General features: G+C 42.9%; 4 protein-coding genes across 13 annotated transcripts; 2 read left to right on the plus strand and 2 right to left on the minus strand.

Annotated features, from left to right (window-relative positions):
• Positions 1–9,900: 9,900 nt before the first annotated feature.
• On the minus strand, positions 9,901–56,982 carry LOC106583275 (growth/differentiation factor 11). 2 transcript variants are annotated; one of them, XM_014167242.2, is made up of 3 exons: positions 56,175–56,982; positions 37,958–38,331; positions 9,901–14,593 (listed from the first exon to the last, which is right to left on the minus strand). In XM_014167242.2, exons 1-3 carry the CDS (start codon positions 56,587–56,589, stop codon positions 14,213–14,215), a joined length of 1,170 nt encoding a protein of 389 aa, XP_014022717.1. In that variant the 5' UTR covers positions 56,590–56,982; the 3' UTR covers positions 9,901–14,212. The 2 variants fall into 2 exon arrangements, with proteins under 2 accessions (XP_014022717.1, XP_014022718.1); XM_014167243.2 differs by having other exon boundaries at positions 9,901–14,590; positions 56,175–56,980.
• Positions 56,983–63,898: 6,916 nt separating this feature from the next.
• LOC106583274 (uncharacterized) lies at positions 63,899–95,155 on the plus strand. 4 transcript variants are annotated; one of them, XM_014167237.2, is made up of 6 exons: positions 63,899–64,164; positions 72,985–73,050; positions 73,267–73,308; positions 73,752–73,913; positions 74,216–74,299; positions 93,153–95,155. In XM_014167237.2, exons 1-6 carry the CDS (start codon positions 64,066–64,068, stop codon positions 93,825–93,827), a joined length of 1,128 nt encoding a protein of 375 aa, XP_014022712.2. In that variant the 5' UTR covers positions 63,899–64,065; the 3' UTR covers positions 93,828–95,155. The 4 variants fall into 4 exon arrangements, with proteins under 4 accessions (XP_014022712.2, XP_014022713.2, XP_014022714.2 ...); XM_014167238.2 differs by having other exon boundaries at positions 73,270–73,308; XM_014167239.2 differs by having other exon boundaries at positions 64,039–64,313.
• A 4,148-nt stretch (positions 95,156–99,303) lies between these two features.
• On the minus strand, positions 99,304–104,019 carry LOC106583273 (ras-related protein Rab-5B). The gene is made up of 6 exons (XM_014167236.2): positions 103,830–104,019; positions 102,713–103,054; positions 102,275–102,426; positions 101,768–101,890; positions 101,565–101,658; positions 99,304–101,185 (listed from the first exon to the last, which is right to left on the minus strand). Exons 2-6 carry the CDS (start codon positions 102,870–102,872, stop codon positions 101,061–101,063), a joined length of 654 nt encoding a protein of 217 aa, XP_014022711.1. The 5' UTR covers positions 102,873–103,054; positions 103,830–104,019; the 3' UTR covers positions 99,304–101,060.
• A 7,721-nt stretch (positions 104,020–111,740) lies between these two features.
• LOC106583269 (nck-associated protein 5-like) lies at positions 111,741–241,800 on the plus strand. 6 transcript variants are annotated; one of them, XM_014167225.2, is made up of 18 exons: positions 111,741–111,967; positions 150,471–150,672; positions 162,907–163,014; positions 164,995–165,132; positions 165,261–165,435; positions 165,627–165,850; positions 189,631–189,700; positions 205,076–205,210; positions 214,105–214,173; positions 214,364–214,402; positions 214,577–214,696; positions 225,811–225,915; positions 229,218–232,495; positions 232,752–232,920; positions 233,032–233,110; positions 233,213–233,500; positions 233,762–233,895; positions 238,825–241,800. In XM_014167225.2, the coding sequence occupies exons 8-18, from the start codon at positions 205,082–205,084 to the stop codon at positions 239,068–239,070; spliced, it is 4,656 nt and encodes a 1,551-aa protein (XP_014022700.1). In that variant the 5' UTR covers positions 111,741–111,967; positions 150,471–150,672; positions 162,907–163,014; positions 164,995–165,132; positions 165,261–165,435; positions 165,627–165,850; positions 189,631–189,700; positions 205,076–205,081; the 3' UTR covers positions 239,071–241,800. The 6 variants fall into 6 exon arrangements, with proteins under 6 accessions (XP_014022700.1, XP_014022705.1, XP_014022702.1 ...); XM_014167230.2 differs by having other exon boundaries at positions 164,995–165,435; positions 232,779–232,920; XM_014167224.2 differs by lacking the exons at positions 111,741–111,967; positions 150,471–150,672 and adding an exon at positions 159,659–162,409 and having other exon boundaries at positions 164,995–165,435.
• Positions 241,801–243,793: the final 1,993 nt, after the last annotated feature.

Here is a 243,793-nt window from a genome sequence, read left to right on the forward strand (position 1 = left end):
TAAGGCCCCGGTTCCAGCTGAAAAAAAAAACAGCCCCAAAGCATGATGCTGCCACCACCATGCTTCACTGTGGGTATGGTGTTCTTTGGGTGATGTGCAGTGTTGTTTTTGCGCCAAACATACCTTTTGGAATTATGGCCAAAAAGTTCAACCTTGGTTTCATCAGACCATAACACATTTTCCCACGTGCTTTTGGGGAACTTGATGTTTGTGTTTGCAAACTTCAGCCGGGCTTGGATGTTTTTCATTGTAAGAAAAGGCTTCCATCTTGCCACCCTTCCCCATAGCCCATTCATATGAAGAATACGGGAGATTGTTGTCACATGTAGCACACAGCCAGTACTTACCAGAAATTCCTGCAGTTCCTTTAATGTTGCTGTAGGCCTCTTGGAAGCCTCCCTGACCAGTTTTCTTCTCGTCTTTTCATACATTTTGGAGGGACGTCCAGTTCTTGGTAATGTCTCTGTGGTGCCATATTTTCTCCACTTGACGATGACTATCTTCACTGTGTTCCATGGTATATGTAATGCTTTGGAAATTCTTTTGTACCCTTCTCCTGACTGATATCTTTCAACAATGAGATCCCTCTGATGCTTTGGAAGCTCTCTGCGGACCATGGCTTTTGCTCTGAGATGCAACTAAGAAAATGTCAGGAAAATCCTACTAGAACAGCTGAACTTTATTTGTGATTAATCAGAGTCACTTTAAATGATGGCAGGTGTGTAATGACTTCTATTTAACATGAGTTTGAATGTGATTGGTTAATTCTGAACACAGCCACATCCCCAGTTATGCAACCAGGTTATTGTAAGGTTTTTATTTTTCATTTTTCCCCCTCAGAGATTTCAGTTTGTTTTTCAATTGAATTGTTCACATTATAGGTCACATTAACAGTAGAAAAATGTCTGACATGATTTATCTTTGTCTCATTCTTTTACATCACAAAAACCTGGCATTTTAACAGGGGTGTGTAGACTTTGTATATCCACTGTAGCTGTTAGGGAATAAGTTAATGTAGATTCTGGATAGACTTTCCTATCAGGGCTTAATCCTTAAGAGTCGTTTGACGCATAATAAACAAATCCCTATCAAAATCCATCTGTTTTAAACTGGAGATATCAGAATTTTTGTTTGGGCTGCATTTCAATCCACATCTGCCTATGTCGGCCTTCAGCGTCTGCGGTGGAAAGTGGCAGATCTACAGCATGGTTTGTCAGACCAAGGAGACATCCCAAAAATCGGTCTTCTCGTGAAAATGTCTTAGGAACTCCACCAGGGGAAGGAATGTCCTGTTGTAGCACAATGTATACTCTCTGCTCTGGGGGAGAAGCGGCTGACGTGCCCTGGTAGGGATTTGGGTGTGACCCAGCCCCATTGGATAATGGCTAAGCAACCTTAGCTAAACCTGGCAATAGTCCCCTGCGAACCAGGTGGTAGGGTACCACTGCTCCTGGTTTGTGACATTTCTCACTCAATGGACATGCTGTAACAAGTGTGGAGGCACTAAGGTACTGTTCAGTTGGGAATTTTTATATCAAATATCCTCTTCAATAGTTTGCCAGTTTAGATTCCTGGTTGCACACTTAAGCTAACTTCATAACAAGAAATGCACAAATCATCTTAAATTAACTTAATTGTGCTACACAAATTGCAGACACTTTGGGATGATTTAGACATAGCATTTCAAACATGCTATATTGACTTGGCATTGTTTTTTGGACAGAAATGCTAGTTGGCATTTGGTGGCGGGAGCCAGGTAAACAAAACCAAAGCATGGATTGGTCACTGCTTGTCCAAAGACTACTTGCAGTATAAACAGTTCATAATTACACTGTTTAATAATATGTAATACGCTTTTGGGACTTATTAGACTTCCGACAAAATGTTCTTATTACATTTCACTGTATAATTTAAAATTTAACTCCTACTTTATTTTTTTATTTCATTTTTATTTAACCAGGTAGGACAGTTAAGAACAAGTTCTCATTTACAACTGTGACCTGGCCAAGATAAAGCAAAGCAGTGCGACAAAAACAACAACACAGAGTTACACATAAACAAACGTACAGTCAATAACGCAATAGAAAATAAAAATAGAAAAATCTACATACAGTGTGTGCAAATGCAGACGAGTAGGGAGGTAGGCAATAATAAGGCCATAGAGGCGAAATAATTACAATTTAGCATTAATACTGGAGTGATAGATGTGCTGATGATGATGTTCAAGTAGAGATACTGGGGTGCAAAAGAGCAAGAGGGTAAGTAATAATATGGGGATGAGGTAGTTGGGTGTGCTATTTACAGATTGGCTGCATACAGGCACAGTGATTGGTAAGCTGCTCTGACAGCTGATGCTTAAAGTTAGAGAGGGCGATGTAAGACTCCAGCTTCAGAGATTTTTGCAATTCGTTCCAGTCATTGGCAGCAGAGAACTGGAAGGAAAGGCGGCCAAAGGAAGTGTTGGCTTTGGGGATGACCGGTGCAATATACCTGCTGGAGCGCGTGTTACGGGTGGGTGTTGCTATGGTGACCAGTGAGCTGAGATAAGGCAGGGCTTTACCTAGCAAAGACTTATAGATGACCTGGAGCCAGTGGGTTTGGCGACGTATATGTAGTGAGGGCCAGCCAACGAGAGCATACAGGTCGCAATGGTGGGTAGGGTATGGAGCTTTGTTGACAAAACAGATTAAACTGTGATAGACAACATCCAGTTTTCTGAGTAGAGTGTTGGGGGCTATTTTGTAAATGACATCGCCGAAGTCAAGAATCGGTAGGATAGTCAGTTTTACAAGGATATGTTTGGCACCATGAGTGAAGGATGCTTTGTTGCGAAATAGGAAGCCGATTCTAGATTTAATTTTGGATTGGAGATGCTTAATGTGAGTCTGGAAGGAGAGTTTACAGTCTAACCAGACACCTAGGTAGTTGTCCACATATTCTAGGTCAGAACCGTCCAGAGTAGTGATGCTAGTCGGGCGGGAGGGTGCGGGCAGCAGTCTTTTGAAGAGCATGCACTTAGTTTTACTAGCATTTAAATGCAGTCGGAGGCCACGGAAGCAGGACTGTTGTATGGCATTGAAGGTCGTTTGGAGGTTTGTTAGCACAGTGTCCAAAGAAGGGCCAGATGTATACAGAATGGTGTCGTCTGAGTAGAGGTGGATCAGAGAATCACCAGCAGCAAGAGCGACATCATTCATATATACAGAGAAAAGAGTCGGCCCGAGAATTGAACCCTGTGGCACCCCCATAGAGAGTGCCAGAGGTTCGGACAACAGGCCCTCCGATTTGACACACTGAACTTTGTCTGAGAAGTAGTTGGTGAAGCAGGCGAGGCAGTCATTTGAGAAGCCAAGGCTATTGAGTCTGCCGATAAGAATGCGGTGATTGACAGAGTCGAAAGCCATGGCCAGGTTGATGAAGACAGCTGCACAGTACTGTCTTTTATCAATGGCGATTATGATATTGTTTAGGACCTTGAGCGTGGCTGAGGTGCACCCATAACCAGCTCGGAAACCAGATTGCATAGTGGAGAAGGTACGGTGGGATTCGAAATGGTCGGTGATCTGTTTATTAACTTGGCTTTCGAAGATTTTAGAAAGGCAGGGCAGGATAAACAGTTTGGGTCTAGAGTGTCTCCCCCTTTGAAGAGGAGGATGACCGCGGCAGCTTTCCAATCTTTGGGGATCTCAGACGATACGAAAGAAAAGTTGAATAGGCTAGTAATAGGGGTTGCAACAATTTCGGCGGATAATTGTAGAAAGAGAGGGTCCAGATTGTGTAGCCCAGCTGATTTATAGGGATCCAGATTTTGCAGCTCTTTCAGAACATCAGCTGTCTGGATTTTGGTGAAGGGGGGGCAAGTTGCTGCAGGGGGTGCTGAGATGTTGGCCAGGGTAGGGGTAGCCAGGTGGAAAGCATGGCCAACCGTAGAAAAATGCTTCTTGAAATTATCGATTATCATAGATTTATCGGTGGTGACAGTGTTTTTTATCCTTAGTGCAGTGGGCAGCTGGGAGGAGGTGCTCTTATTCTCCATGGACTTTACAGTGTTCCAAAGCTTTTTGGAATTAGTGCTAAAGGAAGCAAAAATCTGTTTGAAAAAGCTAGCCTTAGCTTTCCTAACTGACTGTGTATATTGGTTCCTGACTTCCATGAAAAGTTGCATATGGCGGGGGCTATTCGATGCTAATGCAGAACGCCACAGGATGTTTTTGTGCTGATCAAGGGCAGTCAAGTTTGGGGTGAACCAAGTGCTATATCTGTTTGAATGGGGCAAAGCACTTTTGAAGAGCAACCAGGCATCCTCTACTGGCAGGATGAGGTCAATATCCTTCCATGATACCCGGGCCAGGTCGATTAGAAAGGCCTGCTCGCTGAAGTGTTTTAGGGAGCGTTTGACAGTGATGAGGGGTGGTCGTTTGACCACGGACCCATTATGCACGCAGGCAATGAGGCAGTGATCGCTGAGATCCTGGTTGAAGACAGCAGAGGTGTATTTAGAGGGCAAGTTGGTCAGGATGATATTTAACAGGGTGCCCATGGTTACGGATTTAGGGTTGTACCTGGTAGGTTCCTTGATAATTTGTGTAAGATTGAGGGCATCTAGCTTAGATTGTAGGATGGCCGAGGTGTTAAACATATCCCAGTTTAGGTCACCTAACAGTACGAACTCTGAAGATAGATGGGGGTCGATCAATTCACATATGGTGTCCATGGCACAGCTGGGGGCTGAAGGGGATCTATAACAAGCAGCAACGGTGAGAGACTTGTTTCTGGAAAGGTGGATTTTTAATAGTAGAAGCTGAAATTGTTTTGGCACAGACCTGGATAGTATGACAGAACTCTGCAGGCTATCTGCAGTAGATTGCAACTCCGCCCCCTTTTGGCAGTTCTATTTTTGTCGGAAAATGTTATAGTTAGGGATGGAAATTTCAGGATTTTTGGTGGCCTTCCTAAGCCAAGATTCAGACACGGCTAGGACATCCGGGTTGGCGGAGTGTGCTAAAGTAGTGAATAAAACAAACTTAGGGAGGAGGCTTCTAATGTTAACATGCATGAAACCAATGCTTTTACGGTTACAGAAGTCAACAAATGAGAGTGCCTGGGGAATGCGAGTGATGCTGGGGGCTGCAGGGACTACGGCTAAAAGCTAAAAGAGCTGGTCGTCTAGTGCGTTCGGAACAGAGAGTAAAAGGAGCAGATTTCTGGGCGCGGAAGAATAGATTCAAGGCATAATGTACAGACGATATGGTAGGATGTGAGTACAGTGGAGGAAGCCTAGGCATTGAGTGACGATGAGAAAGGTTTTTTTTCTCTAGAGGCACCATTTAAGCCAGGTCAGGTCACCGCATGTGTGGGGGGTGGAACAGGTATTTTATAGTTCAAATCAAATTTTATGTCACATGCCTAGTTAAATAAAGGTTAAATAAAATAAAATAAAAAATGCACTGAATACAACAGATGTAGACCTTACAGTGAAATGCTTACGTACAAGCCCTTAACCAGAAGGAGCCATTATTTGTAGCCATTATTGGTTTAAGAAAAATACGTGTTAAATTATTTACTGAAATTAACTGAAGTAAAACATTTAAAGAAAATGCTGAGCAGTAGTTGGCTGCTTTTCCTTCACTCTGCGGTCCAACTCATCGCAAACCATCTCAATTGGGTTGAGGGCGGGTGAATGTGGAGGCCAGGTCATCTGATGCAGCACTCCATCACTCTGCTTCTTGGTAAAATAGCCCTTACGCAGCCTGGAGGTGTGTTGGGTCATTTGTCCTGTTGAAAAACAAATGATACTAAGCGCAAACCAGATAGGATGGTGTATCGCTGCAGAATGCTGTGGTAACCATGTTGGTTAAGTGTGTCTTGAATAATTAATAAATCCTGACAGTGTCACCAGCAAAGCACCCCCACACCATCACACCTCCTCCTCCATGCTTCACGGTGGGAACCACACATGCAGAGATCATCCATTCACCTATTCTGCGGTTGGAACCACAAATCTCAAATTTGGACTCATCAGACCAAATGACAGATTTCCACCAGTCTAATGTCCATTGCTTATGTTTTTTGGCCCAAGCAAGTCTCTTCTTCTTATTGGTGTCCTTTAGTAGTGGTTTCTTTGCAGCAATTCGACCATAAAGGCCTGATTCACACAGTCTCCTCTGAACAGTTAATGTTGAGATGTATCTGTTACTTGAACTGTAAAGCATTTGTTTGGGCTGCAATTTCTGAGGCTGGTAACTAATGAACTTATCCTCTGCAGCGGCGATAACTCTGGGTCTTCCTTTCATGTGGCGGTTCTCATGAGAGCCAGTTTCATCATAGCGCTTGATGGTTTTTGCGACTGCACTTGAATAAACTTTCAAAGTTCTTTAAATGTTCCGCATTGACTGACCTTCATGTCTTAAAGTAATGGACTGTTGTTTCTCTTTGCTTATTTGAGTTGTTCTTGCCTTAATATGGACTTGGTATTTTACCAAATAGGGCTATCTTCTGTATACCACCCCTACCTTGTCAGAACAAAACTGATTGGCTCCAACGCATCATGGAAAGAAATTCCACAAATTAACTTTTAACAAGGCACACCTGTTAATTGAAATGCATTCCAGATGACTACCTCATGAAGCTGGTTGAGAGAATGCCAAGAGTGTGCAAAGCTGTCATCAAGGCAAAGGGTGGCTACTTTGAAGAATCTCAAATATAAAATATATTTTGATTTGTTTAACACTCTTTTGGTTACTACATGATTCCATATGTGTTATTTCATTTTTTGTCTTCACTATTATTCTACAATATAGAAAATAGTACAAAAATAAATAAAAGAACCATTGAATGAGTAGGCGTGTCCAAACTTTTGACTGGTACTGTACATATAGGTAGAGGTAAAGTGACTATGCATGGTAGAAGTTGTTAAGAAGCCTTTTGGACCTAGACATGGTGCTCCGGTACCGCTATGACTAGGGTGACTGGAGTCTTTGGCAATTTTAAGGGCCTTCCTCTGACACTGTCTTGGATGGCAGGGAGCTTAGCCCCAGTGATGTACTGGGCCATACACACTACCTTCTGTCGTGCCTTGCGGTCGGAGGCCGAGCTGTTGCCATACCAGGTGGTGATGCAACCTGTCTGGATGCTCGAGGGTGCAGCTGTAGAACTTTTTCAGGATCTGAGGACCCATGCCAAATCTTTTCAGTCTCCTGAGGGGGAATATATGTTGTCGTGCCCTCTTCACAACTGTCTTGTTGTGTTTGGACCATGATAGTTCATTGGTGATGTGGACACCAAGGAACTTGAATCTCTCAACCTGCTCCAGTACAGCCCTGTCGATGAGAATGGGGGTGTGCTCGGCCCTCCTTTTCCTGTAGTTCACGATCATATCCTTTGTAGCCATTATTGGTTTAATATTTTATGCAGTAAAGTATAGTGACAAATTTAGCTGTAATGTTTGTGGTACCAATGAAAATGACTAATGATAATAAGGGGTAGATGTGCAAGTTGGACATAAAGTGTTAGTGGCTAAACAATTGCCACTTTAACCAGTGCCTGTTACTTGTAGCTTACCTGAGGTGATCTGATTGTCCTTTAATTGCATTAATTCCCTGTGGCTCAGTTGGTAGAGCATGGTGTTTGCAACGCCAGCATGCTGTGTGCAACGCCAGGGTTGTGGGTTCGATTCCCACGGGGGGCCAGTACAAATTTTTTTTGCATGAAATGAGATGTATGCATTCACTACTGTAAGTCGCTCTGAATAAGAGCGTCTGCTAAATGACTAAAATGTAAATTGAGCGCTCTCCATCAAATTATCTTTGCACTGCTAGTTTGATGGTTTTTCATGGAACACATCACAGAAAACTGTGGCTTTTAGTGGTCCATCAGTGGAGGCTCCTCAGAGGAAGGGGAGAACCATCCTACTTGTTGAATATTAGAAGAAAAAAAAGTGAAACATTTAAGTTATTTTTTTAGATCAAACTATTCTAAATATTCACGTCACCAAATAACTGATTTAAAAACAGTTTTGCAGTGGTCTACAGTAGCCTCAACACCACCTTCTAGGGTAGCCAGAGGACAGCTGTTTTCCATCCTCCTCTGGGCATATTGACTTCAATACAAAATCTTGGAGGCTCTTGGTTCTCACCACCTTCCATAGATTTACACAGGAATTATGATGACTTCCGGAAGACATCCTCCAACCTATCAGAGCTCTTACAGTATGAACTAACATTTTGTCCATATAATAAAATGATCAGAGAATGAATCTAGTACTGAAAGCATAAGCTACAGCTAGTAGCTAGCACTGCAGTACATAAAGTGTGGTGAGTAGACAACAGTTGGAACAGTTTTGAGAAGCAGCAGAGCGAGAGCTAGCTATATTTAATTTATATTTTTTTCTTCATTTACCTTTCACCTCCTTAGCTAAAGCAGCTAATTTAGCCTACTCCACAACCTGACTCAAGCAGAGATTAATGCTGTTTATGTTAGCTAGCTGGCTAAGGCTATCCAACACTGCAACTCTTTCAAGTCAAAGTAAGCTTTCGGTTTTATACATTTATTTGCACCGGGCCCGCCGGTGTAACTGCTAAACTGCTTGCTGTACACTGTACTTCGTGATTGTATACACGGATTGGATTGTGGGTTTACTAGTTTGTTGACTATAACGTTAACATGGTAGAGGTTTTTGCGACTGGTCACAGACCACTGTTGTCTTGTGCACTGAAGTCTACAAGCGAAGGGAAAAGGTGAGAGGAGAACGCGTAGGTGCGAGAAGGAATTATACAACTAGCAAAGTGATTATGCTGTATGTGCCTGCTATGAAAGTGAACTGTGTGTGCGCGGGTGATCAGGAGTTTATTAATTCCACCAATTCTGTTGCAAAACATTTCTTAAATGGAAGCAAACAGAATGAAACTGGGAGAGATGTACCCGAATTTGTCCAATAGAAACTCAAATTTTAGTTGCAACTGTTTGGACTAATGATGAGACCCTAGATCGGCTAGATTCAGGCAAGAGTGTGCAAGGCGATATTGAATGTCTGTCTCACCTTGATTACTCCAATTTGTATCTCAACCTGTGCACCTACATTTTTAACTTTCATTTGTAGGCTAGGTTGTAGCAACCTCGTGATGGGTATTATATAGAGCAAATTCGAGTACCATGTAGTAACCTAAACCTATTGATGTTACATTTAGCTAAGTGAATGGAATATGAATGACAGTCATCCAATATGCTGCAATAGAAGTAAGGCCATGCTTATATAAAAAAATACGTCATGAACCGCAGCTGTGGTCCAATAGGCCAGAAATGAGTCTTGAATATGTAGCTACAGTGTATGTGTGCATAGGTGGGAGTTTGTGATTATGTCAGTGTGTGATTCTTGGTAGAGGAGTGTGTGAATGTTTGTTTGGTAAGGTTTCTGTTTGAGCATGTAAGGTTTATGTCATTGGTGGTGTCCGTGTTCTCTTCTCTGTGGTGGGTGGTCTGTGCATTTGCATCAGTAAAGAGCTCCGTCTTCAGTCTTATTTGTCCCTCATTGCTGCCCTAAATTAGGCTGATGAGAGGCCCTCCTATCAGGTGACATATTAATTGGGTCATACTGCATCCCATACGAAATCTAAACAATGGCCTCCCAACACTAAACATTTCTCTTCGGGCTGGTTGCTCTCCTTCTCTCTCTTCCACCAATTAGACTCAGAATTAATCTGTTTCCTGTCCCCCCACCCCACCCCATCCCAAGATTCAGGGCACCACCAGGCAGTCACTGACCTCCTAAGCTCATTTTATGTGAGCCATTACAGGCATGTGGATGAGTTAGGAGCTGGATAATGCTTTTCAATTAAGGTGTGGCAGTGGGCTAGGGTAGTGGTAGCCAGAGATAAGGAGAAATTACGACCAATCAGCTGTGAATTTCGTAAGCTAAATAAATGATTTATTGTACAAAATAAGACAGAAAATAAAACAAAATAACAATGGAACAGTTATTCATATGCAAAACCATTAAACTACAACATTGGGTTGAATTGTATCTACATAACATGAACAAATGAAAGAGAAATAAAAGTGGGCAAAAACATTAGAAGCGGAGAACCTGTCCAAAACATCATAAAATGTCAACATTTGGGTATTTATTTACATAGATTTTTTTCCCTCTCATATTTAAATATATGAAAACACTTTCTCATACAGTGCCTTCAGAAAGTATTAACCCCCTTGACTTTTTCCACATTTTGTTGTTACAGCCTGAATTTAAAATTGATTCAATTGAGTGTGTCATTGGCCTACACGCAATACCCGTTTTTTGTACAAATTAATTAAAAATGAAAAGCTGAAATGTCTTCAGTCAATAAGTATTCAACCCCTTTTATGGCAAGCCTAAATAAGTTCAGGAGTAAAAAAGTCACAAGTTGCATGGGTTTAACATGATTTTTGAATGACCACCTAATTTCTGTACCCCACACATACAATTATCTGTAAAGTACCTCCGTCGAACAGTAAATGTCAAACACAGATTCAACCATGAAGACCAGGGAGGTTTTCCAATGCCTTGCAAAGAAGGACACCTATTGGTAGATGGGTAAAAATAAAAAAAGCAGACATTGAATGTCCATTTCAGCATGGTGAAGTTATTAATTACACTGGGTGGTGTATCAATATACCCAGTCATTTCAAAGATACAGGCATCCTTCCTAACTCAGTTGCCGGAGAGGAAGGAAACCGCTCAGGGATTTCACCATGATCAACAACTTTGTAGTTACTCCACAACACTAACCTAAATGACAGAGTGAAAAGAAGGGAAGCCTGTACAGATTTTTTTTTAATTACAAAACATGCACATGCATCCTGTTTGCAATAAGGCACTAAAGTAAAACTGCAAAAAATATGGCAACGAAATTAACTATGTCCTGAATAAAATGTTATGCTTGCTGAAAACAAAACACAACATATTTTCAAGCAATGGCGGTGGCTGCATCATGTTATGGGTATGCTTGTAATCGGCAAAGACTAGGGAGTTTTTTTTGTTGATAAAAATAAATGGAATAGAGCTAAGCACGTAAAATCCTAGAGGAAAACCTGGTTCAGTCTGCTTTCCAATAGACACTGGGAGACAAATTCACCTTTCAGCAGGACAATAACCTTAAACACAAGGCCAAATATACACTGGAGTAGCTTACCAAGACAACATTGAATGTTCTTGAGTGGCCTAGTTAGTTTTGACTTAAATCAGCTTGAAAATCTATGGCATGTCTTGAAAATGGTTGTCAAGCAATAATCAACAAACTTGTCAGAGCTTGAAGAATTTAAAAAAAGAATGTGCAAATATTGTGCAATCCAGGTGTGCGAAGCGCTCACTCACAGCTGTAATCGCTGCCAAAGGTGATTCTAACATGTATTGACTCAGGGGTGTGAAATACTATGTAAATTAGACTTCGCAAACATGTCTAAAAACATTTTTTCACTTTGTCATTATGGTGTATTGTGTGTAGATAGGTGAGAAAATATTTTATACATTTTGAATTCAGGTTCTAACAATGAAATGTGGTATAAGTCAAGCGGTGTGAATACTTTCTGAAGGCACTGTACATACCAGTATACATACACAAAGTCAAGATGCAACTTTATCCACAGCATTAACCAGAGTTAACCAATGGCCCTGGGCACAGCTATTTATTATTCTTTTGTCAGCACAAATTACCTTTAGCTATTTGCTTCAGTCACTCTTTTGAACTCCACTGTAAATTTCTCAATCTGGATCTGAGATCAAGGTGACCCTGTGGCTTTAGTCTACGTTTTTGGGTTTACTATTCTGGTTACATGTTTGTACATATTAACTCATAACAAAACCTAACTGTCCAATTTCTTAAGCAAGGTTTCACAATGCTAAAGTGAGGTAGACATACTTTGAAATTCATTGATTTGATCTGAATAAATATACACTTGACCAGTTGAATTGTTTCCAACCACTGCCCATACCACATTTTTTTCTCACTTTGAAATTGTTTAGCATATTCCTGCAGTTACAAAAGTTACAGCACACAACATGTCATCCTCTACTTTGGCTAACGATCCCTGGATACTTTTTCCCATTCTAATATGGGCACTCTCACTCAAAACACACAAAGGCAAAACGTGTCTGTGTTAGACAGTCAACACAAAAAGTAGCTCAAATTCAAAAGGACAAAAGTCTGTCAAAGTTGATAACAAATTGATTGAAGTTGATGGAGGGGCATTTCCAGTTTTAAGCGTTCTATGTTCATTAGTCCAGACACTTGTTACACACATGACTTATCACCCCGGGAGGGCGATGAGGCCTTTTGGCCGCTGGTCAGTCGAGGTTTCTGGGTGTAAGAAGAGCGTGAGAATATGGACAGGCCTCCGCTTCAGACAAAAAGGAAGTCAGGAAAGCGTGATGGTAACAAAAGAAGTGAGAGGCTGACTAGTTTATCCACACGGTGTATTGCCAGAAGCTTGGACAGTTCTTTTTTCAATTGTAAACGCTCGTGCTTGATTAGGTAAAATACAAACACAAACAACAACATGACTCCTCACGCTATGAACGTCCCATAGTGCAAAATTTATTGTTGGTAAGGTAGTGCCCAGAAAGGATTTTTTTGTACCCCTTTTAATTATATACATATATTATTTATGTCAGAAGGCTCTTCCTTTTCCCAACAGCGTAGTGCTTTCGTTTACAACAAAGGGATATATTCACTTTGACATCCAGGAAACAGGACAGACTTCAAGCTTCTTATCTACAGTCTTTCAAGCACGTCCAATATTTACTGCATATTACAGGTGGGGATGGGGGCACCGGGATATTCAATCATAATATGTTCTCTAAACTAGAAATGGCATTTCAGCTGTATTCTCATCTGTATCAGTGTTTTCCTTCTTTTTATGATGCACAACCTAGCTCTTCTTCCCTTAGTAGCACAAAGGCCTATATCAATCAAGCATTTTAGTTTCTTTCCAACACAAGGTTGTCTTCTTTGCCACAACCATCATAACATTCCCACCATAGCAACTTTCCAGAATACATTTGGTCCTCTACTCATTGGGTTTGTTTGTGTAAATGAATGTATTGGATAGTAGTGGGAATGACAAAAGTATATAAGTAGGCTATATTCATGTGGACCACATTTGTCAAGGTACTTGTGGGGTTCCCTTTCACTCTGAATTTACTCCATACAAAATAATCTGACAATTACAGTAGTGTAAACTGGCACCCTTGCATGATTCCCATATTGTTGATTTTAAAATGCTCTTGGATTTAGTCTATTACATATAAAAGATGATCTATACAAAGATCTAACAAGCCAAAACCTGAATTATTTTGTGTGTTCTTAAAACTTTGTGTGGTCTAGATTAAGAGTTACGTTGACATGTTTGTCTTAGTTCATCTAAACTTTGTGCACAGGTTGATATTGAGGTCATCTGAGCTGTTATGTGAGCTTCTGCAGTAAAACATAGGGAGAAAGTATAGAAACCCTTTCCTGTTCACTTTAAGGTAGTGAAAACTCTATTTTCTTATTTTAATGTTTTACAAGATTACAGGTAAAATAAGATCAAAGTAACTGTGAAAGGGTTCTTGGATTCTCAAGAATTTCACACTGGGGTGCAAGTTACATCTACAGACGGCACACAGTTTGCTTTTGGATCTCAACACAATCTCTAGAACATGACTATTTTATTAAACAACATTTTGTATTCATTTCATGAACTTTTAGTCTAAAAGTAGACAAGGATTTTTTTGTTGTAATGATGCTAAAAGTGAAAGTTGTGGAAAAATTATAATATACTGTAACTGCTTAGGAATGTCTCCCTCCATCAGCCTGGATCCACTATCCCAGACATCTCAATAAAGACACCATCTTTTCAAAGAACCTGATAAACATTTTCAAAGAAAAAAAACACAAAACTAACGAAAACATAGTTGTCTTATTTACCATCAATTTCTTAAACTGCTCCACAGATACACCCCCTTCATAATCGTCAATATATATATTTCTACCACTCAGCCTCACTCCTATCTTCATTTTATATTACCTTTTTACATGTTGGACTAAAATGAATAACTAAGAGAATGGAGGTCCAGTGGGATGTTTTGTGGCAGAGTGAGAGGGGGGAATAAAGTCTGCTGCCAGAGGAGGTCTCAGTCAGGGTTCTGGGTGGAAATAATGCAGAGTTGGGTGTGCATGAGTATGCATGACTTCCGTTGGGTCTAAGAGCAGCCACACCTGTCTACTACCATACCAGGGATCTTGCCATGGATGATCTGCTGCTTGTCGTTGAAATAGAGCATGTTGATGGGTGACATCTTGGTGGGGGTACAGCAGGGCCCTGCTGAGCCTCTGGGGTTGGCGTGTTGTACCAGGTGGGTGTGTGGGTACTTCTGCATGAACATGTATTCACACTGGCCCGAGCAGTAGTTGGCCTTATAGCGCTTGGGAGCGATGATCCAGTCCCAGCCGAAGGCCTCAAAGTCCACCGTCAGCGGGTAGCGGCAGCAGCGGGACTCGGTGGAGTGCTCGTCACAGTCCAGTCCCAGGTTACGTCGGGAACGTTTGGTCGTCTCGAGAACCTTAACGTCCAGGAACGGCTGCTGGAGTCAGGGGAGGGAACAGGAGGAGAATGGAGGTGATTAAAAGAGAACTCAAACAGTGAGGCGAGTAACGCTTCTAAGAAAAATCTTGGGGTACTGAGACCAATTAACATCACTGGAGGAAAACAAAAAAAGATGCACTCCTCTAAATACCCCTTACTAACTTTGGTTTCAAAGACACGGAGTACTGAGAAAGATGAGAGTAGTATCGGTTGATGCAAAGCTGACCTTTTAACATCAATGGAAATGCCAACATTCTATATGCTTAGCTTGATCTATGACCTCTGAGGTGATCCGCAGGTTACCATAACCTTGACCCTTATGCACTGCAAGAGCAGTGACTATTTTACTCCAGCATTGTAACGTGTACGCTGGGAGCCGGGAAGCAAGTTCAGGGAGTGACTTTAATAATAAATAACAGGGAACAAAACAAGAAACACGCGTACAGACATGAAACAGAACAGAAACAATAAATCCTAGGGAAAGAACCAAAAGGGAGTGACATATGTAGGGAAGGTATACCATCAATTTCTTAAGCTGCTCCACAGATACACCCCCTTCGTAATCGTATATATCTACCACTCAGCCTCACTCCTATCTTCATTTCATATTACCTTTTTACATGTTGGACTAAAATGAATAACTAAGAGAATGGAGGTCCAGTGGGATGTTTTGTGGCAGAGTGAGAGGGGGGAATAAAGTCTGCTGCCAGAGGAGGTCTCAGTCAGGGTTCTGGGTGGAAATAATGCAGAGTTGGGTGTGCATGAGTATGCATGACTTCCGTTGGGCCTAAGAGCAGCCACACCTGTCAACCACCATACCAGGGATCTTGCCGTGGATGATGATCTTCCTCTATTCAGTCAGGTGATTGAGTCCAGGTGAGTCTGATGAGGCGCTGATGCACATAACGATGGTGACAGGTGTGCGTAATAATGAGCAGCCTGACAACCTTGAGCGTCGGAGAGGGAGTATACGTGACAGTACCCCCTCCCTGATGCGTGGCTCCAGCTGCAGGATGCCGACCAGAGAGATGATCCCGGGGACCAGGAACGGACCTGACGAGGCCGGCCGAGGCGCGGGGACCTGGTGAGGAGCGGGAACCTGGCGAGCCAACCGAGTCTTGGGAAACCTGTTGCGCCAGCCAAGGCGTGGGAGCCTGTCGCGCCAGCCAAGGCGTGGGAGCCTGACCAGCTAGCTGAGGCGTCCTCAGTAGACACGGCAACAGACGCTTGACAGAGCAACCGAGTCTTGAAAATCTGATGAACCAGCTGAGGCATGGAAGCCTGACGAGCCACCTGAGGCGTCCCCAGTTGCGGCACCCGGATCCGACATCACCTACAGTCACAGAAAACAAACAAAAAAACTCCCTGATGCTCCCCTTTGGTGAGGCGTTATTCTGTAACGTGTACACTGGGAGCCGGGAAGCAAGTGACTTTTCTAATAAATAACACAAGGAACAAAACAAGAGTAGCGTACAGACATGAAACAACGGAACAGAAACAGTAACGCCTAGGGAAAGAACCAAAGGGAGTGACATATATAAGGAAGGTAATCAGGCAGGTGATTGAGTCTGATGAGGCGCGTAACGATGGTGACTCGTGTGCGTAATAATGAGCAGCCTGACGACCTCAAGAGTTGGAGAGGGTGTATACGTGACAAGCATGTTTATTTTACAAAGTCCTCATCTCTCCACAGAAAACCCAGCTGGACTTGAGCACAGTTTTTTGTGACGCTTTCAACAGAAGAAATAAGCTGAGAGGCCAGAAGGGTCAACCCACGTCAGCTTAGGGCTTTCTTTGGGGGGCAAAGGATTGGGGGGTTAACCTTGTTTTTAGATTTGTGTTTTGTTTTATTTTTGTACACGGGCCTCTGTATCTCTGATCTTTTCTTTCTTCTCCTGAAGGAAAACAGAGCTTGCTGCTGTGCAAGGATTCATTGGCCGAGAGGCCAGAGTCAACCCCTGGGCCGTGCTGTTTAGAACTGACCCAAATTAAATGACCAGTGGGATACCATTTCGTAATGCTTAATGGGGCCAATCATGTGGCCTATATAGTGCTGTCACACACATGACACTTCATATGCATTCATGACAGTGTTACGTTCCACAGCAAGGAAACCAAAAATTGTCACTCAAACTGAAGGGGGAACTAACAAAGAGTCACTGACAACAACCAAAATGAAATAGGTGGGGTTTTAGAAAGGTTTCTGAAAGACACGGGGGTGTCCACTGAAAGTTGACTAGCAACAACAACTGGGATCTAAGACACCCACCATGAGTGTCTTTCAGAAACTTTTCTAAAACCCCACCTATTTCATTTTGGTTGATGTCAGTGACTCTTTGTTAGTTCCCCCTTTGCCCAAGAAGATGCAAACTAAATAAAAACCCACACCAAACTTAAGACAGGAAGCAAACCAAAAGGTGGAGCAAAACGAAACAGGGAAGATCAGGTAAAGGATTATTTATCTAGAAATCAACTAGGGAGAGCCAACTAAAACTGTTAACCCTCCGCATCTCTCAAGCCAACTGGAGCTCTGGGCCAGCCACTCTTAAATATCACCTGGGACAGCACAGGTGAAATAGCTTCCGAATAACAAGGTGAAACCAATCGGTGCGCCCCACGTGCTAATGTCCAACCTCGAAATATAAATGAAAAAACGAAAGCCTGTTATATTTTTTGTTGGACAATTAAATACAAGACAAAACAGCCACTTATTTTATATATACTGTATATATTTTAATTTTATTTTTACAACCTTACTGCCTAAAACTCTAAAGTTGAGAAACATAGGTAAAATCACATACGTTTCTATAACTCTCATCCCCTTGGAGCAAGCCCAACCAAAACAAAATGAATCTCCAAAATGGCAAAGCATGCAGTCAAAATAAATTGTGAGCCAGGGCTACACACTGGCTGAACACAAAACGTAATGACTGCCCACCCTCGAAAGACAATTAGCAATGAAGTTGTCCTTACCACAGACATGTCTGATTTCAAGGGGAAACTCCTGCCATATCCATAGTAACTTTCCCCTCGTGATTTTCCTCAGTGGATTGGCCTCAGGAAAACGATTGGCAGCACACATGATGGTTAAGAGAAACTGGTTACCACTCTTGGCTTTGGGCAAAGGACCAACACAGACCACCAGAACCCTGTGGAAAGGTTTGTCAAAAGCAGGAATAGGCTACAAAGGTGCAACCAGTGCAGTTTGGTTCAGTTTACACATCCGCTGGTAAACGTGACAGGATTTACAGTAAGACACAACATCATGTTTTAGACCAGGCCAGAAGAAGTTACGCAAGATACGGTCATACGTCTTTTTGACCCCAAGATGACCTGCCATATTACCATTGTGAGCCAACCTCAAGGTATCTCTTGTCGAAGCGTAACTGGAACGACAATTTGAGGTACACTGGGCCAATCGTCTTGCCCAGAAGTGGTGCGAGAACACCATTTCCTCATTAGAACACCATCTCTGTCAAAGTAACCCCCACAAACTTAATCAAACTCCTCCTCTGGATGTATCTCAGCAAAAAGAGAGGAGAAACTGCGTTTCTCTGTTCAGCAATCAGCTGCTTCCTAGACGTGTCAACTGTAGGGACCCTCTTCCTTCAGCGGTCCTACAAACTCACTCACCTTTGGGTTTTTCAAAGGGGGGTTTTCAAAGGAGAGGTCAACTCAGGGGTTTTACCGAAATCAGGATCACCCATAAACGTCTCAGAGAGATCAACCATGGTGGGATCGTTGACAACCTCCTCAACACTAAACTTGCTCCCAGAAACTTTCTTAGACATAACGCGTGTAACGGCACACGCTGGGAACATGCTAGGGTACTTTTCTGATAACCCATTAGGTTCCTCTACTCTGTGTTCCTTACAAACAACAGGTTTTGGCACGACCTTCCCTCCAGCCAAATTATTTCTCAAAATGAATGAGATCCCTTTACTGGTAGGCTAGACCTCACTCCAACGACAACGGAACCAGAAATAAGATCATACTTGAGTTCCACATTATAGAAAGGAACTTCCATGCAACCAATCTCCATGCCTTGTCCTAACACACTGTAACCAGTTGCTGAAGTATCAGACAAAGGCAAAACACCCTCCAAACTGAAGGACTGGGTTGTCACAGTATCTTCACTGGCTGCTTAACAGCATTGCCACTCTACAGAGACAAGAACACATCTGAAACAAACGGTTTCACATCTGATCCAAAATCTTGTTAAGGAGATACACCAGTCCCATCCAGAGACTTAATGGGCTGGAGTGGGGCAGACCTTCATTTAGGAGGGTGTTTTGTCTTTGTCTGATACTTCAGCAAGTCACCGGGGTCTAACAACTTGGATGGAAAATTACTGAGGATAATAGCGGACGATATTGCAACTTCTACTTGCCATATCTTCAATTTAAGCCTACTAGAAAGTGTGCGCCCTGGAAGGAAGCGAAAGTCATTCTGCTACCTAAGAATAGTAAAGCCCCTTGGCAGCAGCTAATGGAGATCCATAATAAATAAAATAAAAATGTATTTTTCCTCACTCATTTAGGGCAATGTGTCCTTTCTCACGGAAATAATGAAAAACTGGCGGATACGAAAAAACCAGTTTTCTGCCGATCATTGTGCACTGTAAAAAAAGATTGAAACCTCGCGGTAGGAGGTGACTTCTCTGGATTTTGCATAGGTATAACTACTGGGTGCTTTGTTTATCAAGGTAGTTTTATGTGTCAACACAACTCATCTGCAAGGACTGCAGCTTTCTCAAGAGCGAGATCCTTGTGCTCAAATGTAGGTAGCAAGCCTTTCGTGAAGGCAATTCTTGAACTGCTCGAGAAGTATGAATGTCTTTAAATCATCAAGGTTTTAACAGTGTCAAAATCTGAACTCTGGTCAAGAGAAAGTGGCGTACACTTTCTTTTCCCACAAGAACACTTTGGAGGAGCAGTGACTAAATGTCTCGCAGACATTTTAGGGATGTGGCAATCCGCTCAAACAGAGTAAAATATACGTCCATCTCCTTTTCACTGAAAGGCATTACAAGTTGGCTGTTCCGACCAAGCCTGCCTGGATTCGAAATGCTTCCAGATCTCTCTCTTAGTCGAATGGCATGCTCACATTCCTGTTCCCTTTCCTTGTGCTTAAACTCTAATTTCTGTTGCTACAATCTCTTCACAGTCGCTTTCATTTTCCTTATGCTCAAGCTCCCATTTTGCTTTTAGTTCTACCTCTCACAGGTGCACATCTATGGGGTGTACTCTACCATCTTTAGGACATATTTCATCATCCCCCCTCTCCGGACAGATTTCCTCCTCCACCAAAGCTGATTACTGCTTTTGAATCAGCACGTTTAATCACTTCTGCGTTATGAAAGGTACTAGACACGGACACGAATGATCCATTGGTAGTTTGTTGTAACCAAGTATTGGTGCTAACCGTGTGTTATTGGATGCTAGCATGCTAGTTAGCTACGGCGTCATAGGATACGGTGCACTGGAAGAAGCTGGAAGAATACTGTACCAAGTTATCTAGCTGAATAAACTAAGTTTGAGCCTATTCCTGGTAACATTGAACCACTGTAGCTTACATCAATTATAATTTCTAAAGTGGAAGTTGGAAAGTTATATTTGAGTGTCATTGAGTGTTCATTCCAATCTCCTTTGCATTAGCGTAGCCTCTCCTGTAGCTTGTCAACCATGTGTTTGCCACCTTCTCCTCCCTCCTGAATCCTCCTCCCCCTCCCCCCTCCTCCCTCTCTGCGGATGACTTCGTCAACCATTTTGAAAAGAAGGTTGATGACATTCGATCCTCATTTGTTAAGTCAAACGACACCGCTGGTCCTGCTCACGTTGCCCTACCCTATGCTTTGACCTCTTTCTCCCCTCTCTCTCCAGATGAAATCTTGCAACTTGTGACGGCCGGCCGCCCAACTACCTGCCCGCTTGACCCTATCCCCTCCTCTCTTCTCCAGACCATTTCCGGAGACCTTCTCCCCTACCTCACCTCGCTCATCAACTCATCCTTGACCGCTGGCTACGTCCCTTCCGTCTTCAAGAGAGTGAGAGTTTCACCCTTTCTCAAAAAACCTACACTCGATCCCTCCGATGTCAACAACTACAGACCAGTATCCCTTCTTTCTTTTCTCTCCAAAACTCTTGAGCGTGCCGTCCTTGGCCAGCTCTCTTGCTATCTCTCTCAGAATGACCTTCTTGATCCAAATCAGTCAGGTTTCAAGACTGGCCATTCAACTGAGACCGCTCTTCTCTGTGTCACGGAGGCTCTCCGCACTGCTAAAGCTAACTCTCTCTCCTCTGCTCTCATCCTTCTAGACCTATCTGCTGCCTTTGATACTGTGAACCATCAGATCCTCCTCTCCACCCTCTCTGAGTTGGGCATCTCCGGCGCGGCTCACTCTTGGATTGCGTCCTACCTGACAGGTCGCTCCTACCAGGTGGCGTGGCGAGAATCCGTCTCCGCACCACGTGCTCTCACCACTGGTGTCCCCCAGGGCTCAGTTCTAGGCCCTCTCCTATTCTCGCTATACACCAAGTCACTTGGCTCTGTCATATCCTCACATGGTCTCTCCTATCATTGCTACGCAGACGACACACAATTCATCTTCTCCTTTCCCCCTTCTGATAACCAGGTAGCGAATCACATCTCTGCATGTCTGGCAGACATATCAGTGTGGATGACAGATCACCACCTCAAGCTGAACCTCGGCAAGATGGAGCTGCTCTTCCTCCCGGGGAAGGACTGCCCGTTCCATGATCTCGCCATCACGGTTGACAACTCCATTGTGTCCTCCTCCCAGAGTGCCAAGAGCCTTGGCGTGACCCTGGACAACACCCTGTCATTCTTAGCTAACATCAAGGCGGTGACCCGATCCTGTAGGTTCATGCTCTACAACATTCGAAGAGTACCACCCTGCCTTACACAGGAAGCGACACAGGTCCTAATCCAGGCACTTGTCATCTCCCGTCTGGATTACTGCAATTTGCTGCCGGCAGGGCTCCCTGCCTGTGCCATTAAACCCTTACAACTCATCCAGAACACCGCAGCCCGTCTGGTGTTCAACCTTCCCAAGTTCTCGCACGTCACCCCGCTCCTCCGCACACTCCACTGGCTTCCAGTTGAAGCTCGCATCTGCTACAAGACCATGGTGCTTGCCTACGGAGCTGTGAGGGGAACGGCACCTCCGTACCTTCAGGCTCTGATCAGTCCCTACACCCAAAGAAGGGCACTGCGTTCATCCACCTCTGGCCTGCTCGCCTCCATACCTCTGCGGAAGCACAGTTCCCGCTCAGCTCAGTCAAAACTGTTCGCTGCTCTGGCACCCCAATGGTGGAACAAGCTCCCTCACGACGCCAGGACAGCGGAGTCAATCACCACCTTCCGGAGACACCTGAAACCCCACCTCTTTAAGGAATACCTGGGATAGGATAAAGTAATCCTTCTACCCACCCACACCCCCCAAAAAAAAGATATAGATGTACTATTGTAAAGTGGTTGTTCCACTGGATATCATAAGGTGAATGCACCAATTTGTAAGTCGCTCTGGATAAGAGCGTCTGCTAAATGACGTAAATCTATGTGCAACTTTTATGTCAACGCTTTGCAATGACGAGCTGATTCGCCTTCGTACATTTATCTAGCATCTCCCATGTAGAGTTTTCCACAAACGCTTCCAACTTAAAGTCCATGGTTCTTTTTTATTATCTTGTGTGTTTATGCAACTTTCAAAATTATTCCACCAATCTTATAACCCTTCAGGGTTACCCGTCAGTGACACTTAAATATCTGGACACAGCAGAGCTTCAGAGTAGGTGATTAGAGCAACTATCATACTCATGGGAAACAATATCCTGGACGAGCCCCCATTTTGTTACGTTCCCCAGCAAGGAAATAAAACATTGTCACTCAAACTGAAAGGGGAGCTAACAGAGTCACTAACAACCAAAACAGGTGGTTTTAGGAGGGGTTCAGAAAGACACTCATGGGGGTGTCCACTGAAGTTGACGAGCAACAACAACAACTGGGATGTAAGTCACGCACCATGAGCGCCCACAAAGAAGAGGCAAACAAAATAAAAACCCACACCAAACTTAAAGTCAGGAAGCAAAACGAACACAGGGAAGATCAGATAAAGGATTGTTTTTCTAGAAATTAAATAGGGAGCTCCAACTAATGGTGTTATTAACCCTCCACATCTCTCAAGCCAACTGGAGCTCTGGGCCAGCCACTCTTAAATATCACCTGGGACAGCACAAGTGAAACAGCTTCCGACTAACGATATGGACAAACCAGCACAGGTATAACGCATACTGACTAACGAGGTGACACCAATCTGTGCGCCCCACGTGCTAACGTGCTAATGTTCAACCTCTAAAAAATAAATGGAAAAACCAAAGCCTGTAACAGACAGTTCATGTGTTTGTATTACTAGCATAAACTTGACATACTGTATGTAGTAATTTGGGTTTGAGATTGGCTAGCTCATATCAAATAAAATTGTATTGGTCGTGTAAGAATATTTTTAAGATGGAATCGCAGGTCCAGCAAAATTAAAGAATGAGCAATGTCAGAGTCCAGAATATATACATTGAAGAAAAACACAACATGTTTCATGAGCTGAAATAAAAGTGTATTTCTCAATTTTTGTGCACAAATTTGTTTACATCCCTGTTAGTGAGCAGTTCTCCTTTGCCAAGATAATCCATCCACCTGACAGGTGTGGCATATCAAGAAGATGACTAAACAGCATGATCATTACACAGGTGCACCTTGTGCTGGGGCCAATAAAAGGCCACTAAAATGTGCAGTTTTGTCACACAACACAATGCCACAGATGTTTCAAGTTTTGAAGGAGCATGCAATTGGCATGCTGACTGCAGGAATGTGCACCAGAGCTATTGGCGGAGAATTTAATGTTAATTTCTCTACCATAAGCCACCTCCAACGTCGTTTTAGACAATTTGGCAGTATGTCCAACCGGCGTCACAACTGTAGACCACGTGTATGGTGTCATGTGGGTGAGCGGTTTGCTGATGTCAACGTTGTGAACAGTGACCCATGGTGGGGTTATGTTATTGGCAGGCATAAGCTACGGACAACGAACTCAATTGCATTTTGTCGATGGCAATTTGAACGCACAAAAGTACCGTGACGAGATCCTGAGGCCCATTGTGAGCCCCATTTCAAGGTTTCTGTGACCAACAGATGCAAATCTGTATTCCCAGTCATGTGAAATCCATAGATTAGCGGCTAATGAATTTATTTCAATTGACTGATTTCCTCATATGAACTGTAACAGTAAAATCAATGAAATTGTTGTGTTTATATTTTTGTTCTGTGCATTCGGAAAGTATTCAGACCCCTTGACTTTTTCCACATTTTGTTACGTTACAGCCTTATTGTAAAATAGATTCAACGAATAAAAATCGAGCAACCGACACACAATACACCATAATGACAAAGAGAAAACAGGTTTAGAAATGTTTTCTAATTTATATATATATTTTTTAAATACCTTATTTACATAAGTATTCAGACCCTTTGCTGTAAGACTGCATCCTGTTTCCATTGATTCTCCTTGAGATGTTTATACAACTTGGGAGTCCACCTGTGGTAAATTCAATTGATTGGACATGATTTGGAAAGGCACCTTTCTAAACTCAGCAAAAAAAGAAATGTCCTCTCACTGTCAACTGCGTTTATTTTCAGAAAACTTAACATGTGTAAATATTTGTATGAACATAAGATTCAACAACTGAGACAAACTGAACAAGTTCCACAGACATGTGGCTAACAGAAATTGAATAATGTGTCCCTGAACAAAGGGGGGGGGGGTCAAAATCAAAAGTAACACTCAGTATCTGCATTAAGTACTGCAGTGCATCTCCTCCTCATGGACTGCACCAGATTTGCCAGTTCTTGCTGTGAGGTGTTACCCCACTCTTCCACCAAGGCACCTGCAAGTTCCCGGACATTTATGGGGGAATGGCCCTAGCCCTCACCCTCCGATCCAACAGGTCACAGACGTGCTCAATGGGGTTGAGATCCGGTGGCCAGCTCTTCGCTGGCCATGGCAGAACACTGACATTCCTGTCCTGGAGGAAATCACGCACAGAACAAGCAGTATGGCTGGTGGCATTGTAATGCTGGAGGGTCATGTCAGGATGAGCCTGCAGGAAGGGTACCACATGAGGGTGGAGGATGTCTTCCCTGTAATGCACTGCGTTGAGATTGCCTGCAATGACAACAAGCTCAGCTCAATGCTGTGACACACTGCCCCAGACCATGACGGACCTTCAACCTCCAAATCGATCCCGCTCCAGAGTACAGGCCTCGGTGTAACGAGCATTCCTTCGACAATAAACGCGAATCCAACCATCCCCCCTGGTGAGACAAAACCACGACTTGTCAGTGAAGAACACTTTTTACCAGCGACGGTGGGTTTGTGCCCATAGGCGACGTTGTTGCCGGTGATGTCTGGTGAGGACCTGCCTAACAACAGGCCTACAAGCCCTCAGTCCAGCCTCTCTCAGCCTATAGCGGACAGTCTGAGCATTGATGGAGGGATTGTGTGTTCCTGGTGTAACTCAGGCAGTTGTTGTTGCCATCCTGTACCTGTCCCGCAGGTGTGATGTTTGGATGTACCAATCCTGTGCAGGTGTTACACGTGGTCTGCCACTGCGAGGACGATCAGCGTCCGTCCTGTCTTCCTGTAGCACTGTCTTAGGCATCTCACAGTACGGACATTGCAATTTATTGCCCTGGCCACATCTGCAGTCCTCATGCCTCCTTGCAGCATGCCTAAGGCATGTTCACGCAGATGAGCAGGGACCTTGGGCATCTTTCTTTTGGTGTTTTTCAGAGTCAGTAGAAAGGCCTCTTTAGTGTCCTAAGTTTTCATAACTGACCTTAAATTGCCTACCGTCTGTAAGCTGTTATTGTCTTGACGACCATTCCACTGGTGCATGTTCATTAATTGTTAATGGTTCGTTGAACAAGCATGGGAAACACTCTGAATATCCTTGAGTGGCCAAGCCAGAGCCCGGACTTGAACCTGATCGAACATCTCTGGAGAGACCTGAAAATCCCTGACAGCGCTTGAGAGGATCTGCAGAAAAGAATGGGAGAATTTCCCCACATACAGGTGTGTCAAGATTGTAGTGTCGTACCCAAGAAGACTCTATGCTGTATTTGCTGCCAAAGGTGCTTCAAAAAAGTATTGAGTAAAAGGTCTGAATAGTTATGTAAATGTATTTCATTTTTTTATTTGTAATAAATTAGCACACATTTCTAAACCTGTTTTTGCTTTGTCATTATGGGGTATAATTTAATACATTTTAGAATAAGGCTGTAATGTAACAACATGTGGAAAATATCATGGGGTCTAAATACTTTCCGAAGGCAATATATACGTGTGTGTGTGTGTGTGTGTGTGTGTGTGTGTGTGGAAACCCCTTCAAATTAGTGGATTCGGCTATTTCAGCCACACCCATTGCTGACAGGTGTATAAAATCGTGCACACAGCCATTCAATCTCCATAGACTGAAGAGCTCAGTGACTTTCAACATGGCACCGTCATACTACTTTCCAACAAGTCAGTTTGTTAGATTTCTGCAGTGCGAGAGCTGCCCCAGTCAACTGTAAGTGCTGTTATTGTGAAGTGGAAACGTCTTGGAGCAACAACGGCTTAGCTGCGAAGTGGTAAGCCACACAAGCTCACAGAACGGGATCGCCGATTGCTGAAGCGTGTAGCGTGTAAAAATGGTCTGTCCTCGGTTGCAACACTCACTATCGAGTTCCAAACTGCCTCTGGAAGTAATGTCAGCACAAGAACTGTTCGTCGGGAACTTCATAAAATGGGTTTCCATTGCGGAGCAGTCGCACACAAGCCTAAGATCACCATGCGCAATGCCAAGCATTGGCTGGAGTGGTGTAAAGCTTGCGTCCAATGGACTCTGGAGCAGTGGAAACGTGTTCTCTGGAGTGATGAATCACGCTTCACCATCTGGCAGTCCAACACAAGAATCTGAGAATGCTACCTGCCCAATGCATAGTGCCAACTGTAAAGTTTGGTGGAGGAGGAATAATGGTTTGGGGCTGTTTTTCATGGTTCGGGCTAGGCCACTTAGTTCCAGTGAAGGGAAATCTAACGCTACAGCATAAAATGTCATTCTAGATGATTCTGTGCTTCCAACTTTGTGGAAACAGTTTGGGGAAGGCTGTTTCATGTTTCAGCATGACAATGCCCCTGTGCACAAACCGAGGTCCATACAGAAATGGTTTGTCGATCGGTGTGGAAGAACTTGACTGGTCTGCACAGAGCCCTGACCTCAACTCCATCGAACACCTTTGAGATGAATTGGAACGCCGACTGCAAGCCAGGCCTAATCGCCCACCATCAGTGCCTGACCTCACTAATGCTCTTGTGGCTGAATGGAAGCAAGTCCCCGCAGCAATGTTCCAACATCTAGTGGAAAGCCTTCCCAGAAGAGTGAAACCTGTTATAGCAGCAAACTCCATTTTGATACCCATAATTTTGCAATGAGATATTCGATGACCATATATATATATATATATATATATATAACACTACATGACCAAAAGTATGTGGACACCTGGTCATCGAATATGGAGTTTATATGTAAAATGGAGTATATATATACACAGTGGGGGAAAAAAGTTTTTGATCCCCTGCTGATTTTGTACGTTTGCCCACTGACAAAGAAAGGATCAGTCTATAATTTTTATGTTAGGTTTATTTGAACAGTGAGAGACAGAATAACAACAAAAATATCCAGAAAAATGCATGTCAGAAATGTTATAAATTGATTTGCATTTTAATGAGGGAAATAAGTATTTGACCCCCTCTCAATCAGAAAGATTTCTGGCTCCCAGGTGTCTTTTATACAGGTAACGAGCTGAGATTAGGAGCACACTCTTAAAGGGAGCGCTCCTAACCGCAACTTGTTACCTGTAAAAAAAGACACCTGTCCACAGAAGCAATCAATCAATCAGATTCCAAACTCTCCACCATGGCCAAGACCAAAGAGCTCTCCAAGGATGTCAGGGACAAGATTGTAGACCTACACAAGGCTGGAATGGGCTACAAGACCATCGCCAAGCAGCTTGGTGAAAAGGTGACAACATTTGGTGCGATTATTCGCAAATGGAAGAAACACAAAAGAACTGTCAATCTCCCTCGGCCTGGGGCTCCATGCAAGATCTCACCTCGTGGAGTTGCAATGATCATGGGAACGGTGAGGAATCAGCCCAGAACTACACAGGAGGATCTTGTCAATGATCTCAAGGCAGCTGGGACCATAGTCACCAAGAAAACAATTGGTAACACATTACGCTGTGAAGGACTGAAATCCTGCAGCGCCAGCAAGGTCCCCCTGCTCAAGAAAACATATACATGACCATCTGAAGTTTGCCAATGAACATCTGAATGACTCAGAGGACAACTGGTGAAAGTGTTGTGGTCAGATGAGACCAAAATGGAGCTCTTTGGCATCAACTCAACTCGCCGTGTTTGGAGGAGGAATGCTGCCTATAACCCCAAGAACACCATCTCCACCGTCAAACATTATGCTTTGGGGGTGTTTTTCTGCTAAGGGGACTGGACAACTTCACCGCATCAAAGGGAAGGGCATTGAAAATGGGTCGTGGATGGGTATTCCAGCATGACAACGACCCAAAACACACGGCCAAGGCAACAAAGGAGTGGCTCAAGAAGAAGCACATTAAGGTCCTGGAGTGGCCTAGCCAGTCTCCAGACCTTAATCCCATAGAAAATCTGTGGAGGGAGCTGAAGGTTCGAGTTGCCAAACGTCAGCCTCGAAACCTTAATGACTTGGAGAAGATCTGCAAAGAGGAGTGGGACAAAATCCCTCCTGAGATGTGTGCAAACCTGGTGGCCAACTACAAGAAACGTCTGACCTCTGATTGCCAACAAGGGTTTTGCCACCAAGTACTAAGTCATGTTTTGCAGAGGGGTCAAATACTTATTTCCCTCATTAAAATGCAAATCATTTTATAACATTTTTGACATGTGTTTTTCTGGATTTTTTTGTTGTTATTCTGTCTCTCACTGTTCAAATAAACCTACTATTAAAATTATAGACTGATCATTTCTTTGTAAGTGGGCAAACGTACAAAATCAGCAGGGGATCAAATACTTTTTTCCTCCACTGTGTGTGTGTGTGTGTGTGTGTGTATATATATATATAGACAGTACAGACAGTTTATGAATAGTGAAGCTGACTTCAGATGCATAATGCACATCAGATTAAAAAAAAAATGTTTGCATTGATAAAACGATTGGTATTATAGAGAGCAATCGTAATGGTGTCTTTTTGTAGGCACTAACTCTGCCATGGTTCGTTGAACAAAGCCTATGGGGAAATTAATGTAATTTTTGTCGGGTTATTTAATAAATGCCGAAAATAAGGTCCGTGGTAAATATGGGCTTTTTTATACGTTTTGTTCTATGAGATAATCTTCAACAGCTAATGTCACTTTTTGAAGGCTTTATGTAATAAAATAAACATACACATAAATAACTGACTGATATCTCATAGAACAAAACCTATAAGATTTCATAAACCTGTTATTCGCAGACCTTTTTGGCATTTATTCCAAAATTCTATTCTTTCCCCATTAATTTTGCCAATATGAATGGCTCAACAAACTAGATAATTATTATTTTTTAATTTATTTTTTTAAATTTAGGAATAGAAGGTGGCGAGTTCTATAAAGACAGTTTGCAGGCTGGATTTTGCATCATTCAAGTAAACTGTTACTTTAAATTGTCATGTAGAATAACTTGTTTGCTGGCATTGGCTTGTGTTGCCCGTAACGATGCTAATGCTAAGCTATATTTGAGTAGACAAAACCATGTCTTGGATACTTTTTTATCCAAGAAAAGAGGTGAATTTGTTGTTTGTTTTAATAGTCAGAAACAACCATTGGATGGGTCAATCTAATTTTAACAAACCAAATTACTCCATCAACACACTGTGTTGTTGATGAAACGTGTTTTGCTAGCCTGAGTTATAATACTCTACACCGTCATTCATTTTTCACATCGTGAATGTAAAAACAAATCAAATTAATTGTGTGATTGGTGTAGGCTTACCTTGGCCTGACGTTTTTAATAGCCGTGTGGTTCTCTCTCGGATAAGTTGAGAATTCCCTGTGAAGACGAGTGACATGTAGGCCCAGGAGGCTTAACTAGCCTAGCAGGCCTGGAGCCTCAAATGAAGGACACTAACAAACATTTTAAAAGCTGCAGGATCTGTGTTTATTTTGCTTTATTCTGAGACAATGTGGACTGTCCTGACTTACAATGTAGCAACTGTTTGCTTGCAGAGAACTACAGGGGCTAAGTGGCTACTCTCAGCAAACAAGTAGCGAACCTACACAAGCTACAGGGGAATCCACACCTGCCTACATTTCTTTCTTTTCAACCACAGTAGCCAGACGCCGCTCTGGCCTGGTGGAAGTGTCGCCACCGTGTCAGATCTCTGCAGCCGACTGGCAGGTACTCTGCAGGGATCCCTCCCCGAAGGGGTCCCCCCCTTCCCTGGAGAATGGAGCTAGTAGGATGTTCCTTGATGACTTGGTGGATGTTCCTGTTCTCGATCCTACCAGTCAGCCATGGAAATATGTCACCTGCTGTGGAAGTCGAAAACAGCGTCCTCTGGCAACGGGGGCCTCCTTGGAGATGTTAAGCCAGGACCGGACACAGACCAGAAATAGCTTCGCCGCCCTTGATCCAGAGGTTCCGGCAACTTCTTCCCTGTTACCTCAGAGCTTTCACCCTCATCAGACCATGAGACTGTCCAAGACTCCGGCCAATTCATCATCCATGGTGGATACTACAGCTGGCTCGGGTCCATCTGGCCCCACCGCCCTTCGGTCCTCGAGGGGTTTTCGAAACCACTTGAGGCGAAACAACGGCTGGACCTCCTCAGCCATTGCACCAGCTGTCATCATTGGCAGTTCTATGGTAAGAAACATCATGGTTCCCGGGGCCAAAATCCTGTGCTATCCTAGAGCACGAGTACAGGATATTACAAGGCTGCTTTCGACCGTTCTACGACAGATGCCGGGAGCTGATGCTGTCGTAGTGTATGTGGGGTCAAACGATATTAGGAGGGCTAGCTCGGAACTGCTGAAAATTGATTTTAAAGAACTGATTCTAGCAGTGAAAGATTTTTAAAAAGCGGCCAATTATTTCAGGTCCGGTACCATCGTTGGGCCGTGGGTGTGAAATATTTACTGCCTACTGGCATTACACACTTGGCTAAAAGATTACGCTAGCTCTGCTGGAATCACTTTCATAGATAACTTTGACAGTTTCTGGAAACAGAAGATGCTCTACAGGAATGACGGAGTCCATCCAAATCATCTTGGCTCCTGTCCACACATTTCAAGGCTGCATTGAGACAAATGACCCAAGCCCAGCTCAGATGATCCCTACCATTGTGTCGCTAAGTTGTTGTAGTGCTGCTGCTAATGTACATTGTCCCAGGGGTGTTGGAAGACACAATGTAAGTAACTTAATTTATGTCCCTCTAATTGCCCTGCATGTCTCTGTTGATCCTACAGCTATTGTATGCAGTAATCATGTGCCTATAAACCAGAGTTTTACTAATACCACGGACGTGCCCTACTCGGAAGTCCACTGTGTGCAGCTCACCCTGTACTATCAGCTCGAATATAAATAACATTGTCATGTCTACTTCTGATAAGCTTCCCAGTAAAGCAATTAAAACAAGCATCCCAGAGAAGTGCTAAAAATAGCCCACGTTAACAGATGTAGCCTAAGAAACAAGTTTAATGAAATCAATAACTTGCTCGTAAAAGATGACATTAATATTATATTTCTGAAACTCTCTTAGATAATACCTTTGATACAGTGGTAGCAATAAAAAAACAATTATTTTTATTTTATTTCACCTTTATTTAAACAGGTAGGCTAATTGAGAACAAGTTCTCATTTGCAACTGCGACCTGGCCAAGATAAAGCGTAGCAATTCGACACATACAACAACAGAGTTACACATGGAATAAACAAAACACAGTCAAAAATACAGTAGAACAAAAGAAAACAAAAAGTCTATATACAGTGAGTGCAAATGAGGTAAGTTAAGGCAATAAATAGGCCATGGTGGCGAAGTAATTACAATATAGCAATTAAACACTGGAATGGTAGATGTGCAGAAGATGGCTTTAACATCTACAGACAAGACAGAAATGCCGCGGTGTCGCGGTCTATATTCAGAACCACATTCCTGTAAAGATTAGAGAGAATCTCATGTTAAATACTGTTGAAGTAATATGGCTACAGGTTCATCTGCCTCACCTAAAGCCCATTCTTGCTATAGACCACCAAGTGCTAACAGTTAGTATCTGGATAATATGTGTGAAATGCTTGATAATATGTGATTTCCACAGAAGTACATTTTCTGGGTGATTTAAAATATTTACTGGATTTTATCAAGCTGCCCACTCAAGAAAAGGCTTCAAAATGTAACCAGTGCCTGCAACCTGGTTCAGGTTATCAGTCAACCTACAAGGGTAGTTACAAACTGCACAGGAATGAAATCCTCAACATGTATGGATCACATCTTTACTAATGCTGCTGAAATTTGCTTTAAAGCAGTATGTAAAGCCATTGGCTGTAGTGATCACAATATAGTAGCCATATCAAAGTTCCAAAGGCTGAGCCTAATATTGTCACATCTTGATCTGTTTCACCTGTCTTTGTGATTGTCTCCACCCCCCTCCAGGTGTCACCCATCTTCCCCATTATCCCCTTTGTATTTATTCCTGTGTTTTCTGTCTGTCTGTGCCAATTTGTCTTGTTTGTTCAAGTCAACCAGCATTTTGTGTCTCAGCGCCTGCTTCAACCCCCCCCCATTTCATTTGCAAGATTAGCAAACTTCCACTCCCGAGTAGGGCAGCGGTCTAAGGCACTGCATCAATGCTGATGCGTCACTACAGCCTTTGGTTCCAGGAGACCCATGAAGTGGTGCACAATTGGTCCAGCATTGTCCGGGTTAGGGGAGGGTTTGGCCGGCCGGGATTTCCATGTCTCATCGTACTCTAGCAACTCCTTGTGGTGGGCCAGACACCTGCAAGCTGAACTCTGTCGTCAGTTGGATAGTGTATCCTCCGACACATTGGTGCGGCTGGCTTCCGTGTCAGCTTGTGTCAAAAGTAACTCAGGGTCGTGTTTCAGAGGACGCATGGCTCTCGACCTTCGCCTCTCCCAAGTCTGTAGGGGAGTTGCAGCGATGAGACAAGACTATCAATTGGATACCACGATTTTGAAATGGGCTAAAAGTTATTAAAAAAAATTGCAAACTTAGGCATGAGATGCCAGCAACAAACGCACACACTATACATCCAAGTATAACTGACCATATTATGAAAGACAAGCATCGTAATGTTGAATTTTGTATGGAAGAGGTGAACAAAATTGTCTATCAACAATGACAAGCCACCGGGGTCTGACAACTTGGATGGAAAATTACTGCGGATAATAGCGGACGATATTGCAACTCATACTTGCCATATCTTCAATTTAAGCCTACTAAAAAGTGGGCCCTCAGGCCTGGATGGAAGCAAAGTAATTATGCTACCTAAGAATAGTAAAGCCCCTTTACTGGCTTAAATAGCCATCCAATCAACCAGTTACCAACCCTTAGTAAACTTTTGGGAAGGACATTCAACAAGCACAGCACTTACACTGATTGGCTGAGAGAAATTGATGATGAAAAGATTGTGGGAGCTGTCTTTTTAGACTTCAGTGTGGCTTTTGACATCAGTCTGCTGCAGGAAAAATGTATGTTATGGCTTTACACCCATCCACTATATTGTGGATAAAGAGTTACCTGTCTAACAGAACACAGAGGGTGTTATTTAACGGAAACCTCCAACATAATCCAGGTTGAATAAGGAATTCCCCAGGGCAGCTGTTTAGGCCCCTTTTTTCAATCTTTAATGACATGCCACTCGCTTTGAGGAAAGCCCGTGTCTATACGGCTGACACAACACTATACACGTCAGCTACTACAGCGACTGAAATGACTGCAACACTTAAAGAGCTGCAGTTTCAGCATGGGTGGCTAGGAATAAGTTAGTCCTAAATATTTCAATCTAAAAGCATTGTATTTGGGACAAAATATTTCCCTAAACCTCAACTAAATCTTGTAATGAATCATGTGGAAATTTAGCAAGTTGAGGTGACTAAACTGCTTGGAATAACCCTGGATTGTAAACTGTCATGGTCAAAACATGTTAATACAACAGTAGCTAAAATGTCTGTTCACCAAGAGGGATGTTGAATTGGCCGACACTTGGCACAGAACAGGGTAGCACGGCTGGCCCTTAAATGTAAACAGGGAGCTAACATTAAGACATGCATGTCAATCTCTCATGGCTCAAAGTGGAGAGATTGACTTCATCACTACTTGTTTTGTAAGTGTTGACAAGCTGAATGCACTGAGCTTTTTGTTTAAACTAATAGCACACAGCTCAGACACCCATGCGTACCCCACAAGACATGCCAGACATGTCTCTTCACAATCCCCAAGTCCAGAACAGACGGTGGGAGGCGCACAGTACTACATAGAGCCAAGACTACATGGAACTCTATTCCACATCAGGTAAAAAAAAGATAAAAATGGAACAGTGGGGATTGTGAAGAGACACACACGTACAAACACACGCATACATAAGCTAGCACACACGTACATTGAAATATTGTATGGTGGTATTATACACTTTGTATTGGAGATATGCAGTGGTGTAATAATGTTATATGATGTACTGTTATCTTTTGTTTTATGTGTGATGTAAGTGCCTTAATGTTTTTGGACCCCAGGCAGGGTGGCAGCTAATGGGGATCCCAAATAAATACAAACATCAACTACAGTTGAAGTCAGAAGTTTACATACACTCACTTAGGTTGGAGTCATGAAAACTCATTTTTCAACCACTCCACAAATGTCTTGTTAACAAACTATAGTTTTGTCAAATCGGTTAGGACATCTACTTTGTGCATGACACAAGTCATTTTTCCAACAATTGTTTACAGGCAGATTATTTCACTGTATCACAATTCCAGTGGGTCAGAAGTTTACATATACTAAGTTGACTGTGCCTTTAAACAGCTTGGAAAATTCCAGAAAATGATGTCATGGCTTTAGAAACTTCTGATAGGCTAATTGACATAATTTGAGTCAATTGGAGGTGTACCTGTGCATGTATTTCAAGGCCTACCTTCAAACTCAGTGCCTCTTTGCTTGACATCATGGGAAAATCAAAAGAAATCAACCAAGTCCTCAGAAAAAAAATTGTAGACCTCCACAAGTCTGGTTCATCCATGGGAGCAATTTCCAAACGCCTGAAGGTACCACGTTCATCTGTACAAACAATAGTACGCAAGTATAAACACCAAGGGACCACACAGCCGTCATACCACTCAGGAAGGAGACGTGTTCTGTCTCCTAGAGATAAACATACTTTGGTACGAAAAGTGCAAATCAATCCCTGAACAACAGCAAAGGATCTTGTGAAGATGCTGGAGGAAACAGGAACAAATGTATCTAGATCCACAGTAAAACGAGTCCTATAATTGACATACCGCTCAGCAAGGAAGAAGCCACTGCTCCAAAACCGCCATAAAAAAATCCAGACTACGGTTTGCAACTGCACATGGGGACAAAGATTGTACTTTTTGGAGAAATGTCCTCTGGTCTGTTGAAACACAAATAGAACTGTTTGGCCATAATGACCATCGTTATGTTTGGAGGAAAAAGGGGGAGGCTTGCAAGCCGGATAACACCATCCCAACCGTGAAGCACGTGTTGTGGGGGTGCTTTGCTGCAGGAGGGACTGGTGCACTTCACTAAATACAGTGGGGGGAAAAGTATTTGATCCCCTGCTGATTTTGTACATTTGCCCACTTACAAAGAAATGATCAGTCTATAATTTTAATTGTAGGTTTATTTGAACAGTGAGAGACAGAATAACAACAAAAAAATCCAGAAAAACGCATGTCAAAAATGTTATAAAATGATTTGCATTTTAATGAGGGAAATAAGTATTTGAACCCTCTGCAAAACATGACTTAGTACTTGATTGCAAAACCCTTGTTGGCAATCAGAGGTCAGATGTTTCTTGTAGTTAGCCACCAGGTTTGCACACATCTCAGGAGGGATTTTGTCCCACTCCTCTTTGCAGATCTTCTCCAAGTCATTAAGGTTTCGAGGCTGACATTTGGCAACTCGATCCTTCAGCTCCCTCCACAGATTTTCTATGGGATTAAGGTCTGGAGACTGGCTAGGCCACTCCAGGACCTTAATGTGCTTCTTCTTGAGCCACTCCTTTGTTGCCTTGGCCGTGTGTTTGGGGTCATTGTCATGCTGGAATACCCATCCACGACCCATTTTCAATGCCCTGACTGAGGGAAGGAGGTTTTCACCCAAGATTTGACAGTACATGGTTCCGTCCATCGTCCCTTTGATGCGGTGAAGTTGTCCTGTTCCCTTAGCAGAAAAACACCCCCAAAGCATAATGTTTCCACCTCCATGTTTGACGGTGGAGATGGTGTTCTTGGGGTCATAGGCAGCATTCCTCCTCCTCCAAACACGGTTAGTTGAGTTGATGTCAAAGAGCTCCATTTTGGTCTCATCTGACCACAACACTTTCACCAGTTGTTCTCTGAGTCATTCAGATGTTCATTGGCAGACTTCAGTCGGGCCTGTATATGTGCTTTCTTGAGCAGGGGGACCTTGCGGGCGCTGCAGGATTTCAGTCCTTCACGGCGTAGTGTGTTACCAATTGTTTTCTTGGTGACTATGGTCCCAGCTGCCTTGATCATTGACAAGATCCTCCCGTATAGTTCTGGGCTGATTCCTCACCGTTCTCATGATCATTGCAACTCCACGAGGTGAGATCTTGCATGGAGCCCCAGGCCGAGGGATATTGACAGTTCTTTTGTGTTTCTTCCATTTGTGAATCATCCCACCAACTGTTGTCACCTTCTCACCAAGCTGCTTGGCGATGGTCTTGTAGCCCATTCCAGCCTTGTGTAGGTCTACAATCTTGTCCCTGACATCCTTGGAGAGCTCTTTGGTCTTGGCCATGGTGGAGAGTTTGGAATCTGATTGATTGATTGCTTCTGTGGACAGGTGTCTTTTTTACAGGTAACAAGCTGAGATTAGGAGCACTCCCTTTAAGAGTGTGCTCCTAATCTCAGCTCGTTACCTGTATAAAAGACACCTGGGAGCCAGAAATCTTTCTGATTGAGAGGGGGTCAAATACTTATTTCCCTCATTAAAATGCAAATCAATTCATAACATTTTTGACATGCGTTTTTCTGGATATTTTTGTTGTTATTCTGTCTCTCACTGTTCAAATAAACCTACCATTAAAATTATACACTGATCCTTTCTTTGTCAGTAGGCAAACGTACAAAATCAGCAGGGGATCAAATACTTTTTTCCCCCACTGTAGATGATATCATGAGGGAGGAAAATTATGTGGATATATTGAAGCAACATCTCAAGACATCAGTCAGGAAGTTAAAGCTTGGTCGCAAATGGGTCTTCCAAATGGACAATGACCCCAAGCATTCTTCCAAAGTTGTGGCAAAATGGCTTAAGGACAACAAAGTCAAGGTATTGGAGTGGCCATCACAAAGCCCTGACCTCAATCCCATAGAAAAGATGTGGGCAGAACTGAAAAAAACGTGTGCAAGCAAGGAGGCCTCCAAACCTGACTCAGTTACACCAGCTCTGTCAGGAGGAATGGGCCAGAATTCACCTAACTTATTGTGGGAAGGTTGTGGAAGGCTACCCGAAACATTTGACCCAAGTTAAACAATTTATAGGCAATGCTACCAAATACTAATTGAGTGTATGTAAACTTCTGACCCACTGGGAATGTAACAAAATAAATAAGATGAAATAAATCTTTCTCTCTACTATTATTCTGACATTTCACATTCTTAAAATAAAGTGGTGATCCTAACTGACCTAAGACAGGGAATTTTTACTAGGATTAAATATCAGGAATTGTGAAAAACTGAGTTTAAATGTATTTGGCTAAGGTGTATGTAAACTTTCAACTGTATCTCAAGTGGTCTTTCCTTGATTCCTTGCATCCTATCTCCCTGCATAATTCTCAACCGTATTGGAGGAGAAGGTCCAAGGCACCTCCCTTTGGACCTACTTCTCCAATGCATTTTGAATATGAGGTGTGGAGAGAGGATGCCAGGAATTGAGGATAGATTAATTGACAAAGTGTCAGTGTGTAAGGCTGCGACAGGTCTGAGGGTCCTTACCAGCCCTTCCTCCCCTGGTCTCAGCGAGGTCACTGCCAGGTCGTTGCCGCTCTCGTCGAAGGCATTGATGTCGATCCCCCAGTTGGTGTGCGGCTGCTTGAACCAGTTCTGCAGCACGTGCTTGAAGTCGATACTCTGCCAGTGGCCCACACGTGAATTGAGCTCGATCTTCAATGAGCGGATGCGGATGTGGCGGCTGCCCTGCTCCGTGACAGGCTTCAGCCTGAGGATCTGCAGGTAGACGGTGGAAGTCTGCTGCAGCGGCCGAAGGTACACCCACAGCTGAGCCTTCAGCACCTTGGTGAACATGAGTTTGGGGCTGAACTTAAAGAAGCAGCAGCTGGGCTTGCCGTCCACCTGCACCAAGGGCTCCGCTGTGGGATAGAGAAACACAGACAGGGTTTCTACATTAATAAAGGTTTATATTTTTTTATTGTGTTTTATGCTATTTGCCTCATGACTCCTGCGTGCCTTGTTGACTATGAACTTGCTTGTTTACCCAACTGTGGGACAGACTGTTTGGTCCCATCCTCGGGACTCTGACTCTATTTGTTACACGGACTCTTGGCCTCCCATCCTATTCTAACCACCTCCTGCTGGCTTTGTATTCATGTTACCTGATGAAATTGCTGTACAATATTATCTTGTTTCCATCTGATGCACATTCAAATGTCATTAAAAAACACTGCAGTGCTCTCCTTGTCCTCTGCCATGGCCTGATTGCATTACTGCTGATGATATCTTCAAATGTGCATATACACCTTGGCCCCAATTCTGACTTGTGCTCTGATATCTGTTTCACAGATTTCTGCTCTCGTAAAAGCCTGAGTTTTATGCACGTTAACACTAGAAGCTTATTACCTAAAATGTATCAGTTGAAAGTGTGGGTTCACAGCTCCAATCCAGATGTGTTGGTCATTACTGAGACGTGGTTAAGGAAGAGTGTTTTGAACACTGATGTTAACCTTTCTGGTTATAACCTTTTTCGGCAAGAGCGATCATCCAAAGGTGGTGGAGTAGCAAACTTTACCAAGGAACACCTTCAGTGCTCGGTTGTCTCCGTCAAGTCTGAGCAATTTGATTTTCTGGTATTAAGCATTAAACTTTCAAATAGCTCTTTGTTGGCTGGGTGTTATCATCCACCATCAGCACTGGCCTGTACCCTAAATTCTCTCCTGGCCCCTTACACTAAGTCTGAATTTGTCCTGCTAGGTGACCTAAACTGGGACATGTTTAAACCCCCTGACCAAGTCCTAAAGCAATGGGACTCCCTAAAAGTTTCTCTAATTATTACCAATCCCACAAGGTATGGCTCCAAACACCCAGAAAAGGTTACTCTTCTTGATGTTATCCTCACAAATAATCCTGATAGGTATCAGTCTGGTGTTTTCTGTAATGACCTTAGTGATCACTGTTTTACAGCCTGTGTTCGTAATGGCTGCTCAGTGAAACGACCTGTCCTGATTTGTCATAGACGCTTGTTAAAAAACTTTAATGAGCAAGCCTTCCTTCATGACCTGGCCTCTGTAAATTGGTATAGAAGCTTGATCCCCTCTGTCGAAGACGCTTGGACCTTCTTTTTTTCTATTTTCAGTGGTATTGTTAACGAACACGCCCCCATAAAGAAAATGATAATTAAAAACAGGTTCAGCCCCTGGTTCGACTGTGATTTGGCAGAGTTACTCCATCTCAAGAATTCTATTTGGTGAAAGGCTCAGCACACGCATACTCAGGCTGACTGGCTATCGTTCAGGCAAATGAGAAATAAGTGCACTCAGGCTACCCGGAAGGCCAAAGTTAGTTACTTAAAGGAGCAGTTCTCTTTCTCTGTGGGTCTAACCCCAAGAAGTTCTGGCAAACAGTTAAAGACCTGGAGAATAAACCCTCTTCCTCACAGCTGCCCATGTCCCTTAATGTTGATGATGTGGTTGTTACTGACAAGAAGCACATGGCTGAGCTCTTTAATCACCACGTCATTAAGTCAGGAATCCTATTTGACTCAGCCATGCCTCATTGCCCGTCCAACATTTCCTCATCTGCCAGCCCTTCTAATGCGACTACCTCTTTTTCCCCTGCCCCGCTACAAAGCTTCTCTCTGCAGGCATTCACTTAGTCTGAGGTGCTAAAGGAGCTCCTTAAAAACTTAACCCCCAGAAAACATTGGGGTCAGATGGTTTATATCCTTTCTTCTTTAAGTTTGCTGCCCCTATCATCGCCAAGCCTATCTCTGACCTTTTTAACCTGTCTCTCCTCTCTGGGGAGGTTCCCATTAATCAACTGACTGGCTTTCTTGATGTCTATAGTATTCTCTCTGGTATGCAATCTGGTTTCCGCTCAGGTTATGGATGTGTCACTGAAACCTTAAAGCTCCAAAATTATGTCACCATTGCTTTTGATTCTAAGCAATGTTGTACTCTATTGATTTGGCCAAAGCTTTTTATATGGAAGACCATTCCATTTTTGTGGGCTGGCTAAGGAGTATTGGTGTCTCTGAGGGGTCTTTGGCCTGGTTTGCTAACTACCTCTCTCAAAGAATGCAATGTATAAAGTCAGAACATCTGCTGTCTCAGCCACTGCCTGTCACCAAGGGAGTACCCCAAGGCTCGATCCTAGGCCCCATGCTCTTCTCAATTTACATCAACAACATAGCTCAGGCAGTAGGAAGCTCTCTCATCCATTTATATGCAGATGATAGTCTTATACTCACCTGGCCTCTCCCCGGATTTTGTGTTAAACGCTCTAAAAACAAAGCTTTCTTTGTGTCCAACAAGCTCTCTGCCCTTAACCTTGTTCTGAACACCTCCAAAACAAAGGTCATGTGGTTTGGTAAGAAGAATGTCCCGCTCCCCACCAGTGTGGTTACTACCTCTGAGGGTTTAGAGCTTGAGGTAGTCACCTCATACAAGTACTTGGGAGTATGACTAGACGGTACACTGTCAAAGCTGCAGGCTAAGTTTAAATCTAGACTTAGTTTCCTCTATTGTAATCGCTTCTCTTTAACCCCAGCTGCCAAACTAACCCTGATTCAGATGACTATCCTACCCATGCTTGATTACGTATACGTAATTTATAGATCTGCAGGTATGGGTTCTCTCGAGCGGCTAGATGCTCTTTACTATTTGGCCATTCGATTTGCCACCAATGCTCCTGATAGGACACATCACTGCACTCTATACCGTCGCAAGACCCACTGGTTGATGCTTATTTATAAAAGCCTCTTAGGCCTCACTCCCCTATCTGAGATACTTACTGCAGCCCTCATCCTCCACATACAACACTAAAGGTCCCCAAAGTACACACATCCCTGGGTCACTCCTCTTTTCAGTTTGCTGCAGCTAGCGACTGGAACTAGCTGCAAAAAACACTTGAACTGGACAGTTTTATCTCTATCTCGTTATTCAAAGACTCAATCATGTTCACTTACTGACAGTTGTGGCTGCTTCGCTTGATGTCTCTACCTTTGTCTTTGTGCTGTTGTCTGTGCCCAATAATGTTTGTATCATGTTTTGTGCTGCTACCATGTTGTGCTGCTGCCATGTTGTCATGTGTTGCTGCCATGCTATGTTGTTGTCTTAGGTCTCACTTTATGTAGTGTTGTGGTGTCTCTCTTGTCGTGATGTGTGTTATGTCCTATATTAGTTTTTATTTTTAATCCCAGGCCCAGTCCCCGCCAGAGGCCTTTTACCTTTTGGTCAGGCCGTCATTGTCAATACGAATTTGTTCTTAACTGACTTGCCTAGTTAAATAAAGGTTAAACCTTTTTTTTGTCTATGTTGTCAATATCTTTCATACTTTAAGATGAAAAAAAGGTATTGCCTTTGAAAAAACAGCTTCAAAGAAACATTTGAGAGACTACAAAATGCAGTAAATGTTACAGCTAACTAAGAGGACTGGTCAAACGAAGCCTCTAAATCCAATGAGTGGATTTGCCAGACGTCATAATGAAGATATCAGATATCATGGTGGAGCACGGGAGATATTATCGCATTGTTTTATACCTATCCAATCCTTTCAGTTATACACGGTGCCTAGGGGGAAGTGGCTAGGGTCGATTTAACATTTTGCAACTGACTTATATCACCGAATGATAGAAGCTCTCCACTCTCCAAATCCAAGAGCTGCCATTGGTTTACATCAGTAAATGTCTGACGCAGCATGGAGATCCCGCCTGTGGGGTTCACAGGTCAAAACAGATCTCTGCACAGCTGCCACCAAAATCACAGGCAGGAGGAGTGAGGGGGAGTTAGATGGGAGACAGAAGAGGCAGGAAAACAGCTAAGCAGCACTAACCATAAAATGGTTACTAGATCCCCTGAGCAAACTCATGATGGAGCCATCAGTTCGAAATAATTAGCCGTTTTGGAGCCACTACCAGTCTAGATTAACTAACATTTGTGGAGATTTTAATGGGCTCTGTAGAGCTGAGCTGTATTATAAAGTAATTTGGGGACAATACATACTCTCTGTAACACCCAAATGACAAGTTATGGTTACTGTTGCAGTCTCAGAAGCAAAAAAAAAACATTTGAAAGAAAAGAGAAGCTTTTAAACCATTGGATACCCATTGACTATTCATATCTTAGTACTTGGCCTTCATTCAGAGTATTTCACTGATGTAGGCTACCACTTATGTGACTGGCTGTGGTTGTGTACAACATATTGTCATTCGCATTCTGACTCATTTGTATAGACTGCCCATCAAGAATAATGACATGCACCCAACGCCTATTTCAATGTAATGCATTCTGTCTATCATGAATTAGGTGAAAATGTATGCCGTCAAGATTTATTAGCAGATAATCTTGTTTAACAACACCATACCAGATAACGTATTTTTTATTTTATCTTTATTTAACTAGGCAGGTCAGTTAAAAACAAATTCCTAGTTTCAATGGTGGCCTAGGAACAGTGGGTTAACTGCCTTGTTCAGGGGCAGAACAACAGATTGGTACCTTGTCAGCTCAGGGTATTTGATCTTGCAACCTTTTGGTTACTAGTCCAGCGCTCTAACCACTAGGCTACCTGCCGCCCATAAATGGTATCACGTTGTTTTTAAAGGAGGCATGCATATTTCAAAAATGCATTTATTCTGTTGACATATTTATTTCAATGCATTGAAGGGCCCCTTCCTAAATCCAGTGCTTACATTTAAATGGAGCCAAATATTATCAATGAGGTACTGTACATTCAACATTGACAGCAACTTTCCACCGAATTCACCAGTTGGTAGACTGCCGATAGTTTGGTTTTGAAGCAGACAGCCGAGAGTGTTAATGATCTAGACTGAGCTGAATGGAGGCTTGTGTTCCCGCTCATTGTTCTCTGCTGAGAAGTGTGTTGCTGCCTCATTTTAAACAGAAAGCGCAGGGACCTGTCAATCATTGTTAAATCTGAGGTTGCTCAGGCAACCTGCAAAGGCTTCCTGGGTCAAAAGGTCATTTTGGCACCTCGGCCTAGTTAAGAAATGGGATCAGGGGTCAAAACCGTCAGCCTTTTACATCCCGCGGTGCTGGGGAGGGGCAGTCCTAATAGCCAAATTGAGTTTGAAGGTCAAGGTCGACCCTATGGCGATGGTAATATATGTTTTTCTTCACAACAGTTCTTTCACCTATTCACACCCATTTCATATTTCAAAGATATACAACTCAACTTACTCAGCCGCAATTTGTTTTTGTTGTGTTTGGGGCGGGGTTTTAGCAGCCAATGGTGATTTGTTTATCAGAGTGTTGTAATTGATTTAGCAGGCATGCATAGAGGGATATGAATTCAATGAGATAAAACCATATCCATTAGAAGAGTCCAGAGGAACATTGAATAAGTGCCAAGGTCCTTCAGCCTGTATTATGAGGGCCAGTCATTAGTGAGTGTAAATTAAACAGTGTCTCACGCTGGACAAACAATATGTCAATGTTCCTTTTGGTAGGTTGCTGGGGTCGCAGCAATTAACGTGTTGTTGTGTTTGCTCATCATCACCAAACCGGGAATGAATGATTCTGCAGTTTTCTCCGGGTTTACTTGAGATTACTATTTGTTGTGGTTTTTCTGCTGCATAGTGAATGGTGAAACTATGACAATGCCTTTCCGCACTTTCTTTTATCCACATGAACTACTAACCAACAGCTGAATTGAAAGACTCACTTGAAGCAACCGGTTTGAGTTGCTTTGGCAAATCACTTTCTCCTAGATGTTGCCTGCAATAAGATAAGCCCTACAGTTTCCTACGTAATCTGAGATGCAGGTTCTGCTGGTCATGCTAAATTTAGTGCCATATAACAGGAAGTTATTAAACACACATGCACAACATATGAGCTACATCATGCTAAACAATGAGAGCATCGATGGGTAATATCAATTTGTGCCTTCATAGAGCGTGAATGGGAATACAATGGAGGGGAACTCAGTGAAACGTGCATACCTGCAGCCTAATTATGCCATATATCTTGGCAGAACTTTCCACCCATATTAAATGAGGGAGGCTTGTAAAGATCACTCAAAACCAAGGGGATTTTAAGCCCTGACCTGAAATAGCTCAATCCCCGTTGCCAGGAAATATTACTGATGAAAAGAGTTTAGTATTTTCCTGCCCGTGGGGTGTAGTAACATTTATGTGTCTTCATTTCCTGTACCCATTTCTTTATAACAGAAGACCCCTCCCCAATCCCCCAGTCCCTTTACCCCTTTATCCAAACCTGGGGGCACAAGCGCATGTTTTGCATACAGCACCACCTACTGGTGCAATGACAACCCCTCTCTCATTGGAGTCCCTCCTACCTACCACCTCTCAAACACAATTCAATTGTTGACTGAGATATCAACCTTCACCTACTTCTGGTTACAAAGACAACCAAGAAGGACGCATACATGTGAGTGTGAGCAGTGTTTTTCCTATAGGACATGTGCCTGTTTTGTTCTTCTCTCCTGTTTCCACTACTGCAGTGTAGAGTGCTGCTCTGCTTCATTACTGTAACAGCTTATTTCCCTACGGTGTGATGAGAGATATGTAGCACATGAGTTTTAACTGCCAAGGCACAGCAGGTCTGCAGGTGGGACTACTGAACATCTGGCCCACTCCCTGGGTACATGTTTTCCAACGCTAGCTCGAGGCGCTCTATGTGTTCATGTAAGGGAACACTTATTAAGTGTAAGGGTTTATTCACCATTGTCATCTGTTCATTCAAATACCTCTGAGGCCATTTCAAAGCATGCCATGTTTTAATGGTTGGCAGTAATACTACCAGGTGGTGCTGCGTGAACATGGCAAGAGAAGAATGAACGTGATGACCACACACAGTATATACGTTTTACACAGAGAGAGAAGAGTGTATGCTATATTATTCACACCATATGCTGTGTTGCAAAACACAACAACACATCAGAACATTTCACCATGAGCTGACCTCCGAGAGAGTGTCCCCGAACCAGACACAAAAAAACTAAGCTGACATTAGATTGAAAGATGGCAAACAGACAATCCCATTGCTTTGTTATGCACAGTTCACAATGGAGCCTTCTGCTTGGTCTGATAGGAGGCACATAGAGAATGTAGATTAAGTTGATGGAATATTTGACGGAGACACCACATCCAACCTCTCCAGTCCTATTTGTATGAAGGCACTCTGGGCTGTGTGAGAGTGTGTCCGTGTCCACACGTGCAGTAAAAAAAGGAACAGCATGCCAATCAGGTTCAATAGATAGACTGCCAAAAAATTGTGAAAAAATAAAGAAAAACGGTCATCCATTGTGAATGTCCGAAACGATAGAGCATAATGGCATAAACCAAGATGGGGATAGCATTTGCATATATATATCTGTATTTTCTTTTCTTAATGGGAAATGCAAATGTGCCATTTTGTGGTGAGTGCGCGTTTGGGAGCCCTGGCGTTAGATAAATGTGACTCTAGGGTATCCCTGCGCACCTCGGCAAATTAATCATTGTGACACGTTCACGACCCTTCTAATAAGACAGAGGCCACAGTGCACCCCCTCAACCATCCCAGCCCCACTCCCTCTTTGTCTCTCAGCCTGTCCCAAAGGGGGAGGAGAGTGGGGGGGGTGAAGTTGGACCCCTCATTCAGGCCCCCTCCCCTGGGACAACGGCAGGCACAAGACTCCTATTAGGACTGAGCACAGGAGCCCCCCAGGAGCAACAAAAGACACCTCCTAATACTCCCTGTTCCCACTAGCGGTTCTGGGGGGGGCCAGGGGGGGCCAGTGCCCCTGTGACAACAATTTTGGACCCCCTTGTGGCCCCCCTAAATGTGGAGTATGAAATAACTTTTACATAACTAATTTTTGCTATCGTTCGTTTTTTACATCCATTATTAGACAGAAAATGCAAATAAATTGTTGAATGATTATGAACATGGTCTTTTGTCTGCTAATGCCTGCAATGCAGTGAAGAAAACGATATGACAACAATAACGTCTAATGTAACTGGCCCCTCTAACAGTACAACTGGCCCCAGCTTGGCCCCCCCAGTTGAAATGGTCTAGAACTGCCACTGCCTGTTCCAACCCAGTGAGGGCACACACACACACACACACACACACACACACACACACACACACACACACACACACACACACACACAGGCCCCAAACAGGCTCTCTCCCCAAGACAGCGATAGGAGTCTTACAATAATAATAATATAACCCTTACACAGAAAAGAACTGAACCACAGAAATGCATGCAGAACTGCAGGAGGGAGAAAGAGAGAGAGAAAGCAGTGAGCTGAAATAAGCCGGACAGCTGGACAGCAGGAAACGACCAGGGTTTTGTGTGCGTGCGTGCGCATGTGTGTTCTGATAGATTCTGACTGAGAAGGGATATTATGATCAATTCTGCAAAGCAACTGATTCTGCAAAGAAAAATAGTTGGGTTTTTTACTGCCAAATCCTTTAACACCACAATGTCCATTCATTTCAGCTACATTCTGTCTCCTGACAGAAGCGTTGTGTTCTGAATGACGTCTTTTTAATCTCTCCTACATTATACCCTGCATTATGTCCTCATGGCGTCCTCTATGGAGTTAGTAAAATTAGCTGTTGAATGTAACCCATAAACTCCTGCATGGGAGATTCTCACCTAAGTGAATCACACCAGTAGTGTCACTAATGAAATGAACGTTTTTGAGCCCGCAGGCAATCTGTGTCATATACAGCGTCATACTTAGAACTAAAAAGTATTCTGCACCAAAATCCAGAATTCATTACATTTTATTCATTTAGCATATGCTCTTATCCAGAGCGACTTACAGGAGACATTAGGGTTAAGTGCCTTGCTCAAGGGCACATCGACAGATCTTTCACCTAGTCGGCTCTGGGAGTTGAACCAGCAACCTTTTGATAACTGGCCCAATGCTCTTAACCGCTAGACTGCCTGCCACCCTACTGCATGAGATGATATATCAGTTAAAGTCCCTTAGTGAGTGCATGAGGTGAGCTAAGTCAGTGTACAACACAAACAACACAGAGAAGGACTGATGACATAGACAAAGCTTTGCTTTAGTGTGTCCTTTGACCCTTTTGCTCTCTCCCCATATCCCTCTATCACTCCCTCTCCCCGTCCCTCTCTCCTGCACCCAAATGGGCTGAGGGGGTGCAGAGGCCAGAGGGACCCACAAAAGGCAAGATGTTTTGATGCACTCCCTCCTTGCCCCCTGTCTTTGGGTGATGATGTGAGTTTGGCCTCTCTGTTTGCCTCACTGAGCTATTGAGGCCTCCCTGAAGCACACTCAAAGCCCAAAGCCTCAGCCAAGGATTTTCACTGTGGACAAAGTCAGCGTGACCAGGCCTTGTCAGCCAGAGTGACGTTCCCCCCCTCCTTTGAATCCCTTTTCTGTCCATACTATTCACTCGACAATGTCCATACAATGTGGGAGTATCTGTTATCCCATTCTAAATCTGTCACAGCTCTTTTTTTCTCCACCAGCACTGTACATTAATAGAATCAAACTTGGCTCCAGGCCTAAAGAACATTTTGACGTTTGGACAATGTGCTGCTTCCATATAATGAACTTCCTGAGTTGATCTCGGCTCTCGGCATACTGAAACTGAAGTGCAGGCAGCCATAAGCGATGGATGAATACAGTAACTCTCAGGGCCACTTAGAAGGGCTCTAATTAACATTTCATTTAGATATTCATCAGCTGTGGCGCCGGCGAGCCACTCAATGCGCACCGTCCAACCCTCTTTCAGGCACATCGGAATCCTGGTGGGATCCAACGTTGTGTCCACGCTGTATTTCCTCTGATCAGAGACGCCTTCATTTAGGATTAATGGGCTCCTCCATAAACGTCTCCGCAGCACAGCCCGACTCGCCAGTCAGTCATTTCCCCTCAATGCTCTCCATTTTATATTTTCTCTCCTTTCTTCCCTTGTGTCCCTCCTGTACACAGTGCTTAATTACTGGTGGGAAGTAATTATTTCCTTTATTAGTGAGACATAACATCTGTTTCAGGTCTTTTTAAGTGTACCTATAAAAGCCCCTCCGTGATTTTGTCCCTTAAGGATAGGACTAGGCTGCTTGTTGCTCCCTGTGGACCCCCTCCTCAACACTCCTCCATGAATCCCTCCATCACTACATGCCCACGCACTATGGGGCACATACAGCGCAGCAAGCTGGATGCTAGCTCCCTGAATCCCTTTTAACAGGCACTCAGCAGCATTCCAGCTCACTACACACACACGGCAGGAGGAATTTATGCATTTATTGGTCCATAATTGTGACAATGATCCAGGATCTCATAAAAATGTCCCTTTTATACTGCTATGCACATCAAACTCAATGTATAGTTGATATTGGTGCAATGTACTGTGACATTTTATCTGCTGAGGTAAGGAAGCTGTATTATAAGTGTGATTCCTGAATATGTGTGTGTGTGTGTGTGTGTGTGTGTGTGTGTGTGTGTGTGTGTGTGTGTGTGTGTGTGTGTGTGTGTGTGTGTACATGCATACATATGTGCGTGTGTGTGGGACCCATGTTTTAAGTTAATTCTCCCAGAGAAAGGGTGGGCACTAGTTGGTGTGGTGGGGACATGGGAGCGTGGGAATACGGAATGAAAGGTGGAGGGAGTGAGATTCCTGAAAGTGCTGGTGAAATTTCGCCCCTCGTATTAAGACTTTGGCCCTTTGAAATTTTATTAGCCATATAATTGACAGCGTGTTGTGCTATTTCAACAGGCCTAGAAAGTTTTATTTTCTTCTTAAACAAACCAGTAATGACCAGGCGTCCCAACAAGTCACCACCAAAGTTTATCTTTCCCTTCTGTGGCTCCGTCAGTGGTATGTCTTTCCCTTCTGTGGCTCCCTCAGTGGTATGTCTTTCCCTTCTGTGGCTCCCTCAGTGGACGGGAACAGGTGTTACCATCAAATATAGCCTTCCATGGAATGGATAAAAACCTCACATACTCATCGACTTCCCGCAAACACTGGCCAGTAGGCTGAAGACAGTCCAGCTTCTGCTGGCCTGTTCTTTTAGCGCTCTCCCTCTTAATGTTTATGGTTCCTGCACCTTCAGGAAATGACCCTTTTATAGGGTCAACACTATAAAAGACTTGTTTTTTTTTTGGTGGGAGTGGTTGGTGTGCATGGGGGTGGGGGTAATGCTGTGTAAGCTACTACCAGTTTCCTTTGCTGCCAAAGAAAGAGGCCCGGTGAGGTTAATTGGCTCCTCGTCCAATATATCACATAGCTGTGAACTCTGACCCTTTTTGTCAAAAGGGAGACAGTTGTCCAGTGTGTGTGTGTGTGTGTGTGTGTGTGTGTGTGTGTGTGTGTGTGTGTGTGTGTGTGTGTGTGTGTGTGTGTGTGTGTGTGTGTGTGTGTGTGTGTGTGTGTGTGGCATACGTTTACCTGCATGTGCCCACACGTGTGTAGACCAGATTACCTATTTTCTTATGTTTCTCCATTGTTAATACTCACTGAATAAAAGTATAAAAACACAACAATTTCAAAGATTTTACTGAGTTACAGTTCATATTAAATAAAGGGTAAATAAAATAAATTAACTAGGCAAGTCAGTTAAGAACAAATTCTTATTTACAATGACAGCCTACCCCGGCCAAACCCAGACAATGCTGGGCCAATTGTGCGCCGCCCTATGGGACTCCCAATCACAGCCTGATGTGATGCAGCCTGGATTCGAACCAGGGACTGCAGTGCACTGAGATGCAGTTTTAGACCGCTGCGCTACTCGGGAGCCCGTATAAAGAAATCAGTCAATTGAAATAAATGAATTAGACCCTAATCTATGGATTTCACATGACTGGGAATACAGATATGCATCTGCTGGTCACAGATACCTTTAAAAAAAGGTAGGGGCTTGGATCAGAAAACCAATCAGTATCTGGTGTGACCACCATTTGCCTCATGCAGCGTGACACATCTCCTTCGCATAGAGTTGATCAGGATGTTGATTGTGGCCTGTGGAATGTTGTCCCACTCCTCAATGGCTATGTGAAGTTGCTGGATATTGGCGGGAACTGGAACACGCTATCATACATGTCAAAACCAGAGCATCCCAAACATGCTCAATTATCATGCTGAAACATGATGAGAAGATGGATGAATGGCACGACAATGGGCCTCAGGAGCTTGTCACGGTATCTCTGCGCATTCAAATTGCCACCCATAAAATGCAATTGTGTTCGTTGTCCGTAGCTTATGCCTGCACATACCTTGACCCCACCGTCACCATGGGGCACTCTGTTCACAATGTTGACATCAGCAAACGGCTCGCACATACGATGCCATACAAGCTGTACAGTTGAAACTGGGATTTCACCGTGAAGAGCACACTTCTCCAGCGTGCCAGTGGCCATTGAAGGTGAGCATTTGCCCACTGAAGTCGGTTATGACACCGAACTGGTCAAGACCCAGGTGAGGACGACGAGCACGCAGATGACCTTCCCTGAGACTGTTTATGCAGAAATTCTTCGGTTGTGCAAACCAACAGTTTCAGCAGCTGTTGGGTGGCTGGTCTCAGATGATCCTGCAGGTGAAGAAGCCGAATGTGGAGGTCCTGGCCTGGCATGGTTACACGTGGTCTGCGGTTGTGAGGCTGGTTGGACGTACCTCCACATTCTCTAAAATGACATTGGAGGTGGCTTATGATAGAACAATAAACATGAAATTCTCTGGCAACAGCTCTGGTGGACATTCCTGCAGTCAGCATGCCAATTGCACGCTCCCTCAACTTGAGACATCTATGGTATTGTGTTGAGTGACAAAATTGCACATTTTAGAGTGGCCTTTTATTGTCCACAGCGCAAGGTGCACCTCTGTAATGATCATGCTGTTTCATCAGCTTCTTGATATACCACACCTATCAGGTGGATGGATTATCTTGACTAAGGAGAAATGCTCACTAACAGGGATGTAAACAAATTTGTGCAATCTTTTGTTTCAGCTCATGAAACCAACACTTTACATGTTGCGTTTATATTTTTGTTCAGTGTACAAAAATAGAAAGAACTTAACATTAATACGGCAACTGAAAATGCAAGTGTCGAGAGAGAGAGAGAGAGAGAGAGAGAGAGATTCTGCACTCTGCTGGATCCCCTGTCAATAAGCTCTGATGAAACTTGTGTCATGGCACTGAGGATGACTGATAAAGAAATAACTCCATTCAAATGTTTGATGCACAGATGCTAATGAAAAGAATGAGGAGGATTGTTCGTCATATGCACACATACTCTCTACACGCACACACACGCTCTTTCCATAACAGACTGACCAGGTGAATCCAGGTGAAAGCTATGATCCCTTATTGATGTCACCTGTTAAATCCACTTCAGTCAGTGTAGATGAAGGGGAGGAGACAGGTTAAATAAGGATGTTTAAGCCTTGAGACATGGGTTGTGTACACCGAGTGTACAAAACATTAGGAACACCTTCCTAATATTGAGTTGCACCTCCTTTTGCCCTCAGAAGAGCCTCAATTCGTCGGGGCATGGACTCTACAAGGTGTCAAAAGCGTTCCACAGGGATGTTGCCCCATGTTGACTTCAATGCTTCCCACAATTGGCTGGATGTCCTTTGGGTGGTGGACCATTCTTGATACACACAGGAAAGTGTTGAGCGTGAAAAACCCAGAAGCATTGCAGTTCTTGACACCTTACACCTGCGCCTGGCACCTACTACCATACCCCATTGAAAGGCACTTAATAAATAAATAAATAAATAAACTTTGATTTGATTGTTCTCGAGTCAAAGGAGAGAACCTGTTTAAAACTCAAACTGTTTGCTCTGTGTGAACCCTGCTTAAGACTAGCGCTAAAATGGCAACTTAAACAGATGTTGGACTTAAGTGTTCAAATTGCAATAAGATGGGCCAATTACTGAAACAATCCAGAGACACGGGGAATGACAAATTATCAACAAACGTTTTCCAAATGTACGCAGTTGTAGAGAGACAGAGAGAGATCTGGTCTCAATGCCATGGACAGGTAACAAATGAGGGCCTATTGGGGTCAAACCTTACAACTCCTTGGCCCAGGCAGACCATGCACCAACACACACACACAGCCTGTTTTTACAGGACTCAGCTCAAGTACAAAATCAGACAGCTTTCTGTGTATCAAACATATACAAACAGTTTCAAATCCTTTGCACTGTGATTCGCAATGATGTGATACAAATGAACCACATAGGACCAATGCAGTTTCTATGTGTGCAGCTTCGCTCCATGTACATGGGTAGTGCACTGCATCGATATTCTTTTCAACACACGGTATGGGGAGGGAATGCTACAGTACGTTACAGTGCCGCACTGGGATATAAATAGCTTTTCCATGAAATTTCATAGTGTAATTAGCGACCAGAAAGCATGGACCCTCTCAACCCCCACTGCGGCACCCACGTACCTTGAGCGAATACTAAGAAGCAACTCTGGCACCGGTCCAGTTCAGCATGTACTGTGTGAACCTGCACGGCCCATCAAAGGCAGTGTGCACGCCCATGAGAGGGTGATTGGGTTCGAGGTGTGCAGGGAATAGCGTTTGAAGTCCTCCCTGGCTTTATCTGAGACGGAAAAGGGGCTTTTCATCTTGTGGGATTGCTGAAGCGCCACAGGCAAGAGAGATGCAGTCCTTCTCCTCTCAATGTGAACACCAGAGGAGAGTGATGATGGAGGGAGTTCAGAGGGAGAGGTAAAGAGATGAGGAATAAAGAGAGAAGAGAGAGAAGTGAGAAATGAAAAAGGATAAAATGTAGAGTGGGAGGAAGAGGAGAAAACAGAGAGAGGGAAAGATGCTAATGTAGCCCCATGGCATCCTGCTAACAGTGCAGAGCAGAGCGGCACAGTACATGTTTCTTGCACCAGTGTCAGAGAGTGCACTCCCATTCATTCAAAACAAAGCAGCAGCTCCCACGCCTGACATTTTAATAGAGATATCTTATGGACCTATCAATAACCACGGCCCACAACTGTCTAATAAACAAGCCATTGAGAAACAGAAACATGGGGTTTCCATCCATCCCGCTCAAAGCCCATTCCCCAGCAAAACAAAAGCCTCTGCTAAATGCCCAGTCCCATCATATCTCTCCTCTAACAGACAGGAGCAGCTGTGTCATGTCACGTCCGGCCCGAGGAAGAGTGCAGAGACAGGTTCAACACGTCCATACACAAAAAGAGAACAACCCTGGATAGAACATACTGAAAGGGAAGCACCACAGCTATCTAACCCTCAAACAAGACACACTGTTACGCAGGTTCGGTCATGAGAAGAGGGGGGAAAACCATGCCGGTTTGTCCCACTAACAACATACATGCAGAGTGATGGGGAAAACAGCTATGTTGTTAACTGGTTGAGACAGCTGGACATACTAAGCCCGGAGGAGAGCCTACATTGACCATTCCACGTCACATTGTTGACCTCAAAAACCTGAGCCATGACAATCACATAAAATAATCACATAAGTCATATCATTATATTGATAAATGTTTCTATCCAACAACTTTATGATGCTCTGCATGAGGCTCAGTCTATGTAAATGGTGATGCATAGGATTTGATAAAGGCTTCAAAATGTGCTACCGCTCTACAATTGTGCATGTTTCCTCCACATCTCCATTCTCTAACATAGACTATAGGCACTACTTGTTAAAAAAAAACATTGCCCTTGATCATAGGAATCATTTTCCACAATGGTGAGCTGCCTGCCAGCATGCAACAGCAGTCAAGATCTCATGCCTGGCAAGAACATCGATGCATCCCTCAGAGGACCAAACCAAAGGCTGAACTTGCTTAGAAGGTTGTCAATAGCAACTGACACTGAGATATTCATTACCATGGGCCACAGTTGTTTTGGTAGCAGATATTCAAGAATAGGTCATTCATCACAAAGTAGGCATATGTGCATAACGAGGATCATTCATGAACGATCAGCCACCATCACAAGGAGTTCTGATGAGTAAAATTGGCGATTAATTGGAGGGGACAGTCTATTAACACTAACGGATAAGGGCGATTAAAAGTAATTTCTTGACGTTTAAACCACTGCTTATTTGAAGAACGAACATCTCTGACAATAATAGCCAACTGAAAAATCATCTCACATGCGTTTGGCGCTCACCAAGCAGCAGTTAAACTGGTGAAGTTCATTATGCCGCGAAAAGAAAGGGCACGACGTGGGCTGTATGACAATTGACGGAGAGGTTAGTTAAGGCAACACAAACAAATCTTTGGCTGCGTCTACACAGGCAGCCCAATTCTGATATTTTTTCCACTAATTGGTATTTTGACCAATCACATCAGATAGTTTCACATCAGCTCTTGTTCAGAGCTGATCTGATTGGTAAAAAGGCCAATTAGTGAAAAAAATTGCAGAATTGGGCTGCCTGTGTAAACGCATCCTTTGTTCCCTCTTGGAAAAAACGGATTATTTGCACGGCTTTTCGTCCGCCTTGTGCGGAATACATTACGTGTGTAAATGTTGTTGAACCCCAGCAATTCGCAGCGAAAAGGTCACACACTCCCCTCGACCCCAACTGTTTCTCTGGCTTTGTGTTCTCACAGGGAAAAAACGAGCTGTGCCTATAAACCTCGCATTTAAAAAGGCAAGTGCGGTCTAGGGGGATTGCTGCATGCGGGAAACAATGGCAGCTTTTTTGGACACACTTTTTCTCACTGCGATGAACAGCAGGGAATCCGATAGAGCCCTCATATAAAGGACCGATAGAGAACAGCTGCTGTGGCTCTATAATTTTAGGGAATGTTGTTAGGGTTTGTTCAGTAGGTTATAGGCCTACCTTCCTGTTGACATTGAACGTGATATTTTATACTTATTTGATAGGGCATATTAGGCTTTAACGGTCCCTCTGCTATGTAAACCATATAGGCCGATTCGGATTGCCTATACTTTGGCCATACAAATGCAGGATATGTAAAATAAGGGATCATGTGCATAGGCTCGGTGCAATGCATCTGCCTACCAAATGTTACATTATCATTATTGATTTATGCACTCCAAACGGTTAATGAAAGTCAAATCACAAAACATGACTGAAATTACAAATAGAAGTCACCGAATTGTCAGAAAACCTAAACGACGATTTTTAAAATAGTTATTTATACGAACATGATACAGAGTTACTTAAAAGTAGACCGCAAGAACTATGGTCCTGAAATAATACGAAAAGTAAGAACATATGCTATCATTTGGGGTAGGCTATACTTCTGCGGTCTATGTTCATAGGCACAGCGTTGGCTAAAGCCGCGTACGAGCTGTCAGTGCAGGCTATCACAGCTGTACCCTAGAAGTCCATCCTACAACGAATCACCCTCTTCATGCACATAGGCCTAGATAGAATGAGCAAGAGTTGCATTCATGCATCATATGAATAATAATAATGGCTTGACTTACTCAAAGTGAATTACTCTGGTTCTGTCATATAGTGACGAGGCCCTTTATTGACTTGAGTGATTTATCAAATTCACACTTAATCCATTGGGATATTTTGACAGCCGTAACAAACAGCAGACTGCATCATTTGTCCTATTTAAACGGTTCTGTGGGTGGATTGTCATATTTTACTTGAGTAAAATCATCAGCAGTATGTTCAGAAGTCCAAAGTGCCGATGTTACCAGGATATCCTCTGTCCAAGCATGTCAATAATAATAACAATCACCACACATTTGACAGCGACTTGCTGCTCACTCTCAGTATTGGTTTACAAACTAATTAATCATTTTCAGCAGCAAAGTTGCATTACTCACGCTCCGAGGCCATAGTGATGACGGACTCTGTAGTGGCGTGATATTCGTCCTCCTCCATAAACTCATCCTGGGAGGACGCATCTCCCTGGAAGTCGTGATGGTCCAGAAGCTGCTGGAGTGGGGGCGCCTTTGGGAGCAGCTGGTTCACCACCTCCCGACTAATATTAGGAGCCTGCTTGAGCCGCAGCTTGCTCAGGATCTGAGATTTGATGGTTTCCAGCCTCAGGACTTTACTTTGCTCTCTCCAAACGCATGCTGAACATTCGTGAGCGCCTGCCTCCTCGTCAAGGAGTGACAGCCCGGCGTCCGTGGGCATCTCGCTCGTTGGTGGCAGAAAAAGGTTAGGTTCGTCACTCCCAGACAGTTCCAGACAAATATAAACCATCAAACACAGAAAAAAGTTATACCTCGGCATGATGATGACTGGTGAGGCTATAGAACTTTCTGCTCGAGTTATCCCCTCCTCTGAAATGTTGCTTCTCTTAACCTGTGTATCCTTACCTTGCAAAGGTACCAATGATATGCAACTACTCAAATAGTCGCCTCTTAAAACGGTTGTATTGTAGGACAGCAGTGAATGTAGGAAGGTGCGTCCGTCCTAGTGGGTTTTCTCAGTATTTTACTTTAGCCTATCTATCGATTTTAAGCATAAGCCGTTTTTATGCTATGGTTGTTGTTTTGGTTGCCATATCTGATAACAATTAAGTCCATTGGTGCGAATGTTAAGATGTGTCATTGAAAAGTGTGCAAGTACGTCCTAAAAGGGCTCTTTATATATCTCTGCTCCTCCGTGTCGTAATCCATCTCCATTGGCTAAGATTGCAACAAAAGGCTTTTAGGTCTGTCACCAAGTCAAGAGAGAGAGGGAGCAAGAGGGAGGGAACAAGGCAGAATGCAGAATGGACTGGAGGGTAGTTTGTCCAGTTTGCATTGTATTACTGTATTCAGACAAGGTTTCGAACCTGCAAGAGGCCATTTCAAGTCATTACATATCATTAGTGATATGGAGCTTACATTTATTTTTATTTTGATGGTGTTGTTGATAAGCAGTGAATGGACATTTTCCACAAGGAATTATCCTCCTCTTTCTCTTCTCTCACTTCTAATATGCCCCTATTTTATATTATGCGTAAAAGGAGTCAGATGTATGCATAAAATAATCCATGGAATCTGTCCTGCACCCATAGAATTGGGAAACTTTCAAAATTGACTGATGAGTGACAGGTTGTCCTAAATGACATTGGCAGGGGTGGACATTTCGGGCAAATGCCAGATGGGCTGGTCCATGTTTAACCCAGTGTGCCTGTCTAACTAGGGTATTTTGCACAAAATGATCATTATCTGGCAAAAAATGGGGTCCTCAAGAAAAAAAAATTCCGGTTTGGGAACCGGTGTGGGGGCCGGTGTGGAGGCCGGTGTGGGCGCCTTGAGGAACAAAATGGGCCAGTGTGGGGGCCTGGGCCAGTGTGGGCTGGAGTGTTAGAAATGCCAGGGCCAATTTCTGGTCCCAGTCCGCCCCTGGGCATTGGGGTCCGTCTTTGGAATTTAAGAAGCATTCATTTGACAATAGTGACACTCATTTTGTGTTAGAGTCCCTGAAGACTTTTAACGCAATGATTTTCACATCCAGATGTACAAATGTAGCAGCAACAACATGCAAGGCAATGCACAATTTATCATTTAGACTGTCAAACATATAGGCACTTATGATAAAACAGTGGAATATTTCAACAAAAGAAAACAATGGAGCAAATGCATCCCATGACATTTTCAATTGCACCTAAAAATGTGACATTAAGGGAGTAATGACATTAAGGGAGTAATGACATTAAAGGAGTAATGACATTAAGGAAGTAATGACATTAAAGGAGTAATGACATTAAGGGAGTAATGACATTAAGGGAGTAATGACATTAAAGGAGTAATGACATTAAGGGAGTAATGACATTAAAGGAGTAATGACATTAAAGGAGTAATGACATTAAGGGAGTAATGACATTAAGGGAGTAATGACATTAAGGGAGTAATGACATTAAAGGAGTAATGACATTAAAGGAGTAATGACATTAAGGGAGTAATGACATTAAAGGAGTAATGACATTAAAGGAGTAATGACATTAAAGGAGTAATGACATTAAAGGAGTAATGACATTAAGGGAGTAATGACATTAAAGGAGTAATGCATTAAGGGAGTAATGACATTAAAGGAGTAATGACATTAAAGGAGTAATGACATTAAAGGAGTAATGACATTAAGGGAGTAATGACATTAAAGGAGTAATGACATTAAAGGAGTAATGACATTAAGGGAGTAATGACATTAAAGGAGTAATGACATTAAGGGAGTAATGACATTAAGGGAGTAATGACATTAAGGGAGTAATGACATTAAAGGAGTAATGACATTAAAGGAGTAATGCATTAAGGGAGTAATGACATTAAAGGAGTAATGACATTAAGGGACTAATGACATTATTAAGGGAGTAATGACATTAGGGGAGTAATGACATTAAAGGAGTAATGACATTAAGGGAGTAATGACATTAAGGGAGTAATGACATTATTAAGGGAGTAATGACATTAAGGGAGTAATGACATTAAAGGAGTAATGACATTAAAGGAGTAATGCATTAAGGGAGTAATGACATTAAAGGAGTAATGACATTAAAGGAGTAATGCATTAAGGGAGTAATGACATTAAAGGAGTAATGACATTAAGGGACTAATGACATTATTAAGGGAGTAATGACATTAGGGGAGTAATATGCCCTTAGTTCTTTTTTTATTGAGAAAAGTGGAAATATCTGTTTTAACAAAATGGTGAAGTAATGTGGGTCTGGCAATTAGTGATATATCACTGACTTTTGTTGTAGCCTAAAAATGATGATTTGCTGTCAAGTCTTACCATATTTATCCAATAAGACAATCTATGATTACTTGAACCATTATGTGCATGGTCAGTGCATTAGGAACAACTGTTAGATTTAAATACAGTATCTCAATTTGACTGACAAATGCCAGTTGTCAATGTTTTGGTCTTTCTAAAGAATATTCCAAACTAGCAATGATGCTAATCAACCAAACCACATCAATCAATAAGTCAACTAATCAATCAATCTATATACTTTATGCATCATTCTTTTTAAATGAATCCCTTTTATTATTTTCTAAAGTCCTCATTTTCTCAATAAACATTCAAGTTATATTGTTACTCCATCCTGGAATACACAATTGATAATTATAACTTTAGTGAGGGCTCTATGTGAAGCCACACAATTGAACGTCTAAAGTAGGCTAACTTGAATTCACTTGTAAATGAAGTTCATTACCTCTGCCTGCCATAAAGAACTCCCAGCTATTACATGCTAAATTCTCTGAACCAATGTAATGACTCTTAATTAAGTTTGTGATTATCTCTGGCTAGTCCTTAATGGTAAGTATTGCACCACTTATGGTAATGACTTGTTCATCAGTTGAGTAGCCTGCCATGTAGTGTAGTGCAGAACTAGCTTACTACTGTCACCTACTGGTAGAATATACAGTTGCAGTTTTTTTGAACAAGGTATATTCACAATTTAGTAAGATTCCATATGGAAACGTATCCTTGGTAGAGCATATTCACCATAAGTCTTCTGTAGAATTTTGGATTTCTGACACTTTAAAGAATTCTACACAATAGGTAGAATTCTAATTGATATGTAATGGTGCCTAGTGGCACTTGTTTTAATGAATCCTAAATTAACCAACAAGTAATTGATAGATTAATACTTTAATTTTACCATGTACATTCTTTTTAAATACATGGCCATTTCAATATCATGACATAAAGTGCTATCCAATTATTTTCCTCAAAACGGTCTCTGGTAATGTGAATGTATTTATTGGTTTGCATGCGAAAGTAGTAAAGGAGTCTGTGGGCCACTGTATTTCAGACTTCCACAAAAATTGGCACAGGTGAACTACACTGAATGTACAAAAGATAAAGAACGCCTGCTCTTTCCATGACATAGACTGGCACCTACTACCATACCACGTTCAAAGGCACTTAAATCTTTTGTCTTGCCCATTCACCCTCTGAATGGCACACATACACAATCCATGTCTCAATTGTCTCGAGGCTTGAATCCACTTCAATCAGTGTAGATGAAAGGGAGGAGATAGGTTAAAGAAGGATTTTTAAGCATAGAGACAATTGAGACATGGATTGTGTGTGTGTGTCATTCAGAGGGTGAATGGGCAAGACAAAAGATTTAAGTGCCTTTGAACAAGGTATGGTAGTAGGTGCCAGGCGCACCAGTTTGTGTCAAGAACTGCAATGCTGCTGGGTTTGCTCAACAGTTTCCTGTGTGTATCAAGAATGGTCCACCACCCAGACAACTTGACACAACTGTGGGAAGCATTGGAGTCAACATGGGCCAGCATCCCTGTGGAACGCTTTCGACACCTTGTAGAGTCCATTCTCTGGCAAATTGAGGCTGTTCTGAGGGCAAAAGGGGGGGCAACTCAATATTAGGAAGGTGTTCCTAATGTTTGATATACTCAGTGTATAGTGGTGATTGAAAGTATCCACCTGCTCATTTAATAGCCTACATGATCAAACTAGTAACTATACCAGTGCTGCACAAGCAGATACTGCTGCTGTGCAATTCCATGGTAACCGAATGATGCAGAGACTCAGATTTCTCACTTTAAAATGTCAAACAAAAACCAATGACTGCAAAGTTAAACCATACAACTCTATGAAGAAGGACTACTTTAACAATTTCCACAGAAAATGTTACAAAAACACATTTACTTGAAGAACAGTGCAGAGTTAAAGTTTGGTACGAGCATTTCCATCAAAAAGGATCCATGAGCACCAACATGTGAAGTTCATAGGAGTATATCAAATTTGCTGTCAAATGAAAGCGAACAGTCTATATTTTTGGGAAATGAAGGCATAGATATATTTTTCAACCATTTTCCATCTTAAAAAGTAAGCGTAACTGAAGGCTTTGATTTCTGGATAAACAGATGGAAAAGGGGTCTTATAAAACATCTACCAGAAAAACTCTTAAAAGGTATCAGAAATGCATCAAAACACAATAATGTTGACGTAAAGACCCCTACCAACTAATCTCAACACTAATATTTTGTTTTGGAGAAATTGTTAACCTTCTGTAAGTTGAAGAAATATTGTTTTAGTTAGTGATTTTACTGATATCAAATTGATTTATGAATTATTAAGTGATCAAAGCTCGTAATTATGTTACCAAATTGGTAACAGAATTACCAAAATATCTGTAACGGAATTACTGCAAGTGAATTGGCTACAAAGGGAAATCATAATAGTCACAAACTACAGTTGGGTCACCTGCTATGACAATCCAGAGAATGCCAGACTTGAATCAAAGTTTGATGACAAAATTTCCACATGAAGGACATCCACACCACTTTCCTGTTCAAGTGAGCACAAAAATATATTGCATGCTTCTGCATAAATGATGTAATATGCCAGGGAGATATGTATACTGTAGCTAAGAAAGTAATACTAAGTGTATGCTGTGTATTAAGCTGTTAGTAGTCTATGTGCCAACCCTAATCATTTCGTCCCGTTTCCCCTCCTAATTTTGCCTACTGTTTTGCTGCCAGACAAGGCTCCGCTGATAGCCAGGTGTAGCAGTGGTAAGGTGTTGGGATTGCTGTTGGGGCTCTGCTGTTGGGACAGCATTATGTAGGCCCTAACAGTGTGTGGGCACTGTTTGTCACCGTTATAGTGCAATTAATGTATTGTTTAGTGTTGTGTAGTGGGTTTGCTGGCATGCATCTAAACATTATTTTTTTTGCCTCACCAAGATTTACATGCTTAAGTCGCCACTGATAGATGCAGTATTTGGCTGTTTTGGCTTCTTCTTCTTCTTCTTCTTCTTCTTCTTCTTCTTCTTCTTCTTTGGTATTATGGAGGTCCACAAACAAATGTTATAGGTGCATGCCGCCACCTACTGTATTGTGAAAAAAATTGCCCTACCAACTAACCCTACACCCATTAAAACCTCATCACTATTCCACTACTTTGGTCCTGTCTGATCCTGCACCAGGCCAGCAGCCTGGGAGGACGGGACACTATCCTTCAAAACACCTTCTCTGCAGCTGTCACCACAACATCTATCCTCTGTGATTTGCATTCCATTCCTGCGATACAGTTGAGATCCATGGCCATAAATGCCAAAAAATAAACCGTATTACTGTTATTCCAATCACTCTCTATTGACCTCGGCCTACTCACAGGGATCTTCTTAGAATCCTTCACCCTGGACCCATCTTCCTCTACTACTCTATACACTGCACTGATTCTGGCAACCTCAACCTGACTTTCTCTCACTGGACACCTCTGATCCTCAGCACCATGGGTACCCCTTCAGTTTACACACAGCACTTTTTCTACCGATACTACACATTCCTTTTTCTCATGTCCTCCTGCACACTTCTCACATCTACGAATCACCCTCCTACACACTGCTGCCACATGACCATAAACTTGACACCTAAAACACCGTAATAGGTTCGGGGAAAAAGCTTTCACGGGATAACTGACACATCTTAACTTGACTTTATCTGGTAAAAACTCTGCATCAAAACTCGACAGTATCTTCTCTGTTTCACCACGCTCTCCACCGGGTCTGCGTCACACCAAACGGCGGGCATCACAGACACCTGGAATCTTCAACTTCAGTTGACCCTCCTCAACACTTAACGCCACTCCAGTTATCACTCCTTTCAACGGGGCCCTGCTCCGGAGAGGAAAGCAAGTCACAGTTCTTGTCCCCAGTCGCATGGTGCGGAGTGGACACTCCCTCTGGATGACAGAAACACAAAAAAACAACACGATTCCACCTCGAGTCACTTTCACCTACCCAACATTTCCCAACCTCTTCTCCACCTAACCTGACATCACATATGGATCAGCCAGAAGGCAAGCATCCATTCTCTCCAAAAAAATCTCACTCCCACTGGGCAAAGAACATCTTTGTCACCATCAGGACAAGGCTCAAACTCTGTGTTCTTCACCACACCTGCCACCGCAGTGAATTCATCCTCACTCTCGTCATGTTCAATTTCCTGATGCAGCACTCCATATTCACTCTTAATATGTTCCACCTCCCCACCATTGTAAAACCTTGGGCTCCCGAGTGGCGCAGCGGTCTAAGGCAGTGCTAGAGGTGTCACTACAGACCCTGGTTCAATTCCAGGCTGTATCACAACTGGCTGTGGGAGTGCCATAGGGCGGTGCACAATTGGCCCAGTGTTGTTAGGGTTTGGCCAGGATAGGCCGTCATTGTAAATAAGAATTTGTTCTTAACTGACTTGCCTAGTTAAATATAACATTTGGAAGCTATAGAAATTAATTTACTAATGTCTACATTTGTTTTTGCCATGTTTATTATATTACAGACACCTTAATGCATACTTATAAATGATATTATGTGAGCTAAACATTAAACAAATATGAAACATTTTCCTTCAAGTATAATTTTACTGTCTCCACTACAACAACAAAAATACTTGCATACATGTAATTTTGTCCTTGAAACATTAAAATGAAATACTGTAGAATTCCATTCATTTCTATGGAAGACTGCTTTTCTGAGGAGTGCCAATACAGCCGACCATAGGTTTCATAGCCTCTGTGTCCAAAACATACTGTGGGGAACAGCAATCCAAGGTTTATGTACGTCATTGGGAGGCAACCCAGAGAAAAAAACATTCCGCCCACAATCTGGGCGTCAGTTCATTCTGTCGCGATCCCTTCATCCGCACAAAACAAAACATTACTCGTTGACTACAGTACTCATGTCATCTAGTTCTTAAGAAAATGATTTTTATTTTTTGTGTATCGTAGGTTACTATAAAAATGCATTCCGGGACTTTGGAAAGAATCGGGTCGCCGATAAAAAGGACGCTTTCTCGGGGAGTGAGTGAGGACGAGTCACTTCGCAACATTATCAAAGAGGTGAGCGTCGAGCAATCACGTCGCGATTGTATATTGCGACATTTACAAGAGTCATGCAGTCTATTATCTGTAGGCTATTATCTACTTTTATAGAGTCTAATTTGACATTACTAGGCTACAGTCGACAAGATTCATCCTCGAGCGTTACAGTAAGCCACTGCATGTGTTTTATATTTTTAAGATGTTTACTTTGTTTTTTTACTCTTGTGTAGCCTACTGATTTTCATTTAGACTCTCACCCCAATGTTACTGTAGCATGCGGTTTTACATTGTTTCAAGGTCACTGACGGAAAACGTTAACATTGTTACAATGACTTCCTTTCGAGCAGTGTTACATTGTAGCCAGCCTACCAACAACTGAATTGCCTTCAAATGGCTTTACGTTTAGCTAGTTAGTTAAAACACCAGAGAAATGGCTTCTAATCTCTGACTAACCTTAGTGTCTCCCGTTAGGGCACAAGTGAAACAGAATGGCTACTTCGTTACAGTATGCATAGAATAGGGATGACACATTGACATTGCATGACTAATGTAGTTAGAATTCAGTCATCAGTGGTTCATCATAAGTTTTTTTTTTAATCATTGGTACAGTAAACTTACAGTCCATGAGAACTGGACCTAGAGGTTTGCCAAATTGTGTTGATATGTAGCCTAAGGGTAGGCAAAATCCATTTTAATTCAATCACTTTTTTGACAGCATCCCTTTTGATTTAAACAAAACATTCCATACATGTCTGTCCATGGAAGTGGTTAGAAAGTCGCTTTTTGGACCTGAATGACAAAACATTCACGAAATAAATGTGCTCAAAGTTGACCCATTTTGCATACCCCTCCATACCATAGACATCCATGTCTTCATTACTGGAAAAGATAATGGTTGAGTTTGATATAAATGTTTTCAAACTATTTTATTATTTATTGATTTTTTTTTAATTTTAAACCTTTAATGTCAATTATCTAAAAACTGATTTCTGATTGTTTTCATATTCACATATGTTGTAGCTTAGACCCTATTTCACATCATTTGAGTTTGTTGTGCCTGCCATTGGTTGAGACACAACATGCTCTTGAATACAGGGTGGGTGGCATTTCAATCATAGAAATATAATTAATAGAATGGACCTATCCCTTCAGACCACTGCAATTTAGCTAGTACACCATTGAATTAAAATTGTAACTTTTAATTATTACCACAAAGATGACCGCCAGTCCATCCACTGTTGAATGTTAACTTAAATGGTAATGTGTATTCTATTATCTATATTTCTATGATTGCATTAGGTTTCCTATGGAGGATTGCCAGTATGATTTAAAACAAATATTCCCATTAAAGTCAACATTCTCATCTTTGCGGTACTATTTGAAAGTTTAAATTTCAAATGTATATTTGTATTTATTATGAATCCCCATTTAGCTGCTGCCAAAGCAGCAGCTATTCTTACTGGGGTCCAGCAAAATGAAGGCAGTTTATACCATTTTAAAAACATTACAATACATTCACAGATTTCACAACACGCTGTGTGCCCTCAGGCCCTTACTCCACCACTACCACATATCTACAGTACTAAATCCATGTCTACTTATAGTGCGTATGTTATCGTGTCTGTGCCAATGTTTGTGTTGCTTCACAGTCCCTGCTGTTCCATAAGGTGTTTTTTGTAACTGTTTTTTAAAATCTAATTTTACTGCTTGCATCAGTTACCTGATGTGGAATAGAGTTCCATGTAGTCATGGCTCTATGTAGTCCTGTGTGCCTCCCATAGTCTGTTCTGGACTAGGGGATTGTGAAGAGGCCTCTTGTGGGGTATGCATGGGTGTCCGAGCTGTGTGCCAGTAGTTTAGACAGACAGCTCGGTGCATTCAACATGTAAATACCTCTCATAAATAAAAGTAGTGATGAAGTCATTCTCTCCTCCACTTTGATCCAGGGGAGATTGAAATGAATATTATTAATATTAGCTCTCTGTGTACATCCAAGGGCCAGCCGTGCTGCCCTCTTCTGAGCCAATTGCAATTTTCCTACGTCCTTTTTTGTGGCACCTGACCACACGACTGAACAGTAGTCAAGGTAAGACAAAACTAGGGGCTGTAGGACTTGCCTTATTGATAGTGTTGTTAAGAAGGCAGAGCATCGCTTTATTATAGACAGACTTCTCCCCATTACATTTAAGTCATTTAGCAGACGCTCTTATCCAGAGCGACATACAAATTGGTGCATTCACCTTATGATATCCAGTGGAACAACCACTTTACAATAGTGCATCTAAATCTTTTAAGGGGGGGGGGGGGTAGAAGGATTACTTTATGCTATCCTAGGTATTCCTTGAAGAGGTGGGGTTTCAGGTGTCTCCGGAAGGTGGTGATTGACTCCGCTGTCCTGGCGTCGTGAGGGAGCTTGTTCCACCATTGGGGTGCCAGAGCAGCGAACAGTTTTGACTGGGCTGAGCGGGAACTGTGCTTCCTCAGAGGTAGGGAGGCGAGCAGGCCAGAGGTGGATGAACGCAGTGCCCTTGTTTGGGTGTAGGGCCTGATCAGAGCCTGAAGGTACGGAGGTGCCGTTCCCCTCACAGCTCAGTAGGCAAGCACCATGGTCTTGTAGCAGATGTGAGCTTCAACTGGAAGCCAGTGGAGAGAGCGGAGGAGCGGGGTGACGTGAGAGAACTTGGGAAGGTTGAACACCAGACGGGCTGCGGCGTTCTAGATGAGTTGTAGGGGTTTAATGGCACAGGCAGGGAGCCCAGCCAACAGCGAGTTGCAGTAATCCAGACGGGAGATGACAAGTGCCTGGATTAGGACCTGCGCCGCTTCCTGTGTGAGGCAGGGTCGTACTCTGCGAATGTTGTAGAGCATGAACCTACAGGATCGGGTCACCGCCTTGATGTTAGTGGAGAACGACAGGGTGTTGTCCAGGGTCACGCCAAGGTTCTTAGCACTCTGGGAGGAGGACACAATGGAGTTGTCAACCGTGATGGCGAGATCATGGAACGGGCAGTCCTTCCCCGGGAGGAAGAGCAGCTCCGTCTTGCTGAGGTTCAGCTTGAGGTGGTGATCCGTCATCCACACTGATATGTCTGCCAGACATGCAGAGATGCGATTCGCCACCTGGTTATCAGAAGGGGGAAAGGAGAAGATTAATTGTGTGTCGTCTGCATAGCAATGATAGGAGAGACCATGTGAGTATATGACAGAGCCAAGTGACTTGGTGTATAGCGAGAATAGGAGAGGGCCTAGATCAGAGCCCTGGGGGACACCAGTGGTGAGCGCACGTGGTGCGGAGACAGATTCTCGCAATCCAAGCGTGGGCCGCGCCGGAGATGCCCAACTCGGAGAGGGTGGAGAGGAGGATCTGATGGTTCACAGTATCAAAGGCAGCAGATTGCTCTCATCCTTCTAGACCTGAGGAGAGAGAGTTAGCTTTAGCAGTGCGGAGAGCCTCCGTGACACAGAGAAGAGCAGTCTCAGTTGAATGACCAGCCTTGAAACCTGACTGATTTGGATCAAGAAGGTCATTCTGAGAGAGATGGCAGGAGAGCTGGCCAAGGACGGCACGTTCAAGAGTTTTGGAGAGAAAAGAAAGAAGGGATACTGGTCTGTAGTTGTTGACATCGGAGGGATCGAGTGTAGGTTTTTTCAGAAGGGGTGCAACTCTCGCTCTCTTGAAGACGGAAGGGACGTAGCCAGCGGTCAAGGATGAGTTGATGAGCGAGGTGAGGTAAGGGAGAAGGTCTCCGGAAATGGTCTGGAGAAGAGAGGAGGGGATAGGGTCAAGCGGGCAGGTTGTTAGGCAGCCGGGCCGTCACAAGACGCGAGATTTCATCTGGGGAGAGAGGGGAGAAAGAGGTCAAAGCACAGGGTAGGGCAGTGTGAGCAGGACCAGCGGTGTCGTTTGACTTAGCAAACGAGGATCGGATGTCGTCGACCTTCTTTTCAAAATGGTTGACGAAGTCATCCGCCGAGAGGGAGGAGGGGGAGGAGGGTTCAGGAGGGAGGAGAAGGTGGCAAAGAGCTTCCTAGGGTTAGAGGCAGATGCTTGGAATTTAGAGTGGTAGAAAGTGGCTTTAGCAGCAGAGACAGAAGAGGAAAATGTAGAGAGGAGGGAGTGAAAGGATGCCAGGTCCGCAGGGAGGCGAGTTTTCCTCCATTTCCACTCGGCTGCCCGGAGCCCTGTTCCCATCTTAGCTACTACTGCATCAATATGTTTTGAACATGACAGTTTACAATCAGGGTTACTCCAAGCAGTTTAGTCATCTCAACTTGCTCAATTTCGATATTATTTATTACAAGATTTAGTTGAGGTTTAGGGTTTAGTGAGTTTTGTTCCAAATATAATGCTTTTAGTTTTAGAAATATTTAGGGATAACTTATTCCTGGCCACCCACCTTGGAACTAACTGCAGCTCTTTGTTGAGTGTTGCAGTCATTTCAGTCGCTGTAGTAGCTGACGTGTATAGTGCTGAGTCATCCGCATACATATTCACATTTTAGTAGATTTATCAGCCAAACCATGACACCCACCCTCTATTCAAGAGCATGTTGTCTCAACCGATGGCGGGCACAACACAAAAACCTTCAATTAGCTGTTCCAGGAGACTGTGTGATCACGCTCTCTGTAGCCGACGTTTGTAAGACCTTTTAACAGGTCAACATACACAAGGCTGCGGGGCCAGACGGATTACCAGGACGTGTGCTCCGGGCATGTGCTGACCAACTGGCAGGTGTCTTCACTGACATTTTCAACATGTCCCTGATTGAGTCTGTAATGCCAACATGTTTCAAGCAGACCACCATAGTCCCTGTGCCTAAGAACACAAAGGTAACCTGCCTAAATGACTACAGACCCGTAGAACTCACGTCCGTAGCCACAAAGTGCTTTGAAAGGTTGGTAATGGCTCACATCAACACCATTATCCCAGAAACCCTAGACCCACTCCAATTTGCACACCGTCCAAACAGATCCACAGATGATGCAATCTCTATTGCACTCCACACAGCCCTTTCCCACCTGGACAAAAGGAACACCTATGTGAAAATACCGTTCATTGACTACAGCTCAGCATTCAACACCATAGTGCCCTCAAAGCTCATCAATAAACTGAGGACCCTGGGACTAAACACCTCCCTCTGCAACTGGATCATGGACTTCCTGACAGGCCGCCCCAGGTGGTGAGGGTAGGTAGCAACACATCTGCCACACTGATCCTCAACAGTGGAGCTCCCCAGTGGTGCGTGCTCAGTCCCCTCCTGTACTCCCTGTTCACCCATGACTGCATGGCCAGGCACAACTCCAACACCATCATTAAGTTTGTAGATGACACGACAGTGGTAGACCTGATCAACGACGAGACAGCCTATAGGGAGGAAGTCAGACACCTGGCCGGGTAGTGCCAGAATAACAACCTATCCCTCAACGTAACCAAGACTAAGGAGATTATTGTGGACTACAGGAAAAGGAGCACCGAGCACGCCCCCATTCTCATCGATGGGGCTGTAGTGGAGCAAGTTGAGAGCTTCAAGTTCCTTGGTGTCCATATCAACAACAAACTAGAATGGTCCGAACACACCAAGGCAGTCGTGAAGAGGGCACAACAAAGCCTATTCCCCCTCAGGAAACTAAAAAGATTTGGCATGGGTCCTGAGATCCTCAAAAGGTTCTACAGCTGCAACGGCAATTGCTCGGCCTCTGACCGCAAAGCAATACAGAGGGTAGTGCGTACGGCCCAGTAGTGCGTACGGCCCAGGCTAAGCTGCCTGCCATCCAGGACCTCTATACCAGGCGGTGTCAGAGGAAGGCCCTAAAAATTGTCAAAGACCCCAGCCACCCCAGTCATAGACTGTTCTCTCTACTACCGCATGGCAAGTGGTACCAGAATGCCAAGTCTAGGACAAAAATGCTTCTCAACAGTTTTTACCCCCAAGCCATAAGACTCCTGAACAGGTAATGAAATGGCTACCCGGACTATTTTCATTGTGTGCCCCCCCCCCCAACCCCTCTTTTTAGGCTGCTGCTACTCTCTGTTTATATGCATAGTCACTTTAACTATACATTCATGTACATACTACCTCAATTGGGCCGACCAACCAGTGCTCCCGCACAGTGGCTAACCGGGCTATCTGCATTGTGTCCCACCACCCGCCAACCCCTCTTACGCTACTGCTACTCTCTGTTCATCATATATGCATAGTCACTTTAACCATATCTACATGCACATACTACCTCAATCAGCCTGACTAACCGGTGTCTGTATGTAGCCTCGCTACTGTATATAGCCTGTCTTTTTAGTGTTTTATTTCTTTACTTACCTATTGTTCACCTAATACCTTTTTTGCGCTATTGATTAGAGCCTGGAAGTACGCATTTCGCTGTAAGGTGACCTGTTGTCCTGTGTAACCTGTTGTCTCGTGCGCTGAATACAAACTTTAATTTGAATTATGTAAAATATGAAAAAAATAAGTTTACACATATTTTTGAAAATTGTGGTTAAGGTAAAAAAAGAAGACAATTTATCCATTTATCTTTTCCAGTGATGAAGACATGAATGTCTCATGGTATTGTGGGGTATGCAAAATGGGTAAACTTTAAGCATCTTTATCTCTTGAATGTTTGGCATTCAGGTCCAAAAAGTCATTTTCTGAGCACTTCTACAATGGGCAAATATGTATGGAACTTTTCGTTCAAATCAAAAGGGGTGCTGTCAACCTAATTTTAATTGAAATGGATTTACCCATAGGCTATTATACAATTGCAATAGCCCACTCATTTGATTGCGCTTCATTCATGAATCCATCTGTAAAACAATCCTCCGGCATCATTGTCAAGCCTTTCGCTGAAATGCTAATATTCAGTAACAGTGGGTAGACCACTCATTAGATTGACCATCACAGAAGACTTCATACCTTAGCAAGTGTTAATTCCACATCAATCAGTGTAGATGAAGGGGAGGAGACGGGTTAAAGAAGGATTTTTAAGCCTTGAGACAGATTGTGTACAGTATGTGTGCCATTGAGGTTGAATGGATGAGACAAAATATTTAAGTGCCTTTGAACGGGGTATGGCAGTAGGTGCCAGGAGCACCGGTTTGTGTCAATCACTGCAACGCTGCTGGGTTTTTCATGCTCAAGTTTTCCATGTTATTCAATAAGGGTCCACCAACCAAAGTACATCCAGCCAACTTGTCACAACTGTGGGAAGCATTAGAGTCAACATGGGCTAGCATCAAGGTTTCCGTTAGGAAAATACGGCGCCGGGCAACGTGACTGGACAGATTTTAATTTGCCGGACATTTGAGAAATTTGCCAGATACCCATATGCATTGGGTGCATAACGCGTTAGGGCGTCCACCCACTGTGCTCAAAATCACATTTAGATTATTGTAATTCATTTTAACAGAATAGAATTTAGCCTGTAAAGTTGAACATTGTTCTTGTACCAAAATTACAAGTTTTATTGAAAACGTTATCCGTTGCGTCGTCATCCCTGCTATAAATCATAAATTATATATTTGTATAATGTTATTTGCAAGAATTAACGTAGCAGGTTAGGAAAATTAGGTTAAGGTTAGTTAAAATGCAACAAAAAAAACGGGGTCCCTTCTAGCCATGGCTGGCCTGCCCCACTCCCCCTTCCCCCTGCGATTCAGCACCACAGCAGTGGAAAGAGGACACTCTTTGGTGGCTACAAAATGAAGAAATTATAAAACTGATGTTGGACAATCAAATTCGATATGTAAATAAACTAAATTCAGCTGGTTCATTGAGAGCGAGCTTATTTTACAATGCTCCTGTGAAACTAGGCCCGCGCCGTGCATTTATGAAAGCACCTGTCATGTGTGATATACATGGCTTATTGATAACAACTCTGTTTCCTACTGTAGGCAGTTGGCTGCCTAGTGATTGTAACTGTCCGACGTAAATAGTTGGCAATGATGTTTAGTTTGCAAGTGCTACTGAAGAAGCTCAACTGAAATACACATCATTACTCTAGTCTATTAATCCATTCCATATCTTTATACTATACATTACACATGGGCGGCATTTGGTGATCTTGCCTAGGGCTGTAGCATAACTGCTTGGACCAAGCGAGATGAACACAATAATTTTCCTCTAATTTACTTGCGTTTGCGGCAGACCTTGGTCTGCTCAAAGTGAGCTGTCAGGAATTCAAAACGGTCCAACTCCTTGGAGCAGCTTGCTATGCCCATCAGCCTTGTCACTTTGTCCTCAAGGCCGTTTTTACTCTGTTTTGGCGAAAGAATCCCCTCTTGGCAGGCACATTGGAAACGGGGATAATCAACACAATCTTTGCCAATTTTCCCCCAGTCAGGGTACACTTAGCTGTGGTCCCTTATGAGGACCTCGTGTCTTTTGCGTGAGTAAAAATAGAAACGCACCCGACACTAATTTTCAAGCAGCGTGAGAATTTATTAGCCTATGAAGTATATTTGCTTTTGAAGTTGGAGTACATTGACTTGTATTTCCATCAATGAATAAAAAACAATTTTGCCATTTGGCCGGAAACAGTTTTATTTATAGGCATTTCATTTTTTTATCTGCCAAAAGCCGGCATTTACCAGAAAACCTGACCAGCATCCCTGTGGAACGCTTTCGACACCTTGTAGAGTCCATGCCCCGATGAACTGAGGCTGTTCTGAGGGCAAAAGGGGGTGCAGCTCAATATTAGGAAACTTTTCCTGTGTCTACCAGCTGACTATGGGATGTGGGAACAATGTAAAAAGTATGCAAACAGATATTCCCACATGCTTTGTAGACATTATTATTATTATTATTTTGGCTCTGTCTGATATGTCTTTTGTTATTTTGTAAGACGGAGAGTTCGGCCAGGCGTCTGACACGCAGAGGGGGGACCCTCGAGAGGAGAAGTGGGAGTCAGGTATAGTAAGAGCAATGGATGAAGCTACTGGTATTTAGTATGTGTCCCAAATGGCACCATATTCCCCACAGGGCAGCCCTACACTGATCTGACATTGAAACAACATGATTACCTCTGATTCTATCTGTGCTATGAACCATACTAAGAGTATGCTAGAACTTATTATATTACTTGTTTGAGTGTTGTTGACCTTTCTCTTTGTCTTGTTCCCTCCAGCAGTCTGAGGATCAAGAACTAATGATGGAACTCCCTGAGATGGTGATTATCTGCGCAAGCTTTAAAAAAACATTCACAATACCTTTTGTCATATTTGATCAGTATAACCAGTTGTACTGGATGTCAAACCTTCTCACTTCCTGTGCTGCATATTCAGAGGGTGCACACTCTTTATGAAACTCCCACAAAATAACCCAGGAATAAAGAATTTAGCTCCAGTGCAATTATGTGTTGTTATGCCAGCAACTTGTTGCTGTATAAAGAAAACCTGGTATGACTCAAATAAGGACCATAGACCAGCAATAGCTATCAAAACAATTACATTTCCATGAAGCAATATCCAACAGTTGAATATCAAATTACATGTTAATTATACCAGTATTGTTGTTAGTGTGACTAGATGAAGCTGCGCACTGCCATACCTGTGTTTGTTGGGAGCGCGATGACTAATTGGATCTTCCCACGGATATGCCTGTGTTTGTCAGCTTGATCTGCAGGCGAGCTACGACGAGATGTTGCAAGAGCTCCGTGGGCTGGAGCTGCAGCGGGAGACTGTGTTGTTCCAGGTGGACATTCTGCACGACGCCCTGGAGGGGGCCGAAGAGATGCTGGCCGAGGCTCAGAGAGAGGCCAGCCATGCCACCATGGTACATCCAGTCATACACACTTGCAATGACTGAGATATATGGTTGTCTTACCTACCTTAGTGAAATGCACTGACTGTAAGTCACTCTGGATAAGAGTGTCTACTAAATTACCAAAATCTAATGAACATGTAAAAAGATCCTGGAGGAGCAAAACAATGTTTATAGTAGAAACCCAGTAGGAATGTGCTATTTCCTGTGACCCAACTGTGGTTTTCCTACTGTTGAAGAATCACTGCTCTAAAACAATTCACAAACCTCAGCTGCGTTGAGTCATAAATGGATGTGTCTTTCTGTATTTGTAGGAGTTGGAGCAAGCGAGAGAAGCCAACAGGAAGTTGGAGGACATGGTCAGCTCTCTGATGCAGGAGGTGGAGAGGCTAAAAGAGGTAATGAAGTATGAGGAGGAGGGACTTACATAATCATACAGAGAGAGGCACGTACAGCAGGATTCCTGGTTTTGGACATATCCACGGCAGGTAGCCTTGCAGGTAAGCGTGTTGGGTCAATAACCTAAATGTCGCTGGATCTAATCCCTGAGCTGACTAGGTGAAAAAACAGTATGTGCTCTTGAGCAACCCTAATTGCTCCTGTAAGTCGCTCTGGATAAGAGCGTCTGCTAAATTACTAAAATGTAAAAATAAAGACTGACTAGTACCTTCATGCCAGCTCTGGTTTATTGCGTATCTCTTTCCTTTGTCAGGGGAGTGTTCTCTCTTTCTCTCGGCTCTGTGCTTTGCTGAACTTGACAGAATGAAGTGTTTCCACTGCTGGGAAATTTAAGCCTGGGGGACAACCTCCCACCATACCTGTTATTCTCAGTGTGTGTGTACATTACCCTTCCTAAAATAGGGCAATGTAAATGATTGATAGATATTTGTTCTGTACCAAAGGATATGTTTGATAAAGGTGTTATGCTTGCTAGATGTTGACTAATGTCATTTGGAGTACATTTTGTGTTCTAATGAACAGCACATTTCACTCGGGGTTACATTTACATTATATTTTAACATTTACAATTTAGTAATTTAGTAGACGCTCTTATCCGGAGCGACTTAGCTGTTTTAAGATGAATACACGAACTAAGTGGAACAACCACATCACAGGCATAGTAAATACACTTTTCCTCAGAATAGCTATCAGCAAAGTCAGAGCTATCTGGTTGTTATCTGCTACTGAGGCTTGTGGCAGGTTAGAAGGGAGTCGTCTGTTTGCAATTAAATGGGATAATCCACCTCAAACCTATGAAAGTCCAGAGAGGGCATATGGGACAAAAATGTATTCCCTTATGTCGATCACAATTTATTTATTTCATCGTCACTACATAACAAAAGTTGTTTTGTCGCCCATGAGATGATTGACATTTAGGGCTCCCAAGTGGCGCAGCAGTCTAAGGCACTGCATCGGTGCTAGAGGCATCACTACAGACCCTGGTTCGATTCCAGGCTGTATCACAACCAGCCATGATTGGGAGTCCCATAGGGTGGTGCACAATTGGCCAAGCATTGTTAGGGTTTGGCCGGGGTAGGCCTTCATTGTAAATAACAATTTGTTCTTAACTGACAGGCCTAGGTAAATAAAGGTTTAAACTTAACAAAAGTTGTTTTGTCTAGGTCAACTCTATAAATAGGAATGTACTTACTAAAGATAGATTGGCAGTATGGTTGAGGCGGCAGAGCCCACGGTGGATCAGCTCATACGTTGTTATTGATTGCCACACTGATGGATGGTACATTTCATGCTTTCATTCGTGTTTGAGCTCAGTTTATAAATTAGAAGGTTAGCAAGCTAAATGTCCATTACCTTGCGCTAAGAGCTTGTGGGGGATTTAAGCCCCCTCTCAGGCTGTATGCCACCCCCAGGACCACAGCCAATCGCATGCAAGCAACAATGCAGCTAACTTGGCCCAGCTAGGTAGTCTTGCTAGCTAGCTAGCTAGTTGTCTTTGCCGGTTGTTAGTTTGCATAACTGATATGTGTATAATTGTAAGGGACACTTCATGTTTTATGGATAATATAAAAATGTACAGAGTGGGTGAGCTCCATTCCTGACAGGCTGATCAGATTCAATAGCAGCCTCAGAGGCTGATATCAGGATGCTCTATATATTGATAAATGTCACATTGTATTTACCCCCCCAAAAAGGAAATGTTAATTAGCGGCTTATGTGGCTATCATACAGAACTACAAATGCTCGTCTCAAGCTTCACGTCACTTACCATGGCCATGATGATCTGGACGAGACTGCCGAATCGAGGCAAAAGTAAGTTTATCTTGAGATTCTATCTAATGTTAGCTAAATATGGTAATTTATAATTTGTTTAAACGAAGAAGTCTGAACTGTATTGGGCAAGTAAAAAATGTACACATACCTGATATCTAGCTAGCTAGCTCATGGTTAACTAGTTAGCATTATTAGCCTGGCTAGATGTCTACATTAGCAGTCTTTTTGGCTAGCCATTTAAATGCATGAGAAGTTCATAAAAACGAGTTAAGCTTTCATAAGCCAACAGTTTAGCTTGCTACTGAACTAGCTAGCTAACTTGGTTTCACTATCTAAAATTCTAGATCATGTTTGTTTGTGTCTGTGGGTAGTACTTGACTTGCAGCTATCCTAGCTAGCAGTATTATTTTGGTCTGGCTTTTTTAGAGGTTTCAGAGATGGACTGATTAGCATCCTCATCATTAGCAAGTGTATGTACTTTACTGCGAGGAAACATTGACCTGTTTGCTGTTTCCCCTCTAGACAGCATATCATTAGTATAGCTAGTAGGGAAGGTTATGTAACTTTATTTAGTCCTACCAACTATGGTGGGTTTTAAATGAATCGTTTTTTTTAAGTGTGTGTATATACACTTTTTACCCCTTTTTCTCCCCAATTTCGTAATATCCAATTGGTAGTTAAAGTCTTGTCCCATCGCTGCAACTCCCATACGGACTCGTGCGAGGCGACGGTTGAGAGCCATGCATCCTCGAAACACGATCCCGCCAAACCGCACTGCTTCTTGACACACTGCCCGCTTAACTCGGAAGCCGGCCACACCAATGCGCCTGAGGAAACACCGTACAGCTGGCGACCAAAGTCGGCGTGCACTGCGCCCGGCCGCCACAAGGAGTCGCTAGAGCAAGATGGAACAAGGACATCCCAGCCGGCCAAACCCTCTTCTAACCCGGATGATGCTGGGCCAATTGTGCGCTGCCTCATGGGTCTCCCTGTCATGGCCGGCTGCGACACAGCTCGGGATCGAACCTGGATCTGTAGTGACGCCTCTAGCACTGTGATGCAGTGCCTTAGACTGCTGCTCCACTCTGAAGGCCCCTAAGTATAATTATTAACCTTATTTGCACCTTCTGTATTCCAGAATCAATAGGTCTTATCACCTCTCAACTAGGCAAGCTGTTTTGACCTGCTTTGGTCTGTTTCAGTCATTACAGCAAGTCCTGAAGAGCAGGAGTGTGTGTGTGTGTGAAGAGTTTTGTCCCAGCCCAGCCCTAACACCTGACTTAAATGATCAACATGACGAATCACAACGATAGGTTATGATTTATTATCAGGCATGAGCTGGGCTGGAACAAAAGCTTATACACCCTCTAAGTCATTATTCAGTACGGGTACAATTGGGGGGGGGCAACGCGGCGACTGCTAAGAAGAAGGTAGCAGCTGCGGACCAGAAGACTACAGCCAAGGCAGCACTGGTCCACACCTGCCCTGTCTATCGGGAAAGTAGTATTGGTTGGTACTGTATGTGCCTTTAGGTTCCTCTCCATCTGTAGGCTGTTGTACTGACCTGTGTGGTACAGTCTTTCATATGTGTAGTAGTGTAGCATCACATTGCTTAGTTTATCATTTGTGTCAACTTTGAATTCAATCTAAACCACAGATTAACTTCCTCCATTTTGTCTTTCACCTTTTATAGATGCAGACATGAAGACATTCAAGCAGCACTTTGAGAACAAGCATCCCAAGTCTCCAAAGGTCCCAGTACTGGTTGATGTGCAGGCCCAAGTGACCACACACTCAAATGGACCTACAGCTGGGATAAGATTCTTCCATCATTCACACACAGTAGACATAGTATAAACCATATTGTCAACAAAATGTTGTCATCAATGCTTAAGTTGTATTGTGCATGGCTCAATTGGTGGAAATGCTGTGATCACTCATTGTCTTTAATTGTGATTCACAGACATAAATTGACCACGATTTGATTTCTGCAACTGAGACGGAATGATGTCGAGGGACCAGCTGAGACCTCATGTATAACTGGACATGGGCGGGATATTTGTGGTGACAACCTATAAGGGATGGAGAAGCACACCAGCACCCAACCTTATGTTTATTCCATGGCCAACCATCCCTCTAGCTACCCCTTATTCCACACTGCCTTTTATGCCCCATGGTCCCTCAACTTTGGAACTCTCCATCTCATCTACCTTCACTGATTTTCCCTATGCTGCTTCCTTCACTCCTCCTGATTTGATAACATCTATACTCCGTAACACGTTTGTTGTGGTGTACTGTTTTTGCCAACTTATTTTTACTCTGGTAATGCTGGCCTCCTGCTTATTCTGAGGTTCAGATTGAATGCAGTGGTAAATGTGCTGCTCACAATTGATAGCAACAACATTGACCTGTTAAATTGACAAGAAAGCTTTTGTGATATAGTTGAGTTTCGGCATGTCTTCCTTGTTGAGTGTGTTTCTCATTCTGCTGGAGTTGACCTAGTATTTATATTAAACCTACCTTATGCATCCAGTTGTTTCTCCGTTTGTAACTCATCCACCAAAAATCACAATATGCTGTTTTACATTTTGTTATTTTTGCTGATCTAGTTTCTAAAATGGAAAAGCAGAAGAATCTGTGCACTCTCTGGTAGAAGAGCACCATATGAACTATTATTACTATGTCCCAGGTTTGTGGCATTGATTAATATAATTACATCAAGTCAGATGTTTATGTTTACAAGGCATATTTATGCATCGTTTGCTATTTTGATTTCTTTAAAGCAATGTAATTGCTGGAGTTCAGGTGTTTGATGTGATTGATGGAGGACTAGGTGCATTCTTGTCAAATAAATATGCTTATTCATTCATGATTGTGGATACATTCTGCAATTAGTTAATCTGGCGTTGAATCTGCAACAGATGTCAACAAGTTCTGAATTGCTTTAATACAGCAGTGCATTCTGACACCATACATTTAACCAGGTAAGCTAGTTGAGAACAAGTTCTCATTTACAACTGCGACCTGACCAAGATAAAGCAAAGCAGTGTGACACAAACAACTACAGAGTTACACATGGAATAAACAAGCATACAGTCAATAACACAATAGAAAAAGAGTCTATATTCAGTGTGTTCAACTGGCGTGAGGAGGTAAGGCAATAAATGGGCCATAGTAGCGACGGAATTACAGTTTAGCAAATTAACACTGGAGTTATCGATGAGCAGATGAGGTGCAAGTAGAAATACTGGTGTGCAAAAGAGCAGCAAAGTAAATAAAAGCAATATGGGGATGAAGTAGGTAGATTGGGTGGGCTATTTACAGATGGGCTATGTACAGCTGCAGCGATCAGACAGCTGATGTTTAAAGTTAGTGAGGGAAATATAAGTCTCCAGCTTCAGCGATTTTTATTTGTATTTTTTTAGTATTTTTATTTAATTTATTTTTTAATTTTTTAATTTTTATTTTTTTGCAATTCATTCCAGTCATTGGCAGCAGAGAACTGGAAGGAAAGGCGGCCAAAGCAGGTGTTGGCTTTGGGGACGACCAGTAAGATATACCTGCTGGAGCGCGTGCTACGGGTGGGTGTTGTTATCGTGACCAGTGAGCTGAGATAAGGCGGAGCTTTACCTAGCATAGACTTTTAGATGACCTGGAGCCAGTGGGTCTGGCGACGAATATGTAGCGAGGACCAGCCGACTAGAGCATACAGGTGGCAGTGGTGGGTGGTATAAGGTGCTTTGGTGACAAAACGGGTGGCACTGTGATAGACTGCATCCAGTTTGCTGAGTAGAGTATTGGAAGCTATTTTGTAAATGACATCGTCGAGGATCGGTAGGATAGTCAGTTTTACGAGGGTATGTTTGGCGGCGTGAGTGAACGAGGCTTAATTGCGAAATAGGACGCCGATTCTAGATTTAATTTTGGATTAGAGATGTTTAAAATGAGTGTGGAAGGAGAGTTTACAGTCTAACCAGACACGTATTTGTAGTTGTCCACATATTCTAAGTCAGAACCTTCCAGAGTAGTGATGCTAGTCGGGCGGGCAAAGAGCGGTTGAAAAGCATGCATTTGGTTTTACTAGTGTTTAAGATCAGTTGGAGGCCACGGAAGGAGTGTTGTATGGCATTCAAACTCGTTTGGAGGTTCGTTAACCTCTATGGGCTAGGTGGGACGTTTGCGTCCCACCTACTCAACAGCCAGTGTAATCCCGTGGCGCGATATTCAAATACCTCAAAAATGCAAAAACTTCAATTTTTCAAACATATGACTATTTTACACCATTTTAAAGACAAGACTCTTGTTAATCTAACCACACTGTCCGATTTCAAAAAGGCTTTACAACGAAAACAAAACATTAGATTATGTCAGCAGAGTACCCAGCCAGAAATAATCAGACACCCATTTTTCAAGCTAGCATATAATGTCACATAAACCCAAACCACAGCTAAATGCAGCACTAACCTTTGATGATCTTCATCAGATGACAACCCTAGGACATTATGTTATACATGCATGTTTTGTTCAATCAAGTTCATATTTATATCAAAAACCAGCTTTTTACATTAGCATGTGACTAGCATGTGACTAGCATTCCCACCGAACACTGCCGGTGAATTTACTAAATTACTCACGATAAACGTTCACAAAAAAACATAACAATTATTTAAAGAATTATAGATACAGAACTCCTTTATGCACTCGATATGTCCGATTTTAAAATAGCTTTTCGGTGAAAGCACATTTTGCAATATTCTAAGTAGATAGCCTGGCATCACAGGGCTAGCTATTTAGACACCCAGCAAGTTTAGCTCTCACCAAAGTCAGATTTACTATAAGAAAAATGTTATTACCTTTGCTGTTCTTCGTCAGAATGCACTCCCAGGACTTCTACTTCAATAACAAATGTTGGTTTGGTCCCAAATAATCCATTGTTATATCCAAATAGCGGCGTTTTGTTCGTGCGTTCAAGACACTATCCGAAAGGGTAAATAAGGGTGACGAGCATGGCACATTTCGTGACAAAAAAATTCTAAATATTCCATTACCGTACTTCGAAGCATGTCAACCGCTGTTTAAAATCAATTTTTATGCCATTTTTCTTGTAAAAAAGCGATAATATTCTGACCGGGAAATTATTATATTTATTACAAAGAGAGTGAAAGTAAAAGCATGCTCGAGCCTCAGTCTAATGGCCCTCTGATAGAGCACTTGCCAAACGCGCTAATGTGTTTCAGCCTGGGGATGGAATTACATCGTTCAGCTTTTTCCCGCCTTCTGAGAGCCCATGGGAGCCGTAGGAAGTGTCACGTCATGCCAGAGATCCCCTGTATTTGTTAGAGATGATCAAGGAGGGCAAGAAATGGTCAGACGGGCCACTTCCTGTAAGGAATCTTCTCAGGTTTTGGCCTGCCAAATGAGTTCTGTTATACTCACAGACACCATTCAAACAGTTTTAGAAACTTTAGGGTGTTTTCTATCCAAAGCCAATAATTATATGCATATTCTAGTTACTGGGCAGGAGTAGTAACCAGATTAAATCGGGTACGTTTTTTTTATCCGGCCGTGCAAATACTGCCCCCTAGCCCCAACAGGTTAACACAGTGTCCAAAGAAGGGCCAGATGTATACAGAATGGTGTCGTGTGCGTAGTGGTGGATCAGGGAATCACCCGCAGCAAGAGCGACATCGTTGATATATACAGAGAAAAGAGTCGGCCCGAGAATTGAACCCTGTGGTACCCCCATAGAGACTGCCTTCCAGAGGTCCGGACAACAGGCCCTCCGATTTGACACACTGAACTTTGTCTGAGAAATAGTTGGTGCACCAGGCAAGGCAGTCATTTGAGAAACCAAGGCTGTTGAGTCTGCCGATAAGAATACAGTGATTGGTTGGGGTAGCCAGGAGGGAAGCATGGCCAGCCGTAGAGAAATGCTTATTGAAATTCTCGATTATCGTGGATTTATCGGTGGTGACAGTGTTACCTAGCCTCAGTGCAGTGGGCAGCTGGGAGGAGGTGCTCTTATTCTCCATGGACTTTACAGTGTCCCAAAACTTTTTGGAGTTAGAGCTACATGCAAATTTCTGTTTGAAAAAGCTAGCCTTTTCTTTCCTGACTGACTGCGTGTATTGGTTCCTGATTTCCCTGAAAAGTTGCATATCGCGGGGACTATTCGATGCTAGTGCAGTCCGCCACAGGATGTTTTTTGTGCTGGTCAAGGGAAGTCGGGTCTGGAGTGAACCGAGGGCTATATCTGTTCTTAGTTCTACATTTGTTGAAAGGGGCATGCTTATTTAAGATGGTGAGGAAATTACTTTTAAAGAACGACCAGGCACCCTCGACTGACAGGATGAGGTCAATATCCTTCCAGGATTCCCGGGCCAGGTCGATTAGAAAGGCCTGTTTTAGGGAGCGTTTGACAGTGATGAGGGGTGGTCGTTTGACCGCGGACCCATAGCAGATGCAGGCATTGAGGCAGTGATCGCTGAGATCCTGATTGAAAACAGCAGAGGTTTATATGGAGGGCAAGTTGGTCAGGATAATATCTATGAGGGTGCCCATGTTTACGGATTTAGGGTTGTACTTGGTGTGTTCCTTGATAATTTGTGTAAGATTGAGGGCATCTAGTTTAGATTGTAGGGCTGCCGGGGTGTTAAGCATATCCCAGTTTAGGTCACCTAGCAGAACGAACTCTGAAGATAGATGGGGTGCTTGCAAGGATTTGTAGTCTTGCATGATGTCTACTTTGATGATAATTACCATTTTCAAATCTGAGTTAATAGAGATGGATATATTTATAAAAGTTACGTTGTCCGATAAGTGTAAATCTCTATGAAAACATCACGGCAGGGAAGCCTACATGAAACACAGACCTTGTTTGAAGTGGTTCTGAAATCCCCTATGGAAAAAACGATTGGAACCATTTCTGTGTTTCACCGCTATGTTTTATGGGTATTATGACATGTCCACTGTGGAGCTGCATAGAGCAGGATCAGGTATGCATCTGCCTATAAAGCACTTTGACAGCTAATCTGCCAGCAAGGAGCCTTGCCTATAAAATGGCCTGCAAGGCAGCATCCTGACATCAGCCTCTGAGGCTGAAATTGAATCTAATAAGCCTGTCGGGAATGGAGCTCACCCACTTCAAATTTTTATATCCACAAAACTTTTAGTGTCTCTTAATTATACACATATCAGTTATGCAACGCAGCTAACAACCAGCATTGATAACGAGATCGCTTGCTTGCCAGCTAGCCAACAAGACTACCTAGCTTACGAGACTATCCCAGTTAGCTGCATTGTTTCTTGCGTGAGATTGGCTGTAGTCTTGCGGGCGCACACAGCCTGGGAGACCGCACTGCCTGTCAGGCATTGTTTAGGGATTAAATGCCCCACAAGCTCATTTGTGATCAACGCAGCCACAGGGTTTCTTAACAAATTAATGGATGATCCGTGGTGCTTTAGATTTTCTTGCAATCTTGACAAAACTTTTAAATCAAATTTTATTTGTTACATACACATGGTTAGCAGATGTTAATACGAGTGTAGCGAAATGCTTGTGCTTCTAGTTCCGACAATGCAGTAATATCCAACGAGTAATCTAACCTAACAATGTCACAACAATTACCTTATACACACAAGTGTAAAGGAATGAATAAGAATATGTACATAAAAAAAATATATGAATGAGTGATGGTATAGAACGGCGTAGGCAAGATGCATTGGATGGTATAGAGTACAGTACATACATATGAGATGAGCAATGCAGGGTATGTAAACATATGAAGTGGCATTGTTTAAAGTGGCTAGTGATACATTTATTACATCAATTTTTCCATTATTAAAGTGGCTGGAGTTGAGTCAGTATGTTGGCAGCAGCCACTCAATGTTAGTGATGGCTGTTTAACCTGTTGGGGCTAGGGGCAGCATTTGCACGTCTCGATAAAAAAAATGTACCCGATTTAATCTGGTTACTAATCCTACCCAGTAACTAGAATATGCATATACTTATTATATATGGATAGAAAACACTCTAAAGTTTCTAAAACTGTTTGAATGGTGTCTGTGAGTATAACAGAACTCATTTGGCAGGCAAAACCCTGAGACATTTTCTGACAGGAAGTGGATACCTGATGTGTTGTATTGACTTTAAACCTATCCCATTGAAAAACACAGGGGTTTAGGAATATTTTGGCACTTCCTATTGCTTCCACTAGATGTCACCAGCCTTTACAAAGTGTTTTGAGTCTTCTGGAGGGAGATCTGACCGAACAAGAGCCATGGAACGATGATGTCCCATTAGACACCTGGCGCACGAGTTCATGTTGGGTACCCTCGTTCCAATACGTTATAAAAGAGTATGCATTCGTCCACCTTGAATATTATTCATGTTCTGGTTAAAAAGGCCCTAATGATTTATGCTATACAACGTTTGACATGTTTGAACGAACGTAAATATATTTTTTCCCCTCGTTCATGACGAGAAGTCCGGCTGGCTTACATCATGTGCTAACGAGACAGAGATTTTTGGACATAAATGATGAGCTTTTTTGAACAAAACTACATTCGTTATGGACCTGTGATACCTGGAAGTGACATCTGATGAAGAGAATCAAAGGTAATGGATTATTTACATAGTATTTTCGATTTTAGATCTCCCCAACATGACGTCTAGTCTGTATCGCAACGCGTATTTTTCTGGGCGCAGTGCTCAGATTATTGCAAAGTGTGATTTCCCAGTAAGGTTATTTTTAAATCTGGCAAGTTGATTGCGTTCAAGAGATGTAAATCTATAATTCTTTAAATGACAATATAATATTTTACCAATGTTTTCTAATTTTAATTATTTAATTTGTGACGCTGACTTGACTGCCGGTTATTGGAGGAAACGATTTCCTCAACATCAATGCCATAGTAAAACGCTGTTTTTGGATATAAATATGAACTTGATAGAACTAAAAATGCATGCATTGTCTAACTTAATGTCCTAGGAGTGTCATCTGATGGAGATTGTAAAAGGTTAGTGCATCATTTTAGCTGGTTTTATGGTTTTGGTGACCCTGTCTTTGACTTGACAAAACATTACACACAACTCTTGTAAATGTACTGTCCTAACATACTCTAAATTTATGCTTTCGCCGTAAAACCTTTTTGAAATCGTAAAACGTGGTTAGATTAAGGAGATGTTTATCTTTCAAATGGTGTAAAATAGTTGTATTTTTGAAAAATTTGAATTTTGACATTTATTTGGATTCAAATTTGCCGCTCTTGAAATGCACCTGCTGTTGATGGAGTGCACCACGGGTGGCACGCTAGCGTCCCACCTAGCCCCAAGAGGTTAACAGTCTGATGGCCTTGAGATAGAAGCTGTTTTTCAGTCTCTCGGTCCCTGCTTTGATGCACCTGTACTCACCTCGCCTTCTGGATGATAGCAGGGTGAACAGGCAGTGGCTCGGGTGGTTGTTGTCCTCGATGATCTTTTTGGCCTTCCTGTGACATCGGGGGGTGTAGGTGTCCTGGAGGGCAGGTAGTTTGCCCCCTGTGATGCGTTGTGCAGACCTCACTACCCTCTGGAGAGCCTTACGGTTATGGGCGGAGCATTTGCCGTACCAGGCGGTGATACAGCCCGACAGGATGCTCTCGATTGTGCATCTAAAAGTTTGTGAGTGTTTTTGTTGACAAGCCGAATTTCTTCAGCCTCCTGAGGTTGAAGAGGCGCTGCTGCGCCTTCTTCTCCTCGCTGTCTGTGTGGTTGGACCATTTCAGTTTGTCCGTGATGTGTACACCGAGGAACTTAAAACTTTCTACCCTCTCCACTACTGTCCCGTCGATGTGGATAGGGGGGTGCCCCCTCTGCTGTTTCCTGAAGTCCACGATCATCTCCTTTGTTTTGTTGACATTGAATGTGAGATTATTTTCCTGACACCACACTCCGAGGGCCCTCACCTCCTCCCTGTAGGCCGTCTTGTCGTTGTTGGTAATCAAGCCTACCACTGTAGCGTCGTCTGCAAACATAATGATTCAGTTGGAGGTGTGCATGGCTACACAGTCGTGGGTGAACAGGGAGTACAGGAGAGGGCTGAGAACGCACCCTTGTGGGGCCCCAGTGTTGAGGATGAGCGGGCTGGAGATGTTGTTACCTACCCTCACCACCTGGGGGCGGCCCGTCAGGAAGTCCAGGACCCAGTTGCACAGGGCGGGGTCGAGACCCAGGGTTTCGAGCTTGATGACGAGTTTGGAGGGTACTATGGTGTTAAATGTTGAGCTGTAGTCAATGAACAACATTCTCACATAGGTATTCCTCTTGTCCAGATGGGTTAGGGCAGTGTGCAGTGTGATTGCGCCGTCTGTGGACCTATTGGGGCGGTAAGCAAATTGGATTGGGTCTAGGGGGTCAGGTAGGGTGGAGGTGATATGGTTCTTGACTAGTCTCTCAAAGCACTTCATGATGACGGAAGTGAGTGCTACGGGGCGGTAGTCATTTAGCTCAGTTACCTTAGCTTTCTTGGGAACAGGAACAATGGTGGTCCTCTTGAAGCATGTGGGGACAGCAGACTGGGATAAGGATTGATTGAATATGTCCGTAAACACACCAGCCAGCTGGTCTGCGCATGCTCTGAGGACGCGGCTGGGGATGCCGTCTGGGCCTGCAGCCTTGCGAGGGTTGACACGTTTAAATGTTTTGTTCACGTCGGCTACAGTGAAGGAGAGCCCGCAGGTTTTGGTAGCGGGCCGTGTCAGTGGCACTGTATTGTCCTCAAAGCGAGCAAAGAAGTTGTTTAGTCTGTCTGGGAGCAAGACATCCTGGTCCGCGACGGGGCTGGTTTTCCTTTTATAGTCCGTGATTGACTGTAGACCCTGCCACATACCTCGTGTCTGAGCCGTTGAATTGCGACTCTACTTTGTCTCTATACTGACGCTTAGCTTGTTTGATTGCCTTGCGGAGGGAATAGCTGCACTGTTTGTATTCGGTCATGTTTCTGGTCACCTTGCCCTGATTAAAAGCAGTGGTTTGCGCTTTCAGTTTTGCGCGAATGCTGCCATCAATCCACGGTTTATGGTTTGGGAATGTTTTAATAGACGCTGTGGGTACAACATCGCCGATGCACTTGCTAATAAACCCGCTTACCGAATCAGCGTATTCATCAATGTTGTTGTTCGCCGCAATGCGGAACATATCCCAGTCCACGTGATCGAAGCAATCTTGAAGCGTGGAATTCGATTGGTTGGACCAGCGTTGAACAGACCTGAGCGCGGGAGCTTCCTGTTTTAGTTTCTGTCTATAGGCTGGAAGCAACAAAATGGAGTTGTGGTCAGCTTTTCCGAAAGGAGGGCAGGGGAGGGCCTTATATGCATCGTGGAAGTTAGAATAACAATGATCTAGGGTTTTGCCAGCCCTGGTAGCACAATCGATATGCTGATAGAATTTAGGGAGCCTTGTTTTCAGATTAGCCTTGTTAAAATCCCCAGCTATAATAAATGCAGCCTCAGGATATGTGGTTTCCAGTTTACATAGAGTCAAATGAAGTTCGTTCAGGGCCATCAATGTGTCTGCTTGGGGGGATATATGTGGCTGTGATTATAATTGAAGAGAATTCTCTAGGTAGATAATGCGATCGCCATTTGATTGTGAGGAATTCTATGTCAGGTGAACAGAAGGACTTGAATTCCTGTATGTTGTTACGATCACACCACGTCTCGTTAATCATAAGGCATACACCCCCGCCCTTCTTTTTACCAGAAAGATGCTTGTTTCTGTCAGCGCAATGCGTGAAGAAACCAGCTGGCTGTACCGACTTCGATAGCGTGTCTCAAGTGAGCCATGTTTCCGTGAAACAAAGAACGTTACAGTCTCTGATGTCTCTCTGGAAGGCTTCCCTTGCACGGATTTCGACTACCTTGTTGTCAAGAGACTGGACATTGGCGAGTAGTATGCTCGGGAGCGGTGCGCGATGTGCCCGTCTACGGAGCATGACCAGAAGACCGCTCCGTCTGCCCCTTCTACAGCGTCGTTGTGTTGGTTCCCCGGCTGGGATCCGATTTTATGTAGTGATTGAGATAAATAAGTTGTAATCTCGACATAACTGATTTTGTTTTCTGGACTTCCATACAAACCACATTGTTTTGATTAACAATGTTAAACAGTGTTAAATAACAACAAGAAACATCCGCTCACTGTCAACTGCGTATATTTTCAGCAAACTTAACATATGTAAATGTTTGTATGAACATAGGATTCAACAACTGAGACATAAACTGAAAAGGTTCCACGGACATGTGACTAACAGAAATGGAATAATGTGTCCCTGAACCAAGGGGGGGTCAAAATCAAAAGTAACAGTCAGTATCTGGTGTGGCCACCGGCTGCATTAAGTACTGCAGTGCATCTCCTCCTCATGGACTGCACCAGATTTGCCCGTTCTTGCTGTGAGATGTTACCCCACTCTTCCACCAAGGCACCTGCAAGTTCCCGGACATTTCTGAGGGGAATGGCCCTAGCCCTCACCCTCCGATCCAACAGGTCCCAGACGTGCTCAATGGGATTGAGATCCGGGCTCTTCGCTGGCCATGGCAGAACACTGACATTCCTGTCTTGCAGGAAATCACGCACAGAACGAGCAGTATGGCTGGTGGCATTGTCAGGATGAGCCTGCAGGAAGGATACCACATGAGGGAGGAGGATGTCTTCCCTGTAACGCAGAGCGTTGAGATTGCCTGCAATGACAACAAGCTCAGTCCGATGATGCTGTGACACACTGCCCCAGACCATGACGGACCCTCCAACTCCAAATCGATCCAGAGTACAGGCCTCTGTGTAACGCTCATTCCTTCGACAATAAACGCAAATCCGACCATCACCCCTGGTGAGACAAAACCGCAACTCGTCAGTGAGTGCACTTTTTGCCAGTCCTGTCTGGTCCAGCGACAGTGGGTTTGTGCCCACAGGCGACGTTGTTGCCGGTGATGTCTGGTGGGGACCTGCCTTACAACAGGCCTACAAGCCCTCAGTCCAGCCTATTGCGGATAGTCTGAGCACTGATGGAGGGATTGTGCGTTACTGGTGTAACTCGGGCAGTTGTTGTTGCCATCCTCTACCTGTCCCGCAGGTGTGATGTTCGGCTGTACCGATCCTGTGCAGGTGTTGTTACACATGGTCTGCCACTGCAAGGACGATCAGCTGTCCGTCCTGTCTCCCTGTAGCGCTGTCTTAGGTGTCTCACAGTACGGACATTGCAATTTATTGCCCTGGCCACATCTGCAGTCCTCATGCCTCCTTGAGGCATGCCTAAGGCACGTTCACGCAGATGAGCAGGGACCCTGGGCATCTTTTTTTGTGTGTTTTTCAGAGTCAGTAGAAAGGCCTCTTTAGTGTCCTAAGTTTTCATAACCCTGACCTTAAATTGCCTACCGTCTGTAAGCTGTTAGTGTCTTAACAACCGTTCCACAGGTGCATGTTCATTAATTGTTTATGGTTCATTGAACAAGCATTGGAAACAGTGTTTAAACCCTTTACAATGAAGATCTGTGAAGTTATTTGGATTTTTACGAATTATCTTTGAAAGACAGGGTCTTGAAAAAGGGACGTTTCTTTTTTTGCTGAGTTTATGTGAAAACAATATTTTTTGTGAACAAGTTTCATTTTGTCATTATAGCAAGGTTGGTAGCAACCAATGATGTATATCAACCATGAATTGCTGATGCTACAGTATGTATTGGCAAATGAGAAGCTTTGAAGTCACCAATCGGTCATATTGGCACTCCCCAGAAGAAGCAGTCGTCCATAGGATGAATGGAATTCTACAATATTTCAATTGAATGTTTCAAGGACAAATGTACATGCATTTTTGTTGTTGTAGTGGTGACAGTAGCATTACAACTTTGGACATTGTATTGTACTTTTAAGGAAATTATACTTTAAGGAAAAAATATACTTTATGTTTAGCTCACATAATACAATTTAAAAGTATGCAATAAGTTGTCTGTAATAGAAAAAATGTGGCAAAAACAAAATATTTCTTACTATGGTGGTGGGGGGGGGGTCAAAATGGAGCCACGCTGGCTTTAGAAAAGCGCCTCCTCCCTGTCATCTAGTTTATATACACTGCTCAAAAAAATAAAGGGAACACTTAAACAACACAATGTAACTCCAAGTCAATCACACTTCTGTGAAATCAAACTGTCCACTTAGGAAGCCACACTGATTGACAATACATTTCACATGCTGTTGTGGAAATGGAATAGACAACAGGTGGAAATTATAGGCAATTAGCAAGACACCCCCAATAATGGAGTGGTTCTGCAGGTGGGGACCACAGACCACTTCTCAGTTCCTATGCTTCCTGACTGATGTTTTGGTCACTTTTGAATGCTGGCGGTGCTTTCACTCTAGTGGTAGCATGAGACGGAGTCTACAACCCACACAAGTGGCTCAGGTAGTGCAGCTCATCGAGGATGGCACATCAATGCGAGCTGTGGCAAGAAGGTTTGCTGTGACTGTCAGCGTAGTGTCCAGAGCATGGAGGCGCTACCAGGAGACAGGCCAGTACATCAGGAGACGTGGAGGAGGCCGTAGGAGGGCAACAACCCAGCAGCAGGACCGCTACCTCCGCCTTTGTGCAAGGAGGAGCAGGAGAAGCACTGCCAGAGCCCTGCAAAATGACTTCCAGCAGGCCACAAATGTGCATGTGTCTGCTCAAACGGTCAGAAACAGACTCCATGAGGGTGGTATGAGGGCCCGATGTCCACAGGTGGGGGTTGTGCTTACAGCCCAACACCGTGCAGAACGTTTGGCATTTGCCAGAGAACACCAAGATTGGCAAATTCGCCACTGGCGCCCTGTGCTCTTCACAGATGAAAGCAGGTTCACACTGAGCACATGTGACAGACGTGACAGAGCCTGGAGACGCCGTGGAGAACGTTCTGCTGCCTGCAACATCCTCCAGCATGACCGGTTTGGCTGTGGGTCAGTCATGGCGTGGGGTGGCATTTCTTTGGGGGGGCCGCACAGCCCTCCATGTGCTCGCCAGAGGTAGCCTGACTGCCATTAGGTACCGAGATGAGATCCTCAGACCCCTTGTGAGACCATATGCTGGTGCGGTTGGCCCTGGGTTTCTCCTAATGCAAGACAATACTAGACCTCATGTGGCTGGAGTGTGTCAGCAGTTCCTGCAAGAGGAAGGCATTGATGCTATGGACTGGCCCGCCCGTTCCCCAGACCTGAATCCAATTGAGCACATCTGGGACATCATGTCTCGCTCCATCCACCAACGCCACGTTGCACCACAGACTGTCCAGAGTTGGCGGATGCTTTAGTCCAGGTCTGGGAGGAGATCCCTCAGGAGACCATCCGCCACCTCATCAGGAGCATGCCCAGGCGTTGTAGGAAGGTCATACAGGCATGTGGAGGCCACACACACTACTAAGCCTCATTTTGACTTGTTTTAATGACATTACATCAAAGTTGGATCAGCCTGTAGTGTGGTTTTCCACTTTAATTTTGAGTGTGACTCCAAATCCAGACCTCCATGGGTTGATAAATTGGATTTCCATTGATTATTTTTGTGTGATTTTGTTGTCAGCACATTCAACTATGTAAAGAAAAAAGTATTTAATAAGATTATTTCTTTCATTCAGATCTAGGATGTGTTGTTTAAGTGTTCGCTTTATTTTTTTGAGCAGTATATAAATCATTGGTAGTAACGTGAAAATTATTGTGGAAATCTGTTGAACTACAAAACCCACAATAATTAGGTAGTTAGCTAGCAAATGTATCTACACACAATAATACCAAAGTCAATATTAGCATGTGAATTAGCTGGCTAACTGCACTATCAATTTAGGAATGTTATCTCACCGAGTTCAGCTCGCAGGTCCTCTCTGCCCAGAGCGAGTGCAGAGTATGTTGCTTTTCGGCTAGTGTCCCAACGATCTTACCGCTAGGCTATCTGCCGCCCTTATAGAACTTTCCTACATGATTTCCTGATTTCATAGATGGAAGTAAAATTTTACCCACTGAACATTTTTATTTTACCCACTGATAGAACATAGGTTTTCACCAAATTGACAGGAGTTTCATGATTTTTATTTCTGGGGTTTTATTATCCCTTTAAAGCGCTAAGAAGTGCTAAACAATGTATTCTAGCTGGCAGTCTATATCCTCCTCACTTTAAGAAACCTCAGTAGATTTTCAAACAAATAAATATTTGCAGTGACTCAGAGACTTTGGTTGTAATAATTTGGTCATCTGATCATCAGCATGGTCTTGTGCTTGGGCAAGTCCAGTGTGACCCAAGACTGTGTGTGTGTGTGTCTTGTCAAATGGCATTGGCCTTGTACCCAGCACGAGCTCTGCCTTAGGATGGCTTGCCCACAGCCCACTTACTAACATATATGCAGATGCTGTCTGTTTCCTATTGTAATCGGGAAACGGTAATGTGACAATTGGCCTGGCTACTTTCCCAGCCCATGCCTCAAACCTATGTTGAAGAAATACAGGTGAAGTCAACTGGATTCTAATATCCCATAACTTTGCAACAATGGGACTAACTATGCTAGTTAACAACAGCGCTAGTAATTAGCAACGGCACTGGTCCGAGACTAATGACGACGTTGTCTTAACCTGTATATTTTCGACTTAGCCTCAAACCATGCAAATAGAGCTATAAATATATTGATAGTATAGCACAAGATGTACTACAGGCTATAAAATGGATTTGACAGAGGTTTGGACTCATTTGTAATAGTAACAGCCCAGACTGTGTAAGTCATTATAATACAACTGTTCTTGTTGAATTTGGTTTTCATATCACCCACTTCTAGCCTGGAGTGTCCTGTTGACATTTGCATCTAGTTTTACAGTATGAAAATCTAAATGTAAAGATCTGTGAGCTTCAAGATGTAACACCTGTCTGTTTCCCTGCTGTAATGAGGTCTGTACAGGGTTTGCGTCCCTAATGGCGCCCTATATAGTGCACTATGTGAAAATGGTTAATATAGCTGTTATATCATCCTGTTCCACAGGAGAGGAAGACCATTCCAGCAGTACCAGTGTACACACTTGTCAAGGAGCAGGAGAAGGAGGCGGAGATGGCTAGACAACAAGCACAAGATATGAAAATAAAAAAAGAAGCACAGGAACAAGTCAGTGATGCACCAAGGGATGAGGACAATTCTACAAAAGATGCGCCTCTCTCTATTATCCGATTGGACAGTGAGAGTCCCGGGCCCAACAACGGACTACCATTGGAGACCAGCGCTGGAGGACTGATCGCCGCCTCCTTCAAGGGGAGGGGGGAGCAGCCCTCTGACAGTCCAACCTGGCCCCCTCCTCTCCACGTCGCCCGGCTGTGGTCCTCTGTGGACTCTGAGGACATAGAAGAAGGGGCAGACGACAGCTTCACCAAGTTCACTAAGATGGTCAACAAGACCTTGGGACCATTGATGCTGGGTAGCCAGACCCCAGGGAACAGTCAGGAGGAGAACAGGTGTGACATCTTTCCAGATAGGAACAACGACACAGACAGCATCAGCGCCTACGAGGATGCCTGCGCTGACACGCCCGAGCTGGATGAGGAAGACGGGCCAAGGCTGCCCCATGATGAAGGATCCCCGGTGGATGATGATGAGGGAGAGCCGTCGAATGGCAACGATCCCAAGAACCCCATAAACCCCAATGATTCTTGCATTCTGTCGTAAGAGCTGCAGAACTGTTATGGTACGAAAGGTCAAATGTGCTCTCACTCTGTCTGCCCTCTTGATAATATAATATATGCCATTTAGCTTTTATCCAAAGCAACTTAGTCATGCGTGCATACCGTTTTTTACTTCTTGAAAAAGGGTTAAAAGAAATCTGTTCTTGGATCAGTGCGCTCATACAATCCATCGACACCAATTGTTTTTTTATATATATATATATTTTTTAAATGTACCTTTATTTATACAGGGTTTCTCATTGAGATAACATCTCTTTTCCAAGAGAGACCTGGTCCAATAGCAGCAGGGGGAACAACATTTCAGACAAAACAACTTACATACTAACATAATATTAAACAAAACTATAAACACACATGTAGTACAACAAAAACATTTTACATTAAAAACACGAAGGTCTTGACTAAAAACAGCTGCCCTAAAGACAATTACATTCTTCTATGATATATACATCGATCAAGTGTTTATAAAAGGGTAATGTCAACATTGGTAGTTGTCTTAGTGCAATCCGGCACGGTGGAATTCCAGTAATGTCTACAGACGTCTCTTTAGTCAATCTTTCTCCCTTGGCATGACTTGCAAGGTTGCACTTACGTGTTTAGTTTTCCTGCCGTTCGGCACAAAGGGCAGATTACCTCCCTCTGTTTATTAGTGACTGATGACCACTTAAGACTGTTTGCGTACACTGAACTATCAGATATGTTTCAGGACACACCACAGACCTCTAGCATTCTAAACAGTCAAATTATGTGATTTATAGATCACATACTGATAGCGCTGAGCGATTAACAAAAATGTTTAAGGTTCAATTATTTGAATGCCATTTCATTCAGTTTTTTTTCTATCAGCTCAATGTGCAGTTTCTCTAGAGATAAATCCGATCAAGCCGAACTGTGCGATCTAGTAGGGAGTTGTAGTTTCCAACAGGCCAATATTCTACTTAGTTTTGCGCAGAAATGTGGTAATTAACTACAATGACCATAATCCATTGTGCGCATACTTGGCCAGTCTGTGTGGGGCAGACACAGATGGAGAGAAGAGACAGAAGAACGTGTGATTGAGAGTGATAGAGCAGTTGCTTCGTGAGGTATCTCTATCTGAAAATACTTGATCTAAGCGATTGATAGTTTGTATTCAGCAGTCATAAAAGTATGCCTTATTTACTTTGAAGAACTACTAAAATAGTGATTTTGTCAGACGCCATATACAGCAGCTCTATAGAGATGAGATGATGGAATGAAATAATAAAGTAATCAAATAAAACAAATGTAATATACACAACTGAAATATTTTTTTCAAGTAAAGTGATTAAATGATGGTTAATAAATGATAAGCAGTAATTGGCAGTCACTACCATCATGGGACTTTATTCATTGTTTTGTTCTGTGTTGCAGAATTCAATCCACATAGTGCATTTAATGTCTAAAGAAATGATCTAAACCAAAATCAAAAACCGTGATTATTTTTTTATAATCGAACCAAGGCGACCTCAAAAAGCACTAATTGCTCAGCTCTATATACTTTAGAGTTGTAAGACGATTATAGCTGTTTTTGTGCTCTTATAAGATCAGATGCTGGCAAGATTGTAATCACAATAGCAGGCAGCCAAGGAGCTAGCTACTATACTACAGGGAATGTTTTTAGGGAATTTATGGGTATAAAACCATCATTGTTTCACGTCAACATTTATTTTATCTAAGAAGTACTTGGTGCCTTTCCTGCCTCACCTTAAGGCATTTTATAAATATGAAAGATGAACTTGAAACATTGAATATGAATTTATTGATCTTAATCTAGCTTTAGTTATTATCAGATATCCATCATTTGAAGTTAGTATGATACTAGCATGATTGACAAAGGGAACAATCCATTTAATTGTAAAACTTTAATGATACCTGATACTATTTTCTATTTACACGTACAGTAACAGTACTGCATGCTACTCAGTGCTTTTAAGGTCATGCTTGCATGGTTGCAGTGAAACTACTGAATTGGGAGAAACTTTACATGTTATCGTTTTGTATCTGACATTGCTGGACAATATATCCTTTGTTTTTATTATTTTTCTACCCCTAACCATTAACACAAGACCTGATGATAATCTTTTGACTTGGAGTTGCTACCTATACATTTTCTTATGGCCTAAAATGAATCCCAAATGGCACCCTATTCTCTTTGTAGTGCCTTATTAAGGGAATATGGTGCCATTTGGGACGCATACTTTATCAACATTTCTGTCCATATTTGAAGCTAGCGAAGTCAAATGGAATTGATCTGTTTTCCAATCCTCACCTTTTGAAATTGGCTAAGTTTCCATGTCTACCTAGAAGTCTTTTTTACTGCGTGTGTAATATGAATGTGAACTTGGGTGCAAATCGTACACTGCCATCAACACTAGGTTTTGTGTATTGTTGGGGCTTTGTGTGTATCTCAAGTCAGAATGGAGCTCTTAGTGGAAGGGATGTGAAGTTAGGAATAAGGTTTACATATGTTACTTTCTAACTTTGATACTTGTGATTTACATGTTACTACTTCTATTCTGTTTCTGTTGCCTGAATTTCTGTTTCTGCTGGAGATACACTGAACAAAAATATAATCACAACATGCAACTATTTCAAAGATTTTACTGAGTTACAGTTCATATAAGGAAATCAGTCAATTGAAATGCATTCATTAAGCCCTAATTTATGGATTTCACATGACTGTGCAAGATGGCAGCTATGGGTGGGCATAGGCCAACCTACTTGGCAGCCAGGCCCACCCACTGGGGAGCCGGGCCCAGCCAATCAGAATGAGTTTTTCCCCATAAAAGGGCTTTATTACAGACAGAAATACTCCTTAGCTGATGTGGAGGTCCTGGACTAGCGTGGTTACACGTGGTATGCGGTTGTGAGGCCTGTTGGATGTACTGCCAAATTCTCTAAAACAACATTAGAGGCAGCTTATGGTAGAGAAATGGTAATTATATTCTCTGGCAACAGCTCTGGTGGACACTGATGCAGTCAGCATGCCAATTGCACCCTCCCTCAAAATGAGACATATATGGCATTGTGTTGTGTGATAAAACTGCACATTTTACAGTGGCCTTTCAATGTCCCCAGCACAAGGTGCACCTGTGTGTAATGATCATGCTGTTTAATCAGCGTATTGATATGCCACACCTGTCAAGTGGATGGATTATCTTGGCAAAGGAGAAAAGATCACTAACAGGGATATAAACAAATTTGTGCACAACATTTGAGAGAAATAAGCTTTTTGTGCGTATGGAACATTTCTGTGATTTTTTTTAAATTTCAGCTCATGAAACATGGAACCAACACTTTACATGCTGGGTTTATATTTTTGTTCAGTATGTACTTAAGGTTTCTAAACACGCAATACAGTACCTGTTATGTTGATGAACGGTTATGTGTCATATTTCTAATGCAACTTGTCACAATTTATCTTGAGAAACATTTAAGTATTTTCTGAAAAACTACTAATGTACAGTTGAAGTCAGAAGTTTACATACACCTTAGTCAAATACATTTAAACTCAATTTTTCACAATTCCTGACATTTAATCCACGTAAAAATTCCCTGTCTTAGGTCAGTTAGGGTCACCACTTTATTTTAAGAATGTGAAATGTCAGGATAATAGTTGAGAGAATGATTTATTTCAACTTTTATTTCTTTCATCACATTTCCAGTGGGTCAGAAGTTAACATATACTCAATTAGTATTTGGTAGCATTGCCTATAAATTGTTTAACTTGGGTCAAACGTTTTGGGTAGCCTTCCACAACCTTCCCACAATAAGTTGGGCGAATTTTGTCCCATTCCTCTTGACAGAGCTGGTGTAACTGAGTCAGGTTTGTAGGCCTCCTTGCTCACACACGCTTTTTCAGTTCTGCCCACAAAATTTCTATAGGATTGAGGTCAGGACTTTGTGCTGGCCACTCCAATACCTTGACTTTGTTGTCTTTACGCCATTTTGACACAACTTTGGAAGTATGCTTGGGGTCACTGTCCATTTGGAAGACCCATTTGCGACCAAGCTTTCACTTCCTGACTGTTGTCTCGAGATGTTGCTTCAATATATCCACATAATTTTCCTACCTCATGATGCCATCTATTTTGTGAAGTGCACCAGTCCCTCCTGCAGCAAAGCACCCTCACAACATGATGCTGCCACCCCCGCGCTTCACGGTTGGAATGGTGTTCTTCGGCTTGCAAGCCTCCCCCCTTTTCCCTCCAAACATAACGATGGTCATTATGGATTTTTGTTTCATCAGACCAGAGGACATTTCTCCAAAAAGTACGATCTTTGTCCCCATGTGCAGTTGCAAACCGTAGTCTATCTTTTTTATGGCAGTTTTGGAGGAGTGGCTTCTTCCTTGCTGAGCGGCCTTTCAGGTTATGTCGATATAGGACTCGTTTTACTGTGGATATAGATACTTTTGTACCTGTTTCCTCCAGCATCTTCACAAGGTCCTTTGTTGTTGTTCTGGGATTGATTTGCACTTTTCGCCCCAAAGTACATTCATCTCAAGGAGACAGAACGCGTCTCCTTCCTGAGCGGTGTGACGGCTGCGTGGTCCCATGGTGTTTATACTTGTGTACTATTGTTTGTACAGATGAACGTGGTACCTTCAGGCGTTTGGAAATTGCTCCCAAGGATGAACCAGACTTGTGGAGGTCTACAATTGTTTTTTCTGAGGTTTTGGCTGATTTCTTTTGATTTTCCCATGATGTCAAGCAAAGAGGCACTGAGTTTGATGGTAGGCCTTGAAATGTATCCACAGGTACACCTCCAATTTACTCAAATTGTAAATTAGCCTATCAGAAGCTTCTAAAGCCATGACATCATTTTCTGGAATTTTCAAGCTGTTTAAAGGCACAGTCAACTTAGTGTATGTAAACTTCTGACCCACTGGAATTGTGATACAGTGAATTATAAGTGAAATAATCTGTAAACAATTGTTGGAAAAATTACTGTCATGCACAAAGTAGATGTCCTAACCGACTTGCCAAAACTATAGTTTGTTAACAAGAAATTTGTGGAGTGGTTGAAAAACAAGTTTTAATCACTCCAACCTAAGTGTATGTAAACTTCCGACTTCAACTGTATCTTTAATACAAAATGATTTCTATACTTGGCACAAATTGTGTGATACATTAGCAGAAGCATTCTACAGTAAGTTTGTACAACTAGTTTTGTGGTTTGCACTCGCATACAGGATTTCCTGCTAACCACTAGGTAGCCTAGTGGTTAGAGCGTTGGACTAGTAACCGAATGGTTGCAAGATTGAATCCCGGAGCTGACAAGGTAAAAATCTGTCGCTCTGCCCCTGAACAAGGCAGTTAACCCATTGTTCCCTGGTAGGCCGTCATTGTAATTAAGAATTTGTTCTTAACTGACTTGCCTAGTTAAATAAGGTTAAATAAAAATCATATGACATGCTCTAAAATGGCACAAATAAATGTTTCACAAAAAAACTGCTTTATTCCTTCCTGAGTGGTAATGCTTATGCTTTATCATCATGTTTTCACCAAATAGTTATCTAATAAGAAATTGTATGTATTTTTAGAATGAATTTCATTATTTTAAAGAAGAAATAGAGAAATGTGCAGGTGTATAAAATATTTCATCTTACAACATGTTATCACATCAATTATGTATTATCAAACTGCACATGTATAGACCAACAAACAATTAAAGATTAAAAAAGAAAGGCACTTATTTGTAAACATTTTAAAACAAGGCATTGAGACTGCGATATAGGATATGCATACATGGGCAATGCACATTGTTATAAAAAGCTTGATAATACAAGACTTGAAATGAGATCCAGTGGGCATATAGTGCCTGTTATGATGCTATATTGGAACACCATTAGACAAATATATACTTTGTGTTTATAAAACAATACACAGCCAGGGAATTCTATGAAACTATAACACAGTAATATTTGCAGTGAGCAATGCGTCTGTGGTAATTAAAACAGGACAGAAACAAGAGGCAAATCGGATAAAGGACATTGATTTTGTCAAACCACAAGAAATGATCTTCTCATTGTCTTAGTACCACTGTTTTTATCACCATCTCTATGCAATTGGCCAACAATTTTGTTCAACCATCACCGGTGAACAGTCTGTAACATTAGGATTACCTGTACTGTACATGGTTCTATACATCCTATTTCTAACTGCAACATAGAAAACATTCCTATAGTACAGGCCAACTGAGTACACCTTAGTATTGCACGTTTATTAGTAGAGGAGATGTGGTGAGAAAAAAATAACTTACATTTGATGTCACTTCCTCTTTTAGGGACTACATAGTACTGGTGAGAGGCTCAGAAACTGTAAAGCAGAGCTGATAATATAAATGTCCAACTATGATAGAGAGGCAAATGAACATGGATAAAAGCAATTTGCTATGCAGTCATAGGAGGGACTGCTGGGAGCTTTGACCATGTGTTCTCAGAGAAATGATCTGTGTGCTTTGTGCAAACAGACATTTGGCCTCCGCCTCTGTTTTAATCGCTTTGGCCTAGTGTGACTGTACCGCCTGAAAGACCAATGTGATGTCACTTCCTGTTTGTGTCCTCAGATTGGCAGCATTTGCCAAGAACTTCATAACCCCACACCACGTGTTCAATAGGCCTTAGTTTCTAGCCTACTGGGAGAACTGCTGAGTGTAAACACCGAGATGGGACAATGCCGTCTGTATCTCAACATCATTTAATTTATTTTCATAATATCAAATAAACCCACGAAAATGTGGAAAGGTTAGAGGAGTGTTATGATAATAGCTAAGACTAAAGAGCATAAAGATCATGTACAGACCATACAGTAAGTGTATTTTATCTGGCTGGGTCAGTGGCTGTCCAGTAGTGCCGAGTTGACAAAAACATGTTGGGAAGTGATAACTTTAATAGAAGTTCATCTTATTGTAGTGTGTGTTTTCCTCCCATTGATCTACATACACTGAGTATACAAAACATTAAGAACACCTGCTCTTTCCATGACATAGCTTGACCAGTTGGGTGGGTGCAACTCAATATTAGGAAGGAGCTCCTAATGTTTTGTACAGTGTATTTGTCCCTTATCATTCCTTTAATTAATTTGCATGCTACACTTCTCTCTTTTACGCTCCTTTCTTTTCTCTGGAAAATCTCTTTAAACTTCCCTCCTCCCTCAGATGTGAGCTTGCTTCTCTTCTCCCCCATCCCTCCTCAGTTTCCACAGCACTGGGCAGGGCTGGTCTGGGTAGGCTGTCTGAGGTCCACTGGAGGTCCTCCTCGAACCCCAGCACTGCCAGCTACTCCACCCAGTGGCTCACTCTTGGGCAGTTTCTTGGCTAGAAAAAAGAGAGACAACAAATCAAGGTACTGTATATCAACATAGAGGACCACATAGAACAATTATAGTATGTGTTGCTTATAGTTGAGATGGAAACGGTATAAACAAGGAGATCGCTGCTCATATTTGGGTGTACAGTGAGGTTTTATCACCCTCTTGTGGATACAGAGGGACATCCTTTAGATGTGTCAAGGTAAGGAGTAAACTATCCTAGCAAAAACAAATGCTCTGTTAGGAATTGTGTTATGATTAGTTTTGACTGATAACGAGTACATAACATTAAATATGGAAGCCCTCGAGAAAGAAAGTCAGTGTCATCTCCAACAGCCCATTTCAACACTATGAATTTGGATGATGGCGCGTCAGACGTGACTCACCTATGGCCAGGAAGAGGTTGTTGACATTCATGGCTGTCTTGGCAGAGGTCTCCATGAAGAGAAGACTGTTGTCAGCAGCATAACCCTGACCGTCCTGAAAAAACACCACAGACATACAGACCTGCTACACACACACATCACTGCACAAGCATTTGGCCATTATCTCGATATCTTGGGTGTGAGGTATACACACAGGAGCCTACCGTATACTCCACCGCTCTGTTAGCAGACCAATCGGCTTTGTTGCCCGCTAAGGCTATCACCATGTTTGTACTGGCCTGTTTCTGGAGCTCGCTCACCCAGGCTTTGGCTCGTACAAAGGTCTCCTATCCAGAGAAGGAAATAAAGATGAGATATGGCCAGAATGAACAGGGAAGATATACTAGCCCGAAATGCATGTCCTTTTCAAACATCTGGCTCAAACTTCTGCACAAGTGGTATAGTGTAAATGTAGGATATTTGCGAAATTTATGGCGAGAATAATTAACAGACGCTAAGCATTGTTGGTGAAAGACTTCACTACATATGAGTGGAAAAAGTGCGAGGAAAAGAGATGGGGAATTGAACAGGGAAAAGATAGGAGTCATGATGCAGGAAGGAGAAGGGCTGGACAGGAGGATTGTGAGAGTGGGGATGAGATAGAGAGATAAAGGGGGAGATGGACCATTTGATAAAGGAGAGGGATATGTTATCATCTAAGATGTACATACTGTGTTTGTAATGTCATAGACCACTATGGCTGCCTGAGCTCCTCTGTAGTACATAGGTGCCAGGCTGTGGTAGCGTTCTTGACCAGCCGTGTCCCAGATCTCAAACTTCACCATGGCACTGTCCACACTCACCATCTGAGTCAGAAAGGCCGCTGAGCGAAGAGAACATGGGAGATGCTTTAGCCTACAAAATAGTAGTGAGAGGAGTTGACGGATACGTAGATTGAGGAAAAAGAAAACTTTGTGGGTCAGATAGAAAGAACGATAGAGGAAAAGTGTGCAAAATGTGAACAACTCTCTGTGGAAAATGTTATCATATGGACAAACAGAAAGGAGGAGGTCAGATGACCAGATGTAAAAGTCTGAAAAAAATGACCTGAAGAAGAAGTCATATTGGTCTACAGAGGAGAGTATTCTGGTGTATGGTTGGTACTCTACCCCCAATGGTGCTCTCCCCGAAGTCCTGGTACTGGCCTTTGACAAACTGCAGCAGCAGGCTGGACTTCCCCACTGATGTCTCCCCCAGTAGAACCAATTTAAACTGGCTCACCTTACTGGACTGGGGCTGGCCACTGGGTCGGGATGGGCGCCCTGCCATCGGGGCTGTGTGTCCGTGAGGGGGTTGTTGGGGAAATTGAGGGTGGGGGGGGTGTTGAGAGTGGGGGGACAGAAGGAAAAGGAGGTTCAAGTGACAGCTGGAGAGAGGAGCAGTGTGCGGGGGGTGGGGGGGTACCGCTCTCAAGGACAATGGAACCCGTCTGCCAGATGTAAAATGGAAATCTATAAGACAAAAAAATACAAAAAAAACAACAGATGTATCCCAGAATCTGGACTTTTATCATAATGGCAACCTGTCACACAATCACCCGTGAAACACATATTAAATCAAAATATATCTACACTCTAGTTTGCATGCTGCTGTAATCAGTTTTAATCTAGGGAATAGCCACTAGTAGTTAGGAAGCATTAAAAGCCTGGGCTACTTACTAAAACCTGATTTATAAAACCATCTCTTATTTGTTCGCCTACAGCTGAACAATGAGTGAAAATAAAAGGATTCAATAGCATCAATAATTACGTGGCAAATGTAGCAGAAAATATCTTTCAAAACAGACTTTCTCTTCTCATCTTTCTGCAACACTGAGTTGACCATTAGGCTTATAGGTACCCCAGCCTGCCCTCGCCTCAAAGACTAATTTACGTTGACTATAGGCCCCACGTCGACCGCGGAGTCCAGGTTGGCTACCCCGCAACAATGTAACATGTTACTTACTATTCCCTACTAGGAATAGGCCTACAGATGGTTGGTTGACATAAAGCCTATATGCTATACATATTTAATAACCATTTAATAAGTTATCAACCCCTCCCCCACTTCTACAGTCCACTCATTAGTGATAAACCCCATTCCTGTCCCTAGGTCATATACCGCAAATCAACACGACCCCGTCCGTAAGGAATCTGTCGACAGCGCCCCAGAGTGGTCACATCAGACCGTCGTTACACACAAAATAACTTCAGATTTTGTTTGTTTTAAATTGCATTGCGACTATACCTGGCAAATGTTGCTGTTTATCCTTTGTCTTTTTAGTTGAGATAAAGACTGCGTTGTCCCATCTCGTAATTCCGGTGTTTTGGGGCGGTAACAGATTGACAGCTTTTTACCCAATTGTCTACTGGTAAAAGTCTATCCTTCCTCCACAGAAACTTTCGGGGAAGAGATGTAAGCTATTGAGTGCAAAGTAGTCTCGTCCTCCAGAGTAGTGTTCTGAAATGAACCCCCCAGAACAAAACTCCTATGGTCGAGGTAGTGAAGGTTTTGGTGGGCAAAAATGATAAAATGCTCTACAATAGAATAGATCTGAGCAGAATAGAATAAAATATCTATCAACTCTTACTCACATCATAAACCTTTGTCATTTGAAACAGTTATCAAAATGACATTACTTAATAGTGAACGAAAATGCTAGAACAGACTAGGACTGTATCTGAGCATAATAAAATAGAAGAGCTACGCAAAATAGAGCTGAGCAAAGAATAGAATAGGCTAGATATGAGCAGAATAGAGCTGAGGATAGAAAATATATAATATAATTGCTTATTTTTGTCTTTTGACAGCAGTTGAAACTAAAAAATGCAAGTCCTTAATTTGTTTGTTATGATGTGGTAAGACAGTTGTAATAAACTGATAAAGGCATTAGGGGCAATATGCATTTAACAAATTACAAAGTGGACACACCACTGTTCTGGTAAACAGCTGCCTGCTGGGACTGGAGAAATGTAACCACTCTCAAATCATGGGCAGAGCTATGGATAAAAGGGCAGACCATCCATGATATCAAAATTCTAGTTTTAACCATGTTTTGAGTCTCCACAGGGCTGGTTTACACTTACATTGTTTTCAAACAAATTTATATTTTGGGTTCTGATGGGCTGCAACAGTAGAACTAAGCTTATGAGGCATCTATAAATTATATTCTTTAAGAATCAATGGGTACACTACTGGAACAGAACACCTACTCATTCAAGGGTTTTTCTTTATTTTTACTATTTTCTACATTGTAGAATAATAGTGAAGGCATCAAAACTATGAAATAACACATGGAATCATGTAGTAACCAAAAAAGTGTTAAACAAATCTAAATATATTTCACCCTTTGCCTTGATGACAGCTTTGCACACTCTTGGCATTCTCTCAACCAGCTTCACCTGGAATGCTTTTCCAACAGTCTTGAAGAAATTCCCACATATGCTGAGCAATTGTTAGCTGCTCTTCCTTCACTCTGCGGTCCGACTCATCCCAAACCATGTCAATTTGGTTGAGGTCGGGGGACTGTGGAGGCCAGGTCATTTGATGCAGCACTCCATCACTCTCCTTCTTGGTAAAATAGCCCTTACACAGCCTGGACGTGTGTTGGGTCATTGTCCTGTTGAAAAACAAATGATAGTCCCACTAAGCCCAAACCAGATTGGATGGCATATCGCTGCAGAATGCTGTGGTAGCCATGCTGGTTATGTGTGCCTTGAATTCAAAATAAATCACAGACAGTGTCAGCAGCAAAGCACCCCCACACGATAACATCTCCTCCTCCATGCTTCACGATGGGAAATACAGATGCGGAGATCATCCGTTCACCCACACCGCGTCTCACAAAGACACCAAAAACCCCAAATCTCATATTTGGACTCTATACCAAAGGACACATTTCCACCGATCTAATGTCCATTGCTCGTGTTTCTTGGCCCAAGCAAGTCTCTTCTTCTTATTGGTGTCCTTTAGTAGTGGTTTCTTTGCAGCAATTCGACCATGAAGGCCTGATTCAGACAGTCTCCTCTGAACAGTTGATGTTGAGATGTATCTGTTACTTGAACTCTGTGAAGCATTTATTTGGGCTGCAATTTCTGAGGCTGGTAACTCTAATGAACTTATCCTCTACAGCAGAGGTAACTCTGGGTCTTCCATTCCTGTGGCAGTCCTCATGAGAGCCAGTTTCATCATCGCGCTTGATGGTTTTTGCGACTGCACTTGAAGAAACTTTAGAAATTCTTGACATTTTCCATATCGACTGACCTTCATGTCTTAAATTAATGATACCAAATACAGCTATCTTCTGTAAACAAAACCATTCTTTGGTTTTGTTTAACTGGCCACTGTCATTTAACTTTGGTATTTAACTTCAGATGCCTACCTAGCATATTTGTAAATTAACATGTACAATGATGTCAGGACAGTGGAATGCACTGTAGTAGCACAATGTCCTAATTTCCTGAAGTCAGGTATTTTTAGGCCTCAGACAGGGGTAAGTGTTGACCCTGTCGCTCTGAGAGGAAGCCAGAATACAGTGTATCTGTTTCCTGTTTACGGAACCTTGGGACATCTGTCCTACTTATGGAAATCACCATTATAAACATCAACCACTACTCACATTGGATACTGTGAAAGACTGCTACTGTGTCCATCACAGCCTTACTGTGTTGCAAACCTGGGTACTGATAATATTTGAAAGAATAAAAAATATTTTAGCTGTGCTTCATTTGATCTTGCCTGTTGCAATGGAACAATAAAAAAGTCTTAAAGGTAAAAACCCTGCTCACCTGGCACTCCAGGCAGGCTCAAAGCTTTTCAAAGATTTCAAATAGCATTTGAACTGAGGTCTGCTGTGATGTTGGTGTGCCGGAGCCTGTTCCCTTTTACGTCACATGAGGGCGCCTTAACAAAAACGGCTCAGGACTGTATCATTTCGACTCAGGACATATTGCATGCATACCACCCTGCATCCCACTGCTGGCTTGCTTCTGAAGCTAAGCAGGGTTGGTCCTGGTCAGTCCCTGGATGGGAGACCAGATGCTGCTGGAAGTGGTGTTGGAGGGCCAGTAGGAGGCACTCTTTCCTCTGGTATAAAAAATATCCCAATGCCCCAGGGCAGTGATTGGGGACACTGCCCTGTGTAGGGTGCTGTCTTTCGGATGGGACGTTAAATGGGTGTCCTGACTCACTGAGGTCATTAAAGAACCTATGGCACTTATTGTCTGGACCAGTATGGAGAAAAAATGGATGAAATGTATGCATTCACTACTGTAGGTTGCTCTAGATGAGAGCATCTGCTAAATGATGTAAATGTATTGTAAGAGTAGGTGTGTTAATCCTAGGGTCCTGGCTAAATTCCCAAGCAGTCCCTCATACCATCATGGTCACCTAATCATCCCCAGCTTATGATTGGCTTTTTCATCCCCCTCCTCTCCCCTGTAACTATTCCCCAGGTCGTTGCTGTAAATGAGAACGTGTTCTCAGTCAACTTACCTGGTAAAATAAATAAATAAAATACAGAACTTGTTGTTAACAGTTGTTGTGAAAGTAAGCTGTATCTGGGAAGTTGATGTACTTCCCTTGTTTTTATTCCCTTGAGGTTGATTAGACACATATGCTGGGTAGTGTTTATTAGTGGTTATTCTGGAGATGAAAGGCTGCAGGATGGGAATAAGTGTGTCCTGTTATTATATGGGGAAAATGCCATTAGGGACTAACTAGCCCAGTGGAGGCTGCTGAGGGGAGAACGGCTTATAATAATGGCTGGAATGGAGTCAATGGAGTGATATCAACCACATGGAAACCACGTGTTTGATGTGTTTGGTACCATTCCATTGTCTCCATTCCAGACATTATTATGAGCCGTCCTCCCCTCAGCAGCCTCCACTGGACTAGCCATAATAAAACCTTATCCTACCTCTTATATCTCCTCCATTTCTAACTCTCTCAAAGCAGTCAAGGGATGTAGCAAACTCCCTTGAGGCTTGAGTAGGTTCATAATGTACATGATATACAATTGTGCATCTACATCAAATCAAATTTTATTTGTCACATGCGCCGAAAACAACAGGTGTAGACCTTACAGTGAAATGCTTACTTACGAGCCCCTAACCAACAATGAGGTTTAAAAAAATACGGATAAGAATAAGAAATAAAAGTAACAAGTAATTTAGAGCAGCAGTAAAATAACAATAGCGAGACTATATATAGGGGGGGGGTTACCAGTACAGAGTCAATGTGCAGGGACACCAGTTAGTTGAGGTAGTATGTACATGTAGGTATAGTTATTAAAGTGACTATGCATAGATGATAACAACAGAGAGTAGCAGCGGTGTAAAAGAAGGGGGGGCAATGCAAATAGTCTGGGTAGCCATTTGATTAGATGTTCAGGAGTCTTATGGCTTGGGGGTAGAAGCTGTTTCGAAGCCTCTTGGACCTAGACTTGGCGCTTCGATACCACTTGCCGTGCGGTAGCAGAGAGAACAGTCTATGACTAGGGTGGCTGGAGTCTTTGACTATTTTTAGGGCCTTCCTCTGACACCGCCTGATATAGAGGTCCTGGATGGCAGGAAGCTTGGCCCCAGGGATGTACTGGGCCGTTCACACTACACTCTGTAGTGCCTTGCAGTCAGAGGCCAAGCACTTGCCATACCAGGCAGTGATGCGACCAGTCAGGATGCTCTCGATGGTGCAGCTTTAGAACCTTTTGAGGATCTGAGGACCCATGCCAAATCTTTTCAGTCTCCTGAGAGGGAATAGGTTTTGTTGTGCCCTCTTCACGACTGTCTTGGTGTGCTTGGACCATGTTAGTTTGTTGGTGATGTGGACACCAAGGAACTTGAAGCTCTCAACCTGCAGCCCTGTTGATGAGAATGGGGGTGTGCTCGGTCCTCATTTTCCTGTAGTCCACAATCATCTCCTTTGTCTTGATGACGTTGAGGGAGAGGTTGTTGTCCTGGCACCACACGGCCAGGTCTCTGACCTCCTCCCTATAGGCTGTCTCGTCGTTGTCGGTGATCAGGCCTACCACTGTTGTGTCATCGGCAAATGTAATGATGGTGTTGGAGTCGTGCAGTCATGAGTGAACAGGGAGTACAGGAGAGAACTGAGCACGCACCTCTGAGGGGCCCCTGTGTTGAGGATCAGCGTAGCAGATGTGTTGTTACCTATCCTTACACAGCCCGTCAGGAAGTCCAGGATCCAGTTGCAGAGGGAGGTGTTTAGTCCCAGGGTCCTTAGCTTATTGATGAGCTTTGAGGGCACTATGGTGTTGAATGCTGAGCTGTAGTCAATGAACAGTATTCTCACATAGGTGTTCCTTTTGTCCAGGTGGGAAAGGGCTGTGTGGAGTGCAATAGAGATTGCATCATCTGTGGATCTGTTGGGGCGGTATGCAAATTGGAGTGGGTCTAGGGTTTCTGGGATAATGGTGTTGATGTGAGCCATGACCAGTCTTTCAAAGCAGTTCATGGCTACAGACGTGAGTGCTACGGGTCGGTAGTCATTTAGGTAGGTTACCTTAGTGTTCTTAGGCACAGGCACTATGGTGGTCTGCTTAAAACATGTTGGTATTGCAGACTCAGACAGGGAGAGGTTGAAAATGTCAGTGAAGACACTTGCCAGTTGGTCAGCGCATGCTCGCAGTACACGTCCTGGTAATCCGTCTGGCCCTGCGGCTTTGTGAATGTTGACCTGTTTTAAGGTCTTACTCACATCGGCTGCGGAGAGCGTGATCACACAGTCTCCCGGAACAGCTGGTGCTCCCATGCATGTTTCAGTTTTATTTGCCTCGAAGCGAGCATAGAAGTAGTTTAGCTCGTCTGGTAGGCTTGTGTCACTGGGCAGCTCGCGGCTGTGCTTCCCTTTGTAGTCTGTAATGGTTTGCAGGCCCTGCCACATCCAATGAGCGTCAGAGCCAGTGTAGTACGATTTGATCTTTGTCCTGTATTGATGCTGTTCCAGTTTGATGGTTCGTCAGAGGGCATAGCGGCATTTCTTATAAGCTTCCGGGTTCGAGTCCTGCTCCTTGAAAGCTCTAGCTCTAGCTCAGTGCGGATGCTGCCTGTAATCTATGGCTTCTGGTTGGGGTTTGTACGTACGGTCACTGTGGGGACGACGTCATCGATGCACTTATTGATGAAGCCAATGACTGATGTGGTGTACTCCTCAATGCCATCAGAGGAATCCCGGAACATATTCCAGTCTGTGCTAGCAAAACAGTCCTGTAGTTTAGCATCTGCTTCATCTGACCACTTTTTTATTGATCTAGTCACTGGTGCTTCCTGCTTTAATTTTTGCTTGTAAGCAGGAATCAGGAGGATAGAATTATGGTCATATTTGCCAAATAGAGGGCGAGGGAGAGCTTTGTATGCGTCTCTGTGTGTGGAGTAGATGTGGTCCAGAATTTTTTTCTCTGTTTGCATATTTAAATTTGTAAAATGGATTTAAGTTTCCCTGCATTAAAGTCCCTGGCTACTAGGAGCGTCGCCTCTGGGTGAGCATTTTCTTGTTTGCTTATGGCGGAATACAGCTCATTCAATGCTGTCTTAGTGCCAGGCTCTGACTGTGGTGGTATGTAAAGAGCTACGAAAAATACAGATGAATACTATCTAGGTAGGTAGTGTGGTCTACAGCTTGTCATGAGATACTCTACCTCAGGCGAGCAATAGCTTGAGACTTCCTTAGATATCGTGCACCAGCTGTTATTTACAAAAAGACATAGTCCGCCACCCCTTGTCTTACCAGACGCTGGTGTTCTATCCTGCCGGTACAGCGTATAACCAGCCAGCTGTATGTTGATAGTGTCATCGTTCAGCCACAACTCTGTGATGCATAAGATATTACCGTTTTTAATGTCCCGTTGGTAGTTTAATCTTCTGCGTAGGTCATCGATTTTATTCTCCAAAGATTGCACGTTTGGTAGCAGAATGAAAGGAAGTGGGGGTTTATTCGATTGCCTATGAATTCTCAGAAGGCAGCCCGCCCTTCGGCCCCTTTATGAAGGCAGCCTTCACGCAAATCATGGGGATCTGGGCCTGTTCCCGAGAAAGCAGTATATCCTTCGCGTCAGGCTCATCAGACTCGTAAAAGGAAAAAAAAGGATTCTGCCAGTCCGTGGTGAGTAACTGCAGTCCTGATGTCCAGAAGTTATTTCCGGTTATAAGAGATGGAAGCAGCAACATTATGTACAAAACAGTACAAAAATAAGCTACAAACAACGCAAATACATTTTTTTTTAAACACAATCGGTTGGGGACACGTAAAACGTCTGCCTTCCTCTCCAGCGCCATTTTAGTTCTATATGTGCACAGGGTCAAATGATCAAACCACAGACTTCTATTTGTCAAAAGTACACTACCGTTCAAAGCTTTGGGGTCACTCAGAAATGTCCTTGTTTTTGAAAGAAAAGCAAATTTTCTGTCTATTAAAATAACATAAAATTGAAATACACAAATACAGTGTAGACATTGTTAATGTTGTAAATGAGTATTGAAGTTGGAAACGGCAGATTTTTTTATAGAATATCTACATAGGCGTACATAGGCCCATTATCAGCAACCATCACTCCTGAGTTCCAATGGCATGTTGCGTTAGCTAATCCAAGTTTATCATTTTAAAAGACTAATTGATCATTAGAAAACCCTTTTGCGTTTATATTAGCACAGCTGAAAACTGTTGTCCTGATTAAAGAAGCAATAAAACTGGCCTGTTATTTTAATGGACATTTTTTTTTGATTTTCTTTCAAAAATGAGAACATTTCGAAGTGACCCAAAACTTTTGAACGGTAGTGTATGTCTGGAGGTTAGACACGGGAAATTACCTGGTAAAACAGATAATTACACGGTGGGAAATAAATCACAATGACTGGAGCACAGGACTTTCTTAGCATTTACCCCACTTGGATATCATCTCAAAGGGGAAAAAATAGTATAGGCTAGTATGCTTTATAGTAGGCTGTAATAGAGTGTATATATGGTATAGGATAGTAGTCATGAATTTAGTATAACAACATAATATGCCACGGGAGGTACTGTAATTATTATTATTATTTTTTAATGGACTAAGATGGTTAGTTTTGGTTAGTTTTCCAAATAAGATAAGGACCACACGGACATTGGCTGCCCCAATGAGAGCGTGGGGACTCCGAGGCGAGAGCAATATAAAGCCATGACATCACATTTCCTGACGACCGCTTCCAAATGCGGAAAGATCTCGGAGAGTGACTTTTTTCAAGCTTGCTCCGTCCGAGGAAAATAATGAATGCAGCTTGTTTTTTAAGCAATACGCATTCTCTCTTGACTTAAGTATGCATTTTAAGACGTGCCCTATTTAACGTTGGTGCTGCATTACTGTCCGTGTCTCTCCCTATGCACCATTTTTCTAGGTAAGTGAATGTTATTTTCACCACCGTGTACCGATGTGCTGTTTAGAAAAATACTTGCGAGTAGGGTCGTGGGACAAACCTTAGACTGGGTATTTTAATGTAATGAAGAACGTCGCAAACAATGGTGTGCAAACAGGTTTGTAGTAGGCTACCGATACTCCCATGTACTTGGCGGTGACTGTCGTACGTGGTGGCTATATGTAAACACAATGAACCGTTAACTGTTAATATGTGACGTTCATGTCGCTGCATTAATTTAAACGTGAGCATGAAACCGGTTAGTCAGCGAACACGAATTATCGCGCCCAGACCGTCATCACGATATTATCCCACATTAAAATCTTCTATGCATTGGACATCACCTAAGATTTGTTTCAGTAACAAAAGGCCTATTAAATACCTAAACATGTAGCATTTGCTATAGCCTAAGTGCATGTAAGTGCCATGTCAGTTTTGATAGGATACTGGTTGTCATTAGTAATAAGTCGTTTGCTGTTTTTTGTTTTATTTTTGTTTTCTCATTTTGGAACATGATACAAACTTGATCATTTTCTGAGGCTACATAACATGAAGGACTACATGGGTGGCAGGTAGCCTAGTGGTTAGAGCGTTGGTCCAGTAACCGAAAGGTTGCTAGAAATCGAATCCGGAGCTGACAAGGTAAAAATCTGTCGTTCTTCCCCTGAACAAGGCAGTTAACCCACTGTTCCTAGGCTGTCATCGTAAATGAGAATTTGTTCTTAACTGACTTGCCTAGTTAAATAAGGTATAATAAATATAGGGCACAACATCTGCTCAAACTACCAGCCTTGATTCTCTCTATAGTTAGTACTCTAAGGCATGCCACATGTTATAAGTGTATCTGCCTTTACTTACACAGCTACATTCTTACACTGAACAAAAATATCAATGCAACATGTAAAGTGTTGGTCCCATGTTTCATAAGCTGAAATAAAATATCCTACAAATGTTCCATATGTTCAAAGCTTATTTCTCTCAAATTTTGTGCACAAATTTGTTTACATCCCTGTTAGTGAGCATTTCTCCTTTGCCAAGATAATCCATCCACCTGACAGGTGTCGCATATCAAGAAGCCGATTAAACGTCATGATCATTACACAGGTGCACCTTGTGCTGGGGACAAAAGTACACTAAAATGTTTGGTTTTGTCACAAAATGCCACAGATGACAAGTTAAGGAGCATGCAATTGACATCCTGACTGCAGGAATGTCCACCAGAGCTGTTGACAGAGAATTTGGTATTCATTTCTCTACCATAAGCCGCCTCCCAACGTCATTTTAGAGAATTTGGCAGTACGTCCAACCGGCCTCACAACCGCAGATCAGGTGTAACCACGCCTGCTCAGGACCTCCACATCTGGCTTCTTCACCTGCGGGATCGTCTGAGACCAGCCACCCGGACAGCTGATGAAACTGAGTTTGGACAACCTGAAGAATTTCTGCACAAACTGTCAAACCGTCACAGGGAAGCTCATCTGCGTGCTTATCGTCCTCACCAGGGTCTTGACCTGACTGCAGTTTGGCGTCATAACCGACTTCAGTGGGCAAATGCTCACCTTCTATGGTAGAGGTCGACCGACTTATGATTTTTCAACGCCGATAACGATTATTGGAGGACCAAAAAAAGCAGAAAGCGATTAATCGGCAGATTTTTGTAATATTTTATATTTGTAATAATGACAATTACAACAATACTGAATGAACACTTATTTTAACTTAATATAATACATCAATAAAATAAATTTAGCCTCAAAAAAATTATGAAACATGTTCAATTTGGTTTAAATAATGCAAAAACAAAGTGTTGGCGAAGAAAGTAAAAGTGCAGTATGTGCCATGTAAAAAAAGCGATCGTTTAAGTTCCTTGCTCAGAACATGAGAACATATGAAAGCTGGTGGTTCCTTTTAACATGAGTCTTCAATATTCCCAGGTAAGAAGTTTTAGGTTGTAGTTATTATAGGAATTATAGGACTATTTCTCTCTATACGATTTGTATTTCATGTACCTTTGACTATTGGATGTTCTTATAGGCACTTTAGTATTGCCAGTGTAACAGTATAGCTTCCGTCCCTCTCCTCGCCCCTACCTGGGCTCGAACCAGGAACACATCGACAACAGCCACCCTCGACGCATCGTTACCCATGTAGAGCAAGGGGAACAACTACTCCAAGTCTCAGAGCGAGTGCCGTTTGAAACGGAACCGTTCCGTATTTTATCTAATGGGTGGCATCCCTAAGTCTAAATATTCCTGTTACATTGCACAACCTTCAATGTTATGTCATAATTACGTAAAATTCTGGCAAATTAGTTAGCAACGAGCCAGGTGGCCCAAACTGCTGCATATACCCTGACTCTGTTGCAAGAGAAGTGACACATTTTCCCTAGTTAAAAGAAATTCATGTTAGCAGGCAATATTAACTAAATATGCAGGTTTAAAAATATATACTTGTTTATTGATTTTAAGAAAGGCATTGATGTTTATGGTTAGGTACACGTTGGAGCAATGTGTACCTAAGCGATTATATGCAATGCAGGACAGGCTAGATAAACTAGTAATATCATCAACCATGTGTAGTTAACTAGTGATTATGATTGTTTTTTATAAGATAAGTTTAATGCTAGCTAGCAACTTACCTTGGCTTCTTACTGCATTCGCGTAACAGGCAGGCTCCTCGTGGAGTGCTATGTAAAGCAGGTGGTTAGAGCGTTGGACTAGTTAATCGTAAGGTTGCAAGATTGAATCCCCGAGCTGACAAGGTAAAAATCTGTCGTTCTGCCCCTGAACAAGGCAGTTAACCCACCGTTCCTAGGCTGTCATTGAAAATAAGAATGTGTTCTTAACTGACTAGCCTAGTTTAAAAAAAAATCGACCAAATCGGCGTCCAAAAATACCGATTTCCAATTGTTATGACAACTTGAAATCGGCCCTAATTAATCGGCCATTCCGATTAATCGGTCGACCTCTAAGTACATCGACAACGTGGTCCCCAGAGTGACCGTACGTACATATCCTAACCAGAAGCCATGGATTACAGGCAACATCCGCACCGAGCTAAAGGCTAGTGCTGCCTCTTTCAAGAAGCAGGTCTCTAATCCGGATACTCATAAGAAATCTTGCTATGCCCTCTGACAAACCATCAAACAGGCAAAGTGTCAATACAAGACTAAGATTAAATCCTACTACACTGGTTCTGATGCTCATCGGATGTGGCAGGGCTTGCAAGCTATTAGACTACAAAGTGAGACCCAGCCACGTGCCCAGAGACGCGAGCCTACCAGATGGGCTAAATGCCTTTTTATGCACGCTTCGAGCAACACTGAAGCATGCATGAGAGCACTAGCTGTTCCAGACGACTCTGTGATCACGCTCTCTGTAGCCGACGTGAGCAAGACCTTTTTAAACAGGTCAACATTCACAAGGCCGTGGGGCCAGACGGATTACCAGGACGTGTACTCAAAGCATGCGTGGACCAACTGGCAAGTGTCTTCACTGACATTTTCAAAATCTCCCTGACAGTCTGTAATACATACATGTTTCAAGCAGACACCCATAGTCCCTGTGCCCAAGAACACAAAGGTAACCTTCCTAAATGACTACCGCCCCGTAGCACTCACGAAGTGCTTTGAAACGCTGGTCATGGTTCACATCAACACCATTATCCCTGAAACCCTAGACCCACTCCAATTCGCATTCCATCCCCAACAGAATGCTGTTAATTGACTACAGCTCAGCGTTCAACACCATTGTGCCTACTAAGCTAAGGACCCTGGGACTAAACACCTCCTCTGCAACTGGATCCTGGACTTCCTGACAGGCCACCCTCCAGGTGGTAAGGGTAGGCAACAACACATCTGCCCCTCGGGGTGCGTGCTTAGTCCCCTCCTGTACTTCCTGTTAACCCACGACTGCATGGCCAAGCACGACTCCAACAACATCATTAAGTTTGCTGACGACACAATGGTGGTAGGTCTGATCACTGACAATGATGAGACCGCCTATAGGGAGGTCAGAGACCTGGCAGTGTGGTGCCAGGACAGCAACCTGTCCCTCAATGTGAGCAAGACAGAGGAGCTGATCATAGACTACAGGAAAAGGAGGGCCAAATACCCCCCCCATCCCATTCACATCGACAGGGCTGTAGTGGAGTGGGTCAAGAGCTTCAAGTTCTTTGGTGTCCACGTCACCAACGAACTATCATGGTACAAACACACCAAGGCAGTCGTGAAGAGGGCACGACAACGCCTATTCCCCCTCAGGAGACTGAAAAGATTTGGCATGGGTCCCCAGATCGTCAAAAAGAGGGTAGTGCGTGCGGCCCAGTACATCACTGGGGCCAAGCTTCCTGCCATCCAGGACCTCTATACTAGGTGGTGTCGGAGGAAAGCCCCAAAAATGGTAAGACTCCAGTCACCCAAGTCATAGACTGTTCTCTCTGCTACCGCATAGCAAGCGCTACCGGCGCACCAAGTCCAAAGGCTCCTTAACAGTTTCTAACCCCAAGCCATAAGACTGCTGAACAATTAACAAATGGTCACCTGGACTATTTGTATTGACTATGCATAGTCACTTTACCCCTACCTACATGTATCAATTACCTTGTGTAACCTGTACCCCTGCACATTGACTCGGTACTGGTACCCCCTGTATATACAATGCATTTGGAAAGTATTCATACCCCTTCACTTTTTCGCTACAGCTTTATTCTAAAATAATAAATAAATAAATCTCAATCTATGGGGTATTCTGTGTAATGAGAAAGTGACAACAGAATTTGTAGAAAGTTTTTCAAATGTATTAAAATAAAAAAAACTGTCACACATTTTACATAAGTATTCAGACCCTTTGCTATGAGACTCAATTGAGTTCAGGTGCATCCTGTTTCCATTGATGTTTCTCCAGCTTGATTTTAGTCCACCAAGGCACACACCTGTCTATATATGGTCGCACAGTTGACAGTGCATGTCACAGCAAAAAACCAAGCCTCGAGGTCGAAGAAATTGTCCGTAGAGCTCTGAGACAGGATTGTGTCGAGGCACAGATCTGGGGAAGGATACCAAACAATTTCTGCAGCATAGGTCCCCAAGAACACAGTGGCCTACATCATTCTTAAATGGAAGAAGTTTGGAACCACCAAGACTCTTCCTAGAGCTGGCCGCCAAACTGAGCAATCGGGAGAGAAGGGCCTTGGTCATTAAGGTGACCAAGAACCTGATGGTCAGTCTGCAGAGCTCCTCTGTGGAGATGGGAGAACCTTCCATAAGGAAAACCATCTCTGCAGCACTCCACCAATCAGACCTTTATGGTAGAGTGGCCAGATGGAAGCCACTCTTCAGTAAAAGGCACATGACAGGCCACTTGGAATTTGCCAAAAGGCACCTAAAGGACTCTCAGACCATGAGAAACAAGATGCTCTGGTCTGATGAAACCAAGATTGAACTCTTTGGCCTGAATGCCAAGCGTCACGTCTGGAGGAAATCTGGCACCATACTCAATTGTATGGTGGTGGCAGCATCATGCTGTGGGGATGTTTTTCAGCGGCAGGGATTGGGAGACTAGTCAGGATCGAGGGAAAGATGACCGGAGCAAAGTACAGAGATCCTTGATGAAAACCTGCTAAGGACCTCAGACTTGGGCGAAGGTTAACCTTCCAACATGACAACGACCCTAAGCACACAGCCAAGACAACGCAGGAGTGGCTTCGGGACTAGTCTCTGTCCTTGAGTGGCCCAGCCAGAGCCCAGACTTGAACCCAATCGAACATCTCTGGAGAGACCTGAAAATAGCTGTGCAGTGATGCTTCCCATCCAACCTGACAGCGCTTGAGGGGATCTGCAGAGAAGAATGGGAGAAACTCCCCAAATACAGATGTGCCAAGCTTGTAGCGTCATACCAAGAAGACTTCAGGAGGCAATTGCTGCCAAAGGTGCTTCAACAAAGTACTGAGTAAAGGGTCTGAGTACTTGTGTAAATTTGATATTTCAGATTCACATGAAGCATGTGCACAACCACGTATGTGCGCGAGCTTGGCAAGTATACATGCATTTACATTGTGTGTGCATGCTGTATGTGATAGAAATCTGAACGCACTACCAGCTCCTTGACAAGTTGGATTAAAAATATTTTGCTGTTGATATTGTTGTACTTGGTACAGTAAGTACAAATGTAATTTTATTCAACATTCCAGCTTGTAGAAGACCTGAAGACCATTTCCACCTTGCATATCATCGGTCAATAACCATAATTAGATTGGTGTATTCATTTCTCTATTTGATCAAAAGTGGAGTAACTCAAATGGTGATCTTGTGCTTGCATGCTTTATACCTATATATTGATATAAGAAGTTCATGAATGTATTTACTTTGATATTTGCGCCGCTGATTAACTAAGTTAAACTTTTTTTCTGAGTTGGCGTGCAGCTACATTTCATAGACACTTTTAGATTCGCTAAGAGTGATTTACGTCTTGGTTTCATTAGGCCAACGAGAGGGCGTAGAGAGGAATTACAGAAGTCCATCTCTAAAGCCAAAAGTAATCCTTATAGTCATGTAGTTACAGTAAGTCAACCAGGGTTTCCGTTAGCTGGTAATAGCCGGCTTTTGTCAGATTAAAATAGATAAGCCGATAAATAAAATTGGCGCCAGCCAATTGTCCAGGAGAAGAAAAAATCCCATTGCGAAATAATGCCTTTTAGCCTATTAATTGATGGGAATACCAGTCGATGGATATACACTACATGACCAAAATTATGTGGACACCTGCTCGCCGAACATCTCATTCCAAAATCATGACCATTAATATGGAGTTGGTCCGTCCTTTGCTGCTATAACAGGCCTCCACTCTTCTGGGAAGGTTTTCCACTAGATGTTGGAACATTGCTGTGGGGACTTACTTCCATATAGCAACACGCATTCGTGAGGTCAAGCACTGATGTTGGGTGATTAGGCCTGGCTTGCAGTCTGCGTTCCAATTCATCCCAAAGGTGTTTGACGGGGTTGAGGTCAGGGCTCTGTGCAGGCCAGTCAAGTTCTTCCACACAGATCTCAACAAACCATTTTTGTATGGACCTCTCTTTGTGCACAGGGGCATTGTCATGGTGAAACAGGAAAGGGTCTTCCCCAAACTGTTGCCACAAAGTGCCACAGAATGTTATTGTATGCTATAGCATTAAGATTTCCCTTCACTGGAACTAAGGTGCCTGAACCATGAAACAGCCCCAGACCATTATTCCTCCTCCACCAAACTTTTTCAGTTGGCACTATGCATTGGGGCAGGTAGCGTTTTCCTGGCATCTGCCAAACCCAGATTCGTCCGTCGGACTGCCAGATGGTGAAGCGTGATTCATCACTCCAGAGAACGCGTTTCCACTGCTCCAGTCTAATGGCAGCGAGCTTTACACCACTACAGCCAACACTTTCATAAAACTCCTAGTGAACAGTTATTGTGCTGACGTTGCTTCTAGAGGCAGTTTGGAACTCGGTAGTGAGTGTTGCAACTGAGGACAGATAATTTTTACGCACTTCAGTGGGCCTGTTCTATGAGCTTGTGTGGTATACCACTTCGCAGCTGAGCCGTTGTTGCTCCCAGACGTTTCCACTTCACAATAACACTTGCAGTTGACTGGGGCAGCTCTAGCAGGGCAGAAATTTCATGAACTGACTTGTTGGAAATCTTATGACGGTGCCACGTTGAAAGTCACTGAGCTCTTCAGTAAGGCCGTTCTCTGCCAATGTTCTTCTATGGAGATTGCATGGCTGTGTGCTCAATTTTATACACATATCAGCAACAGGTGTGACAAATGGCTGAATCCACTAATATGAAGGGGTGTCCACATACTTTTGTGTGTACATTTAACTGGTCATGCTTATTGGTCTATAGGTTAATTTGCAAAATGTAATTCAATTGGCAAGTGTGTGTATAGTATGTATTTATCACGCATACAGATACAGCGCCTTTGAGTGGAAAATCTGTCAGACAGCACAAGAGCTCATGTTGCAGCATCTTCTGGTGCATTCAAGACCACTGGAAACTCTGGAAAAATACAAGGTCAAATCATGTCAATGATCTTCAGGTCGGAAAGTCGGCGCTCTAGAAAGAGGCCTGAGTTCCCGGGTTGGATGACCGCAAAAAATCCCAGTCGGCGCTTGTTTTTTCCCCATTTCCCACTTGTATTGAACACTCTGAAGTCGGACGTCGGAGATTTACAAGTTCTGAGTTGTTTTGAATGTGGCATCAGCACATCACACACCTTTGCAATGAGCTGGAGGCAGTAGGCCATGCATTCTGAAACCATATAGCCCACCTAATTGTTTGAAACTGTGTTTTAATACATACTGTATTATGAGACATGTCTTACCTTGCTTCAATTTACTTGTTTGCTCATCTCTTTCTAATGGATATTTTCATCTCTCTCACATGAAACCACTCAGATGTGCAGTGCCCTTTTGATGTGTTTTCCGGCTAATTGCAACGAAGATTCGCACGTAGCCTACTGCCCTGTGTGCATTGCTGCGCTTATAATGTTAACACATAATAGTTTATCAACATTAAGCTAATTGTTCTGATCTGTTGCATCAGACTCATTGCTTTTCAAAGTAAAAAATAATAAAATGTAGCCTAGGCCTACTCGTTATATGAATTTGGGATCTAGCGTCCCACAACTGTCCCAGAGTCTGTTTGGAATGGGATATTTCTTTCTCGACAAGCTGACCGATAGAATAAGCAGCCTAAACTTTTCTACTAAAGTAGATTGGCACAGGCTAGTGATTTTACTGAGAAAGTAAATGTGGACAGTTATTCTGACATGTTCAAAGTGCACATCAGAATTTGATAACAAGTACCGCATATCGTTACATCCTCGACTTGCATGTTCTGTTAATATGAATTACCATATTCTGAGTATTGTGGGTGGACGCCCTAAACCGGTTACGCACCTAATGCATATGGGTCCGTTAAATTTCTCAAATGTCCAGTATATGAATGTTGCCGGTTAAATGTCCGGCGCCACGTTTTCCTAAGGGACACCCTGCTCTGAACCTTTTTAGGAGATCCAATCATGTACTGGCCAAGCGACGGGGAAGTCTGTTGATCTCAAAACTACCATCTGTCTTGGATGGAGTCATTTAGATACGTGTAACATGGCTCAACTTGACCTGCTTTCGAGCCAGACTTGGTTCCTCTATTATGACTGCCAGCTTGGTTAAGTCCCAAAGGGCACCCTATTCCCTATATAGTGCACTACTTTTAATCAGGGCCCTAATGAAAATTAATGCACTAAATAGGGAATAGGGTGCCATTTGGGACACCATTGTTTTCAGATGGAATATCACCAGTAGATCCTCATACAGTTATAGTGCCAACATGACCTTGTTAGAAAGCAATGTGTTTGATATGTAGGGTAAAGTGAGTATCTGACCAGTCTGTTGCGCAGGCTAATACTCAGACACCACCCCCACGCATCATTAGCTCCCCCACAGAAAAACTCAGGTTGCCGCGTTGCTAAGTATCACCCAATCGCTGGTTGCCTCTGAAACGATAAAGGGAATAAGAAATGAAAAAAATGAGAAAGCTATTTTAATGTGAGCTCCTTTGATTTTGTCTCACTTTGATGTAAGTGTGGTTGTCAGGGCTGGGGCTTGCATTGCTATAAATGGGGAACATCTGGTGTGAGCACTATGGAGTGGCTCCACCCCCCCATCATGGCCTAGTGCTGTGTAATTTGTCAGTGTGCAGATCCAAACTAATTGGGGTTTCACTTTATTTTACAAGCCAGTTCTCTCAGTGCAATGTGACACATCTTAGAGTGCCTTAAAAGTAAAAACTTTCGTTCTACTAATAGTTTCAGCCCAACCAAATCGTCCTTTGTCAGTTTCCTTCACTGTTTTAAGATTGTTTTAGGGAGATTTATTTAGGCCGAAATCGGATCGTTTGGGTCAAGATGGTTTTAGTGTCTGATTTACAGTGCATTCGGAAAGTATTCAGGCCCCTTACCTTTTTCCACATTTCGATACGTTACAGCCTTATTCTGAAATGGATTAAATAAAAACAAATCCTCATCAATCTACAGAAATTGTATTTTATATAAGTATTCAGACCCTTTGCTGTGAGACTCCATTGAGCTCAGGTGCATCCTGTTTCCATTGATCTTCCTTGATGTTTATACAACTTGTTTGGATTCAATTGATTGGGCATGATTTGGAAAGGCACACCTGTCTATATAAGGTCCCACAGTTGACAGTGCAAGTCAGAGCAAAAACCAAGCCATGAGGTTGAAGGAATTGTCGGTAGAGCTCCGAGACATGATTGTGTCAAGGCACAGATCTGGGGAAGGGTACCAATACATTTCTGCAGCATTGAAGGTCCCCAAGATCAGTGGCCTCCATTCTTAAATGGAGGAAGTTTTGAACCACCACGACTCTTCATAGAGCTGGCCACCCAGCCAAACTGAGCAATCGGGGGAGAAGGGCCTTGGTCAGGAAGGTGACCAAAAACCCGATGGTCACTCTGACAGAGCTCCAGTGTTCCTCTGTGGAGATGGGAGAACCTTCCAGAAGGACAACCATCTCTGCAGCACTCCACCAATCACGCCTTTATGGTATTCGTGGCCAGATGGAAGCCACTCCTCAGTAAAAGGCACATGACAGCCCACTTGGAGTTTGCCAAAAGGCACCTAAAGGACTCTCAGACCATGAGAAACAAGATGCTCTGGTCTGGGCCTCTCGAGGGGCGCAGTGGTCTAAGGGACTGTGCTGTGCCACTAGAGATTCTGGGTTCGAGTCCTGGCTCTGTCACAGCCGGCCGCAACAGGGAGACCCATGGGGTGGCGTACAATTCGCCCAGCGTCGTCCGGGTTAGGGGAGGGTTTGGCCGGCAGGGATGTCCTTGTCCCATCGCGCACTAGCAACTCCTGTGCCAGGCGCAGTGCACGCTGACACGGTCGCCAGGTGCACGGTGTTTCCTCCGATACATTGGTGTGGCTGGCTTCCGGGTTAAGTGGGCATTGTGTGAAAAAACAGTGCGGCTTGATTGGGTTTCGGAGGATGCACAGCTCTCGTCCTTCGCCTCTCCCGAGTCCATACGGGAGTTGCAGTGATGAGACAAGACTAACTACCAATTTGGATACCACGAAATTGAGGAGAAAAAGGGTTAAAAAAAATATGCTCTGGTCTGATGAAACCAAGATTGAACTCTTTGGCCTGAATGCCAAGTGTCATGTCTGGAGGAAACCTGGCACCATCCCTACGGTGAAGCATGGTGGTGGCAGCATCCTACTGTGGGGATGTTTTTCAGCGGCAGGGACTGGGAGACTAGTCAGGATTGAGGTAAAGATGGACGGAGCAAAGTACAGAGATCCTTGATGAAAACCTGCTCCATTGTGCTCAGGACCTCAGACTGGGGTGAAGGTTCACCTTCCAACAGGACAATGACCTTAAGCACACAGCCAAGACAACGCAGGAGTGGCTTCATGACAAGTCTCTGAATGTCGTGGAGTGGCACAACCAGGGCCCGGACTTGAACCCGATCGAGCATCTCTGGAGAGACGCTCCCTATCCAACCTGACAGAGCTTGAAAGGATTTGCAGAGAAGAATGGGAGGAACTCCCCAAATACGCTTGTAATAGTTGTCATACTCAAGGCTGTAATCGCTGCCAATGGTGCTTCTACAAAGTACTGAGTAAAGGGTCTGAATACATATCCAAAACATTTGTCATTATGGGGTATTGTGTGTAGATTGAGGGAAAAACTAATACATTTCAGAATAAGGCTGTAACGTAACAAAATGTGGAAAAAGTCAAGGCGTCTGAATACTTTCCGAATGCACTGTATGTAATATTTAGTGTATTAAAGCTGTCTGATCTGTGCTTGAGCTCTACTGTCTGCTGTGACGTAGTCTGTGTCAGTTTATGCTGTATCAGTATTTGGCTTTGTTTTGGGTCTTTAAGACAAGGTACTCCCACAGGGTGTAGTCCGCTTAAATCAAGTGCAGGATTTCAGCCAAATGCTCGGTCTCCATTTCTTTTTCTCTTTCCTCCTCTGTTCTTCCATTTGCTTCCATCGTTTTCCCACAATGCTATGTTCTAATGTTTCAGTCCTCCAGAGAATTGAATTGCAAAGAATCCATGTCTTAGTGGAATATATTGCCTTTTAATAATATAGGTTATTTGACACCCTCTTTTTAAGGCAAAAACACCTTACTTGATTAGAGACATATAAACAATTTTCAATGTGACCTACTGTTTATCAAAAGAGATTGGGCAGACAGGAAACATAGGAGTGAAGTGTTATCCCATTATTGTTTAAATTATTAAATCACTTTAAAATGTTTTTCACAAATAAACAAAAAAAAACATTGAGCATGACATTAAGACAGACAGACAGACATATCCTCCAACATTTAACTTTTTTAAAAACATTTTTGTCATTTAGCAGACGCTCTTATCCAAAATTGTACTGGCCCCCCGTGGGACTCGAACCTACAACCCTGGTGTTGCACACACCATGCTGGCGTTGCAAACACCATGCTCTACCAACTGAGCCACAGGGAAGACCAACATAACACACACATACTATTTGACTGTATGTCACAAGTTACAATACAGACCTAAATGGGTTCACAAGCATAAGTAATCACCTCCCAGTCTTAGAAACATGACAAATAAAACGCTTCTAGAATTCTACCAGTGATCCTAGCAAGTGTTTGTTCATAAGATGCTACCTCCAACATTGATCCTTTCCACTGTTTCAGAGTAGGAGTGGCACGACCTTTCCAAATTCTAAGGATTACTCTAGCTGCTGTAATGATACCAACAGTGATCAGTGCAAATTCCTCATTTGTTACATTAGGTAACTCTGTTCTGTCACCCGAGAGGCTTTGGAATGAAGACGTTGAGAACACTTTGCAAATACAACCACAAATACACTACCGTTCAAAAGTTTGGGGTCACTTAGAAATGTTTTTGAAAGAAAAGCACATTTATTGTCCATTAAAATAACATCAAATTAATCAGAAATACAGTGCAGACAGTTAATTTTGGAAATGACTATTGTAGCTGGAAACGGCAGATTTGTTTTAATGGAATATCTACATAGGCGTACAGAGGCCCATTATCAGCAACCATCACTCCTGTGTTCCAATGGCATGTTGTGTTAGCTAATCCAAGTTTATCATTTTAAAAGGCTAATTGATCACAAGAAAACCCTTTTGCAATTATGTTAGCACAGCTGAACACTTGTGCAGATTAACTTCTTTGGGAACGGGGGGTAGTATTGAGTAGCTTGGATGAATAAGGTGCCCAGAGTAAACTTATTCTACTCAGGCACAGAAGCTAGAATATGCATACACAGATTTGGATAGAAAACACTATATAGTTTCCAAAACTGTTAAAATAATGTCTGAGTATAACAGAACTCATATGGCAGGCAAAAACCTGAGAAAAATCCAACCAGGATGTGGGAATTTGAGGTTTGTAGTTTTTTTTTAAGTGATTGCCTATCCAATATACTGTGTCTATGGGGTCAATTGCACTTCCTAAGGCTTCCACTAGATGTCAGTCTTTTAGAATGTTGTTTCAGGCTTCTACTGTGAAAGGGGAGCGAATAAGAGCTGTTTTAACCAGGGGTCTGGCTGAAAGCATTGAGTTGTTTATCGCGCGAGCTCTGTTCCCTTTCTAAAGACAAAGGAATTGTCCGGTTGGAAGATTTATGATAAAAACATCCTAAAGATTGATTATATACATCGTTTGACATGTTTCTACGAACTATAATGGAACTTTTTTTACTTTTCGTCTGGACTTTGTGAGCACGCCTTGTGCATTTCAATTACTGGACTAAACGCGCGAACAAAAAGGAGGTATCTGGACATAAAGATGAACTTTATTGAACAAAACAAACATTTGTCTAACATGGAGACCTGGGAGTGCCATCAGATGAATATCATCAAAGGTAAGTGATTTAATTTTAACGCTATTTCTGACTTGTGACCTCTCCTTGGTTGGAAAATGGCTGTATGGTTTTCTGTGGCTAGGCGCTGACCTTGCATAATCGCATGGTGTGCTTTTGCTGTAAAGCCTTTTTGAAATCAGACACTGTGGCTGGATTAACAAGAAGTTTATCTTTAAAATGGTGTATACTACTTGTATGTTTTGAGGAATTTTAATTATGAGATTAATGTTTGAATTTGGCGCCCTGCAATTTCACTGGCTGTTGGCGAGGTGGGACGTTAGTGTCACACATATATCCCAGAGAGGTTAAAGAAGCAATAAAACCGTCCTTTAGAGTAGTTGAGTATGTGGAGCATCAGCATTTGTGGGTTCGATTACAGGCTCAAAATGGACAGAAACAAATAACTATAACTTCTGAAACTCGTCAGTCTATTCTTGTTCTGCGAAATGAAGGCTATTCCATGTGAGAATGTCAATATACTTTTTATATTCTACAGGAAGGCTGTCCAGACCACATGATTTCCCTGCTTTCATAGATAAAATGGCGGCTCTAACCTCTTCTGTTATAGTACAAGCCAGGTCCTCTACCTGGCTATCTGATAATCTAGGTAATTCTATACCAGACAAAAAAGCATCCATATCTATTGTGCTCGCTGAACAGGAGGATGTATATAAATCTTAATTACATTGAAACACACTTTCTCTTTGGAGGAGATCACCATCTTATTGCCCTTCTTAACTGCTGGAATTATTTTTTTTCACATTTTTAACCTTTTATTTAACTAAGCTAGTCAGTTAAGAACAAATTATTATTTTCAATGATGGCCTAGGAACAGTGGGTTAACTGCCTTGTTCAGGGGCAGAAAGAATGTTAGAAGTGTTACACATTTTTAGTTGTCTTGCTAGTAGCCTGCCTGTTTTCTCACCTCCCTCATAACTGGTTCAAAGTCTAAGCAGTGCATATTCTGCCTTTTTTTTGGTTATACATTTCATGCAACAAAAAGTTCAATTTGCAGTCAGTTTGAAATGTGCTATCTGCCAAATCCCTTTCCAAACCACATATCTCGGTTTCTAATCTTTTTACTGCTTCAGCCCCTTCTCTCTTCTTTTTGGACGCATGTGCTATTATTTATCCTCTAATATATGCATTAGAGGTTTCCCATACTGTGGAAGTATTTTGTTGAGCCTATGTTGATCTAAGATCATTGGCTAAATATCTCCTCTTGTAATAGCATGGTGTTGAGTCTAAATCTACCCTTCCTCACATTTTCAGAGTTTATATTTTATTCACTGCTTTAGCACCCTCCGCCAACCCTGATATCCTAGCCGTGTCTGAGTCATGGCTTAGGAAGGCCACCAAAAATCCAGAAAATTCCATCCCTAACTAGAACATCTTCCGACAAGATAGAACTCCGCCCCCTTTGGCAGTTCTATCTACTGCAGAGTTCTGCCGTACTATCCAGGTCTGTGCCCAAACAATTCGAGCTTCTACTTTTAAAAATCCACCTTTCCAAAAACAAGTCTCTCACCGTTGCTGCTTGTTATAGGCCCCCAGCTGTACCCTGGACACCATATGTGAATTGATCTCCCCCCCCATCTATCTTCAGAGTTTGTACTGTTAGGTGACCTACACTGGGACATGCTTAACCTCCCTGGGCAAGGTGGGACGTTTGCGTCCCACCTAGTCAACAACCAGTGGAATCGCGTGGCGCGAAATACAAATACCTCATAAATGCTATAACTTCAATATCTCAAATATATGACTATTTTACACCATTTTAAAGACAAGACTCTCGTTAATCTAACCACACTGTCTGATTTTCAAAAAGGCTTTAGAGCGAAAGCAAAACATTAGATTATGTCAGGAGAGTACCCAAAAATAATCAGTCATTTTCAAAGCAAGCATATATGTCACAAAAACCACAGCTAAATGCAGCACTAACCTTTGATGATCTTCATCAGATGACACTCCTAGGACATTATGTTATACAATACATGCATGTTTTGTTCAATCAAGTTCATATTATATCAAAAACCAGCCTTTTACATTAGCATGTGATGTTCAGAACTAGCATACCCACCGCAAACTTCCGGTGAATTTACTTAATTACTCACGATTAACGTTCACAAAATACATAACAATTATTTTAAGAATTATAGATACAGAACTCCTTTATGCAATCGCGGTGTCAGATTTTAAAATAGCTTTTCGGCGAAAGCACATTTTGCAATATTCTAGTCCGGCCATCACGGCTAGCTAATTTGACACCCACCAAGTTTGGCCCTCACCAAACTCAGATTTACTAAAAGAAAAATGTGATTACCTTTGCTGTTCTTCGTCAGAATGCACTCCCAGGACTTCTACTTCAACAACATGTTGTTTTGGTTCGAAATAATCCATAGTTATATCCAAATAGCTCCGTTTTGTTCAGATCAGTATCCGAAGGGTGACGCGCGAGCGCATTTCGTGACAAAAAGTACAATATATTCCATTACCGTACTTAGAAGCATGTCAAACGCTGTTTAAAATCCATTTTTATGCGCTTTTTCTCATAAAATAGCGATAATATTCCAACCGGGCGACGTTGTATTCATTCAAAGACAGAAAGAAAAACATGGAGAATTCACATGAATGCGCATCTCCAGTGTCACTGTTCTCAGCCTGACCACTCACAATCTCCTGCTGTTTTTCGCTCAGAAACTGGAGAGACGTCATTCCACTTTCTGGCGCCTTCTGAGAGTCAATGGAAGCCTTAGAAAATGTCACGTTACAGCAGAGATGCTGTATATTCGATAGAGATGCCACAGAAGGAGAACAAATTGTCAGACAGGACACTTCCTGTATGGAATCTTCTCAGGTTTTGGCCTGCCATATGAGTTCTGTTATACTCAGACACCATTCAAACAGTTTTAGAAACTTTAGTGTTTTTATCCAAATCTACTAATTATATGCATATTCTCGTTTCTGGGCAAGAGTAGTAACCAGTTTAAATTGGGTACGTTTTTTTTATCCGGCCGTGCAAATACTGCCCCCTAGCCCCAACAGGTCACCCCAGCCATCCTACAATCTAAGCTAGATGCCCTCAATCTCACACAAATGATCAGGTACAACCCTAAATCCGTAACCATGGGCACCCTCTTAGATATCATCCTGACCAATTTGCCTTCTAAATACACCTCTGCTGTCTTCAACCAAGATCTCAGCGATCATTGCCTGCGTGGGTGATGGGTCTGCGGTCAAATGACTACACCTTTATCACTGTCAAACGCTCCCTAAAACACTTCAGCGAGCAGGCGTTTCTAATCGACCTGGCCCGGGTATCCTGGAAGGATATTGACCTCATCCCGGGATCTGAAAGGTATGTTTCTCGCGTTGTGGTGCGAGCCATCCAGGATCATAATGTTGATTCCTAGACATTTTTGTGTGTAGTATTTTGTTGCATTATGATGGGTTAATGCTTATTGGAATGAGCTTTGGTTGGTATTCACGGCATATTCTTAGAAGTGTTTGGTATAGTGATTTTGGTTTTCCGGTGACGCAATTAAACAAGTGTGTTGCCTGGTAGAGTATGCCAGTGGGCCTAATACTAGTGTCGTTGGGGCTTACTGGTATGTGTATTGTGTTTGGGAGAAAACGTGGAGTTAATGTTAAACTCTGTAGGTGCTTTGTTTGAATCTATTGTTACATCTTTTTTGAGTTGTAATGTTTGGTTGGCCCAGTGTTGGTTGCCTTTGTTTGTTTGGTAAACTTGCCACTGCATTGGATAGTTGGTTGTGTGCTGTGTTGGAGAGCGTACATTGGTTAGTTTCCAGGCCCCTGCCCAGGCTGGAAAGTCTTGCTCTACTCGCTGTTGGGACATCGGTCTGAGGTGAATACAATCTGCTGTGTACCTCAGTGGGAGATTTGGGTAGGGTAGTGCCATTTGCTACCCGGAGCTATAGCCTTTCTTTTTCCCCTGTTAGGCTTTGCGATGTGTTTCACTTTGGAATACGTTGGGCATGGTTGTTATTTTTGTGTGGTGTCCGTGGACTGAGCAGTTGTCTCGGGGGCACATCCGTGGCTTGGGGGTAATCTGCCAGCGTGCTGTCCCCCCCCCATGCCAGCAGGCTACATTGCGTAATTACCCACTGCAAATCCGCACAAAGACTAAGGTTGAGTTATTGTAGGATTCGGGGAAGCTCCATATATCTCATCTCTCTTCTGTGGTGCCCAGTGTGATTGGCATTTCTCTTGTTGTGGTCTGGTGTGCTCAGCAGAGGGGAAGAGCGAGAGTTTTTATTTTTTTGGTATTTACTTGTGACTATGGCGTTTTAATGTGTAGACGAGTTCATTCGCTTTCCATCAGAGGAACTGTTAAAATGATGTACTAAAGAACAGCTGTTGAAGATCACTGATCACTACCAGGTTGAAATTAGTGACAAATGTCCCCAAAAACATTTTGGCCTTCAATATCAACCCATCTGATGGAGAGTGGTATTCTTGAAGTTACCTCTGGGGCAGCCTGTGCCGAGGACTTAAAAAAAAAAATCATAATTGGCATTTAAACAGGATTTAGAGTGCTGCAACAAGAGCGGCTAGAGTTGGTTAGGGAAGGAAAGCTCTCAGGGGAAAGTTTGCTCTGGGAACGTGACCCAGATTTACCTAGGGGTCGCTCCTCTGTCATGCCCTGGACTCATTTGATATTGTTGGAAACTTACGGTTGTTGCCAAAATTTAATGAGAAGGACCCTGAGATGTTGTTTTCGATGGGAGCTTGTTGCTGACGCGCTCTCCCGTGCGCCCTGTTCCTGAATGTCTATGTGACTGACCTTTTGTTTGGTATTGTCCTGTTCTGTCGCTCCTGTCTGTTCCCTTCTTGGGACGCAGGATGGACCATTGGGGACGCAGGCTGGGCCATTGGGGACGCAGGCTGGGCCATTGGGGACGCAGGCTGGGCCATTGGGGACGCAGGCTGGGCCATTGGGGACGCAGGCTGGGCCATTGGGGACGCAGGCTGGGCCATTGGGGCAGTATTTTGTTGTGTTTGTGTGATGTTCCAGGGTCGTTGTTGGTCCCTGGGTTTTATGGGGCGGAGTGTGATGACTCTCCCACTCTGTCTGCCGAATTCTCTCTCTGCTCTTGTTTTCCTAAATTAGGATGTCGGTGGGTGGAGCTGGGAGGGTCGTCAGCGAAATGGGACACACCTGTCCCGGCATAAATACACCTTTTCCCCATTCATTGAGGAGACTCTCCATGCAGACACACTGTTTGATTTTGGTTGTGGCATTTTTGTGGCCGGTTTGTTTGCGTGCTTTGGCATCTTTCAACACTCATTATCACATCTATACACGCAACTACACACACCATTGTTTATTTGTACATAGGTTACCTCCGTTAATAAATATATATTTTGTTATTCCTTATCTCCACGTTGTCTCCCTTTTTTTTGTTACGGGCTTCGAGGCGGTTTGTGACAATATCATTATGTAACTCTAATATAGCATGATCTGTGAGGGCAATAGGCCCAATCTTGCAATCAATCATATTATTAACCATGCAATTAGATATCAAGAAATCTATTCTGGAGTGTGTCTTATGACAGTGGGAGAAAAGGTGTTCTCTATCATTCGGATGGACTAATCTCCTTATGTCTGTAAGGCCCATATCTTCTGCTAGCATATGTATTGCAAGTCTATCCTTTGGCGTACCTGTATATGTACTTATATCAATCATATTGTCAATCACTTGGTTGAAGTCTCCAAGGACGATCTGCCACTCCATATTTCCTAGTATAACGTTGACCTCATGGAAAGAAATTGGGGTCCTCCTTGTTGGGAGCACATGTTTCATAATACTACCTTAATCCCATTTTATAAGAGCCTCAATGCAGATATGCCTGCCAAACAGTGTTGCTTCAACTTTACAAAATTAAGACTTTTCACCCCATTTTGTTTGGAATTAAAAGAGCTATGATAAACTTCTGCAACACAGCCTCCCCTAAATTTCAGTGCCTCTGTATCTGTTAAATGTGATTCCCGTATAAACACAATATCTGCCTTTTTTATTTTAAATGTCAATCTTTCCTCTTCACTTGGTTACCACAACCATTTTATATTCCAAGAGATTGTTTACATAACCGTTAGCCATATTTGCGCTGAGTAGTTATAGCCTGGAAAGTGGCCCATTTAACACGTGACAACCCTAATGAACGTCATATAACATTTCACTATATTTTTTATATATATACTTGAGCAGTACAATAAAACCGTGTTAATAAACATAGAAAATAAATCGCACCTAGGAACGTAACGTTGCTTCTCGATGATTCAATCATCACAGAACTGTCTTTGCTGCTGCAGAAGAACCTACAGTCTCAACTCAAAATCACTTATGGTCCATGAGGTGCTTGAGAGCCAAGGCTAAATTGGCAACACTCCGCAGAGTCCCGCAAACACATAGGCTACCTTCATTTGTATAGTAAACAGCATACAATTCAACTTGTATTTTTACCTTGTCTCGTCTTTATCTAGTCTAAACACCTTGCTCTAGCAAGAATCTCTCTGCCTCCACATTGTCCTTGAAAAATTATTTTCTTTCCCTTCCAAGAAAAGAGCAGGGTCGCTGGGAATGCCCGTGTGTGTGTGCCTGACATTCTTCTCGTGTAGTTTCTTCTTGGACAGGTCTGGGGAAAAAAGACATCCGGCAGCCTTCCCACTGAACGCTACCCCTTTTATTTTGCCGCTATTAGTACCTTGTCCCGGGCTGTAGATTGTAGGAAGCGGATGAGAACTGTTCTCTGGGGCCTATTCTCGTCAGGCATGGTTAAATTGCGATGGGTTTGTTCAATTTCGAATTCGTGCCTGTCATAAAATTCTTATGCGGCGATTTTCTGCACACACAAGATTAGTCCACTGCCAGCCTCACTCCCCTCTTTCAGATTAACCAATCTCACCGTATTTCTCCTACTTCTGTACTCAAATTCTTCGACACAATTCCACAATATATCCAGCTTTTTCTCATGATTCTCATTACCCTTCTCCAGATGGGAGATGGCATCCTCGACTGTCGAAATCCGTCCTTCTGCCCCATCCATCCTCTTGTATCGCATCAACATTTTCCTTTAGCTCGGTATTTGTTTTTATCATGGAGACATGGGATGCAACATCCAACTAAATCGTGTTCATCTGTCCCATTTTCTCAAATAGATCCTTCAGATTTACAGATTTCTCTGGGTTTACGTGTTTATCCATGTTTTGGTGGGGGGATTCGGGAGGATTTGCTGTTTGCTTGCCGATGTGGCCTTCTGTGAATACCGTGTGTTAGGCAGAAAGAAGTTTAGCGTGTGTCGACATTCCAATAGCACCACTTTTTAGCGAGATATTCCAAAATGTTTATTCTTTATATTAAACTGTACTTCAGGTCAATATATTAAGATAAATGAAAGTGTATGCCGTTCAATTTCAATATTTACATGCGGGTATTAGGAGCTCTCTAACGTGCTGCCAATTTTTTTTTTTTTTTATGCGGTCCCACGACGTGACTCGTGTTCTCATTATTGAATGCAAGGGTTGTACTTATTTAGGGTTGGCACTGTAATTTTATAACCGTGTAGCCTTACCGATGATTATGGATAAAGGCCATGATTAAAATAACCGTCATAATCGTTCCAATATATTTACTTAAAAATATAATAATGTATCAATATAACCAATAAGTGTAAATGAACTAACAATTGTTTTTGTACCTTAATCCATCAAACTGTCTCCATCTCCTCCCTCCAATGTGCACTTTGTCCTTAAAAATGTGCTCACTTTTGTAACATCGACGTAGGGAGTCAGGAAGCAGGTGCAGTTAGTGAGTTTTAATATTAACGAACATAGGACGATACAAAACAAGAGCAACGCCTGACAAGGAAACATAACCAATACTACCTGAGGGTTGAATACAATGGAGTGCTGGATAAAGGGGGAGTAATCAGGGAAGTGATGAAGTCCAGGTGTGACTGATGAGGCGCAGGAGTGTGTAATGTTGGGTTGCCAGGACTGCTGGTTAGTAGACCGGCGAAGTCGCGTGCCGGAGAGCGGGAGTAGACATGACAGTTTTGTTGACGCTGTAACATGATCTTTATCTTTACTACCTTTAGCTGACTAAACTCCACAGTGAAGGACGTTTCTGATGAAATCAACCAATGGAGTGGAGCAGGGACCAGGCTTTGGAATTCAGCCCGGACTACATCGATTTTTGCCCAAAATCAATAAAAAAAAATGTTTTTATTGTGAAAAGCTAACCTTGTACCTATGTTTGTCCTCTGTAGTTGCATGACTTTCTTTGGTTGCTGAAATTCATACTTTTTCAAATAACGTTATTCAAATACTGTACAACCACTGACTGCTTCCTTGTTGCGATTCAATTGGCACATGCATTTGCGCTGAGAGCAACGTTAATGAGCAAACATTCGGTGGTTGTATTTGATTAACATTTATTGATAAAGTATGGATTTCAGCAAACAAAGGTATAAGGTTAGCGTTTCATAATATTATTTTTTGAAAGTATTGATCTTGGCCGAATTGATGTAGTCTGAGCTGAATTCCACAATGCCTCGTCTCTCCTCCACTCCGTTGGAATTAATTAGAAACTTCCTTCACGTGGAGTTTAGTCAGCTATACTACCTTATGCATAGTGCTCTGGCTATACAAGATGCAAAAACAATGCTAAAAGCCACCATATCTACTGAATGAACCACCAAATGTCATTCTTGGTGTGTGGACATTTATAAATGAATGTGAATCCGAGACAAAGTGATGAAAACCGAAGTTGAAATCCATGCTAGGCTAGCAAGCGTAATATGTGTGCAACTGCTTGATTACCTTTTTACTGTGGTTGCTAGGGTTTGTCGCTATATTTAGCAAGCTTTTAGACCCCCTCCAGCAACTTATTGGTAAGAGGTTAGTGACAAATTCGGCTACTTTTCAGGCTACTTTTGAGGAGTTTTTACACTGAGGATTTCTATCATTTTTATAGCATTTAGGCAGAGACGCGAGAGGGGGTGAAAATGCTACATCGAGGACCGCAGTTGTAGCCTCTTTACAAACCATCGGGATCTTGTGAAGCAGAATGTAAACTTGTGAGAACAGGATGCTTCATATGAGGCTCTCGCAGTTGTACCTCAGCAAGCGTCAGCAACGGCAAAACGTCATCTAGCGACTTCTTCTATCGACAAATCAAGGAGCCAATAGCGATTCTCACTGAAAAATAGTTGGCAACACTGGCTATAAACGGTGAAGGTGGACATTTGCCTGACAAATAATTCCATGACCGTCACAGCCCTATTTTGATTAACACCCAAGCATAAATACTCATACTTTCTGAGGGAAAGAAACAGGGTGCATCTGAACTCGGTGTGTATATATATATATATATGAGTTGAGATGCACCCCGTTTCTTTCCCTCAGAACAGCCTCAATTCGTCAATGCATGGATTCTACAAGGTGTCAAAAGCGTTCCACAGGGATGCTGGCCCATGTTGACTCCAATGCTTCCCACAGTTGTCAAGTTGGCTGGACGTCCTTTGGGTGGTGTACCATTCTTGATCCACACGGCAAACTGTTGCGTGTGAGAAACCCAGCAGTGTTGCAGTTCTTTACACACTCAAACCTGTGCCCCTGGCACCTAATACCATTCCCTGTTCAAAGGCACTTACATATTTTGTCTTGCCCATTCACCCTTTGCACGGCACACATACACAAGCCATGTCTCAAGGCTTAAAAATCCTTCTTTAATCGGTCTCCTCCCTTTCATCTACACTGATTGAAGTGGCTCAATAAGGGGTCATAGCTTTCACCTGTATTCACCTGGTCAGTCTGTCATGGAAAGAGCAGCTGTTCCTAATGTTTTGTACATTCAGTGTATATTCTGTGAACTTTCACATGCCCATCACAGCTGGTTCTCCAGAGTGAAATTGGTTTCTATATTCTCTCCTCCTCTCCCTTATCTGCAACTATTTTCTAATCCTGCTAAAATCCCAAATCCTGCTTAAGGGATCTGCCCCAGCCCTCGATGACAGCAGAAATAGCCCTCCCTGCCACGTGTTCAATGGCCTGGGTGGGATGGATGGAGTGAGTGGACTTTTTGTTGTTGTTCAAGAGGTTTATTCAAACCAATGCTTGATTTTCTTCTCATACTGAATGCATGCGATAATGTCGACCTGTAGACTGTGTTTTGAAAGGGTTCTCTCTTCCAGTGTATGAATATGTATTCCAGAAATTTCAAACTGTTCTAGTGTGTCCCCCAAATGGCACCCTATTCCCTACATAGTGCACTACTTTTAAACAACTCTGATCTCAAGTAGTGCACTATGTAGGGAACAGGGTGCCATTTGGGACGCACACTTGCTCACTATGTAGCGAACAGGGTGCCGTTTGGGATGCTCTCTCCGTCGACATGGTGGTCGCAATAATGTCAGCTGAACTGAGTGTTGTTGAGAGAACTGTTCCCCATGGGCTAGCTGCAGACAGATCGAACTTTGAGCCTCCTGTGCTAGCTTGAGAAATTCCACGCCAAAATTGAATGTCATCACCCCATCCTATGCATGTGGGATAGCAGAGCTTGATATCATTCAAAACATTGGTTACAGATTTTGTAAGTAAGTTGCAATAAAGAATGGTGTCTTATTAAACGTTCCAAGTGCACTGCATGTCTGTCTGCCAGGGCACTTTGCACACTGAATCATCTCTCTTGTCATGATTTCTAGTGAATGTGAGCAGGAATTTGAATTTGGCTTACAGCATGGTAATGTAACAGACTAGGAATGTGCTTTGTTTGGCTGTGACTCAATAAATCATCCTTATTATCCAGCAGCCATGTTGAATGAGCCATTCAATGAAACATCACATGCAATATCGCCACATCTGCTCTGCACATTTCCCTGACAACACATTTGAACGCGTGTTCTCAGTGACTATGGCCTGTTGGATATTTCATATGAAATCAATCAGCACATCCACTGGCTTTATCCATTTGATCTCACGTCTGGAATGTGGAAGCTGCATTATTGGAGGGTGGCAAGGCAATGGAGGTTTCCTGTGGTCAATGATATGAAAGACCAAAGCCTCTGATTACAACACTGTTTGCCTCCTAAATGGTACAATATTCCCTACATAGATCCATATGGGTCCTGGTCAAAAGTAGTGCACTATATATAGAGAATAGGGAGCCATTTGGGACGTAATTCAAGTGTCTCTGCCCAGCTCCATCACATGCCAGGTTAAACATCATAACTAATGTATAGTGTATTTCAAAGGCTCTCTGCCCAGCTCTATCACGTCAGATCACACATCATAACTAATGTATATTTCATTCTTTCTCTGCTCTTCTTTTATTATTAGTGTGTCTTTCTCACCCTGGAGCTGCTGTGCTGTTACATAAGGCTGTGTGAAACACAAAGGGACCAGAGTTATTTATAGACAGGGTTTGTTCTTGATGTGCAGAAGGCACTGTGTGCGTCTGTGTTGACACCTTTTAGCACATCATCCTTTGATATTCATCATCACTAGGTGTGCAGTAGATGTGGTCATAAAGAGCCTTTGATCAGTTTTGTTTCTCTATGTGAGGAGCCTGTTTACCTCCCAATATGGCACCTTATTCCTTATATAGTGCACTGCTTTTGACCAGAGCCCTATAGGCCCCATTTAAAAGTAGTCCACTACATAGGGAATAGGGTGCCATTTGGGACGCATTCCCTGTTTGTTAGGCTGCACATCAAGGACCGATATGATCTCTGTGTCTTCTGGATCAGTTGGCGACGTGCCGACACACATTCTTACGAGGAATGTCACAATGACAAAACCAAGTAACCTCTAGTTTAGGTCAGTGATTCCAAAACTGTGGGGCGAGGGGTCGGCAAGAGGGTTGCGCCCCCCCACATCCATCTATCCATCTAGTTATTTAGTTAGTTAGTTAGTTACAGTCAAGTTTGGACACACCTACTCATTCAAGGGTTTTTACTTTATTTTTACTATTTTCTACATTGTAGAATAATAGTGAAGACATCAAAACTATGAAATAACACACATGGAATCATGTAGTGACCAAAAAGTGTTAAACAAATCAAAATGTATTTGAGATTCTTCAAAGTAGCCACCCTTTGCCTTGATGACAGCTTTGCAAACTCTTGGCATTCTCTCAACCAGCTTCATGAGGTAGTCACCTGGAATGCATGTCAATTAACAGGCGTGCCTTGTTAAAAGTTAATTTGTGGAATTCCTTTCCTTCTTAATGCGTTTGAGCCAATCAGTGTTGTGACATGGTAGGTGTGGTATACTGAAGATATCCCTATTTGGTAAAAGACCAAGTCCATATTATGGCAAGAACAGCTCAAATAAGCAAAGAGAAATGACAGTCCATTACTTTAAGACATGAAAGTCCGTCAATCCGGAATATTTCAAGACCTGTGTGAATCAGGCCTTCATGGTCGAATTGTTGCAAAGAAACCACTACTAAAGGACACCAATAAGATGAGACTTGCTTGGGCCAAGAAACATGATCAATGGACATTCGACTGATGGAAATCTGACCTTTGGTCTGATTAATCCAAATTTGAGATGTTTGGTTCCAACCGCTGTGTCTTTGTGAGACGCAGAGTAGGTGAACGGATGATCTCCGCATGTGGTGTGGTTCCCACCGTGAAGCATGTAGGAGTAGTGATGGTGTGGGGTCGCTTTGCTGGTGACACTGTCTGTAATTTTATTTAGAATTCAAGGCACACACAGCATGGCTACCACAGCATTCTGTAGCGATACTCCATCCCATCCGGTTTGCGCTTAGTCCCACTATCATTTGTTTTTCAACAGGACAATGACCCAAAACACACCTCCAGGCTGTGTAAGGGCTATTTGACCAAAGAGAGCGATGGAGTGCTGCATCAGATGACCTGGCCTCCACAGTCACCCGACCTCAACCAAATTGCGATGGTTTGGGATGAGTTGGACCGCAGAGTGATGGAAAAGCAGCCAACAAGTGCTCAGCATATGTGGGAACTCCTTCAAGACTGTTGGAAAAGCATTCCTCATGAAGCTGGTTGAGAGAATGCCAGGAGTTTGCAAAGCTGTCATCAAGGCAAAAAGTGGCTACTTTAAAGAATCAGAAACCTAAAATATACACTGCTCAAAAAAATAAAGGGAACACTTAAACAACACAATGTAACTCCAAGTCAATCACACTTCTGTGAAATCAAACTGTCCACTTAGGAAGCAACACTGACAATACATTTCACATGCTGTTGTGCAAATGGAATAGACAACAGGTGGAAATTATAGGCAATTAGCAAGACACCCCCAATAAAGGAGTGGTTCTGCAGGTGGGGACCACAGACCACTTCTCAGTTCCTATGCTTCCTGGCTGATGTTTTGGTCACTTTTGAATGCTGGCGGTGCTTTCACTCTAGTGGTAGCATGAGACAGAGTCTACAACCCACACAAGTGGCTCAGGTAGTGCAGCTCATCCAGGATGGCACATCAATGCGAGCTGTGGCAAGAAGGTTTGCTGTGTCTGTCAGCGTAGTGTCCAGAGCATGGAGGCGCTACCAGGAGACAGGCCAGTACATCAGGAGACGTGGAGGAGGCCATAGGAGGGCAACAACCCAGCAGCAGGACCGCTACCTCCGCCTTTGTGCAAGGAGGAGCAGGAGAAGCACTGCCAGAGCCCTGCAAAATGACCTCCAGCAGGCCACAAATGTGCATGTGTCTGCTCAAACGGTCAGAAACAGACTCCATGAGGGTGGTATGAGGGCCCGACGTCCACAGGTGGGGGTTGTGCTTACAGCCCAACACCGTGCAGGACGTTTTGGCATTTGCCAGAGAACACCAAGATTGGCAAATTCGCCACTGGCGCCCTGTGCTCTTCACAGATGAAAGCAGGTTCACACTGAGCACGTGACAGACGTGACAGTCTGGAGACGCCGTGGAGAACGTTCTGCTGCCTGCAACATCCTCCAGCATGACCGGTTTGGCGGTGGGTCAGTCATGGTGTGGGGTGGCATTTCTTTGGGGGGCCGCACAGCCCTCCATGTGCTCGCCAGAGGTAGCCTGACTGCCATTAGGTACCGAGATGAGATCCTCAGACCCCTTGTGAGATCATATGCTGGTGCGGTTGGCCCTGGGTTCCTCCTAATGCTAGACCTCATGTGGCTGGAGTGTGTCAGCAGTTCCTGCAAGAGGAAGGCATTGATGCTATGGACTGGCCCGCCCGTTCCCCAGACCTGAATCCAATTGAGCACATTTGGGACATCATGTCTCGCTCCATCCACCAACGCCACGTTGCACCACAGACTGTCCAGGAGTTGGCGGATGCTTTAGTCCAGGTCTGGGAGGAGATCCCTCAGGAGACCATCCGCCACCTCATCAGGAGCATGCTCAGGCATTGTAGGGAGGTCATACAGGCACGTGGAGGCCACACACACTACTGAGCCTCATTTTGACTTGTTTTAAGGACATTACATCAAAGTTGGATCAGCCTGTAGTGTGGTTTTCCACTTTAATTTTGAGTGTGACTCCAAATCCAGACCTCCATGGGTTGATAAATTGGATTTCCATTGATTATTTTTGTGTGATTTTTTTGTTGTCAGCACATTCAACTATGTAAAGAAAAAAGTATTTAATAAGATTATTTCTTTCATTCAGATCTAGGATGTGTTGTTTAAGTGTTCCCTTTATTTATTTTTTTGCAGTATATTTAGATTTAACACTTTTTTGGTAACTACATTATTCCATACAGTATGTGTAATTTCATTGTTTTGATGTCTTCATTATTATTCTATAATGTAGAAAATAGTACAAATAAAGAAAAACCCTTGACTCCATTTTGTTGCTCCCAGCCTATAGACAGAAACTAAAACAGGAAACGCCCGTGCAACAGCGCCTCTTCAACCTCAGGAGGCTGAAGAAATTTGGCTTGTCACCAAAAACCCTCAAACTTTTACAGATGCACAATCAAGAGCATCCTGTCGGGCTGTATCACCACCTGGTACTGCAACTGCTCTGCCCACAACCGTAAGGCTCTCCAGAGGGTGGTGCGGTCTGCACAACGCATCACCAGGGGCAAACTACCTGCCCTCCAGGACACCTACAGCACCTGACATCACAGGAAGGCCAAAAAGATCATCAAGGACAACAACCACCCGAGCCACTGCCTGTTCACCCCGCTATCATCCAGAAGGCGAGGTCAGTACAGGTGCATCAAAGCAGGGACCGAGAGACTGAAAAACAGCTTCTATCTCAAGGCCATCAGACTGTTAAACAGCCATCACTAACATTGAGTGGCTGCTGCCAAACATTTGACTAGTACTGTATTTTTTTTAACTTACTCTTGAAAGTTGTAATAGTAGAATGTGCAATTTCGAAATTGGGTAGTGCATAATCAGACTTGTATACCTTAGAGCTATTTACAGCTAGATCAACTAGCCCATGTAATCTGTTTTTAGCTAGGTTCTTTTAGTCCATAGATTATTTTTTTTGTAATGTCTTAATCACTTAAATATCACATGAATGCACATTAGACATGGCAAAATGTATAGAAATGCAAGAGAATTTGCTTAAATGCAAAATGTTCTCTCTGCCAACAACAGGGGGTGTGAACAATTTGCATCATGAACAGTGCTTGTGCCCATAGACGTGGTGCGCGCAGGGTGGGGGGTGGTGAGATGTTGCCCAATGCTGACAGTGGGGCCTGAGTGAAAATGTTTGGGAATCCCTGGTTTAGTTGACACAATGCCCATACAGGCCTCTTGGCTTCAGATGGTTTGACCTTCTGTGACCTTTTAAATAAACCCAGTGGTCAATCCCAGTACATCTCAACATTTACAGTATGTGTGTCCCAAATGGCACCCCATTCCCAATGTAGTGTACTACTTTTGAGCAAGGCCCAAATGGGTGACATTTAGGACAGAACATATATCTTCTGCTTGTCCAGAATGGCAGTGGTTTGATTAATCCTGCCAACAGATTGGTGGGCAAAGCAGTTTGTAATGCTGTTTGTAATGCACTGACAATGGCAGACTCAGAGTATTTTAACTAATTAACCCTGGCACAAGGAACCCACTGGAGATTTTTTACATTGGTATGGAGATGACACAATTTTTTGATTTAATTCCATTTTGCCCATGTCCCCTCCTTAGTTACCCTCCGCCCGATACTGTGCTTGTCTGCAGTGTAAAATACCCCGTTCTCTGCAGAGCCATCCCTAAATAGAGTTGAACAGGAGCTCACAGCTGACATGAGAATATACACTGGCAGAAATGGCTCAGATGAATAAAGATGGTGACAGTATGAAAATCACAGCCTCTTTGTGTCTCTGTTGACTAGGTTCTCAGTATGCTACAGTCAGGGGGGAAAAAATAGAACATTTAGAGAACCTTATCCAAGAGGCCAGGGATTAGTTGGGGAGTCTAGCTGATATGTAAACACGTGTGTGTGTGTGTGTGTGTGTGTGTGTGTGTGTGTGTGTGTGTGAAATATATGTGCCTGATCAATGTGGTTGGTCTGAGGGGTGTCCCACATACAGTAGAGGATGGCTTCTAGCCACCATTCCTAATTTTCACAAAGCGGCAGGGATGAGGGAGGGGGGTGTTCGCTACAACCTAACCCCCACTGATTTGTTCACCGGTATGAAAGGCAGACAAGGTCACAGCAGATTTTATTTTGATTTGTGTGTTTTAAAGAAGCTGCTACTTGTCGATTTTCACATTCACTTAGACTTTGCTATGGCGGGTGGCAAGGAGGCACGTTTAAAAATGTAGCTGTTTGGCTCTAAAAAGCCTCACGTTGTTAGATGCTACATATGGAGGGTGCAAAATTACAGCTTTGTTGCCACTGCAGGTCTGCGCTGGGGTATATAAAGGGGTCATATACCCACATCTCGAAGTAATTACAAAGATCTTAGTGGGTTGATATCGCTAACATGGCTAGATGGCAGTCAACCGGCATATCTTTAACTTTTCTATAAGGGATTCAAATGAGATGAGTTCTCAACAGGCAACTCCAGCACCAAAACAGAATAGTATAGAGCAGGGGTCTCCAACCTTTTCTAGCATGAGAGCTACATAAAATGAAACCTGTTGTGAGCTACTCCATTTTCTTCTAGCTTTTAAATGGGCACCTTCTTCTTCTTCTTTCCCCGACAACTCTTCCCCAGGTCCTTAGTGTTCAAGAGAAAATAGTGCACTATGTTTTCTGTCAAGATACCTGGTAAAATAATGGTTAATTAACAACTCCCAAATTCTATTTTTATATTTTCCCAAAGTCACCTAAATTGTGTCACCATCTGGTTTTTATTTGCTATTAGTTTTACACTCAAAATTACAACTGTTCATAGAAACAACAAAACTGGATTTTCTGAGTCCATGTCAATGCTTAAATCACATCAGAAGAAACACTTTTGTTAGGCCTGGAATAAAACTAACAAATGTAGTAATTCCCCTTTTTTAGTTTTTTTAAAATTGTTAATATCAAATTTTATTTGTCACATGCACCGAATACAACAGTGAAATGCTTACTTACAAACCCTTAACCAACAATGCAGTTTAGTTTTCCGAAAATGCCAAAAAGCAATAGCGGGGATATATACAAGGGGTACCGGTACAGAGTCAATGTGCGGGGTCACCGGTGTCGAGGTAATATGTAGGTAGAGTTATTAAAGTGACTATGCATAGATAAGAACAGAGTAGCAGCAGTGTTCTGGGGGGGGGGGCAATGCAAATAGTCTGGGAAGCCATTTGATTAGCTGTTCAGGAGTCTTATGGCTTGGGGGTAGAAGCTACTTAGGAGCCTCTTGGACCTAGACTTGGCGCTCCGGTACCGCTTGCCCTGCGGTAGCAGAGAGAACAGTCTATGACTAGGGTGGGTTGAGTCTTTGACAATTTTTAGGGCCTTCCTCTGACACTGCCTGGTGTAGAGGTCTTGGATGGCAGGAAGTTTGGGCCCGGTGATGTACTGGGCCATACGCCCTACCCTCTGTAGTGCCTTTTTTATTTCACCTTTATTTAACCAGGTAGGCCAGTTGAGAACAAGTTCTCATTTACAACTGTGACCTGACCAAGATAAAGCAAAGCAGTGCGACACAAACAACAGAGTTACACATGGAATAAACAAGTGTACAGTCAATAACACAATAAAAAAAGGTCTACATACAGTGTGTGCGAATGGCGTGAGGAGGGAAGGCAATAAATAGGCCATAGTAGCGAAGTAATTACAATTTAGCAAATTAACACTGGAGTGATAGATGAGCAGATGGTGATGTGCAAGTAGAAATACTGGTGTGCAAAAGAGCAGAAAAGTAAATTAAAACAATATGGGGATGAGGTAGGTAGATTGGGTGGGCTATGTACAGCTGCAGCGATCGGTTAGCTGCTCAGACAGCTGATGTTTAAAGTTAGTGAGGGAAATATAAGTCTCCAGCTTCAGCGATTTTTGCAATTCGTTCCAGTCGTTGGCAGCAGAGAACTGGAAGGAAAGGCGGCCAAAGGAGGTGTTGGTTTTGGGGATGACCAGTGAGATATACCTGCTGGAGCGCGTGCTGCGGGTGGGTGTTATTGTGACCAGTGAGTTGAGATAAGGCGGCGCTTTACCTAGCATAGACTTATAGATGACCTGGAGCCAGTATGTCTGGCGACGAATATGTAGCGAGGACCAGCCGACTAGAGCATACAGGTCGCAGTGGTTGCGATACCAGGCAGTGATGCAACTCGTCAGGATGCTCTCTGGTGCAGCTGTAAAACCTTTTGAGGATCTGAGGACCCATGCCAAATCTCCTGAGGGGGAATAGGTGTTGTCCCCAATTCACGACTGTCTTGGTGTGCTTGGACCATGTTAGTTTATTGGTGATGTGGACATCAATGAACTTAACTCTCAACCTGCTCCACTGCAGCCCCGTCGATGAGAATGGGGGCGTGCTCGGGCCTCTTTTTCCTGTAGTCCACAATCATCTCCTTTATCTTGATCACGTTAGGGAGAGGTTGTTGTCTTGGCACCACACGGCCAGGTCTCTGACCTCCCTATAGGCTGTCTCGTTGGTGATCAGGCCTACCACTGTTGTGTCATCGGCAAACTTAATGATGGCGTTGGAGTCATGCCTGTCCATGCAGTTGTGAGTGAACAGGGAGTACAGGAGGGGACTGAGCTCGCACCCCTGAGGGGCCCCCTGTTGAGTATAATCTACAGTAACAAGTGGGGAATGTTAACCCTCAAGACGGTTATCACATCAACTGGCTACACACTGAGTGACAGACAAACGTGCGCACCACACAGACTGACGGGGGCAATATTACGGGAAATTAATTGGCAGATATTGTCTTAGGTTTGGCTTTTAAAGCCAATAGTGGCTAACCAGGGGTGGGATAATGTTCTGTTGATTAGATAGTAGTTGGTAGCTTGCGGTGTCTGATACTTGTGAGATTTGTTTGACAGTTTGCGGTGGACCACGTAAAAATGACATGTATTTTCAGAATTGTTTGGCGAAATCCTCATAGGTGGGCTGCGAGCTACTGGTAGCTTGCGACCGACCTGTTGGCGACCCCTGGTATAAAGTAACATAGGGATGCTTGAACTGTTGTTTCAGTGTTCTGTATGTGGGGTTTTTGGTCAGTCCTGGCAGAAGATGTTTACCTATGTCCTATGGAAACGGTGGAAAGAGTAGGTTGTCACAACGAGTCGACGCATGAGACACGCACAACATGCACACAGCCAACCATTTTGAACCCGACCTTCTGTCCCTCTAGGCTTCCTCTCTCATATTTTCTCTTCTCTTCCCATCTCATTCTCTCTCCTTAACCCTTTTCTCTAACTATGATTGCCATGGCTCCTCAGCAGCAAAGATTTTGTTTGGTATATTTTTGGGGGGGTTTGGGGTGTGTAGAAATATTAGGTAATTACTACTAAGAGCTGGGTGTAGATGACTGGAATCACTAGGGGAAGAAAGAACACACACACACACACACAGAGGAATGAGTTGCCAAATCTTCTTGAGACATCTCTACTAATTCACATACAATGTTGACGTCTACGTCTTTAGGAAATAAAAGCAGTGTGGCACTCAGTTTTTGACCAATCTTGATTATGCTCTGCCTTTGTTTTTTCCTGTTCACATTGTGACATTTTCATTTCAACTGTCTTGTAGGTCTTGTCAAACTAAGCATTTTATTTTGAACCTTTTCAGCCTTTAATTCCAACCAAACGTAAACCCCTGCTGATCTAATCAATGTAGAACAGAAATATCTTTATGCCAGATCCATATCTGCCAACTGCCATAAGTCGTAGCATGCTTTTCAAAAAATATGTTTTCCTTCTATCATAATTCAATGCTTACAGAAATTGTGACTCTATGGCCTCCACTCATTGTGATGTATGTATGGAATGTCTGTTTCTGTCTGTGGCAGAATGAAAAGGGAAGGGTTTTCTGTCAGAGCACAGTGGTCTGGTAATCAAGGCCAAAGCATTCCCATAAGAAGATTACCAGCCTCTGGTTTCTCCCCTGCCTACCCCACCGTTAATACCAGGGTCTCTCTGCAAAAGGGGGTTACTGTGCTTTTAAAACAGGCCTGCTAATCCAGCCCACAAGCATTCACATAGTATAGATTATTACTTGCCGATGTGAGAGGAAAGCACTGTTTCTCCCTCCTCCACCCCTCCCCCTCTCCTGCCTCAATCATCCTGGTCAACAGTGTACAAGCGAAGGGAATGTTTGTATAGGTGTGTGCCATGACCTAACGGATGGAAGGAAGGGTGGGGTGGGAGAGCAGTGCATTATGGGGAGTTCTCTCAGATATACACTCATTTCAGGGAGAAAATCCCTTCTTTGGTTCTATATGTGGTGGCATATACAAACGATAAATCATTGGTAGTCGTATAAACCACATTTAGAACTCTTTAAGATCACCTTTGATATCACAGTAAAAGTCTTCAACTGACAAAAAGTAGCCGTTTTAGCATATTTGCACATTTTGCGGCATGAATAAGGAAAAAAGCATAAACATTGGAAAAGCAGGTACAGTAAAAGCAAAAATGCCTTTTTCAATACATTTCCTAAGCACAGTTCATAAAAGCATCAACTGAGTGATGGAATTTGATTGTTACAGGAAAGGGGGACAGTTTGCTGACCAAACACAAATGTTATATAAACAGATGTTGGGAAATGTAAGATTGTATATTACTAGTCTAAAACCTTGTGATTCCAGTAGAGTTTTAGGCTTTTGCGGTTAGGAACAATAGCTGTTACACTAAGGCAAGCAGTTTTTGGGATGTGTGACCGACCGTTGAGCCCCACAGCATTTTAGCCCTGATATGACTGCTTGCTCAGAAACAACCAATTTGGATTTAGTTGACTTAGTGCACGCACACATTGCCTGCTCCACTACACCTTTTAATGCGAGTTGCAGGATTGTGACTTACCTTCACGTGTACACTTTCACACTCTTCAGACTGTGGGCTAAACACTGCAGAAACCACATGACATGACCCCACCTTTCTGTCATATCACCTTTTGATGCCTAGATGGATATGACAGAATGTGCGTATCAAACAGGACAGTGTTTCGAAACCTTTGGACGGGCAGTGTGTGTGTGTGTGTGAGCGTGAGCATCAGTGTGAGCATGTCGGTGTGTATGTTTCGGTGGGGGCTAGCTCAACCAGATTAAAGGGCATTGAAGCACACTCAATGCCAAGTTGCAAAGTCTTCCATGCAGATGTGCCCAGCTGTCTGTCCCTCTGTCAAGGTACTTCTCCTTCACTCTTTCTTGGGCCTTACCCTGACTCATTCTCCTTCACTCTTTCTTGGGCCTTACCCTGACTCATTCACTCCTTCTCTTTCTTGGGCCCTACCCTGACTCATTCACTCCTTCACTCTTTCTTGGGCCCTACCCTGACTCATTCACTCCTTCACTCTTTCTTGGGCCCTACCCTGACTCATTCACTCCTTCACTCTTTCTTGGGCCCTACCCTGACTCATTCACTCCTTCACTCTTTCTTGGGCCCTACCCTGACTCCTTCACTCTTTCTTGGGCCCTACCCTGACTCATTCACTCTTTCTTGGGCCCTACCCTGACTCATTCACTCTTTCTTGGGCCCTACCCTGACTCATTCACTCCTTCACTCTTTCTTGGGCCCTACCCTGACTCATTCACTCCTTCACTCTTTCTTGGGCCCTACCCTGACTCATTCACTCCTTCACTCTTTCTTGGGCCCTACCCTGACTCATTCACTCCTTCACTCTTTCTTGGGCCCTACCCTGACTCATTCACTCCTTCACTCTTTCTTGGGCCCTACCCTGACTCATTCACTCCTTCACTCTTTCTTGGGCCCTACCCTGACTCATTCACTCCTTCACTCTTTCTTGGGCCTGACTCATTCACCTCTTCACTCTTTCTTGGGCCTGACTCATTCCCTCCTTCACTCTTTCTTGGGCCTGACTCATTCACTCCTTCACTCTTTCTTGGGCCTTACCCTGACTCATTCACTCCTTCACTCTTTCTTGGGCCCTACCCTGACTCATTCACTCCTTCACTCTTTCTTGGGCCCTACCCTGACTCATTCACTCTTTCACTCTTTCCCCTTTGGCTCTCTCAGACCATCTCTTTCTTGAATGCATATGTGTGTGTATACACTGAGTATACAAAACATTAAGAACACCTGCTCTACCCATGACATAGACCGAACAGGTGAATCCAGGGGAAAGCTATGATCCCTTATTGATGCCACTTGTTAAATCTACTTCAACCAGTGTAGATGAAGGGGAGGCAACAGGTTAAAGAAGGATTTTTAAGCCTTGAGACAATTGAGACATGGATTGTATATGTGTGTCATTCAGAGGGTGAATGGGCAATACAAAATATTTAAGTGCCTTTTGAACAAGGTATGGTAGTAGGTGCCAGGTGCACTGGTTTGTGTCAAGAACTGCAGCGCTGCTGGGTTTTCACACTCAACCGTTTCCCTTGTGTATCAAGAATGGTCCACTACCCAACTCAATATTAGGAAGGTGTTCCTAATGTTTGGTATACTCAATGTATATGGAGTGCATGTAATGTTTTACATTTGGTCATAATCATAACGCAGATGCTCTAATTTAATGTAGGTGACAGTCAAAAAGTCATATGGTATCTTGTATCAGCCTTGGGAGAGTGGCAGAAACTGTCAGGAAAGCATTGATTCATTAAAATACCAAATGGTAAAGAGTGGGGATCAGTGACAACTTGACAAGTCTCTGGTGTTGCTGCAGGAATATAGGTCATAGAAGATGCTTGGGTACTTGATCATGCATTCATTGCCTACAGGGAAGAGTTGCGTTGGTGGCAGTGGGATGGAGAAAAAGAGGCAGAGCGAGAGAGACACATTGGTTTACCAGATGGAGAAACTGGTGCTTGATAGCGAGACTATTCACAATCATGTTGTTTTGTATTTTTTTACAACGGTAGAGAAGCTGTCAAAACAGATTATTAATATTATTATTATTATTATTATCATCATCTCTTTTGCCAGTTAAACAGCCGACAGGGCATTTGAAGTTCCGCAACTGGTTTGCACGGTGATATTTCTTCAGGATGTGGATTCTCACAGGAAACGTGTGGAGTGAGGCAAAGCAATGTTCAAGAGCTTAGTGAAGTCTTTGGGCAATATGGAAAACCAGACGTGGAGGGTGTGGAGGTTGCTAACTGGGACCACGTCTTTTTTTGGTCTCCTCTCAGGGTTTGGCTGGACACAGTGGCGCCACGGGTCAACCAGAAGACCATAGCCAGCTAGCTCCTGGTGTCTCGAAGTTGGGTTCCTCGTCAAAGGTCTTGACTTGTCATGACCAAAGTGATCCTTTTTTTGTTTTTAAATTATGCGCTTTTGATCAGAGATGGACGACAGTGTCACCTTTGGTTTATTGATGAGGAGTGAAGGCAGAAGACCCATTAGCTACTGGTAGAGATACATGAGCTTTGTGTTTGAAAGGCAACCATTGGATGTTGTTGTGGTTTCCTCCCCCGCAATAGTCTAAATCCAGCAGGCTCACACTCAGTTGACGTGAGTGTGTCAGGCTGAGGCGAAGTGTACTGGTCATGTCTTCCGATAAGCTGACTGACAGTATACCTAACTGTTGTATTGTATTGACTTTCCTTAAACAGGAACTGTATAGAAGATATTGACCAGCTGAGCAGTATGTGGTGTTGAATTAAATCATCTGAACTAATAATGCTCCAGGCTATGTCACTTCTTTGACTAAGAAAGAACAAAGGAAAGGAAAATGAATATTCAGAGAAACATTCAAAACAGAGGTTTGCAAATTAAAGATGGCATTTCCACATCCTTGTGCAATGGTTCTTGGCAGTGATGGTCATTTATTTACATAGACATTCCTATTCAACTGTAATCATCAGAGCCTGAGGTATCGGCAACTTCCGTACCAAGAAATTATTGTCAGCGTTGAATATGCTACATTTATATCAATTCTGATGCCAGCAGGCTGCCTACTGCCTCACTTTATGGGAAATGCGCATTCTTCATAAATGGGCCATAGTGACTCATCTATCTCTCTTTGTCAACAGGATTCACACCCTCCATCTTCCCTCATCCCTGGTGATTCAACGTGTTATGTGATACTGGAACATCAGTGAGCCAGTGGCACCTGCTGGGAGAGTGGGATAGAGCATGGGATTGGCCCTCGGAGACAGGAACCACACTCTTATTCCTGAGGCTCCGAGGTCTCTGGCCCCTTAGGGCACACAATAGACAGCGAGCAGCTCTGAGGTGAGTGGACTAATTGTGTCACTGCTATCTGCAATGCTTCCACTCTGCGTAAATGGGGAAATTAACTGTTAATAACAAGTGTATTACTGGGGGATAACCTTTTTGACGTTGCTTTTAGTGTAGTTGTCGCGATGTTGCACACATGCTCCTATTGGTTAATGTCGCCATTCACTTAGCAGTGCATGTCATTGCTCCCTATAGAGAAAGTGGTCAATATGAGGGCAAGTTATTTGTTCAAATGGCATAAAGTGATTTGATGCAAAGTCCTCCTGAGGATCTGCCTTTTTACTGAAGTTGCTGGGAAATGACTGACAACACAGCTCTTAGCTCCCTCTGCAGATGCCTACTGGAAACGTTTCATTTGTATTGCTTTTAAATCATTTTAAAGAATTTTTATCTTATTAACACTTTGTTCTAGCTAGCTATTTGTGTAGGTAGCTATCAAGTAAACACAATGATATATTGTTTGTTGAAATTGGGGTTTACAAAGAGTGCAATAGGAGCATTTTACAGCAAATATTGAGAAGTAGCTTTTCCTAGCTAGCTGATGTTGACCATTAGAATTAGAGGTCGACCGATTAATCGGAATGGCTGATTTTAGTTAGGGCCGATTTTCAAGTTTTCATAACAATCGGTAACCGGCATTTTTGGACACCGATTGCGTCCCACCTACTCAACAGCCAGTGTAATCCCGTGGTGCGTTATTCAAATACCTAAAAAAATGCAAAAACTTCAAATTTTCAAACATATGACTATTTTACACCATTTTAAAGACAAGACTCTCGTTAATCTAACCACACTGTCCGATTTCAAAAAGGCTTTACAACGAAAGCAAAACATTAGATTATGTCAGCAGAGTACCCAGCCAGAAATAATCAGACACCCATTTTTCAAGCTAGCATATAATGTCACATAAACCCAAACCACAGCTAAATGCAGCACTAACCTTTGATGATCTTCATCAGATGACAACCCTAGGACATTATGTTATACAATACATGCATGTTTTGTTCAATCAAGTTCCTATTTATATCAAAAACCAGCTTTTTACATTAGCATGTGACTAGCATGTGACTAGCATTCCCACCGAACACTGCCGGTGAATTTACTAAATTACTCACGATAAACGTTCACAAAAAGCATAACAATTATTTTAAGAATTATAGATACAGAACTCCTCTATGCACTCGATATGTCCGATTTTAAAATAGCTTTTCGGTGAAAGCACATTTTGCAATATTCTCAGTAGATAGCCCGGCATCACAGGGCTAGCTATTTAGACACCCAGCAAGTTTAGCCTTCACCAAACTCCGATTTACTATTAGAAAAGTTTGATTACCTTTGGTGTTCTTCATCAGAATGCACTCCCAGGACTGCTACTTCAATAACAAATGTTGGTTTGGTCCCAAATAATCCATTGTTATATCCAAACAGCGGCGTTTTGTTCGTGCGTTCAAGACACTATCCGAAAGGGTAAATAAGGGTGGCGAGCATGGCGCATTTCGTGACAAAAAAATTCTAAATATTCCATTACCGTACTTCGAAGCATGTCAACCGCTGTTTAAAATCAATTTTTATGCCATTTTTCTTGTAAAAAAGCGATACTATTCCGACCGGGAAAGCCTGTATACGTACAAAGAGAGAGAAAATAAATACATCTCGTGCACGAGCGTGAGTCTCGGAGTACTCTGACCAGCCACTATCCAAACGCGATAATGTGTTTCAGCCTGGGCCTGCCTCGATATCATTCAGCTTTTTCCCGGGTTCTGAGAGCCTATGGGAGCCGTAGGAAATGTCACGTTACGGCAAAGATCCTCAGTCTTCAATAAAAAGAGCCAAGATGAACAACAACTTGTCAGAGAGGGCACTTCCTGTTTGGAATCTTCTCAGGTTTTTGCCTGCCATATGAGTTCTGTTATACTCACAGACACCATTCAAACAGTTTTAGAAACTTTAGGGTGTTTTCTATCCAAAGCCAATAATTATATGCATATTCTAGTTACTGGGCAGGAGTAGTAACCAGATTAAATCGGGTACATTTTTTATCCGGCCGTGTCAATACTGCCCCCTAGCCCTAACAGGTTAAGAACACATTCTTATTTTCAATGATGGCCTAGGAACGGTGGGTTAACTGCCTTGTTCAGGGGCAGAACGACAGATTTTTACCTTGTCAGCTTGGGGATTTGATCTTGCAACCTTCTGGTTACAAGTCCAATGCTCTAACCACCTTACAATGCACTCCACGAGGAGCCTGCGTGCGTGTGCACTGCGTGTTACACGAGTGCAGCAAGAAGCCAAGGTAAGTTGCTAGCTAGCATTAATAAACTTATCTTATATAAAACTCTCAACCTTAACATAATCACTAGTTAACTACACATGGTTGATGATATTACTAGTTTATCTAGCGTGTCCTGCGTTGCATATAATCGATGGGGTGCCTGTTAAATTCTCATCGAATCACAGCCTACTTCTCCAAACGGGTGATGATTTAACAAGCGCATTCGCGAAAAAAGCACTGTCGTTGCACCAATGTGTACCTAACCATAAACATCAATGCCTTTCTTTAAAATCAATACACAAGTATATCTTTTTAAACCTGCATATTTAGTTAATATTGCCTGCTAACATGACTTTCTTTGAACTAGATTGTGTCACTTCTCTTGTGTTCCGTGCAAGCAGTCAGGGTATATGCAGCAGTTTGGGCCGCCTGGCTCGTTGCGAACTGCGTGAAGACCATTTATTCATAACAAAGACCGTAATTAATTTGCCAGAATTGTACATCATTATGACATAACATTGAAGGTTATACAATGTAACAGCAATATTTAGACTTAGGGATGCCACCCGTTAGATAAAATACGGAAAGGTTCCGTATTTCACTGAAAGAATAAACGTTTTGTTTTCGAAATGATAGTTTCCCGATTTGACCATATTAATGACCTAAGGCTCGTATTTCTGTGTGTTATTATGTTATAATTAAGTCTATGATTTGATATTTGATAGAGCAGTCTGACTGAGCGGTGGTAGGCAGCAGCAGGCTCGTAAACATTCATTCAAACAACACTTTCGTGCGTTTGCCAGCAGCTCATCGTTGTGCTTCAAGCCTATCAACTCCCAAGATTAGGCTGGTGTAACCGATGTGAAATGGCTAGCTAGTTAGCGGGGTGCGCGCTAATAGTGTTTCAATCGGTGACGGAACTCGCTCTGAGACTTTGAAGTAGTTGTTCCCCTTGCTCTGCAAGGGCCGCGGCATTTGTGGAGCAATGGATAACGATGCTTCGAGGGTGGCTGTTTTCGATGTGTTTCTGGTTCGAGCCCAGGTAGGGGCGAGGAGAGGGACGGAAGCTATACTGTTACACTGGCAATACTAAAGTGCCTATAAGAACATCCAATAGTCGAAGGTATATGAAATACAAATGGTATAGAGAGAAATAGTCCTATAATAACTACAACCTAAAACCTCTTACCTGGGAATATTGAAGACTCATGTTAAAACCTCTTACATCTAGACGTTCCGCTAGCGGAACACCTGCTCCAATATCCAATGATAGGCGTGGCGCGAATTACAAATTCCTCAAAAATACAAAAACTTCAATTTTTCAAACATATGACTATTTCACAGCATTTTAAAGACAAGACTCTCCTTTATCTAACCACACTGTCCGATTTCAAAAAGGCTTTACAGCGAAAGCAAAACATTAGATTATGTCAGCAGAGTACCAAGCCAGAAATAATCAGACACCCATTTTTCAAGCTAGCATATAATGTCACAAAAACCCAGAAGACAGCTAAATGCAGCACTGACCTTTGATGATCTTCATCAGATGACACACCTAGGACATTATGTTATACAATACATGCATGTTTTGTTCAATCAAGTTCATATTTATATCAAAAAACAGCTTTTTACATTAGCATGTGACGTTCAGAACTAGCATACCCCCGCAAACTTCCGGAGGAATTTGCTAACAATTTACTAAATTACTCACGATAAACGTTCACATAAAGCATAACAATTATTTTAAGAATTATAGATACAGAACTCCTCTATGCACTCGATATGTCCGATTTTAAAATAGCTTTTTGGTGAAAGCACATTTTGCAATATTCTAAGTACATAGCCCAGCCATCACGGGCTACCTATTTAGACACCTGGCAAGTTTAGCACTCACCAATATCAGATTTACTATTATAAAAGTTTGATTACCTTTTGTTGTCTTCGTCAGAATGCACTCCCAGGACTGCCACTTCAATAACAAATGTTGGGTTGGTCCAAAATAATCCATCGTTATATCCGAATAGCGACGTTTTGTTCGTGCGTCCCAGACACTATCCGAATGGTAAAGAAGGGTCGTGCGCATGGCGCAATTCGTGACAAAAAAAATCTAAATATTCCATTACCGTACTTCGAAGCATGTCAACCGCTGTTTAAAATCAATTTTTATGCCATTTTTCTCGTAGAAAAGCGATAATATTCCGATTGGGAATCTCCTTTTCGGCAAACAGAGGAAAAAAATCACAAAGACGGGGGCGGCCAGGTCACGCGCCTAAGTCCACAGTCCCTTGATCGGCCACTTGAGAAAGGCGATGATGTGTTTCAGCCTGGGGCTGGGATGACGACATTCTGTTTTTTCCCGGGCTCTGAGCGCCCATGGACGACGTAGGAAGTGTCACGTTAGAGCAGAGATCCTTTGTAAAAGAGATGGCAAAGAAGTTCCAGAAATGGTCAGACAGGCCACTTCCTGTAAATCTCTCAGGTTTTGACCTGCCATTTGAGTTCTGTTATACTCTCAGACACCATTCAAACAGTTTTAGAAACTTTAGGGTGTTTTCTATCCATATATAATAAGTATATGCATATTCTAGTTACTGGGTAGGATTAGTAACCAGATTAAATCGGGTACGTTTTTTTTATCCAGCCGTGAAAATACTGCCCCCTAGCCATAAGAGGTTAAAAGGAACCACCAGCTTTCATATGTTCTCATGCTCTGCGCAAGGAACTTAAACGTTAGCTTTTTTACATGGCACATATTGCACTTTTACTTTCTTCTCCAACACTTTGTTTTTGCATTATTTAAACCAAATTGAACATGTTTCGTTATTTATTTGAGGCTAAATTGATTTTATTGATGTATTATATTAAGTTAAAATAAGTGTTCATTCAGTATTGTTGTAATTGTCATTATTACAAATAAATAAATATAAATCGACCGATTTAATCGGTATCGGCTTTTTTTGGTCCTCCAATAATCGGTACCAGCGTTTAAAAAATCATAATCGGTCGACCTCTAATTAGAATTAGCTAGCCTGACGTCTGTGCCGTATCCTTAAGTGTGTCCGGTTAATGACTTTCCATTGGTGTCGGTTACAACAGTGGGCCATGCCTGAGAGTTGAGTGTCACAATGCTATAAGATTAGCTGGATTAGACCCTCCAAGCTCGTGTTGATCTGGGAGATTTACTGGCCACTGAGCCCCTCCATTGCGTCTCCATTGAGGCTGGCCTGCACAGGAGAGTGAATGGAGTCGTCTGTCCAGGGTTCCAGGTTCAGTCCCTCCGCTGTTGCACAGGAAGAAGAGTGGGGGACAAAGCAAATGGCTTCTCTGGACACACGCAAAGCCAAGATTTGGTGAAGGATAGAGCTTGGAAGTGGAGAAGGGAAAGAAACGGGAGTAATGGAGAGGCCATCTGTTGATTTTAATTATTTTCCATTTGAGATTCTCCTTGATTAATTATTCAAGTATTCTTCAAAAGTATGCAGTTTTTTTGCTCCCTTTTTGTCTTTATTTGCTCTTTTCTTTCTCTTCTCTCGTCTTTAAGGAGTATATTATTGCTCTGGGCGGTTTACTCTCTCCCATGTTAATTAATGGACACTATTGATGCCAAACGGCACTATTCTGCTGCGGTTGTAATCTGCTGTGAGATTATTTAAATGCATGCGAGGAGGCTAATGTCTGGTTGGGGAAATGCTGTTTCATCAGCGGGATGGTCCATTTCTGCCGCCGTGGTTAAATTACTTTATAATTTCCCTTTGATTTCATATACATCTCTGTGCAGGATTCTGATCCACTCGGCTGTCCATTTGTCTGTGGTTCATTAATATATTTTCAATCCATTCTTGGATATCATGTTGAGTTCTTGGTTTTTATTCAAGAGGTTTTACTGTATCAACAAATTATTTTAACAATGTTTTTGTCGCAGTTTTGGAAAAGAGGTTAAACTACTGGACAGAGTCTACTATCCGTCTTCCCTAACACCAGTAACGGGTGTAAACGGATATTTTGAAAAATGTCTTGTGTTTTAAGGACAAAATTTCAGACCAGGTGCTCAAACAGAGGTGGCACTTGCAGCCACACATGCCCGCTAACAACTGCTAGCCCCCCAGGATGGCACACATTCCAATGGAGAGAGTGGAAGGGGTGGATGACTGTTTCTTTACACCATGGTGACCTGATTTTGGAAATTAAAATCTGGGAAATAGTTAACACATTTTCGCTATAGTCCTTTCAAATAGCCTACTTTTAGTCGTCATAACACAGGCTAGAAGAAGTAATCAATTTCTATCTAGTAAATGTCAAGTTTGGTAGCCTATGATGTTGCATGAAACACTTTCTGGCCATGGGCATGGTTCATGCAGTGGTTACAATGTATCACTGATCCCACGTTTGCCTGAACATTCAAGGTATGCGGCGAAGCCGCGGGGGCAAACAAGTTTGGTACAGGGACAGACAATATTTTTACAAATCTGATTGGATACAGTGTTTTGATTATTGAAATATCAGACACAGTTTAACGACAGTTTATTTTTTTCTTTCTAAGGGCTAATAGGGACACCTCTAGCAGGGGACAGGCCATCAGAATCGGGGACATCTGGTCACCCTATTCTTCACCATCTTCAAAGTCAGCGAGATTAGGAAAAGACAAATGTATGCTAGGTGACCTAATGTGATATGAATTAAATACGCTTTGACTTGACTACCACACTTTTTGTCAAGTTGGTTTCTGTAGACATCGGTTAGATCACGTTCAGTCTGTTGGTAGTCTAGTATAAGTTCTCTAACCCTAGGCAAAGATGATACTCAAAATATTACCATAAAAGACGAAGGAAGGAAAAACTTGCTTGTTATCAGACCTCCGTGACCTTATTATTTTCACATCCATATCCCATTAGAGGGTGTCTACTGTATGTGAAACTGTGCCGTGATTCTCCATAATGGCCGTCCCTGTGGGACACACTCTGAGCCCCTGGAGGGTCCCTGTAGCACATGCTACTCCTATTGTTTGGGTGTTCATGAGGATTAACGTCCTATGACAACTGATCTCACATTCCTCAACTCTCTGGGGAGTGTATGCATCTGTCTGTTTGAGTGTATACTATACACTGAGGGGGGAGTTGAGGGGTTTGTGTGTGTGTGTCTATGTATGCACGTTCGATAGTGTGTGCATATGTGTATGAGGGTGTCTGTCTCTTGCTGTACATTTATTATTTATATACATTCAGCAAAAAAAGAAACGTCCTCTCACTGTCAACTGTTTATTTTCAGCAAACTTTAACATGTGTAAATATTTGTATGAACATAAGATTCAACAACTGAGACATAAACTGAACAAGTTCCACAGACATGTGACGAACAGAAATTGAATAATGTTTCCCTGAACAAAGGGGGGGTCAAAATCAAAAGTAACAGTCAGTATCTGGTGTGGCCACCAGCTGCAGTGCATCTCCTCCTCATGGACTGCACCAGATTTGCCAGTTCCTGCTGTGAGATGTTACCCCACTCTTCCACCAAGGCACCTGCAAGTTCCCGGACATTTCTGGGGGGAATGGCCCTAGCCCTCCGATCCAACAGGTCCCAGACGTGCTCAGTGGGATTGAGATCCGGGCTCTTCGCTGGCCATGGCAGAACGCTGACATTCCTGTCTTGCAGGAAATCACGCCATGAATGAGCAGTATGGCTGGTGGCATTGTCATGCTGGAGGGTCATGTCAGGATGAGCCTGCAGGAAGGGTACCACATTAGGGAGGAGGATGTCTTCCCTGTAACGCACAGCGTTGAGATTGCCTGCAATGACAACAAGTTAAGTCCAATGATGCTGTGACACACCGCCCCAGACCATGACGGACCCTCCACCTCCAAATCGATCCTGCTCCAGAGTACAGGCCTCAGTGTAAAGCTCATTCCTTCGACGATAAACGTGAATCCGACCTGCACCCCTGGTGAGACAAAACCACCACTCATCAGTGAAGAGCACTTTTTGCCAGTCCTGTCTGGTCCAGCGACGGTGGGTTTGTGCCCATAGGTGACGTTGTTGCCAGTGATGTCTGGTGAGGACCTGCCTTACAACAGGCCTACAAAGCCCTCTGTCCAGCCTCTCTCAGCCGACTACGGACAGTCTGAACACTGGTGGAGGGATTGTGCATTCCTGGTGTAACTCGGGCAGTTGTTGTTGCCATCCTGTACCTGTCCCGCAGGTGTGATGTTCGGATGTACCGATCCTGTGCAGGTGTTGTTACACGTGGTCAGCCACTGCGAGGACGATCAGCTGTCTGTCCTGTCTCCCTATAGCGATGTCTTAGGCGTCTCACAGTACGGTCATTGCAATTTATTGCCCTGGCCACATCTGCAGTCCTCATGCCTCCTTGCAGCATGCCTAAGGCATGTTCATGCAGATGAGCAGGGACCCTGGGCATCTTTCTTTTGGTGTTTTTCAGTCAGTAGAAAGGCCTCTTTAGTGTCCTAAGTTTTCATAACTGTGACCTTAATTGCCTACCGTCTGTAAGCTGTTAGTGTCTTAACAACCGTTCCACAGGTGCATGTAAATTAATTGTTAATGGTTCATTGAACAAGCATGGGAAACCGTGTTTAAACCCTTTACAATGAAGACCTGTGAAGTTATTTGGATTTTTATGAATTATCTTTGAAAGACAGGGTCCTGAGAAATTGATGTTTATTTTTTTGTTGAGTTTATATTATTGAATGAGGTTGGAATAATATTGTGAAAATTATGATAATGCCATTTTAGTGTAAGAGCTGTTTGACAAAACCGGCCAAAATTTCAGCTTGTTTTGGTGGGATGGAGTTTTGGCCTACCTGGTGGCAACACCAGGCCGTAAATTTGTTAACAGACCAATAAGAGCGTTCCAAACCTCTCTGCCAATAACAGATCGTTTTCCTTCTCCGATCAGACCACTCCCAGACAGTCCTAGCTAAATTCTTGCTTGGGAAATTGCTCTTTGCTAAGAAGCTATTTTTGTTTCTTTTTGACCAATTTAAATGAAAACAATAACAGTATGGTACTTACTTAATTGTTACCCGGAAACGATTTGATACTGAGAAAAACAACGGACCTTTCTAAGGTGACACAGAGAGGGGTCAGGTATGCTTTCACACTGTCTGCTTGAATTCCATTGTGTGTGTGTGTGTGTGTGTCTATTACGCATGAGGACTCCCTGGACACTAGCCCTCTGACATTTATACATTCACACCTCATTGTTCTGCTGCGTCCTCGTGAGTCATTGCGATATTTGATTGTTTGATTACATTCCACTTCACACAGGTGAGGTAGTCTGACCTAAATCAAGCTCACTGTTGGTCTTCAGGCGTGCCATCATTCACCATCCAACCTCGTCCTGTTCTCACTTTTTGCTGTCCCTGTTTTAAGGAAAATGGTTGCCATTTCAATGTCAATATGTTAGCTCTGTCTGTATGGGCTACTTTATCTGTGTGACTCCTGCGAATGGTGTGGCGAAGAGCAGGTTAATGTAGAGTAAACCTGATATAACACTATTAGGTGATAATCTAGGTCACGATCAGTCATTCATTCTGCTATGATGTAAGTGGATTAGTGACAGACTTAAACTGACAGTTCCTAAATGCCCGGAGTCATATGTGTGACAGTGTTTGTTTGTTGACAGAGATGCACATACAGTGCTGATGAATGTGTGTGTCATCTGTGGTGTATCATATCCTGAGGTTAGGTTTATACAGTTAGTGAACTGTCATTTTGCTCCCGCTGCCCCCGGGTCAAAATTCACTCTACTCTACTGTTGTCCTGCTGGCCCTGGTGTCACACACTTTACCCCCCACATGCAGTACAGTAATATCCCTCACCTCATAACCCACCCCCTAAACAAATTCCACCCCCACCCTGGTGTGGTCCAGTTAGTTTCGGTGTCAGGTATTGCCCCCACACACAATTTACACACATGCCCCCCCAATTCCGTCTTCACCAAAACGTGTGTAAATATTGGACTATAAATTGTGCCTTCCTGTATATGGTAAAATGTTTATTTTACTGAGCCATTTACTTTGTTTCTGTTCTTATGTTTTATTATTTGTTATTGTTGTTGCATTGTCGAGAAGGAACCTGAAAGTAAGCATTTGGTTGGATGGCGTATACTGTGTGTATCCCGTACATATGATTAATAAAAACTTGAAAGTGTGGGTGGAGACACACGCAACGCATACACACAGTATGTGCAGTGCTCCCCTTCCCTTTGATGTGTGGGGTGTTAATGGAGCCCCTCATATTTTAATTTATTTATTCATTCATACTCCCTCCCTAGGCAGGGATTTGAGTCCCTCCTCACCTCCCTCTCTTTTTCAAAATAACCAAACTGGAATCCAACCGACTGAATTGGCCAAAATTAAACAGCATGGTCCTGGCTGGTTTGGGCGCCTAATTGATACAGATATAATTACCACAAAAGCAAAAGATTTTTAATAAAGCACGTCTTCAAAACAGGCAGCGTGAAGGACACCCAAAATGTCCCTCTCTGGGGGTGGTCCTCAAAATGTGTGTTTGTTTAAGAGTCTAATGCAAAACCTTTTGGCATGTATCCACTATCATTCTCTCTTGAAATGAGCTAATACTTACCTGAAGAATTCTGAAAATCTTATTCTGGATGGTTGACTCTGTGTAAGAACATCTGCTAAATGAATAAATGTATGAAAAATAGCGACACAGGGGCATGTAGTCATATACTTGTCATGACCGAGACACAGCCTCTGTGCACCAGAAACTCAGAAGAACAGCTGATACTAAATTTGCTTAGATAGGAAAATACATTTAGAGAGCTGATTTTGTATTATTATTTATCCAGGAAGTCCCATTGAGGTCAAAAGACCACTTTGACCTGGCCAAGTGGACAGCTCAATTAAAAAAAACACACATGTAGATTACAATGTGAGTACTATATCAAAACTTCAGATTTTAACCAATCGAGCCTTACTTCCCTACTTCCCATCGGTCTTCGAGGGGTCTAATAAACCACTCGAGGCGAAAGAAACGTCAGGACCTCCTTGGCCATCTATCAAAAAGTGGAAGAGGTGAAGGTTAAGAGCCATGCGTCCTCCGAAACACAAGTCTTACTTCCCATCAGTCTTTGCGTGTTACCTGTCTAACAGAATAGAGGGTGTTCTTTAAAGCCAAACTCCGTGTCAGTTTGAAATCTGCTACATCAGTTTGTTTATATTAATTATTTATGTTACGGTTAAAAAAACAAATGGAATGCGTTTGCGTCAGACGTACATTGCAAGGCATATCTGAATCATTGTTCTTGCGACAAGACAGCTCCCTGGTACACTGCTGCAACTGTCTTTTAGTAATGACCTGATCAAATGGCAGACAAACGCCTGGCTACCCAAGATTTACTATCAACCGAAGAGAAGAAACCCTAACCGAAAACAACAAGATATTGGGAGGTCAAGAGTAAATTATCGGTGACAGTTTTGAAAGGTGGCGGGAGCTCCGGAGTCAACTCCATCTTAGACGCAATGCATTTCTGCTGGGCAGTTATGCTCGACACTGACAGATACACCCACTTTCTTCCTTGTAGCTAACGTTAGCTGATGATGTGTTTATCAGTGACTAGCCGGCAAAATAACCTAATTAAGCGAACTATTTAAGTAACGTCTACTTCTAACAGTGACACTTTTGAAACAAAGTAGTTGTAAATGGTTACAAAGTTGTTAGCTACCAGTACAAAGTGGCGTGCTTTGCACTGTTATTCTTTGCTAGCTAGCTACAATGAAACCACAGCTTTTTACACCAACTGTCAGTTTCTTACCGTTTGTGTGAAGTGTAACATTACTGCCCAGCCTGGCTAGCTAACGTTATGTAAAAAATTGAGCAACCCATTTACAAGGCCAGGATAGTTTGTCAAATAGTGTCTGTAATTTGGAGAATATGTGGTTGATATTGCAGCGGCAATACCTTTAGTATTTTCCTCATAGTTACCAGAAGGGAGTAAGAGGTCCATCCACCCCTGCCAAAGATGGAACATTCGAAGTGCATGCTGTCTAGCACATTGGAATTGCGTCAAACTCGACTGTGTTGGCCAGGTAAGATAGCATGACTTCGAACTAATATTAGACCAAAATTATTTTTTACTTGAATGCAGTTTTAACCTACTCGAGTGTCATATTATTTTAGTGGGCATGACTTAATAAAAGAAGATCCTGATATATTCGTATCCATACATGACATGTAAGGTATCTTGAATGTAATTTAGAAAACGTGCAAAATATGAACATTTAATTCAAACATGTATATTCTGTTCACCTATGATACAATTTGGGATACTGATTACTGTCATTCTTTTTCACATACACTGCATTCGGTAAAAAGTGTTCAGACCCCTTTTACTTGTTCCACATTTTGTTACTTTACAGCCTTATTCTAAAATGGATTTAAAAGAAATACTCAATCTACACCGAATACCCCATGATGACAAAGCGAAAACAGTTTTTTTGAAATGTTTGCAAATATGTTTTAAAATGTTTAAAAATAACTTATTTACATTCGTATTCAGACTCGAAATTGAGCTCGGGTACATCCTGTTTCCATTGATCATCCTTTAGATGTTTCTACAACTTGATTGGAGTCCACCTGTGGTATATTAGATTGATTGGACATGATTTGGAAAGGCACACACCTGTCTATATAAAGTCCCACAGTTGACAGTGCATGTCAGAGAAAAAACCAAGCCATGAGGTGGAAGTAATTGTATGTAGAGCTCTGAGACAGGATTGGGTCGGCACAGATCTGGGGAAGGGTACCAATTTTTTTTCGCAGCATTGCACACAGTGGCCTCACTTAAATGGAAGAAGTTTGGAACCACCAAGACTCTTCCAATAGCTAGCCGTCCGGACAAACTGAGCAATCAAGGGAGAAGGGCCTTGGTCAGTGAGGTGACCAACAACCTGATGGTCACTCTGACAAAGCTCCAGAGTTCTTCTATGGAAATGGGAGAACCTTCCAGAAGGACAACCATCTCTGTAGCACTCCACAAGATTCTCAGGTCTGATGAAACCAATATTGAACTCTTTGGCCTGAATGCCAAGCGTCCCATCTAGAGGAAACCAGGCACCGCTCATCACCTGGCCAATACCATCCCTACGATGAAGCGTGGTGGCAGCGTCATGCTGGGGGATGTTTTTCAGCGGCAGGGACTGGGAGACTAGTCAGGATCGAGGGAAAGATGAATGGAGGAATGTAGAGAGAGATCCTTGATGAAAATCTGCTCCAGAGCGCTCAGGACCTCAGACTGGGGCAAAGGTTCACCTTCCAATAGGACAATGACCATAAGCACACAGCCTAGACAATGCAGGAGTGGCTTTGGGACAAGTCTTTGAATGGCCTGGAATGGCCCATCCAGAGCCCGGACTTGAACCCGAATGAACATCTCTGGAGAGACCTGAAAGAGCTTGAGGGAATCTGCAGAGAAGAATGGGAGGAACTCCCCAAATACAGACGTGCCAAGCTTGTAGTGTCATACCCAAGAAGACTCGAAGGCTGTAATTGCTGCCAAAGGTGCTTCAACAAAGTACTGAGCAAAGGGTCTGAATAGTTATGTAAATGTGTTTTTATTTTAAAAAATTTTGTATACATTTTTGCAAAATAAAAAAAATGTTTTTGCTTTGTCATGTGTTATTGTGTGTAGATTGAGGGGGGGAAAACTATTTAATCCATTTTAGAAAAAGGCTGTAACGTAACAAATGTGGAAAAAGTGAAGGGGTCTGAATACATTACGAATGCACTGGAAGTATGACCCAAATAAGTATTGGTGACACAGACACTGCCAGTATCATCAGTGTGGATCAGAATCAGTATAAACCATCTCATAAGCAGTGTGAAAGTACATTTCATTTTGTAGATTGTTGTTGTAACTTTTTTGGTACTCCGAATTGTCTCCTACAACTACAGTATTTCAATGTGTAACAAATGGTCTAAAGGGATGACAGGCCTGTTTTAATTGCTATTAGAACTGTATGAGATTATCAACTCATGCACCCTTTTCATTATTCTGCTATGTTTTGTAGTATTGATTGGGTAGAGGACATCAGAAGAGGAAATGGAAGAGGATGTGTCATCAGTTGATAGTGGATCCCATCGGAAAAGGATGAGGAAGTGACATCGGAGGAGGACAGCTCTGACTACATCCCTCCTTTTTGTGTAAGGTAGGTCTCAAAACATGCTTTTTTTCCCTTTCTTTTTTTTACATTGCAGACCTACTTAAAGATATATCCCCAAATACCTGGCTTTTAAGTACTGTAAATGTGTCATATATTTGTATATGTTTGATGAGACAACACACAAGGCTAACTGCAGAGCTGGAGGCATTCCAGAATCGCATTCTGATGTATGCCAGCAAGAGGTTTGCCTTAACACCACCCATATGAGGCCAGGACACGCCTGGCAGCATTGGACTACAATCAACATTGAGAGAGGCCTGCTCTGACGAACAAAGCTGGCAACAAGATGTGAGTGATTCCTGTTTCCCTGCCATTCTGGATACTCGCCTGTTATGTACATGCAGACTATTATGTACATCTCCGGTCAGAACCAGAACCTGTCCATACTTGTTCAGTGTAGCAGGACATTTTACTGCCTATATCTTGATATTGTTATACTAATTACTCTTACTTTGCTGTTCTGTGTTCTATACCCTCAGCTACTACAAAAAATATAGACAGTGTTTGCGAAGAAGACTCCAAAACCCTACAGTTAATTCCCTGAACTGCAAGCAGGTGTGGTCAGACAGAGGTTGGCATCCAACGTAGGAATGCCAAGGATCGTCCCTCATGTAGCCAGTGACCCAAGGAATCTTAGCCTTCTCCCTGACATTCCACCACCACATATCCAGGAGCTGGTTCAGGCATGTCAGCCGAGGGCTAAGTATGAGTGATAAGATAAAAAATAAAAAAAGTGTTTTTAAAAAGTAGGGTCAAACAGATTGTTTCTAGATGTGTCTTTTCCTCCCCCTCCCTAGGATCTGAACAGCTACAATGAATGGAAACCCTTATGTCCGCATGCACACACACGCATAAACACACATACACACTGAATACCAATAGCTAACAATTCGTTGCTATAGTTTCTTGTAAATAATAATCACAAATAACCACCATTATGTTATTGTACAGTCCCCTCTACTCAATTAAATAGACCTCATTTGCTTATAAATAGCAATTGTACATAACCTCATGTTATTGAAAATGTATTGTACAGTCCCCTCTACAAGGCCTCCCGAGTGGTGCAGCGGTCTAAGGCAGTGCTAAAGGCATCACTACAGACCCAGGTTTGATCCCGGGCTGTATCACAACCAGCCGTGATCGGGAGTCCCATATGGCGGCACACAATTGGCCCAGCGCTGTCCGGGTTAGGGGAGGGTTTGGCCGGGGTAGGCCGTCATTGTAAATAAGAATTTCTTCTTAGCTGACTTGCCTAGTTAAATAAAGGTTAAATAACTTTTTTGATTTAAAAAAAAAATCCACCTGTAAATATAAACTATATATACGAAAGTATGTGGACACCCCTTCAAATTAGTGGATTTGGCTATTTCAGCCAAGTTGCAACACTCACTACCGAGTTCCAAACTGCCTCTGGAAGCAATGTAAGCACAAGAACTGTTAGTCGGGACCTTCATAAAATAGGTTTCCATGGCCGAACAGGCGCGCACACAAGCCTAAGATCACCATGTGCAATGCCAAGCGTCGGCTGGAATGGTGTAAAGCTTACCGCCATTGGACTCATTCTCTGGAGTGATGAATCACACTTCGCCATCTGGCAGTCCGACGGACAAATCTGGGTTTGGCTGAAGTCAGGAGAACTACCTGCCCAAATGCATAGTGGCAACTGTAAAGTTGTTTGTAGAGGAGGAACAATGGTCTGGGGCTGTTTTTCATGATTCGGGCTAGGCCCCTTAGTTCCAGTGAAGGGAAATGTTATCGCTACATTATACAATGACATTCTAGACGAGTCTGTGCTTCCAACTTTGTGGCAAAAATTTGGGGAAGGCACTTTACTTTTTCAGCATGACAATGCCCCCGTGCACAAAGCGAGGTCCATACAGAAATTATTTGTTGAGATCGGTGTGGAAGAACTTGACTGGTCTGGACAGAGCCCTGACCTCAACCCAATCGAACACCTTTGGGATAAATAGGAATGCCGACTGAGAGCCAGGCCTAATCGCCCGGCATCAGTGCCCGACCTCACGAATGTTCCAACATCTAGTGGAAAGCCTTCCCAGAAGAGTGGAGGCTGTTATAGCAGCAAAGGGTGGACCAACTCCATATTAATGCCAATGATTTTGGAATGAGACGTTCGACGAGCAGATGTCCACATACTTTTGGTCATGTAGTGTACCTGAAACTTTCACTCATGAATCTTGTCTTATGTCTAAATAAATAGTTACACACCTTCAAATTATTTGTTCTATAATTTTGTTTCATATAAACATTTAACTATTTGTGGAATAAATAAATCATTTTGCACTTATGCACACTGACTTTGGTTGCCAGCTGTACGGTGTTTCCTCTGATACATTGGTGCGGCACAGCGAGCAGTGTGTCAAGAAGCAGCCGCAGGCTCTCGACCTTCACCTCCTGAGTCCATACGGGAGTTGCAGCGATGGGACAATACTGTAACTACCAATTGGATATCATGAAAAAGGGGTAAAAAGTAAAACAAAAAAGAATAGCAATAAGTCGATGGTAATATTATTTGCTTTAAATATTTCATAGCTAGCTATCAGTCATAGCTAGTTCTATCTAACTTAGCTACAACTATTGATAAATTAATATGGTCAATAGATATTAGCTATATTATGCGACGTGATCTGACATCTCTGATAACGTTAACTCTTTGGATATTTATGTTGTGGAAGGAAGACTAATTTGCTAAGACAAATATATTCAAATGGTTTTGGAAATACATGAAATGAAAACAAGCATTGTTTTATTATGACAAGCCTAAAATTGGCTAACCTTTAGATAGCTCGCCAGCTAGCTAGCAAGCAAACTAATTTAACCAGCTAGCTACTAGTAGCTGCCTTGTCTAGCCAACAGGCAGAACACAGCTAAACACTACAGAAAATGCAGAACAGGTTGGCAGTGATGGATTCTGGGTTCTGACTCCTAAAACTTGAAATAGGGTTAATTATCAGGTATCCTATTGAAATATTGAGTGCAATGGGTTAGAGAGGGTCTACACCAGAAGTTAATGGTTATCTGTAGGAGGAAGGTATATGGTGGGTGCAATTAAGCTTGGAATGTGCAGGGAAAACGATCACATGTGGCAGCACTGATATGAAGAGTGAGCACTTTGGGGAAGAGGTTAGGTCAGATGAAGTGAGGAAGGACCGGTATCACTAAGGTTTTGTCTAGCTACAGATGCAATGGCTGTTCAGATGTGTAGGAGGAGACACCGCATAGGACAAAGGGTTAAATATCATTGCTTGTGTGAATGTCTTTTGTCTGATGCAGCTGTATTGACCCAATGGTTTGGTTTAAGCTTTACTAATCGTCCGTGAGTTTTACTAGGTTAATTTAGAACCTAACAGCAGTAACTAGCTATTTTCCTGAACAGAACAAAGTGTAAAATATAATTGATAATAACATAAATAATTGATTGTTTTATTCCAAAAAGTACTCTTACCAGTGTCTTTGGTTATAGTCCGACTGGATTGACTGCAAGGCTAAATGGAACTACGGCAGAGTGACAGTTGAGTTGTAAACATCACTCCTCGTGTGAGCGAGGTTACATCTTGGCTACACTCGAGCCCTACGCATTCAAGTCGCCTGACTGAGAATTCAGCTGCAAAATGTAAACACACCTGAAGAGGGGAAAATTTTAAAAAGCACCAGTATTTCCAGTGCTGTGGCTTCAAAGCGCTGAATAAGTAAAATTAAGACTTCACATTTTATTGGTCACATCCACATATTTAGCAGATGTTATTGCGGGTGTAGGGAAATGGTTGTGTTCCTAGCTCCAACAGTGCAGTATTTTCTAACAATTCACAACAATACACACAAATCTAAAGTAAAATAATGGAATTAAGAAATATATAAATATTAGGATGAGCAATGTGGCATAGACTAAAATACAGTAGAATAGAATACAGTTGAAGTTGGAAGTTTACATACACTTAGGTTGGAGTCATTAACTTGTTTTTCCAACCACTCCACAAATTTCTTGTTAACAAACTATAGTTTTGGCAAGTCGCTTAGGGCATCTCCTTTGTGCATGACACAAGTCATTTTTCCAACAACTGTTTACAGACAGATTATTTCACTGTATCACACTTCCAGTGGGTCAGAAGTTTACATACACTAAGTTGACTGCCTTTTTTAAACAGCTTGGAAAATTCCAGAAAATGTCATGGCTTTAAAAGCTTCTGATAGGCTAATTGACATCATTTAAGTCAATTGGAGGTGTACCTGTGGATGTATTTCAAGGCCTACCTTAAAACTCAGTGCCTCTTTGCTTGACATCATGGGAAAATCAAAAGAAATCAGCCAAGACCTCAGAAAATAAATTGTAGACCTCCACAAGTCTGGTTCATCCTTGGGAGCAATTTCCAAACGCTTGAAGGTACCACGTTCATCTGTACAAACAATAGTACACAAGTATAAACACCATGGGACCACGCAGCCGTCATACCGCTCAGGAAGAAGACGCGTTCTGTCTCCTAGAGATGAACGCACTTTGATGCAAAAAGTGCAAATCAATCCCAGAACAACAGCAAAGGACCTTGTGAAGATGCTGGAGGAAACGGGCACAAAAGTATCTATATCCACAGTAAAACGAGTCCTATATTGACATAACCTGAAAGGCGCACTCAGCAAGGAAGAAGCCTGTGCTCCAAAACAGCCATATAAAAGCCAGACTACAATTTGCAACTGCACATGGGGACAAAGATCGTACTTTTTGGAGAAATATCCTCTGGTCTGATGAAACAAAATATAACTGTTTGGCCATAATGGCCATCGTTATGTTTGGAGGAAAAAGGGGGAGGCTTGCAAGCCAAAGAACACCATCCCAACTGTGAAGCACGGGGGTGGTAGCATCATGTTGTGGGGGTGCTTTGCTGCAGGAGGGACTGGTGCACTTCACAAAATAGATGGCATCATGAGGTAGGAAAATGATGTGGATATATTGAAGCAACATCTCAAGACATCAGTCAGGAAGTTAAAGCTTGGTCACAAATGCGTCTTCCAAATGGACAATGACCCCAAGCATACTTCCAAAATTGTGGCAAAATGCCTTAAGGACAACAAAGGCAAGGTATTGGAGTGGCCATCACAAAGCCCTGACCTCAACCCTATAGAAAATGTGTGGGCAGAACTGAAAAAGCGTGTGCGAGCAAGGAGGCCTTCAAACCCGACTCAGTTACACCAGCTCTGTCAGGAGGAATGGGCCAAAATTCACCCAACTTATTGTGGGAAGGTGGTGGAAGGCGACCCAAAATGTTTGCCCCAAGTTAAACAATTTAAAGGCAATGCTACCAAATACTAATTGAGTGTATGTAAATGTCTGACCCGCTGGGAATGTGATGACAGAAATAAAAGCTGAATGAAATCCTCTCTATTATTATTCTGGGGGGGTTGAGTTGAGGATCAGTGAAGTGGAGGTGTTTTTCATACCTTCTCCACCTGGGGACGGCCCGTCAGGAAGTCCAGGACCCAGTTGCACAGGGTGGGGTTCAGACCAAGGGCCCCAAGCTTAATGATGAGCTTGGGAGGTACTATGGTGTTGATAGCTGAGCTATAGTCAATGAACAGCATTCTTACATAGGTATTCCTTTTGCCCACATGGGATAGGGCAGTGCGATGGTGATTGCATCGTTTGTGGATCTATTGGGGTGGTATGCAAATTGAAGTGGGTTTAGGGTGTAAGGTAGAGGTGATATTATCCTTAACTCGCCTCTCAAAGCACATCAAAATGACTGAAGTGAGTGCTATGGGGCGATAGTCATTGAGTTCAGTTACCTTTGTTTTCTTGGGTACAGCAACAATGGTGGACATCTTGAAGCAAATTGAGACAACCGACTGGGATAGGGAGAAATTGAATATGTCCGTAAAGACTCCAGCCAGCTGGTCTGCACATGCTCTGAGGACGCGGCTAGGGATGCCGTCTGGGCCGACAACCTTGAGGGTTAACACGCTTAAATGTCTTACTCACGTTGGCCATGGAGAATGAGAGCCCACAGTCCTTGGGAGCATGTTGCCTTGGTGGCACTGTGTTATCCTCAAAGCGGGCAAAGGTTTGGGTAGGTTTTAATAGTCACAGTGGGAACAACATCGCCTATACACTTCCTGATGAACTCAGTCACTGTGTCCGTGTATATGTCAATGTTATTCTCAGAGGCTATCTGGAAAATATCCCAGTCCACGTGATCAAAACAATCATGGATTAATCAAAAGAAAGCATGGATTCCGATTGGTCAGAACAGCGTTGAATAGAGCTTTTGAGCATTAGCAGCACGATTACTACAGTCAATGTGCTGATAGAACTTTGGTAGCATTTTCCTCAAATTTGCTTTGTTATAATCCCCAGCGACAATAAATGCAGCCTCAGGATTTGTGGTTTTCAGTTTGCACAAAGTCTAGTGTAGCTGTCGTGGTATCGGCTTGAGGGGGAGACTATACACGGCTGTGATTATACCAAAAATAAGTATCTTGGGAGGTAATACGGTCCGCATTTGATTGTGAGGTATTCTAGGTCGGTGAACAAAAGGACTTGAGTTTCTGTACGTTGTCACAATCGCATCATGAGTAGTTCATCATGAAACATACATCATTTCCTTCTTCCCGGAGAGTTCTTTATTCCTGTCTGCACGATGTATTGAGAACTCAGCTGGCCGTATGGACGGGGACAGTATATCCGGAGAGAGCCATGATTCCATGAAACAGATTGTTACAGTCCCCAATGTTTCTCTGGAAGGAGATCCTTGCTATGAGCTTGTCTACTATATTGTCCAGAGACCAAACATTAGTGAGTAATGTACTTGGAAGTGGTAGATGGTGTGCCTGCCTCCTGAGTCGGACTGGAAGTCCACTCCGAATACCTCTTATCCGCCGGCAGCATCTTGGAGCAGCCTCTGGGATAAGTTAAATTGCCCTGGGGTGTACGAACAAAGGATCCAATTCGGGAAAGTCGTATTCCTGGATGTAATGCTGGTGAGTTACCGCTGCTCTGATATCCAAAAGTTATTTCCGGCTGTATGTACTAACACAAAAAACATTCTGGGCCAATAATGTAACAAATAAAAGAAATACTGCAAAGTTGCTTAGGAGTTTGAAGCAGAGCTGCCATGTCTGTTGGCACCATCTTCTGACTCTCGTATTTGAGAGATATAAACCAAATTTGAAATTGCATTATTTTATTTTGCACTTACTGAGTCTGGCTTTAATGGAAGTGCCTCTAACATAACCCAGGTAGTCAGGCATTCCCCATGGCAGCTGTCTTGGCCCCTTTTTTACTTTTTTCAATCTTTACTAATCACCTGCCTTTGGCACGGAGTAAAACCTGTGTGTTTATGTATGCTGATGATTCAACACTATACATGCCAGCTACCATAGCAAGTGAAATCACTGCAACACTTAACAAAGAGCTGCAGTCCGTTTTAGAATGGGTGGCAAGAAATAAGCTACTCCTAAATATTTCAAAAACCTAAAGCATTGTATTTGGACAAATCATTCACTAAACCTCAACTAAATCTTGTAATGAATGTGGAATTTGAGCAAGTTGTGGAGACTAAACTGCTTGGTGTAACCTTTTGTAAATTTTGTAAACTTTTATGGTCAAAACATATTGATGCAACGGTAGCTAAGATGGGGAGAGGTCTGTCTGTAACAAAGCACTGCTCTTCTTGACATCGCGATCAACAAACCGTCCTACAGGCCCTAGTTTTTTCACACCTGGACTACTGCATAGTCCTGGTCAAGTGGCACAAAGAAGAACAGAGGCAGATTACAGTTGGCCCAGAACAGAGCAGCTGTCACGCCCTGACCTGAGAGAATCGTTTTTTTCTGTTTGGTTAGGTCAGGGTGTGACATGGGGTGGGCATTCTATGTGTTGTATGTCTGTTGTTTTTGTATTTCTTTGTTTTGGGCCGAGTATGGTTCCTAGTCAGAGGCAGCTGTCTATCGTTGTCTCTGATTAGGAATCATACTTAGGCAGCCTGTTCTCCACCTGTGTTTGTGGGTTATTGTTATTTCTGTGTGTGTACTGCACAGTGCGTTACGTTTCTTGCTGCGTACCTGTTTATTGTTTTGGTTTCGGTTTCCTTCAATAAAGATGTGGAATTACCGGCACGCTGCACCTTGGCTCCTATATCACAAGGAATTTGAAGACAGCACTCATGACAGCAGCACAGCTGGCCCTTAAGCTAACATATTAATAACATGCATGTCAATATGTTCTGGCTCAAAGTAGAGGAGAGCTTGACTGCATCACTACCCATCTTTGTAAGAGGTATTGAAATGCTGAAAGCACCGAGCTGTCTGTTCAAACGCCTAGCACACAGCTCAGACACCCATGCATACCCCTCAGCAGAGGTCTCTTCACAGTTCCCAAGTCCAGAACAGACTATGGGAAACGCACAGTACTACATAGAGCCATGACTACATGGAACTCTCTTCCACATCAAGTATCCCATGCAAGCAGTAAAGTCAGATTTAAATACAGATCAAACTACACCTTATTGAACAGAATTGACTGTGAAGAGACGTACATGCGCACACACAATCTAACGCATGCACTCTACACCCACCTACGTTGTAATATTGTTATATTGCTGTATAATGGATTTTATTGTAGATATATTGTACAGTGTGTGTAATAATGTGTTGTGTGATGTACTGTTTTATTTTTTATATCATCGCCCAAATCTTGTTTGGACCCCAGGATGAGTTGCTGCTTTGCAGCGAGAGCATGGTTAAATGAATGCTTTTATTGATGAATAAGCCATTATTAGGTTTCACACTGTAAACAGTGTTTGAGTACATGAATCCAAACGTGAACTTTTGCAACTCTGGAGGAGTAGTGTCACTGATGGTTAGGGGGTTTGAATGAACAAGACCCAAGATCGGTGGTTTCTCCTACTGTAGTGTTCAGGTAGATGTACATACAGTACCAGTCAAACGTTTGGACACACCTACTCATTCAAGGGTTTTTCTTTATTTTGACTATTTTCTACATTGTAGAATAATAGTGGAGACATCAAAACTATGAAATAACACAACACAGATTCTTCAAAGTAGCCACCCTTTGCTTTGATGACAGCGTTGCACCCTCTTGGCATTCTCTCAACCAGCTTCATGAGGTAGTCACCTGAAATGCATTTCAATTAACAGGTGTGCCTTGTTAAGTTAATTTGTGGAATTTCTTTCCTTCTTAATGCGTTTGAGCCAATCAGTTGTGTTGTGACAAGGTAGGGGTGGAATGCAGAAGATAGCCCTATTTGGTAAAAGACCAAGTCCATATTATGGCAAGAACAGAACAAATAAGCAAAGAGAAATGACAGTCCATCATTACTTTAAGACATAGTCAGTCAATCCGAAAAATGTCAAGAACTTTTTAAGGTTTTTTCAAGTGCAGTCGCAAAAACCATCAAGCGCTATGATGAAACTGGCTCTCGCGAGGACTGCCACAGGAAAGGGAGACAGAGAGTTAACTCTAAAGAACTTATCCTCTACAGCAGAGGTAACTGCTCCTCAGATTGCAACCTAAATAAATGCTTCACAGAGACACATCTCAATATCAACTGTTCAGAGGAGACTGCGTGAATCAGGCCTTCGTCATTGAATAGCTGCAAAGAAACCACTATTAAAGGACACCAATAATAAGAATAGACTTGCTTGGGCCAAGAAACATGAGCAATGGACATTAGACTGGTGGAAATCGATCCTTTGGTCTGATGAATCCAAATTTTTGGTTCCCACCACCGTGTCTTTGTGAGATGCAGAGTAGGTGACTGGTTGATCTCACCATGAAGCTTGGAGGTGGTGGTGTGGGGGTGCTTTGCTGGTGACACTATCTGTGATTTTATTTAGAATTCAAGGCACACTTAACCAGCATGGCTACCACAGCGTTCTGTAGTAATATGCCATCCCATCTGGTTTACGCTTAGTGGGACTATCATTTGTTTTTCAACAGGACAACCTCCAGGCTGTGTAAGGGCAAGGAGAGTGATGGATTGCTACATCAGATGACCTGGCCTCCACAATCACCCGACCTCAACCCAATTGAGATTGTTTGGGATGAGTCAGACCGCAGAGTGAAGGAAAAGCAGCCAACATGTGCTCAGCATATGTGGGAACTCCTTCAAGACTGTTGGAAAAGCATTCCTCATGAAGCTGGTTGAGAGAATGCCAAGTGTATAAAGCTGTCAAGGCAAAGGGTGCCTTCTTTGAAGAATCTGAAATATAAAATATATTTTGATTTGTTTAACACTTTTGGTTAATACATGATTCCATGTGTTATTTCATAGTTTTGATGTCTTCACTATTATTCTACAATGTAGAAAATAGTCAAAATAAAGAAAAACCCTTGAATGAGTAGGTATAATAAAACTTTTGATTTAGTAGATTTTGATCTAAAAAGGAGAACTTTTTAAATGTTTTACTATTTTTTTTCTTGTTTAAAAAAAAGAAAAGAAAAATGAAATTCACTGAGGATATTCCTCCTCTGAGGAGCGGTCAATGATGTACATCTACCGGATGTGCAACAACTATGTACTGTCTCTGTGTGAATGAGAGTTAGTGAAAATCTAGCTTTAGGCTGTTCAGCTTGAAACACCCTGTCCTGTTCATCTGTGAGATGCAGGAAGAGGGCCAATGTATAATTCAGATGGTAGATCTCTAATTGAGAGGGGAGCTGTAAATCCTCATTGATTTTGTCACCAGTGTCTGTGTCCTTGTTGGTCCCTGGAGGGTCTTCATTACACAAGGGCAGACAAGGCTGAACAGGGAGACTGACTGTGGGTGTTCGCATTGAAATACTTGTCTTATAAGGTACACTATATATTTACATTTACATTTTAGTCATTTAGCAGACGCTCTTATCCAGAGCGACTTACAGTAGTGAATGCATACATTTCATTTCATACATTTTTTAATTTTTTGTAATTTTTTTGTGCTGGCCCCCTGTGGGAATCGAACCCACAACCCTGGCGTTGCAAACACCATGCTCTACCAACTGAGCTACAGGGAAGGCTATATATATGCAAAAGTATGTGGACACCCCTTAAAATGAGTGGATTCAGCAATTTCAGCCACATCCGTTGCTGACAGGTGTATAAAATTGAGCACACAGCCATGCAATCTCCATAGTCACATTGGCAGTAGAACGGCCTTACTGAAGAGCTCAGTGACTTTCAACGTGGCACTGTCATAGGATGCCACTTTTCCAATAAGTCAGTTTGTCAAATTTCTGCCCTGCAAGAGCTGCCCCAGTTAACTGTAAGTGCTGCTGTTGTGAAGTGGAAACGTCTAGGAGCAACACATGCTCACAGAACGGGACCCCCGAGTGTCCTCGGTTGCAACACTCACTAGCGAGTTCTAAACTGCCTCTGGAAGCAACGTCGCCACAATAACTGTTTGCTGGGAGTTCATGAAATGGGTTTCAGTGGATGAGCAGCTGCTCACAAGCCTAAGATCACCATGTGCAATGCCAAGTGTCGGCTGGAGTGGTGTAAAGCTCACCGCCATTGAACTCTGGAGCAGTGGAAATGCGTTCGCTGGAGTGATGAATCACGCTTCACCATCTGGCAGAGGGGAGTCACAGTGTCTTATTTATCAGATGACTGGCTTGATAACCCCCCAGGGATGATGTGCCGGAGGGGAATCCCACCCCCTTGACTGGGAGACAGACAAAATCGATATCCCCCCAAGCAAAGACAAACTGTTCTGCGGTCAGTAGTAGTAGTAGTAAAGGGATGCAAAAGGGAGCTATACTGTAGTACGAGAGAAGTGTAACGATTTCACTTTGCACAGTTGTATCACGCAAATGCACACATGTTTAGTGCTGTACAAACATTATGATGAAACAAAATTTGCAGACGGATGTGTTTTTTTTCAGTAACGTAATGAAGCAGTTGTGTGTTATTGTTACTGATGTTCATTCTAAGAACTGATGAGTCACCCGTTTTGGAGGAAATTTGCTGATATAGGCAGAAATATATTTAATTGTCGATTTCCATGATGAATGCCTCGTACATGGTAAGCTATAGAAATGCCGTCGACGGCGGCTGGTTAATGTGGCTGAACGCTTCAGTAATGATAGTGTTAGCGTGGGCTTGTCTGACTCATGTGGGTTGTGTCTGAACAAGTGTATGGTAATAGGGCTTATACAGCCAACTACAGTGACTATCAGTGACTAGTGTAAGACCCAGAGCCACACCGTGAATGCATCCCATATATAGTGCAATACTGTTAACCTTGTCAAATGTAGTGCACTATAAAGAGAATAGGGTGCTATTTGACACGCAGCCTGTATGTTTCAGAGCCACATAGTTTTATTCGCCGCTCAGGCTAGGAACCCTTTAGCTTTATATGGCTAAATATGTCTTTTCCATTAAGAGGCTATTCACTAGGGGCATCCCGAGTGGCACAGCGGTCTAAGGCACTGCATCTCAGGTCCTTCTCCAGTCTAAACTTCAGCTGATTTATAATCTGATTTACTTACAAAAGGCACATCTCAATAGGTGGTCCTCTGAAATGATAGTGTGAAGTTTGCACTTGTGTCTGAAAAACTAGATTTTGCTTAAAACATACTTTTTTTTTTTGTGTACATTAATGTATTTATATTAATGTATTTATATATCAGAAATTGTTTTCCACCAGGAAAAGTTCAAATATAGCTGGAGTGTGTCTACAGTCTACTCTAACTGTCAACCATTTGCCCTGGGGTAGTGAGAGACGAACCACAATGCACAGTCGACAGCGAGGACCTTTGAGCATTATGGCAACGCTAGTCACACGCGAACCATATACAGTAGGGGAGACAAAACATGCACTGTTTCAACTCTTCAAGAACAGAGAACCTTTTGAGTTTATAAACGTATACTAGGTTGCTTCTTTTAACTACAGCGCACACAACGTAAAACATTCCATCTGACCACACTATCACCCTCTTCCTCTCCTCCAGAGTCCTCTCTCTCACCCTGAGAGGTGCTTTAGTCACGGGAGGAGGTTATGTACAGAATTCCACACACCAAGAAAGTCGTGAAGAGGGCACGACAATGCCTTTTCCCCCTCAGGAGACTGAAAAGATTTGTCAGCGGTCCCCAGCTTCTCAAAAAGTTCTACAGCTGCACCATCGAGAGCATCCTTAACGGTTGCGTCACCGTCTGGTATGGCAACTGCTCGGCATCCGACTGTAAAGCACTACGGAGGATAGTGTGTACGGCCCAGTACATCACTGGGGCCAAGCTTCCTGCCATCCAGGACCTATATAATAATACAAGGCGGTATCAGAGAAAGGCCCCAAAAATTGTCAAAGACTCCAGTCATCCAAGTCATAGACTGATCTCTCTGCTACCACACGCATTGCAAGGGGTACCGGAGCGCCAAGTCTATGACCAAAAGTCTCCTTAATTAACAGCATGGTCCCCAAGCCATAAGACTGCTGAACAATTAATCAAATGGCTACCCGGACTATTTGCATTGACCCTAGTCTTTGTTTTTAAACTGCTGCTACTCGTTGTTTATTATCTATGCATAGTCACTTCACCCCTACCTACATGTACAAATTACCTCAACTAACCTATACCCGCACACAGCAGCAGGGTAGGCCTAGGATAGCATCAATGAATAACCAGCATTCCAGATCTGTAATTAGGTTATAGTGCCGGGGGGGGCTTTGGTGTGTGGGTGGTGGGTAGGTAGGCATGTTCCATGTTTAGGGGCTGGTGGTGTGGGTCTTCCAGGCACTGACAGGCTGACAGTGTGTGGCTGTGACAGACAGACACATACACACTAAGGTAAAGATGGTGGCAAGCTGTAGCCTACAGCCTGCCACCATCTTTACCTTTAGTGTGTAGTAGCCACCTGTCTTGGTGGGGAGGAAACATGTCTCTACACCAGAACATGTCTCTACACCAGTCTAATTCCGTCTCTGCACCCTCAGCGAATGGTCCATGGAAAAACATTCTGCGGCCGGTAGCTTATTCACCTTTCACCCCTCATCTATTTTTAACTGTTATTAGATTTTGCAGCCATATTTTAATAGATCTAAGGTTAAATTAGCTTGGAGCTTGCTCAATAGATGAAAGACATAGTTTAATCTACAATTGTAGAGTGTAGAAAACCTCCACTCCGTGGCCTCCCTCCCTCAGTTTATAATTCCTCTTATTCCTCACAGAATAAAAACAGAAATGTTACATTACCGATTCACATTTAGGAACGCTCCACTTCCCCATTTAAGTCATTGTGCGTCACTTTATTAGACTGCAGCCTCTCTTTTTCAGGGGCTGGAAATCCTCTTAGCTGCCAGCCCCCTGTCCCGCTCAACTCAAAATGTGTGGATGGAGCTGGGCGGATGTACACTACGCTCCCCTCCCCAGGCTTTGTCTCTCGTGTGCTGGCCCTTGCTTCATATCCGTCGCCAAACCCACTGGCTCCAGGTCATCTATAAGTCATTGCTAGGTAAAGCCCCACCTTATCTCAGCTCACTGGACACCATAGCAGCACCCACCCGCAGCACTCGCTCCAGCAGGTATATTTCACTGGTCATCCCCAAAGCCAATTCCTCTTCGGCCGCCTTTCCTTCCAGTTCTCTGCTGCCAATGACTGGAACGAACTGCAAAAATTACTGAAGCTGGAGACTCATATCTCCCTCACTAACTTTAATCATCAGCTGTCAGAGCAGCTCACAGATCACTGCACATAGCCCATCTATAAACAGCCCATCCAACTACCTCATCACCATATTGTTATTTATTTTGCTCCTTTGCACCCCAGTACTGCTACTTGCACACTCATCACCTGCACATCTATCACCCGTGTTTAATTTGCCATACTGTAATAATTTCACCACTATGGCCTATTTACTGCCTTACCTCCCTTATCCTACCTCATTTGCACACACTGTATATAGACTTTCTCTATTGTGTTATTGACTGTATGTTTGTTTATTCCATGTGTAACTCTGTGTTGTTGTTTTTGTCACACTGCTTTGCTTTATCTTGGCCAGGTCGCAGTTGTAAATGAGAACTTGTTCTCAACTAGCCTACCTGGTTAAATAAAGGTGAGATAAAATAATTGTCAATAGCTAACCCCCTTTTCTTTCTTTGACTTCCCCCTTCCCTACCTACTCCCTCCCTTCCTGCTCCCCCTCAGCCAGCCAGCAGTTAGAGTTAATTCTGGGCTCAAGGAGAGGAGGAGGAGCAGCGCACAGGGGCTTGTCCACAACTGTTGTAGTTGGCAGGGTTTGTCTATGAGTGGAGGAGGGCCTGTCTCTCTCGCTCTCCTCTCTCTCTCTCTCTCTCTTTCACTTTACCTCTTCTCTCTATTGCATGCTCTTATGTGCTTTAGCGCTGGCTAGTGTTCTCTGTTTCTCTCGGCTAGGTCTCTGGAACAATGGCAGTCGCTACTGCAGACACGCACAATAGGTCAACATTGCTACTGCTGATGGCCCTGACGTCTCAGCACTGAGCCTCAGATAGCGAGAGATCTAGAAACGCCACACATCCCCTCTCCTCCTCCTGCTCCTCCTCTCTGGGTGAGAACAGAGGGAGAGAGGCTGTCACTGCAGCACGAGGCTGGCCCAGCTGACACGGTGACTGGAGCAGTGGCTGCCTGGCAGAGGCATTCTGTGCTGTGGATATTATCTCATTCCTGTACGTAGGGTTTATTCCATATTGATCCCAGGCATTCCCCAGTGGAGGAACAGGAGCTCTGGAACGTCTAGTGACCTATGAGGTGATGATGGGGAAGGTGGGCGACGAACTGGAAGAAAGGAGGGAGAGACTAACGTGTAGTTTTGGTTGCAATGTTTTGTGTGTGAGAGTATTTTATTGTGTATTTTCGGAAGAGGATGGCATGGTGTACATCGTGTGTACTTCTGTGTTAATGTGCATTTGTGTATGTGTTTATTAGATTGTTCTAGAACATTTTTGTATACAGCAAAAACCTTTCCCTGTACTCGTATACATGAGTGCTTTTATTTGCTTTGTTGTTTTTTCTCTGTGCGTCTAATTTTGTCCGCGGGCTGCAAATCCGCGGGTTGGCAGGTTTTTGCCTGGGTTTTGTGGCGGGTGGGGATCAGAATCTCTGTACATGATGAGGGGGAGCAGGATGGTAGGCAGAACAGCTGGGCTGCTGTGGAGAGGGGCGGGCATGAGGGGTCGCTCATTGGCATGGATCAGCTACTAGCCCCTAATACTCAATTTGGCGTAGTCATAACCAGACGCCCTCAGGGGGACTAATCCATCTTTGGGTCGGTGGAAAGGGGGCACTGCAGGCTTCATTTGATATTGCTGCTCTACTTAGTCAGCAGCGTGATATTATACTGTGTGTAAGTAGTGTCAACAAAGCTTCAAGCAACTGTTTATAGAGTAGAGTTGGCTTGGGCATGCTTAGCGTACACTACAGGCACATGGTACATTATAATAAGTACAGCTCTGATATCACTTTACTTAGAGAAAATATGGGCAAAACAGTGAATAAAAGGAGGGTCCTATACCAATTATCACCATAAAGCATTGACTAGAGTCAGAATAACCTGGAGTTTGGGGTGAAACAGTGTCCTGCTCTAGCATTCTGTTTGTTTTATATGGTCAAGCTTTATATCATATTTCCATATTTATATTTATCTTTGGTTAAACAAACGATCCAGTGATTTTTAAGTGTTGTGGGTGCCTCCATACTGCTTAACTGTAATAAGGCCTGGGGAAGTGGTACTCTGGTGTATTGACACAAGGCTTAGCAATGAGAGTAGTGTTGTGTGCGTGTTTGTTCATGTGCGCATATAGTTAGTATGTGCCTCAAACTCCTCCAGAATAAAGTGTTTTGAACACTGGATTTTCCTCCGTCCTCACTAGGTATTGAGTGTGCTGATTTTTACTAGTATTGCTTGCTGTTTTCTCGTACTGAGAGAGGTTCACATTAAAAACAGAGATTTTAATGGACAAGCTCTGGTCTCTTCAAAGTGACCAGGAAGAAACATGGAGTTCTTGTTAATGCGTCTGTGTGAGAGCCAGTCCACAGTATTTGATCTTGTTTCAGGAGTCCTCTAAGCATGCGGTATTCATGCCAATTGGCTGGCCAGTGTTGGTATATATGCCATGCATTTGGATGTGGTCAAAGAGCTAGACATCTCATCCTAACTGTGACTTTGATGACACGTCTGTGACTTTGTGTTGTCAGCAGAGTTTGATTCATGCCAACTAACTTTGTCATGTGCCTCAACAAACAGCCAACTAACCTTCACAGAGACCGAAGGGCTCAAAATAAAGTAAAAACCTAACACCATGATGAGAATGGTGAATTTACAAGACTCTCACGAAGCCTCTAAAATGTCCTGTATCTTAATGTCTCCTCTAGGACACAGTGAGTCCTCCACTAAAATGCAGACAGATGCTGTTTCTGTTGATAAGCCAGTCTGAAGTATGAGGTTATCTGTCTCCTTAATGACCGGCTGGGATTTTATAGCTCCTCAGCAGCCCCAGCGTAAGTTCTGTTCTGTTCCGCTACGCTCTGTCTGGTGACTTTGCTGACTACTGCAATGTCACAGCACTGAGTCAGTCAGAGATAGATTGGAACTCTCAGAGGAGATCAAACTCTTAGGAGTTTGAGGTAAAGTTGATCAAGATGGTGGCGCTTTAGACTTGGCTGGCTAGTTTGAGGATGCGTCCCAAATGGGACCCTATTCCCTATATAGTGCACTACTTTTGACCAGGGCCCATAGGGGTCTGGTCTTAATGTGTGCACTATAAAGGGAATAGGGTGCTGCATCCTAAGTGAGTCTACTCTGTGTCTGTCTGAGGTCTGAGAAACATGGATGTGGGGGTTGTCTGTCTGTTCTGCCGAGTTGGCCAAAATGATTGCGAAGGGGGGTTGAGTGATGTCTGATGGCTCTTTGATAAGCTTGTAATTCTTTGTTAATGTTGGCCTCTGTATTTTGTTTAACGATGGGAAAGATTTAGTGTACATGTTATCCAAACTTTGCAGTTCACCCTGTGATTTATAACAAACTGGCACAGCTCTTTTATTGGAGTAGTGATGCACAGAGTTTTTTTTAAATGCTTGCATAGCTTTTTCTCTGTAGCTGTACCCCACAGACTCAGTTCTATGCCCTTTCCACGAGTTTTTCCCATTGCCATGACCAATCAATTTCAACAAATGGTGGTTTGTTTCGGGAGAATGTGCAGATTCTTACCCTGCCATGTTCAAAGGGCCCTTGGATCAAATGTATTATTGTTTGACTGATTGATTGTTTAATCTGCTCTATTTTGAACCCCTATAAGCACCAGATTTTTTTTTGTAACGCACAGCTAAGATCACTCCCCCTCCCTTTCCACCCACCCGGCACTCGATTAATTAACATTTGCATATATTTGAGTTCTTTTGATGAGCTAATTATGGTGGAATGGGACTTATCATGCATGTGAATGTGGATTAATATTCAAGTTTCTGTGATCGTACCCTAACCTAGTCTTTGGGGAAAGGAGAGCTCCTAAACCGGGATGGGTAGGGTGGGGGCTGGGGGGATGGGGGCTCTTGGCAAGAGCATAGAAATGCCCCAAGGGTAGAATTCTTTTTGATTGCGTTCAGACGGGTAGACTATCCACCCCCACAACCTTCCCCTCCTCCATCTCTATATGGGTCTGTCTCCATCTTTCTTTCTTTCTCCTAATTCTCTCATGCCACCTTTCTATACACTGTCATCTAGGGCTGGACGATATGACCTAAAACTCATATCAATTTTTTTTTATAACTTATGGGAAATTCACGATATACATCAACATTTAAAAAAATATATATATTTAAATAAGCTTTGTCGAACAGTTAAAGGTCAAATACAGTGTATTTAAAACAGTCAGCAATAATCTAATGAATTCAGAGCTCGTGAAATTATATTATAATTTAATAAATATAAATTATTATATATATGCCTTCCACAACCATAAGACCCACTAATCAATTCATTATTTTATCAAAATTGTTATACCTGCATCTTTTTTGCAATAATCACTGATCTGGCTTTCAGGTCTGTTTTTATAAAAATGTCATTTTTGTTCAATTTTTTTTATAGAAACATGCATAATGCACATCCAATAATAATGTAGCAGGCATTATAGAAAATGTATTTAGAAAACACAGACTAAACAGCTAGTATAACAATCTTTATTTGACTTAAATGCTGCTAGCGATACGTGGTACCGTAATGCGAGCGCGACAAACTGCGCATTTTCCAGAATGAACGTTCGTCTGTACATCTGTTTTAGTAGTGTCTGCTCGAAATTTGAGGAGTTGAAACAAACCGGGTATTGTTCGAAAAGTTAGCAGTCAAATACTGTCTCCATGTGTTTCGGTGTCCATATGACCGATTCTGTTGGACCAAACCTCAAATGCAAATAGCGAGTTGAAACCGTTTGTCAGAGAGGAAGAAGTAATCGCTCATCTTTGTCGTTGTGAGAGGTAGGGGGAGGTGCTTGGGAGAAAGAGGCCAAGCGAGAGGTTTTACTCTCACCTAAATCTGTCCAAAATATGCCCGCTGCGCTTATTTTGAACCTTGTCGCCTACCTTCCCGGCTTTGGGACAACGACTCCCATTGTTAGGGTGGAGACATGAGCATCTCGTCATTATATAGATCTCTGGTGTAAATGAGAAGGTGCACAGCACAGAAGGAGTGAACGAGACGAAACCAAAAAGACAACATGAGAACAAGCGGACATAAACCCTCATGAAAACCAAAAAAATACCAAAAAAACTTGAATCTGCGATACAGGCATTTGGAATATTGCGCTAAAACATACATTCGAATGAATTCGATATATCGCCCAGCCCTACTGTCATCCTCTCTGTGTATAACTCTTTCGCTTCCTCTATGCCTATTTCTTTTTTTGTGTCGACTCCACATACCCACTCTCTCCAAAAAAAACCTTCGAGCCTCCATCTGTGAGGCCCTCCCTGACACTCATCCTGAAAGAATGTCCGGCCTCCTGCCCGCCCGCCCGCCTGCCTTACCCCCCTTACCAGCCTCCAGGTGCACAGTGACAGAGTGGTTTTAGACTGTCTAGCCCAGTGCTGCTGAGGCTGCTGGTGAAGGCAGGCCTCATAGGTCTGGCCCTCATTCCCATGCATTGTCAGCTGACGCCTCAGGGCATATGATTCACAGGATCACAGCATTGGAATCAGCCCATACATAGTCTTGTTCAACAGCCGTGTGTGTTGGGAAAAACTGGCATAGCCCAACCCTTGTAATTGTTGTCTGTATTTGCCAGATGCAGACACACCGTAGACTTTACCTTGTAGATTAGATTAAATAAATGTAGAGCCCACTGTAGATAGAGCACTGTTATTAGGTTATCTACTGCAAGATAGCATTCTGCTGCATAGATATATCAATACTATTCAATTATGTTATTAGCATCTTTGCATCATCTATTTTGATATTGATGTGTTGGATTATCTCGATTAGGTTTGAAGGGAGACAGCCAGAGTTGATCAAACTATTTTATTTTACCTTATCTTTCTCTCTGCCCCAAACAGAAGGCATTCCCCTAACATGGGTGTGACTGCTTAATAGTACTGTATGCCGCTGCAGTCTACAGTGATGTGTGGGAGGCAGCAGCAGCTGATGTCGAGTCTGAGACAAGTTGTGAGGAGCTCCTCTGAAGCACCTGTTTGGTGGTGTGAAAACTTCCATCCCACCTGGCAGCCCTGCCTGTCTGTGCTCTCTATAGAGGGAAACCCTGGGTGGATATGGAAGATGCTCTCAAGTGCTAATCTAATTCTGGGAAGGGTTGACATGATTTAACAGGATTAAGTATTGGCCCCTGAAGAGGTCTGGGAGTCCAGCGGGGCTGGGATGGGGAACTGCCTGTCAGAGGTGATGTGGGACAGACGGTGAGAGGAACACAGTCTGGAGAGGGGGAGTGGATAAAAATACTTGACAAGCATCTTTCATTGCAGAGTTTTTATTTTTTTGTCTTCCTTTGTTTCTCTCCTCGCTTTTCACACTGGTCTATCAGCTTTCACTCTGATGAATCAGCTTTTTGCTCTCAATCGGTAACATAAGTTTCCATATTTGGCAATGCTTTCTGGCCACAAATTCCTCTTTCCTGACGTGTGAACGCTGTGCATTTACATCGGGCCGTCACCTAAACATCTGATCCACTCCCAATGAGATCTCAAACCGCAACCACATCTTTAAACTTACCACCCCACATAACCATTAGTTCACTATCCACTTAGAATTTTGCCCTGCAGGTAAAGTGCAAACCCTGAGCTTTGAGTTAGTTAGGTACGGCTTTTACAGGGTTCGAGCTAATGTGAAACAATGCATTGTAGTGTCCTGCTTTACCATCTGCGATACTACATTTACATTTACGTCATTTAGCAGACGCTCTTATCCAGAGCGACTTACAGTAGTGAATGCATACATTTCATACAATTTCATACATTTTTTATTATTTTTTCTGTGCTGGCCCCCCGTGGGAATCGAACCCACAACCCTGGTGTTGCAAACACCATGCTCTACCAACTGAGCTACAGGGAAGGCTTCACGTATACAAACCTGCTGTATACAAACCTGCTGTGATTTACGCTCTGCAGTGTGTCTGTTGTTCCACCGACCAAAACATAGTGGGAAATGGGCGGGAGCTTTATTGCTATAAGGTTTTTATTTGGAAAAGGTTACTCAAACTAAACCTGGATAAAATGGTTAAAGATGTAGCACTTATCTGGTGATTTGGAAATGCCAGAAGACCAGCATAACGGATGGATCAGTTAAGTGAACCTAATATCACATAGTGTCTCGTGTTTGTAGCTTGATTTCAGTTATTTATCTGCCGGGTTGGCTAGAGGATGTCGTGTATGTTTATATGGCTAATATAGGGCACTGTAAATGTCAATGATGTGGACTGGCTGTGATAGGCTGTTTTTGGTGTGTCTTGTTTCATATGTTAAATGCCACATGCTCTGGCAAACACTCAACGAGGATGGCTGCAAAGATGGTGAAAATATTAGGGCTGTCCCTGAAAAGAAAATCTTGGTCGAGCGTGTATTTTTCTATGTTTGAATAAAGTCAACTATATGTAGGCTACTGAGCTTGTCTGATGCTTTAAGCACTGAGATTTAAAATTTAAGACACACAAGTTACTAAAGAGGGAGCCAGAGATCAATATAGCCAAACCAGAAGGAAAAAATCTGTTCCCGACTCTCCTTCCGCTGCTGCTGGCCTCTGCAGATTCTGCCGTTAGGCTATACAGTTGAAGTCGGAAGTTTACATACACCTTAGCTAAATACATTTAAACTCAGTTTTTTACAATTACTAACATTTAATCAGAGTAAAAATTCCCTGTTTTAGGTCAGTTAGGATCACCACTTTATTTTAAGAATGTGAAATGTCAGGTTAATAGTAGAGAATTTCATTCAGCTTTTATTTCTTTCATCACATTCCCAAAGGGTCAGAAGTTTACATACACTCAATTAGTATTTGGTAGCATTGCCTTTAAATTGTTTAACTTGGGTCAAATGTTTCGGGTAGCCTTCCACAAGCTTCCCACAATAAGTTGGGTGAATTTTGTCCCATTCCTCCTGACAGAGCTGGTGTAACTGAGTCGGGTATGTAGGCCTCCTTGCACGCACACGCTTTTTCAGTTCTGTCCACAAATTGTCTATAGGATTGAGGTCAGGGCTTTGTGATGGCCACTCCAATACCTTGACTTTGTTATCGTTAAGCCATTTTGCCACAACTTTGGAAGTATGCTTGGGGTCATTTTCCATTTGGAAGACCCATTTGTGACCAAGCTTTAACTTCCTGACTGATGTCTTGAGATGTTACTTCAATATATCCACATCATTTTCCTTTCCTCATGAAGCCATCTATATTGTGAAGTGCACCAGTCCCTCCTGCAGCAAAGCACCCCCCACAACATGATGCTGCCACCCCCGTGCTTCACAGTTGGGATGGTGTCCTTCGGCTTGCAAGCCTCCCCCTTTTTCCTCCAAACATAACGATGGTCATTATGGCCAAACAGTTCTATTTTTGTTTCATCAGACCAGAGGACATTTCTCCAAAAAGTACGATCTTTGTCCCCATGTGCAGTTGCAAACCGTAGTTTGGGTTTTTTATGGCAGTTTTGGAGCAGTGGCTTCTTCCTTGCTGAGCGGCCTTTCAGGTTGTCGATATAGGACTCGTTTTACTTTGGATATAGATACTTTTGTACCTGTTTCCTCCAGCATCTTCACAAGGTCCTTTGTGGAGTGGTGACATTGACATTTGTGGAGTGGTTGAAAAACAAGTTAATGACTCCAACCTAAATGTATGTAAACTTCCGACTTCAACTGTACCAGCGGTCGGCAACCTTTTCCATTTGGAGTGCAGTTATCGTACCATTTCTACTGATCTGCGTGCCAGTTATGAGTTTCATATGCACATTTTCGTGGAACAGTTTAATTTAATTTATAATATAAAAAACATTGCAGCCCACAGGTAGAAAATATCCTGATGAAAACAAATATCCTATAAATCACATTGGCTACTCAGGACCTGTCTGCAAGGAATAGCTGTAGGCGATTCTCCCAAGGTATAAAATGTAATCAGGTAGGTCTATTTTCTGACGTTTCCACCAGATCAGAGCATGCATTTTTTTCCCCCCTTTCATGCTGAGTGGTTATCAAAAGGGAGAGAGCTGGAAACATTTTTCAAATGGGCTACATTGACAAACTATTGTCATTCTCAATGGATGTAAAAACAGACTTTGTTTACTTGTTGTTTGAGTCGAAGAAAAAATTACTTTGTGAAGCTCTGCAGTGATGGGGAGTTATGACAATCAGAAATAGTATCAGATCCCAAACTGTGCACATTTATAGGCCTACATTTGCATGCAGGCCAGGTAGCTTATGCCTACTTCAGTGCAGAATCAGGTGCGTGTCCTTACTCAAGATTGACAGGAGCGCTTCAAACAAAAGACCAATTAATAAATTGACAACTTGTAAATTGAATGAAATAAATCAAAACTGTTTACTCACAAGTGTAGCCTAGGTTGTGCGCTCGGCAAAAAAACGTGTCCACTCCTACAATGACAACGGTAAGACTAACAATAAAATATTGAATGCATTAACAGAAATTACCGTAACCAAAGAAACATAGATGAGAAATGATGGTAATTAAAGGTAAATGTACTACTGGTGATACTGGTGTGCCATCCCCACGGCCTCTGCAATGGATTAGTCCACTATTTTTATATATTTGTCACTGCTCTACTAAAAGATCTGTCGACCAACAGCATATCTACCAAACAATCAACCAGCTGACTAAATGGGATCAGCCCTAGAAAATAGGTTTTGCTTTTTTGTGACACAAGTTAATGCAATGCTTGACCTTTGGGGAATTACAATGTTGTTTTGGTGTGTCTTGTCTTTTAGGTAAGATGTTAAACTAAATTATTTACCATGGGAATACTGTGAGACTAACATTTAGTCTTTTTGTGTGTTTCTCAGGTATATTGCGGAGCGGGGCTGAACGGCATCATTACTGACCTTTCTGCACATTGTTTAGCCAGCCTCACCGGTGGGTACCCCCTCCTACACACGTACACCAGTGGTGGTGGGTGCCATTTAGGATTAGGGAGGAGGATTTTTTTTAATGAGCATGGCCTTATTTCTATTACAGCATATTGGATGAATGTCATTCATATTCCGTTCACCCCGCTCAATGTAACATTGATAGGTTTAATTTTCCCTATACCCATCATGAGGTTGCAACAGCCTCCGAATTAAAGTTTACAACGTAGGTGCACAGACAGTGACAGATTCATTACATGCCTTACACAATCTTGCCTGCATCTAGCTGATCTAGGGTGTAATCATTAGTCCAACAGTTGAACGAGAGTTTCTATTAGACAAATTCAGGTATATTTATCCCAGTGGTGGTCAGTGAGGAAGATCATTTTTTTAATGAGCATGGCCTTATTTCTATTACAGCATATTGGATGAATGTTATTCATATTCCATTCACCCAGTTAAATGTAACAGCGATAGGTTTAGGCTATTACATTTTCCCTATACCCATCATGAGGTTGCTACAACCTAGCCTATGAATGAAAGTTTACAACGCAGGTGCGCACAGGTCGAGAGAAATTTGAGGTGACCGACACATGGACAATACCGCCTTGCACACTCTTGCCTGCATCTAGCTAATATAGGGTGTAATCATACTCCAACAGTTGCAAGCGAGTGTTTCTATAGGACAAATTCAGGTATGTTTATCCCCATTTGTTTCAGTTTAAGAATTTTTTTTTCAACAGAATCGGTGGGAATGAATACACCCCTGATCACACATAAACACAGTTTGCTTTCATAACAGCCACATTGTATTCCTTATCGCAACTATGCACTCTCCTCCTCTCATTTTTCCCCTTCGTCACGTGTGGACGTCAATGCACAACACATCAGCTGTATGTGACCAGGCAAAAAAACCTTTCCAAGCCAAACCATATCATAACTCTTACACACAGCCTACATCATTGTCATCATATTAGCGAAAGTAACATCATAGACAACATAGCTAATAGAACTAACACTTTTGTGAACCTGCTACAATAATGCAGTAATGTTAGTGTACAGTCATTAACCTCTCTTGGGCAGGTGGGATGCTAGCGTCCCACCCACGGTTCACACTATTCAACAGCCAGTGAAAAATCAGAGCGCCAAATTCAAAACCACAAAATGTCATAATTCAAAGTTCTCAAACATACGACTCTTTTACACCATTTTAAAGATACACGTCTCCTTAATGTAACCACGTTGTCCGATTTCAAAAAGGCTTTATGGCGAAAGCATAAAGTTAGATTATGTTAGGACAGTTCCAACACAAGAAAAACCACACAGCCATTTTCCTAGCAAGGACAGGCGTCACAAATATCAGAAATTCAGCTAAAATTATGCACTAACCTTTGACGATCTTCATCAGATGACACTCCTAGGACATCATGTTACACAATGCATGCATTTTTTGTTCGATCAAGTTGATATTTATATCCAAAAACATCCTTTTACATTGGCGCATGACGTTCAGAAAATATTTTGTCTCCAATACTGCCGGTGAATCAGCACAACAATTTACAAAAATACTCATCATAAACGTTGATAAAATATTAAACTGTTATTCAAAGAATTATAGATGAACATCTCCTTTATGCAACCGCTGTGACAGATTTCAAAAAAGCTTCACGGGAAAGCACACTTTGCAATTATCTGAGTACTGCGCTCAGAAAAATACACTAGGCAATATAGATACCCGCCATTTTGGAGTCATCTAAAATCATAAATTGCATTCGAAATATTCACTTACCTTTGATGATCTTCATCAGAAGGCACTTCCAGGAATCCCAGGTCCACAATACATTTTGTTTTGTTCGATAAAGTCCTTAATTTATGTCCAAATAACTCCTTGTTGTTTCCGCATTCAGTAAGCTACTCCAAGTGTAGGAAGCGCGGCCAAAATGTCACGACGAAAAGTCAAAAAAAGTTATATTTACGTTCGTTCAAACATGTCAAACGTTGTATAGCATCAATCTTTAGGGCCTTTTTAACTTAGAACTTCAATAATATTCCAACCGGACGATTCCAGTGTCTTGAAAAACGTTTTGGAACACAGCTAACTCTCACGTGAATGTGCGCCAATGAACTCCATGTGCTTTCCTGAGTCAACAACTTCCAACTTCCTCTGTTCGTTCTCTGTTCATCATAGATGCCTCAAACAACTTTTTAAAGGCTGTTGACATCTAGTGGAAGCCTTAGGAAGTGCAAAATGAACCCTAAGTCACTGTGTTCGATAGGCAATGACTTGAAAGGACTACAAGCACCAGACTTCCCACTTCCTGGTTAGATTTTTCTCAGGTTTTTGCCTGCCATATGAGTTCTGTTATACTCAGACACCATTCAAACAGTTTTAGAAACTTCAGAGTGTTTTCTATCCACATCTACTAATAATATGCATATTCTAGTTCCTGGGCCCGAGTAGAAGGCTGTTTAATTTGGGTACGTTTTTCATCCGGCCGTGAAAATAATGCCCTCTACCCTAGAGAAGTTAAGCCGTTTTGCACTTAAACCCCCGGGCCACGGTGGCAATAAATTAGTAAAACCAAAAGCTTACCTTAACACTGGAACTCTTCCATGTCGTGTTGGATAGTCATAGCCAGCTAGCTAACATAGCATCCCTCTGTCTGAGCAGGGTGTTTGAGTAGGCTAAACTAGATGGCTGCATTTGCTAGCTAAGTGAAACTGAAAGTGAAAAGAAATGTGACCATCTTGCTTCTCCTTCATTTTGGAAGAAATTAATTTGTTAACTGTTCAACTATTGTCTTTCTCTCTTGGAGTCAACTACTCACCACATGTTATGCACTGCAGTGCTAGCTAGCTGTATCTTGTGCTTTCAGTACTAGATTCATGCTCTGATCCTTTGATTGGGTGGACATGTCAGTTCATGCTGCAAGAGCTCATAATTACTGTAAGTCTATGGAAGGGGATGAGAACCATGAGCCTCCTAGGTTTTGTATTGAAGTCAATGTACCTATGGTGCTACCCTACAGAGTGATGTTGAGCCTACTGTAGACCTTCATTGCAAAATATTATGTTTTAATCAATTATTTGGTGACATGATTATATTTAGTATAGTTCTATCTAAAAAGGATAACTTTGTGTTTTACTATTTAAAAAAAAAGAGGATGGTCCTCCACTTCCTCCTATGAGGAGCCTCCACTGACATGCACACGTTCACCACCATGAGTCTATTTGACTGAATCTACTAAGTCTGTTTGAGTTATTCTTCTCTTCTCTTCTCTTATATATATATATATATATCTCTATATTATATCTATCTATCTATCTATCTCTATATTATATCTATCTATCTATCTCTATATTATATCTATCTATCTCTATATTATATCTATCTATCTCTATATTATATCTATCTATCTCTATATTATATCTATCTATCTATCTATCTATCTATCTATCTATCTATCTATCTATCTATCTATCTATCTATCTATCTATCTATCTATCTATCTATCTATCTATCTATCTATCTATCTATCTATCTATACAGTGGAGAGGAGACAGCAGAGATTGAGAGTCAGAAGGGTAGTGGGTCTGATTCGAATCCATGACTACTCTGGTAGGATATACAATACATGTCTGCTGGGGTCCACGGCACTAATCGCTGAGCCACACCGGCCATATCGATTTATATTCTTAGCTGAATTAAAACCCAAAACCTAAGCTCTCTCAAGTCAGTCAGACATCCATCACAAAATAAGAAGGGAACAGAGCACCGATCTGCGTAAAGATAGGAAAGGTGAAGGACGGATGGGAAAAGGGGAAGGAACTGTAGCTCAGTTAGTAGAGCATGGCTCTTGCAAAGCCAGGATAGTGGGTTTGATTCCCGGGATCACCCATATGTAACAAATGTATGCATGCAAATGGCATATATTTCTAATTTATAAAATGTCTGTTCCTTGGTGAAAGTGGCTTGGTGAAAATAAGCCCCTACCTACCGAAGTCTGGATATACAACTGCCCTGTTTATTTTGGATTCTCAGAAAGAGGGATACATGGGAGAGGAGGAGGCTGCAGCGCCATCAATGTATTGATCCAAGCCGGTGTGTGGCACAAATCACGTCCCTGAGAATACTTTATCTGTTTGGCCTAGACAGTGTGCGTCCCAAATGGCACCCTACTCCTTATAATAGTGCATCTTCAGACTCAGGCATGCAGCCTCGTGTTCTCTTTGATCCTTCCTTACATTAATCCCGTTCAAAGACTCCGTTACCTCAGCTCTAAACAGCTGCATTGGACAATAAACCAACAATTCATGTGTTCTCCATCGTCATTAAGCTTTTTGTGACTTGTTCTAACATATTATCGGCATAAATATGGCTTTGTATTGCAACACCCACAAGTCTTGTTGGGTCGTTCCACGAAATCAGTCCCTTTTGGGTAGTGTAATTTGGTGGTGGGGGGGAAGAATCTTCGCATAATTTTAACATTGTAATTTTCCATCTCAAGAGGTTAAATTTATAAAATGACTATAGTAAGTGCCTTTTAAGTGCCAAATAAAGTATCAGAGTTGACAGGCTGATTTAATTTTAAAGGCCCAATGCAGCCATTTTTAATTCAATATGATATGATTTCTGGGTAACAATTAAGTACTTGACTGTTATAGATTTAAATGAAAATGGACAAACCTATTTCTCAAACAAGACATTTGCTAGGACTGTCTAGGAGTGGTCTGAGTGGGGAGGGGGAAACTAAAAACTAGCTATTATTGGCAGAGAGGCTTGGAACAAAAAAATTGTATTGGTCTATTAACCAATTTACCGCATGGCGATGTCACCATGGAAAGCCAAAACCACCACCCATGCGAACCTGCTGATTAGAAGCTCCTGTGTATATTGTATTTTCAAGCAGTAACTATCGGAAAATAACACATACACTTTTACAATGTGTGTTTCATCAGCTGTTGCACAATATGATACAAAACACAGAAATACAATATGATACAAAATGCAGGAAAAAATGCATTTTGACTGCACTGGGCCTTTAAATCAGCCATAAATCACCTTGTGACAGGGGGAATGGAAGCTTGTTTTGTGTAACAGGGAGGGGCAATTGAAGGCAAGTTTTACAAAACATTTCAAATTAAAACATTTCTAGCGTGTCTATCTATGGGTAACAGGGTTGACATGTTATGCTTGACCCACTCAGTTGTCCCATCACAAAACACCAGAAAATTGCCAAAAAGAGTAGAACCAGCTCACTTGCTTTTACACTATGATTTCACTATTAGATGTTCAATGTTTCTTTTGGGAATTTTTCGAAAGGAATCATTTCACCATATTAAAACTAGAGTTAATTTTATGTAACAGGGTTGACCTTAAAATGTTTTTTTTTTACCTAATAAAATGAATAACTAATCACATGAAATAAATAATAATCTTCAGAAATTACTTTGTTAAAGCAACAAAAGGAACTTTATAACTTGGACAAATGTTGGGGTTAACTGAGTTAAAATCTTCCTAGACATCCGAGTGCAGAGGGACATGCCAGAATTTTTGCACATTATCAAGTCTGTATTCATGATTTATTGGATTTTCTATGTTGTACACTCAAAAATGTGGGGTTCAACAAGGGTTCTTCTAAGTTCCTCAAAGTTCTTCGAAGAACCCCATAGGAGGTAGGTTCCTGCAAGAACGCCCACCAACTAAGGAGGTTCCTTGATGAACCCTAACTGCCCAACTGAAACATTTCGATTTGAAAGGACAGCAGGTGCAGGCACTTAACTGAAAAATCTCCTCAGTTTAAGGTAAGGTTTGTCCCTTGTATGACCTATATTTATATTGTTTTATGATGACACCATGTATCTTTTTATATTTGTGACGATCTTTCTAAAACAGAAAATGGACACAATTCAATGGATATCAATCAACAAAGAGGTAAGAATATGTAGGCTATGAGAATATGTTGAAGGCTAGCTGTATTGCGTGCAGATGATTGAACTGCTCACTTTTGTGTCTGTATCTGCAGGTGTACGAGGAGGCATAAAAAGGTATGTAAGTAGGTATTGGTATGTAATGCAGATCACATTTACCATCCTCCTCCCTTACCTCTTCAGTGAATATCCCATAGGCCTCTACATTATGGACAAGGTATGTGTATGAACCATTATCAAAACAGTTTTTTTTAATTCACATTCACCACAAAAAGTTATGAATTCTGTCGTGCATCTTTTGTTAATCATCTATATAATGACTTTTTGGGGGGAATTCCCAGACTTTACCCTTCCTACACCTGAATATAACAGGAAACCTGTTCGATCACCATGCACTGCAAAATCATTCTGGCTATGGATACGGAGAACATCAACACTAACATCAACACGACAGAGGATATACCCATTGGACTTGGGGCTCTGCTTTGAGTTTACCTCATATTTAGATTTGTTTTATTCTGCTTTGCCACTAAAATCATAATAAACACTGAGAACTAAAATATTGTCATTGTTATATGTATTATTATTATTAATAATAATAATAGGGGATGGGGGGGTAGTTCAAAAATGAATCCCAAAAGGTTCTTCAAAAGGTTATTTGAGGATCCATTAAAAGGGGTTCTATGAAAACCCTTTGAAAGGGTTCTCGGAAGAACTTATAAGGGTTCCCCCACAGTTTCAATTTGAAGAACCCCTAAAGGATACTCAAGGAAACTTTTATTTTTAGAGCGTAGATATTAATGCTACTTCATTAAATATTACAGGCTTTTAAAATTCAATATTGGTGCACAATTTCTACTCAAAATATCAAAGGGACGCAAAAGGGACTCATTTCGTAAGAAAGCTATTTACATTACATTACATTTAAGTCATTTAGCAGACGCTCTTATCCAGAGCGACTTACAAATTGGTGCATTCACCTTATGATATCCAGTGGAACAACCACTTTACAATAGTGCATCTAAATCTTTTAGGGGGGGTTAGAAGGATTACTTTATCCTATCCTAGGTATTCCTTAAAGAGGTGGGGTTTCAGGTGTCTCCGGAAGGTGGTGATTGACTCCGCTGTCCTGGCGTCGTGAGGGAGCTTGTTCCACCATTGGGGTGCCAGAGCAGCGAACAGTTTTGACTGGGCTGAGCGGGAACTGTGCTTCCTCAGAGGTAGGGGGGCCAGCAGGCCAGTGGTGGATGAACGCAGTGCCCTTGTTTGGGTGTAGGGCCTGATCAGAGCCTGAAGGTATGGAGGTGCCGTTCCCTTCACAGCTCCGTAGGCAATCACCATGGTCTTGTAGCGGATGCGAGCTTCAACTGGAAGCCAGTGGAGAGAGCGGAGGAGCGGGGTGACGTGAGAGAACTTGGGAAGGTTGAACACCAGACGGGCTGCGGCGTTCTGGATGAGTTGTAGGGGTTTAATGGCACAGGCAGGGAGCCCAGCCAACAGCGAGTTGCAGTAATCCAGACGGGAGATGACAAGTGCCTGGATTAGGACCTGCGCCGCTTCCTGTGTGAGGCAGGGTCGTACTCTGCGAATGTTGTAGAGCATGAACCTACAGGATCGGGTCACCGCCTTGATGTTAGTGGAGAACGACAGGGTGTTGTCCAGGATCACGCCAAGGTTCTTAGCACTCTGGGAGGAGGACACAAGGGAGTTGTCAACCGTGATGGCGAGATCATGGAACGGGCAGTCCTTCCCCGGGAGGAAGAGCAGCTCCGTCTTGCCGAGGTTCAGCTTGAGCTGGTGATCCGTCATCCACACTGATATGTCTGACAGACATGCAGAGATGCGATTCGCCGCCTGGTTATCAGAAGGGGGAAAGGAGAAGATTAATTGTGTGTCGTCTGCATAGCAATGATAGGAGAGACCATGTGAGGATATGACAGAGCCTAGTGACTTGGTGTATAGCGAGAATAGGAGAGGGCCTAGAACAGAGCCCTGGGGGACACCAGTGGTGAGAGCGCATGGTGCGGAGACAGATTCTCGCCACGCCACCTGGTAGGAGCGACCTGTCAGGTAGGACGCAATCCAAGCGTGGGCCGCGCCGGAGATGCCCAACTCGGAGAGGGTGGAGAGGAGGATCTGATGGTTCACAGTATCAAAGGCAGCAGATAGGTCTAGAAGGATGAGAGCAGAGGAGAGAGAGTTAGCTTTAGCAGTGCGGAGAGCCTCCGTGACACAGAGAAGAGCAGTCTCAGTTGAATGCCCAGTCTTGAAACCTGACTGATTAGGATCAAGAAGGTCATTCTGAGAGAGATAGCAGGAGAGCTGGCCAAGGACGGCACGTTCAAGAGTTTTGGAGAGAAAAGAAAGAAGGGATACTGGTCTGTAGTTGTTGACATCGGAGGGATCGAGTGTAGGTTTTTTCAGAAGGGGTGCAACTCTCGCTCTCTTGAAGACGGAAGGGACGTAGCCAGCGGTCAAGGATGAGTTGATGAGCGAGGTGAGGAAGGGGAGAAGGTCTCCGGAAATGGTCTGGAGAAGAGAGGAGGGGATAGGGTCAAGTGGGCAGGTTGTTGGGCGGCCGGCCGTCACAAGACGCGAGATTTCATCTGGAGAGAGAGGGGAGAAAGAGGTCAAAGCACAGGGTAGGGCAGTGTGAGCAGGACCAGCGGTGTCGTTTGACTTAGCAAACGAGGATCGGATATCGTCAACCTTCTTTTCAAAATGGTTGACGAAGTCATCCGCAGAGAGGGAGGAGGGGGGGAGGGGGAGGAGGATTCAGGAGGGAGGAGAAGGTAGCAAAGAGCTTCCTAGGGTTAGAGGCAGATGCTTGTAATTTAGAGTGGTAGAAAGTGGCTTTAGCAGCAGAGACAGAAGAGGAGAATGTAGAGAGGAGTGAGTGAAAGGATGCCAGGTCCGCAGGGGAGGCGAGTTTTCCTCCATTTCCGCTCGGCTGCCCGGAGCCTTGTTCTGTGAGCTCGTAGTGAGTCGTCGAGCCACGGAGCAGGAGGGGAGGACCGAGCCGGCCTGGAGGATAGGGGACAGAGAAAATCAAAGGATGCAGAAAGGGAGGAGAGGAGGGTTGAGGAGGCAGAATCAGGTGATAGGTTGGAGAAGGTTTGAGCAGAGGGAAGAGATGATAGGATGGAAGAGGAGAGAGTAGCGGGAGAGAGAGAGCGAGGGTTGGGACGGCGCAATACCATCCGAGTAGGGGCAGAGTGAGAAGTGTTGGATGAGAGCAAGAGGGAAAAGGATACAAGGTAGTGGTCGGAGATTTGGAGGGGAGTTGCAATGAGATTAGTGGAAGAACAGCATCTAGTAAAGATGAGGTCAAGCGTATTGCCTGCCTTGTGAGTAGGGGGGAAGGTGAGAGGGTGAGGTCAAAAGAGGAGAGGAGTGGAAAGAAGGAGGCAGAGAGGAATGAGTCAAAGGTAGACGTGGGGAGGTTAAAGTCACCCAGAACTGTGAGAGGTGAGCCATCCTCAGGAAAGGAACTTATCAAGGCGTCAAGCTCATTGATGAACTCTCCAAGGGAACCTGGAGGGCGATAAATGATAAGGATGTTAAGCTTGAAAGGGCTGGTAACTGTGACAGCATGGAATTCAAATGAGGAGATAGACAGATGGGTCAGGGGAGAAAGAGAGAATGTCCACTTGGGAGAGATGAGGATTCCAGTGCCACCACCCCGCTGGCCAGATGCTCTCGGGGTATGCGAGAACACGTGGGCAGACGAAGAGAGAGCAGTAGGAGTAGCAGTGTTATCTGTGGTAATCCATGTTTCCGTCAGCGCCAGGAAGTCTAGGGACTGGAGGGTAGCATAGGCTGAGATGAACTCAGCCTTGTTGGCTGCAGACCGGCAGTTCCAGAGGCTGCCGGAGACCTGGAACTCCACGTGGGTCGTGCGCGCTGGGACCACCAGGTTAGAGTGGCAGCGGCCACGCGGTGTGGAGCGTTTGTATGGCCTGTGCAGAGAGGAGAGAACAGGGATAGACAGACACATAGTTGACAAGCTACAGAAGTGTTGTTTCTTGTATTATTGTCTCCTGTGTCTTTAGAGAACTGTTTCACTTTGATATCCTTTTTCTTCTGTCCTGATTTTCTCTTTCTTTTCTTCTGTTAACTAGATATTCTTTGTTATTCTTCGTTAGCTAGCTAGCTTCTTCCAAAAGAGTCCCTAGCAACTGCTTAGCAACTGGTAAACAATTCAGCTTGCTAAGATAACTACAATTTTATGAAAAATAGTTATTTTTCAAAAGCCTATCTTCTTTGTTTGTTGCTTGTCTTTTCTCCTATTCAGTCTTGCAGTTTTCTTTTGCTTTTTTTCCGATGTACTTCACTCTAAAAACCATGTAAATTTCAATATTTGTAGGAGCTCATTTTTCAGCTGCTGCTGCTCAAATTGGAGTTCCGGAACCTTATTTGAAATAAGGCTTTACCATCACTAATGTAAATCCCATACAGGCCAGAAGAGGGCTGTCTACCCCACATACTTCACTCTTCAGATCCTTCTGCCAGTACTGAATAGGTCATTTTGGATGGGCAGAGAAAGAGGTTAGATAAGGGTGGAATATGCTTTAATTTACCGCCCATCATCTGGATACAATAGAGCGATTGGTATATGTCCTGAGGGAGCGGGCCTTCCCACTAAAGCACAAGACTGGGGAGGAGAAAAGGCGGAAAATTCTAAGTGAGATCCTTGGTACTCTGACGTCACCCCATTGAAGTTGAAATTTAAAACGGTTAGGGCTGCGGTAAGGGTTAAGGGTATGGATGTCCCAAGGAACTCGCTTAGCATCAACCAAGAAAAGACACAAATGTTCTATTTTTTTAACATCAAAGTAGGGCCTAAATTTAGAGCTAGGACTAGACTTTAGGAAGTGTTAGGGAATCAAAAGGACAGTCTTCCTCTATTCCATTAAAATATATATATTATTTGTTTGTATGTGTTTTTAGGTCTATTGTTTTCATAATTCCCATTCGACATTCATTACATATCCCTAACTGAAGCCCTGTTAATGTTCTTTCTACTGAATACCTTTATTGTTTTCCTTATCAATGGTTATGTTACATGAGACCTCACCTTTACAAGGATAGTGATCGATGACTTAGAGATAAAGGACTCTGAAGCCTCTGATGGACACGGTCTTAGCCTCGTACGAACCATCCTGATCTCAAGAGCTTACATTCTGTTTTGTTACAGATCTGTGTAGCGAAACAGAATGTACGCTTGTGAGATCAGGATGATTCGTACGAGGCTGAGTCTGGCAACTTTGTAAAACCACAGAGCTTCTGATGCAACAAGCCATGAGTCTCGGCGCCTCTCGCTCAGCCATGGTCGACCTGGAGAGCAACATAAACTGTAATGTCTAGACGACCATCCCCTGCTTCATTCATGTGATCGCCATACGTGTGCTCAGAGGTGTTAAAATAGATACGTAAAGCTTTTTATAATTCAGCCTCCGCGTTCTTCATTTAAATCTCAGTTTATCCTCTTTTCATTGTCACTATCACTATTGAAAACAGTCGCCGTTACCAAAAGCAGAGTGAGTGGAAAGGTGAAATGTAGTTGAAAATATAAAAGCCTCTTTTTAATTATCACCCTGGAAAGAGTGTAAAACCATGACAAATCCCCATGAGATGTTGTTATTGTGTGGAGTGACATTATTACCAACTGTGTCCCCAACCTCTCTCTTACTACGGTAACAGTGTTCCAGACCATGTCCCCAATACTAAGCTCCGGGTTGATGTTTCCCCTAGGTATAGGTCCCCTCTCCCAATGCTAACCTTAAAGGGGCAATCAGCAGTTGTTCATCCATTTTTGGACTTATAATTTAATTATATGTATCCATTGATTCTTGAATAATATAACTTCTAAATGCTTCATGATCTTAGTTCAACTGTCGTACCCCATCAGAACTCAAAATACAAGCTTGTTTTACTCCAATGTTTGTAAAAGTAAATGTAAACAAACACTGTATAGCCTCAAAATATGGTTAAAACTATTTTTATATCATGGATGGTCAGTCCTTCATCCATAGAAAAACAATGGCAGGCAGTACGCTTTGTTATTTTTTCAACAGCTGATTGCCCCATTAAACCCTTAGCTGGAAAATGCAAAATTTTCCCAGGATCAGCTTCTAGGAGCAACTTCACCCTATGCCAGGTATTCCCAAACTGGGGTAGGGTGAAGGGGTACGCGCATTGCTGTCGGGGGTACGCCAAATAAAAATGAGATTCACATTTTTATTTTTTTCTTCACATTTTCAAACAGTCCATTTATATTTTCCAAAGGGGCTATACATTTGAGTGAGGTTTTTTTAACGCCTGAGTAGCCTCGTTTCACTGCCAAAAATACAATTTAACCACCTAGTGTTCAGCGAAATAACAACACAATGTCAAATACAGGTAGCCTAGTCAAATAATTAACATCCAGTCACATTCTGTTAAAGGTCCCCAAAGCACACACATCCCTGGGGGGGTCGTCTTTTCAGTTCGCTGCAGCTAGCGACTGGAACGAGCTGCAACAAACACTCAAACTGGATGGTTTTATCTCAATCTCTTCATTCAAAGACTCAACCATGGACACTCTTACTGACAGTTGTGGCTGCTTTGCATGATGTACTGTTGTCTCTACCTTCTTGCCCTTTGTGCTGTTGTCTGTGTGCCCTTTGTGCTGTTGTCTGTGCCCAATATTGTTGGTAGCAGCACAAAACATGGTACAATGTTGTGTTCCTACCATGTTGTGTTGTCATGTGTTTCTGCCTTGCTATGTTGTTGTCTTAGGTCAATCTTTATGTAGTGTTGTCTCTCTTGTCGTGATGTGTGTTTTGTCCTATATTTATTTATTTATTTATTTATTTTGTAAGTCCCCGCAGGAGGTCTTTTGGCTTTTGTTAGGTCGTCATTGTAAATAAGAATTTGTTCTTAAAAAACTTCTTAGGGCTAGGCGTCCCACTAGCGGGACAATTTCCGGTGAAACTGGAGGGTGTGCAATTCAAATAAATAATCATAAGAATTATGGATATTAAACATGTAGGTACATACAAGTGTCTTATATCAGTTGAAAGCTTAAATTCTTGTTAATCTAACTACACTGTCCGATTTACAGTAGCCATTACAGCGAAAGCATGCCATGAGATTGTTTGAGGACGGCACCCCACATCAAAATATTTTTCCACCGGCACAGGTTTCATAAATTCACAAACAGCGATTAAATATTCACTTACCTTTGAAAATATTCCCCTGAGTTGTCAACCGAAGGGTCCCAGCTATAACATGTAGAGTCGTTTTGTTAGATAAAATCCTTCTTTATATCCCTAAAAGTCAGTTTAGTTGGCGCCATCGTTTTGAGTAATCCACTCGTTCAACATGCAGAGAAAGGAATCCAAAAATCTATCGCTAAACTTTGTTAAAACAAGTCAAAATACGTTTCTATTGACTCCTCAGATACCCTAAAATGTAATCAAATTATAATATTTCATACGGAAAGAAGTATGTTCAATAGAAAACCGATATTAGCAGGTGCGTCTTGTCTTCCTTGGGCGCCCAAACACGAATTTCCAATAGTGTGTCCCAGTACTAAAACTCCTTATTCTTACTCGTTTTAGAAGAAAGCAGCCTCAAACCTTGAACATAGAGTGCTGACACCCTGTGGAAGCCAATGGAATTGCATACTGGGAGCTAGATTTAATTATTTCCCTATACTTTCCATTGTAAGAGCATGGGCTCTCAAAAAAAAAAATCTGGTTGGTTTTTCTTTGGATTTTCTCCTACCATATCTATTGTGTTAGTCTCCTACATTATTTTAACATTTCTACAAACTTCAAAGTGTTTTCTTTCCAATGCTACCAATTATATGCATACCCTAGCTTCAGGGCCTGAGCAACAGGCAGTTAACCTTGGGCACGTCACTCAGGTGGAAATTGAGAAAGAAGGACCCTAGCCTGAAGATTTATTTTAATTAAATTTTAACTGACTTGCTTGGTTAAATAAACAAAATTAACCGTTACTCTCTCGTGGGAATTCCACTAACGGCCCCGTATGAAGCCAAACGTAGCTGCTGCTCATGTTCTGTACTGATGCTGCAAAAGCCATGACAGGGAGACATAGTGGAGTGGTAACGCGAGTGCAGGCAGTTGCTCTTGACGCAACTTGGGTACACTGCAGCATCCACCGACAAGCTCTTGCTGCCAAGGGAATGCCTGACAGCTTGAAAGACGTTTTGGACACTTTGTTAAAGCAAGGCCTCTGAACTCTCGTGTATTTTCTGCACTATGCAATGATATGGGCAGCGACCATGTAACGCTTTTACAACATACAGAAGTGTGCTGGTTATAAAGAGGCAAAGCATTGACATGTTTTTTTAAATTGAGAGACGGCTTAAAGTTAATTTTACTGACCATCATTTTCACTTGTCTGACCGTTTCTCACACGACTGGCCTATCTGGGTGATGTTTTTTCTCGCCTGAATGATCTGAAGCTAGGATTACAAGGACTCTCCGTAACTATATTCAATGTGCAGGACAAAATTGAGGCTATGATTAAGAAGTTGGCGCTCATCTCTGTCTGCATTAACAAGGACAACACACAGGTCTTTCCATCATTGAATTATATTTTTGTGTGCAAATGAACTCATGCTTACGGACAATGTCAAATGTGAAATAGCGAAGCACCTGAGTGAGTTGGGTGCGCAATTACGCAGGTACTTTCCTGAAACGGATGACACAAACAACTGGATTCGTTATCCCTTTCATGCCCTGCCTCCAGTCCACTTACTGATATCTGAACAGGAGAGCATCATTGAAATTGCAACAAGCGGTTCTGTGAAAATTGAATTTAATCAGAAGCCATTGCCAGATTTCTGGATTGGGCTGCGCTCAGAGTATCCTGCCTTGGCAAATTGTGCTGTTAAGACACTAATGCCTTTTGCAACCACGTACCTATGTGAGAGTGGATTCTTGGCCCTCACTAGCAAAACTAAATACAGGCACAGACTGTGTGTGGAAAATGATTTGAGACTGAGACTCTCTCCAATACAACCCAACATTGCAGAGTTATGTGCATCCTTTCAAGCACACCCTTCTCATTAACCTGTGGTGAGGTATTCACAATTTTCGATGAACAAATAAGGTTTTATATGTAAGATGGTTAAATAAAGAGCAAAAGTATTGATTATTATTTGTGCCCTGGTCCTATAAGAGCTCTTTGTCACTTCCCACGAGCTGGGTTGTGACAAAAACACTCACTCATTCTTATGTTTAATAAATGTATAGTGTGTGTGGCAGACTTACAATGATGGCAAAAAACAACATTTGAGAGCGCGCTGACCCTGGTGCTAGAGGGGCTATGCAGCTGGAGGTTGAATATTTGGAGGGGTACGGGACTCTAAAAAGTTTGGGAACCACTGCCCTACACCATTACTAACCGTAACCCTGACGTCCTTTCTGCACCGCAGGTGGTGATGGAGTCTGAGGAGCCAGAGCTGAGGGAGTGTGATGAAGCCTTTGAGTCAGATGAAGGCAATGTGGAGTCTTACCTGGAAGAGCCAGAGAGCAGCAGAGAGCTCCTGGAGAGGCTCAAGGAGCTGGAGGTGAGGCCCAGGGAGGGGGAATACAGGGCTCGTCTAGGGTATATCTCATTTTGTCTTTCTTTGATTCCTCGCACCCTGTCTCCTCACCTCCTTCTCAACTGTATTGAAGGAGAAGGTTCAAGGTCCCTCCCCTCTGACCTTCTTCAATGGGTTTTGAGAAGGAGACAAGAAGAGGATTAATTAAGAAAGAGCTCAAGTCTTGACCCCTGGAGCTGTTGACCCTCTGGGTACACGCCTTTTCTCATTTGGGCAAAAGTCCGTCTTCCACCCTCTCTCCTCCGTTCTATCTTCTTCGTGACCCAGAAACCGATAAGTGGTCGAGGAGTGTGTCAATTAGGCGAACGGAAGAGTGTCTTCCCCTCCTCGATGGCCACTTTTCATCAAGGATAGTCATGTGCATCCTACCGGAGTGCTTCACCGAAGAGTTTTGAAATCTGCCATACCCCCCTTTGAATCAGTTTTTGTTTTGTCGGAGGAGAATAGCATGCATACATTTAAAAACAATATGCTACTTATTGTTTTATCTATAAAATGTCTTGCACAGCTAACTTCCTTTGTTTTTTATCACTTTACACATTTATATTGGGCTCCACCCCTGTAAAAGTAATTTGCCTGAGTGAAAATTCATTCAACACATTGGCATACAGTCTGGTGAACTTGGATTGGTCCAGAATAATAACGATGCTTAAAATAGTCACTCAATATTACATCACCCAGTACTTTTGAATGATCTGCAAGTGGAAGAGTCTCATTTTCGTCCATGTTCCTTCCTTGCCGCCTCTCCTCGATTACCTTTGATATTTTTCAAAAGGAGGCAAGAGAGGACGCAGGAGTTGAGCAAATCCAGTTGAGAAAACACCCTGGAGACTGAGAGCTGCATCAGACAAAGCAATCAATGAAAACGAATAACCGTTTGCAACATTTGATTGATGCAGTTGGTTGTTTTGACTGATAGCTGCACCTGTCAAAACGATCACCTGCTTCAGTCCAAACAACCAAACTCAATCAAATAATTAAAGTATTTGATTCATCCTAGGGATGGAGCAGCCATGATACTATTAATATCATCACTAGTACTTTATTATTAATGTTAGTAGAATTTGTATTTCACTATTTCAAAATGTATGCCAATTTGATAGATGTGAACCTGAAACAAGTGTCTCAGTGTAGGAGTGGATCAGGATCAGTTTTGCCTTTTCGATCATAATGAATAAGATTACATGGACTGGGAGGACCTCCTAGATCAGCACTCCTACTCTCTGAGACTCTTGATACATACAGACCATGATTTCAGGGCTATGCATCTGACTGTATCACAGTCCACCAGGTGTCTCCCTCCTCCTGTGAAAGAAGCAGTTTTGAGTCTATCATGGCAAGTGAATATGTCATTTTATATGCTGAATGATGGTATTGGATTTGAATGGTTTTGTCAGTCAAGGATCCCTCCCTACATTTCACTAATTAAAAATGTTTGTTTCTTCTGGTGATTAGGGTATTTTGGAAGGGATGTTTGGTGAGTCGGGGGCCACTTCGTATGACTTGCGTCCACTCTCCTTTCAGCTTAGTACCGAGACAGATATCCAGTGCTTAGTTTGTAAATCGGGAGGTGCCGGAAGAAAAAGTGATCGCGAGAGGGGGGTAAACTGGGGAGTTCTGAGGTACGGGAAAGCATGAAAAAAAAGAAATCACCTTTCTAATAAAGCATTGCATTCAAATCATCACATATGCATAGTAGAGTAGAGGCACTTACAGAAGTTGCACACATGGGGAAAAAATGTGTGGCCGAGGGTCTGGGAAATTTTAGGCCTTTTTATAAACACATTTAGTGCAATTCTACATCATTTTACATGACTGGAGACTTTAGCATAATATTTTTTTAATGCCGCGTTCAAAACAACTGGGAAGTCGAAGCTGGGAAATCGCCGACTTCAGTGCATTCAAGACAACTGGGAAATTGAGAACTAGCTCTGACTGGGAAAATTAGTTTTTAAATGGTCATCCAACTCGGAATTCCAAGTGGGGAACTTTGGCCTCTTTCTAGAGATCAGACTTTCCGACCTGAAGATCACTGACGTCATGATTCAACCTCGTTTTTTCAGAGTTGCCAGTTGTCTTGAAAGCACCATAATACTGCACAAGTGATCGAAATGACAGGCTACTTTGACAGTGACAAACTGAGAATCTGAGATCAATAAAAACGACCTTTGTCTTGAATCCATCAATAGCCTAGGCCTAGCTGTGTGGAGACATATTGTAGGATACAATCTGAGGAGGAAATTATAGTCCTAAAAATGCTTTCCAGTTTCACTGACTCACCCAATGATGTGCAGCTCATTCGCTGGTGATGGCTGATGCGCTCCTGACAAAAGAGTAATATTGCACATAGATTGTAGCTTACATCAATGTAATTGTCTGCATAATTTCCAATCCCCCATATATTTTTGGGTAAATATATACAGTAACAGTCAAAAGTTTGGACACACCTACTCATTCCAGGCTTTTTCTTTATTTGTACTATTTTCTACATTGTAGAATAATAGTGAAGACATCAAAACTATGAAATAACACATATGGAATCATGTAGTAACCCAAAAAGTGTTTACCTCATGAAGCTCGTTGAGAGAATGCCAAGAGTGTACAAAGCTGTCATCAAGGCAAAGGGTGGCTACTTTGAAGAATCTGAAATATATATATTATGTATATTATATTTTGATTTGTTTAACAATTGTTTGGTTACTACATGATTCCATATGTTATTTCATAGTTTTGATGTCTTCATTATTATTCTACAATGTAGAAAATAGTACAAATAAAGAAAAACTCTTGAATGAGTAGGTGTGTCCAAACGTTTGACTGGTATTGTGTATATATAAAAAAAAATCTTGGGTATCTTCATTTCCACAATTAACAAATAATATGTGTAATAATGTAGGCAGTTCATGTGAAGGATTGTTACATATAACCAGGATTTCCATTACAAAATGTACCTTTTTGGCAAGTAATTATTATTTTAGCAAACAATTATTGTGATTCATCCTATATTGTCCCTAACATAATTACCCCATAGCAACAGATATGGGACACACACACACACACACACACACACACACACACACACACACACACACACACACTCATACACACTTCCCACCCTTCCCCCACAAACAACCACAAGCTCAGATGTTCAACAGTTGTTCCATCCTTGAGCCCAACTCAAGAAAGGACTTGATGTGCAAATGCATATACAGTTGTAGCTGTTTGAGATGGCATGCATAATTGAGCAAGAATGGTCAGATTTGATTAACCAATGTCAAGTCCTAGGTGATGGAGATCAGATACACCCCCTTCCCCTGAAACACACACGCTGGTCCTCCATTGTGACCATTTTCCCAAGCATCTCTGTGCAGTCAGATCTTTTATTATTTGGTGCCACCAGGGCCACAATTTGTCCCCTCTCTGATTTGTCTGAGTGTGACCCGCTCCCCATGGGTTACTGCAGCTAGTGTTGCCAGCACTGCCACTACCTGGGTGGGGTCACCCCACCGGAATCTCCACCGGCTAGGTACAAGATTGTCAAGGTTCTCATTAGTAGCTTTGAGAAATTCCTTGTATATTATGCTCACCCGGGCCTCCCGAGTGGCGCTGCGGTCTAAGGAACTGCATCGCAGTGCTAGAGGCGTCACTACAGATCCGGGTTCGTTCCCAGGCTGTGTCGCAGCCGGCTGCGACCGGGAGACCCATGAGACGGCACGCAATTGGCCCAGTGTTGCCCGGGTTAGGGGAGGATTTGGCCGGCCGAGATGTCCTTGTCCCATTGCGCTGTAACGACTCCTGTGGCTGGCCGGGCGCATTCACGCTGACACGGTCGCCAGTTGGACGGTGTTTCCTCTGACACATTGGTGCGGCTGGCTTTCAGGTTAAGCAAGCAGTGTGTCAAGAAGCAGTGTGGCTTGGCAGGGTCGTGTTTCGGAAGACGCATGCCTCTCAACCTTTGCCTCTCCCGAGTCCATACGGGAGTTGCAGCAATGAGACAAGACTGTAACAACCAAATTGGGGAGAAAAGGGGGTATGAAATTATTTCAAAATATTATGCTCACCCATCAGGGGGCTTTGGCTTCGTAAGTCCAACCCTGGCAGGCTCAGAACCTTCAGAGGGTGGTGCTGATTTAGTAGGTCTCTGAATAGAATTAACGAAGAGGCAACTCGAATGAACTTTGATCCTGTTTATTCAAATTTTTACATTGCAAATAGTGACAATTCTTTTTCATGCCACGAGAGCTACCGGATCCAGCCAAGTAGGTTTCAGAATGAAACAGTCCAAAACAAAACAGAGGTGCAGGATCCGGCTCAAATTAAGCACTGCGGATGTCACGCGACAGAATAACCTGCAGCTTCTCTTAGGCCTTTGCTTTATAAAGCGATTTAAAAGGCTCTTCTATTAGAGCCTTAAGCGCCTGTGTTAATTCTCCTAACTCAGCACAATGGACCCTTGCGGCACTTTTTCAGGTGTTGTGAAAAAACTTTGTCTCCCAGCTCTCCTGGCCATCATCTCCTGAGCCCTAGTGGCAGAATGAGAGGTTGGAAAGAAAGTGCTTTAAAACACTTTTCTCAAAGCACCTGTTTGAAAACAGTGTTTAGTGTTTATAATCATGCCACTGTGATGGAGAGGGCTCTTAATGTTACTGTGGTTAAATTCCCTCGGCTGAGGCCTTACAGCACTTATTTTGCAGAATCAGGCCAAGGTCTGCTGCCTTTGCCAGCCCACACTTTGTATAGAGGACACTATTGAAACGTAATACACATATTGCTCTCAGATTGGATAGGTGAGTGACAGATTGAGTTTCACACGTGACATTAGGATCACACACATGCATGAACACACATGAACACACACAAAGTCAATTCCATACACACACTCTACGAAGATGAAACCTTCACAAAATGTCACACACTCTCCCTGTCCCTACTGTATACACATGCAAACACCTTCACCCTTAGCGCAGCTGCGTATTGATGTGTGAATCAGGCTGTAATTACTGCTGCGTCTCTTCCCTGTGCTGGAGTGTCTCTGGGTAATATCTCTGTAAATAGATTCATTGTGATCATCTTGTTCTGCTCACTGAGGGCCCCACCACGCTCAAATCAGAGGCAGAACCAAATCTCAATAAGATTATACAATGACCTGGTAGGTGCTACAGGTCACTGACCACCAAAACGGAATGTTTTTAAAACCGTTTTTCCCCCCGCAGCAGTCAGAACCTTGAACTCCATTCTCTAGCCCCCCTACCCCCTCCCTATGGCTGCTCTAGGTATCCCAGACTTTATGGATTGTTGATATTTAGGAATTGTGGTGATGCTATTCTAGCTGATTGGCACATTTGTGAATGTAAATCCTATATATGTCAGTGGAGGCTGCTGAGGGAGGACGACTCATAATAATTGCTGGAACAGAGCGAATGAAATGGCATCAAACGAAACCATGTGTTTGATGTATTTGATAGCATTCCACTGATTCCTCTCCAGCCATTACCACAAGCCCGTCCTCACCAATTAAGGTGCCACCAACCTCCTGTGGTATACATTAAATGAATGTGGGTGAATGTTTGTTGTATGAGGTGAGACTGGGGTGTATATATATATGTATATTAGTCACTTCAGAGCTACAGTACTGTAAACAAATACCACCAACCTCGGTTGCATGGCAATAAAGTATCTTGTTTACAGTGGTGTAAAGTACTTAAATAAAAATACACTGCTCAAAAAATAAAGGGAACACTTAAACAACACAATGTAACTCCAAGTCAATCACACTTCTGTGAAATCAAACTGTCCACTTAGGAAGCAACACTGATTGACAATAAATTTCACATGCTGTTGTGCAAATGGAATAGACAACAGGTGGAAATTATAGGCAATTAGCAAGACACCCCCAATAAAGGAGTGGTTCTGTAGGTGGGGACCACAGACCACTTCTCAGTTCCTATGCTTCCTGGCTGATGTTTTGGTCACTTTTGAATGCTGGCGGTGCTTTCACTCTTGTGGTAGCATGAGACGGAGTCTACAACCCACACAAGTGGCTCAGGTAGTGCAGCTCATCCAGGATGGCACATCAATGCTAGCTGTGGCAAGAAGGTTTGCTGTGTCTGTCAGCGTAGTGTCTAGAGCATGGAGGCGCTACCAGGAGACAGGCCAGTACATCAGGAGACGTGGAGGAGGTCGTAGGAGGGCAACAACCCAGCAGCAGGACCGCTACTTCCTCCTTTGTGCAAGGAGGAGCACTGCCAGAGCCCTGCAAAATGACCTCCAGCAGGCCACAAATGTGCATGTGTCTGCTCAAACGGTCAGAAACATACTCCATGAGGGTGGTATGAGGGCCCGACGTCCACAGGTGGGGGTTGTGCTTACAGCCCAACACCGTGCAGGACGTTTGGCATTTGCCAGAGAACACCAAGATTGGCAAATTCGCCACTGGCGCCCCGTGCTCTTCACAGATGAAAGCAGGTTCACACTGAGCACGTGACAGACATGACAGAGTCTGGAGACGCCGTGGAGAACATTCTGCTGCCTGCAACATCCTTCAGCATGACCGGTTTGGCAGTGGGTCAGTCATGGTGTGGGGTGGCATTTCTTTGGGGGGCCGCACAGCCCTCTATGTGCTCGCCAGAGGTAGCCTGACTGCCATTAGGTACCGGGATGAGATCCTCAGACCCCTTGTGAGACCATATGCTGGTGCAGTTGGCCCTGGGTTCCTCCTAATACAAGACAATGCTAGACCTCATGTGGCTGGAGTGTGTCAGCAGTTCCTGCAAGAGGAAGGCATTGATGCTATGGACTGGCCCGCCCATTCCCCAGACCTGAATCCAATTGAGCACATCTGGGACATCATGTCTCGCTCCATCCACCAACGCCACGTTGCACCACAGACTGTCCAGGAGTTGGCGGATGCTTTAGTCCAGGTCGGTGAGGAGATCCCTCAGGAGACCATCCGCCACCTCATCAGGAGCATGCCCAGGCATTGTAGGGAGGTCATACAGGCACGTGGAGGCCACACACACTACTGAGCCTCATTTTGACTTGTTTTAAGGACATTACATCAAAGTTGGATCAGCCTGTAGTGTGGTTTTCCACTTTAATTTTGAGTGTGACTCCAAATCCAGACCTCCATGGGTTGATAAATTGGATTTCCATTGATTATTTTTGTGTGATTTTGTTGTCAGCACATTCAACTATGTAAAGGAAAAAGTATTTAATAAGATTATTTCTTTCATTCAGGTCTAGGATGTGTTGTTTAAGTGTTCCCTTAATTTTTTTGAGCAGTATACTTTAAAGTACAACTGAAGTAGATTTTGGGGGAATCTGTACTTTACTTTTTATATTTTTGACAACTTTTACTTCACTCCTAAAGAAAATTATGTACATTTTCCTCCATACATTTTCCCTGACACCGAAATGCTTAGCAGGACAGGAAAATGGTCCAATTCACGCAGTTATCAAGAGAACCTCCTTGGTCATCCCTACTGCCTCTGATCTGGCGGACTCACTAAACACAAATGCTTAATTTGTAAATTATGTCTGAGTGTTTCGAGCATGCCCCTGGATAGCCGTAAAAAAGAGAGAATTGTGACGTCTGTATTTCTTAATATAAGGAATTTTAAATGATTTATACTTTACTTTTGATAATTAAGTATATTTAAAGCCAACTACTTTTAGAGTGTTACTCGAGTAGTATTTTACTAGGTGACTTCCATTTTTACTTTGAGGTATCTTTACTTTTACTCAAGTATGACAATTCGGTACTTTTTCCACCTCTGCATGTTTATCTCTTTAGGAGGTAGGCTATCCACAGTCCAAAACTGAAAATCTTAGAAACAATGTTGCATCTGAACTGAACTGGCTTGACTTGCCCACACACTCCCTCTTTCTATCTTACACACACACACACATATCCTCCACTGGAGAATGCAATGATTTCTGACTAAGCGACAGTCATCGAGCCTCAAGCTAGACTGTTTGATTCCTATTCTACTTCGAAACCTCGTAGACAAGCAAATCGAAAACTCTGTTTTCTCTGCTCGGTTGCGATGGGAATCGATAGTGCCAAAATAATTTGGTCTCCTGTCCTCCTTTTCCCCTCACCATCCACCATTCCCTGATCATTGAACACTTGGGCCCATCACAGCTTCTGTGACGCACTGTAGAGGGAGCGTTAAATGTGTGACTGCTGTTTTGATGTGCAATCACTGGTGGCTTAGGGGCCTCTGTTTCTATGAAGACATGTTTTGTTCTTTCGCACCTTCTCTCGCTCTATTGCATCACTCCCTTTTTATTCCAATCAGCATGTTGTTCTTTCTCATTCCTCCTACTAACTCTCTCCGTCTTGTCTTTGTTTCCCTCCTATTTCAATCTTTCAGAATTGATCTCTCCTCCCCTTTGTTTCAGTCCCCCCATCACACCTTTGATTTCATAGTTGCCGTGTTGACACGTTCCCACCTTTGATAATGGCGAATAAGACATTGGCAGGATTCTCTTTTTAATGAGTTCACCAGTTTACACCTATTACAGCAAGGATATTTATCTATATTTTTTATAAACGGTCCTTGTTCAGATGTATCAAACCCCTTTGGAGATCTACCTAATCTTTTGCTCTTTCGTTTATTCTTTCGTATTGTCAAATTCTCCATGGGGACGATTGTGAAATTAACTGATTTGTTCATTCTCGGCCACAAAGAAGCTTGCTCTTCTAGGTGTAGACATTGAAATGCACTGTGATCATATGAGACGGGTGAATCTCCCACGGTTTATCTTTCTTGTCAAATGTATGCTTTTGATAGATGTATGTAATTGGTCTCTCTCTCTTTTCTCTAATGTCTCTGTCCTTTCTCTCTCCTTTGTAGGCTGAGAATTCAGCCCTGGCCCTTGCGAATGAAAGCCAGAGAGAAGCCTATGAAAGGTGTCTGGATGAGGTGAGTTTCATATAGAGAAGGAGAAGGTCATCCTGACAGTGTCACACTATGTTTTGTCTGTCTCTGTAACCACTACATAAGTTCTCAGCTTTTATACACTGCTAAGTTTACTACCCTTAAGACTCCAAAATCATTCTCCATTTGTGACCAAAGACTGTAGTAAAGATAACTTTCATTCTATCTTTTTCAGGTGGCCAACCACGTGGTACAGGCCCTTCTGAATCAAAAGGTAAGACATAGTTCATGAAGACGAATCGATGACGTTCAGACTCAACAGTCTAACAAGTTAATGAGCAGTTATTTTACACAACAAGTTTAGTGCGTGCGTGCGTGCGTGCGTGCGTGCGCGCGCGTGTAAATGTGAAGGTTTGATGATTTGTTTTGTGTGTGTGTTTTGTTCTAGGACCTGCGGGAGGAGTGTATTAAGCTGAAGATGCGTGTGTTTGACCTGGAGAGACAGAACAAAACCCTGACTGAGCTCTTTGCCCAGAAACTACACCCCCAGGCCAGCCATCTGCAACAGGTACAGGATGTGTTGTGTGTGTGTGTGTGTGTGTGTGTGTGTGTGTGTGTGTGTGTGTGTGTGTGTGTGTGTGTGTGTGTGTGTGTTTTTATGAAATTGATTTCTCTGTGAAGATTTAGAAATTACGCATAAATTAACAAGTTGCTTTTCATTTTGTTTCAATTGCTTAGTTTTTGCAAAACTGTAATGAATTTGACAAGATAAAGGATAATTAGGCATGACTTAATTATCCGCTGAAATTGTTGCATCCCCTATTACTAGCCTATTCAACCTCTCTTTCGTATCGTCTGAGATCCCCCAAAGATTGGAAAGCTGCCGCGGTCATCCCCCTCTTCAAAGGGGGAGACACTCTAGACCCAAACTGCTACAGACCTATATCTATCCTACCCTGCCTTTCTATGATCTTCGAAAGCTAAGTTAACAAACAGACCACCGACCATTTCGAATCCCACCGTACCTTCTCCGCTATGCAATCTGGTTTCCGAGCTGGTCATGGGTGCACCTCAGCCACGCTCAAGGTCCTAAACGATATCATAACCGCCATTGATAAGAGACAATACTGTGCAGCTGTATTCATCGCCAAGGCTTTCGACTCTGTCAATCACCACATTCTTATCGGCAGACTCAACAGCATTGGTTTCTCAAATGATTGCCTCGCCTGGTTCACCAACTACTTCTCTGATAGAGTTCAGTGTGTCAAATCGGAGGGTCTGTTGTCCGGACCTCTGGCAGTCTCTATGGGGGTGCCACAGGGTTCAATTCTCGGGCCGACTCTCTTCTCTGTATACATTAATGATGTCACTCTTGCTGCTGGTGATTCTCTGATCCACCTCTACGCAGACGACACCATTCTGTATACTTCTGGCCCTTCTTTGGACACTGTGTTAACTAACCTCCAGACGAGCTTCAATGCCATACAACTCTCCTTCAGTGGCCTCCAACTGCTCTTAAATGCAAGTAAAACTGAATGCATGCTCTTCAACCGATCGCTGCCCACACCCGCCCGCCTGTCACTACTCTGGACGGTTTTGACTTAGAATATGTGGACAACTACAAATACCTAGGTGTCTGGTTAGACTGTAAACTCTCCTTCCAGACTCACATCAAACATCTCCAATCCAAAGTTAAATCTAGAATCGGCTTCCTATTTCGCAACAAAGAATCCTTCACTCATGCTGCCAAACATAGCCTCGTAAACCTGACTATCCTACCAATCCTTGACTTCGGCGATGTCCTTTACAAAATAGCCTCCAACACTCTACTCAGCAGTCTATCACAGTGCCATCTGTTTTGTCACCAAAGCCCAATATACTACCCACCACTGCGACCTGTATTCTCTCGTTAGCTGGCCCTCGCTTCATATTCGCCGCCAAACCCACTGGCTCCAGGTCATCTATAAGTCTTTGCTAGGTAAAGCCCCGCCTTATCTCAGCTCACTGTTCACCATAGCAGCACCCACCCTTAGCAGGTATATTTCACTGGTCACCCCCAAAGCCAATTCCTCATTTGGCCGCCTTTCCTTCCAGTGCTCTGCTGCCAATGACTGGAACAAACTGCAAAAATAACTGAAGCTGGAGTCTCATATCTCCCTCACTAACTTTAAGCACCAGCTGTCAGAGCAGCTCACAGATCACTGCACCTGTACATAGCCCATCTGGAAAAAGCCCATCCAACTACCTAATTCCCATACTGTTATTTATTTGATTTATTTTGCTCCTTTGCACCCCAGTATCTCTACTTGCATCTAGCACTCCAGTGTTTAATTGCCATATTGTAATTATTTTTCCACAATGGCCTATTTATTGCCTTACCTCCCTTATCCTACCTCATTTGCACACACTGTACAGTTGAAGTCGGAAGTTTACATACACTTAGTTTGGAGTCATTAAAACATTTTTCAACCACTCCACAAATGTCTTGTTAACAAACATCCACTTTGTGCATGACACAAGTAAGTTTTCCAACAACTGGTTACAGACAGATTATTTCACTTACAATTCACTGTATCACAATTCCAGTGCGTCAGAAGTTTACATACACTAAGTTGACTGTGCCTTTAAACAGCTTAGAAAATTCCAGAAAATGATGTCATGGCTTTAGATGCATATGATAGGCTAATTGACATAATTTGAGTCAATTGGAGGTGTACCTATGGATGTATTTCAAGGCCTACCTTCATGCTCAGTGCCTCTTTGCTTGACATCATGGGAAAATCAGCCAAAAATGATAGACCTCCACAAGTCTAGTTCATCCTTGGGAGCAATTTCCAAACGCCTGAAGTAGAGGTCGACCGATTATGATTTTTCAACGCCGATACCGATTATTGGAGGACACCCCCCCCCCCCCCCAAAAAAAGGCCGGTGCCGATGAATCGGCCGATTTTAATATATATATATTATATTAAGTTAAAATAAATGTTCATTCAGTATTGTTGTAATTGTCATTATTACAAATAATATATAAAAAATATATATATATATATATATTTTTTTTTAATTATTTTTTTATATTTTTTTATATTATTTGTAATAATGACAATTACAACAATACTGAATGAACATTTATTTTAACTTAATATAATACATAAATACCCTCAATTTAGCCTCAAATAAATAATGAAACATGTTCAATTTGGTTTAAATAATGCAAAAACAAAGTGTTGGAGAAGAAAGTAAAAGTGCAATATGTGCCATGTAAAAAAGCTAACGTTTAAGTTCCTTGCTCAGAGCATGAGAACATATGAAAGCTGGTGGTTCCTTTTAACATGGGTCTTCAATATTCCCAGGTAAGAAGTTTTAGGTTGTAGTTATTATAGGAATTATAGGACTATTTCTGTCTATACGATTTGTATTTCATATACCTTTGACTATTGGATGTTCTTATAGGCACTTTAGTATTGCCAGTGTAACAGTATAGCTTCCGTCCCTCTCCTCGCTCCTACCTGGGCTCGAACCAGGAACACATCGACAACAGCCACCCCCGAAGCAGCGTTACCCATGTAGAGCAAGGGGAACAACTGCTCCAAGTCTCAGAGCGAGTGACGTTTGAAACGCTATTAGCGTGCACCCGCTAACTAGCTAGCCATTTCACATCGGTTACACCAGCCTAATCTTGGGAGTTGATAGGCTTGAAGTCATAAACAGTGCAATGCTTGAAGAATTGCGAAGAGCTGCTGGCAAAACCCACGAAGGTGCTGTTTGAATGAATGCTTACGAGCCTGCTGCTGCCTACCATCGCTCAGTCAGACTGCTCTATCAAATCATAGACTTAATTATAACATAATAACACACAGAAATACGAGCCTTTGGTCATTAATATGGTCGAATCCGGAAACTATCATTTCGAAAAAACGAAATGTTTATTATTTCAGTGAAATATGGAACCGTTCCGTATTTTATCTAACGGGTGGCATCCCTAAGTCTAAATATTCCTGTTACATTGCACAACCTTCAATGTTATGTCATAATTATGTACAATTCTGGCAAATTAATTACGGCCTTTGTTAGGAATAAATGGACTTCACACAGTCCGCACTGAGCCAGGCGGCCCAAACTGCTGTATATACCCTGACTGCTTGCACGGAACGCTAGAGAAGTGACACAAATTCATGTTAGCAGGCAATATTAACTAAATATGCAGGTTTAAAATATATACTTGCGTATTGATTTTAAAGAAAGGCATTGATGTTTATGGTTAGGTACATTGGTGCAACGACAGTGCTTTTTTAGCAAATGTGCTTGTTAAATCATCACCCGTTTGTCGAAGTAGGCTGTGATTCGATGAGAAATTAACAGGCACCGCATCGATTATATGCAACGCAGGACACGTTAGATAAACTAGTAATATCATCAACCATGTGTAGTTAACTAGTGATTATGTTAAGATTGATCGTTTTTTATAAGATAAGATTAATGCTAGCTAGCAACTTACCTTGGCTTCTTGCTGCCCTCGCGTAACAGGTAGTCAGCCTGCCATGCAGGCTCCTCGTGGAGTGCAATGTAAGGCAGGTGGTTAGAGCGTTGGACTAGTAACCGGAAGGTTGCAAAAACGAATCCCCCCTGAACAAGGCAGTTAACCCCCGTTCCTAGGCCGTCATTGAAAATAAGAATGTGTTCTTAATCTGACTTGCCTAGTAAAATAAAGGTTAAATACAAATCTCAGCAGGGGATTCTAAAACCCTGTAGCGGTTTTGTCCTTGGTTTCTTTCAACAAGGCCAAAATGGACAGAGTAAGAGCTCCAAGAAGCTTTCAGGTTCCAACCTATAGTCTATTTTACAATTGATATTAGATATCAGTTTAGGTTAATAAATCCAAAGAACAGCAAGGCATCATAGTCCTCGTTGTGATATTTCGATCTCACATCTATCTGACTATATCAACACAGAATAGATCACTACTCACTATGGAGGATATGTGATAGAATTCTAAAACTAGCCTTCACATAACAGTTCCACATTTCACCTTGACAACAATCACCTAAGCAACAACAGTAATGAGATCAGCGTGACAGAGATGTGGGAGAACTCCTCATCTCCCTACCAAATGAAAGCAGATTACCTCAGAAACACCGTTCTTATTAAAGTAGTAAACAGAAACAGGATGACACATAGGACCATACTTTGATCGTGTTCTGAATATAATCATAATGAACAGGAGACAAGCAAGGCAGAAAAGAGATTCTCCCTCTCCCCCAGTGGTTTAGATATGCATGTCACACACACACAGGCAAAAATGAGTCTCTCCAATTTGATGGGATAGACGTTATTTTCTTTGTGGGCATTCTGATGTGAGGAAAGATAGAAAAAAAACAACATTCAATTCCAAATTCTCATTAACAGCCCAAAATGATCCGAGAGCCAACGGACAGACTTAAATCCATTCTTTGGTCACACTTTCAACAACAGTCTGTCAGTACTCATTTTTATTTATTTTATTTTTATTTTACCTATTTTGAACCAGGTAGGCTAGTTGAGAACAAGTTCTCATTTAAAACTGTGACCTGGCCAAGATAAAGCAAAGCAGTGTGACAAACAACAGAGTTACATATGGAATAAACAATCAGTCAATAATACAGTGGAAAAAAGTCTATATACAGTTGAAGTTGGAAGTTTACATACACCTTAGCCAAATACATTTAAACTCAGTTTTTCACAATTCCTGACATTTAATCCTAGTACAAATTCCCTGCCTTAGGTCAGTTAGGATCACCACTTTATTTGAAGAATGTGAAATGTCAGAATAATAGCAGAGAGAACTATTTATTTCATATTTTATTTATTTCATCACATTCCCAGTGGGTCAGAAGTTTACATACACTCAATTAGTATTTGGTAGCATTGGCTTTAAATTGTTTAACTGGGGTCAAATTTTATTTAACCAGGTAGGCAAGTTGAGAACAAGTTGTCATTTACAACTGCGACCTGGCCAAGATAAAGCAAAGCAGTTCGACAACATACAACAACACAGAGTTACACATGGAGTAAAACAAACATACAGTCAATAATACAGTAGAAAAATAAGTCTATATACAATGTGAGCAAATGAGGTGAGATAAGGGAGGTAAAGGCAAAAAGGCCATGGTGGCAAAGTAAATACAATATAGCAAGTAAAACACTGGAATGGGAGATTTGTAGTAGAAGAAAGTGCAAAGTAGAAATAGAAATAATGGGGTGCAAAGGAGCAAAATAAATAAATACAGTAGGGGAAGAGGTAGTTGTTTGGGCTAAATTATAGATGGGCTATGTACAGGTGCAGTGATCTGTGAGCTGCTCTGACAGCTGGTGCTTAAAGCTAGTGAGGGAGATAAGTGTTTCCAGTTTCAGAGATTTTTGTAGTTCGTTCCATTCATTGGCAGCAGAGAACTGGAAGGAGAGACGGCCAAAGGAGGAATTGGCTTTGGGGGTGACCAGAGATATAGCTGCTGGAGCACGTGCTACAGGTGGGTGCTGCTATGGTGCCCAGTGAGCTGAGATAAGGGGGAACTTTACCTAGCAGGGTCTTGTAGATGACCTGGAGCCAGTGGGTTTGGCGACGAGTATGAAGCGAGGGCCAGCCAACGAGAGCGTACAGGTCGCAGTGGTGGGTAGTATATGGGGCTTTGGTGACAAAACAGATGGCACTGTGATAGACTGCATCCAGTTTGTTGAGTAGGGTATTGGAGGCTATTTTGTAAATGACATCGCCGAAGTCGAGGATCGGTAGGATGGTCAGTTTTACGAGGGTATGTTGGGCAGCATGAGTGAAGGATGCTTTGTTGCGAAATAGGAAGCCAATTCTAGATTTAACTTTGGATTGGAGATGTTTGATGTGAGTCTGGAAGGAGAGTTTACAGTCTAACCAGACACCTAGGTATTTGTAGTTGTCCACATATTCTAAGTCAAAACCGTCCAGAGTAGTGACAGGCGGGCGGGTGTGGGCAGCGATCGGTTGAAGAGCATGCATTCAGTTTTACTTGCATTTAAGAGCAGTTGGAGGCCACTGAAGGAGAGTTGTATGGCATTGAAGCTCGTCTGGAGGTTAGTTAACACAGTGTCCAAAGAAGGGCCAGAAGTATACAGAATGGTGTCGTCTGCGTAGAGGTGGATCATAGAATCACCAGCAGCAAGAGTGACATCATTAACCTCTTGGGGCTAGGTGGGACGCTAGCGTGCCACCCGTGGTGCACTCCATCAACAGCAGGTGCATTTCAAGAGCGGCAAATTTGAATCCAAATAAATGTCAAAATTCAAATTTTTCAAAAATACAACTATGTTACACCATTTGAAAGATAAACATCTCCTTAATCTAACCACGTTTTACGATTTCAAAAAGGTTTTACGGCGAAAGCATAAATTTAGAGTATGTTAGGACAGTACATTTACAAGAGTTGTGTGTAATGTTTTGTCAAGTCAAAGACAGGGTCACCAAAACCATAAAACCAGCTAAAATGATACACTAACCTTTTACAATCTCCATCAGATGACACTCCTAGGACATTATGTTAGACAATGCATGCATTTTTAGTTCTATCAAGTTGATATTTATATCCAAAAACAGCGTTTTACTATGGCATTGATGTTGAGGAAATCGTTTCCCTCCAATAACCGGCAGTCAAGTCAGCGTCACAAATTAAATAATTAAAATTAGAAAACATTGGTAAAATATTATATTGTCATTTAAAGAATTATAGATTTACATCTTTTGAACGCAATCAACTTGCCAGATTTAAAAATAACCTTACTGGGAAATCACACTTTGCAATAATCTGAGCACTGTGCCCAGAAAAATACGCGTTGCGATACAGACTAGACGTCATGTTGGGGAGATCTAAAATCGAAAATACTATGTAAATAATCCATTACCTTTGATTCTCTTCATCAGATGTCACTTCCAGGTATCACAGGTCCATAACGAATGTAGTTTTGTTCAAAAAAGCTCATCATTTATGTCCAAAAATCTCCGTCTCGTTAGCACATGATGTAAGCCAGCCGGACTTCCGTCATGAACGAGGGGAAAAAATATATTTCCGTTCGTTCAAACATGTCAAACGTTGTATAGCATAAATCATTAGGGCCTTTTTAACCAGAACATGAATAATATTCAAGGTGGACGAATGCATAGTCTTTTATAACGTATTGGAACGAGGGTACCCAACATGAAGTAGCGCGCCAGGTGTCTAATGGGACATCACCGTTCCATGGCTCTTGTTCGGTCAGATCTCCCTCCAGAAGACTCAAAACACTTTGTAAAGGCTGGTGACATCTAGTGGAAGCAATAGGAAGTGCCAAAATATTCCTAAACCCCTGTGTTTTTCAATGGGATAGGTTTAAAGTCAATACAACACATCAGGTATCCACTTCCTGTCAGAAAATGTCTCAGGGTTTTGCCTGCCAAATGAGTTCTGTTATACTCACAGACACCATTCAAACAGTTTTGGAAACTTTAGAGTGTTTTCTATCCATATATAATAAGTATATGCATATTCTAGTTACTGGGTAGGATTAGTAACCAGATTAAATCGGGTACATTTTTTTTATCCAGACGTGCAAATGCTGCCCCCTAGACCCAACAGGTTAATGCATACAGAGAAGAGAGTCGGCCCGAGAATTGAACCCTGTGGCACCCCCATAGAGACTGCCAGAGGTCCGGACAACAGACCCTCCGATTTGACACACTGAACTCTATCAGAGAAGTAGTTGGTGAACCAGGCGAGGCAGTCATTTGAGAAACCAATGCTGTTGAGTCTGCCGATAAGAATGTGGTGACTGACAGAGTCGAAAGCCTTGGCGATGAATACAGCTGCACAGTATTGTCTCTTATCAATGGCGATTATGACATCGTTTAGGACCTTGAGCGTGGCTGAGGTGCACCCATGACCAGCTCGGAAACCAGATTGCATAGCGGAGAAGGTACGGTGGGATTCGAAATGGTCGGTGGTCTGTTTGTTAACTTAGCTTTCGAAGATCTTAGAAAGGCAGGGTAGGATAAATATAGGTCTGTAGCAGTTTGGGTCTAGAGTGTCTCCCCCTTTGAAGAGGGGGATGACCACGTCAGATTTCCAATCTTTGGGGATCTCAGATGATACGAAAGAGAGGTTGAATAGGCTAGTAATAGGGGATGCAGAACCGTCCAGAGTAGTGATGCTGGACAGGCGGGCAGGTGCAGGCAGCGATCGGTTGAAGAGCATGCATTTAGTTTTACTTGTATTTAAGAGCAGTTGGAGGCCACGGAAGGAGAGTTGTATGGCATTGAAGCTCGTCTGGAGGGTTGTTAACACAGTGTCCAAAGAAGTGCCAGAAGTATACAGAATGGTGTCATCTGCGTAGAGGTGGATCAGAGACTCACCAGCAGCAAGAGCGACATCATTGATGTATACAGAGAAAAGAGTTGGCCCAAGAATTGAACCCTGTGGCACCCCCATAGAGACTACCAGAGGCCCAGACAACAGGCCCTCCGATTTGACACAAAGCTTCCACAAGCTTCCCACAATAAGTTGGTTGAATTTTGGCCAATTCCTTCTGACAGAGCTGGTGTAACTGAGTCAGGTTTGTAGGCCTCCTTGCACGCACACGCTTTTTCAGTCCTGCCCACAAATTTTCTATAGGATTGAGGTCAATCAATCAATCGTATTGATAATGCCCTTCTTACATCAGCTGATGTCACAAAGTGCTGTACAGAAACCCAGCCTAAAATCCCAAACAGCAAGCAATGCAGGTGTAGAAGCACGGTGACTAGGAAAAACTCCCTAGAAAGGCCAGAACCTAGGAAGAAACCTAGAGAGGAACCAGGCTATGAGGTCAGGGCTTTGGGATGGCCACTCCAATACCTTGACTTTGTTGTCCTTAAGCTATTTTGCCACAACTTTGGAAGTATGCTTGGGGTCATTGTCCATTTGGAAGACCAATTTTCGACCAAGCTTTAACTTCATTACTGATGTCTTGAGATGTTGCTTCAATATATCCACATAATTGTCTTTCCTCATAATGCCATCTATGTTGTGAAGTGCACCAGTCCCTCCTGCAGCAAAGCACCCCCACAACATGATGCTGCCACCCCCGTGCTTCACGTTTGGGATGGTGTTCTTTGGCTTGCAAGCCTGCCCCTTTTTCCTCCAAACATAACAATGGTCGTTATGGCCAAACAGTTCTATTTTTGTTTCATCAGACCAGAGGACATTTCTCCAAAAAGTACGATCTTTGTCCCCATGTGCAGTTGCAAACCATAGTCTATCTTTTTTATGGCGGTTTTGGAGCAGTGGCTTCTTCCTTGCTGAGCGGCCTTTCTGGTTATGTCGATATAGGACTCGTTTTACTATGGATATAGATACTTTTGTACCTGTTTCCTCCATCTTCACAAGATCCTTTGCAGTTGTTCTGGGATTGATTTGCACTTTTCGCACCAAAGTATATTCATCTCTAGGAGACAGAACGCGTCTCCTTCCTGAGCGGTATGACGACTGCGTGGTCCCATGGTGTTTATACTTGCGTACTATTGTTTGTACAGATGAACGTGGTACCTTCAGGCTAGAGGTCGACCGATTAATCGGAATGGCCGATTAATTAGGGCCGATTTCAAGTTTTCATAACAATCGGTATTTTTGGCCACCGATTTGCCGATTTTGTTTTAAAAAAATATATTTTTATTATAATTTTTTTTACACCTTTATTTAACTAGGCAAGTCAATTAAGAACAAATTCTTATTTTACAATGACGGCCTAACCCAGACGACGCTGGGCCAATTGTGCGCCGCCCTATGGGACTCCCTATCACGGGCGGTTGTTATACAGCCAGGGATCGAACCAGGGTTTGTAGTGACGTCTCTAGCACTGAGATACAGTGCCTTAGACCGCTGCACCACTCGGGAGCTTAAAGATGATTATACAACGACTCTGAAGTTTCCGCGAATTTGGCTTCAAAAGAACAGATGCAGAGATCATCTTGTCTTTGATAAAGATGTTCAGTGACCTTGGTCATCATTTTTCTTCTTCTTTGAAGTGTATGACACTTGGCACCTCTCTCTCCCACGCCACCTCTCCATCTCTATCCCTTTCCCTCCCTTCTCTTTTTTTCACCTCTGTTTGTTTACACCAACTCCCTCTCTCTATCTTCTATTAGTATTTCACCCACTCCACGGCAGAGGGGATAGGAGAGAGAGAAGCCATCTGCTGCAGAAATATCAATACAGCATTTCATCTAAAATAAATTGCCTTGTAATTCACAGGAGGGCAAAGTGGCATATTCTATTACTGTAAATGGAAACTGTCCCCAACTCCCCCAACCCCCTTCTTCCCCATGCCTCCATTTTTCTGTATTCTTCAGTTGCTTTCTTTGCCTCTCTTACCTGTGAGAGGAAAAAACCTTCTCCACTCACATGCGGAGTGAATGCCTCTTCCCCCTCCATCACCTTTCTTTGTGATGAATATTATAGGGAAACCTGATGCCATCTCAATGGCGAAGCACTTTAATTACTCAGCGCTAGGATAGGAATGAAAAGAGGCTGGCCCGCTCCGGTAATGCCATTTTCTCTGTCTATTAGGAGGCAGGTTAAAGGAAATCAGGAGAGGGTGCAAAGAATGACAATAGTCGATATGGTGCCGTTACTGACATTCTTCTTTCTCTGTTCTCTCCCATTCCAGTTGCAGTTGGTGTCTGTCTCAGAGCACAGCACAGAGCCCAGCACAGAGCCCCTGACCATGGACAATGACAAGTTGCTGGTGTCCAAAAACCAGGGGGAGCTCGAGGTGAGCAGCTAGCCCACACACAAACCTTAACCCCCAACTAAAACGTCACTGTGACCATAGAATTACAAATGTATATATGTAGGATATATATACACTGAGTATACCAAACATTAGGAACAAGAACACCTTCCTAATATTGATTTGCACCCCCCACAGTGATGCTTGCCCATGTTGGCTCCAATGCTTCCCACAGTTGGGTCAAGTTGGCTGGATGTCCTTTGGGTAGTGGACCATTCTTGATACACACAAGAAACTGTTGAGCGTGAAAACCCCAGCAGCATTGCAGTTCTTGTCACAAACCGGTGCACCTGGCACCTATTACCATACTTTGATCAAAGACACTTAAATATTTTGTCTTGTCCATTCACCATCTGAATGGCACACATACACAATCCATGTCTCAATTGTCTCAAGGCTTAAAAATCTTTCTTTAACCTGTCTGCTCCCCTTCCTCTACACTGATTGAAGTGGATTTAACAAGTGACCTCAATAAGGGATCATGGCTTTCACCTGGATTCACCTGGTCAGTTCTTAATATTTTGTATACTCAGTGTATAACACACATATATGAATTACAGGATCTCTATGACTGTGACCTTTAACCCAGATCTCAAAGCCAATCGTAAACCCCATTCCACTATCACATAGGAGACTGTCACAATGTCAGTCACCCCTCTGTGCCACCTTATGCAGCTCAGCAAAGTCATATTTGGTTTACCTCTGCTTCACCAGCTTTGGACCCCTGCTGTTAGTAATCACAATGTTGATTTTCATACTTGTATGTTCCAAGGAGGTCCCCCAAGTCCGGAATTCCCATTCCCAGTATCAATTGAAGCACAAATCAATATAATTTAAAGGGGTTTGGCTTGCTCAATGTTCTAGCGCCACCATTCAATTTTCTGCTGTGAAAGTTCCACCTGTTTTTCCCCTCCGCTCACCTAAGTACCCCCAACGGCTCTCACCGAACCCCTCTAATGTTCTCAAAATAGGCTGCTGTAATCACTGCCCGACGAGCAGCACTAGACTCCTGCTGACAAATGACTGAGAAACAAGTGGAAGAAAGGAAAGGGGGAGAACCAGTCATTTCAACACTGAGGGAAACTGATTGGTTTTTCATTGTCAGGCAGGGACAGAGGTGTCAAATTGAATATAGATTTTTGTTTCCCTCTGAACAAACACTCAACCTATGCACTCCTTTCTCTCCCTTTATTTCCATCAGACCTCCTTGGTTTCTCTCTGGCCCCAGGTCACAAAGCAACCTAGCCATCATCCCATAGTCTTCAGATTGCATTTTGTATACCCTTCATATATCCCTGGGGTGTTACACAAGAGTGTAGTGAGGGGGAGATTTTGGGTCAATTTATAGTTAACGCAATAACCCTTTAGTGAACCCATTAACACTAACCTGTGAAGTCCACTGTTGAAATGCTGCTTTAGAATGTAAAGGCTCTCACAGGAATAATGGGAGCTGAAAAAGTGTTATTTAGCTTTATCTCAATCCAAATGCTATTTCTTCTCTCCAGAGCTTTGGATAACCAGCTAATGTAATGCAGAAGCCCCTTGTCTCTGTGGTCTTAATGAACCATGGGTAGAGTAGATACATTTATTGACTGACTGAATCCAATACAGTTCAGCTCCCCACATCCTCAGCTAAGCTCTGCACTGCTCCCAACTCCCCCTAGCTCCACTGATCCAGGTGCAGCTCTCATCCAGATTGTATATACAGTGCCCTGAAAAAGCGTTTGACCCCTTTCTGATTTTCTTTTTTTCATATAGATTTTTTTGACCCTGAATGTTATCAGATCTTCAACCAAAATCTAATATTAGATAAATAACCCAAAAATGTGATACTTTTTTCATTTATTTAATAATCAAATGTATGCAACACCCAATGTGAAAAAGTTATCTTCTGTTCTCTATCCATGGAATTAGTCCTCTGCGCCATGTTTTTTTTTACCAATACCATTTCAAAGGAAACAAGCACATTAAGATCAGGTGTGGCCAATTAGTGGGCACAGCCAACACACTTAACAAGATAGAGGATGGAGAGTTTTGTTGATGCTGAGAATGGAATGTATATGTTTTTAAATAACATTCTTAGAACATTCTCTGAACGTTAAAGGTTTTCTTGTGGTTTTATGGGACATTTTCTTAACGTTCTCGAAGTACTGAAATTCCCACAGAAGAACTTTGTTTGTGTTAACATTCTTGGAACAATTTGAGAACATTCCCAATGCCAAACCAGTTAGAGAATGTTCATAGAGCGTTACCTAAATGTGAATGAAATGTAACCATGTTTTTAGGAATCGTTCTGTTAAAGTAATGAAATAACAAGAAAAAAAAAAAATATATATATATATATATATATATATATTATTATTATTTAATTTTTTTGTAAAGTTCTATAAATGTGCTGAGAATGTTCCAAAGCCACCATCTTGCACCACTCCCAGAAAGTTGTGGGAAGGTTGTATGTAGAATAACCATATGACAACCACACTTTCACCAAGCTCTAAGAAACATATGGTTCTCTGAATGTTATGTGCTAGGTGGGTGGCTACTCACACTCAGAGTGAAGACAGCCAAGCAGCTAATGGAAGAAGTTATTTCTGATTTCTGCACAGGATGGGAGCGATTTTTATCAGGACGGGGCTGTAAAGTTCCGTGGTTATAGAACTGTTGCGGGATTAGGATAGTACGGGGGGAAAAATAATTTTCACTCCTGTGTCGACCTCTAATTGCCACCTTTCAGGAAGAGGTAATGAGGAGGGTGGAAGAGAGCAGAATACATTTTCTCACTGATTACAGAATTAATTGCATCTTTAATTAAAGATAAAGACAGCTTCCTAAGGTTGGCAGGCCATGTGTAACCAAAGTAGCTTCAGTCGCCTCTCCACTCTTCTCTCCTTCCCAATCTGTCGTTCATTTAGTCCTCCCCCTGTCAGGACTAGGGCGCTCAGAATTCTCAGGATGTCCTCTGTTGCTGTGGCATAGTCATTGGTGACTTGGACTGTTAACTTGAAACAAGTACATTCACTTAAAACATGAGTTGCAGGCCCTCTCAAAAAGTCATTACTTATCCAAGAAAAAACAGAGTAAAAAGGAACCTCCACAATCGAGTGTCCGCATGAAATCAAGGCATATAACTCCTGGTGCACTGTGCATGCAATGTGTTAGATGTTGGAGGCATTGTGCACTTCTTCAGATTGCAGCCGTACTGTACTTAACTTGAAGTGTTGTTCTTAGTTTGTTGTTTGATGAAGATGTAACAAAGTTCCATCCTGATGTCCTTGTTAATGCAGAGCAATGGGGATCGCACACAGAACGGGTCAGCCGCATTGGCCCGGGCCCCTGCCACCTCCATGGAGGCTCTGTCTCCATTTTTCAAGAAGAAAGCACACATCCTAGAGGTCCTACGCAAGCTGGAGGAGTCAGACCCACTCAAGTTCCACCCCTCCTCCTGCCTGTCCCCCCACCATGACCTGGGCCAGGCGCTGGTCTCCATGGAGAGAGACCAGATATCCCTGATGTCCTCTGAGGCGTTACCTGCCCCACAGCGCCTGGTGGCACACCCATTGTCACGCTGCCGCCACTCCAGCTCTGACTCGGACTTTCACGATTATGCAAATGGAGAAGGGGCACTCCAGGAGGACCATGCCCAGCATCAGCAACAACAACACGGGGGCTGTCAGTCCTGCCACATACTCTCCCAGAAGAGCAGCCTGGACAGCCTGCTGAAGTGTGCCCAGGGCCACGGTGCCTCACACCAGGCCAGAGTGGAGATCCTTAACAGGCATGCCTGTGCAGAGGACCAGGGGGCATCGGCACAGAGCACAAGCCCTCCCCAGGCAGCGGCTGTTTCCCACCTCCTCTCTGCTGACAGCACAAACCAGTGCTACATGCACAAAACAGCTTTGGACTTTCTAGAGCGCACTCCAGAAGGTCTGGGTTCTTCTGATCCTTTCCTCTCCTTGCTAATCCAAGCCAACCTCAACGGGATGCTAGGGCAGGAGCCCAGGAAGTTACAAAAACACACAGACAAGCATCCGTCCGGCAAACCTCCGCCTCGGGCGGAGGTACAGCCCTCTCACGGTGAGGATATAAAGCACATAAAGGCTGTCATGACAACATCGCAGAGCCAGAACGAGGACAGTCCGGAAGAGTGCTGCTACCTGGAAGTAGAGGCAGCGGCGCACAATGTGAACAACAGCCTGCACTCTTCTACCTCACACACAGACCATGTTGAGACGGAACCAGGATATTCCAAGGAGCAGGAAGTGAGTGATCAGATCTGCAACGGGCTCTACTTCTCCTCCAATGAAACGTCTGTCTCCAAGAAGGTGGCGGTGGAATCTTACTCTCCAGCCCCAGTGCCTGAGAGGAACAGCTCAGCTCAGGCCCTGCCTCCCTCTGGGAAGAGCAAGCTTGCACTCAGCCCCACCTCTCCCTCCTCAGGTCTGAGTGAAGTCAAGTCCTCCCCTATCTCCTCCCCGTCCCGGCTGCTCAAGTTCCTGAAGAGCCCTCCGGGGATCAACCAGGCACAACCAGGCAACCCCCTCCGTCTAAGTCCCCAGCTCACCCGCAGCTCCAAGATCCCCTGCAGGAACAACAACAACTATGAGGTGTACCACTCTCCCGTCCTGACCCGCAAAGCCACCACCACGGAGCGGGAGAAGCAGCCATCTTCATCCTCCTCCAAAACAGACCCCTACCCTGCCACACACTCCGCCCCCACCTCCCCACCCAAATCAGAGGACATTGTGGACCCCCCTCCCATGGCCAAGGAGATTGCTTTCAGCAGCCACTTTGCGCCCAAACCCAGCGTCAGCACAAAGGCCCCCCCCACCACCTCCTCTCATGCACAAAGGGGCTCTCAGAAGGTGCCCCAATACGAGAATGTCTGCCCCTCAGATGGGACACCCCAGTTCCTGGAGGGTCTTAAGACGTCCCAGTACCTCCCTTACCCCCAACCCGAGGGTCCTGTAGAGAAGCAGTGTCAGCAAGATGAGAACAACCTCAGCCCCCCGTCTTCACAACACCCTGACTCGTCCCCAGGGACGGCTGACCAGGACTTCTCTGACCAGGACACTGACTCAGAAAGCCCCGTCTGGCACAAGCCAAACCAACACTTCAGCCTCCCCTCCTCGTCCTCCTCCGCCGCCAGTAAAGCACACAGTAGTCACTCCAGCTACTCCAGCATGAGGGACAGGCACCAGGAGCACCGTGCAGCTCCGGAGCCCAGCCAACAGAACTGTGAACCTGCCCAGCCAACCCAGTCTTCAGCCAGGCGAGGTGACCCCAAGAGACTGGTGCAGGGCAATCCCCAGAGTGAGTCCAGTCACCACCCCTTCAAAGAGCGCCTGGCTGCTTTAGGGAAACTGAAGAGCACAGAAGATCTGCCAGTAGGTGCACAGTCCGTGGACAAGAAGGATGCACAAAGTAACCTAGGTAAACCACCCACCAACAATATTGAGAAAAGCAAGACCGCTGAAAGGCAAGGTGAGAGAACTGGAGCAGAGCAGCACAGAAATCAGAAATCTACTGATTCCCTGGATGGGAAGCCCTACCCCAAAACCAGCCTCGGCAGTCACACTAGGGTGATAGGTCCAATACATGAATCGGGCACCAAATCCTCAGCCACCCCATCATTGATACCCAAGGGAGAGCAGGAGACACCGTTTTCTCCCAGGATATATGTAGCAAAAGCAGAGGGTCCAAAGATCAAGATGGGCACATCATCCTCCAACACAGAGACTCCTCCAGTGGTGCGGAGCTATGGCAAATGCCCCATCACCCAGAGCCACCACAGTAAAACTTCCCCCAGCCCACAAAACAACCCCACTAAAGTCCTGTCAAAGTCCCCTTCAAAGGTAGGTCAAGCTTCCTCTTATCCCAGAGGGGTCAAACCCATTCCTGAGGACCGTGCCCTGGCTCAGAGAAACCCACTTCGGCCGGAGGACAAAACCAAGCTCCCGGCCGGCAAGAAGAAGACCTTTGGCCATGCAGAGAGCTTCCCGTCTCCTCCTCCTCTGCCACCGCGGCCGTCTACTGAAGCCATTGCAAAAGAGGACAAAAAGCCATACTCGTCTGGCCCACCCGTGCTCCAGTCTGCCATTGAGCAGAAGGTAATGCGTGGCATCGAGGAAAACATGCTGAAGCTGCAGGACCGGGGCCAGGTGGCCGAGCCAAAGCAGAAGGCCTCCAATGGCATCGCCAGCTGGTTCGGCCTGAGGAAGAGCAAGCTGCCCGCCCTCAGCCGCAAACCGGAAGTGTCCAAGTTCAAGATCAACATGTCCTCATCTCTTTCGTCATCGTCTGCCTCTGGCGGAGGGGCTAAGGACCCTAAGACAGGTGGTCCCCAGAAGGTGGTGGAGAGCCTGAACATCTCCAAGCTGATGGAGAAGGCAGAGGACCTGCGGAAGGCGCTGGAAGAGGAGCGGGCATATGTGAACAGGGTCGGGATGGACCGCTCTGGCAGAGGCCACTCTTGTGAGGTGGTGATGGACCAGGCCCAGGGCCAACTGTCACTCATGTACAGAGGAATGACCGCAGAGAACTTCATGCAGCAGCTCCTCAACAGGTAATGATGATATGTATTCCTAAATAACCTGATCATTTACCTGAGAATTAATTACATACATCCAAACCCTGTCTAGGATATATTAGACTGGGGCTGTCAGTGTACTAAATTTGTGATCATAAGATAATGATAAAACTTGGCCAGAGGGTAAACTCTTTCTCGTATGATTTATATCTGATCAAATTGGATTTGTAAATGGAGTTTAAGTCGAAAGCTAGTTCCCCTATGAGTTTGTTGTAACGTCTTCCTTCTTAAGTCCCTCGACGTCTTGTTCTGGAAACAGGGTGGAAGAGAGGGGAGCTATACCTACCACCTTTGGAATGACACACAGACGCCTCTCCTTTGACTCTAAGAGGTCGCGGCCCAACTTCAGTCACCAGAGGAACGGGATCAGCCACACCAAGAGCAGGGACGAGATGGACCAGGTAAACTCTTATCTCTCTGTCGTATTCCTCTGATACACTATAGAAAGATTAATAAACTACACATGTAGTGTCAGTGATATATATGATTTTCATTAACCCTTGCTGTTTCAGGGTTCAGTTATGATCGGCAAGGATGAGGTCACATCAGAAGAGAGCTTGGCAGAGTCCATTAGTTCTCAGCACTTTACAGGTGAAAGTAGCATGCTGCTGAGTCATAATAATGCCAGTCGTCTATTTTCTTTGAGTAGCTCTGACGCTGGTCTTACTTGATTGTTCCTTCCTCACTGTTTAGGTTCTGGGGCCTCCATGCGCACCCTCGACAGTGGCATCGGCACGTTCCCCATGCCAGACTACGCCAGTAGCATGGCAGGGAAGAGCATCCCTAAGGGGAAGCCACAGGGAGAGCAAGGGTTTTCTTGCTCCCAGGGGAAACATGGGGCCATGATGAAGGTTCCGCGTAAGGCCCATACACTGGAGAGAGAGCTGTCATCTCTGGACGAAGTCAACCCGTTTGTCCTGTATGGCTCAGGGCTGGAGGGAAAAGGTACCAACATGCACCTATCCAGTACAATCCACGAGGGTAAGCTTGGACTTTGTATTACCATAGGACTTGTTGTGTTCCCATGTAGACCATTTCAATGCTGACATTTTACAAAGAATTGTTTAAATATGGAGAAAGTTCATATTTTATCAGTTGTGTTAATATAATGATAAATCCTGCAAAACCAATATTTTGTGGCTCATTAAAACTGAACCAACTATACACACAAGCTTAAACCTTCAACAAAACACCTGAGGTACACTTTCTTTTCCATTTTGAATTTAATTTGCTCTTATGCAGACATAGATGCCTATGGAGCTCATATGCAAAATCCCCTCACCAAGAACTGGACCTTTCCCAATCTGAAAGGCTCTGCGGGAGCCACTGATGTTTACCTGGATGTGCAGGGAGACCTGGGGACCCCATCCAGAAGGGTGAGTGAGTCAGAGAATCATCTCCATCCTAATGAGAACTTTCGAAGAAGACCACATCCATTTACTCTGTGCTGACATGCAACATCTTTTTCATCTAAGTTCAAATGATGAAAGCGCCGCTCTTTATTCATATTTTAAGAGATAAGGCTGATAGGGGCCTTGATTTACTGTCACCTGTCAGTTGTCATCCCTTGTCAGCACTTAAGACCAGAGTCCCATTAGCATTGAGTGAGTGAGGTGAGTGAGGTGAGTTGAGGTGAGGTGAGGTGAGTGAGAGCTCCTGCCTTTTCTCGGTTATGGGGGTGTTGCCTTGAAAACGAGAGGGAGAATGGGTTTTGACTAACTTGTTTTTGACTCTCTCCCTTTGAATGGGCTGCGTTAATGGCAGACTGGAACTGAAATGCACAGAAAGTCCACAGCTTTTAATGCCAAGTTCTCCCTTTTTTTGAGAAATGTGAAGTTTATTGAGGGGAAAGAGTGCACAAAGAAATATGTGCATTTTAACAGCAGCAGTGTTTCCATCAAACTGGCTTGTTACGAATGAAGAGCTGTGCATAATGATGTAGTGCACATAAGTATAACTCGCATAACTTTTAATTTACAGAATTAAAAAACTGAAGTTATATTTGTTTCCATCCCATTTGGCATAAAAAGTCCTGCGAAAACAGCAAATGTGCCCAATTGGCACAGGTACTCTAGCAAACAGCTCATTGATACAGTGTAGAGGGTACATGATGAGATTATGAATAAAAGCTAATCATTTTAATTTGTCAATTAGCAGCTAAGCACCGAACATCATGTCACCAGCATACAAATTAACCCTTTACAGTGGCAGTAGGCAGATTTGGGCACTAATAAGCGCCTACATTGGAATGTAGTGGCTGTACAGTAACATGCTATACATGACATCAGAGTTCTGGCTCTGCACTTCACAGCTCTGTATGGGTTTTTCCTGGCAGCCGTTGTGAACTTGAGCACCGTGCGCGACAACAAGTTGCCCCCATCCCTCCCGGTAATTGGGCAACTTTTGCAACAACAAAAATATGTTTGTGTGCGGGGAATGTTAATTAAGATGACTCAATGTATTTTGAAAGATAAATACAAGCAAGCCAAAGACCCGTGAGTCCAAATGTGCACTTCACATTTCCAAATCATAAAACTCCTATACCTATACAGTGTCAAATGTTTATGATCACTATGTCTAATGTACAGTTACAAGATGACATGTCGTCATACCCTGGGTTGTTCTGAACAGAATGAGTCTGTTTGGTTAAGAGAATCTGCTGCAGCACACGAACCTGAATGCACTCATGACTCCTTTCTATACCCACCAACATTACCATCTGTTTCTCTGAACTGCCTTTTCAAATCAAATCAAATCAAATTTATTTTTATATAGCCCTTCGTACATCAGCTGATATTCTCAAAGTGCTGTACAGAAACCCAGCCTAAAACCCCAAACAGCAAGCAAAGCATGTGAAAGAAGCACGGTGGCTAGGAAAAACTCCCTAGGAAAAACTCCCTAGAAAGGCCAAAAACCTAGGAAGAAACCTAGAGAGGAACCAGGCTATGAGGGGTGGCCAGTCCTCTTCTGGCTGTGCAGGGTGGATATTATAACAGAACATGGTCAAAATGTTAAAATGTTAAAATGTTCATAAATGACCAGCATGGTCAAATAATAATAATCATAGTAGTTGTCGAGGGTGCAACAAGCACGTCCGGTGAACAGGTCAGGGTTCCATAGCCGCAGGCAGAACAGTTGAAACTGGAGCAGCAGCACGGCCAGGTGGACTGGGGACAGCAAGGAGTCATCATACCAGGTAGTCCTGAGGCATGGTCCTAGGGCTCAGGTCCTCCGAGAGAAAGACAGAAAGAGAGAAAGAGAGAATTAGAGAGAGCATATTTAAATACACACAGGACACCGGATAAGACAAGAGAAATACTCCAGATGTAACAGACTGACCCTAGCCCCCCGACACATAAACTACTGCAGCATAAATACTGGAGGCTGAGACAGGAGGGATCAGAAGACACTGTGGCCCCATCCGATGATACCCCGGACAGGGCCAAACAGGCAGGATATAACCCCACCCACTTTGCCAAAGCACAGCCCCCACACCACTAGAGGGATGTCTCCAACCACCAACTTACCGTCCTAAGACAAGGCCGAGTATAGCCCACAACGATCTCCGCCATGGCACAACCCAAGGGGGGGGGGCGCCAACCCAGACAGGAAGACCACGTCAGTGACTCAACCCACTCAAGTGACGCACCCCTCCCATGGACGGCATGGAAGAACACCAGTAGGCCAGTGACTCAGCCTCTGTAAAAGGGTTAGAGGCAGAGAATCCCAGTGGAAAGAGGGGAACCGGCAAGGCAGAGACAGCAAGGGCGGTTCGTTGCTCCAGCCTTTCCGTTCACCTTCACACTCCTGGGCCAGACTATACTTAATCATAGGACCTACTGAAGAGATAAGTCTTCAGTAAAGACTTAAAGGTTGAGACTGAGTCTGCGTCTCTCACATTGGTAGGCAGACCATTCCATAAAAATGGAGCTCTTTTGAAGCCTAACACTGTAAGATCATGTTTTATAACTTACTTAGTCATGTTGGAAATAGAACAACCTTTCAAATCATGCTCATCTGACCCAGATTGCTATTTATAATGGACTGTTTTTGGATTGCGTAAACAACAACAGTAATTGTGTGATGGCGGGGATACAGGGTTGTCTTCAAAATGAAACAACTACAAGTGTGCTTGCTCTAGATCCTTAACGGCACCACTAGGAGAGCTAAAAACAAAAACAAAAAGTACCTTATAGTTGAAGACTTCTTTGAGTCATTAAAGTGCATTGAAATGACTTAGAAACTGTACACAGTTTGGAGAGGTGGGGCCACTTGGAGACAACAGTTAGACCTCTCACTCAAACCCTTGTCATTTTTTGTCTTATGTTGGACCTACCCCACATTTTCCAGGAATAGTCTTATCATGCTACTGAATGTATCCAGAGTATTTATAAACAAATGGGGCAAAGTACAGTAAATGTAAAATTAATATAAAATCAATTGTGTAATGTTTGGATTCAGTCTTGTCAAGTGAACTGCTGTATTCGTACCTTTTGATCTAATAATTTTCCCATTATCTCCAAACTGTCACTTTCAATTGCTAACATGGTTATGCATTTCGTATTTCTTCTATAAGAAACATTTCAATGTAGCCCTATCCATATAGGCCAATTCTCACGAGTGTAAAGGGTTAAAGCCTTCGCTATTTATTGGAAAGGAACATCAAACTTATCACCGTGCACATTCACCACCCTGTGATATTCAGCAGAACTTATTTCATCGGTAGCCTAATAAACTGTGCATGCTTTTCCATGTCGTAGTGAGAGGAACACACAAAAAAGCATTGCATGACTGCAAATGACCCCCGATATGATGGTTGTTATATCAACAATTGCAAAATCAACAATATTCTATCCCAAAAAATCTGTTTTCACTACCATTTTGTCACATTATCTATTTCACAGACAAAAAAATTATCCACCCATGTCAAATGTATTTATACTGAACAAAAATTTCAATGCAACATGTAAAGTGTAGGTCCCATGTTTCATGAGCTGAAATAAAATATCCTAGAAATGTTCCATATGTTCAAAGCTTATTTCTCTCAAATTTTGTGCACAAATTTGTTTACATCCCTGTTACTGAGAATTTCTCCTTTGCCAAGATAATCCATCCACCTGACAGGTGTGGCATATCAAGAAGCTGATTTAACAGCATGATCATTACACACATGCACCTTGTGCTGGGAACAATAAAAGGCCACTCTAAAATGTGTAGTTTTGTCACACAACACAATGCCACAGATGTCTCAAGTTTTGAGGGAGCATGCAATTGGCATGTTGACTGCAGGAATGTCCACCAGAGCGGTTGCCAGAGAATTTAATGTTAATTTATCTACCGTAAGCCGCCTCCAACGTTGTATAAGAGAATTTAGCATTACGTCCAATCGGCCTCAAAACCGCAGACCACGTGTAACCATGGACTCCCACATGAGACCAGCCACCCGGACAGCTGATGAAACTGAGGAGTTGACTGATTTCCTTATATGAACTGTAACTCAGAAAAAATGGTTGGAATTGATGCATGTTGCATTTATATTTTGTTCAGTATAGTTTTGTTGACATTTAGGAAAGTTTACCAACAACGTCTGTTTCCATTAGGCCTGTTGTGAGTTTTTTTTTTATTCAACAGGTACTTTACTCGCATAAAAATGGTTGAATGGAAGCATGGATACTGACTGTCGCGGAAATTACCACCAGGGACACCTGAAGTCAATATAAAATGAATCATTCTTTATTATCAGAAATCTGGAGAGGTTCCAACAAACTTAATGCACCAAGTAGTGCACGTCTGTCAGAAGCTCCCCTGGGGCAGTCCCGTTAGTTCTCTTATACTGCTTACACAGACAAGTTATATTTGCATGATTTAGCTTATTTATCATTCATAATTTATTATTCATTAATATTTGCATCATGTATGTGACCAACCAATACCCCAATACGAGGCTTCTTCTCTCCAAGCTGAGACCTTGAAACTGAGACACCCCTTTCAGTCCTCAAAACAATGTTCTGGGCATACTGCAAAATTGCATTATCAATCAATCACTTGCATGAACCCAGTCGAGTTGGTTATTAGGAAAGCACAAACATAACATTTTCCTTCACATGACAAAAGCATTTCTTGAAGTCACAGATATAAATGCAACGATGCACATGTTGCCCTAGAACCTGTTAAATCTCACGTCGTCCTAAAATAACTAACTATAGCATCATTCTGCCCCCCTGTCCCTCCCTACCATCCATATCCTCCTCTGTTCCCCTCCACCCTCCCCCTTCTTCATGTGCCCACCTTTCCTCTCCCCCAAGAGTTTGAAACAGTGTGCCCCCCAGCGCCCCCTGGCCACTGACCCAGGCAGCCTCCCCCTGCCACTCCAGACAGGGCTCAGCCGGCGGGGTAAGGGGCGGACGCCCAGCACCTCGGAGGTAGGGAAGGACGGAGGGCTGGAGCTGGTGAAGGAGAGACCAGAGGACCTCCTGTCCCTGAGAGAGACGCCTGAATCCCTCAGTGACTCCCTCTACGACAGCCTGTCCTCCTGTGGCAGCCAGGGCTAGGACCCAGGGACAGATAGGGGAGCAGAGGGAGAGATGGACCAACCAACACCCTTTAAACCACGGCTAATGATGCACGTCCATCCCTCCTTGTAATGGTGGCCCAGCCCATAAGGCAGACCAAGTTGAAGTACCTCCTTCCCTCTTCCACACATACCGCTCTCTCTGCTGACCCTGTCTACTTTGCTGAGATTTGGTTAGTACTGCTGGAAAACTCACCCTCAGGTTGACTGATGTTCATGCACACATCATTTGTGGAACTAGACTGAGAATTGGGCACTGTTGTTCTCCAAGCAACAAGCATCTGACGACAGACCAGCTCAACTCAAATGTACACACACACACACACCGACGAGACGCATGGGAAAATAACACCTCGTTCGAGACAGCCACACGATCACCATGGTCTGGATAATCTGAAGAATTGTTGTTAAATAATTGAACCGGGCTCCTGAGGTCAGCCCCAAGAAGTGGCTGGTATCGGGTTTTTCAAGTCTGTCCTGGATGTGGACATGTTTCAGTCGTGGAAAACTGGGCAGCCATTAATGCCAGAAAACAACCACATTTTACTGCCCACTAAATGTGTCGCAATGTGGGGATTGACTATAATAGACTTCCCTGTTTTCAGTTATGTTCTTTTTTTAACTGTTGTGCTTTGTTACATGTTATATATCATGTAATTTTAAGTGAAATAAAAAAAGTGTGGGTATGAATGAAAGGATGTGAGTGAGACTTAATGCATGGTCTCCACACTAGCTATTACCATGTCAATGAGCTTCTGACAGGAGAAAACAAGTTCACACTTTCTCTGAAGCTGCCATATAGTGTACTGTTTCACAACCTACTGTAACACGTGTGACGTAACAGATAGTGGCAGATCATGACAACAGCCATTATATTACACTTATTACCAGAGATTACCTAGTAGTGTATGTGTTATGGACAATGAAATGCGAAGAATCTCAACCAAAAGTCAAATGTTTTACATGTGTTTGATCCATTATCAGACTGTTTTACGTAGTGAAACATTTGTCAGGAATAATGCCATTATAACAGCATTATATAGGCAGCCTGTGACTGCGCCATTAACAATGAAGTTCTAAACTGAGCTGCTATTTAATACTCAAAATAGTTTGACAAGCTGAAAGAGTAAATAAGTAATACGATCCATCCACCTTTTATATACTATAAACTGAGTTGGCATACATGAGCAAGGATTCAATTCAAGACGCGTTAAAGAACAGCGTACTTTAACAGACTTTTTAAAGGTAATTTGTGCTTAACCTGACATGCACAGTCTATGTGAATGTCTGGGGACAATGCCTTTAAAAGGCTGTTTAGTCCACTGCTCTATAACGCACCCTGCCAAAAATCTCGTTTGGCACAGGTTCCATATTTATCCTGCCAGAAACGATTGAACCGATAACTCTACTTTGTCTAAAACGCTCCACTAAAGCAAAAAGATGTAGGCCTTCCTTGTGAAGAAGTAAGGATCCAGCCCCACTGAACATAGAGTAGTTGCTTACTTCTGCAATATGGGCCAATATTTGCCTTTAACAGGCACAGACAGACACGCATTCAATCAATTTACGTTGTACAATTAAAGCAAAATGTCTGTGCTATAGGAATGTTAAAGACATGGATCGTTGTTCGATCACCACTGCAGATGCTACACCATGATGTACACACAAGTGTTTTGGTAGGCTTACAGATATTTGTTGCAGGAGGAAGAGTATTGTTTCTAAACACATTTAGAATTCGTAAGAATCAGAGGTTATCCTAATGGAAAAGTGCTGTATTTAAATGTATTTCCTAAAGTGCACTACTCTGGTTAAAAGTAGCGCTATATAGGAAATGTGGTTCCATTTGGAATGCACCCCTTGTTTAAACGCCCACTTCAGAACAGCACCAAGAGACACTAAGAAGGACATGGACTCCTCCCTCCCAGCCCATGTCCTTGTTTATGTCCTCATAAGTAGTTCCATCCGCTTCATAACTCCCCACAAACTTCTTCAGGGATAAGACAGCCTTGTGCTTCCAAACTCTGCGCTTTCAGAAGCATGTGATCTTTTCAAACTGACATGGATTTGACTTTTCTCGAGTTTACATTTTTGAAATGAAAACAAGAGTGTGACATGAAGCCCATTCTCTTTTACAATCATCTCATAATAAAAATGTTTCCATGGGACATATTTAACACACAATCATTTTGTCTTGGAGTACTGTGTTCTACGTTGCAGCCAAACCATATACAACTAAATAATAACTAACCAACTACAGTACTTCAGATGGTAGCATTTTTCATTCCACCAGATTCCATTGGAAGTAACTGGGAGATCCATAGTTAGCTACATGTTAACACCATGGTAACACACGTCATCTATCTGCAGGGAAGCCTTTATGGACTCACTCTGTCAGTCAAACATGGGTCTTAGCAACACCATACACCTTAACTATGGCAATGCTGACCAGGATGGCGAGGCGTTGAGGTGAAATCTTTACTTAATATGTTTGCTTTATGGACTCATCATTTATCTCACTTCATTCAAAGAGATTGTTGCAGCTCTATCTATTTGTTGTATTTATTTATTTATTTTTGAGGGCAAATCATAATCAATTAACTTTTTGTTATTGTTGATGTCGTTGACATTGTTGTTATAGACGTTTTTATTCTGATACCCATTATTTTTGTACTATACTCTTCTTATTTAATTAAAGTTATTTCCCATGAGAGGTCTGTGTTTGGTGTTCTCTTTCCTGGGGTATTCTCATTTTATTACTCTGATTTTGTAAATAGTATTTCAAGTTGTTATGTATATACCATGTATATACCACTCAAATAAAGCCATAAACCGTAATCTATTTTATCAAGGTTGTAAAAACAAAAACAAAATGATGATGATTATGTTCATTTATGGCTCTAAACAAATGCAAGAACCCAACAAATAAAAATCTCTCTGAGCTCGCTTGCCATTCTTAATTTATTCATTCAAGCCTCTTGATTGAACGCCTCTTTCTAAAAGCTCGCAATATCCATGAAACATCAGAGCACGCTATGATTTTGAAACAAATAAGACTCTCTTGCTGTTTCAGTACTCTGCAAATGCAATACTCTGGATTAGAGTTAGGGTTATGCCAAATTAGGGTTGAGGCTAGAGTTCAGGTTAAACCAGGTTTTGGACATGAAGCTAGGGTTGTGTTATAAGGCTAGAGTTCAGGTTAAACCAGGTTGTGGACATGAAGCTAGGGTTGTGTTATAAGGCTAGAGTTCAGGTTAAACCAGGTTGTGGACATGAAGCTAGGGTTGTGTTATAAGGCTAGAGTTCAGGTTAAACCAGGTTGTGGACATGAAGCTAGGGTTGTGTTATAAGGCTAGGGTTCGTGGTGAACCGGGTGTAGACATGAAGCTAGGGTTGTGTTATAAGGCTAGGGTTCGTGTTGAACCGGGTGTAGACATGAAGCTAGGGTTGTGTTATAAGTCTAGGGTTCGTGTTGAACCGGGTGTTGACATGAAGCTAGGGTTGTGTTAAGGCTAGGGTTCGTGTTGAACCGGGTGTAGACATGAAGCTAGGGTTGTGTTAAGGCTAGGGTTCGTGTTGAACCGGGTGTAGACATGAAGCTAGGGTTGTGTTAAGGCTAGGGTTCGTGTTGAACCGGGTGTAGACATGAAGCTAGGGTTGTGGTAAGGCTAGGGTTCGTGGTGAACCGGGTGTAGACATGAAGCTAGGGTTGTGTTAAGGCTAGGGTTCGTGTTGAACCAGGTGTAGACATGAAGCTAGGGTTGTGTTATAAGGCTAGGGTTCGTGGTGAACCGGGTGTAGACATGAAGCTAGGGTTGTGTTATAAGGCTAGGGTTCGTGTTGAACCAGGTGTAGACATGAAGCTAGGGTTGTGTTAAGGCTAGGGTTCGTGTTGAACCGGGTGTAGACATGAAGCTATGGTTTCTTTCAGAGGGAGGGTATATTACTGGAAATTTTACCAGTAAACTACTACCATTTTTTTATTTTTTTTTTTTTATTGTATTTTATCAGATGACATCTAGTGGTCTTTTTGGGTACTTCAGATTATCACAGGTGTCTAATGTGTGGCCTTATCCCATGTAAAATATATTAAATAATCAAATAAGATGATTTTACATTATCCTAAATACAAACCATCAACTTGGTGAATACCAGTGGTGTTTTAATGAGAGTTTCAGAATGAAAGGTCCTTGATATACTTTTTTTACACGGTTATTTATTAGACTGTCAATATCTTTGTTGTAAATGTTTTAGCTCCGAACTAGTGGCAATTGTGAAAAAAGTCAATCGTTGGAATAGTTGCAGAGTTAATAGAAAAGAATGCCATTGTTGATTAGATGCTTTTTTTCATTAATTAAGCTATTTTCTCTTGAACCATATGGTCTATCCACCAGACACTCATGGACAATAATGGACACATAATTTTGGTAATTTATACTTGAATAATTTATCATAGATTGACATAGAATACCAAAATTAAAAGTAATTAATAATACAAATAAAATGTTATTTATTACCAAAATTACAGAATATTTGATACATCTGGTAAATTACTGGTAGCTTTGCAACCCAATTTAGGTTTAAACTGGGATGTGGACATGAAGCTAAGGGAGTGAATGTTATTTATAATAAGGGTTACATGGACAAAATCGGACCTCTCTGAAATGAAAATGGATGGCCCTCCCTTCAACATAATATATTTGACC

This window comes from Salmo salar, chromosome ssa22, assembly GCF_905237065.1.
Source record: "Salmo salar chromosome ssa22, Ssal_v3.1, whole genome shotgun sequence".
In the NCBI taxonomy this organism is placed as follows: Eukaryota; Metazoa; Chordata; class Actinopteri; order Salmoniformes; family Salmonidae; genus Salmo; species Salmo salar.

What these genes read in the sequence shown, in the direction of transcription:
- LOC106583275 (XM_014167242.2), bottom strand. Translation starts at nt 56,589, where the DNA reads ATGCCGAGGTATAACTTTTTTCTGTGTTTGATGGTTTATATTTGTCTG. An exon ending in CATCACTATGGCCTCGGAGC is followed by an intron (nt 38,332 to 56,174) that starts GTGAGTAATGCA and finishes TCTATCCCACAG; the next exon opens with CGGAGCCCTTGGTGCAGGTG. An exon ending in GACCAGGGGAGGAAGGGCTG is followed by an intron (nt 14,594 to 37,957) that starts GTAAGGACCCTC and finishes CCCTGACTCCAG; the next exon opens with CAGCCGTTCCTGGACGTTAA.
- LOC106583274 (XM_014167237.2), top strand. Translation starts at nt 64,066, where the DNA reads ATGCATTCCGGGACTTTGGAAAGAATCGGGTCGCCGATAAAAAGGACG. An exon ending in TTCGCAACATTATCAAAGAG is followed by an intron (nt 64,165 to 72,984) that starts GTGAGCGTCGAG and finishes TTATTTTGTAAG; the next exon opens with ACGGAGAGTTCGGCCAGGCG. An exon ending in AGGTGGAGAGGCTAAAAGAG is followed by an intron (nt 74,300 to 93,152) that starts GTAATGAAGTAT and finishes CCTGTTCCACAG; the next exon opens with GAGAGGAAGACCATTCCAGC.
- LOC106583273 (XM_014167236.2), bottom strand. Translation starts at nt 102,872, where the DNA reads ATGGCAGGGCGCCCATCCCGACCCAGTGGCCAGCCCCAGTCCAGTAAG. An exon ending in ACAGAGCGGTGGAGTATACG is followed by an intron (nt 101,659 to 101,767) that starts GTAGGCTCCTGT and finishes GTGTTTTTTCAG; the next exon opens with GACGGTCAGGGTTATGCTGC. An exon ending in CAACCTCTTCCTGGCCATAG is followed by an intron (nt 101,186 to 101,564) that starts GTGAGTCACGTC and finishes TCTTTTTTCTAG; the next exon opens with CCAAGAAACTGCCCAAGAGT.
- LOC106583269 (XM_014167225.2), top strand. Translation starts at nt 205,082, where the DNA reads ATGGAGTCTGAGGAGCCAGAGCTGAGGGAGTGTGATGAAGCCTTTGAG. An exon ending in ATGAAAGGTGTCTGGATGAG is followed by an intron (nt 214,174 to 214,363) that starts GTGAGTTTCATA and finishes TATCTTTTTCAG; the next exon opens with GTGGCCAACCACGTGGTACA. An exon ending in ATCCAGTACAATCCACGAGG is followed by an intron (nt 233,501 to 233,761) that starts GTAAGCTTGGAC and finishes GCTCTTATGCAG; the next exon opens with ACATAGATGCCTATGGAGCT.